A 286584-nucleotide genomic window follows, 5' to 3' on the forward strand; every position below is an offset into this window, starting at 1 on the left:
GTGCCTCAGAGGCTATGTCTACGCTACAGAGTTTTTTTGGGAAAATGGCGGTTTTTCCGAAAAATCTTTGCTTATGTCCACTCTGTAATCGTGTTCTTTCAAAAAAAAAAAATCAAAAGAACAAAGGGGTTTTTCTAACATTGATAAACCTCTTACTACGAGGAAGAAGCCTTTTTCTGAAAGAGCTCTTTCAGAAAAAAGCATGTGTGGACGGGGAAGAGGGAGTTCTTTCGCAAGAAGAGGAAAGAGGAAAAAGCACAGGTTCCCGGTGACCATCTCAGCCCTTTAAGGAGTGTCATTTATTCGTTTTTAATGCACATGCTTTTGTCTGATTAAGTTACAACTCAGGGTTCCTTTAAAAAAAGTGGCTAATTTTCTCTCTGTTGGGTTTAGGGGAGTCATACTCTGATTCAGGGTATGTCTACACTACAGAGTTTTGTCAGAAAAAAGGCCATTTTTCTAAAAAAAACTTCACTTCCATCCACACTGCAAACACGTTCCTTTGAAAGAAAATCAAAAGACCAGAGGGGTTTTTCTGGCATTGGTAGTCCTCATTCTACGAGGAAGAAGCCTTTTTCTGAAAGGGCTTTTTTGGAAAAAGGTGTGTATGGACGGGGAAGAGGGAGTGTTTTCAGAAGAAAAGGAAAAAGCAAAAAGCACAGGTGCCCTGGTGGCCACTCCGTCCATAGGAATCACAGCTGACATGCGAGATAGCGTCCATTCAGTGCGGACACTCTCTTTCAAAAAAGCAGATCACTTTTTCAATGTGCTTTGGCTGTGTGGCCGCATTCTTTCGGAAGAAGTTTTTTCGGAAGATCTCTTCCGGAAAAGCTTCTTCCGAAAGAAGCCTGCAGTCTAGGGCTGTGTCTAGACTGGCCAGTTTTTCCGGAAAGTCAGCTGCTTTTCTGGAAAAACCTGCCAGCTGTCTACACTGGCCACTTGAATTTCCACAAAAGCACTGACTTCCTACTGTAAGAAATCAGTGCTTTTTGAGGAAATACTATGCTGCTCCCATTTGGGCAAAAGTCCCTTTTGCGCAAAACTTTTGTGCAAAAGGGCCAGTGTAGACAGCTCAGATTTGTTTTCCGCAAAAAAAGCCCCATTTGTGAAAATGGCGATTGGGGCTTTTTTGCGCAAAAGCGCGTCTAGATTGGCCACCGACGCTTTTCTGCAAAAAGTGCTTTTGTGGAAAAGCGTCCTGCCAATCTAGACGCACTTTTCTGAAAATGCTTTTAATGGAAAACTTTTCCGTTAAAAGCATTTCTGGAAAATCATGCCAGTCTAGATGTAGCCTAGACATATCCAGAGAGGCTGCCTCAGAGACCTGCCTACAGAGCTGCCACAAGCGTGACAATTTAAATCCCTGGGAAAAGAGCGACTGTGTCTCTCTGGCAAGTCTGTCAGCAAATACACATGTTCCTGGTAGGATCTAGATAGTCAGGCCTGCTTCTTACGGCTTATGCGTTAGGCTTTTGGGTATATTCTTACAGGGGTATAAAAGAATCGAAATCACCGTCTCTCTGTATATGATGGTCTGAGGCCTTGTTCTTGAACTACGGTTTTTGGCTCAGCTACAGGGGCACTCACAAACTCGGCAATCTGTCTTGGCACATTCCAAGCCAGTCACATTGAAATAACAAGGAGCCTTGTGGCACCTGAGGGACTATTACAAATATAGATAGTATCATGAGCTTTCATGGGCAAAACCCACTTCCTTAGATGAGTTGGAAGCTGGACTGGAAGTAAAAGGAACTCAGGATTTATAATAGAAAAAGGGCGGGGAAATTACACGTCAAAAGTAGGCCTGCCGCTAATGAGGCTAATTGAGTGGGCTGGAAGTATCCCGTAATTTACTTTTGATGTAAATGAGCAGGGCTTGCCAAGCGGATCTTTCTGCGCTCTGCTCTGGTTCTTCTGGGTTGTAATCTACTCACCATGGACAAGTAGATTACATTATTTGTCGAGCCCTGTAAATGAGACTATTGAAGTAAGTCAATCCTGAGGGATCCAGTGTATCACCTCCAGATTAAGGGAAGATCCTTGGGCTATGTCTAGACTCCAAAGAAAAGTCAGAAAAAGATACACGAACCACAATTTGCAAATCTTTTTCTGCTTTTCTTTCGGAAGAGGCTTCTCCGAAATTTGGCTCGTCAACATGGGGCCAAATTTTTTGAAAAACTCCTCTTTCAACACATCCCTTCTTCCTCATACAACAAGGATTACAAGAATGGTGAAAGAACATGTCCACTTTTTCGGAAATTGTTCCAAAAAAGCGGATGCGTTCCTTGGACACAGCTTTGTACGTGTTCCTTGGATACCTGGAAAAGCTCTGCAGTCTAGACATAACCTTGAAGATTTAAAGGAAACTTGAGTTGATAGCTTTCTGTCTGGCAAGGACCCACTTAACAATAGTTGGAGGGTGTGAAATCCTCATTCCTTTGTTGTTTTGTCTTTATGTTCCCCATCTATTGTTTATCCATCTGGTTCTGTTTGATTGTTTCTGTCTCCCGTATCATTAATTTGCTGGGTGCAAAACAATTAAAGCGGTGGGATACAATTGGTTAGATAATCTTGTTACAATATGTTAAGATTGATTAGTTACATTTCAGTTCAGCTTGAAACTTTCTAGTCCGGCACCCTTGGGAGGTCACTATTGTCTAGCAGCATTAACAACACTCTCACTGCTTATTAGGCTCTTAAAAGACATTTAGAGGTAAATTTGAGCTAAATCACAGCACAGAACACAAAGAACCTGGACTGAGGGCTGTAAACAAATTCATGGGACTGCAGGAAACACGGCCACGCCCATGATAAGTGGTCATCCGGCTAAGGAACATCATGCTGGGCCACGGATGTTTCTGGATCAGGGAGTTCTGGATTAGAGAGGTTTAACTTATAGATTGATTGGTTATGGTATATCTGAAAATATTGCTATATATATTAGTCTATGTCTAGACTGCATTGCTTTTCCAGGATACTGTTGATATCCTGGATAAGCAACATCACATCCAAGGAACGCATCCACTTTTCCAAAACAAAATTCGAAAAAGAAGAGGCGCTCTTTCACCATCTCTGTACACCTCCTTCTATGAGGCATAAGGGACGTATCAAAGAAGCCCTTTTTTCCAAACCGTGTAGATGCGCCAAATTTCATACAAGCCTCTTTTGAAAGTAAATCGGAAAAAGATACGCAAATTGCATATCTTTTTCCGATTTAACACTGCAGTCTAGATGTAGCCTTAGAGACAAACAGGAAATGGGTGGGAAAAAACAAGGGGAAACGGAAAAGCAACTGGATTCATGCTGGCTGGAAGCTAATCCCAATAAACATCAAATTGTTTGCATCTCTGGACTTCAGGTATTGCTGTTCGCTGCTCACATGAGAAGGAGCAGGGAAGTGGGAAGGTGAAAGGATCAGCGGTCTAGCAGTCACCAGCGCTGTCAACAGCTCTAGAACCGGGACTCCATGCACAAAAGTGAGTAATTCTTCCATTTCACTGACAGGAGTAACTGTGTTACTGTGAGTTGAGCTGGTAGAAATTGTCCACCCAAAATGTTTGTTCCAGCAAAAGTGCCCTTTTAGAAAGCAGGCCTTTTCATGGAGCGTTCTTGACAGCTTCAAAGCCTTGTAATTTTTGCACAGACTTCTGCAAGATCATCCTTTTTATTTATGTAGTTAGTTTTCTGCAATCAGTGTAGCATTCAAAATAGCTTTCCATTGACTGAAAACATCTTTGATTGAGATTTTGATTTTTTTTAAGATAAAAATGTCATCGCAACAGGTGTGTTGAAAACTGTGTTAAAATTGTAAATACTAACTTTAAATTGTTAGGTCCAGATGGCAAAACAGAAGTCTCCCTAGGGAAGCAAGTGATCTGCGGCTTTGCTCCAGTGGTTAGTCTGCAAGGAGCCAGCCTCCGGCAAGAGAGCATGGAGCAGCCTGCTTTCTCTTTCTCTGTTTTTGGGTCTCGTGTCACAGTTCTGGTGCTTAAGTAATACAGTTGCACTATGTTGAAACTTCCTGGCAGCTGAGAACAAATTATTTTTCCTGCTGGGGTGCCATGAACATAACACACGTTCACGAGAAATGGAAAATAGGGCCGGCTTGAACCTTGAATAAGGAAAAGTTATTTACCTGTTCCCATAATAAAAGAACTAGGGGCCACCAAATAAAATTAATAGGCAGCAGGTTTAAAACAAATAAAAGGAAGTTCTTCTTCACACAGCTCACAGTCAACCTGTGGAACTCCTTGCCTGAGGAGGTTGTGACGGCTAGGACTATAACAAGGTTAAAAAGAGATCTAGATACATTCATGGAGGTTAGGTCCCTCAATAGCTATTAATCAGGATGGGTAGGAATGGTGTTCCTAGCCTCTGTTTGTCAGAGGGTGGAGATGGATGGCAGGAGAGAGATCGCTTGATCGTTACCTGTTCGATTCACTCCCTCTGGGGCACCTGGCATGAGCCACTGTGGGAAGACAAGACACTGAGATGGATGGACCTTTGATCTGACCCAGTCTGGCCATTTTTATGTTCTTGCGAAATGGAAAGAGGTCATTTCCTCTCTTGCGGCCAGCGCCAGCCCTCAACACGCCGCACGGTCGGATCCTTGCTTACTTTGGCCACTAGTGGGAGACATGAGCACACCCCTGTTCAGCTGCCAGGCGCTGTGTGCGCCAAGGCTGTGCACTTCACCTCACAACGGCATCATCGCCCTCCCTCCCCCCACCCGCCTCTCGTAAAAGCTGTTTGTTGAATGAGGAGAGAGCGGCTGTTGGCTCGCAGACATTTCAACAACGTTCCTAGGCCAAGCATAAGAATAAAGGAGCGGAACAGGAGGAAAACAGTCTGGAGCACACTTTTTTGACAGAACTTCAGTTATTTTGAGTTGAAGAACATTTCCAGCTCCTCGTTATAGACTCGCTGAGCTATAAATAGAGTCAGCGAAGCAGCACTGAGGAGCTCAAGAAATTTCCCTTTGATAACACAGTTTCCAAATCACACATCGGGTCTTCCTTCTGCTTTGAAGTCCTGAGCCTGTGAGGTCCTGTGCTGCAAAGTGCTGAGGGCTCTCCATTCCCACAGAGGCGTCTGGAGGGACCTGCTCCACGGGGTTCTCTTGTTACACCGGGGTTGTGAGAGGAATGAGTCAGACGTTGCCGTGGGAGGATTAGACGCTGAGTGTTATTGGTGAAGCATATTGCGGCGAACTGGGTCTCCAATCGGTCTCCATGCAATCCTGCTGAGAAGGAAAGGGAGATAAATCTGAACAGGTGTAAATTAACCCTCCTCAGACTTTAATGGAGCCACCTTGATTTACCTCAGCAAAGGATCAGGCCTTAGGCCTGGAAGTCAAGTTGTTTATTCATTGGCTTCTCTGAGGCAGGCTCAGCAAAGGAAATTTTGTTGAAGTCCCCTTCATCAGCAGGCCAAAGAGCACAATTTTCATAATGGTCTCATCCATTCTTTGAAGCTCTTGCTCATTTAAAAGGGGAAATTACAGTTCACATATGGCCTGTGTTTTATAGGAGGTCACACTATCATGGGTTCCCAAATTGGCGTGAAGAAATTCCAGGGGGGATGCAAGGCGACCCTCTCCCCCCCCCTCCCATCAAGTTTTGCTGCCCTATTCAGTTCCTTTTTTTTTTTTTTGGCTCAACAAGTTTTGCTGCTATTTGCGGGGAGGAGGCGTGAGAGTTTTTCAAAAATCAAAAAGGGGGGCGTGATGCCAAAAAGTTTGGGAACCACTGCACTAGATGATCACAAAGGCCCCTTCTGGCCTTGGGATATATGAACCTATGAATCTGCTGACTAATGAAGCCAAGCCAAAAATTTTTTTTTTCCATTTCAGCAGCAATGCCGTTCTTGACCGTAAGTGTGATAATGGGTGAAATCCTATCTAGAACTTCGAGGACTGGTTCTCGAGGACACCAAGATAAAAAAATCTCCCATCATGCCCTGTGCAAGAGAAGGGGTGTTGGGATGTGGAATCACAGAATTGTAGAACTGGAAGGAACTTTGGGTATGTCTACACTACAGCGCTAATTCGAACTAACTTAGTTCGAATTAGTTAATTCAAACTAAGCTAAGTCGAATTAGCACATCCAGACTTAAAAACTAGTTCGAATTAGCGTTTTGCTAATTCGAACTAGCATGTCCACACTGAATGGACCCTGAACCGAGGTTAAGGATGGCCGGAAGCAGTGCCGGCAGGGCATCAGAGTAGGACTTAGAGCGTGGAGATGCTGTCTCAGGCTAGCCGAGGGCTGTGCTTAAAGGGACCCGACCCCCACCCCGGACAGACAGTTCTCAGGGTTCCCCACTTGCAAAGCAGTCCTGGCTTGGAGTGCCCTGAATGCCCACACTCGGCACATCACAGAACTCGGCCATCAGCCCGGCTGCACTTGCCGCAGGCTGCCATCGGGGGGGGGTCAATCGGGGGGCTGCAGGAGAGCTTACACCCCGAGGAGCCCGCAGAGCCACCCCAGTCCTCACCATTGGAGGATCGTGCCCCATTCCTCCCTCCCCCCCTTCCACTTACCCCTCCCTAGCCCCCCTTCCTGATGTACAAAATAAAGGACACGTGTGTTCAAAAATAGAAACTCTCTTTATTGAACAAAACTCGGGGAGACTGGGAAAAGGAAGTGGGAGAGGGGAAGAGAGAGGGTGGGAGAGGGGAGGGCAACTAAAATGATCAGGGGTTTAGAACAGGTCCCATATGAAGAGAGGCTAAAGAGACTGGGACTTTTCAGCTTAGAAAAGAGGAGACTGAGGGGGGATATGATAGAGGTCTATAAAAGCACAAGTGGTGTGGAGAGGGTGCATAAAGAAAAGTTCTTCATTAGTTCCCATAATAGAAGGACTAAAGGACACCAAAGGAAATGAATGGGTAGCAGGCTTCAAACTAATAACAGAAAGTTCTTCTTCACAAAGCAAATAGTCAACCTGTGGAACTCCTTGCTGCAGGAGGCTGTGAAGGCTAGAACTAGAACAGAGTTTAAAGAGAAGTGAGATAAAGTCATGGAGGTTGGGTCCATGGAGTGGTATTAGCCAGGGGGTAGAAATGGTGTCCCTGGCCTCTGTTTGTGGAAGGCTGGAGATGGATGGCACGAGACAAATGGCTTGGTCATTGTTTTGGTCTATCCCCTCCAGGGTCCCTAGTGTTGGCCACTGTCGGCAGACAGGCTACTGGGCTAGATGGACCTTTGGTCTGACCCAGTACGGCCATTCTAAGCTCAGGGCTCAGGGTCGGGGGTCTCACTGAACCACCTTGATTTTCATGTAAACCTGCTCCTGGGCGGCCAGGCTGGTAGCTATCCTGCCCTAGACGGCCACTTTCCTGTACCTAGTGCGGAGGTCGTGGATGAGGTCCACGATGTCCGCACTAGACCAGGCGGGCGCCCGCCTCTTGCGGACCCGGGCAGGCTTCCGGGAGCCGCCAGCCTGGTCCCAGGAAGAGGGGGAGGGCTGGGGGGCATCGGGTGGGTGGCTCGATCCGTGCCAGGTGCAGGGTCTGCTGACTGGGTGCTGGCAGGCTTGCACCTGGCACGGGCACCCTAACCAGCCCGTGCCCCTTTAAGGGCTGCGGGGCTGGGAGGGTGGCAGAAGATTTTACCTGGTGGTGCCCAGAGTAGCCACCAGGGAAAGCTGGGGAGGGCTAGCCTCCCACTAATTCAAATTAAGTGGCTACACAGCCCTTAATTCGAACTAGTTAATTCGAACTAGGCTTAGTCCTCGTAGAATGAGGTTTACCTAGTTCGAATTAAGCGCTCCGCTAGTTCAATTTAAATTTGAACTAGCGGTTTGCCTGTGTAGCGCCTATCAAAGTTAATTCGAACTAACGTCTGTTAGTTCGAATTAACTTTGTAGTGCAGACATACCCTTTGAGAGGTCATCAAGTCCAGTCCCCTGCCCTTACAGCAGGACCAAGCACTGTCTAGATCATCCCTGACAGGTGTCTGTCCAACCTGCTCTTAAACATCTCCAGAGATGGAGATTCCACAACCTCCCTGGGCAATTTATTTCACCACGCTGACAATTAGGAAGTTTTTTTTCTAATGTCCAACATAAACCTCCCTCACTGCAATTTCAGCAGATTGCTTCTAGTCCTGTTATCAGAGGTTAAGGAGATTAATTTTTCTCCCTCCTCCTTGTAACATCCTTCTTGATACTTGAAAGCTGCTATCATGTCCCCTCTAGATCTTCTCTTTTCCAGACTAAACATTCCCAATTCTTTCAGTCTTCCCTCATAGCTCATGTTTTCTAGAACTTTAATCATTCTTGTTGCTCTTCTCTGGACCTTCTCCAATTTCTCCACCTCTGTCTTGAAATGTGGAGTCCAGAACTGGACACAATACTCCAATTGACATCTAATCAGCGCAGAGTAGAGCAGAGGAATGGCTTCTCGTGTCTTGCTCACCACACTCCTGTTAATGCATCCCAGAATCACGTTGGCTTTTTTTTGTAACCGTGTCACACTGTTGACTCAAGTAGTATTATGCCCAGGGGAAACCGAGAAGAAACTAAGGATACGTCTACACTTAAAGTGGTGCAGCAGCACTGCAGTAATTCATCAGTGTATACACCACATATGCCGACAGGAAGACCACGTCTGCCAGTAATGCACCTCCTTGAGAGGCACTAGCTAGATCAATGGAAGAATTCTTTTGGCAACCTAGCACTGTTGCCACGGAGGGTTAGCTCAGCAAAATTACCTCTTTCTGGGGTGTGTCTTTTTCACATCTCTGAGGGGTATATCTAGACTGCATCCCTCTGTCGGCAGAGGGATGCAGATTAGGCAGGTCGACATTGCAAATGAGGCAGAGATTTAAATATCCCGTGCTTAATTTGCATAAAAATGGCTGCCGTTTTTGCCAACTCACTTTGTCGGCAAAAAGAGGCAGTCTAGAGGGGGAATTGTCGAGAGAAAGGAAGCCTTTTTCAACAGATCCTGTAAACCTCCTTGCAGGAGGCATAAAGGAACGGTCGAAAAAGGCTTTCTTTCTCGACAGATCCCCCTCTAGACTGCCGCTTTTTGCAGACAAAGTGCTGAGTCGGCAAAACGGGCGGCCAGTTTTATGCAAATTAAGCACGGGATATTTAAATCTCTGCCTCATTTGCAATGTCAACCTGCCTCATCTGCATCCCTCTGCCGACAGAGGGATGCAGTCTAGACATACCCTGAGAGACACAGCTTTCCGGAAATGTGGCACCGAGACCTAGACACAGTTTCAACTACTCAAGAGAGAGATCTTGGGGTCTTTGTGGATAGTTCTTTGAAAACATCCACTCAGTGTGCAGAAGCAGTCCAAAAGCAAATGGAATGTGAGGAGTCATTAGAAAAGGGATAGAGAATAAGACAGTGAATACCTTATTGCCTCTATATAAAACCATGGGATGCCCACAACTTGAATACCGTGTACAGATATGGTCACCTCATCTCAAAACAGATATATCGGCATTGGAAAAGGTTCAGAAAAGGGCAACAAAAATGATGAAGGGTTTGGAATGGGTCCCATATGAACAGAGATTAAAAAGACTTGAACGTTTCAGCTTAGAAAAGAGGAGACTAAGGGGGGATATGATAGAGGTCTATAAAATCATGATGTATTGAAAAAGTGAATACGGAAAAGTTATTTACTTATTCCCACAATATAAGAACTAGGGGTCATCAAATGAAATTAATAGGCAGCAGGTTTAAAACAAACCAAAGGAAGTTTTTCTTCACTCAGCACACAGTCAACCTGTGGAACTCCTTGCCAGAGGATGCGGTGAAGGCTAGGACTTTAACAGGGTTCAAAAAAGAGCTAGATAGATTCATAGAGGTTAGATCCATCGATGACTATTCGCCAGGATGGGTAGGAATGGTGTCCCTAGCCTCTGTTTCTCTAGAGGTGGGTGACAAGGGAGGAATCATGTGATAATTCTCTGTTCTGTTCACGCCCTCTGGAGCATCTGGCATTGGCCACTGTTGGCCGATAGGACACTGGACTAGATGGACGTTTGATCTGACCCACTGTGGCCGTTCTTATGTTCATATGTTCTTAGTTGAGGACTAATTAGTGCAGAGGAGAGCAGAAGAATCACTTCTCTGGTCTTGCTTCCCATATGCCTGTTAACACATGTCGTTAGGGCTTTGAGTCAAATGTGGTTAAAGTAGCTTCTGCCTGCGGTTATGTTGTGACAACCAGTCCTGACCCCGCCCTAAAGAAGTCATTCTCAAAGCTTCCAGTGGGGTAGGTTTAAGTCGACAATAATTTTCACAGGCGAGGGGGAGTCGAGGCTGGGTGAGGGCTGGGACCCTTCAGGGGCAGCAGGCAGTGGGCATCTGTGCTGCTGTTAACAGCGCTTGTCCCTTCCTCAGTTGCCTTCGCTCAGCCACCAGACCACAGCCATGACCATAAGCGGTCATCAAAAAGCTGACCATCCTTCCTTGCAAGAGTGGTGAGGCCTGCAAAAGAAAAAGTCGGCATCCGAGTTTAATCCAGGTGCTTTCTGCCTCCTATCAGTTGAGTTCCCTGTACCTCAGCTTAGCTAAGGCACGGGTCAATTATGGTGCTAAAGACCTTACTGATTCTTCTCCCAGTCGCCCCAGTAACACACTGGTGGCGTTTCGATGGCTGCCCTCATGGTACCATTGGGCAACCCCGCGATCTTTCATGGAGTCACCCTCACAACCCTCACAAGTGACTTGCCCAGAAGCCCACAGGGAAAAGGCCCAGCCTTAGGCTTTGCCTCGGCCCCCGGGTCTTCAGGGCCCCGTGCTGTGCTGAGCCCAAGTACAAGGGGTACCAGCTGGCATTGAACAAATAGGGTTGCCAGGTGTCCAGTTTTTGCCCAGACTGTCCGTTATTCGGGTCCCCAGGCCAGTAAAAAACATGTGAAATGTCCGGTATTTCCTGTTTCCCTTGGACAGATGCCCGGCAGGGACAATTTTCCCCTGCCACATCTGGCGGAGGCGGGGGAGTGAGGCCATTTAAAGGCCCAGCGCCTTTTTGTGTGTGTGTGTGTGTGTGTGTGTGTGTGTGTGCTTGACAACTTTGATCTCCCCCTTTTTTTCTTCTCAACAGAATTTTTTCCCAGGTTTTTTTTTTGGGGGGGGGGGGGGATTTGCTGTTTTTTGTTTAACTGTCTAGCAACCCTATGGACAAACTAGTCACCTGCATTGCCTCGGGCCTGCCACTGCTGCTCATCTCGCTGGCCTTCGCACAGGAGATATTCATAGCTACTCACCCGAGGAGCCCTGCAGCCCAGCCACTGCCCCATCCAGGTTCTCCCCACCTTGCAGGCGTCTGAGTTCCAGCCTGGCTCTATTGGCAAGGCTGCAGAAGCTGGATGGACCTTTGATCTGACCTAGTCTGGCCAGTCTTATGTTCTTAGAGCATCCAGCTGCCAGGCTCCACTGTCAGCATGCCACCTTGGGCCCCACCAACTCTTTGGCCAGGCCTGACAGGAAGCTTGTGGAGGAGTAGGCACTTGACCTCTGTCTTTTATGCACCAGACTAATACTAAAAGGACTAAGCCATCCTTGCTTTGCAAGGAAGGTAACGGTGTACCCATTTTACAGATGGGAAAATGGAGGCACAGAAAGGCAATGTGACTTTTGTTCAGAAAGGCAGGAGCAGAGCCAGGACAAAACCTGAGTCTCCTTCCTCTCCATCCACCACATGATCCACAGGATGGATTGTTTTTGACTAAGCCTTCGGTCTGGCAGCTCTGCTTCCTGGGCGCTGCCACTCCAGCGCGACCTTGTGCCTCCTTCCCCCGCCGCACTCCTGAACGTGGACTCTGCCCCCGCTCCGGCAAGGAGGCACATGCCTCTGGCGTCCGAGCCAGTGCACGGGTCAGCAGTTCCCTGCCTGATTGACCCCGGCGGAAATGGCTTCGTTCCGCTCGCTTGCGTAGCTGCCGGCCAAGAGGCTCGGTTAAAGAACTGCTGACACCGCTGGGAACGCTTTGGGCAGATGTTCCGCGTCGTGAGCACCCGGCCTCGGTGGTGCCCCACGGTTCCTCGCTGCTGTCAGTGCCAGGGCCCCTGCAGGGAGTCAGCGGCCGCCTGTTTCTACCCCCTCTGAAGTCACAGCCCTGAGCTGGGAGCTCAGAGGGTGCTCCCGGGGAGTTAACAACAGGGTCTGCTGGAGTGGGTGTAGCAGAACAAGGCAGTGGGGCAGGAACATTTTAAGGGGGGTAGGGTGCTGACACTCCTCCTTTATCCTTGTTCTGCCCCCCTCCTCCCCAATGAAGCAAATCCCTGGCATGCAGGGCCAGCAGCTAGGACCCCAGGCCCGGAGCCAGCTGCAGAGCCCCTAGTATGCAAGGCCAGCCGCAGAGCCACAGGCATGCAGGGCAGGAGCCAGAGCTGCTAGGCTGGGAGCCTAGAGGTGCTGCAACACCCCCCTTACCCCTAGTTCCCATGCCTGTGGAAGGAATAGATTGTTTCCACAACACCAAGTGGCTTCCTTTAAAAAAAAACGACTATTAAAGGACTTTGTATGAAGGGATGTGATGGAAAATATCTCTGAACATAAGAACAGCCATATTGAGTCAGACCAGTGGTCCATCTACCCCAGTATCCCGTCTTCTGACAGTGACCAATGCCGGGTACCCCAGAGAGAATGAACAGAACAGGAAATCATCTAGTGATCCATCCCCAGTTGTCCATTCCTAGCTTCTGACAGGCTAGAGACACCCTCCCTTCCCATCCTGGCTAATAGTCATTGATGGACCTCCATGATCTTATCTGGGTTTTTTTTTGAACCCCGTGGTAGTCTTGGCCTTCACATCTTCCTATGGCAAGGAGTTCCACAAGTTGACTGTGCACTGCAGGGAGAAATCCTTCCATTGGTTTGTTTTAAACCTGCTGCATAATAATTGCATTTGGTAACCCCTAGCGCTTGTGTTATGGGAAGGAGTAAATAATGCTTCCTATTTTACTGTCTCCATACCACCCATGATTTTGTAGACATCTCTCCTATCACCCCCAAAGAATCTCTCTTCCACGTGCTTGTCTTTATTCCAAGTAGAAAACATCAGCACCTCTAAAAGTCCCAATCTTATTAATCGCTGCTCCTGTGGGAGCTATTCCTTGCCTCTGATCTTTTTGTTTTTTTATACTTTTTCAGTATATTTTCCAATTCCAATTTATCTTTTTTTTTTTTTTTAGATAAGACAACCACATCTCCATTCAGTAGTCATGAATTTGTATCAGGCAATGTAATATTGTCCATGTTATTATCTACCCCTTTTCTCATGATTCCCAACGGCTACGTCTAGACTGGCCCCTTCTTCGGAAGAGGCGTGCTAATTTCTAACTTTGGAATAGGGAAATCCGCGGGGGATTTAAATATCCCCCGCGGGATTTAAATAAACATGGCCGCCGCTTTTTTTCTGGCTTGGGGAAAAGCCGGAAAAGAGCGTCCAGACTGGCGCGATCCTCCGGAATAAAGCCCTTTTCCGGAGGATCTCTTATTCCTACTTGCAAGTAGGAATAAGAGATCCTCCGGAAAAGGCTTTATTTTCCAGAGAATAACGTCTAGACTGGCGCTTTTCTCCGGCTTTTCCCCCAGCCGGAAAAAAGCAGCAGCCATGTTTATTTAAATCCCGCGGGGGATATTTAAATCCCCCGCGGATTTCCCTATTCCAAAGTTAGAAATTAGCATGCCTCTTCCGAAGAAGGGGCCAGTCTAGACATAGCCAACTTGTATAGCGAAGCCTTAGTTTAGCCCTGTGCTATAAAAAGAAAATTCAAGAGCAGCTAATCTGCAGGGATAACCCACCTGAAACTTCCAGTCTCCCTCAACCCTTAAGATCACTTTTTTATGGCTTGCCTCTCTGATGAGACTTCAGCCAAGACCAAAAGTACCACGGCGCTGCACTGAGACAAGTTGTCAGGGGTACCTTTGGCAAAGTACTACGAATCATAGAGCTGGAAGAGATCTCAGGGGTCATCAAGTCCAGCCCCCTGCCCTAGGCAGGACCAACCCCAACTAAATCAACCCAGCCAGGGCTTTGTCAAGCCGAGATTTAAACACCTCTAGAGATGGAGATTCCACTCCCTCCCTAGGGAACCCAGCCCAGGGCTTCCCCGCCCTCCTAGGGAAATAGTTTTTCCTAATATCCAACTTAGACCTCCCCCACTGCAACTTGAGACCATTGCTCCTTGTTCTGGCATCCATCACTACTAAGAACAGCCTCTCCTCATCCTCTTTGGAACCCCACTTCAGGCAGCTGAAGGTTTCTATCAAATCCCCCCTCACTCTTTTTCTCTTCTGCAGACTAAACAACTCTCTCCTTCTAGGTCATGTGCTCCAGGCCCTTCATCATTTTGGTTGCCCTCCACTGGACCCTCTCCAGTGTGTCCACGTCCTTTCTATAGTGGGGACCCCAGAACTGGACACAATACTCCAGATGTGGCCTCACCAGAGCTGAATAAAGGGGAATAATCACTTCTCTGGATCTGCAGGTAATGCTCCTCCTAATGCACCTTAATATGCCATTCGCCTTCTTGGCTACAAGGGCGCCCTGTTGACTCCTATCCAGCTTCTCATCCACTGTAATCCCCAGGTCCTTTTCTGCAGAACTGCTGCTTAGCAGTCGGTCCCCAGCCTGTAACAATGCTTGGGATTCTTCCGTCCCAAGTGGAGGAGTCTGCACTTGTCCTTGTTGAACCTCATCAGATCTCTTTTGTCCCAATCCTCTAATCTGTCCAAGTCACTCTGGACCCTATCCCTGCCCTCCAGTGTATCTACCTCTCCCCCTAGCTTAGTGTCATCTGCGAACTTGCTGAGGGTGCAATCCATCCCTTCATCCGGGTCATTAATAAAGATGTTGAACAAAACTGGTCCTAGAACCAATCTCTTGAGACAAATTGGGCTGCCTAAGATTCCCAGACCAGAGTTTCAAATAAGCTGTGGGGAGAGAGGGGTGTACAGTGGGGTCCTTCCCACACGCTTGCTAACTTTCTGAGGCATCTCAGAATCCTTTGCGGTTCTATTGACACTAACGTGGATGGTAACTGGACTGGAGAATAGACGTCCGGGAAAGGAATTTAATGATGTGGCAGAGTTGGCCAATGCTGCACAATTCATCTAATTCACTGAATCGAGAGAACTTCAGCACGTGCTAACAAAACGGCAAAACACGCTGGGAGATGTGGCACATCGGGGCCCAAATCTCGCGCAGGGACCCTCTCTGCTCAGCGCAGGGCATCTGTAAGAAAAGGTCCTTCCCTAGAAGAGTTTCCTGTTTTGGACTGAGATTGCAGATGGGACCTGAAGCACAGAGAGCGTGGGACTTGCTGACTGTCCCTATGGAAGTCAGTAACAAATCTAAGAACGGACAACACATCTCTTAAGAGGCCACCCTTCTTCCAGCTGAGGAGATGGTACAAAGCTGACCGACACACACTCCGGGCCGATGGGTTTTAAACGTGAGGCAGCCAATATGCAAACTTCTGTGCAGTGTGTGGCATGGAGGGGGGTCAACAAAATATAAATAGGACCCCGCACTCTCATATGTCTTGGGGGACAGGCCAGTCCTTGCCTACAGACAATCCCCTAAGCCAGCATTTCTTAAAGTGTTTGCTGTGGCACACCGGTGTGCCGTGAGGCAGTCGGGGGTGTGCAGCGGAGAGAACAAAATTCAAAATGGCTGCCCTTAAAGGGACAAGCCTCTTTTTTTTTTCTCAACAACTTTTCCGTGTGTTCCCCATAAAAAAAAATTATTGCTTGATGTTCCTCGGTCTTAAAAAGTTTAAGAAACAAAGCTGATCAGCTGTTTGTCGGCTCAGCGCGGCAGCCATGTAAATTTAAATGAAGCCGCGATTATTTAAATCGCGGCTTCATTTCCCTTTGCCGATCAGCCTAATCTACATGGCTCCCATGTAGTTTAGACACACCCCAGGAGAGCAAGATTTCCCCAACAGTATCGAGACCTAACACTGGGGGTGTAAGGAGCAAAATATTTTCATCTCTATTGGCCCAGCTAGGGCAATAAAGCAAGAAGGGAATATGCCAGATCTATTCCCTGATGGCACGTCTACACAGCAGCGTTATTTCGGAGTCACTGATGTAATTCCGAAATAACAGGGTGCATGTCTACATTACAAGCCGTTATTTCGAAATACTGTCAAGCGGGAGGACTTCTTCCTCCGACTCCTGTAACCCTCACTGCACAAGGAGTAAGGGAAGTTGGAGGAAGAGGGCCCTTCCTTCGACTTCCTGCAGTGCAGATAACGCCATAAGCCGAAATAAGCTATTTCGACTTCAGTGATGCAATTGATGTAGTTCAAGTTGTGTAGCTTGATTCAACTTTAACCCTGCTGTGTAGTCATGTGCTAATATACAATCAGAATTGTCTACTACATTCTAACCCAATACCCACCCATGCAATCCTTTGATGGTTGTGTGGTGTTGCATGGTGTCTCTGGGACATAAACTTAAGACAGTTGGGCAGTGTCTAGACTACATGGCTCCGTTGACGGAGCCATGTAGTCTAGACACACCCCTAGGTTGTACCGAGGAGAGAGAGAAGGTGATCGTGTTGTTTAAAGAATGGACTAGATCTCAAGGCAGCGGAGTTCAGTTTCTAGGGTTTTTTTCAATGGAATCCCAGCAAATCGTTCCCTTTTCTGTGCCTGGGGGGTTAAAAACTTCCCTCTGCTCCCGCAAGACAGGGAGAAGCAAAGGGAAAACAAACAGGATGTAACTTGACAAGCCAGGCGTTACCTACTCTGGAACAAATGTCATGATCACAAATATATTGTTATTGCCTAGAATGCTACTGAGTTAAAGGCAAGCCGGTTTGGGTGCCCCGCCCCCCGGTCCCCAGCCCTACTTAAATAGGTGTGTCTTTATTGCCAATAGAAACCTCGACACCTCTAAAATCCTCGTCCCTGTGAGTTAGTTTGGTAACAATTACCTCACAGGGCGTGCTGTCAATATTGTATTCAAACGGCCTAGACTGTGGTCAGCTTTAAGGGAGCTTTTCTTCTGGGGAGTCCAACGGGGAACTGATGTGGGGGGGAGGTGATGTTTGATTGCCAGCAGCAGGCCCTTGAGCTATGACTGGTGTATTTTAATTATCAACCTTGTGATAGGATGTACCATCTACATATTTAGTTAGTCTTTAAAGTGCTACTAGACTGTTGTTTTTTTAAGCTTTTCCTGTTACAGACTAACTCGGCTCCCCCTCTGAATCCCTAGGGATGGACGAGGTTAACCGGCTGACTGGTGAACTGGCTAGCCTCACCCTGTATCTAGCCAAGAACGCAACACTATCCAATAGCTTTGTGGTTGTCACACTTTTTTTCTCATGACCCAATTGAAAAAAATCGGTGAAGCCCACGACCCAACATTGTTTGACTGGAGTGGGGGCTCCGGGGTGGGGCTGAGGAGGAGAGCTTTGGGGTGTAGGAGGGGGCTTTGGTGTCAGGGCTGGGGAAGGTGGCACTTACCTCAACTGGCTCCTGGTAGCACTGCGCCCCAGGAGGGGCCGGCATCAGGCCTGACTCCTAGGTGGAGGGGGGACATGCACAGGGCTTCACGCATTGCCCTTGCCAGAGCACTAGCTCCACCCTCCCATTGGCTGGGAACATGCTGCCGGCTGCTTCTGGGGCAAAGCATGGTCTGTGGGGCCAGGAGAGGCACTCCCCACGTTTCCAGCTTACAAGAAGCACTACTCTGGATGTTCTCGTCTAGGAGACTAACCTTTATATACTGTGGCAGTGAGTTCCACATGAGAATTCTGAAAATGCCAGTGTTTCTTCCCCAGTTTTAAGGACATTGCCTTTCATTTTCATTGGATGGAGCTCTCATCCTCACCTCCACCCCAGAGCCCACATTCTCATCAAATTATATTGGGTCACCCTTGCCAGCGCAGAATGGAGCCAGACTTCTCTTTCCTTGGCCCAGAGGCGATCATGGAGAAAGACTCCAAGCCAGTGGGCATGAGGGAGTGATTTCCCAAGTCAGAGTGTGTGGTCCCCCATCCTCCCCAAGTGTCAATCCGATCCTCCACCCACCTAGGTTTTTTATTCATAGACAAGTCTTGTGACACTGCACCCCATATTTTTGTGAAATGTGGCTTTGGATATGAATATGCATCACTTGAATATGCTTTATGTGAAACCAGGCAAGTGACCGATCTTTTGAAAGCATGTGATCACCCGGAATGTGCATATTCGACTTGTGTGCATGCACCGTTCTTGTTTGCGAAGTTAGAAATACAACGCATAAGCCTGCTCATTAATCTAGGGCTAAGTCTACATTGGCACTTTACAGCGCTGTCACTTTCTGGCTCAGAGGTGGGAAAAAACTCACCCCACTCTGAGCGCAGCACGTTACAAGATTAAAAAGTGCCAGTGTGCACCGGGTGCCTAGCTCTGTTAGCTACTCCCCTTGGAGCGCTGGGAGATCTCACCAGGGGCAGCCCGTGTGTATAGGCCGACTCGGCCATCGCCTAGTGTGCCACCTTCAACAGGGCACCCAATGATGACGTCTCGCCATTGACAGCTGTGCAGGCGGGAGCGCCGATCGCGCGTTCCACCTGGGGCGCCACCTGCCGGCAGCCCGCCTCGGGCTGTCCCTGGATCTCACACTAAGTAAACCCAATTCTTTCAGTCTTCCTTTGTAGCTCTTGTTCTCTAGACCTTCCATCATTTTTGTGGCTCTTCTCTGGACCGTCTCCAATTTCTCCACATCCTTCTGGAAATGTGGTGCCCAGAACAGGACCCAATACTCCAACTGAGGCCTAATCAGCGCAGAGTAGAACGTAAGGATGACTTCTTGTGTCTTGCTCACGACACTCCTAATAATGCATCCCAGAAGCATGGTTGCTTTTTCTGCTACATCACACTGGTGACTCGTATGTAGCTTGTGGTCCACTCTGATCCCCTAGATCCCTTTCTGCCATGCTCCTTCCTAGACAGTCCCTTCCCATCCTGTATGTGTGACCCCCTAGATCCCTTTCTGCAGTACTCCTTCCTAGATAATCGCTTCTCATTCTGTATGTCCTTCCTAAGTGGATGACTTTGCATTTGTCCTTTTTGAACTTCATCCTATTTACCACAGACTATTTCTCTAGGGCTGCATCTAGACTGGCAAGTTTTTCCGCAAAAGCGGCCACTTATGCGCAAAAACTTGCCAGCTGTCTACACTGGCCGCTTGATTTTGCACAAAAGCACTGACGTTCTACTGTCCGAAATCAGTGCTTCTTGAGCAAATGCTTTGACGTTCCCGTTAGGGTAAAAGCCCTTTTCCGGAAATGTTTTTGCGCAAGAGGGCCAGTGTAGACAGCTGGAAACTGTTTTGCGCAAAAAAGCCCCGATGGCGAAAATGGCGATTGGGGCTTTCTTGCGCAAAACCGCGTCTAGATTGGCACGGACGCTTTTCCGCAAAAAGTGATTTTGCGGAAAAGCGTCTGTGCCAATCTAGACACTCTTTTCCGCAAATGCTTTTAATGGAAAAACTTTTCTGTTAAAAGCATTTGCTGAAAATCATGCCAGTCTAGACGTAGCCTAGGTTGTTCAGCTCCTTTTGAATTTTCATCCTATCTTCCAGCACACTTGCAGCTCCTCCCAGCTTGCTGTCATAAACCCTGAGAGAGGTTGTTTTTTAAAGAAGGGCTTTGTTACATAACACCCCCTAGTGGCTGAAGCATATAATACAGTTTAGCATTCCCTTACATCTCCCCTTTTAAATTCTACATTCCTGCCATCTCATTTACAAAAAACACCCTATCTCGCAATCGCTGAAGTTCAGTACAGATCAGTCTATGTGTCTCTGAATCACACTAGATTGCCAGTAACAGACCCTGAATGTACAACAACATGATCATCCGGTAGGGTTGCCAGATGGTTTCAACAAAAATACTGCACACACTTGACATTACATCAAAATCTACATCACATCTGATTTAGAAAATACCCGACATTTCTATTTTCTCAATTTGTTTCCTGAACAGAAAGCTCAAATATTGGACTGTCCGGTTCAAAACCGGACGCCTGGCAACCCTGTCATCTGGCCATCTATTCTGGGACCTGAGTCGTAGAATTGTCGAATCCTCGAATCCTAGGGCTGGAAGAGACCTCAGGAGTCTTCGAGTCCAGCCCCCTGCCCAAAGCAGGACCAATCCCAAGTAAATCACAGTCGTCTTGTTCTGAATTCCTCACTGGTAGAATTTGCTGTGACCGTTCTTTCTGAGGAATAAACTGCAGATGCTGATGATGTCTGTTGAACTCTTCTCTGTCATCCTCGGTCTCTGAATTCTGTTTCTTTACAACAGGGGTCACCAACCAGTCGATCGGGATCTACTGGTCGATCTTGGAGCCTCTGACAGGGGATCCTGACTGGTGTGGCCAAGAGTCTGTCAAGTGCCGGCACTTCAGCTGTCCCCCCCCCCCCCCCGCACTGCTGTGTACCTCCTGCCTTTTGCCTTGGAGCTGTCTCCTCAGGAGCCTCCTGCGTTCTGTGCAGGGTTAGAGGAGGGAGAGGAGGGTGCTGATGTCAGGGTGCCCCCTCTCCAACTCTGTATCCTATCTCCACAGAGCAGAGAGGGGGCACAGCAGGACTTGGGATGGAGTTTTCTGGCTGCTTTACTGAGTGGTCCAGGGCCAGGGCATGGTGAGCCTGCCTTAGCCCCACTGTACCACCACCCAGAAGTCACTTGACGTAAGCCGTGCCCAGTTGGTGCCCACATCCTGAAACCCTACCCCAGTCATGAACCCCCTCCGGCACCCAAACCCCTGCCCTAGCCCTGAGCATCCCTGCATCCAAACTCCCTTCCAGAGCCTGCACCTAGAACCCACTCCAGTACCCCACCTGTCTGCCCCAAGAACAGCTCAGAGCCCCTCTCACAATCCAGATCCTTTAATCCAAGACCAGAGTCTGCACCCCAACCCTCTGCCCCAGCCTGATGAAAGTGAGGGCAGGTGAGCAAGAAAGGGAGGATGGAGTGAACAGGGGCAGGGCCTCGCAGAAGGGGCAGGAAGGAGGAGGGACAAGGGAATTTATATTTGAGGTAGATCTTGGATTGCACTTAAATTCAAAAAGTGATCTTGTGCCTAAAAAGGTTGGAGGCCACTGCTTTACAATGACTAAAGTCCTCCATCCTTCTTCTCCATCCAAGTTGATATGAGCAGTCACTAAGTTCTAGACCTGTGAGTTCTCTGAGTGCCATCTGTTGTCAAAGTGTTCCCAGGCATTTTTTTGATTTTTATCAGAGATGGTGACTCTCTGCATATCCAGACACTTTGGAGGTAGGTTCTTTTCCAAAGCTGGAACGGTAGGTCTGAGTTGTGTTCCCGTCAGGCGGTGTACTGGACTACCTCCAGTAGCTGCTACTGGTGTTGATCTGTAACTCAGAAGAGCCAAAACAATGAGGAGCCCTTTGGCACATTGAAGACAAAGGGTATGTGTGACGGACCGGGCCGTGTCTGGGCACAACGACTGTGACGGACCGGGCCGTGTCTGGGCACAACTGAGGGCGTCCGCTCAGGGCGAATTGCTCAAATCCGGGGCTCCTTACAGCCCCCAGACTGGTGACCTCTCCAAACAGGCCACAAACCAGTCCCACAGAGCGCTTCAGCAGCCTGCCTGAAGCCTCACGAGCAAAACCCCTCCGACACCCCAGCAATATCCGTGCCCCAGATGGCCCCGGGCCTCATACACAGGTGGGGGGTCCTAGCACCCAATCCCACCTACCCCGAACAAGTTCTGTCCGGTTCCAAGAAACCAGCCACAGATCCCTGGTCAATTTACCCTCTGGACCTTACCCACAAATCACACTGGGCCAATCCTTTAGCATCTAACAACTAAAGGTTTATTAACACAAGAAAGAAAAGCATGAGAGTAAGGTTGTTAAAGATTAGTACGTTACATGCACCGAATCTCCCAGTTCTCGATGCAGGCTCTAGCAGAGATGTTACAGCTGCTGGTTTAAGAGTTCTTGTTGCACATCCTAGGGTCAGGATGGGTTCACAGGTCTTCCGGGCTCTTCGATCCCTGCAGTGCTGCCTCTGGGATGAAGTGCTGAGCTGAGAACCAAAATGGCATCGACCACATGGCCTCTTTATACCTCCTTCCTGGCCTCTTCTGGTATGCAGCAGGTCACCTGGTCCTCAGCCTCCCTGTGTTCCCTGCTGGCTGTTCTCAGGTGACAGCCCCCATTCTTTGGGTGTGTCCTTGGCCCATTGAGAGCCATTGTTCCACAGGTAATTAGCATGTCCACAGGCTCCACAGGCTCGGCCCTGCCCAATGCTTAACCACATGCAGGGAAATCTTCAGTGTCCATACAAGTACATGCTAATAATTGCACACACAGACATTATACAAACACATGAACAGCGTACATAGGATTATCAGATAATAAGCTTCTATTCAATACCTCACATGGCCCCCTTCTATACCATTTTTGGGGCCAACACCCCCACCTATGGGTGCATCAGTGATCTGGCTGCTCCCCTCAAGATCCAGCAACGTGACAGTATGGCTACACGGCATCGTTATTTTGGAATAACTACCATTATACCGAAATAACAATGGGACCTTCTACACGGCAATTCCATTATTTCAAAATAAATTCGAAATAATGGACAGCTTATTCCTATTTCTGTAAACCTCATTCTATGAAGAATAATGCCTATTCCAAAAAACCGGTAGGGTGGATGCTCTACAGCTGCTATTTTAAAATAGCTCCTCCCCAGGGCTCTTCAAAATAATTAAACCCTAGTGCTTCCTAGGGCTCTAAATCGAGGTAAGGGAGCCTGCCTCAGACTAATTTCGAGGCTTCCCTGTTGTGGAGATGCGCTATTTTGAAATAAACTATGTTGGAGTATTTCTTCCAGAATAGCTTATTCTGAAATAAGTGTGCAGTGTAGACATACCCAAACAGATTTATTAGGGCATAAGATTTTGGGAGTAAAGCCCACTTCATCAAATGCATTGGAGTGGAAGTTACAGAAGCAGCAGATTATATAAGGAAGAAATTGCTTGTGTTTATGAAGCTAATCAAGTCAAGATGAAACTAGAATTCATTTGCAAGTTCAACACTATCAACTTAGGATTGAATAAAGATCTCAACTGGTTAACGCACTACAAAGGTAATTTCCCCTCCCTCGAAATACTCATTTCCAGACCGAATGCTGCGAATGATCCATTTCCATTCTGACTTGATTAGTTTCATTAACACAAGCAACTTCTTCCTTATATAAACTGCTGCTTCTGTAACTTCCACTCCAATACATCTGAGGAAGTGAGCAAAAGCGTGTGCCCTAACAAATGTGTTCATTTCTAAGGTGCCACCAGACTCCTCTTTGCTTTTACAGATACAATCCAGGAACGGCCCTAGACGAGCTGCCAGCAACTGGCGCCCTAGGCGAACCATGCAATCGGTGCCCCCACCTCCAAACCCCTCAACGATATTGTGTCACCATTTGGCGCCCCATTGCGCCCCATTTAACTTGGCACCCTAGGCGACCGCCTAGTTCACCTATATGGACGGGCTGCCCCGATACAAACTAACACAGCCATTCCTCTGAGACTTTTCAGAAGAGCAAGGAATGGATCTTCCTTCTGTAAGGATTTCTTAGCTGTGTCTGCAGGGATTTCAGCCTCTCCATTCACTTGTGGTACTGCAGGCTGCTGGGAATAGGATCACATTCATGTTTTGTTTGGAATGACTTAAATTCTGCTGCAGCAAATTGTGGTCCATTGGCCACCCCTGGCGATTCTGGAATATGAAAGAGCCAAGGTGCACTTTGGTTTCTTCATGACACTGCGACAACTCAGTCTTTCAAGTACTTTGTGTTTATAGACCTCAGAAAATAGCCCACTGCAACCAGGTCTGAATTCACATCGATCTGCTACTAGATTTTTTCCCCCAGGTCAGTCTGAGAGGGGGGTTGAAATAGGCTGCAAGTGCAAGACATACCCCTAGAGATTTTGAAGTCCTGGCTTGACAAAGCCCCAGCTGGGGTGATTGAGTTGGGATTGGTCCTGCTTTGGGCAGGGGGCTGGACTCGATGACTCCTGAGGTTTCTTCCAGCCCTGGGATTCTAGGATTCAAGGGGGTGGGAATGGACTTTTCCAAGCCAGCTGCATGCTAAGTCTGAAAGGAAAGGTTCAGAACAGCCCCAGCCTCCCAAACACAGCAAATACTAAAGGGTTATTTCTGCTCTGCAAAGTCAGGGAATGAGATTGGAGAGAAAATAGAGACTGTCTGATAAGACAATTGCTGATGCCTGAAAGCACCAGAGATAAGAAAGCAACAGAGCCAATATGGTTTTGTGAGTCACTGGGGATTTCTTGCTTTAAGTGGATTTCAATCTGGGAAGAAGTCCTGGAACAACAACACAGGAGAACAAAGTCTCCCCTTTGCTCCTGGCTCATGTCAGGGCCATGCAGTTTCAGCAACCATGTGACTATCCCAAAACAACTCCTGTTGCTTCAGTCTCCTTTCTTTCTTTGTTAGGGTGTATCCACAGAATTGGAAGGAGGCTCAGAACCTGGGACCGAATCTTTATGGGGGATCTCTCCAGAGTCCCTCAGCAGGAAGAAATCGGGGAGCCTGGCTGGACAACGCACTACCACCCCAAGGTTTTGGAGGAGGAGATCAGGATTAACAGCAGAATTTGGGCCTCAAGTAACTTTAGAACAGGCTTTTGGAGTCTGGCCTAGTCGCCTCTTACTTTGTGTGACTTAACAACCACGTATCGATCCTTTCTCGCAAAACCGGGTGACTGGGAACCAAAATGGTAGATCCGAGTTGCCATGGAGAAATGCAAAGCAATGCACCTTGCAAAACGAAATCCCCACTATATGCGGAAACTGAAGGGGGCAAACTGAGCTGTTACCACTCAAGAGAGAGATCCTGGAGTTATTGTGGGCAGTTCTCCGAAAACATCCACTCCATGCACAGCGGTAGTCATCAAAAAAGCACACAGTGTTGGGAATCATTAAGAAAGGGATACAGGCTATCTTATTGCCTCTGTAAAAATCCAAGGAATGCCCACATCTTGAATACTGCATGCAGATGTGGTCGCCTCATAGAAACATAGGACTGGAAGGGACCTCGAGAGGTCATCGAGTCCAGTCCCCTGCCCTCATGGCAGGACCAAGTACTGACTAGACCATCCCTGATAGACATTTATCCAACCTGCTCTTAAATATCTCCAGAGATGGGGATTCCACAACCACCCTGGGCAATTTATTCCAGTGTTTCACCACCCTGACAGGTAGGAACTTTTTCCTAATGTCCAACCTAAACCTCCCTTGCTGCAGTTTAAGCCCATTGCTTCTAGTTCTATCCTCAGAGGCCAAGATGAACAAGTTTTCTCCCTCCTCCTCATGACACCCTTTTAGATACCTGAAAACGGCTCTCATGTTCCCCCTCAGTCTTCTCTTTTCTAAATTAAACATACCCAGTTCTTTCAGCCTTCCTTCATAGGTCACGTTCTCTAGACCTTTCATCATTCTTGTTGCTTTTCTCTTCTTGTTGCCTCATCTCAGAAAAGATCTGTCAGCTTTAGAAAAAGTTCAGAAAAGGGCAACACAATGAGTAAGAGTGTGGACGCCATGCAAAGAGAAAATAATAAGACTGTGACTTTTCAGCTTGGAAAAGAGGTGAATAAGGGGTGATAAGATAAAGGTCTATAAAACCATGACTGGTGTGGAAAAAGTGAATGAAGATGAGTTATTAACTCCTTCCTAGAATCACAAGAACTGGAAAGTCACAGAAGGAAATGAATAGGGAGCAGGTTTAAAACAAAGAAAAGGAAGTATTTCTTCACACAACGCACTGTCAACCTGCGGAACTCCTTGCCAGAGGATGTTGTGAAAGCCAAGACTATAACAGAGTTCGGAGAAGAGCTAGATAAATCCATGGAGGATATGTCTACATCAATGGCGATTAGCCAGGATGGGCAGGAATGGTGTCCGGGGGAGGGAAGACAGAACGCTGGGCTAGACAATCTTCTTATGTTCTTATTTTTTCTGGGTAGGGTCTGGTTTTACACTAACCCTGGCAAAGTAGGGAGCAGCTTCCCCCACTTGTTAATGGCTCCCAAGAAATTATCTGCTAGAGACAAACAGCCAGAGCAGAGAGATCTCTGCCGTTTCCCTCCCCCAGCTAGTCAGCTGCGGGGGGGGGGGGGGGGGGGTAATCAAACTTCCCTAACCTGCCCCTCCACTGGCTGGGGAGATGAGGTCTTTTTACTCTCCCTCTATTGCAGCAGAATGGAGCAAGCATCCGGATGTGGTGGGTTCTCATTGCAGCCAGCTTCTGTTGCAACCCGGGTTTCAAAATTCAGCTCCTGTTGCCGGCTGCATTTCCTTCCATCACGCGCAGGGCTTCTCACACAGGGGTGGGGAATCGCTTTTCTCTAGTGGGGGAGGGGAGCACTGACTCACAGAAAAAGATCAGTCGGGGGCCATATGGCGGGATAGCAGGTGATCGGGGTCCCCCCTTCAGAGAAGCCCACCCGGTCTGCATGTGGCGATGGCCAACCGCTTAAGGTGGGTGCGTGGGCGCAGCCCTGTCGGATAGCAGCCATCATGGCCAGAGGAGGTTATGAAGGCCAGGACCTGAACAGGGCTCAGGACAGAGCGAGACCGATTCATAGAGGTTAGCTCCAGCAACGGCTCTTAGCCAGGGTGGGTAGGAGTGGTGTCCCCAACCTCTGTCTGTCTGGAAATGGAGGACGGGGGAGGGATCACGTGAGGATTCCCTGTTCTGTTCCCCCCCTCTGGGGCACCTGGCATTGGCCACTGTCAACAGACAGGACAGACAGACCTGCCCCCCCCTACCCCCCAGTGGTCTCCCCTCCACACCAGGCCCAGAGAGAGACATCAATTTTCCCTACGCGCTGTGCCGGAGTGAGGGCCCGAACGTTTAACTCAGTCCCTCAAGCATAAGAACCAACTTCCCCCCTACCCAAGAGGTGTTTGCCCCCGACTGCCTCAGGCCCTCCCTCACCCCAACTCCTCTCTTCCCTGCCCCCTCCCGACCCCCCAAATGCACCCCAGCTCAGCGCCTTCTCCTCCCTCCTCGGTCTCTCCCTGTGACATGCTACTTGGCTCCCAGAGGCCTGAAATGTCTTATTCCAAAAATCTCTGGGCTTCATGTAGGTCACCGCGTTCATCCCGCCATGCGGAGGCAGGGCAAAGTACACCTGGACTGTCGGCAACAGGCGTTTTTCCAAGCTGTTCTTAAGCCTCCAAGCACGGGGATTTCACAACCTCCCTTGATAACTTGTTCCAGGGCTTCATTAGCCCTATAGTTAGGAAATTTTCCTAATAGCTAATCTCAATTTCCCTTGCTGCTGAGTAAGCCATATAGGCCTTGTCCTCCCTGCAGTGGCCATGAAGGATTATTGATCACAGATCTCTTTATAGCAGCCCTTAAATAGACCGTTATCAGCTCCCAGCTCAAGTTTTCGTTTCTCAAGCTCAGACACACCCTGCTTTTTCCCCTGGCCTCAGATGAAACCTGGTATCGTCTTTCTTGCTCTCCTCTGATCTCTCCAGTTTGTCCATATCTTCACAGTGGTCCCCCAAACTGGACACGCAGTGGGGCCCACGGCCACTGTGAGTCTGGGGGCAAGCTGTGGGGGAGGCCAGCTCCATGCCCCAGAAGGGGCGGGGCCTCAGGTGGCAGGGGCGGGGTCTCAGCTGGCCGGGGAGGGTTCTCAGGTGGATGGGGCGGGGCTTCAAGCAGTCAGCCCTTAGCAATGCCCAGAGCGTGGTGTTGTCCCCCACGTCAGCCCACAAAGCCACACGGCTTTCCACAAGCCCCGCCCCTACTCTACCTCCCACGCTGCCTCTTCTTACCCCCTTGCTCAAAGCCCCCTCCCCCAAACGACACGAGCCACGTGTGGCACTGGCCACCAGCAATTGACCCTCTTCTTCCTGTTGCCACGGTGCAGCTGCCCCGAGCCATCCGATGGCTAAGGATTACCGGAGATTATGCTCTGGATAAGCATACTCTCCATAGCATTATCCAAGTCCCGAATACGCTGCTGAAGGTCCCCAAACACAAGCCTGACACCCCCCCCCCGGTGGTCCCCACTAGAGGCATCCTCCCAATTTGACACTGAACCCCCAATAACGACTCTTGCATTACGGTGAACAACCAGTCCCATGCCCACGTCGGCCGCATTTCATCCCGACCGCAGGCGTTTCCCTGGCTCAACAAGGAAACTGTCATATAAGAAGGGATGAAAAGCTTGACTGAAATCAAAGGTCTATCACGGTACCTTGGTGAAATGGAACGGGTTGTGAGATAAGGGCGATCGGATTGGGTGCTCGGCCGAGTCTTTCTGACCTCAAACGCTATGAAATGTAATGAGTTTCAATTCAAGTGCAAGACGGGGTTAGGACTGATAGATCAGAAGGCAGCAAGGAATTTCAGTTTGGAAAAGAGGAACATAAGAACATAAGAACGGCCATACTGGGTCAGACCAAAGGTCCATCTAGCCCAGTAGCCTGTCTGCCGACAGTGGCCAGCACCAGGTGCCCCGGAGAGGGTGGACCGAAGACAATGATCACGCGATTGTCTCCTGCCATCCCTCTCCAGCCTCTGAAAAACAGAGCCCAGGGGCACCATTTTATCCCCTGGCTAATAGCCTTTTATGGACCTAACCTCCATGAAATTATCTAGCTTCTCTTTAAACTCTATTATAGTCCTAGCCTTCACAGCCTCCTCTGGCAAGGAGTTCCACAGGTTGACTACATGCTGTGTGAAGAAGAACTTTCTTTTATTAGTTTTAAACCTGCTACCCATTAATTTCATTTGGTGTCCTCTAGTTCTTCTTTTTAGGGAACTAATAAATAACTTTTCTTTATCGGCCCTCTCCACACCACTCATGATTTTATAGACCTCTATCATATCCCCCCTCAGTCTCCTCTTTTCTAAATTTAGGAGACTAAGGGGGGACATGACAGAGGTCTATAAAATCATAAGTGGTGTGGAGAAAGTGAATAAGGAAAAGTTATTTACTTGTTCCCATAATATAAGAACTAGGGGCCACCTTCTTTGGAGGATAGGGACATAATTCAAAATGACCTTAGCAAGTTAGAGAAATGGTCAGAGGTAAACAGGATGAAGTTTAATAAAGAGAAATTCAAAGTGCTCCACTTAGGAAGGAACAATCAGTTCCATACATACAAGCTGGGAAGCGACTGTCTAGGAAGGAGCATGGCAGAAAGGGATCTAGGGGTCATAGTGGACCACAAGTTGAATATGAGTCAACAATGTGATGCTGTTGCAAAAAAAGCAAATATGGTTCTAGGTTGTATCAACAGGTGTGTTGTAAGCAAAACTCGTGAAGTCATTCTGCCACTCTACTCTGCACTAGTTAGGCCTCAGCTGGAGTACTGTGTCCAGTTCTGGGCGCCACATTTCAAGAAAGATGTGGAGAAATTGGAAAGGGTACAGAGAAGAGTGACAAGAATGATTAAAAGTCTAGAGAACATGACCTATGAAGCCAGGCTTCATGAACTGGGCTTGTTTAGTTTGGAAAAAAGAAGATTAAGGGGGGACATGATAGCGGTTTTCAAATATCTAAAAGGGTGTCACAAGGAGGAAGGAGAAAATTTGTTCCTCTTGGTTTCTGAGGACAGGACAAGGAGTTTAAAGTGCAGCAAGGGAGGTTTAGATTGGACATTAGGAAAAAATTCCTAACTGTCAGGGTGGTCAAATATTGGAATAAATTGCCAAGGGAGGTGGTGGAATCTCCCTCTCTGGAGATATTTAAGAACAGATTAGAAAGACATTTGTCAGGGATGGTGTAGACAGAGCTTGGTCCTGCCTTGAGGGCGGGGGGCTGACTCGATGACCTCTCGAGGTCCCTTCCAGTCCTATTATTCTATGATTCTATGAAATGAAACTAATAGGCAGCAGGTTTAAAACAAATAAAAGGAAGTTCTTCTTCACACAGCGCATAGTCAATCTGTGGAACTCCTTGCCTGAGGAGGCTGTGAAGGCTAGGACTATAACAGGGTTTAAAAGAGAACTAGATAAATTCATGGAGGTTAAGTCCATCAATGGCTATTAGTGAGGATGGGTAAGGAATGGTGTCCCCAGCCTCTGTTTGTCAGAGGGTGGAGATGGATGGCAGGAGAGAGATCGCTTGATCATTTTCTGTTCGGTTCACTCCCTCTGGGGCACCTGGCATTGGGCACTGTCGGCAGACAGGATACTGGGCTGGATGGACCTTTGGTCTGACCCAGTGCAGCCGTTCTTATGTTCTTATTATAAGATGAGATTTTGTGGGTAAAACCCACTTTATCAGATGAATTGGAGTGGAAATTACGAAATCCAGAGTCTATAGAACAGCAAAAGCAGTTACCTGTCAAGTGTAGGACCAGTGTTAATGAAGCTAATTGAGTCAGGCTGGATGTGTCCCATTCATAGCTTTGGATGTGGAAACGCAAATATTAAAGGTGGGGAAAACTGCCATTGCAGTGCGCTAATCAGTTCGTCTCTTTATTCAAGTCCAAACTGATCGTGTCGCACTTGTAAACGAGTTTCGTTTTCCTCCCTTTGAAGCATTGCTCTGGGGTAGCGCTGGGAAGGAGGGGTTCAAGATACAGGCTGTCTCCAGGACAGAGGACAACCTCTCTCACCAAAGCAGCTTGGGGCCAGGTGAGAAGCGCCCCTCCATGGCTGCGGCAGTGGGCACAGCCGGGGGACGGGTGCATGTCATTCCAGCGGGGGAACAGCCAGACCCAGAGACAAACTCTCTGAAATATATAGTAGATGCCCTTGACTACAGAAGTATTTATCTCCACGGTGCATGGAGGACTGTCAGAAAATGGCCCTGTCATGACACATTACCTGAAATAATCAAGGAGTCCACAAAATTTGCCGATGACTCACAAGAAAAAGATGGGCTGTAATCCCACCCAGCTGACTTTAGAAAACCAGCGGCTTGTGAGTATTTAGATAAGAGCTGATTTCTTGTTGTATATATGTAACCCTCACACCTACTGGGTATGGTTCACTGGCTCAGGGAGTAACCTCACCCCCCCCCCCAAATCACGGAGAGAGGGAATGAGTTTGCGCCAAGCCTTAGCTGGGAAGCAGGTGGCTTTTAGCTCAAGCTGTAAAGGCTCATGCACTGAGCACCAGAGGTCACAGGTTCGGTTCTGCCTGTTGATGTTACAAAAAAACAGGCTAGTGCATAGGATAGACATAGAGCCCCTGGTTTGCCTGTACCAACTCTCAAGGCTCAGGCACCCACTCCAACACAGGGGACCCCATGCTGGTGCAGCCCCCCATCATCCCTCTGCAGGGCTGGAACATGCAAAATCTGCCACCTCTAGAGTATGAGGGTTGTGTCTTTTTCTGTCTCCGTGGGCGGCCGCTTCAGTGATGTTGTTTCTTTTTGTTTCTGCTTCTCACTTGTGTGCAGCCCCTGAAAAGGTTCCCCAACCACGTAGAACAAGTACAGAACACTCCCTTAATTAGCCTCATTAGCACCGACCCTACAATATACAGGAACTTTCCCTCCCCCCTTCTTTTTCTATGTTAAAAAGCTGGGTTTGCATTATTGCTCTCCAGCTCATATGAGGAAGTGGGGTTTGCCCATGACAGCTCATGATCCTATATATTTCTGATAGTCCTATGTATTTCATGGAGGTTAGGTCCATAAAAGGCTATTAGCCAGGGGATAAAATGGTATCCCTGGCCTCTGTTTGTCAGAGGCTGGAGAGGGATGGCAGGAGACAAATCACTTGATCATTGTCTTTGGTCCACCCTCTCTGGGGCACCTGGTGCTGGCCAGACAGGCTACTGGGCTAGATGGACCTATGGTCTGACCGAGAACAGCCGTTCTTATGTTCTTATATTCTTATTATAGTCCCTAAGGTGCCCCAGGATGACTGGTTGTTAATACAGCAGTCTAGACCTGGCCAGGGGCCCGATTTGCAAGGTTTTGAGATCACTGAGGTTCCTGGCCAACATCCCATGGGCTGAGATGCGTTTCCCTGTTAGCCCAAGGTTCAACGTTTTCCTAAAGTTCAGGGGTGCTTGAAAAAAGGCTTCGATTGGGCCTGAAGAGTGAGGAGCCAGGTCCCGGCTGGAATTTGGATTCTGCTAGTGTTTAGCCCTGGGGTCAGGCCCCATTGTGCTAGACACTCAAGGCACGAAATTATGACAAGAGGGGAAACTTAGGAGTTTATCGGTCGAGGCGAAAAGCAGCCCCGATTCCCAGCCCCGCCGCCCCACTGCGATTGCCACATAACAGGTAAAACGGCCCATTTCACGTGGGAAAATGTCCGGACCAAGCCATCTCTGCCGCTTTCTGTGGTTTTGAATGGAAAGGCCAATGCATGTAAACTTCCGCGTGACATGTGCACCCTGCTATGGGAAACACTGCGTTTGCAGGTGCTCCAGCCCGGGCACATGGCTAGAACAATCTCGCGCCATCTCCGTTTTGTCAGAGTCAAATTGTCCCTTTTTTTAAAAAAAACTATATGGAAATACACCTATCTCATAGAATTGGAAGGGACCCGCAGAGTCCAGTCCCCTGTCCTCACAGCAGGACTAAATACCATCCCTGACAGATTTGCATCAGATGCCTAAACAGCCACCTCAAGAATCAAACTCATAACCCTTAACTTAGAAAGCTAACGCTCAAGCCATTAAGCTACTCCTCCCCAAAAGACTTGCTAGAGCTGAATGGTGAGATGGAAAAGCACCGCACCCCATGCCCGATTCTATCGCTCTAAGCCTGCATGACAGACTCATGTCTACCTTTACAAGTGCTCCATGCATCCCTGGAACCAGGGCGAGGAGTCTTAGGCCGGGATGCAGCCCCCGGCTTGCCTGCACCCGGCCCCGACAGCTCATCGCGTCCCCCCATCTTCCAAATCTATGCCCCCAAATCCTAATCCCATTGAAGTCACTGGCAAAGCAGCCTCGGCCTTCCATAGTGATAGAAATGTAGCCGTGTTAGTCTGGTGTAGCTGAAACAAAATACAGGACTATGTAGCACTTTAAAGACTAACAAGATGGTTTATTAGATGATGAGCTTTCTGAGGAAGTGGGTCTGGCCCACGAAAGCTCATCATCTAATAAACCATCTTGTTAGTCTTTAAAGTGCTACATAGTCCTGTTTTTTGTTTCGGCCTTCCATAGCATTGGAATTTGACCCTATGAATTCACGCAGGAGCTCAGAACGATTGTTAACGACTTGTATAATCTGATGCTAGATAATTCGTCGCCCTGCCTTGAGTGCAGGTGGCCGGATTAGAAGACCTCGCGAGGTTCCTTCCAGCCTCACGATTTTCTGAGTCTGTCTCCACTAGAGGCAAATGTACAGCCGCCCCCTGTAAGCATGTGTCCTTATGGAGCGGCCACATCTATGCGACAGAAACCGTGTCAGCAGGGAGCTCTCGTATAGACACAATCGGCAGAGTTACATCCACACCGGGGGGGTTCCTGGCCCAGCAAATCTCGCAAACAGGGGTGATTTGTTTTTCACACTCCTGACTGACTGAGTGTTGCTGGTGGGAAATGTAAGTGTAGGTCTGACTTGATTCTCCTCTCCCTTGGGGCTGGTGTATACGACAGAAATACACTGAGCCAGCTGCATCACTCGGGAGAGGCGAAAAATCCACACTCCCCCCTTGCTACTGCATAGACCCGGGGGGAGGGGGACACCTAAGGCCTGGGGTCTAGATGCAGCCCCCGGCTTAACTAGATCAACCCTTAAGGTCCAGGTGGTCCCTCAAGCACTGGGGAGCTAGCACTGATACAGCCCCCCCCCCCCCCCGCCATTCCCCTGCAGGGCTGGAGCACACAAAATCTACCAGCCCAGCCCCCCTAGGCTCTGGTGTGTGAGAGGAACATGGGATGTGTCTTTTTCCGTCTCTGGTGGAAGCCACTTCAGTGATGTTGTTTCTTTTTGCTTCTGCTTCTCACTTGTGTGCGGCCCCCGAATCATTATTTTTTTTTGTGGGTCAGTGGTCCCCGAACCTAAAAAGGTTCCCCAAGCATGTAGAACAAGCTAAGTACAGGACACTCCCAGCCCCCTTAATTAGCCCCATTAGCCCTGGCCCTACAATTGGCAGGCACCTTTTTCCCCCCTTCTTTTTCTGTGATAAAAAGCTGGGTTTCCATTATTGCTCTCCAGTTCATCTGAGAAAGTGGGGTTTGCCCACGACAGCTCATGATCCTATATATTTCTGATAGACCCTAAGGTGCCCCAGGATGACTGGTTGTTAATACTAATAGAGATGTAGCCGTGTTAGCCTGGTCTTGCTAAAACAAAAAACAGGACTATGCAGCACTTTAAAGACTAACAAGATGGTTTATTGGGTGATGAGCTTTCGTGGGCCAGACCCACTTCCTCAGTTCAAATTGTGGAAGAAAATTGGCACAACCATATATACCAAAGGGATACAATCAAAAAAAGTGAACACATATAAAATAGACAAATCAGATTTTAGAACAGAGCGGGAGTGGGGGGGGGGGAGATTAGTATCTTAGGGTATGTCTACACTACCCCGCTAGTTCGAACTAGCGGGGTAATGTATGCATACCGAACTTGCTAATGAAGCCCGGGATTTGAATTTCCCGGGCTTCATTAGCATAAAGCCGGCGCCGCCATTTTTAAAAGCCAGCTAGTGCGAACCCCGTGCTACGCGGCACGGGCTAGATAGTTCGGACTACGTAGCCATTCCGATCTATCTGTACACCTCGTTCCACGAGGCATACAGATAGTTCGGAATGGCTAGCTAGTTCGAACTATCTAGTCCGTGCCGCGTGTAGCCGCGCGGCACGGGGTTTGCACTAGCTGGCTTTTAAAAATGGCGGCGCCGGCTTTATGCTAATGAAGCCCGGGAAATTAAAATCCCGGGCTTCATTAGCAAGTTCGGTATGCATACATTACCCCGCTAGTTCGAACTAGCGGGGTAGTGTAGACATACCCTATGAGATAATGATATTGGAGTGATAATTAGGGAAGCTATCTTTGTAATGGGTAAGATAATTAGCATCTTTGTTAAGGCCCATTCGTAAAGTGTCAAATGTAAGCATGAATGGCAGTTCAGAGGCTTCTCTTTGAAGTCTTGTGTTAAAGTCTCTTTGAAGCAGGATGCAGGTAGTCAGGTCGTTGAGACAATGCCCAGTCTGGCTGAAATGTCAAGAAACTGTTTTTAGTTTGTGAAACTGTCTGATGTCTGTTTTATGTGCATTGATTCTTTGGCGAAGTCTAGACCTGGCCGAGGGGCCCGATTTGCAAGGCTTTGAGATCACTGAGGTTCCTGGCCAACGTCCCATGGGCTGAGATACGCTTCCCTGTTAGCCCAAGGTTTGGGGTTTTCCTAAAGTTCGGGAGCGGTTGAAAACAGCTTTTGATTGGGCCTGTCGAGTGAGGGGCCAGGGCCCAGCTGGAATCTGGATTCTGCCAGTGTTTAGCCCTGGGGTCAGGCCTCATTGTGCTAGACACTCAAGACACGAAAATATGAAAAGAGAAGAAACTTAGGAGTTTATCAGTCGAGGCAAAAATCAGCCCTGATTCCCGCCGCCACCTCCCAGCCCCTTGCGATTGTCACGTAACAGCAGGTAAAACGGCCCATTTTGCGTGGGAAAATGTGCAGGCCAAGCCACCTCCGCTGCTTTCTGCAGTTTTGAATGGAAAGGCCAATGCATATAAACATCCGTGAGACATGCACCCCACCCTGGTAAACGTTGTATTTGCAGGCGCGCCAGCCCGGGCACCTGTCTGGAACAATCTCGCGCCATCTCTGTTTTTTGCAGCTACTTTTGGCAGGTTCCAACCGTCCCCTCGGCGTTCTCGTCGGAACCGACCAGTGAGCGGTGACAGCACCACACCCCGGGGTCTATGAGTTGGAGGCTGTGCAGCAGATCCAGATACGGCCCTCGCCTGCACTCCATGCACCCACCAGAACAAGCTGATCGGAGCTAGATAGCAGGACGGCGGTGATATGACTGTGCATGAGAGCAGGGCTTGAGTTTCATGCTCGGCAGCTGTAAAAATAACCCTCATTGCTCCCAGAATGACTCAGCAAGAGTTCTTCCTGCAGGCAGTGATAAGATCCTTTATCTCTGGCGGCAACCTCCCCATCCTTCTTGAGCAGAGGAGAAGACGCAAGCCAGGCTCTTGCACACACTAAGATCAGCTGGGAGACCTCGAGAAGCGGAGCGGGCCAGAATCCCTCTGTAATGTGGAACTGCTGTAATTTACGAAGCCAGTCTGGGGCAGTGGGGAAATCAAGGCGACCGCTGTAGGCCTAGCTGTGCTGCTTACTGGGACGTCTTTTCCAGTCGGGAGGGAGGGGATCAGAGAGGCAGCTACATGTTGCAATGTTTAGCCAGGGCTTGCTGGTTGGGGAGCTCTTGCCTCACACTGTGGTGAGGGGCATATGGGCTGGCTTTCCATTTCCCTAGGGGTGCTTCACCCCTGCATCACCCCACTGCCCCCCTTCGCACCACTCCACCCCGCCTCTTCTTGTCCCGTTCCGCCCCATCCCTCCGTCGCCAGGCCTCTTTCTGTCCCCACTCCACCCGTGTTCCCTCCAATTTTTCCCCACCCATGTGCGCAATAAAATTTGTGGTGTGCACTGAGCAATGTGCACCACCCGGAGAAACACATACAAGAGGCTGTGGGCACGCTGCTCATCAGCTGAGCAGCCGCATTTGAATCTCTCCCGGGTGGCCGCCCAAGTGCTCAGCTGACAGGGAACAGCTGATCGACAGTGGGCAGGAAGCGCTGTGTGCGGGGGAGAGGGCAGATCAGATCAGTACGGCCCGCTGGGGGGTGCTAAGCACCCACTCTTTCATTTTGGTGGGTGCCCCAGCTCCGGAGCACCCACAGCATTGGCGGTGAGGGGAGACTGGGGCCTGTACTCTGTTTACAGATCTTGAACGGCCTCTGAAGCTGGGTTCATTGACTCCGGGGGCTGATTTAGGCCACACATGGGTCGGCGGCTGCTGACCCACAAAAAAATCAGTCAGGGGCAGCACAAAAGTGAGAAGCAACAACAACAACAAAAACCCCAACTATGAGGTGGCCCCCGACTGAGAAGCAGGACCCTCCCCCATTCGCCTCACACACAGAGCCTGGGGGAGCCCAGACTAGACGATTTTCGGGGAGAGGGAAACCTCCAGATCCCGCTTCACTGCACCTCCCCCCACCAGGCAGAGCCCGGGGATTGGATCTGGCCCTGACTTGTTTGCGCTCCAGCCCTGTGGGGAGTTGTGGAGACAGGGAGGTGTGGGGTTCCCAGCCCTGGCTCCCACACCTCCCTTCTGCCCAGGCCCCGCCTCCCAGCACCATGGGGGGAGGGTGGCGGGGGGCACATGACCTCAGTCTCCCCAGCCCCGTAGTACCAGGGAGAGAAGAGGGCACACGCCCCAGCTCCCCCAGCCCCAGCGCTCAGGGTGGGTGCTGGGGGCAGCAACCCTCCACCCCAGTACACCTACAGCAGGTGCCCTGAGGGCAAAGTGTGGGCGTGGCCAAACCTGGTGGTTTGGGATGTCAGTGCCTCCCCCCTCCTATGATACCCGCCGACCATGGGGGAGCCTCAGAGGCCAGATGCAGGCAAGCCGGGGCCCGAATCCGGATTCCCCTCCCCTGAGTTCCATGAACAGAGCTGGCTGCTCCGAAGGAGTTTGCTGGGTAGACAGCTGTTTGGGAACGCCGGTGCTCTCTCCCCTCGGGGGCAGTCTGCCAGTGAGAGCTCACACTGCCCGGGGATGCTTTGAACTTGCTGCCTCGTCGATAGAACGCTGTCTCCAGCTGGGTGCTGCTGAAGCACCAAACTTCCTCCAACTCCTCTGGTTCTTTTCGGCTCCTGTTAAAACCCAGGGGCTACGTCTACACTGGCATGATTTTCCGGAAATGCTTTTAACGGAACAGTTTTCCGTTAAACGCATTTTCGGAAAAGCACGTCTGGATTGGCAGGACGCTTTTCCACAAAAGCACTTTTTGCGGAAAAGCGTCCGTGGCCAATCTAGACACGGTTTTCCGCAAAAAAGCCCCGATCGCCATTTTCACCATCAGGGCTTTTTGCGGAAAACAAATCTCTGCTGTCTACACTGGCCCTTTTGCGCAAAAGTTTTTCGGAAAAAGACTTTTGCCCGAACGGGAGCAGCATAGTATTTCCGCAAAAGCACTGACGATCTTACATGAGATCGTCAGTGCTTTTGCGGAAATTCAAGCGGCCAGTGTAGACAGCTGGCAAGATTTTCCGCAAAAGCAGATGATTTTGCGGAAAAACTTGCCAGTCTAGACACAGCCGGGGGGTTCTTTCCCTGACTCACCTCTGTGGCCTTGTCTACCCTGGCCTGTTTCATCCCCCAAATCTGCCCTTTGGCAACAAAGTCAGGAGAGGGCTTACCCTCCCCTGCGACTTTTGTAGGGAAAAAACATCCAGGTTTTGGCAGCAAAAAAACTTCCACCCCAGCGAGAGACTTTTGACTTTTCTCCTCCCTTTATTGTGGACGAAGAGCCCGTCTGTTATTTGTTTGTCAACAGAATTGGCTTCCATCAGTATCCCACAATGCCGGCTCTGCTCAGTGGCCTGTGATCTCTGCTGCCCGGCAGGTGTGGGCCCCTCCCCTTTCAAAGCTCCAGGAAGTATCTGACAGCTGAGTGCTTCGTTGGCCTGCTCCTGTTCTGCTGCTGCGGGGGGAGGGCTGGAGAGACGGCTGGGCCGCTTGGACATTTAAGAACAGGTTAGATAGACATCTGTCAGGGATGGTGTAGACGGAGCTTGGTCCTGCCTTGAGGGCGGGGGGCTGGACTCGATGACCTCTCGAGGTCCCTTCCAGTCCTATTATTCTATGATTCTATGATTCTATTCCTCAGCCGGGAGAGCTCACAGAGCTAGGAAGGAATTCCAAGACGTGCAGGGATTAGCTCTGCCTTCCCACAACACTGCACTTTTGACGCCAAACTTTCCCAGGGAAGACACAAGCCGACGTTTGTCCCGACCCTGGATCCTGCCTTGGCCTCACGATCTGTGCTACCAAAGCCAGAACGATGGTGCAAAGCCAGCTGAGCCACTGTCCCAGGAAGGCCAGAGTGAAAAGCCCCCAGGGCACAGGGGAGGTGGAAGAGAGGAGGCGTTTTTGTGATGTACCCCCCTTTGTGTCTCTTCACCTCTCAGCGTGACTCCCCAAGGGTTTCCTGGCAAAGCACAGCATGCACACGGATCATTAAACAAAGCCGGCTCATGATTCATAGTGCGGGAGGAGATGGAGGGGGAGGAGAGAACTTCTCTGGACTTCGAATCTCGCTTTAAAGACTGGCGCGAATAAATCAAGAACGAAGCTCGGAGGTGGGAGGAAAAGAGAACAAGCCAAACCCGACGTAGCCTTTGGTCCTGTCTCTGTGACTAGAAAACAATTGCGGGACAGATTCCAGCCGTGCTCGAAGCTCCCTGCCTTGGGAAAATCTGAGGGTAGCAAGAACAATTTTGCCAGCCCGGTGCTGCCCCTTGTTGGTCTCCCTTGCCCAGCGTAGGGAAGATGAGGAGGGGTGCGCTGAACAGTTCACATTCCAGTGATCTCAGAGCATCGGCGCAAGCCAATGTAACTTAGAGCAGCCTGAAGGTTGCTCTATCTTACTTGATGGGCCAAACCATCTCCCCTGGGGACCATGGGGGGGAGACCTCAAGCTGCCAAGGATGTTAATGGTTTATGCATCCTGCCACCTTGTACCAGGGAAACTGCGCTTTCCTTCTGACCGGAAGCGATCTGGGAGTGGGGGGGAACCCCGGCAGAGATGCCCCGGCCTCGAAAAGTCACGAAAATGCAACCGGATGGAAGCAAAGGCCATCCGTTCACTTGGGTGGTGCTCACTCCCTTGGCCTCATCCGCCACCACTGCTCATGACGGAAAGGACACGCTAAGGGTACGTCTAAGTTATGGGGGGGAGGAGGAGGATATGCAAATTCTGCGGGAATTTCAAAAGTGAAAGTAGTCTGGATGCAGTTTTTTCGGGGAAAAAAACCCTTTTTCGGAAAAAAAACGCTCATCCTCAAAAAAGGGGGCTTATGCGGTTTTTCGAAAAAGGGGGTTTCCCCCCCAAAAATGTGCCCAGACTACTTTCACTTTCGAAAGACCCGCTTTCAAAAAAGCGATCGGAAGAAGACACGCAAATTCCCGCAGAATTTGCAAATCTTCGTTCGAAAAAACAAAACAAAAACGTTGTTTCGACTTGTGCCCTAAATGTGGCTCTTGAAGAAAGAGAGCAACCTAAGGATTTGGTTTGCCAACAGGCCAGTGCTCCAGGGGATAGGAAGCTATTGACTGCAGACCGTGTCTTGCTCACCATTCCTGTCTGGCTCTAGCGCTCAAGGCACAAGTTTGCTGCTGACTGGGGGGCTAGCTTGACGGTTGTTTGCCAGCAGCTGTGTAAGCTGGGCGTGGATCTCCCCCAGAGATTTTACTTTCCTGCCTTTCGGGACACTTTGTTGGAGAGGAACCTCTCTGTGCTGAGACCCTCGGTTTGTTTGGAAGGTTCCTGGTGTAGGGTTGCCTGGTGTCTGGTATTGACCCGGAAAGTCTGTTATTTTCACCTCCTGTCCGGTAATAAAATTCAGAAAATACCAGACACCTGAAATGTCTGGGTTTTTTTCTGTTTTTTTTTTTCCCTTCCAAGAGGCAAAAATACCAGACACCTGGCAACCCTACGACACACTCAGCAACTGGGCTCAGCCCCTCCCGCCCCCCGCTTTCCTGGTTCCACAGGGGAGCTGTCTTCTGGCTCGGAGAAGGAAAACATGCCCGGCCGTAGGTGAAAGCTGGAAGAGCCGAGTGACACGGCCGCCACTTTCCTGTGCATTCCTAGTGCACGTTGGCAAAGCCGCCCCCCTCCTTCCCCGGCGTCTCTGGACCCCGGCGTTGCACAGAAACCGCAACTATCGATAGCCACATGAAAACAAAGCCCAACCATCCAGCTTCCCCACGGAGCTCCCGGCAGTTTTGACTCCGTTTCTGGAAAGGAGTCTTGCAACACTGCGGGGTTACGATGCAATTGGCAAGCTGGCTTACGTCTGGCCGGTGGCAGCTTGCGAATTCCAGCCTTCTCCCCCCACAGATCAATGCATGCAGTGTGCATGGTAGATGTGGGCATCATTTGAATTCCATCCCAGTGAAACGGGATCACGGATGAAGGTACTTTTCCTAGGATGAACGCTTTGCTTCGGTGCAAAAAAAACCCAAACAAACCACACAACCCACCCTCTAAGCATGAGAAGAAACTGGAAAGCGAGCGACTGGGCTTTTGCCACTCCCCAAAGCGTGGGTGAACGTCAAAGAAAGCAGATCAGGAGGCCTATTCGTACTCGACATATTTGGGCCAGATCCATAGCCGAAGGAAACTGACCGCCCTCCGTTGCTGACAGCCATTTACACTAATGTTTCTCAACCTTTTTTTTATAAAGTACCCCCCTTTCAAAAAAAATTATAAGTACCCCCTTTTCAAAAATAAGTACCCCCCATACCTACAGTTTTCAGACACAATTTTTTTTGCTACCTTGCAACACATTTGTTTAAACAACCTCATTGTAGCTAGGTGAAATGTTTGGGTGTAAAAAGGACAAAAATAATAAAGCGCCGCAAAACTAAAGCAAAAATTCAGTTTTCTCCAAATTTTAATTGTGAGGACGCACCCCGCAGACTCCTCTCAAGTACCCCTAAAAGTATTTGTACCACTAGTTGAGAAACACTGATTTACACCAGTGAAGGATCTTCCCCTTTATACTTATTTGGTCGAGAGGGATTTTAGGGTTAACTGCCAAAGGAATTCTGCACTTAGTCCAACGCCCAGAGGTTTCTCCAGAACGACAATGTGGCCAGGTCTGCTTTTCGTCAGGCGGCACCTGCCTTGGGGGGTGCATATCCATGTACAAGCAAGTTCAGAGCCTAGCCGTCCCGCATTTAGATCATGGCTACACTAGGATGCTATTTCAAAATTAGTAATTTCGCCTTCATAACTCCTGACGAAACAGAATCGAGTGAGCACGTCCCCACGACGGGGAAGCCTCAACATTAATCTGAGGCCGGCTCCGTTCATTTGGAAGCCCTGGGCAGTAATTATTGTGAATGACTCTGGGGAGTCGTTATTTCGAAAGAGCGGCACTGGCGCGTCCACACGACCGCTATTTCGAAATAACGGTTTCAGGATGAGCGTTCCTCCCGATGAAAAGCAGGAGTGAAGATTTCAAATTCCACAGCCTGTTATTTCGAAATAACAGTCTTGGTCGTGTGGACGCTTCGCTTATAAATTCGACCGAAGGGGGGTTATTTTGAAATAACGGCCTAGTGTAGACCGGGGTTTACCCCAGCAGAGCAAATTGCCTCAGTGTAGCGAGTCTGTTCATCACCCTGTGAGCAATGTTCCCTCTAATTTTTTTCCATCGATGTGCAGAATAAATTTTGTTCTGCGCACCGAGGCACAAGCGGATGTGCACCACCAGTATAAACACAGGCTGCCGGCTATGGGCGCCCTGCTAATCAGCCAGGAAACACCTGAATTTCACCTGGGTGGCTGCCCAAGCGCTTGGCTTACAAGGAACTACAGCAATGCAGGGGCAAAGCCGGTCCTCCCACGCAGACATACACAGTCACCCCAGCACAAATTGCTGAGTTGTTCACACACACACACACACACACACACACACACACACACACACACACACACACGGGCACAGAACCAGCAAGCTAGGGCTGCAGACCACAGACATCCCTACTCTGCCTGACTCTTCCTCTGTAACCTGGAGAAGTCACATAGGCCCCGATCTTCCAAGGTATTTAGGCTCCTGTGGATTTCCAAGGGGATTAGGAGCCAACAGTCTTTTGTGGCACTGATCCTCATGGGTAAAAAGGGGCTAAGAGTCCTGCATGATTCCAGGCTCTCCTTTAGGATGTGTCTAAAACCCCATGAGTGTATTTTGGATTTGACTGGGGATCAGGGTCCCGCTGTGATTGGTGCAACACACACACACACACACACACACACACACACACACACACACACAGTCCTTGCCCCAGAGATCTTAGGCCAGATCCTTCAAGGGAGACAAGCGCCTTCGTCCCATTGTGATGATTCCCTGTTGTGAGACTTCGGTGCCTAAATACCTTAGAACGTTGGTGTCCAACCAGTTTTGAAGCCACTACACTGGAGGCTTCTATAGCCAACTAGCCACAATCCACCAGCCTAAGAGCCACACGTGGCTAGTGGCTAGCATGTTGGACACCACGGCTTTAGAGGATCCCCACCTTACAGGCCTAGAGCCCGTCCCAAAAGTGTCAGAGCAGGAGGATCTTTATTTGTTTTCACTCCCCCGAACCAGGTCTACCACCAGGGGCACTAAGCAAGTGATCAGTATAACAAGTCTGGTGGCCCCCTGGCCAGGGACGTTCAGTGCCAAGGGGTAAGCACCTGTGACATAGATCCTGTGCTATGCTACTGGAAGGGAGGGGCAAAATCTGGCTTTAATAATCCAGCCACAACAAACATGCACAATGTGGGGTTTCCCTGCCTAACAAACACACCCGAGAGTAAAAAGTCCCAAGCACAGAGCTGTTGCAAGGCTACGAGAACAGACAAAAGGAAGTTTTTCTTCATGCAGCGCACAGTCAACCTGTGGAACTCCTTGCCAGAGGATGTTCTGAAGACTAGGACTTTAACAGAGTTCAAAAAGAGCTAGATAGATCCATGGGGGATAGGTCCATCAATGGCTATTAGCCAGGATGGGTAGGAATGGTGTCCCCAGCCTCTGTTTGTCTGGAAATGGAGAACAGGAGACGGATCACTTGATGATTCCCTGTTTCTGTTCACTCCCTCTGGGGCACCTGGTATTGGCCACTGTCAGCAGACAGGACACTGGGCTAGATGGACCTTTGGTCTGACCCAGTCTGGCCGTTCTTATGTTCTTATGTAAGCGACTGCCTAGGAAGGAGCACTGCTGAAAGGGATCTAGGGGTCAGAGTGGACCACAAGCTAAATAAGAGTCAACAGTGTGACACTGTTGTAAAAAAAAGTCAACATGATTCCGGGATGCATCCGCAGGAGGGCCGTGAGCAGGACACCAGAAGTCATTTTTTCAGTTGCCCCTGGAAGGGGCGGAGTCTTGGGGGGAAGGGGCGGGGCCTCCCCTGGCAGCCCTGAGTGCTGCCCGGAGCACACCGCACGGCACTCCGGTGGCGATTTAAAGGGCCCAGGACTCCGACGGCTGGAAGCTCCAGGCCCCTTTTGAATCGCTGGCCCCGCAGTTGCCCGCTTCCCCCCTCCCCATCACTCCCTTGTGAGGCCTGAGCACAGAATTTCAGCTCCTGGCTGATACACTGAGCCCAGTAGCTTGTGTCAAGCTAAAGCACAACTTCTAGAAAAGCACCTCATTTGATTCAAGAACACAGAGAGATGGGGAATCCATTGCTTCCCTGGGGCTTTTATTCCATAGGAAGGGCCATGCCGGGTCAGGCCAAATAGCCCATCTAGTCCCCAAGCCCGTCTTCCAACAGAGCCAGATGCCTCAGAGAGAGCAAACAGAACGAGGACAAATTATTGAGCAATCCATCCCTTGCTTCTGAGAGTCAGGGCTCCATGGCTGTTCCCCCGCGCTGTTGAAAACCTGCCCTATTTCTGATCTCGCCACATTTCAAGACAGAGGCGGAGAAATTGGAGCAGGTCCAGAGAAGAGCAACAAAAATGATTCAAGGTCCTAAAAAGCATGAGCTAAGAGGGAAGGCTGAAGGAACTGGGCTTGTTTCGTTTGGAAAAGAGAAGACTGAGAAGGGATATGATCGTGCTTTTCAAGAATCTAAAACAGTGTCACAAGGAGGAGGGAAAAGAATTGCTCTGCTGGACCTCTGAGGGCAGGACAAGAAGCAATGGGCTTAAATTGCAGCAAGGGAGGTTTAGGTTGGACATTAGGAAAAATTTCCTGTCCTGGTGAAGCACTGGAATAAATTGCCTAGGGGGGTTGTGGATTCTCCATCACTAGAGATATTTAAGAGTAGATTGGATAGATATTTTTCAGGGATGATACAGGCCAGTGTTTCTCAACCAGTGGTACAAGTACCCTTAGGGGTACTCGAGAGAAGTCCAGGGGGTACATCTACACAACTGAAAGTTGGAGAAAGCTGAATTTTTAAGTTTTACAGCGTTTTATTCTTTTTGTACTTTTTACGCCCCAAAATTTCATCGCCTGCCTGGCTACGATTAAGTTGTTTAAACAAATGTGCTGCAATGGTAGAAAAAAAAATGGTGTGTCTGAAAACTGTAGGTACTGGGGGTACTTATAATTTTTGTTTTTGAAAAAGGGGTACTTTATAAAAAAAGATTGAGAAACACTGAACTAGATCAAAGGGTATTCCGCCCAAATGGAACCCCAGGGAAACTGGAAATAAGGGTTCTGCGAGAAAATTCCATTACAAGAACATTTTACGATTAAACCACATTTAATATTTAAGCATTTATGAATTGTATTGAAAACAATTTCCATGTGTGTTTGCCACGATCAGTGTCCCTGCGTAACGCCCACTTAGCCCGAGAGCGGGGATGATGTCATGACTCAGCACCGTGCTCGCAGTCAATCAGCCTGTGAGATATCCCCGTAAATCCCCGTACTCACTCTCCGGGAGCGTGGGTCACGTGGGTGACTGAATTACGAATACACGAGCGCCGCGTCGGACAAAGTCGAAGCTTCGGCTGCCAAGCCGCTTGCTTGTACGGGAGCGCGTAGGCAGTGCGCTGGCGAATACTTTACTTCAGCACAGTGGCGTGATTTCTTGTCCTTAAACATTTTTCAGCTCCATAGATAGGGTGCTGCAAAATTCTGGTTCCGTGGCCACATAAAATTGGGGAACCCTGGTCTAGATGGTGCTTGGTCCTGCCAGGAGGGCAGGGGACTGGACTCACTGACCTCTCCAGATCCCTTCCAGTTCTAGTGTTCTATGATTGTATGATTCATTCCAGGAATGGGGGGACAGCAGAGCCTGGGGAGGCGGGAGGGGAACTTTGCGCACAAGCTGGGGCAAAAGCCAGTGGGGGGTAGAGGGAGGACCCAGGGCCGCATTGTGACTTTCGTGGGCCCTAGGCACTTTTTCCTTCGTGGGCCCCTTCCTCCATAATATCAATATTAAAAATTATTTTTGATACAACTTTAAATACTTCAACCTTTTTTTCTGTTTTAGGTAAAATTTAATAGATTTTCGTGGGCCCTAAAAGTTTCATTTTTTTCTGATGGGAGAAAAAAAATGAAAACGTTTTCTTCGACCCTAAAAGTTCTTTTTTTTTCCCCTTCTGATTTGCAAAGAAATTCAAACATTTTCGTGGGCCCCTAAAAGTATCCTGGGCCCTAGGCACTGTGCCTACTGGATAAGTCGGCCCTGAGGACCCGTGTGAAGCGCCTTTTGCCGCTGGCTTTCCAAGCGCCCAGGGAGTTGGGTCTTTCTCTCCTCCCCGCTTAGGAGATGGCTTCTGGGCCAGCTCTGGGAGCCCTCTCCAGGCCTCGCCCAAAGCTCACAACTGGGAAAACATCAACACCCAATCCGCTTCAAACTACCTCCCCGCCCCGGCTTTCCCAGCCAACCCCGCCCCTCTCCTCCGAGTCCACCCCCTTTGCGCGCCTGCCCCGTGCCAGAGTTTTGCAAAACACCAGCGATCTGGGGGGGGGGGGGGGGAGATTCTCCTAGAAGATCTGATTCTCCAGCCAGATTTACCCCCCCCCCCCCCAGGATTTCAGCCCTGGAAGCTCTGCCTAAGCAGGAGCCTCGGGGTTCCCATGCGCACCCGAAGGCACCGCAGGACGCACGGCGCGCTCCTGGCCAGGCTGCGAGGGGGTGGAGTGGGGGGCGTGGGGGGGTGTGGACAGCCAACCCTGCGCTTCCCAGGCTGAGGGTCACATGGTGCCGATTCCCAGCCAATGGGGTTCTGCCCATGCGGGGTTTTTCTACCTGCCTCTGTGCTCCAAAACCGCAGACATTCCCGGAGATCCACTCCGGCCGGCAGCGAGGGAGCGGATCAAGAGCAGGATTATTCCTCCGGCTCGCTCACAGGAAGCCCCGCTCTGCCTTTGCAGGGAAAGAGACCCTTTTTCATACCAGCCGCTGAAGGCTCTCATTCACAGCCAAGGGGAGCTGTAAAAAAAAAAAAAAAATAGGGCAAAGCAACCGTAGAGACTTTTTTTCCACCCCTCGCCAAAAATAAAAAGAAGCGCACCGCGAAAATGCGATGCGCTCCCCCCCTCCGGCTCGCCAAGAGCTAGCTAGCTATTTTCTCGCGGCTCCCCCTCGCAACCATCACAGCCGCTAACAGAAACCTGCTGCAAAAGCCAAACAAACAAACAAAAAATAAAATACACCATTTGAACCTCCGAGTTGCAAGAAAATAAATGCGCCCATCCAGCTAGAAATAACCCCCGGGGCGTTCGTTCCTTATTCTTTCACGCACCCCGCAAAAAAAAAAAAAAAAAAAAAAAAAAAAAAAAACCTAGGACTGGAGGGTTGTGCTCTGTCTTCACTCCCCCCCAAAAAACTCAAGGCTTTTTCTAAGAGAAGAGACGGAGCCTTTTCTTGCCGCTTTATGAATGAAACTGACTGACTGCGCGGAGTAACGTTCCTGCCTTGAAACTAACAAGCTGGTAAATTTCAGGGGGTGGGTGTTGGGGTTGGGGGTGCATGGAGGGGTGGGGTTTTCAGTACAGAATAAAAGGAAGTTCTCATCTTTGGATTGTGTGTGTGTGTGTGTGTCTGTGTGTGTGTTGAAGCGGCAGGGTCCATGTGTTTTGATGTCAACAATAGACGAAAAAAATCTCAGGGGTTTGTAACTTAAAAAAAAAATAAACAAAGAAAACCCCACAAGGAATAGTGCTGGAGCAACTTAGAGACTCACCAAGAATATAGCTAGTAGCATGAGCTTTCTTGGGAACAACCCACTTCTTCAGATAGAAGGAAAAGGAGTCTGGAGGTTGGTTGATTTTCCCCCAAATGAAAAATGCCCCGCTTGCTTCTCTTTTCATCTCCTCTGGTCGGTGGGGAAGTAAACCCACACTCCGCATGTTCATTTGGTGAGTCTAAAAGGGAACTGCAGCAGTCAGAGGGAGAGAGAGAAAAAAAAATCCCCCAGCAACTTTTACTGGACTGGGCTTTGGTGATTTGATTCCGGAGGACAGGACAAGCAGCTTGTGTGTGTGTATGTGTGTGTGTGTTTGTACAAATGGAAACCCGTCGATTTTGGAAAATGTCAGCTAGTCAGTGAAAAGAGTTTTTACTGCAGCATCTAAAATAAACTATTTAAGAAAAAAAAACCCAGCTCTTTAGCTCAGGCTTCCAGCCTCTACTCAATTGGCTTTTTGAAACTGCAGAGCCTTTGAGAGAGAGAGAGAGAGAGAGAGAGAGAGGCAAAAAATAAATTTAAAAAATAGTATTTGTAACTAAAACACACGGCATCCAGGGAAGGTTGTCAGAATAAACCTCTTGGGGAGCAGAGCTGCACTGGAATACACAAGCCAAAATATCCAGCACCTCTCCTGTTTGCATAAATGTACTTGCTCAGTGAAAATATTTCTAGCTTAAAAAAAAAGCCCTGACTTTCTGATTTGTTTACTTGCCTAAAAAAAGTTTAAAAAACCCTCCCCCCAGCCTAAAAGATAAAATTACTAGCTCTAAAAATAAAGCAGTGGTTAAAAACTTCCCCCTCCCCTCCCCACCTCTATGTGTGAGTGTGTGTGTGTGTGTTTGCGTTTGACAAAGAAATTATTTGAACTTCCCACTGCCTCATAAAAAGGAAGCAGAATAGCAGTTTTGACATATGGATGTGATTTCTCTGCTCCGAGACAGATGCACACACAAAACAAACAGCACCAGGAACTGCTACGCTGCCTGAGACGGGTGTTTGGGGCTCCCTTCACATGGACGCTTTCCCCACATTGCTGAAACTGCCTGGATTTCCAGCCATGAGGAAGCGAAGCACTGGGGCTTCTTGTCATGTGCCTCTCTGGCTAAAACGGTGGAAACAAACAAGCAAATAAAAAACCTGGGAAGGAAAAAAAAAAAGAAAGAAAACCTCATCTACAACTGGACCCCTGGAAGATCCTTCGCCCTCAGTCTACTTCCCCTGGAGATTGTGGATGGGCGATACCTCTCTTGGCTATGGGATCATATCTGGTTTATCACAACCTGGGCTTGATCCTCTGCTGCTCCGTCTTGAGTTCTGTCTATGCTCTGGTAAGTTGCTAAATTTTTCTCCTGCACATTCTTGAGCAATTGTTTCCTTTAGCTGTGCCTGTTTCCTGGATGAGTAATTGACTGTACCAGGATTTAGAAGCGGGCAAAGCGCTGGCTTTTTTAGACGCATGTTTGATTTTTGCTGGCGGAGCTAGAGCTGGTGGGGGGAGCCGGAAAGCTGCTAGGCGAGATGCAATGAAAATGACTGAGCGTTCGGGAGAATTCTTCTTACCCACTTCCAAATGACTTCGGCCGGCTCTCGGACACAATTCTGTGATCAGCCCCTCTCTCCTATGAATGGAGACAAAGCGTGGGGCCCGCTGTTCCGGATGATAATGGGAATCTTAATTTAATCATGGGAAAGCTGAATTTCAGCAAACAACTGCTTTCCGCTCCATGAGTGTCTGTGTACAGTAGCGTACTGGATCTGCTTTGCAGTCCAGCAGCGCATGGATGGCATATGGTTTACACTCAGGGGAATTAGAGTAGTATTAGCCCTATGCCATCGAAGGCTGTGTGCCATCTGTGTGTGAACCAGTGTGATTTTGTACGGCACGACTGCTATTGTAGGAAGAGTTCATCTCTATTTAGCCAACTGACTTCCCGAGGGGAACAAAACTGTGACTCAAGGTGGTACAACCAAAGGTGACTCGCTCCGCTTAGTCTTATGGACGAGGCTAAATGTCGTCAAGTCTCCGAGGAGTTGCCGGGATAGTCCTTAACTTTCAAAACCACACGCAGCCCTGGGGCACCTTAGAGGCCGACACTATATAGCACCACGCGCTCGCGTGGGTCAAACCCACTTCGGCATAGGAGTGGATGAAGCAATGAAGTGGGGTTTGCCCCCGAAAGCTCAGGACCCTGTGTGTTTTGGTTGGTCTCTAAGATGCCCCGGGGCTGCTCTTTGTTTCGAAATGTTTTAACAGATATGGGGTGGTGCGTGGTACCCATCCTCATGCAGTGACAGGCCTGTTACACAGTTCGCCTACCCTCTGGTATTGTGATTCCTGAACACGTTGGACGCTGGGCGAAGGGGTCGGGGGGCCGGAGCTCACGTCCAAGGATTGTGTCTGCTTTAGAAAGTGGAAAGGACTTTGCATGGGACTCCAGCCCCTGTCCCTCACTCTGCGTTTCCACTGAAGGGGCTGGGGACTGGGTTAAGGACGGGGGCCCGTTGCACGGGGAGGTGGCAGACAGTGCCGCAGAACCCCCCAACTCAAAGTGGTTTCCATTATAACAGGGTGTACAAGTTGGGCTCAGCGGCTCTCTTGGGCCGATGTTGAGATGACCAAAAGCTACCGTGGTCTGGGCCTTCCAGCCCACGTTGGGTTATATTCGAATCCCAGAATCCCAGGGCTGGCAGAGACCTCAGGAGTCATCGAATCCAGCCCCCTGCCCAAAGACCCCCAAATCTATAGAGTTGACTATGTGCTGCCACCTGCTAACATCACATGCCATTGAAGTCAAGAGCAAAACACCCATTGACTTCAATGCCCCCCACTGCGGCTGGTGTTGGTGGAGCCCTGTGATTTGAATCTGCTAACTGTGTGTTGCTCGAAATGCTGGGCATAAGCACAGACAGAAGAGAGGCTGTGCCCTTCAACGCCAGCCTTCCCGGCTTCCGACACGGGATTCTGCCACCCGGGCGCTGCACCCGCCTTGGGATCGCTGGGTTAATGCGCCACGGGGCTGTCTCAGTCCTGGGAGGTTTTACAGGGGTGTTCTTACCTGTGAATTATCCATCAGCCGAGACCAGAGCTAGAGAGAAACAGACAACCTCAGGTCGTCAGCTCTGGGATTCACTTTGCAGCTGTGACCGGAGACTGGGAGTCCAACACAGGATAGATGTTGGTCCCCAAAGCTTGATTCTGCTGGTAGGCTGGTGTAAAGCAGGAATCGGCCCACGGAAGTCAGGGGTGTAAGGTCATAAGACACCAGATCCGCTGTCCCTTCAGGAGAGATTGCATTTTCTCTAGCCCTTACCATCATGCTAGGGCAGTGGTTGTCAAACTTTTTATTTCATGACCCAGTGGAAGAAAACTGTTGATGCTGCGACCCGATGTAATTTGACTGGAGTGGGGGCTCCGGGGTGGGGGTAAGGATGGAGCTTCAGGGTGTAGGAGGGGGCTCTGGCTTTTGGGGAGTCAGGGCTAGGGCAGGAGGGGTTTCCCTTGAGCAGCTCCCGGTCAACGGGGGGAATAAGGCAGCTTCCTGCCTCTCCTGGCCCCAGGAACGGGCTGCGCCCCAGAAGCAGCCGGCAGTAAGTTCCCAGCCAATGGGAGTGTGGAGCTAGAGCTCGGGATAGGGGCAGTGCACGGAGCCATGTGCGCTCTCCCCCACACACGCCTAGGAGCTGGGCCTGCTGCCGGGACAGGCAGGGAGCTGTCTTAGCCCCCCTGCTGCGCATCTGCTCCCCCTGCAGCACCACGACCCAGCGCCCGACTCTCCGGGCCCAGTCCTGGGGCACGACCCATCACTTGGAAACTGCCGCGCTAGCTGGATGCAGAGGGGCTGATCCACTTCTGCATCACTCCAGTGTCAGCCCGTTCCCTGCAATTAGGCACATGCCTCGCTGCAGGTTCGAAACCCCTCGAACTCTCCAGCAAGAGCAGTTAGGAAAGTTGTCCAAGAGACCGCAAACCTTCCCTTCTCACCCCTTGCCTTGGAAGGAACACTGCATGCCTCTGTGCTCCTACTTAGCAGGATCACGGGAGTTACGATCCTGAGTGTTCAAAGCATGCCACCCTGACCAACGGCAACCTACCACCCAGAGCCGGGACTTCTGCTGCGTGCAGGGGGGACGATGTTTCACCTGCTCTGGAAACGATCACGAGCAATGCCGTGCGGTGTTACCAGCGTGTGTGGATCCAGCGACTTTCATTACTCTGATCAGGCATAGCTGGAAAGAAGTTAAAGGATCCCAGTAGGTTTCAGGAATCCCTGAGACGCGGCCACTTCTGGGGAGCCTGGCAGAATAGGAACAGATTGGGGGCGAGAAATATTTTGGCCATAGACGTCGGGGCTGGTCGTTGCTAAAAGGGGCACATGCCCTTTCATGTCCCTGCAAAGCAGACTTGGGTCACAAGTGGCTAGCAAATTCAGCTGATCACTTTCCAAAGGATAAGGGGCTACGTGGATGCCCGGGGATAGGAAGCCGGAGTTCATCCGGGGAGTAGGTTCGGATCATAGAATCCTAGAGCTGGAAGAGACCTCAGGAGTTAACAAGTGCACCCAAGGCAGGACCAATCCCAACTCAATCATCCCAGCCAGGGCTTGGTCAAGCTAGATCGCTTTGACTGCCCTGAGATTTAGCCTGCAAGGGCTCATCTCAGGGCATGGCCCCGGGCATTATAAAACAGGTCCTTAGATGGCCAATCCAGCCCCTGCAATTTTGAGTGAGGCTGGGTGTTCTCACACTGGATCTGGACCTCATCATGAGCTGCAGCCCTGTCGTCGGCAGGGCTGCTGTTAGACTGTCCGGCGGCACGGCTTATTGTCCGGCTCAGCCCTTGTCAGCGGGGCTCACAAAACAGCTCCTCACCCCGGGGTGGAAGCCCTTGAGTTTCGGCTTTGCCCTCCACGCCCTGCCCCGCCTTGGGCACTGGGGCATGGGTGGGCCCAACTTCAGTCCCTGCTCATGGAATTGTTGTTATCTGCAGGGGGTCACCGTGCACTGAAGTTGGAGACCCCCCTGAGCTGAACCATGGAAGAGTGAGTGATGGGGAGATCAAAGGGAGGGGTGTAAAGTGCTGTGTAGCGTGTTCTTCGGCACCTCCAGCTGATGGCAAACAGCTAGTCCACCTAAACGACTTTTCAGCTGGCTTTACTGTCGCCTACGGCTCGGATCTTCCAGCCTGAGCGACACAGCGGTGGAATGAAATCCGCCAGGAGGCATAAGGCACGGCGAGGGGGTAAGCGACAGGGCTCTCCAGGCTAAATATTCCCCACTCGTTCTACGGTTGCGACTCCATCAAGCCAGATTCTGCACTGTCTTGCGGGAGTAACCCCATAATGGAAAACAGAATCAGGCCTGATGATGTTCACAAAGTCGCCGGCACATGAGAGTCTTAGGTTCTAATCTCTGGCAAAATAAGGCCCTTAGGATGCATCTACACGGCACCGTTATTTCGAGATACCCAGCGTGATTTTGAAATCACAATGCGCGCGTCGACATGGCTGTCCCGTTTTTGCGAAATGATTTCGAAAGAACGGCGGCTGATTCCGAAATCTGAAAGCCTCATTCTACGAGGAAGAACGCCTCTTCCGAAAGAGCGGTTTCGAAATAAGGTGTGGCTAGACGCTCCACTGCTGCTATTTCGAAATAGCCCCTCACCAGGGTTATTCCTCCTGGGGCTCTAAATCAAGATAGCACGTCTACATTAGGAAAGCCAGCCTCGGACTCATTTTGAGGCTTCCCTGCAGTGTAGATGCGCTCTTTCGAAATAAGATAGTCCAGAATAACTAGCTTATTTTGAAATAGTCGTGCAGTGTAGACGTACCCTCAGGATGGGATTCTGCTCTCGATCATAAGCCCAGAGAAATGACACTGTTTTCGGGGGTGTTATCCCTGAGTTAGACCATTGGAAATAAGAGCAGGAGCCGGCACCCAGTTTTGGATTTGAATATAGGCTGGAGCGTGCATGCCTGCAATGTGTCTGGGTGACACAAAGAATTGATGCACCTTGCGGGACACGGAGTCCTGTGGCACCTTCTAGACTAACAGATGTATCGGAGAATAAGCTTTCATGGGCAAAGACCCACTTCGTCAGATGCATGTAGTGGAAATTTCCAGAGGCAGGTATAAATAGGCAGGCTGGAATAGGGCTAGCAATAATGAGCTTAATTCAGTCAAGGCCCACTTCCAGCAGCTGATCTGGAGGTGTGAATGTAGATCTCCTGTCTTATTTTGGTAAAGCCCAGCTGTGTGGAAGTTTGGGTGGAAGGTTGTTTTTTTATGAAAGTCTCCAGTTTGGAGAGCTCTTTTTTTTGATGTTTTCCTGTTTGCTGTACAGGATGCTGATCAGTTTCTTTGATAGTGTACGGCGCAATCTCTCACCGTAGTCTGTGCAGTATGTCAATTGCGATGGATTTTTCACCTTCAGTCCATTGAGTATAAATCATAGAATCATAGAACACTAGAACTGGAAGGGACCTCGAGTGGTCATCGAGTCCAGCCCCCTGCCCTCATGGCAGGATCAAGTACTGTCTAGACCATCCCTGATAGACATTTATCTAACCTACTCTTAAATATCTCCAGAGATGGGGATTCCACATCCTCCCTGGGCAATTTATTCCAGTGTTTCACCACCCTGACAGTTAGGAACTTTTTCCTAATGTCCAACCTAAACCTCCCTTGCTGCAGTTTAAGCCCATTGCTTCTTGTTCTATCCTCAGAGGCCACGATGAACAAGTTTTCTCCCTCCTCCTTATGACACCCTTTTAGATACCGGAAAACGGCTCTCATGTCCCCCCTCGATCTTCTCTTTTCTAAACTAAACAAACCCAGTTATTTCAGCCTTCCTTCATAGGCCATGTTCTCTAAGGGTGTGTCTAGACTACATGCCTCCGTCGACGGAGGCATGTAGATTAGCCAGATCGGCAGAGGGAAATGAAGCCGCGATTAAAATAATCGTGGCTTCATTTAAATTTAAATGGCTGCCCCGCTCTGCCGATCAGCTGTTTGTCGGCAGATCGGGGCAGTCTGGACGCGACGCGCCGACAAAGAAGCCTTTCTTGATCGGCACAGGTATGCCTTGTGAAATCAGGCGCTACATTTTAACCCTACTGGCATTTTAAACATCCCAGCAAAAAAGACTTCCTAAACGTGCCCACTATAAAAAAAAATTCTCACTAGGGATTTTTTTCCCATTGTTTTCCCTTCTTTCTCTTTTAAACAGAATGCTTTCAGTGCACTGATCATCAGAACAGATGCTCTGTCCAAAAGTCACAGCGCTATATTCTTTATTTACAATCTCTTGCACAGCTCCCATGGCAAAGCAGATCAAGATCATGTCGAAAGGGCCCAGGTCCCATCCAGTGGTCCTTGTAAGCTAGGCGCTTGAGGGGAGATTCATGTGCCACCCAGCTGATGAGCAGAATCCTCACAGCTGGCAGCATGTGTTTATACTGGGGGTGCACATCCCCACAGGACTCGGTGCATGCAACAAAATTCATTCCACACCCTGATGGGGAGCAATGAGAAGGCACAGTAGCCACCTCCTGGACTGATGTAAAGCAGTGTCAGTCTACTTGAAATCCAAGCCGGTTTCTGCCAGCTGAGGAGCCAGGCAAAGCGTTTTGTGACTGTCAGCACCAGATGGGTTGAGATCTGAAATATCTCGTCATGCTCTTTGCGCTACTCATATTGTCAGCATTGCTGAGAAATTGGAAGTAAAAAGCTGCTAAGTTAGCTGATGTGCAAGGTAGGATAGACTCTCTCTCGCTTTCCCATAGCTTTTTTTTTTTTGTTTAGGGTGCTTCATGATTTGCAGGAGTCATTAGATCATGGGTTCCCAAACTGCGGGGCATGCCCCCCTGGAGGGGTGTGAAGAAATTCCAGGGGGGGCATGAGCCAAACCAGCCCCCCGCCACGCCGTCAATTTCCCCCCCCCTCAAGTTATGCTGCTATTTTTGTTTTTTGGCCCCCGTGTGGAGAGGGCCGATAAAGAAAAGTTATTCATTAGTTCCCTAAATAGAAGAACTAGAGGTCACCAAATGAAATTAATGGGTAGCAGGTTTAAAACGAATAAAACAAAGTTCTTCTTCACACAGCGTGTAGTCAACCTGTGGAACTCCTTGCCAGAGGAGGCTGTGAAGGCTAGGACTATAATAGAGTTTAAAGAGAAGCTAGATGATTTCATGGAGGTTAGGTCCATAAAAGACTATTAGCCAGGGGATAAAATGGTGTCCTTGGCCTCTGTTTGTCAGAGGCTGGAGAGGGATGGCAGGAGACAAATCGCTTGATCATTGTCTTCGGTCCACCCTCTCTGGGGCACCTGGGGTACGTCTAAACTACATGCCTCCGTCGACAGAGGCATGTAGATTAGCCAGATCGGCAGAGGGAAATGAAGCCGCGATTAAAATAATCGTGGCTTCATTTAAATTTAAATGGCTGCCCCGCTCTGCCGATCAGCTGTTTGTCGGCAGATCGGGGCAGTCTGGACGCGACGCGCCGACAAAGAAGCCTTTCTTGAACGGCACAGGTAAACCTGGTTTCACGAGGCATACCTGTGCCGATCAAGAAAGGCTTCTTTGTCGGCGCGTCGCGTCCAGACTGCCCCGATCTGCCGACAAACAGCTGATCGGCAGAGCGGGGCAGCCATTTAAATTTAAATGAAGCCGCGATTATTTTAATCGCGGCTTCATTTCCCTCTGCTGATCTGGCTAATCTACATGCCTCCGTCGACGGAGGCATGTAGTCTAGACACACCCCTGGTGCTGGCCACTGTCGGCAGACAGGATACTGGGATAGAAGGACCTTTGGTCTGACCCAGTATGGCCATTCTTATGTTCTTATGTTCTTATGTCAGTTCCTTTTTTTTTTTTTTTTTTTGCTGAACAAGTTTTGCTGCTATCGGGGGGGGGGGGGGAGGAGGGAGGCATGAGTGTTTCTCAAAAATCAAAAAGGAGGCGTGATGTCAAAAAGTTTGGGAACTGCTGCATTAGATGAAAGATGCCCGCCACGTGTCTGGCTGTGTGTGCACAAATTAGCTAGGACGCAGTGTATGTGGCGAATACTGATTAAGGGGGTGCTGTTTGTACCTCTTTGGTTTTCTGATTAGAGCCATGTCTTTGTGGAATCTGGAAATGGGAAGGGTTAAGTTACTTAGATTACAAGGTCTCTGAGCAAGGTTCGTCTCTTTGTTCCGAGTTTGTACAGGGCCTATCATAATGAACTCCTGATCAAGGCTCCTAGGTGCTATGGTAATCCAAATAACAAATACTAATCACAGCGTTGACTGATTGCCTTCTTCCCCAAAGAATTTACAGCTAGAAGGAACAGATCATCCTAGTTTGTCCCCGGACACTGCCAAAAAATAAAATAAAATTGCCTCTCGAGGAGTGGTAAATCTTAGCTGTCCAACTTCATTAAAAAGGCAGCCTCGGAGTGCACACAGCAGTGCCTGAAATGTTCTCTTTCCTTCACACTTGGGAGGCCGCTGATCCGAGCCCAGTATATTTATGAAAGATAAATTTTGGGGGTTATTGTACTTTGGGATTAACAGCTATCCCCGAACTATAAATATTAAACCGCAAAGCGCAAAGCAAACAAGCCCTGGCGTTGGAATACTCCGTGGGGCGTGACTTACAAACCAAGACGTGCGGCGTTTCGGTGGCCTGACTGACCTGAGCTAGCTAGGTTTGGCCTCGGGGCGGCTGCCCTCAAAGCTAAAAGAGTGTAAGCTATGAACAAGTCCTGGGAGTGTGCTGTGCATTTCGCATCCAGACTGCCCCAGGCCAGAGAACTGGGCCCACAGTGTGGCCTGTTCGTTTGCAGCCCACGGTGTGGTTTCGGTTTACCCAGAGCTCAACACAATGGTCTTCTGTTGAGATGCGTTTTAGTAGTTCAGTTCCTAGACTGTCATTGCTCATTAAAAGTGTTGTCCGATGGGTGGAAAACGGGTGACTGTTGCATTTTATGAATATCAGCCGAACTGACTTAAACGGGGCCTGCGTGTTATGTAGTCTTGCTTTAATCATCGTATTCATGCGAGAAAGATGTGGGGAGGTGGATTATCTGTAGTGATGGTGCAACCCACACACCTAGGCTATGTCTACACTAGCGGGTTATTGCACAAGCACAGTGTTTCTTCCAGAAAGTGTCCACGCTGCACACCCGCTCTTGCACAAGAAGATTTATAGTACGGCGTGGTAAGAGACGGCGTCTTGCGCAAGGGCTATGCTCTTTTTTTAACAGGTGTCAGCCCTCTTGTGCAGGAGCTCTTGTGCAAGAGGGCAGTGTAGACACTCAGCAGGGTTTTTTTGCACAAGAAAGCCCTATGGCTAAAATGGCCATCAGAGCTTTCTTGTGCAAGAGAGCATCCCCACTGCCATGGGCGCTCTGGCACAAAAGCACAGCTCGCACATGGCAGTGTGAACGTGTTCTTGTGCAAGAAGTTCCAGAGGTCGTGGGTTTGATCCTGCCTGTTGGCGTGACAGTGGCTACACCGCTTCAAAGTAGTGCCCTATTGCACGGTTCTGTGTCCTAGCTTAGCTACGGTCAGACGAGACCACGGTGGTACCGTCTGGCTTCCAAATCTATGCCCCAAATCCTAACCCCTAATCCTAACTGGCAAAGCAGTCTCGGCCTTTAATGGAATTGGAATTTGACCCGATGAAATCACACAGGAGCTCAGAACGATTATTAATGACTTATGCTAGATTATTAATGACGATTATTAATGACTGATGCTAGATAATTTGTCGCCCTGCCTTGAGTGCAGGTGACGGGGTTAGAAGACCTCACGAGGTTCCTTCCAGCCCCATGATTTTCTGAGTCTGTCTCCAATAGAGGCAAATGTACAGCCGCCCCTTGAAAGCACATGTCCTTATGGAGAGGCCATGTCTATGCGACAGAGCCTGTGTTGGCAGGGCACCCTCTCATAGACACAATCAGCAGAGTTACATCCACACCAGGGGGGTTCCTGGCCCAGCAAATCTCGGTGATTTGCTTTTCACACTCCTGACTGACTGAGTGTTGCTGGTGGGAAATGAAAGTGTAGTCCGACTTGATTCTCCTCTCCGTTGGGGCTGGTGTATACGACAGATTTACACTGAGCCAGCTGCATCACTCGGGAGAGGCGAAAAATCCACACCCACCCTGAGCTACTGTGCTCGGTGGAGGTTAGAGTTTTTCCGCAGCTTAGCTACCAACCTTTGGGGAGGTGGATTATCAATAGGCATAATCCCTATTAAGCTATTTTAGAGGTTCCTTCCTTTCCTTCTTTTGGACACTGATCTCTGTGACCTTCACTCAGCCTCTGAAACTGACGTGGTCCAAAAATTAAAACCCAGGCATCTCCAGTGGTTTCTCTGCAGGGGTGGAAAGATCTCTGTACCCTCTCCAAATCCTGAAAGAGACAAAGCCAGGACTCGTTGTGTGACTGCAGTGAGAATAATAAATGCAAACAATCCACAAATCCAAACCATTTCATTAGGGCAAATGAAGTATTAAAGAGGCAATTCACCAGGAGAAATCAAAACCCTATTTTAGAAAAATCTTCAGAGCAGGGATGAAGGAATCCCTTCCTGAAACGCATAATGTTGTATTTACTGGAACAAAAATACTCAGCAATTTGAATGCCTCCCTCCAGAATAGTCAAGACCATGAGCCGGCTCATGAGAACTATTATAATAAATGCTTTTTTTTCACATTGCAACTTCCATCAAAAACGGCAAGCCACAAATGAATTCATTCTGTGCTGCAGTGCGGCTGTCTCTGGGGTGGAACGTGGCAGTTCTTCAGCAATGCACAGTAACAATGACTAAAAGTTAGTGTGCAGAGATGAATCATGGGGGAAGTGCCACTTGACTTCACAAGATTTTGCGTCAGGCGTGTTTACAACGTGTTTTGGTTTGGGCTGCTTTAATTTCCAGGTACCCACTAAAGTCATTTTACAGGGCCTGATTTCCAGGAAGGGAGTTTTCTGAAGATTGGGATCCTCTCAACGTGCCCAAAAATCCCAGCTTGGCAAAGCCCTGGATGGGTTGATTTAGTTGGGTTGGTCCTGCTTTGGGCAGGGGGTTGGACTCGATGACTCCTGAGGTCTCTTCCAACCCTAGGATTCTAGATCACTAGCCTCTTCTGAAAAATCAGGCCTTAAACTCTGCGACAGAAATTCACAGCTGTTGGCAAGAGACTCAGTGAAGCAGACCTCCTAGGGTGTGTCTAGACTACAGGGTTTTGTCGACAAAACTATACCTGCAGCTACACTGCTGCTGAGTTCTGTCGACATAACGTCAACAGAACTCGGCAGTTTTGTCGACGCTGGTAAACCTCATTCTATGAGGAATAATGCTTTTGGTCGACAGAGTTCTGTCGCCAGAAGGCGTTATTGCATCTACACCGTCCTTTGCGTCTACACTGTCATATCGACAAAGCGGCTTGCTTTGTCGACAAAACTGGATGTCGTCTAGACGCTCTTTGTCAACAGAAGCTTTGTCGACAAAACTTCTGTCGACAAAAGCCTGTAGTCTAGATGTACCCCTAAGGATGTCTTTGTGCTGTATGCATACAGCACCTAGCGCAGCGGGGCCGAAGTTTGTGATTGGTGCCGCTGCAGTACAAAGAAGAAACACTGAACGACCTCTAGCTTGAAGGATGAAGTGTATTTGTTGACAAGCCGACTTTTTTGTTCTAGGCAGCATCCGTCTGCCCTCCTGGATCAGGCAAGTGGTTGCTCAGAAATTCAACCCAATGTGTCCCTTGTAGCACTGGAATAGGGTGTAGCAGGGGTCCGAGTGCCAACCTACTCTTATTCCTCCCTCAGACTATCTAAGGAGGAAGCACACTTCCCTTGAGAGTTCAAACTTCCCACAGCAGCTCCAGGGAAGTGGCTTCTCCGCAGATTTCTTTGTATGGGTGATTCCCTCCGATGCATCTAGATAGCTGCTTCTTCAACCACGGAGCTTCTCTCTCCTATGCACAGCCCAGTGAGAGCCTTTGGCTTCAGCAAACTCTTGGTGGCATCCGTGGATCGCTGCTAATTTCCACCCGCTGGGGATCCAGTCCGACGTGCACACATAGTCATTCACAAACACACTTGTGCCCTTTCGCACAGACACATTGGCACTTGTGCGCACCGGCATCACCAGCGAAAGCTCAGGGCACGGACGGGAGCTGAGGGAGGGTAAGATGGGCGGGGCTGGCACCGGGGCCACTACATTGGTTTCAAAATCCATTGGATTTTAAAGTGCCGCAAGCTTCCTGGGTAAACAAAGGCTCGCGTTCTCACACTCCCAGGCGGCCAGCGGCCTGTTTTCAAAGCCACTTTCCAGCTGCATGCTCGCTCGCTCGCTCGCGCTCTCTCTCTCTCTCGCATACACACACACACAAACACTCACCCACACAAATATGCACACACAAACACACACATCCCTCCAGGGACATACAACTGCAGCTAAGCTCTCTCTCTCTCTTCCTCCCTCACTCTCTCCCCTCTCTCTCTCTTGCTGTCTCTCTCACACACACACACACACACACACACACACACCAATACACAGACACACATACAACACATCCCTCCGGACATACAACTGCAGCTAAGCTCTCTCTCTCACACACACACATACACACACACACCACACCACAGACACACCCCACCACAGACACACAACTGCAGCTAAGCACTCTCGCTCTCTCCCTCTCTTTCTTGCTGTCTCTCTCACACACACACAGAAACACACAGACACACACAGACGCACACACATCCGCCAGGGACACACCGCTGCAGCTAAGTGCTCCCTCTCTCTTGCACATACACACCATCACGCTCACCCACACACATGCGTATGCCCACCCCTATTACCCATGTGCGTGTGCACCTCACACAGGCGTTTGCACGGGTCCCTGCAGAGATGGGAGGGGACCCTGGCTAGGCTGTGGAAAGGATCAGAGTGAAGCTGCTCATGCCCATCCCCTTAATGTCCCATGGCGCCGAACAGCCCTTCTTGTGGGCAGCAGCCAGGCGTTTGGCCACAGGCGCACTGCACACACACACACACATTCGCATGCACACACACATGTACACACGTGCACACACACACACTCACACATGCACACACACACATGCACACACAGACTCACACATGCATGCACACACAGACTCATACACATATGTGCGCACACACACACACACACTCACATATACACATCCAAGCATACAACACACACATGCACTCACATGCACTCACACATATGCACACGCACACACACACACTCAAACACTCACACACGCATGCACTCACACATACTCACACATACTCACACACAGACACATGCACTCACACATTCACATGCATACTCACACATAGAATCATAGAACTGGAAGAGACCTCAGAAGGTCGTCAAGTCCAGCCCCCTGCTCTAGGCAGGACCAATCCCATCTAAATCAACCCAGCCAGGGCTTTGTCAAGCCGAGACACACATGCACTCACACACACACACACACTCACACGTGCACACATGCACTCACACATACACACACACACACCCATGCACTCAAACATGCACACATGCACACATGCACTCACACACACACGTAAGCACTCACACACGCACTCACATGCACACTCACACACGCACATGTAAGCACTCACACATACACACACATACACGCACACCCATGCACTCACACATACACACATGCACACACATGCACTCACACACACACATGTAAGCACTCACACACGCACTCACATGCACACTCACACATGCACATGTAAGCACTCACACACGCACTCACACACACGCACACATGCACTCACACACACACACATGTAAGCACTCACACATACACACACATACACGCACACCCATGCACTCACACATACACACATGCACACACATGCACTCACGCACACACATGTAAGCACTCACACACGCACACACAACTAGCAGAAATGGATCATAAACTGACCTGTCTCACGTCCCTTCTGAGCTGTTTGCAGTCCAGGCCCCGTGGTGGATGAAGCCAGAGCCGGGTTTGGCTGCTGACCCGCTTTCTGCTGTCACCCTTCCTGGTGTGAGTGGTATCCCGGGCTCGGGCCAGTTCTTTTCATACCCGACTGGGAGCTGAAAATAACCCGTCCACGAGCCAGCGTGTGCGAAACACGTTCAAGATGTGAATTGCTCAGTCAGCGCCAGACAGCCAGAAGGCTTTTCCCAGGCGCATCCTGGGATGGTCACTCCCCGGGTTCCCTTTTCGCCCATCCCCCCATCATTCCTTCCAGGGACAGACACAGACGTTTTGGATTGTCAGGTCCGGGGATGAAAACGAGCTTAGTGTAAGTCGGGGGAGGGCAGCAAAACGGCAGTGGTGCCCCAGGGTTACACGCTGGTGGGCCATTGATGTTATGTTTAACTGCACCTCCACGGGATGGGCAATCGCAGCTCCCATTGGCCAGCCGCAGCCAATAGGCGCTGCGATCTCCCATATCTGTGACGTGGTTTGAGCATTGACCTGCTAAACCCAGGGTTGTGAGTTCAATCCTTGAGGGAGCCATGTAGAGATGTGGGGCAAATCTATCAGGGACAGTGCTTGGTCCTGCTGTGAGGGCAAGAGATTGGACTTGATGACCTCTCAAGGGGTATGTCTACACTACCACCCTAGTTCGAACTAGGGTGGTAATGTAGGCAACCGGAGTTGCAAATGAAGCCCGGGATTTGAATTTCCCGGGCTTCATTTGCAACTCCGGTTGCCTACATTACCACCCTAGTTCAAACTAGGGTGGTAATGTAGACATACCCAAGGTCCCTTCCAGCTCTAGGAGATAGGTATAGTGCCATATATGTTTTACCCCTGGTTTAAGGCCTCATTGGAGTCAACAGAAAAGTTTCTTTGGAGTCCTGACAGAGAAGTGTCGCCTTTCTTGGCTCAGAACCACAATCTCTGCATGACAGAAGAGATTGGTTAGGAGCACACACAATCCAGCCCAGGCGAAGGGTTTGGTTGTTTGTTTTTAAGGAATGTCGCAACGGCGCAGGTGAGAGCACTCAGTATTACGGGTGAACAGGGAGGTACAAACAGAGGATGGTTCAGATGAGCCACCCAAGTCCGAGGGGACCCTACGTTTGACTCAGCCACTGGCTTGCTTTGCAACCACAAGTGTGTCAGTGCATCCCCCCCATCTCTCTGCCTCATCATCTCCATCTGTGAAATGGGTACGCCACACTCATTCCTACATCACCTCACCCTGGGGCTTCATTCACAGGTTTTCTGAAAGGGCCACGGATCCTCGGGTGAATGACACCCTGTAGGTGCAACGCATGATGATTCTAAAACATCGGTGCAAGGCAGGATGGCATGAAAATCACCTTGAGTTTGCTCTGGCATGGGATCAGACTCTCAGATTTGAATAGCTGAAATCCGATCGTGAGAATTTGGGTATGAAGGCTGGCCCAGGCCCAGGCCAGAAGGGTCCAAGAGCAGGACAGAAGGAAGGTATATTCGCCTGAGACTGAGTAAATCTCTGTTCCCAGGGTCAGCTGGCAGGCGCTAGTCCGGAACTGGCGAGAACTTGCCAGAATCAAGCAGGGCAATTAAGCACCTGGAGCTAATTAAGTGGGCTAGCAGAGTCAGGTGGGCTATGGTTCATGAGAACGGCTGGGGCCCATTAAAGAACCAACTGAGACTGGTTCTAAAAAGAGCTTCTCTGAAGTTAGCGCTCAGGGAACTGAGTGGACGGAGGGAGCGCTGCCGAGGATGTAGGAGGAGAAAGCATCAGCGGATCCTACTCCGAAGCGCCTGTGATAAGGAAGGTGATGGGGAAGTAGCCCAGGGGGTTTGAATGTTTTGCAGCTGGAGACATTTAGGCAGCTATTACAGGGCTCTGAGCTGGAACCCAGAATAGATGAGGAGGGGGGCAAGTTCCCCAAACTATCCACTTGGGAAAAGACTGGCTGGTTCACCTAGCGCTGTATCATTGTGGGGAGTCTACTGAGACCCTGGAGTTTGGTTTCCCTCTGTATCTTACACTGGCTAATAAGGAGAGTTGGTCAACCAACAAGCAGATGCCCAAGGAGTGGTGTCAAAATGAAGGCTACTGTGACCCTCCGAGGCAAGCAATCCTCCTCAATGCACAGCGTCTCCCTCCCCCACACCTGAGTCGAAATAGATCCTGCGCTTGGAGACGGGCCGAACCCAACCCCCCGTGTGCTTTTGGGTTCAGAAACCAGAGCTACATTCCAAACTGGACCCTCTCTTCTGAGGAAACATAAGAACGGCCAGACTGGGTCGACCAAAGGCCTATCTAGCCCAGGGTCCTGTCTGCCGACAGTGGCCAGCACCAGGTGCCCCAGAGGGAGTGAACAGACCAGGGAATCCTCCCGTGATTCCTCTCGTAATATAAGAACGAGGGGTCACCAAATGAAATGAATAGGCAGCAGCAGGGACGGCCCGTCCATATAGGCGAACTAGGTGGTTACCTCGGGCACCAAGTTAAATGGGGCACCGAATGGTGGCGCAATATCATTGAGGGGTTTGGAGTGGGGGCGCCGATTGCATGGTTCGCCTAGGGCGCCAGTTGCTGGCAGCTAGTCTAGGGTCGCCCCTGGGCAGCAGGATTAAAACAAACAAAAGGCAGCTGTTCTTCACTCAGCACACCGTTAACCTGTGGAACTCCTTGCCAGTTCCTTAGATGTGGCAGAGCTTTTCGGGATCCCGGGAAAGCTCTGCAGTGTAGACATAGCCTCACTGGTAAGTCTGACTCAAAATAGGGTAGGTGTGTGGGGAGGGGAGTTGCAAGGCTATTGTAGAAGGGGGTTGGTATTGCCCGCTTTATTTCAGCAATATTGCTGGCCGTGGCACTATCTCCAGAGCCAGACAGCTGGAGAGCAGCGGCTGTCGGCCGCGAGTCCAGCTCAGAAGGCAGCATCACCACCAGCAGCAGCATAGAAGTAAGAAGGGCCTGGTAGGGTGTTGCTACCCTTGCTCTCCGCTGCTGCTGGTCAGCAGCTGCCTTCAGAGCTAGGCGCTCAGCCAACAGCCGCTGCTCTCCAGTCACCCAGCTCTGAAGGCCGCACAGAAGTGAAGCTGACAATATTGCAACCTCCTAAAGTAACCTCATAATCCCGCTCAGTAGTCCCCTTTTGGAACCCCCAGTTCGAGAAATGCTGGTCTCCCCAGTGAAATCTTTATAGTAGAGGCCAGGGTTACTGTACCCTTTTCAGGAGTCGGATTTCTCTCCAAAGTGTTTCGCATCACTTACAAATCAGACAGAAAACTACAAAAGTGTCACGGCACATTAGAACTGGAAAAAAATTGTTTCCATTCTCATTTTTGCCGCATCATTATAAAGTAAATCAATTGGAATATTGCACTTACATTTCAGTGTGGGGTGTGTAAAGCAGCATAAATCATTAAATTAGGAATCATTAAAAAAGGGATAGAGAATAAGACAGAGAATATCTTATTGCCCTAATATAAATCCATGGGACGCCCACATCTGGAATATTGTGTACAGATGTGGTCTCCTTAGCTCAAAAAAGATATACTGGCATTAGAAAAGGTTCAGAGAAGGGCAACTAAAATGATCAGGGGTTTGAAACGGGTCCCATATGAGGAGAGATTAAAGAGACTAGGACTAGGAATTTTCAACATGGAAAAGAAGAAACTAAGAGGGGATATGATAGAGGTCTATAAAATCATGAGCGGTGTGGAGAAAGTGAATAAGGAAAAGTTATTTACTTGTTCCCATAATATAAGAAGTAGGGGTCATCAAATGAAACTAATGGGCAACAGGTTTAAAACAAATAAAATAAAGTTTTTCTTCACTTGGCACACAGTCAGCCTGTGGAACTCCTTGCCTGAGGAGGTTGTGAAGGCTAGAACTATTGAGGGTATGTCTACACTACAAAGTTAGTTCGAACTAACGGACATTAGTTCGAACTAACTTTCATAGGCGCTACAATAGCGCTCCATTAGTTCGAATTTAATTCGAACTAACGGAGCGCTTAGTTCGAACTAGGAAAACCTCATTCCACGAGGATTAAGCCTTGTTCGAACTAGCTAGTTTGAATTAAGGGGTGTGTAGCCCCTTAATTCGAACTAGTGGGAGGCTAGCCCTCCCCAGGTTTCCCTGGTGGCCACTCTGGCCAACACCAGGGAAACTCGTCTGCCCCCCTCCCAGTCCCGGACTCCTTAGAGGGGCACGGGCTGGCTACGGTGCCCGTGCCAGGTGCAAGCCTGCTAGCACCCAGCCAGCAGACCCTGCACCTGGCATGGCTCGAGCCAGCCACCCGATGCCCCCCAGCCCTCCCCCTCTTCCCAAGACCAGGCTGGTGGCTCCCGGGAGCTTGCCCGGAACCGCAAGAGGCGGGCGCCCGCCTGGGCTAGTGCAGAGATCGTGGACCTCGTCCACGATCTCTGCACTAGGCACAGGAAAGTGGCCGGCTAGGGCAGGAGAGCTGCCAGCCTGGCCACACAGGAGCAGGTGTGCAAGAGAATCAAGGGGGTCCACTGAGACCCCCGACCCTGAGCCCTGAGCTTACAATGGCCGTCCTGGGTCAGACCAAAGGTCCATCTAGCCCAGTAGCCTGTCTGCCGACAGTGGCCAACCCTAGGGGCCCTGGAGGGGATGGACCTAAGACAGTGAGCAAGCCATTTGTCTCGTGCCATCCCTCTCCAGCCTTCCACAAACCTTGGGCAGGGACACCACTCCTACCCCCTGGCTAATACCACTCCATGGACCCAACCTCCATGACTTGATCTCACTTCCCTTTAAACTCTGTTCTAGTTCTAGCCTTCACAGCCTCCTGCAGCAAGGAGTTCCACAGGTTGACTCTTTGCTTTGTGAAGAACAACTTTCTGTTACTACTTTGAAGCCTGCTACCCATTCCTTTCCTTTGGTGTCATCTAGTCCTTCTTTATGGGAACTAATGAAGAACTTTTCTGTATGCACCCTCTCCACCCAACTCCTGCTTTTAGAGACCTCTATCCTGTCCCCCCTCCGTCTCCTCATTTCTAAGCTGAAAAGTCCTAGTCTCTTTAGCCTCTCTTCATATGGGACCTGTTCCCAACCCCTGATCATTTTAGTTGCCCTCCCCTCTCCCAGCCTCTCTCTTCCCCTCTCCCACCTCCTTTTCCCAGTCTCCCCCAGTTTTGTTCAATAAAGACAGATTCCATTTTAGAAGACACGTTATCTTTATTTCGTACATCAAGAAGAGGGGTTAGGGAAGGGTAAGTGGAAGGAGGTGAGGGAGGAATGGGGTATGAGCCCCCGATGGGGAGGACTGGGCCGGCTCTGTGGGCTTCTGGGGATGGAAGCTCTCCTGCAGCCCCCCAATTGCCCCCTCTCCCCAGATGGCAGCCTGCGGCAAGTGCAGCCGGGCTGATGGCCGAGTGCTGTGATGTGCCCAGTGTGGGCACTCCAGGCACTCCAAGCCAGGACTGCTTTGCAAGCGGGGCACCCCTGAGAACTGTCTGTCCGGGGTGGGGGTCGGGTCCCTTTAAGCACAGCCCTCGGCTAGCCTGAGGCAGCAGCTCCACGCTCTAAGTCCTCATCTGATGCCCTGCCGGCACTGCTTCCGGCCATCCTTAATCCTGGTTCAGGGTCCACTTAATGTGGACATGCTAGTTCGAATTAGCAAAACGCTAATTCAAACTAGTTTTTTAGTCTGGATCCGTTAGTTCGAATTAGCTTAGTTCGAATTAACTAATTTGAACTAAGTTAGCTTCAATTAGGCCCTAGTTAGGCCTCAGCTGGAGTACTGTGTCCAGTTCTGGGCGCCACATTTCAAGAAAGATGTGGAGAAATTGGAAAGGGTACAGAGAAGAGCGACAAGAATGATTAAAGGTCTAGAGAACATGACCTATGAAGCCAGGCTTCATGAACTGGGCTTGTTTAGTTTGGAAAAAAGAAGAGTAAGGGGGGACATGATAGCGGTTTTCAAATATCTAAAAGGGTGTCACAAGGAGGAAGGCGAAAATTTGTTCCTCTTGGTTTCTGAGCACAGGACAAGGAGTAATGGGCTTAAAGTGCAGCAGGGGAGGTTTAGATTGGACATTAGGAAAAAATTCCTAACTGTCAGGGTGGTCAAATATTGGAATAAATTGCCAAGGGAGGTGATGGAATCTCCCTCTCTGGAGATATTTAAGAACAGGTTAGATAGACATCTGTCAGGGATGGTGTAGACGGAGCTTGGTCCTGCCTTGAGGGCGGGGGGCTGGACTCGATGACCTCTTGAGGTCCCTTCCAGTCCTATTATTCTATGATTCTAATTAACGTTGTAGTGTAGACATAACCTAACAGGGTTTAAAAGAGAGCTAGATAAATTCATGGAGGTTAAGTCCATCAATGGCTATTAGCCAGGATGGGTAGGAATGGTGTTCCCAGCCTCTGTTTGTCAGAGGGTGGAGATGGATGGCAGGAGAGAGATCGCTTGATTATCACCTGTTTGATTCACTCCCTCTGGGGCACCTGGCATTGGCCACTGTCAGCAGACAGGACACGGGGCTGGATGGACCATTCTTATGTTCTTATAAACAAGCCATTGGATGACATTTTAGTTAGGACTGACTTCGTTAGCGCTTTTGATGTAGCCTGTTGTAAAATGAGGCAAATCTCTCAGGGCACGTCTACACGAGAAAACTACTGAAATAACTAAAATCAACTTAATTCCCAAAACAACAAAATCGAAAAAGTGCGTCCTCACTACAGGGAAACCTCAAAATGAGTCCGAGGCAGGATCCGTTCACGTGAACATGCTACCTTGACTTAGATCCCTGGGAAGCACCGGGGAATAATTAATTCGACTGACTCTGGGGAGTCGTTATTTCGAAATAGCGATACCGGAGCATCCACATGACCGCTCTTTCGAAATAACGATTTTGAAATGGGCGTTATTCCCCTGGGAAAGCGGGAGTCCAGATTTCCAAATAAGAGCAGTTTACAGGTATCTAAAAGGGTGTCATAAGGAGGAGGGAGAAAACTTGTTCATCTTGGCCTCTGAGGATAGAACAAGAAGCAATGGGTCTTAAACTGCAGCAAGGGAGGTTTAGGTTGGACATTAGGAAAAAGTTCCTAACTGTCAGGGTAGTGAAACACTGGAATAAGTTGCCCAGGGAGGTTGTGGAATCCCCATCTCTGGAGATATTTAAGAGCAGGTTAGATAAATGTCTGTCAGGGATGGTCTAGACAGTATTTGGTCCTGCCCTGAGAGCAGGAGGTTGGACTCGGTGACCTCTCGAGGTCCCTTCCAGTCCTAGTATTCTATGATTCTATGATTCCCAGGCATTACTGGGTTTCTTCATCTGCCTTTCCCCACAAGGGTGGGTTCTGTTTTGTTTTCCGTTTTGAGATCATATTCTTTGTGCTATGACTTGGCGAAACCTCATGCTGGAAACCACAAGGTTCCCAGGGCCAGCACCTGGGCTGGTGGCTGTCAGAGGTAGCACCACTGAAGTCAGGAAGGCCAGATCCTCCCCAGCTGGAAGAAATTGGCCTTGTGTCATTTTGCAGTTTGGTCCTGAGCTCCCTGGTCTGCCTGGCACTGAGTGGGAGGGCGCGGGCGGAGGGGGAAGGAAGAGGTTTGGAGATATGAAGCAGCGCACATCAACATCCTCAACATGCAGATGCTTATCTGAACCTCGCTCGGGGAGCTTTCTTGTGCCTTGCCGGCAGGTTGCATTGGGCTGCCCTACTTTTGAAATGTACCAGCATTTTTGCATGCACTCAGCTGATAAGCCGCAGCTTTGTGGCCTTTTGGCCATGCCTCCTCCTGCTTTGGGTGGAGATGTGGCCACGAACAAGGAGCCCGCAGACCCAAAAATGTTTTTCAGCCGTCAGATAAGGTCTGGGCTTGGTGGCAGAGGACTCCGCTTAGCAATCAGGCCCCTAATCTGAAGAGATGCCGAGAACGGTGAATTCTGGTGCTTGTCACAGACAGCCAGCTGCAAGCAGACACAGAGCAAACCACAGCTCTTGCAGCCCCCAGAGCACGGGTGATCCCTGAATGCCATGCCAGGCTCTGACATGGCCCTAGTCTACACAAGGACTTTATTTTGAAATAACTCCCCTTAGGTTGAATTTACAAGCAGAGCATCTACACTAGAATCATAGAACTGGAAGGGACCTTGAGAGGTCATCAGGTCCGGTCCCCGGCCCTCACGGCAGGACCACACACCGTCTAGATCATCCCTGATTAGGGTTGCCAGATGGTTTAACAAAAAATACTGACCCTCCCCCCCAGAAAACAGGAAAACATTCTGTTGAGCAAAAAAAAAAAAAAAAGGAACTGCCTAGGGCTGAAATACAGTCCTTCCCTCCCCCCTCCCCAGCTGGCCCGAGCTGCACCACATGTCCCAACCACCCTTCAGTCGGACACCCAAGCTGGGAAAAAACAGAAAATATCGGACATTTTACATGTCCGGTGTTTTCTGTATTTTTTTACTGGACGGAAGGTGCAAATAACAGGCTGTCTGGTTCAATACCGGACACCTGTCAACTCTATCCCGGATAGACATCTATCCAACCTGCTCTTAAATAGCTCCAGTGATGGAGATTCCACAACCTCCCTAGGCAACTTCTTCCAGTGTTTCGCCCCCCTGGCAGCTAGGACGTTTTTCCTAATGTCCAATCTAACTACGAAGCCCATTATTTCGAACTAAGGGGCCACTTAGTTTGAAATCCAGACTCCCGCTTTCCTCGAGGAATCACACGTATTTCAAAATCGTTATTTTAAAAGAGTGGTCGTGTGGGTGCGCCGGTGCAGACCAGGGAGACAGAGAGCAAAGCCGCGGAGCACGCCCGCAGGGGGACAGCTCAAGCGCGCCCGGGCTGTCCCGCTGCGGGCGTGCTCCGCGGCTTTGCTCCTGTCCCCCTGGTCTGCTGGGGGGGTCCAGCAAAGCCGCTGGACCCCCCCAGCAGACCAGGGAGACCGGGAGAAGCTTTTCTCGCCCCGAGGACACGGGTGGCGACCCGCCGCCCGTGAGCTCCGGGGCCAGAAAAGCCCCGTTCGTAAGTGCGGATCCGACATAAGTCGGATCTGCGTAAGTTGGGGACTGCCTGTATAGACATGGCCGAGGAAACCTGATTCTCCGCGTGCCTACTCTGATTTTTCCCTGCCGATTTCACACACTCCCTCTCCCCGGCCTTCTGCCTTCTGCCCTTGTTACGACGCCTGTAAAATGCTGCCGTCGGCAGCTGATACATTTCACACCCATTTGGCGCAAGCCTGGCGACGGTCCTGCAGCCTTCACGGGGGTTGCTCCTGATTTACACCATGGAATGACGCAGGCGGGTGTCACTGAAGCTGAGGGAATCCCACCGGTGTACAACAACCACGGAGCTAACCCCTATCCGCCTGTTTCATAACAAGTCTGCCTGCCCGACCGGATTCCACATAGGGGCCAATGCGGGCAAGTTCCCTGGCTTGGCTGATGGAGCTGAGTCAGCACCTCCCAGGCATCAGGAAGATAAGGGTCCTCAGAACAGTGGGATAAGCAGATCTCTGGCCAAAGGAAGGAACAAACATTTGGCTTCCTGCCAGGCAGGACAGACTCATGGCAAGACAAGCCCTGGGTCAGGACAGACTAACCCTGAGCCAGGACATGCAACTAAGCTACTTCTAGACTGCAAGCTTCTTTTGGAAGAAGCTTTTCCGGAAGAGATCTTCCAGAAAAACATCTTCCGAAAGAGAGCGTCCGCACTGCCAAAGTGCATCAAAAAACCGATCTGCTTTTTCAACAGATAGCGTCCACACTGACTGGACACTCTCTCACATTTCAGCTGTGATTACTATGGGCGGAATGACCACCAGGGCACCTGTGCTTTTTCCTCTTTCCTCTTCTTCCGAAAGAATTCCCTCTTCCTCGTCCACACATGCCTTTTTGCAAAAGAGCTCTTCTGGAAAAAGGCTTCTTCCTCTTAGAATGAAGATTACCATTGTCAGAAAAACCCCTCTGTCTTTTTGAGTTTTTTTCGAAAGAACGTGATTGCAGTGTGGATGTAAGTGAAGACTTTTCGGAAAATCTCTGCAGTGAAGACATACGCCTAGATGAGGCTAGGTGCATAACTGGCTGGATAACCATTCTCAGAGGCTACGTCTAGACTGGCATGATTTTCCACAAATGCTTTTAACGGAAAAGTTTTTCCGTTAAAAGCATTTGCGGAAAAGAGCGTCTAGATTGGCATGGACGCTTTTCCGCAAAAGCACTTTTTGCCGAAAAGCATCCGTGCCAATCTAGATCCGGTTTTGCGCAAGAAAGCCCCGATCGCCATTTTTGCAATCAGGGCTTTTTTGCGCAAAACAATACCGCGTTGTCTACGCTGGCCCTTTTGTGCAAAAGCATTTGCGCAAGAGGGCTTTTGCCTGAACGGGAGCAGCATAGTATTTCCACAAGAACACTGACAATCTTACATGAGATCGTCAGTGTTTGCGGAAATTCAAGCTCCAGCGTAGACAGCTGGCAAGTTTTTCCGCAAAAGCATGTGCTTTTGCAGAAAAAACTTGCCAGTCTAGACGCAGCCAGAGAGTCTTAATAAAAGGTTCACAGTCATGCTGGAAGGGCACAACAAGTGGGATTTCACAGGGGGCTGTTTTGGTGCTGTTTCTGTTCAAAATCTTCATTGATGATTTAGATGATGGCACAGAGAGGACGCTTATTAAGTTTGCAGAAGATGCCAAGCTGGGAGGAGTTGCAAGTGCTGTGGAGGATAGAGTCATAATTCAAAATGATCTGGACAAGCTGGAGAATGGTCTGAGGTAAACAGGATGAAGTTTAATAAGCACCCGAAACTCGAAATACGATGCGCAATGTGCGCTATTCAAATTGCAAGAACAACGAGAAGTCCTGTGGCACCTTCTAGACTAACAGCATTTATTGGCGCTTCAGCTTTCGTGGGAAAAGAACCAATTCGTCAGTTGCATCTGACAAAGTGGGTCTTTGCCCAAGAAAGCTTAAGTGCCAATCAATCTGTTAGTCTAGAAGGTGCCACAGGACTTCTCGTCGTTCTTACAGATTCAGACTCATGTGGCTACCCTCTGACACTATTCAAATTGCATATCTTATTTCAAATCTGTTTCAAAATAGCTTATTTTGAAAATTGGTGCATCTACACAGTACCAAATTTTGAAATAACGTGCCATTTCTAGACATCTCTTAACCCTCGTGGAATAGGAGTTGCTCGGTCATGCTGTGGAAAGGAGAAGGGGCTGCTGCTTTTAGCATAGGAGAGCTATATAAAAGGACTTGATACAAAGTGAAAACCCTAATACAGAGATTATATGAAGATGATCCACACTCATATGAAAATGATTAATACCGAGATTTATGATTAATGCGGAGATGTATCTACATTGTGTGGGGGTTTTGTTTGGTTTTTAGTTTTGAAAGGGAAAAATGCCTTCATGCTTCAGGGCCCAAACCAACCTCTAATGAACCGAGTTCAGGAAGAAACGTTCCCTGATGGAAGAATAGTTCATAAGAAGGGTTGCCAGGTGTCCGGTATTGAGCCGGACAGTACAGTATTTGGACTTTGTGTCCCAGAAACAAATCAAGAAAATACTGGACATATAAATGTCCGGTGTTTTCTAATTAAGTAAGTTTTTCAGCTTTTCCCAAGTCCGGTTTGGCACCCGACGGAAGCCTGCTTGGGACATGCAGCAATTAAAGGGGCCACGACCACATTTCAGACCCATCTCCTGAAACCCCTCCCCCCAGGTCTCCCTAATTACCCCCCCACTTTTATTTATTTTTTTTTTTTTTTTGGCGCACAACAAATTTTTGTCTGGTATTTTTTTTTAAACGATCTGGCAACCCTATTCATGAGTGCCTAGTGCAAGGCGTCTCTGAGGCAGGCACTACTGGCCAGTCTAGTGGTCAGATCCAGCACAGCAATTCTGACACTCACAACTAACGTGGGAATCCCTTGAGCCAAGAAAGAACGAGAGAAACAGACAGTGAATTGTTATTTGCCCAGCGGATGCTCCTGTTTTTTCGGAGTGCGTCTCTGGAAAAGAAGACATTGGAGCTGTCAATGAGCCTCCCTTTCTCAAGCAGAACAAAAGTAATTTGCCTCCCGCAAGCTCATTCATCGTTTGTTATGAAGCTGTCAGTGGCCTCCGCCTTTAACTGTGTAATTGCATTCTCCCCAGCTGGCCTCAGGGCTGGACTTTTTTTATATTCACAGCCGTAGCTCCCACGCTGTGTCTTGGAGACATTCCTTCAGTGTCCTGGGCACAAGCCGGGGGTCCGATTCCTGGCCCCCTCCCAGATGCTCCAGCTGGTTTGCACCAATTGGAACCAAATTGACAGCTGCCTTCCATCACCGGAGGGCTGTCAAGCAACTAGAAGCAGCCAGTGAGTCCGTTCCTACCGTCTTAGTGGCAATGACTTGTATTTTGCACTGTTTCATGGTAGACCGTAAGCATGTGCTTTTCACCTCTGAGTGTCATGGTCTGTTCTACACCTGGCCCGTGAATGTTGGCCTCGCTCGGGCAGTTGTAACCAGATTGGCTTAGATCTGTTAAAGGGACCAATGAATTGCGAGGGGGGGTGGGACTCAAGGCACTGTAAAAGACCCCAGGTTTTGAAGGGTGGAGCGCTCGGTTTTTGCGAATCCGGCCCTTTCCGGGTGACTTTGGTTGAGCCCCCAAACCATTAGTCATTTTGGGAAAACTAGGCCCTTATGGTTTCTGTCCAGAACGAAAAGGCACACCTAGAGCAGGGGTGGAAACACCGTGCTGGGGGGTTAGCCCCGGCGGGCCACCACTGCTGTATTGGCCTGCACGGCGGCAAGTAGCGGCGATCTCAGCTCTCATTGGCCACGGATCACCATTCCCAGCCAATGGGAAGCAGCGCGGACTGGGACACGGCTTCCCGCAGCTCCCATTGGCTGGGAAAAGCGTCCGAGGCTGGAAATGGGCGACAGGAAAGGGATCACGTGATGATTCCCTGTTTTGTTCACTCCCTCTGGGGCACCCAGAGGAGCCAATAAGCCAGTGGTTCAGGGCACTCATGTGGGGTGTGGGCGATCCAGGTTCAAATCCTTCTTTGCCAGGCTCTCTGGTGCGAGCTCACGAGGGGGCTATTTGGGGGGCGCTCTCTCTCTCTTGCTAATTTTGACTAGAAATTCCACCCTTGCACAGCAGAACCTTTCTGAAAAAAACATTTCATTGGACCCACGCAAAGGTTTGCTGCTGCCTTTTTCCAACCCCAAACCATTTGGCCGGAATATTCCGGATCAGCCGCGGGGCGAAAATTCCGGATCAGCTGCGGGGCGAAAATTCCGGATCAGCTGTGGGGTGAAAATTCCGGATCAGCTGTGGGGCGAAAATTCCAGATCAGCTGTGGGGCGAAAATTCCGGATCAGCTGCGGGGTGAAAATTCCAGATCAGCTGTGGGGCGAAAATTCCGGATCAGCTGCGGGGTGAAAATTCCAGATCAGCTGCGGGGCGAAAATTCCGGATCAGCTGTGGGGTGAAAATTCCGGATCAGCTGCGGGGCGAAAATTCCGGATCAGCTGTGGGGCGAAAATTCCGGATAAGCTATTTGTGGCATGAGGCGTGTCCGTGCCTGCAGCCCATAGATCACATCCTGGGAGCTGCTCAAGAATACACAGCATAGAGCCTGGCGGGGGAGGGCCAGCCCAACGTTTCCTCGTGGTGCCAGGCAAATACTTTCCACGTGGGAAGCCATTTTTATTGACTGCTAATTTGGTCTCTTGATGCCTACTGCCCCCTAAGTGCCAGGCGTATGCAGGGTTTAACAATGCATCGGCCTCTGGGCAGGAGGGGGAAGGTCAATTTCAGCTTCAGATACCATCAGGAGGAGCTCTCTAGGTTCGTACCCAGGAGGACAGCCACAGCTTGGTTTTCTCAGCCCATCATGATGGTAGAAACTGACGAGGGTCACACACGGGGCCTGACCCAAGTCCCTGACACCAGAGGAAGTTGTGGACTGGATGCGGGGACGAGTGGAGGAAGCGCTCTGGTTTTCAGCCCACTGGAAGTCAAACTGCAGTCTCAACATCCCCCTTACAGTCTGAGCTTGCATGGAAAAGTGTCCGCGCGAGTTGGATTCGGTCCCTAGGGCGTCACTGTCCCCCTTGCCAGTCCTACCGAGCCAGCTCGCCCCTCTGCGACGCTCCATGCAATCAAGAGGCATCCAGTCCCTGCTGCACAAATGTCGCCTCCTGTGTTCTCACAAGTATCTCCAGGGCTTTGTCTGGGCATCTGGACAGCACGGGCATTAGTAGCCGGCGACAGGAGTCTGAGCCGTGGACAAGAGTCTCGTCAGGGCGTAATTAGGGGCTCGGTAAAACATCCCTGATCCGGTCGCTCGGAAGCCCGTAATGGAAAGGGAGCATTAGGGAAAAGGCCCTTTGAAAAGGGAGCTCATTGATTGAAGGGCCCATTATCGTTTCTCAAGTGGACGTGTCAGTATCCCGCAGACACAGCAGTCGTCAGACGGGAAAGGCAAGCGTGCAGGGTGGCTGGCCCGGAGTGGAGCTAGCAACTGCAGCAGCAGCTCCCAGATCAGCAGCTGGAGTCACAGCAAATCCCAGAATCCCAGGGCTGGAAGAGACCTCAGGAGTCATCAAATCCGGCCCCCTTCCCAAAGCAGGACCAATCCCCAGCTCCATCATCCCAGCCAGGGTTTGGTCAAGCCGGGACTTCAACACCTCTAGGGATGGAGAATCCACCCCTCCCTAGGGAACCCATTCCAGTGCTTCCCAAGGAAAACAGTTTGTTCTAGTATCCAGCCTAGACGTCCCCTCCCCTGCGACTTAAGTCCATTGCTCCTTGTTCTGCCATCTGCCCCCACTGAGAACAGCCTCTCTCCATCCTCTCTGGAACCTCCCTTTAGGAAGTTGAAGGCTGCTATCAAATCCCCCCTCACTCTTCGCTTCTGCAGACTAAACAAGCCCAAATCCCTCAGCCTCTCCTCATAGGTCATGTGCTCCAGCTCCCTCATCATTTTGGTTGCCCTCCGATGGACCCTCTCCAATGTGTCCACATCCCTTCTGTAGTGGAGGGCTCAGAACTGGACACAATACTCCAGATGTGGCCTCACTACAACCGATTAAAGGGGAATAATCACTTCCCTAGATCTGCTGGCAATGCTCCTCCTAATGCACCCTAATAGGCCATTAGCCTTCTTGGCTACAAGGGCGCCCTGTTGACTCCTATCCAGCTTCTCATCCACTCTAACCCCCAGGTCCTTTTCTGAAGAACTGCTACTTAGCCAGTTGGTCCCCAGCCTGTACCAACGCTTGGGGATTCTTCCATCCCAAGTGCAGGACTCTACACTTGTCTTTGCTGAACCTCCTCAGATTTCTTTTGGCTTAATCCACTAATCTGTCCAGGTCACTCTGGACCCTATCTCTACCCTTCAATGTATCTACCTCTCCCCCTAGCTGTGTTTCAGTATGTCACGAAATAAGCACACCATTTCAGTACCACCCACTGTCGGGGGGCCACCTTGCAGCTGGCAGCCCGTCTGGGCCTTAGCAGATGTTCCAGGATTGGGGCAGGGAGTTGTTCTTTCTTTCACTGATATTAGGAAATAACAGGTAGTTTTGTCTCCCTTTACGTCTGGAGCTCAGGAGATTGGAGATCAAGTCCCAGCTCTTCCAGAAGCTTCTCGTGACTTCGGGCAAGACACCCAACCGCCCTGTGCCTCAGTTTCCCCACTGTAAAATGGGGATGCTCACACCACCTTTGTCTGCTGAGCTCCCTGCATTTCACCCGGGGCTGCTTTCGAAGATGTGCTACCCTGCCGTCCCGACTAGGCGTGCTTTCCTTAGACAAGGGCTGTAAATCGTTGGCGTGGCGGGAACTGTCTCTCACCATGGGTTCGTGCAATATCAAACACACAGCGCCAGCTCCTCTTTGAGCCCACGAGTCCCTGCTGCAATCGAAATGCAAGTGCTAATTAAGGATCCTAAGTATCAACTAATTGACTAATCCAGTGGTTCCCAAAATTTCAGCATCATGCCCCCTTTTTGATTTTTAAGAAAACCTCCCCTTCCCTCCACAAAATAGCAACAAAACTTGTTGAGCAAAAAAAAAAAAAAGATTGCCCTTTTAAGAGCAGAGCAGGCATTGCCCTTTTAAGGCAGCCATTTTTAAGTCTCGTATTCCAGCAGATGCCCGAGTGGACGGACAGACCAGGCGCTTTCTTGGGGGGAGGGGGAACTGACGGGGGGGCTGTGTCACCTCATGCCCCCCCTGGAATTTCTTCACACACACACCCCAGGGGGGCGTGCCCCCCAGTTTGGGAACCCATGGACTAATCGAATAGTCAATGCATTTTGCATCAGGTGAAAACACTGCGTGGAGCCCGAGGTCAGCTGGAGACCCCGGGCTCCCTGACAACTGCAGCTTTGAAATGCCGCGTGCAGCGTGGGGACACCCCAGCTGGTCCCAGGCTTCACATGGCGTTTCAAAGCAGCAGTGCAGTGTGGAGCCCGGGGTCTGGCCCCAGGCTCCACCTGGTGCTGCCACTTTAAAGTACCCCCTCTTCTTACCCCCCCTTGTTGCCTCTATCTGATAGAGGCAGCAAGGCGGGGGGAAATGACTAGTCAACTATCCTGTTGACTAGTCCTTCACATCCCTAGTGGTAACGTTAAACAGATGGTTCCTGCTGGGTGGGATTCTCTTTGCAAAACACCAAACTGAGGGGAAAAGCTTGGAGCGCCTTGGTGGAGGTGGAATTGCTAAATTCTGCACCCTGAAAAGGGCGTCGTTTGGTCCGAATTCCAGCTTGTGTTTCACCATGTGTCTACCACGCCTGGTGCAGCGAGGCCTCCATTTCGCACGGGGCTTCCTGGCACGACCGTAATTCATAATTGGATCCCGTTGGTTCTGTTTTGCAGGCAGGAGCAAGTGCCACCCTTAACTTTTCTCTGGCCCGTTTCCTCCGCAGCTCTGAAAGAGCTCGATTATCGTCCTCGTTTTACAGCTGTAAAACAGCATCTCAGGCGGCACCACCCATTCTGGTTTCCTAGCGGGGGTCAATCCACCTATCTCCTAGAGGCGGGAGATCTTGCCGGGAGGAAAGCCCTCGGGGCCCGGCCCAGCCGTTGGGTGCTGATGGACAATGGGCGCATTGTTTCAAACAGACCCGGCCCCGTAACGGGATCCCGCCGCGCCGTAAATCACTTTTACGGCGGCTGTGTTTTCCCCTCCTGCGATGGAGTCTTAGGTTTCCCCTCTCCCCGGCTCAGGAATGACGGCGCGCTTTGGAAAGGGGTCTGGAAACATTCAGCGGGGGCATCCCCAGTCGCATACCTCTGAAATCTGACCCCGCAGGAAAGCTGATGTGGTTCCACTGACTTCAAACCTCCCAGACCCGGCTGCAAGGGGGCCAGAACAAACAGCTGCACAGAGAATTCCGGAGCCATTGGTGGTGGCTGTCTACACTGGAAAAGCTTTCTCTTGACTCTGGAGTGAAGCGGCCGGGAGGGGAGAGGGAAGACAGAGAGAGAGAGCGCAGAGCACACGCCTGCGCTCGCCCATCTACACGGGAACTGGGGGGTGCACACTTCTGCATAAAGAGACGCCCAGGCTCACACAGATGCGGTTGCCCTTGCACGGATTTGCACGGGCATGTTTGCACAGACGTGCACGTGCCCTCACATGTTTGCGCCAGGCCTGCCGATGAGGGGGGAAGGAGCAAATGCCCTGGGGTCCTGTGATTCCAAAGGGCCTGGGCTCCCAGCTGCTGCTGCGTTTGGGTTGCTTTGAGGGCTGGGGAAGGGGGCGCACAGTGGTCCAGGCGGTGCTAAAGGCTGCCTCCAGCTCCGCCCTTCCTGCTGGAAGCCCCGCCCCTTCAGGGAGAGCACAGGCGGTCCCTCCCACCTGGTCCAAGGGCCGGAGGAGTCTGCTGGCGCCCCTGGCTTGCTCACAGGTGTGCACTCACCCAAGCTTGCACAGACGTTTGCACAGTGTATGCACTCCCATGGGCTTGCACAGACACTCAGACAGACAAGTGTGTGCTGCCAGATCCTTGCACAGACATTTGCACAGACAATTGGGCCCTCACACATCCTTGCACTTGTCAGGGATGATCTAGATGGTGCTTGGTCCTGCCGTGAGGGCAGGGGACTGGTCTTGATGACCTCTCTGGTCTTGATGACCTCTCGAGGTCCCTCCCGTTCTGGTGTTCTAGGATGCGATGATTCTATGTGCCACTGCAATTACCATAAGAACATAAGAACGGCCGTACTGGGTCAGACCAAAGGTCCTTCTAGCCCAGTATCCTGTCTACTGACAGTGGCCAGCACCAGATGCCCCAGAGAGGGTGGACCGAAGACAATGATCAAGCAATTTGTCTCCTGCCATCTCTCTCCAGCCTCTGACAGACAGAGGCCAAGGACACCATTTTATCCCCTGGCTAATAGCCTTTTATGGACGTAACCTCCATGAAATTATCTAGCTTCTCTTTATTATAGTCCTAGCCTTCACAGCCTCCTCTGGCAAGGAGTTCCACAGGTTGACTACACGCTGTGTGAAGAAGAACTTTCTTTTATTAGTTTTAAACCTGCTCTCCATTAATTTCATTTGGTGTCCTCTAGTTCTTCTATTTAGGGAACTAATAAATAACTTTTCTTTATCTGCCCTCTCCACACCACACACCACTCCCACTGGGTTTCCCTCAACCTTAGGCCAGGTATTAATACCCAGCTTCGTCTCTCCACTTCACTGCCCCCGCTGTGCTCAGGATGCTATGGCAAAGGGGCCGTGGCAGGGACACAAATCAATTGGTGCGTCTGCCCTTTCCCTACCTCAGGTCACTGCCGATGCTGATGCCGGGGGGGGGGCGTAATTAATGCTTCTTGAGGCCTTTGAGTTCATTGTGCCGCATGGTTTTCCTTCAGTAAAATGCTTCGTTCCTTCCCCTCCTTTAGGAGAGAAAGCAGCAACAGACATACACTGCTTTGTTTTCCTAGGCTCGGGGGTAAGTGCCGGGCTATCCACATGGCTTTATTATTGTAGGGTTGCTGGGATGCACTGGGCTGTGCACACTGGTGTGTTGGGAGGCGGGGGAGGTTGCTTTTGCACGAGGAGCAACCTGCATTGTGAGCTTGGGAGACCGTTTGGGAAAAGCTTTGCCAAACCGACGACGCTAGGCAGGGGCCGGCTCCGTGACGACGGGCCGGGCTAGCGATAACGCCTCTCCACAGCCAGCATCGGGGGGGAAAGGGGTCTGCCCGGCAAACTTCACCCTCCCCTTTTCTCCAGTCACTCAGCCCCAGCGAGGGTGGAGGGCTCCAGAGCCCCCTCGTGGCTGGGTCTTAGAGTGAACGGCTAGTCCCACGCCGGTTTGCAGCTGCCCCGGGGCCAACCCCCGGCACTGGGACCAGCCCCCGTGAAGCGTCTCCAGGCTGGGAGCTGGGCTCTGCTCTGTGGGGGCGGATGGTGACTTGCCTGAGGCCTGCACAGTGGCATGGGCAGCCAGTAATGCAGGCAAGGGAAGGTGCTGCCGGGGAAGGCGGGGAGCGGGGCTGCAGGCCAGCAATCCTGACCCTCCAGGGGGCCAGGAAGGATAGTGCTGGGGGTGGGCGGGGCTTGGCTCCGTGGGCGGGGCTTGGCTCTAGGGGCGGGGCCTCAGGATGAAGGGGCGGGGCTAGGGTGTGCCTTCCCCAGCTGCGCCTTCACCCACCACCAATGCACTGTTACACCCTGATATCAAGGCTGCTACATGGGGCTCACCCTTATCTAGGAGAAGGGGCTTCCCTCTTGCTGCCCAAAGACAGCCAGGCCTCCCGTCCTCTCAGGAGCCCCATCTCGCCTGCCAGAAAGATGGAGGGAGCCTTAACTCAGAAGATGGGAGGGATCCACCTAATCCGGCTGCCACGACAGAGCCCTTTGTTGGGGTGGGGTCAGCAGGGACCCCAGAGCAGTGAGTCCTGGAGGTAACAGCCGGCTCGGACGCCTGGCTCGGATCACCACCCATTTCAGGCTCTCTGCAGACGCGGGCAGCTTCCTTTTCTAGCTCGGGTCAGGTCCCTTCCGAAGCGCCCGAGCTAGAGATGCGAGCTGGCTTGACAACGAAAGCGGGGAGGAGGATGTGGCCACCGGAGATGGGAGACGGAGCTAGGGTTGCCAGGTGTCCAGTATTCACCTGGAGAGTCCGGTATTCTCTGAATTTTTCCCCGGCCAGGAGGCAAAAATGTTGGGCACCTGGCAACCCTAGAAACACTCAGCGCCCGGCCTCCCCCCACCCCCGAGCTCCCCCGACCCTCAACACCCCCAGCCCCCAGCCTGGTTACTTGGTTGCCCAAGGCTGCTGGCACAAAATGGCTGCCGGCCAAAAGACTTAGGGGTCTTAGTGCTCAACTTCTCCCCTGTTCCTATCCCTGCACTCACTCTTAAAGGGGACATGCCTTGGAGTCCTTTTTTTTTTTTTTGCTCAACAACTTTGGTCTTCCCCGGTTTTTTTCCCTTCAAAAGAATTTTTTCACAGTGTTTTTTTTTGGGGGGGGGGGGGGGGGGGAGTGTTCGGTATTTTTGTTTCAACCATCTGGCAACCCTGGATGGAGCACAAGCTTTTCTATTCCTCCAGACCTGGCCGCAGCTCCCCAGATGGCAGGAACGGGCCCTTGGCCAGCTGCAGCTGCTGTCCTCTCTGGACAAAACCCCAGCAGCCCCAGGCATGTGGTAGGGGATGGTGATTTGTTTAGAGCTTCGGAGCACGGAGGAGAGCCAAGAGTCCCCGGGGGGGTTGCAGCACGCTGGCTCTATAAACAGCCCTCGCCGCGCGAGCGCATTCCTGCTGCGTTAGGCCGTTGTATTGGCGCCGTGTCGTGACAGGGCGGAGTCGGGGAGTGAGGATGCTCAGCCATGCGCCAGAGGGACATGGGCTCGGCCGGATGGTTTGCCACCGGGGCTGAGTGCCTGACCATTGTGCTTTCATGGCAAGGGGGGGTGGGGGGAAATCAGGAAGGGACGAAATTTACAAGGAAGACGGACAACTCATGGGTTTCACGTTTTCAAAATACAAATCCCTGTGTTCATTCACTTGCCTTTGGGTTGCCAAGTGTCCAGTTTTGAACTGGACAGTCCAGTATTTGAGCTTTCTGTTCAGGAAACAAACTGAGAAAATAGAAATGAGAAACGATAAATGTTCGGTATTTTCTAAATCAGAATGGAATGTCGATTGTGATGTCATGTGAAGTGTGTCCAGTGTTTTTGTTGAAACCATCTGGCAACCCTACTCCCCTTTCCTCTCTAGCTGGCTGTAGCTCCTTCCGTGTGTTGTTGTTGTTATTTGTCGTTTGTATTATCACAGCACACACACACATGTCATGCTAGGCACTGTACTGGCCCATTGCAAAACAGTGGCCTAGATTAGAGATGGCCTGCAAGATATGTTGTCAGAGACCGCAGTCAGAGAGCAAAGGGACACAAAGGAAACACAAAAATAAGGTTACCCAACTTATTTTTGTACCACACGCAACTTCCTGTTCTTCTTTCTGTTCTTGCAAATTCTAGTTCCAGGCAAGTATACCCTGCCCCTGCTAGACACACGCCTTCACTGCATACACTACACTTGCTCCACTTTACACACCCACTGCTACTAACCACACACTCTGGTGTGTACCTGCCAGCACAAACTGTAAAACATATACACTATACACCTATAACACACACTCACTGCAAAACAAGGATACCACAAACTTAGGTGAATGCTATGTCTATGTAGTTGTACACTTTACAAATGTAACCACCTCCAGGTGGGTTTGAACCTGGCACTTGTGGAGTTTAGGGTAGGAGTCTCTACAGCTTGTGATATTAAACCAGCTTGCACTCTGGTTAGGCTGTAGAGCTCCCTTCTTCTTATCTCTTGCTGTACGTGCTCTAAGTGCCACTCCATAGGACAGTGAACCACACGAGGGGTGTGGTTTACACATGCAATGCGCACCCACACCTCATGCACACATGGCACAGTGGCTCCTCTATTCTGGGTGCTTGGGCAGCCATCCAGGAGAGATTCAAATACTGGCTAATTGATTCACAAAGTGCACTCCGTCGGCACCATGTGTTTCTCCTGAGGATGCACCTCCGCACATGCCTCGGTGCACATAATAAATTTATTCCGCACATAGATGGAAAAAATGAGAGGGAGCATTGACACAGCAAATGCTCTGCATCCTTTGCTGTTTAGGGAAATGTTTGCAGCACAGCCTTTTCCTTTCATTAATTATTTGTATGACGAAGCAGGGTCCCCTGGTGTGAGGTGCTGTACAAACCCAGATCTTACATTACTTTCCCATCTGTCAGGCCAGTAACAGCTTCTGGTAAGGTCTGCTTTCTTCTGGGTTATGGGCTTTATCTGACAGCTTGTGTGTAGCTGCCGGCTGTGAGTCTGGGCAGACACAGTGCCCACGGGCTAATCTCACAAGTCTGTTGCGTGATGTTTTAATTCAATGTAAAGTACTGCACATTGGAAAAAATCATCCCAACTAGACAAACACTATGGCTGTGTCTAAACTGGCACGTTTTTCTGCAAAATCATTTGATTTTGCGGAAACACTTGCCAGCTGTCTAGACTGGCCGTTTGAATTTCCGGAAAAGCACTGACGATCTCATGTAAGATCATCAGTGCTTTTTCGGAAATACTATGCTGCTCCCGTTTGGGCAAAAGTCTTTTTCCGAAAGACTTTTGCGCAAAAGGGCCAGTGTAAACAGCACAGTAGTGTTTTCCGCAAAAAAGCCCCAATCGCGAAAATGGCCATCGGGGCTTTTTTGCGGAAAACTGCGTCTAGATTGGCCACGGACGCTTTTCCGCAAAAAGTGCTTTTACGGAAAAGCATCCTGCCAATCTAGACGTGCTTTTCCGAAATTGCTTTTAACGGAAAACTTTTCCGTTAAAAGCATTTTCGGAAAATCATGCCAGTGTAGACGTAGCCTATGGTGGGGAGTGATTTAGCTACAACTACTCAAGACAGAGATCTTGCAATCATCATGGAGAGTTCTCTGCAGCAGCAGTCGAAAAAGAAAACAGAATGTTAGAAAACCTTAAAAAAGGGATAGAGAGTAAGACAGAAAATATCGTATTGCCTCTGTATAAAACCAAGGGACGCCCACAGCTTGAATATTAAGTACAGATGTGGTCACCTCCTCTCGAAAAAGATAAATTGGCATTGGAAAAGGTTCAGAAAAGAGCAACAAAAATGATGAGAGGTTTGGAACAGGTCCCATATGAAGAGCGATTGAAAAGACTTGGACTTTTCAGCTTAGAAAAGAGGAGACTAAGGGGGGATAGGAAAGAGGTCTATAAAATCATGAGTGGTGTGGAAAAAGTGAAGAAGGAAAAGTTATTTACTTATTCCCACGACAGAAGAATGAGGGGTTATCAAATGAAATTAAAAGGCAGCAGGTTTAAAACAAACAAAAGGAAAGAGCTCTTTTGGGAAAAGGCGTGTGTGGACGGGGAAGAGGGAGTTCTTACGGAAGAAGAGGAAAGAGGAAAAAGCACAGGTGCCCTGATGGCCTCTCTGTCCATAGTAATCACAACTGAAATGCAAGAGAGCGTCCATTCAGTGTGGACACTCTCTTTCGAAAAAGCAGATTGCTTTTTTGATATGCTTTTGCTGTGCAGATGCTTTCTTTCGGAAGAAGTTTTTTTGGAAGATCTCTTCCGGAAAAGTATTTTCTGAAAGAAGCCTGCGGTCTAGAAGTAACCCACACACCTAGGCTATGTCTACACTGGCGGGTTGTTGCGCCAGAAGTATGCAAAGGAGGCTAAGCGTGGAATATCCCCGAGCCTCATTTGCATACCTAATGAGCCACCAGTTTGCCAAAGAGGCACTTGCGCTAGAAGGAGCATCTACACTGCCCCTTCTTGCACAAGAAAAACCCTCTTGCGTAATGCCGTTATTCCTGAAAATAATCAGCGTAGCGGCGTTGCGCAAGAGGGTTTTTCTTGCACAAGAAGGGGCAGTGTAGACAGCTCCTTCTAGTGCAAGAGCCTGTTCCGCAAACATGGCGGCTCTTTGGTATGCAAATGAGGCTCGGGGATATTCCACGCTTAGCCTCATTTGCATACTTCTGATGCAACAACCCACCAGTGTAGACATAGCCCTAGTGTGGTTACTGAGCAATGCAAGTAGTACCTAGACCACAGCAACAGTTAAGATCAAGAGACCTCTACAGCATGGACTGGGAGCCAGCTGGCTTTTAGCTCAGAAGGTAGAAGCTCCTATACTCTGCTTCAGAGAACCCAGGTTCAAATCCACCTGGTGCCGGTTACATAGACGTGTGGATGTGTTCTTGTGCAAGACTTCTTGCACAAGAACCCTTACGCAAGATGTTCTTGTGCAAGAAGCCAGGAGTGTAGACATAGCTCTAGTGTGGTTACTGAGCAATGCAAATGGTACCTAGACCACAGCAACAGTTAACATCAAGAGACCTCTGCAGCATTGACTGGGCTCCAGCTGGCTTTTAGCTCAGAGGGTAGAAGCTCCTATACTCAGCTCCTGAGATCCAGGTTCAAATACAGCTGGTGGTGGCTACACTGGCACTCAATGGCAGAGCCCTGAATGGTCCAGTATACTGAACTGTAGGGCTATGTCTAGACTGGCATGATTTTCCAGAAATGCTTTTAACGGAAAAGTTTTCCGTTAAAAGCATTTTCAGAAAAGAGCGTCTAGATTGGCACGGACGCTTTTCCGCAAAAGCACTTCTTGCAGAAAAGCGTCCTTGGCCAATCTAGACACCCTTTTCTGCAAAAAAGCCCCGGTTGCCATTTTCACGATCGGGGCTTTTCTGTGGAAAACAAATCTCAGCTGTCTACACTGGTCCTTTCGCGCAAAAGGGACTTTTTCCCGAACGGGAGCAGCATCGTATTTCCGCAAGAAGCACTGATTTCAGACAGTAGGAAGTCAGTGCTTTTGCAGAAATTCAAGCGGCCAGTGTAGACAGCTGGCAAGTTTTTCCGGAAAAGCGGCTGATTTTCCGGAAAAACTGGCCAGTCTAGACACAGTCTAGTGTTACAACAGCGCCATTCCTTTGCCAGTTGCTTTCGTTAGCCGCAAGCTACACAAGAGAGGCAGAGTCCTTTCCTGCCGTGAAGTGGGAGTCTCAAAAGACCTACATAAGAACATGGAACATAAGAACGGCCAGACTGGGTCAGACCCATGGTCCGTCTAGCCCAGTGTCTGACAGTGGCCAATACCAAGTGCCCCAGAGGGAGGGAACACAACCAGGAATCCTCACGTGATCCCTCCCCTGTCGCCCAGTTCCAGACCTGTCATTTCCCAATCCCCCCACCCGTCGTCCTCACCTCCCTCTGAATTCCCTGGCTTATTTTTGTCTCCCTCTCGACTCGAGCCTGGCTTTTGTTCTGTGCTTTTCCAGCCATGCTCCAGACCCAGCTCTTCCCAGAGGCTGGAACGTGGCCTTGTTGCCAGCTCCCGTTCCTTTGCAAGCCTCTAATTATTCTTTCGGGAGACTCGTGTCCCAGTGAGAAAGCACGTCGCTCTCCGGTCCCCCTTCCCCACGGAAAGGAATGCCGTGGTCCGTCTGCATGGCAGTTCCCACAATTAGCGCTGCCTGTGTAATTAGGCCAAGAGAAATGGGGGCTGGTGAGGAAGCACATCACCGGCTTAATTTCAAGCTTTCATAAAACCAAGTGAAGGGAAAACGGAGAAGCGCTCATTTGTTTTCAATTGAGGAAAATAGAGGGTTACGGCCCATCCGCAACCCCGCCCCTCAACACACGCACGCACGCACGGCTAAATGAAACCAGAGCAGCGACACATCCCGGGATGAAGGGGTGTGCCACTCTCGGGGTACGGGGGCAAATTACTGTCTCGGCCCCCAATCCCACCCAGGGAGACGAGGAGGGGGAGGCGAAGGCTTTCATTGGCCTGACTGCTTCTGGAAAGAGACCTGCAAGGCCGATCTCTCCCACCAGCAGATGCCAGGCCACGAAAAGCTACTACCTCACCCAGGGGCGGCCTGAGGCGGGCTGCAGCAGCTGGCGCCCCATGCGGAAGGCGCGATCGGCACCCCCGCCTGCACGGCTGTCAATGGAGTGACGTCATCATCGGGCGTCCCGGGCACCCAGTGACATCATCATCGGATGCCGTTGAAGGCAGCGCCCTAGGCGACGGCCGAGTCGGCCTATAGTCACAGGCCGCCCCTGACCTCACCCTGCTTGTGTCTCCAACATCCTGGGACTGACACGACTCCCACAGCACCACACATGGCCTCTTTTGTCTTGTTCTCCTTTGCCTCATGCAGCCCCCCCCCTTCCCCATTCTATTGTTATGTAAGCCACACCCCTAGGCTATGTCTACACTGCAGAGTTTTTGTGCAAAAACGCCCGTGCGGAGCGTCCACACTGCAAGCGCGTTTTTGTGCAAGAAAATGGACAGTAGATCGTCAGAATACAGAGCTTTTTGTGCACAAATTATTCCTCTTTCTACAAGGAATAAGCCTCTTTGTGCAGAAGCGCCTGTGCAAAAAGGCGCGTGTGGATGAACACCCAGGGTTTCCAGCTCAAGAAACTCCTATTGGAAAAAGCACAGGTGCTCTGCTGACCATTCTGTGAATGGCCATCCGAGCTTTCTTGTGGGCAGTGTGAACATAAGAACATAAGAATGGCCACACTAGGGCTGTGTCCAGACTCAGGGGTTTTTTCGGGAAAAGTAGCCTTTTCCCGAAAAAACTTCCCCTGCGTCCAGACTCAAGCCGCGTTCTTTCGAAATTATTTCGAAAGAACGCGGCTTTTCTTTCGATGGCGGTAAACCTCGTTTCACGAGGAAGAACGCCTTCTTTCGAAAGTTCCTCTTTCGAAAGAAGGCGTTCTTCAATGTAAATAGGGCTTCCTCGAAAGAGAGCATCCAGACTCGCTGGGTGCTCTCTTTCGAAAAAGCGGCTTGCTCTTTCGAAAGATCCGCCTGCAGTCTAGACGCGATCTTTCGAAAGAGGCTCTTTCGAAAGCATCTTTCGAAAGAGCCTCTTTCGAAAGAAGCCTGCAGTCTAGACATAGCCTAGGACAGAGCAAAGGTCCATCTAGCCCAGTATCCTGTCTTCTGACTCTGGCTAGTACCAGGTGCCTCAGAGGGGGTGGACTGAAGACAATGATCAAGCAAAATTTGTCTCCTGCCATCCCTCTCCAGCCTTTGACAAACAGAGGCCAAGGGGCACCATTCCTTCCCTCCTGGCTAATAGCCTTTTATGGACCTAACCTCCATGAATTTATCTAGCTCTTTTTAAAACTCTGCTGTAGTCCTAGCCTTCACAGCCTCCTTTGGCAAGGAGTTCCACAGGTTGACTGCGCTGTGTGAAGAAAAACTTTCTTTTATTAGTTTTAAACCTGCTGCCCATTAATTTCACTCTCTTGCACAAAAGCACATGGCAGTGGGAACACACTCTTGTGCACTCTTGTGCAAGAACATTTTGCGGAAGATCTCTTCCACAAAGAGTTCTTGTGCAAGAAGCCTGCAGTGTAGATGGAGCCATACGGGCATTTTCAGCCTGTGCAACAACAACCAAGAGCAAGGGAGTTCTACAGCCTAGGCTAAGAGCTGTCCGGCTTTTCGCTCAAGCTGTAGAGGCTCCTGTACTGAGGTCCCAGGTTCAAATCCACTTGGTGGCAGTTACAACTATTAAAGATCAGACTTTCTTAGCGACAGAGAATCTGAGGGTACGTCCTTTGGAATGGCCACCATGATTTTGAAATAACAGAGAGAGCGCGTCTATACAGCAAACCGTTATTCTAAAGTAATTTCCAGCTGGTGGATGTCTCACGCCGACTGCTGTAACCCTCTTTTCACGAGGAGGAAGGGAAGTCGGAAGAAGAGGGCTCTTCCTTCCACTTCCTGCTGGGTAGACAGCGCCAAAAGCCGAGTTAAGCTATTTCGACTTCAGCTATGCCATTGACGTCGCTGAAGGTGGGTAGCCGAACTCGGCTTTTGTGCCCATCGAATGCTAGAGCCAGAAGGGACCTCGAGAGGTTCTAGTCCAGTCCTCTGCCCTCATGGCAGAACCAAGCACCGTCTAGATCCGCGGTTTCAACCTTTTCCAGATGGGGACCCATTTTGACAATTCAGGAAGACTTGGTGACCCAGGGCAATTCAAAACATGTGTGAATGGCTCCTTAAGAGCCACCTGGGGAGACATCGGGTGACCCTTTGGAAATGTAATGGCGACCCATATTTGGGTCCTGACCCATAAGTTGGGAAACCCTGGTCTACATCATCCCTAATAGATGTCTGTCTAACCTGCTTTAGAATATCTCCAGTGATGGAGATTCCACAATCTCCCTGGGCAACTTATTCCAGTGTTTCCCCACCCTGACAGTTAAGAAGTTTTCCTAATGTCCGAACTCAACCTGTCTCGCTGCAATTTAAGATTAGGGTTGGAGGAGACCTCAGGAGCCATTGAGTCCAGCCGCCTGCCCAAAGCAGGACCAATCCCAGCTCAATCATCCGAAGTACATGCAGGGGCTATCAGACACGTCCGTGAGCCTGAGCCGATGCAGCCGCAGTGCTATTTTTAGTATGCTATGAGGTTTGCTCCCCCTAAATCTCCCCTCCGGCTCCAGTGTCGCCCTACCAGAAAAGGCCAGGCAGACAAAGGGTGAGGAAGCTTAATTCTCACTGGAACCCTCTTGAGTGCTAATCCTAGTGCTTTACCCACTGGACCACGCTGCCTCTCCTTCCTTCTGCCCTTTATTTGCTCCTCATTTCCCCCATCTTGTTTCTGTCCCCAAGACCCTCTCCTCTCCCCACGCTTCCTTAGAAGCACTCCCTGATGCTTTCTGGAGATGCTCCGGGATGCTGCTGCCAGATGGGTTGAGTTGCCTTTTATTTCTGGACACTTCCGTGGGTTATTCTTGGCCAGGTTAGGTCTCAGACAGTTGGAAATACTGTCTCCCCTTCCCAAAATAACTCCACCCCCTCCCTGGCTCCGCCAGCAGCCACAGCTGCATGAGCTTAGAGCATCAGAGAAGTGTAGGGCTGGCAGGGAGCTTGAGAAATCCAGTAGGCCAGCCCGCACCCTGAGGCAGGACCCAGTAAAGTTAGATCACCCTGAGGGGTTTGTCTGTTCTTAAACATTTCTAACAATAGAGCTTCCCCACTCTCCTTGGACAATCTGTTCATGAGCCTGACTTCATGAGCCATGCCATCAAAGACTCATTCACACGCCGTCTGCATGATCAGCCATCATGTGCCAGCAATGCCCCTCTGCCATGATCATCAGTCAAACAGGACTGTCTTGACGCACAAGACGAAAGGGGCACAAATCCGACATTACGAATGGCAACCTGCAAAAGCCAGTGTGAGCGGGGGGGGAGGGGGATTTCACCTCCCTGGGCACGCAGTTTCAGACTTGCAAGTTGCCAGTCCCAGGCCGAAAAACTTCAAACCCAGATGGTGAAGAGAGGCTGCCGAGCTGGAGTTCATGTGCAAATCTGACACTGAACAAAGGTCTAAATAAACGCATGGAGTGGTTCTCACATTACAATAGGTAATTTCTCAATCAGGGACTATCACCAATGGCATAGCGGGGGGGAGGGGGGCAGTTGCCCCCAGGCGCCACGCTAGGGAGGTGTCAATTTAGTCCTCCTCCACGCCCCATCATCCCTTAGCTCGCCTGCTCCTCCTCCGCCTGCTGCCACCCCCAGCCTGACCCTCCTCCATCTCCGCTGGTGGATTAGTGTGTGAGAGGGCCAGGCCCCAAACTGGAAGTGGCAGTGGAAGATGTGGTATAAGCTCCTCCACCCCCTTCTTCCCAAGGTCAGGCTCAGCCATGCGCTAGGTTCGGGCAGCGGGCGATGGGTGCAAATTTTGCCTTTGCACCCGGGCGCATATCACCCTCGCTACGCCTCTAACTCAGCTTTTTAATGCTGTTGGAGAGGAGCCCCATCCACTCTGAAGATACATCCAGACTACAGAGCTTTTCCGGGATATTATCCCAGAAAATCTCTAACGCGTCCGCTTTTCCAAAAAAAATGTTGGAAAAGCAGACATATTTTGTTGACATCCCTGTAAACCTTGTTTCACGAGGAAGAAGGGATGTTCCAACAGAGGGTTTTTTCCCAACATTTGGCCCTGTGACCCTGGCGGGCCAAATATCGGAAAAGCCTCTTTCGGAAGAAAAGTGGAAAAAGGTACACAAATTGTGGTTCACAATTTGCATATCTTTATCCAACTTTTCTTTGTAGTATAGACGCAGCCTGATTTAATTAGTACTGATGTCACACTCCCATTTCTTTCTTTCTTTCTTTCTTTCTTTCTTTCTTTCTTTCTTTCTTTCTTTCTTTCTTTCTTTCTTTCTTTCTTTCTTTCTTTCTTTCAGCATCAGGTGACCTGGCCACATGTCTTGGCAGGACCAACCATAGTCAAGGCTTCCAGGAAAGACCAGAGTATTCACAGATCATTGCCTTGAGCACCGGGCCATTGAGTGCCATTTGTGGCTTTCCCCAGAAAACCTACCTGAATAGACAGGTTTCACTTCATAGTGATGACCTCACATCCAAGAATGAGACATGTACACAGACTGAGTATGCACACTCAGCAGATTACACGAAAACGTGACATGCTGCACTTTGCATAAAGCATACTGGTGTTACGCATATTCATATTCACAAACACACATCCATAAAAATCTGGTGGCACAGCATCACAAATATACCCCACACTGCAGGAAGACTTCCAGCCACTTGGGTAAACTCTCTTTATGCAGGTTTACCCTTGCCTTTATTACCAGGTAGCATGGTGCGGTGCATAATAACCACTACCAGGCGCATCAATGGGAACGGTCTCCCGAGAACACAGTGTCATTAGTACAATCTTCCCGCTGGAGGGTGAGACAAGCCCAAATCTTCCAGTGTGGATCAAATCACCAGAGCATTTTGTCTTGGAAAGCTAAGTGCCCTTGGACGGCCTCCTGGGCTTAATAAAGCCAGGAGAGCTCATTGCCAATTTCCACTCTCCGTTCACACAGGGAAGGACCAGCTGTTTTCTAACCACACGGGCAAACCAGAAGACATGGCAGTACCTCCGCTCAGCTGTTAATCGCGCTAGCCAGGTCCCGGGCGAAGGTTAGGCAACCAGCGTTTGCCTCTTATAAAGCCGAGTACAATGTCATCGTTAAGGAAACCTGGAAACAGTTGGTGGTTTTATTTGGACTTGTCTCTTCCTTCTTTTAAGATTGATGTCTCTTATCTTCTAAAGACCCCGGCTTCTGTCTCATGCTGTCAGCCTTGTCTGTAGGAAAGGATACCTGAGGTGTGGGCTCTTGATAGACAGTGACTGGCTTTATGGAGGACATCTTCTGAGCTGCCTTCTGATAGCTGTTTCTCCTCTCATCACTGGGTAATTAGATTTACAATGATAGGTTCTTAGGGCTGGAAGATCCCTCAGGAGTCATCGAGTCCAATTCCCTACCCAAAGGAGGACCAACCCCAACTCAATCATCCCAGCCAGGGCTTTGTCAAGCCGGGACTTCAAAACCTCTAGGGATGGAGATTCCACCACCTCCTTAGGGAACCCATCCCAGTGCTTCCCTACCCTCCTAGGGAAATAGTTTTTCCTAATCTCCAACCTAGACCTCCCCCACTGCAACTGGAGACCATTGCTCCTCATTCTGTCACCACTGAGAACAGCCTCTCTCTTTGGAACCCCCCTTCAGGAGTAAATGGCAAGTCATGAGACCATGACAACGGCACTGAATGCCTCATGGCCGGGATCGTAAAAAGTCACGTCTCATGCCTTGTAGTTATTGCAGGAAGATCAGTGGTTTATCTGCTCCAACATTGTGGGTGTGTCTAAACTACATGCCTCCGTTGACGGAGGCATGTAGATTAGACAGATCCGCAGAGGGAAATGAAGCCGCGATTTAAATAATCGCGGCTTCATTTAAATTTAAATGGCTGCCCTGCTCTGCCGATCAGCTGTTTGTCAGCAGAGCGGGTCAGTCTAGACGTTCCTTTTGTCGACCGTCCTGTTATGCCTCGTGGGATGAGGTTTACCGGGGCGGTCGACAAAAGGGTTTTCTGTTGACAGGGGAACGTCTAGACTGACCCGATCTGCCGACAAACAGCTGATCAGCAGAGCGGGGCAGCCATTTAAATTTAAATGAAGCCGCGATTATTTAAATCGCGGCTTCATTTCCCTCTGCCGATCTGTCTAATCTACATGCCTCCGTTGACGGAGGCATGTAGTTTAGACACACCCCATGTCTCCTACAATGGCCAATGGCCAGCTGCTTTGGAGGAAGGTGCAAGAAGCTACTTCGCGGGTAGGTCTGGGTTAAACCTCCCCCCTTCCCTCCCATGAAGGTCTCATTGTAATCAGTCGAAACCCTTCAGCACGAGGTCTTCTATCCCGTCCAAACAATCTCTGTTTGTTAGCATTAACTATTCATAGATCGGCAGAAAGGGCCCTTGTGATAATCAGGGCTGACCTTCCGTATCAGGCAATTCCAATAACTCATGGAAGAAGCTCACATTGGAGGGAGGAGCCAATGCGTGTCTTTTAGAAAGCCACCCGGACTTGAGTTAAAGACTTGTACTGACAGATTCCACCACAGCCAGGCCTGCTGACATGAGGGGTGAGGGAAAAAGACATCAAAAGTTTATGACTTACAAAGACCTCAATGGGATAGGTCCGGGGAATCTGAAGGACCGTCTCTTCCCATACGAACCCCCCCGGAGACTGAGGTCGGCGGAGGAGGTACTGCTCCGTGTTCCCCCGCTAATGGAGATACGGCTGACATCCTTGTGGAACTGGGTCTTGTCAGCCTATGGAATTCTCCCCCCCCAGAACAGTCGCTTGGTGCCAACACTGGTGTTGTTTCGCCACCAAGCCAAGGCCATGCTTTTTACCTGTGCTTGTATTGGTGTTGTGTGTGTGTGTGTGTGTGTGTGTGTCCCTCCTCTTGAGGTGTTTTAGCAGGTTTTATTTCCCCCCCACACACACTTTTGGGGTTCCATGTTTTACTTGATAGCCATTTATTTATTGTGTTTTAAAAAAATAGTTGTAAGCTGCCTTGAATATTTTCAATAGAGAGGAGGGGCAAAAACAGGTTAAATAAATAAATGATTCAAAAGGTCCCGGCGGTCAACACTGCTACTGCAGCCAAAATGATTCACGGGCTGGAGAACATAACTTCTGAGCATCAGAGGGGGAGCCGAGTTAGCCTGTAACAGACTTAAAGACTAACCAACATGTAGATGGGATCATGAGTTTTCGTGGGCACAGCCCACTTCTTCAGATGATCTGGACTTCTAACACTCTAACCATCTGAAAAAGTAGCCCACGAAAGCTCATGATGCCATCTACATGCTTGGTTAGTCTTTAAGGTGCCACTAGACTATTGGTGGGTTTTTAAGTTATAACGTATGAGAAAAGGCTGAGGGATTTGGGCTTGTTTAGTCTGCAGAAGAGAAGAGTGAGGGGGGATTTGGTAGCAGCTTTCAACTCCCTGAAGGGGGGTTCCAAAGAGGATGGAGAGAGGCTGTTCTCAGTGGTGGCAGATGGCAGAACGAGGAGCAATGGTCTCAGGTTGCAGTGGGGGAGATCTGGGTTGGATATTAGGAAAAACTATTTCATTAGGAGGGTGGGGAAGCACTGGGATGGGTTCCCTAGGGAGGGGGTGGAGTCGCCGTCCCTAGAGGTGTTTAAGTCCTGGCTTGACAAAGCCCTGGCTGGGATGATTGCGTTGGGGATTGGTCCTGCTTTGGGCAGGGGACCTGATGACTCCTGAGGTCTCTGCCAGCCCTGGGATTATAGTATAGTATGATTCTAAGCCATCAGATGTATCTTCTTATCGGGCACCGTCATTCCAAGGAATGCTTCTGGCACGCAGTATAATACTATGCTACCCCGAACCCGAAACGTGTGAGAAATGGAACGCCCAATCCTTCCTGCACTAGGAACATTTTCAACCGGTTGAATGCAGCTATTTATTCATCTCGGCAAGACCCGGGTGGGGGGGGGGAGCCATTAAGGTTGGTGGTGACAGGTTACATTTATTGCATTTCCATTAAGACAAGCAATATCTTCCCTTGATTAATAATGAATCCAAGGGCCCCTGACAGACATTAAGGAAAGCCATGAATAATGTTCTAGGAGAGAAGAGATGGAATTGTTTACAGAGCCAATGAGACATAAATGCTGATGTCTTTTAATTGCCAATTTTCCCTTTTCTCTTGTCCTCAGAATACCTGTAGCACCGTCGGACACAGCTGGTATAAACCAAGGTCATGAGGGGTGTTCTTGAAAACCCCCACTGCATTTTTATGCCCAGATGTTAGTCCTAGTGTCCGTGGGCTGGTTGCGTTCCATCTCCTGCCCGTCTCCCTGTGATTTCCATTAGATCTCTCCCTGTCTTGTAAGTTAATTTGACATTAGTGCTACAGTCCCCAGAAAAAATTATAGTCCCCAAGCTCCAGGGACTTGCACAAATGCAGCATTCGAGACAGTCCCCAGAAGAACTCTGCTCTAGTTTGTTGTGGCTTTTGATTATCCTCATTGGTGCTGTATAGAGTATTTTCAGGGTTAAAATCCTTGGTATCTCTGTAAACTTTTAGTTTGTAGCATAGAAATGTGTTCATTTAATTAAAAAGTATATAAATAGTAAATGGGGTGGGTATAATTGTATTCATTATTTGCTTATTAATATTCATTTTATGGGAGTTCCATTACTAAATAAGACTTTAGGGAGAGTAGTGATAAACATGTAAATTAACATACTATAATAGATAAAAGGGTATGATTAACACCAGGTTGTGGCCACTCAAACATTGTGTTGATAGGGTTGCCAGATGGTTTAACTAAAAATACCGAACACCCTTCCCCCCACCCAAAAGAAAGGGGGAAAAAAATCTGTTGAGAAACAAAAAGGGGAGACCAAAGTTGTTGAGCAAAAAAAAATTAATAATAATAAAAAAATAAAAATAAAACAGCATGGCCCCTTTAAGAAAAGCCTTTGAAGCTTTTTGCCAGAGGACATCTTGTTTTCTTGATCCAGCCAAAAGACAGATTCCCTGTGGAACCAAGTAAGCAGGGGTTCAGGGGGCCCGGGAGGGGCCCAGGGGCTGGGCCCATTTGCTGAGTGTGTCGTAGGGTTGCCAGGTATCCGATATTTTCCCCTCCTGGCAGGGAAAAAAATCAGAAAATACCAGACATTTTAAGTGTCTGGTATTTTCACTTCCCGTCCAGTAAAAAAAATTCAGAAAATACCGGTTTGTCCGGGTCAATACTGGACACCTGGCAATCCAAGTGTTGAATGTCCTGAGGTAAATATGCATAGGCAACAAAGTGGTTCCATTTACTCCATCCACTCTTGGGTCGCCTGTTTCTTCTCTAACAGTTACAAGATAGAAGACAAAGAGGAGGAATAAATGGTCACTTTTCAGTTGAGAGAGGCAACTAGCAGTGTCCCAAGTGATTCCGTCCGAAGCCCAATCCCATTCAACGTATTCATAAATGATCCAGAGAATGGGATAAACAGAGGTGGCAAAATTTGCAGATGATGCAAAACGCTCGAGATATGTAAGCCCAAAGCAGACTAGATCTCACCAAACTAGGTGATTGGGCAACAAAACGGCAGATGAACTCCATTGTGGATAAATGCAAAGTAAGACATTTTGGGAAACATAATTCCAACTATATGTACAAAATCATGGGGACTAAATTAGCTGCTATCACTCAAGAGAAAGATATTTGAGTCTTTGCTGATAGTTCTCTGAAAACATCCACTCACTGTGCAGCAGCAGTCATAAAAGCAAACCGAATGCTGGGAATCATTAAAAAAGGGATAGAGGATAAGACAGAAAAGATCTTATTGCTTCTATATAAAACCATGGTACATTCTCATCTTGAACACTGCATGCAGATGTGGTCGCCTCATCTCAAAAAAAGATATATTGAATTTGGAAATGGTTCAGAAAAGGGCAACAAAAATGATTAGGGGTTTGGAACAGCTGCCATATGAAGAGAGATTAATAAGAGTGGGTCTTTTCAGCTAGGAAAAGAGATGACTAAGGAGGGAAATGACAGAGGTTTATAAAATCATGGCTTGTGTGGAAAAAGGGAACAAAGAAGAGTTATTTACTCCTTCCAATAATACAAGATCTAGGGATGCTCAGATGAAATTGATAGGTAGCAGGTTTTAAACAAACAAAAGGAAGTACTTCTTGACATAACGCACAGTGAATCTGTGGAACTCCTTGCCACAAGATGTTTAGAAGGCCAAGACTATGACAGGATTAAAAAATGAGCTAGATAAATCCATGAAGGATCGGTTCATCAATGGCTATTAGCCAGGATGGGTAGGAATGGGGTCCTTCGCCTCTGTTTCTCAGAGGCTGGAGATGGGCGATAAGGGAGGGATCACTTGATGATTCTCTGTTCTGTTCATTCCCTCTGGGGCACCTGCGAGAGTGCCATTACAGGAGGGCAGGAGGCTCTTGTACAAGGGCATAATTTGCTCTTCTCTCTCTTCCTCTCACTATCAAGGAGCGAAGGGAATGTACATAGCTTGCATCAGTGACTTCTCTGCCCCCTCCGATCCCCAGCCAGGAGTCAAGGAACGCACACATGCTGTATACTTTCCCTCGCTCCCTGATCATGAGTTCATGGTGCTGTATAAAGGAGATCGCTTTCCTCAGCCCCCCTTATAGCGGGGGAAACTGAGGGAGGAAGGGGCAGGGCCAGGGGCATCCATCTCTCAGAGCCACTGGGCGTGCACCATGCTGCCTTCCATGCCACATGGCATTTAGCAGAGATTTAAAGGGCCAGGGCCCTGAGAGCTCTACGGCTGCAGGAACAGCACAGTGACCAGGACCCTGGGCCCCTAAGAATCACCTGGGACAGTTTCCCCTTTGCCCCAGCCCCACCCCATCGGCAGGCCTAAAGGGAGGTAAAAGACTAACCGGCTTGAGCTATAAGTAAATGGGAAACAGTCTGATTCTATTCGGGTAATTGTGTTTCTGCCCTTGCCTGGTTTGTATTCATGCTGGCAAAGCCAGAGTGATTTTTTTTTTTCATCTTCTAAGAGTGGGAGGTCAGCCCAGCTGAGCACTTAGAAACCTTCTGGTATCTCAGCAACTCCATAGACATGTGCACTGAGCCAGGGAAGCAGCCTCAGCTTCTCTCTGGGTGCCTCTGGGGTCCTGGGTTGTCTGATCTCTCTGCTGGGGGTGGCACCTTGGAATCCCAGTGGCAGGTGCTATCAGAGTAGCTGGTTGGTGAGGAACGCGGGCAAGCAGCATACAAGCCATGTCCCACTCAGTGACCCTATTGATTAGAGGGTTCCGCTGGATGGAAACGGGGAGGAGAAGGTTCCTCCCGCGGTGAGTTGTGTCTCACAGATGATGTGCAGTGGGGTCTTGGCACTGGGCGCTGTGTCCTCAGGCCACACAACTTCAGAGCTTCTCCAGGTGCTCAGACCAGCTGGTTGTGATGTCCGCGGGATTTTGTTCCCTCTTCCGTGCAAGTTGCATTGGGCCCTCAAGCCAGCACATGCCGAAAGTCCTTTCCGTCTGCCAGCATCATGCGAGGGTTTGGTTTTGATCAAATGTCTGTTTAATCGAGAACAAGCAACTCGCGTTCTGATTACGCTCTCCAGGCCAGGGGGAGAGGTGCTACTGACTCGTTCCCACGCTGCTCTGGGATGAGCCTGAGCATTTGTGTTAATCTAGTGTAAACATGGTCATTTAGAGCCTGGATTGGATTCCAGTGAGAATCGAGGGCACCTGTCATCTTGCAAAGTTGGGCGCTTAACCAGCCGTGTTGCAAAAATACCCATATTTCTGTGACTGTGTTTCTTTAAGGCCGCAAAGGGTTGTGGGAATTATTTGCTCTCTTTGTGCAGGTGTTGTTAAAAGAAAGACAAGTCTTCCCTGACTCCCCTGCCTTCTGATACGACACTTCTTTGCTCCATCCCTAATCATTTCTGATACTCTCATGACTAGTATTTGTACATGAAAAAAGATCGGCTCGTTATCCAGCGGGTCAAGACAGCTGGCTGTGTTTCCAAAAAAACTCTCTAGTGTAGGCATAGCCTTAGAAAGTGAAAACAGTGAGTTGTCCTGTGGCACAAATAATTACAGGAGCATGAGCTTTCGCGGGCAAGACAGATGAACTCATCTGAAGACGTGAGTTTTGCCCGCAGAAGCTCACGATCCTATATCTATATTTGCGTAAGTCTGCTCATTGTTTGTGTGACCAACTAACCCGGAGACCCCTCCGAGACTTGGACTGGAGTGAGTTTCAGGGAGGTACCTGTGTTAGTCTGTCACTTTAAAAACACCTTAGAGACTAAAACATATGGAGGATCTTGAGCTTTCGCGAGTAAAACCCACTTCCTCAAAGGAGCTGGAGTGGGAATTACAGAATCCAGTGCCTATCCAGCGCGGGCAGGAAAGGAGGGGAAAAGACATTAAAACATGTCTATAAATCCATAGGGACAGTGGCTACTTGTGCCGTACCCCCTAGTAGCAGTTTCCCACACTAGGGATGTTAAATTCTGTTGAATCGACTAATCGTTGGATTTTCCATTGACTAGTCGATTAGTCGATAAGCGGGAGAGCTGCAGCAGGGTTAGCTCCCACACTGCGTCTCTGCCTTTAAAATGTGTTAAGAGCCTGTTGGCCTGGCTAGAGAATCCCTCCCTCCTGCCTTAAAGTCCAAGAGCTTCAGACGATGTTAAGTCTGCGGTGGGGTGCAGTGCAGTCTGCGGTGCCAGGACAGGCAGGAAGCCAGCTTAGCCCCCCCTGCTGCTCCCCTGCTCCCCCTGCAGCAACAGCCACAGTTCCCGACATTCCCCCCTCCACGGCTGGATGGAAACCCACAGGTTTATGCAGGACCTAGTACTAGGCTCCATGGAAATTGCTTCATCTCCTCGGCAGTATTCCCTACCCACAGAAAATCATCCCGGCAGTGCAAAGAACTGAGTGAATGGCGCTTTCGAGTTGCCTGGCTTTTACAGACAGCTGTCGTAGGCTGGGCGCCCTGCGCGGCTTTCCAGGAATAGCAGCTGGCAGGTGTTGTTTCTCGTCTCGCCCTAGAGGAAGGGAGCGTGCGGTGCAGATGTATTCCCCTGAGTCGACTCATGCATAGCAAAGAAAGACCTCTCCGATTTGCTGCAGATACAGTCAGCACCTGCATGTCTTGCACTGCAGACGCTCCCTGACCTGTCATTAGCAAACTTACATTCTTCAGGGGGATCCTACTTGTTTCCTGTTTATAGGATAGGAAAGGATTTATAGGATCGCACAGTCAACCTGTGGAACTCCTTGCCAGAGGATGTTGTGAGGAGCAGGGCTTTAACAGGGTTCAAAAAAGAACCAGATAAATTCATGGAGGATCGGTTCATCAATTCTTATTAGCCAAAATGCGTAGGAATGGCGTCCCTAGCCTCTGTTTGTCTGGGAATGGGAGACAGGGGAGGGATAACTTGATAATTCCCTGTTCTGATCACTCCCTCTGGGGTGCCTGGCATTGGCCGCTCAGGACACTGGGCTAGATGGACCTTTGATCTGACCCAGTGTGGCCGTTCTGCTGTTCTTACATTCTATTGGAAGGGACTCGCTGCATCATTGAGTTTGGTTCTCTGCCCCATCGATTCAGAAGTTCAGATCTCATCGTCCTGAATTGGGTCGTCCCCTGGAAGTGCTGAAAGTCAGACACTGAGGCCAGGTCTCCACTAGGGGACAAGGTCGAACTAAGATACATGGCTGCAGCGACACAAATAGCGGAGCTGGAACCGATGTACCTTAGTTCGAGGGAGGTCGATGGGAAAAACTCTCCTGCCGACTTCTCTTGCTCCTCGCTACCCAGTGGAGTACCCAAGTAGATAGGGGAGCGATCAGCGGTTGACTTAGTGGGTCCTTACTAGACCTGCTAAGTCAAACCCCGTGGGACCAATCTCCACAGCATCGATTTCCCAGTAAGTGGCGGCAGGACCTATCTTGCAGTGCTTTGGATCAGGCTCTCAGTCCTACCTGCTACATTTCATTTCTCTACCCACTCACCTCACACTCATTTATTTATTCAAATACTAATGGAAGCTGTGACCCCAGGCTACAGTCTGAGGCCCAGAGCAAACCAAACTGCATCTGCCCAGAATACCAGCCTCGCTGTTAGGGACGGAAAGGCAGAAACTCTGCTCCCAATTGCCTCTTTCACAAACACCCGTAGGACAGCATTCCTGGTCATTACAGCAAAGCCCAAGGTAATCCCTCTGACTAACAAAGCAAGCTCTTCCCCGGCTCCTTCCACCCCAGCCCCGAACCAAATCTTCCTTGGCGGGAATCCTAACCCTAACCCTAACCCTAACCCTAACCCTAACCCTAATCCTAAACCTAACCTAATCCTAAACCCTAACTTAACCTTAAACCCTAACCCTAACCTTAACCTAATCCTAACTTAACCCTAACCCTAACCCTAACCTTAACCTAATCCTAACTTAACCCTAACCCTAACCCTAACCCTAACCCTAAACCTAACCTAATCCTAAACCCTAACCTAACCCTAATTTAACCTTAAACCCTCACCCTAACCTTAACCTAATCCTAATTTAACCCTAATCCTAAACCTAAACCTAACCTAATCCTAAACCTGATCTAACCCTAACTTAACCCTAACCCTAACCCTAACCCTAAACCTAACCCTAATTTAACCCTAAACCCTAACCCCAATTTAACCTTAAACCCTAACCTAAAACCTTAACATAACATAACCCTAACCCTAAACCTAATCCTAATTTGACCCTAAACCCTAACTCTAACTTAATCTTAAACCCTAACCCGAACCTTAACCAAACCCTAACCCGAATCTTAACCAAGCCCTAACCCTAACCTTAACCAAACCCTAAACTAAAACCTTAACATAACCTAACCCTAACCCTAACCCTAAACCCTAACCCTAACTTAACCTTAAGCCCTAAACCTAAACCCTAACCCTAATTTAACCTTAAGCCCTAACCCTAACCCTAAACCTTAACCTAATCCTAAATCCACCTAACCCTAACCCAAATCCTAACCTAACCCTAACCCTGACCTTAACCTTTAGGAGGGAGTACGGCAGAAAGGGATCTAGGGGTCATAGTGGACCACAAGATGAATATGAGTCAGCAGTGTGATGCTGTTGCAAAAAAAGGGATGCATTAACAGGAATATTATGAGCAAGACACGAGAAGTCATTCTTCAGCTCTACTTGACGCTGGTTAGGCCTCAGTTGGAGAATTGTGTCCAGTTCTGGGCACCGCATTTCAAGAAGGATGTGAAGAAATTGGAGAGGGTCCAGAGAAGAGCAACAAGAATGAGGAAAGGTCTAGAGAACATGAGCTATGCGGGAAGGCTGAAGGAATTGGGTTTGTTTAGTTTAGAAAAGAGAAGACTGAGGGGGGACATGAGAGCCGTTTTCAGGTATCTAAAAGGGTGTCATAAGGAGGAGGGAGAAAAATTGTTCTCCTTGGCCTCTGAGGATAGAACAAGAAGCAATGGGCTTAAACTGCAGCAAGGGAGGTTTAGGTTGGACATTAGGAAAAAGTTCCTAACTGTCAGGGTGGTGAAACACTGGAATAAATTGCCCAGGGAGGTTGTGGAATCCCCATCTCTGGAGATATTTAAGAGCAGGTTAGATAAATGTCTATCAGGGATGATCTAGACAGTATTTGGTCCTGCCATGAGGGCAGGGGACTGGACTCGATGACTCTCGAGGTCCCTTCCGGTCCTAGTATTCTATGATTCTGTGATTAATCTGACCCTAATCTAACCCTGAACCCTGACCCAACCCTTTCCAACATGGTCACTCAGATCAGAGGGCTGGTGTTTGTGTTTAGATAGCACCTCTGGGCCTCAGTCAGGATCAAAGCCCCCCTAGGTTAAACGGTAATAGTAACAGAGGCACCAAGGAGAGTCTGCAGCAGGGCCAGGCAGTAAAGTCCCCCGTCCTTCTGGTCCAGTATCTGCCCTTCTCTAGCACCTTCCATCTAAGTGTCACAGTAGCCATGACACTACTGAGCAGTCTGCTCCTCAGCCTTAGCTGAGAGGCTCGCTAAAGCTTTGTAAAGCCGGCGGACCCCGTTGGTTGACAGGTGGGATCGAACCAATGTTCCCTCTAATTTTTTCCATCCCTGTGCAGAATCAATGTTGTTCTGTGCACCAACCCATGTGCAGAAGTGAACCACCCATAGAAATGCCTGCTGGCAGCTACGGGCAATGTGCTAAGCAGCTGGGCAGCCTTTGAGTCTCTCCAGGGTGGCCGCCCCCGAACTCAGCTTACAGGGAACGCTAGATTGAGCATGGGACCTGAGGAATTAAAGCCATGAGCCTCTACCACATGCGCTAAAAGCCAACTGCCTCTCGGTTTAGATGTCGCTCTCTCTTCTCAGTGCTCCTAGGCAACGTACAAATTTTAGTCACATGCACAATACCGCACCCTTGCGAGGTGTGGTTAGCCTCACTTGCAGGGAAACTGAGGTAGGGAGCTGTTTAAGTGGCTTGTCCAAGGTCACCCAAGAAGTCTGTGTCAGAGCTGGGAATGGAACCCAGAACTCGTGACCCTGACCAGGTTCCTGTGGCTCCTGGGGAGCAAAGCCCCGAGGGGCCAAAGAAAGAAGGGCAACATATTAGCTCTGGAGCCACTGGGCTGGTCCCATCTGTGACAAGCATGAAGATAATTCGGCTTCCAGAAGCCACACAGTTAGACTTCCTTTGCACCCTACATGAAACACGCCCCTTTCCTCCCGCGCCGGCGTCAGTTCTGAAACAGGGGCGTGCTGTGGAAGGAGATGCTTTCTCTTTTGTGGTTTGTTCCCACCCCCCTCTACTCCTGTCTTGTGTCTTTTGCCCCAGGGGAACACTGAGGGGAGCTAAATTCTTAGGCAGCGTGTCCTTGATTGGAACCTGAATGGAACCTCTCTCACATTTCAGCTGTGATAACTATGGACGGAGTGGCCACCAGGGCACCTGTGCTTTTTCCTCTTTCCTCTTCCTTCGAAAGAACTCCCTTTTCCTCATCCACACACGCCTTTTTCCAAAAGAGCTCTTTCGGAAGAAGGCTTCTTCCTCGTAGAAAGAGGATTACCATTGTCGGAAAAACCCCTCTGTTCTTTCGATTTTCTTTCGGAAGAACGTGATTGCGGTGTGGATGTAACTCAGGTTTTGTCGGAAAAATAGCCCTTTTTCCAACAAAACTCTGTAGTGTAGACCTACTCTGAGAAGACATCTCGGGGTACATTCGAGCTAAATCACAACACAGAACATGGAGAGCCAGGACTGGTGGCTGGAAACAAACCTTATGGGACTGTGGGAAACTTGGCTACACCCATGAAAAGTGGACACCTGGCTAACTCACTTCATGCCAGACCACAGAGGTTGTCGGACCAGAGAGTGTCAGCGTGCACTTCGCTCTCATATATCAGATCTTAAAGGCTGGGAAATATTTTATAGAAGGGGAGCAGAGATTTGCCACAGAGCCAGGTGCTGAACCAAAGTCTCTTAAAGGCCAGTCCTAGCTCCTATCCACTAGGCCGCACTGCCTTCCTTTGCAAAGAGTTCGTTTCCTTCTCCCTCTAGCCACAGCAGGACAGGAAAGGCCTGGCTTTGCATGAGAACTCGACTGGGGTGGAAGCCCAGGGCTGGTAGTTGATTGCCCACCGAGGATCTTGCATGGCTTTTGGCCTCTGCCTCCCGATCCTTGCACGGTCTCACACGGACACGGAGGACGATGCTGTTGCTGCTCGGGCGAGCTGGAAAGTGCCCTGAATGTAACGCCAGGAGCGGAGCCAGCTTGCTGTGTACTCAGAGTTGCTTTCCTGGCACTGGCTAGACAGGCTGGCAGCGCGCCAGCCCCTCTTTTGCTATTAGCGAGGCCGCGTGCTCCGGAGCTGCAGAGAATACCTGCACTGTGCAGCCCAGCTCCCGCTCCCAGGCTCCCAGTCCACCCGCCAGGCCCCGAACCTCCAGCCTGCCCCAAAGCAGGATGAAGGCGCCAGCCCTGATTTCTGGCCTGGGGTTTGGACGAGATCACGGCAGGTTAAAAGGGGGTGGGGTAGAATTAAGACATCGTCCCTGCTCCTGAAGACTGGCTTGTGTTTTATACGGAGCAGTGGGGCCCTGTGAAGGGGCGTACCGGGCGTTTGCTGCCCCCTGGTGGCAGCCCCATCCTAAGGATTGTCCTGCTGGCAGGGAAGAGCAGTGAGTCCAGACCTCCAAGGGCTGCCTATAGAGGCCTTCCATGTTCAGCTACAGACAGAACCAGCGAGAGTTGGTCCTCCAGCGCCTAGAAGGGCTGGGAGCAGGCATAGGCCAATCAGGCTCCATCAGGCCAGATAAAAAGTCTGACCACCTCCACGAGGGACCTCTTCTGGGTGAAGTCATGGCAGAATTGCTGTCCCGACCCTCAACAAAGTAAGCTGGCCTTGTCAGCATCCTAACCTTGAGAGTGTTTGCCTCGGTCTGCGTGAAAGACTGGTGTTTGTGTTATGGACTGTAAGCCCATATGACTGTTCTGAGTTCCAAATTAATTCGTTTTCGGGAAAACCTGAAGGGAGCTTGCAACAGAATTTCGCCCAGGGATTCCTGAGGCGAGCCCTTGTCTTGTGGCTGAGGTAGAGCATCTCTCACCTCCATCTTGATGTAAAGGCTCCAAGTGATGCAGAAGGCACCCTATGCAAGGGGGCAGGGGCAGATGACCATTTTGCGGGGCCCAGGGCAGCCCAATTTCGCGGGCCCCCCCCCCCCTTTGCCATGGCACATGCGCGGTGGCGCCACGACGCATGCGTGGGGGTTCTTGAAGCGCGGGGCCCGGGGCGGCCGCCCCACTCGCCCTGCCCTATATCCATCCCTTCAAGGGGGCACGTCCAAAGGGAGAAACCCCAACTCCGTTTTCAGTAGGGAGGAGTCCTACCTATGAGCCCCACAGACTCCAGAGCTAATCTCAATCCTGGAAATGAAACGAGCGCCACAGTAAAGGTCATCGGTACAGATTGAACCCACGGCCATGTCTGTGCTAAAGAACAAACCTCTACCACTCGGTCTAAAGGAATAGCTTCTTCAATGGGGCAGCAGTAGTAGGCTATTCTCCTGGGGGAACATGGAGCTAACTATCTCCTGTAGGGGGCAATGGAGGGGAAGCAGGGGGTGTGGCCAGAATACACAGTGGGGCTCTGCTTCCTAGCAAGCCGGGAGAACAGAATGTGAGTTGGAGTATAGTGGAGGCCTCCTCTAAATTACACCAAGCATCAGAAATGCCCATACGGGCCCAAAGGACAGGGAGCAATGAAGATAGTTGAACTCCACCTTTCTCTTCATCTCTTCCCTTAGTGCATGAACACAGTAACTGAGAGGGGGAACTCAGTCCTGGGAAGCAGGGCCCCGAATAACGATTTGGGGTCGGTGTGGAGGGAGGATAAGGAACAGATGCTCCTAGTGCATCGCTGTGTCCAAAAGAACTTGGAAGCAGAGACCGGGGCTCTCGAGCAGGAGAGGAAAAGGTTAATTTGCTTCTGTTTTTGGCATTGGTGCGACCACTGCTGGGATCCTGTGTCCCGTTTCGGGTGCCTGCCACTCAAGAAGGAGACTGAGACATTGGAGAGGTTCCGAGCGGAGCGGTGAGAACAATGAAAGGTTTCGAAAACCTCCCTGCTAGTGATAGACCCAAAGAGCTCAATCGATTTGATTTTAACAAAGAGACGATCCGGGGAGAGCGGGGGATTTGATCACAGTTTATAAAGGCCTACATGGGGTGGGGCAATATTTAATAGTGGGCTTCTCAATGTAGCCGAGAACAGTCTAGCATGACCCAACAGGTTGAAGCTAGACAAATTTAGGCTGGCAATGAGCTGTACATTTTTAACAGTGGGGGCAATTAACTGCTGGCACGGGGTAGATTCTCCATCCCCGACAATTTTCAAGCCAAGTCTGGGTGTTTCCCCAATAAGATCCACCCAGGGAGTTATCTGGTGGTTGTACTAAGTGATCAAGACGGTCTCTTCTGGGCTTGGCATCTTGGAAGCAGGTCCCATTAATCCAGTTGCTAGTCTCTGTGGCGTCCATTTCAGTGCATGGCTGCTGGCCGGGCAGATGCGCCGTGCCCAGTTTTGAAGCTGGAGACATCGGGAAGACTGATCGTAGTGAGCAGGGTAAGCCAGTGCTGGCTAGCAGACGGTGGGCAGGATCACTAGCCAAAAAGGCTCCCCGGATGATTCTGTACTCATTCAGTGGCAGCATTCAGCAGCTCATTCCAAAGGCAAAGGAGTACGCCTTGGAGAGGCAAAAAAAATAACAATGGTTACAGTGTCACCGGGAGCAGCTGTGCTGGGAAATCCGGCAGCCCGTCAAGCGAAAGGCTGAACTTCTGCCTGTCTGAGCGTCGCAGCCGCCGCCCACGGGAGCCGTTTGATCACGCGCTCCTTTCGCAGGCAAGCCTCCCATTGAAACCCCCAGGAAGCTCACTGGAGCACTTCTCCAGTGCACTTGCGACCCTGGCCAAAATCAAGGCCCCTCTGTGCTAGGCGCGGTACGCACGTGCGCAAAAGCAGAGACAATCCCTGGAAGCTGCTTGGACAAAGCAGAGAGGACGGGGAAAAGAGGAAGTAGAATCCTAGAACACTAGAACTGGAAGGGATCTTGAGAGGTCATCTGGTCCAGTCCCCTGCCACCAAGCTCTGTCTCGACCAACTCTAACAAGTGTGTCTCTAACCTGCTCTTAAATATCTCCAGTAATGGAGATTCCACAACCTCCCTAGGCAATTTATTCCAGTGTTTAACCACCCTGATAGTTAGGACGTTTTTCCTAATGTCCAACCTAAACCTGCAATTTAGAATCATAGAATCTCAGGGCTGGAAGAGATCTCAGGAATCACCGAGTCCAGCCCCCTGCCCAAAGCAGGACCAACCCCAACTCAATCATCCCAGCCAGGGCTTGGTCAAGCTGGGACTTCAAAACCTCTAGGGATGGAGATTCCACTCCCTCCCTAGGGAACCCATCCCAGTGCTTCCCCACCCGCCCAGGGAAATAGTTTGTCCTAATATCCAACCTAGACCTCCCCCACTGCAACTTGAGACCATTGCTCCTTGTTCTGCCATCCGTCACCACTGAGAACAGCCTCTCTCCTTCCTCTTTGGAACCCCCTTCAGGAAGTTGAAGGCTGAGATCAAATCCCTTCTCACTCTTCTCTTCCACAGACTAAACAATCCCAAATCCCTCAGCCTCGCCTTATAAATCATGTGCTCCAGCTCCCTCATCATTTTGGTCGCCCTCCGCTGGAGTTTCTCCAATGCGTCCAAATCCTTTCTGGAATTGAGGGAGGGGCAGAACTGGACGCAATACTCCAGATGTGGCCTCACCACTGCCGAATAAAGGGGAATAATCACTTCCCTAGATCTGCTGGCAATGCTCCGACTAATGCACCCTAATAGGCCATTAGCCTTTTTGGCTACAAGGAGGCCCTGTTGACTCCTATCCAGCTTCTCATCCGCTGTCATCCCCAGGGCTTTTTCTGCAGAACTGCTGCTCCATATCCCGTGTCTGGGAGAGAAGAAAAGATTGAGAGAGCGGGTGCTCTAGAGCTGTATTGACACCCACCTGCAGGTGGTGCTGGGAGGTCCAGCCGCAATTATGCCTCCAGTGTCCAGTCTTGAGACTTGTGTTTGATTCATGAATTCAAAAAGGCCTTTGCATTGTCAGTGATTTTTTTTGTTTGCCTTAGGGATGTGACCTCACTGTCAGAATATCGGGGGGAGGGGGAATTAGCATCAGCCATGCTAGAGAGGAAACCAACAATTTAGCCTGCCCTCGGGGCACTCCTTTGTAGTTAAGAGGATCCTAGTAGGTGAGGGTTGACCTAGGCAGCTGGTAATGGGCAGTAGGTCACCGGTTCAACTCTAGCTCAATCTAATAAAGGGAAGGTGTTATCCTTCTATAGGAGCTGTTAGTCATTGAGGTCTTGTCTACCCATGACAATTAATCCAGAATAAAGTAGGGTGTGAAAGTGAAGTGGATTAACTCTCCCTGTGGGTGTTCTTATTCTGGAGTATGAATGCTTTATTCTGAATTAGAGCTTGTCTCTACTACATGGTGGATCAACACTGCAGTGATTGATCCATTGGCGGTTGATTTATCGTGTCTGAGGTGCGATAAATCAAACTCCGAGCGCTCTCCCATCGACTCTGGTACTTCACCAGGATGAGAAGAGTAGGCAGAGTTTATGGGAGAGCATTGCAGACTTTACTACATGGTAGACACCGCGGTAAGTATATATGTTGCATATCTTAGATTAGTGTACACTAGGCCTTAGAGGATTCAGATAACTTGGAATCAGGCATTCTTATTCCTGAACCAGAATGTCTACACAGGTTAATCTGGAATAACTATTCTGGAATAATTCCTCATGCAGATAAGCATTTAGAACCTATGTTAAACAATGTCATAAAGTTTTAGAAGACTGACTTTTCCTCTAACAAAAGATCAAATTAATAAGCATTCACTGTAGCATAAGGCAGAGGATGCAGAAGTCCACCAATATAATCCTTCTTTTACCTTTTCCCCTTGTGTTTTTGCAGGACATACAATAGCTCATACATTTTGTTTTAGTTAAAATCAATTCATACTAAACCCAGGGTTGGATGATTTTCAGCTGACCCTGCTGAAATTGTATTACACACTAGGGCTTGTTGGACAAGTTTTCCCTCAAAACTGCTTTTGGATGAAAAGATGGGGTTTGGGTTCCCCTAACATTTTCACAGAAAGGGTGTTTTCCATGGAAAATGTGGCTTTTTGTTGAAAAACGAAAAAGCTTTTGAAAATATTTCCGTTTTCTCCAGGAAAATGTTGACTTTGTGTCAGAAATTAACATTTTAGTATGTTTTGTCAAAACCAAATGTGCAGACGTTTGAACAATGACGTTTCATTGGAGACCTGACGATTTTCTGTTTTGAGGCTTCCAGCTTTTCGACCCAAAGTCTGCCTTTTTTGCTGGAAAAACTCCCGTTCGCTGACGTGATCCACAGCTCACTTTTCCCAATATTAAACAGGTGTCCCTACACATTTCTCCGCCTTTAAGAGGGAATAACAACCCTCAAGCCATTTGTCGCTCTCAGATCTCCCTGAGGTCTGGCAATTGTTTCCCATAGCTCTCTTTTTAGGACTGATTAAAATGTACGACAGTTCGGTGCTAGCTCTCAGGCCAACGGACAGCTGTTCTGTTGCCCTCTGGGAGCTGAGATGCCACGGTTTGGGGTCTTGACGTGACAGCTGGATGAAGGCTGCCCCTAAATCCCCTGCATTCCACACAAAGGCAGTATCTCTTTGCTTTGCATGTTGAAAATGATTTACATTGAAAAGAATGGGAAGACAGTGAAGGCCAGAAGAGATCATCCGAGTCTGAGATCTTACACTACGAAAGCCACTCAGTTTCTCAGTGATCCCTGTTGTGGCAAAGCTCCGGCTGTACCCCGAGGGTGCTGCGTTCCTAGGCGGGTGCAGTTTACCTCCGAGTCTCGCTGTCACCAGTGGTGTGGCGAGGGAGGAAGCAGGGGGGGCAGTTGCCTCTGGGGCGCCATGCTGGGGGGCACCAATTTAGTCCCCCTTTGCTTCCACTGTCATCCCTCGGCTTCCCTGCTCCTCCTCCGCCCGTCACCGCCGGCTGGAACCTCCTCCCCACCTCTCAGCCCCCAGCCTGACCCTCCTCCATCTCCTCCTGCGGGTTAGTGTGTGGAGGGGGCGGGGGAAGACACAGTACAAGCTCCCCCCTTCCCCCCAGGGTCAGGCTAAGCTGTGTAGCAGCAGCGGCGGGGAGGGGGGCGCAAATTTTGCCCCCGGGTGTATAACACCCTCGCTACACTTATGGCTCTTACCCTCCACACCACCGCTTACTAGAGGCCAAGGCCACGACCTCCTGAGCCATCCTCATCCTAGGAAAGTCCAAGGATTGGGGTGCAGCCCCTCTATAGTCCTGGTCTCCCTTTCCAGGGGCAGACTCTGTAGTGGTGTGGGGAGGGCTGGGAGGAACTCGGGCCCACCCACTCTATGGGCTCCAGCCCGGGGACCCTAGCTACTGGCAACTGGCAGGGTTTTTCCCCTAGCCTCAATCCAGTAGCCACTTCCTCAAATGCTTCCCCCAGTACCTTCTCCCTGATACCTGAGCACACCTCCCTCCTTGCAGGCCTCAGCTCTCTAGGGGCTCACCTCTTTCTCTCAGCCCTTGTCTTTTCTGCCTTCCTGAGGAAAAACCTTTCAAACTAGCCCCAACAGGCCTTCATGGGCTGCAGGTGTCCAGTTTAGCCGGCTGCTTCCGGCAAGTTCTTCACTGGCTCCAGATACCTGGCTGCCTTGATGACATGACCAGTTCACTCAGTGTCTAGACTGCAGGCTTCTTTCGGAAGAAGCTTTTTTCGGGAAAGATCTTCTGCAAAACCGTCTTCCGAAAGAGAGCGTCCACACTGCCATAAAAAACAGCAAATAGTCTGGTAACACTTTATAGACTAACGAACCATGTGGATGGCATGGGCACAGCCCACTTCTTCAGATGACCAGAGTTATGAGTGGGGGATATGAAAATGGGTAGCATTTTAATGGGGAGCAGGTTTAAAACGAATAAAAGAAAGTTCTTCACACAGCGTGTAGTCAACCTGTGGAACTCCTTGCCAGAGGAGGCTGTGAAGGCTAGGACTATAATAGAGTTTAAAGAGAAGCTAGATAATTTCATGGAGGTTAGGTCCATAAAAGGCTATTAGCCAGGGGATAAAATGGTGTCCTTGGCCTCTGTTTGTCAGAGGCTGGAGAGAGATGGCAAGAGACAAATCGCTTGATCATTGTCTTCGGTCCACCCTCTCTGGGGCACTTGGTGCTGGCCACTGTCGGTAGACAGGATACTGGGCTAGAAGGACCTTTGGTCTGACCCAGTACGGCCGTTCTTATGTTCTTATGTTGAAATAAATAGGAGAGGGGAGAGAAAGAAAAAAGGGAAGGGGGTGAGAGACAGAGAACAAAAATGGCAGCTCATTTGCATAGCTCTGGCACAAGATCGCGCCAGTGTAGACATAGCCATGGAGTTACATTTCGGAACAAGAAGTCGTCTTGAACAGAAAACAGACCATCTAAACTTTTTGTTTAGAAACTGTCAAAATGGGATGATACAACAACATTGGCCTTTCTTCTTCTTCCCCACCTGGACCCCTTCAAAAATATTCAAGGCCGGAGATTCTGCGAAACCAGCCCTGTTTCATGAATGGTGTCAGTGAATCGGATTTTTTTTTTTTTGACCAAAACGAGCTTCATCCAAAATTTGCCACCAAAAATATACCAGGACAGGGATTATTTTACCTGCAGTGGGAACTAAATCAAACTGTTCTTCAAGAATGCTTGTCCATAGGGTTACACATAATTCAGGAACAAAGTGACACTCAAAGAAGCCAAAGAGATGCCAACCTTTTGCAAGACCCGTCTCCCAATTCGGACACCTATTATTAACATTGGCGAGGGTAAGATGATGAAAGAGGGATTGTGTGCAGAAGGGCCAATCATAGTTGTTCAGAGCAGGTAGTCTGGAAAAGCTGGCATTCTTCAGGGGCAGAGTTAAGGTTGTGGAACTTGATCGGTGGTGAATAGTAACTGGGGTGAACGGTTAGGTCTGTGTGTGATATGGGACCAAACAGTAGAAGGCCTGAGCCATTTACTGGCTTGAGTTTTCAATTTCTTGCTTCTATGGTTGTATGTCAGGCCTATTATGTATACAGCAACCTTACCTAGGAAAGCTGCATTGTGGTTTATTTGATGTGGTTATTCAAGGATGACACACACTTTGTGGTGTAATAGGCCTTAAACACAAGCAACGTGCTGGTATTAATGTAGTCAGTCTATGGACTATGTCTTGAATTTCACACTATGCTGGCATGCTGGTGAGTGACTAGGTAGCACTGCCCTCTACAGAAGGGAATTGGAACTGCTCGACTCTGTTTCATATGCCCTATACTGCTAGAGGGAGATTTTTCTGTTGTTTGGGCAGAAGGATTCTGCACCTTTGGACCTTAGAATTGGCAATCTAGCTCTGCTGCTGGAATCAGTTTCTAACAGGTGTGCAGCAAAATCACACACATGAAGTCTTAGTACTTACAGTAAATTGGCAGAGATATTTAGCCCAGCTGCTCTGATCCATACGGAGCTACATTTATGCCCAGGTAAACTCACTGATTTCAATAGAACGACAGGAAGGGTGAATCTTCCCCATCTGGACATCTATTTTGTGTGCCCATCAGAGGGGAGAAATCTGTGTTTTGCCCACAAGGGTGAAGGAAGTGGCTTGAGTTAGCGAACAGTGTTCTGCCTGTGGGAGAGGTAGATAGACAGGCAGCAGGCATCTAAACCGATTAATTTCAGCTGTGTGTACAGAGATAATAAGAGGACCTGTCTTCGGATTCATGGCCTGCATTGATGTTAATGACCTGTGTGAAAATCTGCCCCCTGGTGGTTGCAACCAAGAGCTGCAAGTCACAGAGCTGTTTGGAGTCCCGTCACTCCTACGTAGGTCTCGCTGCTGTACGTCACATGACGCTGAAATGCGGTTATCTCTGGGGTCACAATTACTGTCATAACTGCATCGTACAGCACCCTGCCACAGTTTGAGACAGGACACAAAGAACAAGGCTGGTTCCATATGAAGTCACAGAGGTGTGTCAGGAAGCAGCGTACACTAGAGTGCAAGCTTCCATCTCTTGTGAAAAGCTTTCGTTTGCAGTCCATCCCTCGTGAAAAGCACCATGAGATCTTTAATCATTACCAACATGGGCCAGGTTTGCACCAGAGGATGTGCACCATTGTCGTGAGGGAGTGATACCTGCTGAGTATCCAGCCAAAAGAGCGGAGACAAGCAGAGATGTGGCAGCCGTCAATGTCTGAATGTTCTGAGTTTAGCTAAGCCCAGGTGCACACTGGCAGAGAAAATTGATGCAAGAGACGCAACTCCAGCTATGTGAATACGTAGCTGGAGTTGACGTACCTTGCATCAATTTTCTGGGGAGGCCCCACAGCTGGAGGTCAACAGGAGAAACACTCCTGTCAATTTCCTTTACTCTTCGGGACAGTGAAGGGTACCACAATCAAAGAAGGCACCCTCAGCATTCGATTTAGCGGGTCTTTCCTAGGCATACTAAGTCGAACCCTGAAAGATCGATTTGATAACATCTCCCTACGCATACATGCAATAGGACATTTCTTAAAAGACTCCAAACTTGTTGGGACCTTGTCAAAACAAGGACCAAAAAGCCCAAACAACATCTATGCGGCCACCCCAACTTGTGTACTAGAGTTTCAAAGCATTCTGAACACCTTCCCAGTGTCTGGAAGGGGCAGGAGCTGCCTGTTCCCTTGTGTTATTCCTCTCTGGAGCCCTGTAAGCTCCACCTCTCGTTTGGTGCACACGAAAGAGGAATAAAAAGTAAAAATAAAATAAATCGATCCCATTCCCTCGTAACCCAGATGGCTGCAAAATGGTCTGTGGAGATAGAGGTTTATAAGGCCAATAAAGCCGAGGAACATCTGCATGAAGAGAAGAAGAAGCGAGTCTCGTAACTAAGCATGGAGCATGGATTCCAGGAAACGGGGCCCAAGGCAGAGCCTATCACTCACTCGTATAATCTCTCACAGATAAGAGATAAACAATTGCATCCGCCAAGATAAATACGAATTACAGTGTCACATCAGCCATCACCTCCCTTTTATGGTGAGGATGGATCAGCCGGTGGAAAACAGTGAAACTTCAAGTGGGCCGCAAGGGAATCTCACCCACTAAAGGTCATGCACCAGTCTTGGTCATGTTTCCTCTTTTTATCAATGTCAGCGGTCTGTCCTCAAACAGATGTCACTAACAACATCGTCATCTAGACCAGAATGACTTTAGCCTGAGTTCGCCCTGTGCGCTTGGACCTTTGAGACACATGTACAGACCTAGGGAACATCTACACTGCAGCGCTATTTCAGGAGACTTTCGGTATCCCAAAATAGCTATTCCGTGTCTTTTGAACAAGCCCGTTACTTTGAAATATAACAGGCTCACTATTCCGACATCCCTGTAAACCGTGTTCCATGAGGATTAAGGGACGTTTCAGAGTAGCGATGTATTTTGCACTAAATTACAAAATAAGCGAGTGTGAAATGCACTCAAAATAAGCTACGCAGTTTGTGTCGCTTATTTTGAGCTAAGGGTGCAATGTAGATGCACTCTTAGGGTACGTCTAGACTACATGGCTCCGTCAATGGAGCCATGTAAACTAGTTTACCCAGCATAGGGAAAGAAGTTTCATGAGGGATAAAGGATCGGTTGTCAACGGCTTCCCCAGCCAACTGATCCACGTCTAGACTCCCGCACTGTGCCGGATCAGCTGATCATTGGCCCAGCGCGGCGGCCATATTTATTTTAATGAAGCGGGGATTTTTTAAATCTCCGCTTCTTTGCCTATGCCGGGTAAACTAGTTTACATGGCTCCGTCGACGGACCCATGTAATCTAGACACACCCTTATAGTGCTTGAACTAAAGGTATTTCTCCATCGACAGGTGGCAGAGGTAGGCTGTTATCCCCTAGCCCAGGGCTACTCAAGTTTGGAAGCCCCAGGGGCCACAGTGATACTCACAGCACATGCCGACGGCCGCAACTTAAGTGCGGTTGCATAGACATGCAAATATATATGCAAATATATGCAAATAGCTTCTTTCACACTGACAGGTATGACTACAAAGATTAAGGCAAGACTACATAACACACAGGCCCCATTTAAGTCAAGTCTGCTGATATTGATCAAATGCAATAGTCACACGATTCCCACCCATATGACGGCACTTTGAATGAGCAATGACAGTCCAGGAATTTAACTACTAAAACGCATAGCAACAGAACACCATTTTATTGACTCCTTTTTCTTGTTTTGGCTCCCACCTGCAGGCCACATGTTGAGTCCCATGTAAACCCAAACCGCGGCGCAGGCCGCAAACAAACGGACTGTACGTTGAGTACAGCCACAATGGGAAGAAGTGTCATGCCCTATGACGGTTTATACATGAACCCTGCATGCTACTGAACTTGGTCCCCAAAGTCGTGACTGCACGCTCGGTTGGCCACAAATCTTCTGTGAAAATGCAGAGAAATCCTGTGTGCTTTGGCTAGGCCAGTGTTTCTCCACCGGTGGTACCCTTAGGGGTACTCGAGAGATGTCTGGGGAGGAGGTACGTCAACACAACCGACGTTTGGAGAAAACTGAATTTTTGTTTTCAGGTTTACAGCGTTTTACCATTTTTGTACTTTTTACACCAGGCATGTCCAAAGTCCGGCCCGCGGGCCAATTGCGGCCCGTGTTCCGGTTTAATACGGCCCCCCCAGGTAATTTGGCAATATCTATCTTTTATGGCCCCCAACGAATCCAAATGTATTGAGATGAATACATTGTAAAATCTCAGTTAATGTCAGTTGGTCTAAATCAGTTATAAATATATTTGGACACAACATGTATACTTGGTGTTATGTTCCTGTTCATATTTTTTGAACTTAAAAGTTGACAGACAACCTTTATTACCAATAATATGTAATGTACTTTACAATGTTCCTGACATATATTTCAGCTTCCTGGATTTTTTTTTTCATCTGGCCTTCAGATATGAAAGGCAGAGTGATTTAACACCTGTTTAGATTTGTCATCCATGTGACGAAATGAAAAGTATGCCGTTTGCAATAAACTTTGCATAAAATAGTTAATTTGCATTTAATTTTAATGGTTCAAAGAACGTCAGGCAAAATGGTCGGCCCTCACGCATGTTCACTTCATCAAATCTGGCCCTCTTTGAAAAAAGTTTGGACACCCCTGTTTTACACCAACAATATCATTCCCCACCCGGCTACGATTAAGTTGTTCAAACAAATGTGTTGCAATGATAGAAAAAAATTGTGTGTGTCTGAAAACTGTAGGTACTGCGGGTATTTTTTTTTTAAAGGGGTACTTTATAAAAAAAAAAGTTGAGAACCTCTGGGCTAGGCCACTGAGAAGCTGTGTTGAGTTTTGTCAACTGTGAGCTGCTCAGGGCGTAGCGTAGCACCCCAGGGTCATGCCAGTATTTCTGTTTGGTGACGGGATAGCGCCTGGTCTGAAGTCAATGGAAAAGCTGCCGTTGGCTCAGCGAGAGTCTGATCTGCTGCGTAGAACCTAATCTGTAGTGACATTTCTCCCCCCGCGCCCCAGCTCCGTCTCATTAGCTATCCCACTGTATTCTCACTCGGATTGGATCCACCTCTGGAGGAGCGGGGCTTATAATTCCCAGCGCCGATTGTTTCATTTCCCCCTCTGCTCCCGGAAAACAATTACTCGTGGTCCGGACAGCACGTCCCCCGCAGCCCCCGTAGCAGCACCGTGAACCGTCGCCACGTTTGAAACCCTCACCAGGAATCTGTTTGCTTTCTGCTCCGTTTCTGACCGGCTGCCAGGGCAGCTTCACAAAAAGGATAGTGTTATTTCTGAAAATGAGTCCCATAAACAAGGATGAATATGACCGCTCCGCTGAGACTTGGGGTTTGCTTTAGTGGCTGGGAGATGGGCCAATGGAATAGAAATACCAGAAACCATTTTCATAATTACCCCCGTGGCCTCCTCTGGGGGCGAGGAGAAACTTTTTCGCTGGCAGGCTCTGGATAGAATCGCTATCTTCGCCTCCTCCACCTACCCCTTTCCCGCTGGGCTGTTCGTCACGGTGCTCACGTCAAAATGATTCCTTCCTTGCAAGTGACTTTTTGGCCAAAGGAGGTGTTGTGGAACCAAGAGGCAAACACCACTGGTGGAGGGAGGGGGAGAATTACCAGTCAAGGTCATTTATTGCAAACTGCTGAACCCCACTCTCCCATCCCACACTACCCCAAATCATCAGTGGCTTTGCTCTCATCAGGAGCACAGTCGGGTCAGCATTTGGGCAGGAGATGCCATGTTTTTCCCGAGGGAGTTAAGTGCAAATGTTAGTTCTTAAAATCGTCTGATCAACTGTAGGTCCACTATGGTCCCCTGAGGTTGCTTTCACTGTGGCCAGACTCCTACAGTCCACCGGGTTAGATCTGGGCTTCTGCACATCTCGTAGTGCCTTTGCTCGGGGAAGGCGGGTGACACTGCTATTTGCAGCCCTGTGGCTGACCCTTGTTGAGAGCCAAACCCCAAAAGGCACAGTGCCCGAGTAGGGGACGCGCCACCCCGATTGAGCTCTGGCTAGCTCACGAAGGACATTCAGTGTTCGTCCACCACCGGCAATCGTCTTGCATCATGGGAGCTTTGGAATGACCACGGCGTGGGTTGAACTCTGTTGATGCGAATCACGGTTTCTCATGGTGTCTCCTGTTGCTGTGTGGGGTTGCGTTGGGGCAGCTGTTCCGATCACTAGCAGTCATGATCCGTGCAGTTCTGTAGCATAGACAAGGCAAGAGATTAGAACATATGAATGGCCAGACTGGGTCAGACCAAAGGTCCATCCAGACCAGTGTCCTGTCTGCTGACAGTGGCCAATGCCAGGTGCCCCAGAGGGAGTGAAAAGAACAGGGAAGCATCACGTGATCCCTCCCCTGTCACCAGCCTCTGACAAACAGGCTAGGGACACCATTCAGACATCCTGGCTAATAGCCATTGCTGGACCTAACCTCCATGAATCTATCTAGTTCTTTTTTGAAGCCTGGTAAAGTCCTGGTCTTCACAACATCCTGTGGCAAGGAGTTCCGCAGGTTGACTGTGCGCTGCATGAAGAAAAACATCTTTTTGTTCATTTTAAATCTGCTACCTATTCACTTCATTTGGTGACCCCTTGTTCTTACGTTATGGGAATAAGTAAATAACTTTTCTTTATTCACTTTTTCCACACCATGATTGTTCAGACCTCTATCATATCTCCCCCTTAGTCTCCTCTTTTCTAAGCCAAAAAGTCCCAGTCTTTTTAATCTCTCTTTATATGGCAGCCATTCCAAATCCCTCATCGTTTTTGTTGCCCTTTTCTGAACCTTTTCCAATGCCTATATATCTTTTTTGAGATGAGGCGGCCACGTCTGTATGCAGCATTCAAGATCAGAGGCAATAAGATAGTCTCTGTCTTATTCTCTATGGATGCATCTAGACTGGCAAGATTTTGCGCAACAGCAGCTGCTTTTGCGCAAAAACTTGCCAGCTGTCTACACTGGCCGCTTGAATTTGCGCAAGAGCACTGATGTTCTAATGTAAAAATTCAGTGCTTCTTGCGCAAATACTTTGACGCTCCCGCTCAGGGATAAGCCCTCTTGCACAAGAATACTTGCTCAAGTGAGCAAGTGTAGACAGGCACCTTAATTTTTTGCGCAAGAACGCCCAATGGCTAAAATGGCCATCGGAGCTTTCTTGCGCAAAAGAGCATCTATACTGGGCACAGATGTTTTTGCGCAAAAGCATCCATGCCAATCTAGATGCTCTTTTGCGGAAATACTTTTAACGGCAAACTTTTCCGTTAAAAGTATTTCCGCAAAATCATGCCAGTCTAGATGCAACCTATCCCTTTTTTTATTGATTCCCAATATTCTGTTTGCTTTTTTGACTGCCACTGCACATGGAATGGATATTTTCAGAGAACTCTCCACAATGACGTTGAGTCGCTTAATTCCACGTTAGCCCTGCTGTGTAGACGTGCCCTCACTGTCCTGTGGGAAGCATATAGTCCCAGTGCAGGAGAACCCAGACGTGAAAGAGACAACCCGGCTCTGTCTATACTGGCAAGTTTTTCTGGAAAATCATCTGATTTTCTGGAAAAACTTGCCAGCTGTCTACACTGGCCACTTGAATTTCTGGAAAAGCACTGACGATCTCATGTAAAATCATCAATGCTTTTCCGGAAAAACTATGCTGCTCCCATTCGGGCAAAAGTCTTTTTCCGAAAGACTTTTGCCCGAAAGGGCCAGTGTAGACATCATAGATCTGTTTTTCGCAAAAATGACGATCGGGGCTTTTTTGCGGAAAAGCGCGTCTAGATCGGCCACGGACGCTTTTCCGCAAAAAGTGCTTTTCCGGAAAAGCATCCTGCCAATCTAAAACTTTTCCGTTAAAAGCATTTCGGAAAATCATGCCAGTGTAGATGTAGCCCTCATGTGCAGGCGAAAGTCAGCAATTTACTGTCTCGATCCAAATGGAGAGGCATGGATGGTTTTGTGGTGAGCCCCTGGCCTGTGGTGTTGCCAATGCTTGCGATTTTGCCAGGGCGTTTCATAAGAGTTGGTGTTTTGCCTTAAAGCCCCAGAGTCTGGAGTTATGTGATTCCCTGAGCATCTCTGCTTTCATTCTAAAAACAAAAGTAAGTTTCTAGCCTTCGTGGTAGTGGAGAAAAGCTGAAAAAGGCGGCACACTAGGCTACGTCTACACTGGCCCCTTTTCCGAAAGGGGCATGTTAATTTCACAGGTCGTAATAGGGAAATCCGCGGGGGATTTAAATATCCCCCGCGGCATTTAAATAAAAATGTCCACCGCTTTTTTCCGGCTTTTAGAAAAGCCGGAAAAGAGTGTCTACACTGGCCCCGATCCTCCGGAAAAAAGCCCTTTTCCGGAGATCTCTTATTCCTACTTTGAATACTCCCTTTGAAGTAGGAATAAGAGATCTCCGGAAAAGGGCTTTTTTCCAGAGGATCGGGGCCAGTGTAGACGCTCTTTTCCGGCTTTTCTAAAAGCCGGAAAAAATTGGCGGACATTTTTATTTAAATGCCGCGGGGGATATTTAAATCCCCCGCGGATTTCCCTATTACGACCTGTGAAATTAACATGCCCCTTTCGGAAAAGGGGCCAGTGTAGACGTAGCCTATGGGAATAGCCCTCAAAAGGGTATCAAATAAATGCGCAATGTCTTTTTAAATGCCATTTCAATGGTCGAGACAGTCTCATGATTTTTTGGGGCCTGTCTCATGATTTTTGAAAGCTTGGGGTTGGCAAGACAGGGATGTAGAAAATCTGCATCCCGTTCACATCTCTGCCACAGGCTTCCTCTGTGACTGCGGGTCACTCACTTAACTGTACTGCAAAAGGGGGATAACAAAGCTTCCTGTTTATGTCTTATCTACTAAGACTGTAAGTTCTGCACTGGGACTGTCTCTCTATGATCCATGTGATGCCTAGCACAGTGGGGAGCTGATCACTACTAGGGCCTCCAAGGCCATGTCTATACTAAACAGAGAATTGATGCTCTGGAAGTTAATCTATCGGCATTTGATTTAGTGGGTCTGTTAAGGACCTACTAAATCAAACACCAAGGGTGCCCCTGTTGACTCCAGAATTCCTCATAGTTGTGAGGAGTAAGGGAAGTCGACAGGAAAGTTTCTTCCATTGATTTCCCGCTGTGGGGCCACCCCACAAAATTGATGCAAGGTACGTTGACTCCAGCTACGCAGTTGTCATAGCTGGAATAGCGTATCTTGCATCAGTTTTCTCCGCCAGTGTAGACCTGGCCTAAATAAACTACATAAAACAAATAAGGCTAAACTGAGAAAGGAAAAGAAAGAAAGAATCATCTTGAGCAATGAGAAGCAAATCGGATTTGTGCATCTCCCACCCAGTTTTAACCAGCATCCAAAATGACACTAGGAACATCTCACCGAACTTTAAACATATCGGGCAAGATTCTGGTGTAACACCATTTGTTTTGCTGGAGTCACTCTGGATTTACACCAGTGTAACTGACAGGAGTATATGTCCCAGGTAACAATGCTTTAAATGCAGACCCGCCAGCCATCTGGAACAAGGCAGGGATAGGATCCAGAGCTACCTAGACAGATTGGAGGATTGGGCCAAAAGAAATCTGAGGAGGTTCAACAAGGACAAGTGCAGAGTCCTGCCCTTGGGATGGAAGAATCCCCAAGCATTGTTCCAGGCTGGGGACCGACTGGCTAAGCAGCAGTTCTGCAGAAAAGGACTTTGGGATTACAGTGGATGAGAATCTGGATAGGAGTCCACAGGATGCCCTTGTATCCAAGACGGCTAATGGCATATTAAGGTGCATTAGGAGGAGCATTGCCAGCAGATCCAGATAATTGATTATTCCCCTTTATTGAGCTCTGGTGAGGCCACATCTGGAGTATTGCATTCAGTTCTGGGGCCCCCACTATAGAAAGGATGTGGACTCATTGGAGAGGGTCCAGCGGAGGGCAACCAAAATGATGAGGGGGCTGGAGCACATGACCTATGAGGGGAGGCTGAGGGATTTGGGCTTTTTAGTCTGCAGAAGAGAAGAGTGAGGGGGGATTTGAGAGCAGCCTTCAACTTCCTGAAGGGAGGTTCCAAAGAGGATGGAGAGAGGCTGTTCTCAGTGGTGGCAGATGGCAGAATAAGAAGCAATGGTCTCAAGTTGCAGTGAGGGGGGGGGTCTAGGTTGGATATTAGGAAAAACTATTTCCCTAGGAGGGTGGGGAAGCACTGGGATGGGTTCCCTAGGGAGGGGGTGGAATCTCCAGCCCTAGAGGTTTTTAAGTCTCGGCTTGGCAAAGTCCTGGCTGGGTTGATTCAGTTGGGATTGGCCCTGCTTTGGGCAGGGGGCTGGACTTGATGACCTTCTGAGGTCTCTTCCAGCCCTAGGATTCTATAATTCTACTTTGCATTGACACTAAGGCTTTTTGAAAGCATCTGCCACTTATGGAGGAAGGATTTTACTGTGGATTTTATCCTCCCTATTCTGGTTTCTCTCACCCTCTCTGTCTAAGATTTCTCTATCTCATCCATCATGGTAGCTTTAAAAACTACATAGGTACATTTGAGCTACATAGAATCATAGAACACCAGAACTGGAAGGGACCTTGAAAGATCATCAAGTCCAGTCCCCTGCCTCTCACAGCAGGACCAAGGACCACATGTTAAGGTCTCTGCTGGCTCATGGATCTTTTTACTTTTCTCCCTTTCTTGCATAAGGGATAAATGTCTATTTATTTATTTTGTTTATTCTGCCTTGTCCCCTCCATTATTCTCAATCTGATGGAAGTTCTCTGTTGAAAGAGAAGATTCTGGGTTACACGTTAAATATGAACCTCAGCTTCAAAACCAATGTTTGCAAACCCCTGTGCCTGTTTTACGATTTAAATTGCAGTAGCATCTGTATCTTGCAACAGAGATCAGGGTCCCATTGTGCTCGGTGCTGTACAAACACATAACAAGAGACACTCCCCGGTTGTCTGAAAAGACAAATAGCAGCACAAGATTGAGCTGAACAGAAAATGGTTTTTCCATCCTGAGACTATTTGAAATTCTGAAAGATTTTCCTGTTCTGAATCAAGGCCCAATGTCAAAATCTTCATGAGCCACCAACTGGCTTTTTCTTCCCCGATTTGGATCAGATGAAATGTTTTGTTTGGTCATTTCGCAACCGTTCCTTGCCATGTCAACCCATTTTTTAAAAACCACTTGCTTGTCTCATGAGCTCAAATTTCTAAACGCACACTCGGTTCGGGCTGGGCAACGGGGATGTTTTATTTAGCAGAGGTCACAATGAGATGCTTTGACAATTTCAGAACTTCCTTCCCAGAGGTGTCAACTCAGGAAATTCCTCCCCACTTACCTTTTCCCATGCCCGGGCGTGGGTGTTGATGAATCAATATTTTTTCTATGGGGAAAACGGTTGCTGAAAAATTCCCAACCAGCTCTACATGGAGGGGAAGGAACCAACAGCAGGTTCAGGGATGGTTTCTCTCTCACCTATCATATTGCTGATTGTCTTAAGGTGCATTTGTTTTTGCCAGCCCCAGTGCAAGGACTCCTGTTAGCTCTGCTCCATCTAGCATGCTGGAAATAGCCATGTGGCTGTGGAGGCCTGAACAAGCCGCCTGCATGTGACCCAGTAGGAGACCCTAATCATAGAATCATAGAGCTGGAAGAGACCTCAGGAGGTCATCAAGTCGAGCCGCCTGTCCAAGGCAGGACCAATCTCACGCCGCTGCGGCCACCCTGCTGTTTTGAGCTGCCCGCTCTGGTCGAGCTCATGGGTATGGGGTCCCCATTCCCAGCTGCTCTGCAGATGGACCCTGAGCCTGGAAGGTTTGGGGCCCCTGAGCCTGGAAGCTTTGCTGTGGCCCCTGAAAGATGTTCCAGTGCATCCCGTGTGCTGATCTCCAGCCTCCTTTCGCCTCTCCAGGTCCTGAGCCTCTTCTGCCCCCTGCAGTTCTCATAATGCTTGTGCAGGTTGAACCTCTCTGGTCCGGCAACATCTCTGGTCCGGGGGCCGGGAGCAGGAGCCAGCTGGGAGTCCTGGCAGTGTCCATGGCATTATGGGAGCCCCAGCTGGGCTGGTGGCAGCCAGGGAGACCCAGCCTCAGGGAGCCCCGGCGGGAGCAGAGCTGGTGGTGGCCAGGACCCTGACCCATCTGGGCCAGTATCAATGAGCCCCGTCAGCAGCGGGACCAGCAGCAGAGATAGCAGTGGCCAGGGAGGCCCAGCCTCCGGGACCCCCAGCCTGGGGAGCCCCACAGCCCAGAGGGGAGCCCAACAATAGTGCCAGCAGCGAAGCATCGGCCTCCTCTGCTCTGGCAAACTCCCAGGTTCGGGACCATTCCCGTCTGGAGGGTGCCAGACCAGGGAGGTCAACCTGGACCCCCATCCAAGTCAGAAGGCTTCCTTGCTGCCACCGGTAGGGAACAGCCGTTCTGGGGCGTGCACATCCTATGAAAATTTGCACTGAGGTAGGAAGAAACCCATCACCCTGTGGTTCAATCCAGTGGTCCCCAACGCGGTGCCGTGGGCGCCATGGCGCCCGCCGGGGCATTTATGTGTGCCCGCCTAGGGACCAGGGCCGGCCCGAGTGCCCGGTGCATGTGCAGCCCCCACCCTGGGCACACGGCACATGCACAGTGCTGCCCCCAGGCACTCGGCAGCCCCAAAAGGTTGGGGACCACTGGATTAGATCATCTCTACCCATCATGCTGTCAGTTCAGACCCTTTCCCGCACCTGGGTTGATATCTGTTGGGAGTGTGGGTACCAAGGTCTTTTTTAACAAGCTGGTGGTACCGTGTGCTTTCCACGTATGGCCAGCACCAATGACTGGTCTACATCTGGGCTTACTCTCAGTGGGTATGTCTACACTGTCACCCTAGTTTGAACTACGGTGGTTAATGTAGTCATTCGAAGTTGCAAATGAAGCCCGGGATTTAAATATCCCGGGCTTCATTTGCATCTTGCCGGGCACCGCCATTTTTAAATCCCCGTTAGTGTGGACTCCGTGCCCGCAGCTACACGCGGCACGGAGTAGGTAGCTCGAATTAGGCTTTCTAATTCGAACTACCATTACTCCTCGTACCGTTACTCCTCGTTAGAAAGCCTAATTCAAACTACCTACTCCGTGCCGCGTGTAGCCGCGGGCATGGAGTCCGCACTAACAGGGATTTAAAAATGGCGGCGCCTGGCAAGATGCAAATGAAGCCCGGGATATTTAAATCCCAGGCTTCATTTGCAACTTCGAATGACTACATTAGCCACCCTAGTTCGAACTAGGGTGGTAGTGTAGACATACCCAGTGAGTGGTTTGCTCTCTCAGCCCTGTTCCAGCCAAGTTCTGTGAGCTGGGGCCTGCCTCTTGCTCACAGCTTAGCTTTGCTTCTTGGTAGCCATGGTTTGTCCATTGGTAGCTAGGCCTCACGCCTCACACCAGGCCTGTGCTACATGGGCTGTTGTTTTAGGCCTTCATTTTACTACAGCCAGGTGCAAATTGCTCCTCTCTCTGCCCAGAGACTCCGGCAGCAGGCCCCAAAGGGAAGGGCTGCTCAGGGTAACCCGGACATGGCAGGCTGGGCTGGTAGGGTTGCTAAATGGTTCCAAAAAAAATACCGAACAAAACAAATCAAAAAAGCCAGGAAAACATTTGTTGAGGGGAAAAAAAAAAAAAAAAAAGGACCGTGGCCCCTTTAAAAACTGCATGGTGAAGTTTTTTGGCTTTAGTGGGTTACACTAACACTAGTGGGATCAGCCGGACACAGCACGTCTCCCTCCCAGCCCCAGGGCATGTAGGCGACAGTATTACACGGGCTGGGCTCAGTTTCACTTTCACAGGACGTCAGGGCGAATTTGCCTCCTGAAGTTTGGCCAGGAAAAAATCAGAAAGTACCCGACATTTTAGGTGTCCGGTATTTTCTGAATTTTTTTACCAGACAGGAGGCAAAAATACTGGACTGTCCAGTTCAGTACTGGACACCTGGCAACCCTATGGCCGGGGCAGGCTCTGAAGTGGGCACACACATGAATTAACTCAGTCTCCTGCGGGCAGAGCCTACAAGCTCAGTTTCCGGAGCTCTCCAAACTCGGGGCAGGGACTGGCAGCCTGGCTGTTAATGTTTGTGCTTGGATTTTGGCTGGGATGTTGATTGAGGCAGGTGCCATGTGGCCCAGGGCCTGCCTGAAAGAAGCTGGACTTGCTCAGTATGAATGGGGACAGGTTGTGGGACTGAAAGAGGCTGTATTTTTAACTCCGTTGGTATTTTGAAGCGTGGAACGGGGGGGAGCTGGAAGGCTGGAATCCCAGCTCAGCTGTTCTTGGTGTTATATTTATCCGTGTTCCTGTATTTAAGTATTACTCAATGGGGGGTTTGTTCATCGCTTTGTCCTGCAGTGCTGCGGACATTGGCATGCCGCCGAGGAATCTCTCCCTTTCCGTGTGTCTAGCTCTCCGCAAGACCTCGAGACAGTTGTGCACGGCGTCTCTGAGAGCATCAATGGGGATTCTAATTATGGAATAAGATGAAATCTAGCGGGGGGCAGGCCAGGAAGCGGTCACAAGAGGCTGGGAGAGCAGATTTACAGACTGGGGAGCAGTCAGGGCTGAGATACCTCTGCTGGGTGCGATCAGAGCTGTGTGTCCTCAGCCCCGTACTGTTTAAGTTGAGGATTTTTGAAAGCCAGCCATGCGTCGCCAAGGCACACGTACAGCCCCCATTACTGCGGGATCTCAGCAACCCACAAGTTTTACTGTAGTGGCACTCATAGAAGATCATTATCATCCCCGTTGTGCAGATGGGAAACTGAGGCATGCAGTAGCTAAGTGACTTGCCCAAGACCATGCAGGTAGTCTGTGGCAGGGGAGGGTCTCGAACTCAGACCTGCATGTCCTAAGCTAATGTCCCGCCCACTGGGCCAGCCTTTTCTGCATTACAGGTGCCCCTTTGGCACCCTTGAAAATCCCCCCTTAGTTGATTTGTCTCCAATTCACTGACCCCCTCCCCATCCTGTGATGGGACAGCAGCTTCCTACTTCGCACACTGGGTCGTAGAATCCTTACCTGCTTCATCTGCGGAGACCTTTCTTAAGGCCCACGGTCTTGCCTCACGTCCCCTCATTTTCCTTTCTGCTGCCGGTAAAGTCTCAGCCGCTGAAAGCTGCAGAGCTAGGACCAGCCAGGATCCTCAGAGAAAGGAAATGGACTGAGAGGCATTTAAACTTCAGGAGGCGAATTCGCCCTGACGTCCTGTGAAAGTGAAACTGAGCCCAGCCCGTGTAATACCGTCGCCTACACGCCCAGGGGCTGGGAGGGAGACGTGCTGTGTCCAGCTGATCCCACTGGTGTTAGTGTAACCCACACACCTAGCATGGCTCACTGTCCCACAGAATGGCACTTAGACCATGTAGAGTGAGAAATACGAACAAGGGAGCTTGACAGGCTAAGTTGCGAGCCAGCTGGCTTTGGATCCCAAGTTATAGAAGTTCCTACACAAGGATCCCGAGATCCCAGGTTTGAATCTGCCGGGGGGCAGTTATATTAGCTAAGATGACATGAAAAGGACAGAGCCACATAGGAGGTTATGGATTCCCTGTCATTTAGGAAGAGGGTGGTCTAGGTTTACTTGGTCCTCCTTCAGTACAGGGAGATGGAGTACAGACCTCTGGAAGTCCCTTTCAGCCCTACCATTTTCCCTGATTCCAGACCTGCGGTGGGAACTCCTTATGGCAGAGCTAGAGGCTGTGTCTAAACTACGTTCCTTTTCTGAAAGAGGAATGTAAATGAGCCCAATCAAAGATGCAAATGAAGCGCGGATTTACAAATCTCATTTTTTCAGGAGTATGGGTTCTTTGGAAAAAAGAGGGGGGGGGGTCGAAAGAACCTCGTCTAGACTGCGGTTTCTTTTTTGAAAAACCCTTTTTCGAAAAAGCGCGCTCACACGATTATGCAAATGAAACGAGATTTGTAAATCTGCGCTTCATTTGCATTTTTGATTGGGCTCATTTACATTCCTCTTTCAGAAGAGGACGTAGTTGAGACGGGCCCTAAGTGAGGCTAACAACGGGTCTAGCCCAGGCACAGACAGGGTGGAAACTCGACTGGGCTCCTCTGCGTTCGGATTAGATCGGCCTCTGAGAGCCGGTTTTGCTGGAGGGCCAGCAGCCCTGTTGCTCTGGCTACACCAGAACCATGAGGGTGTATCTACACTGCTAGGGTTGCCAGGTGTCCAGTATTGACCCGGACAGTCCGGTATTTTCACCTCTGTCCAGTAAAAAAATTTCAGAAAATACCAGACACCTAAATGTCCAGTATTTTCTGATTCTTTTTCCCGGCCAGGAGGCAAAAATATCAGACACTTAGCAACCCTAGCTCCCGGGCCCCGGGCTATTTTATTGTTCTCACAGAAATAGGCTACTTTTTAATTGTGGTTTGAATGCATGAAAAAGTATTAACACAAATAGTTAAGGAAATATAAACTAAGTACCAAAAATAGAAGGGAGAACTTGTGCCACATCTAAAACTCAAGGGCTGTGTCTACACTGGCCACTTATTCCGGAAAAGCAGCTGCTTTTCCGGAATAACTTGCCAGCTGTCTACACTGGCCGCTTGCTTTTCCGGAAAAGCAATGACGATCTAATGTAAAAACGTCATTGTTTTTCCGGAAAAACTATGCTGCTCCCATTCGGGCAAAAGTCCTTTTCCGGAAAAACTGTTCCAGAAAAGGGCCAGTGTAGACAGCCCAGTAGTCTTCCGCAAAAAAGCCCCAATCACGAAAATGACGATCGGGGCTTTTTTGCGGAAAAGTGCGTCTACATTGGCACAGACGCTTTTTCGGAAAAAGTGCTTTTCCGGAAAAACATCCTGCCAATGTAGACGTGCTTTTTCCGGAAATACTTTTAACGGAAAACTGTTCCGTTTTAAGCATTTCCGGAAAAGGGTGCCAATGTAGACGTAGCCAAGTAGTTTATGGCTATACTTAATCAATCTTCAGACCAATTACAATCAGCTAACAATACCACTCTGTTTTAACGTACTTGTCAACCAATTATGATAACTATAGCACATAAGACATCTAAACTAAATCAATAAATAGTTGTATTGTTAAACTAGTTTTGTTTTGTAATTCAGTGGCTCCTTATGTGGCTCTAACACATCTATGTTATCAGATAAACTGAGATCAGTGGGTGTGCATGTGCACATTATTTTTGTGTGTCCATCTTGTTAGTAGCCATTATATATTCAAGTTTATGAGGTGTTAGACGGAGTGGAGAGTTGTATGTTCCCAATACAACTATATATGGAATGAAGCTTGCCTTAGAGACATCAAACAGGAAAGTTTACCCAGATCAACGAAGTTTAATACTTTAAAGAAATATCTATGAAACAGCATGGCTATGTCTACGTTAGCAAGATTTTGTGCAAAAGTGACTGCTTTTGCACAAAATCTTGCCACCTGTCTACACTGGCCGCAAGTACTTGCGCAAGAACACTGACGTGCTAATGTATAAAATCAGGGCTTCTTGCGCAAATACTCCGATGCTCCGCTCAGGGATAAGCCCTCTTGCGCAACTGTTCTTGCGCAAGAGGCTAGTGTAGACAGGCAACGTTAATTTCTTGCGCAAGTAAGCCCGGTGGCTAAAATGGCCATCGGAGCTTTTTTGCGCAAGAAAGCGTCTACACTGGCATGGATGCTTTTGTGCAAAAGCACATCTCTTGCGCAAAAGCACATGCCAGTGTAGACGCGCTCTTGCGCAAATACTTTAACGCAAACACTCTTGCGTTAAAAGTCTTTGCGCAAAATCTTGCCAATGTAGACGCAGCCCAAGTGGTTCTTTGAAGAGTGTAGAACAGTTAATATTCTCTGAGTGTGTGTGTGTGTGTGTGTGTGTGTGTGTGTGTGTGTGTGTGTGAAGAGTGTAGAACAGTTAATATTCTGTGTGTGTGTGTGTGTGTGTATGTGTGTGTGTGTGTGTGTGTGTGTGTGAAGAGTGTAGAACAGTTAATATTCTCTGTGTGTGTGTGTGTGTGTGTGTATGTGTGTGTGTGTGTGTGTGTGTGAAGAGTGTAGAACAGTTAATATTCTCTGAGTGTGTGTGTGTGTGTGTGTGTGTGTGTGTGTGCGCTGGATCCTTGTTTGGTTCTACTTCTACTACAAACATGAACAAGAGAAATATACTAGGAACCGACTTCAAAGGGTCCGTGGGGCTGAGGGTGTTGGGGCCTGAGGCCTGTGGGGAGAGGCCAGGGGCTGGGCCAGCGGGCTGCATGTTTGTAGGTTTTCCAGGTGTCTGGTATTTTCTGATTTTTTTACCAGACAGGAGGTGAAAATACCGGACACCTGGCAACCCTAGACGGAAAGGGGGCATCTTACCTGGGATTTCCAGGCGGAGGGGTGGCTGATGGCTTGGAGTGGAGGGGCTCTTGGAGGAGGTAGCAGCCGCTGGGGAGGAGCAGGACTCAGGACTAGGAGACAGGGCTGGCCAGCGGGCTCCGGGACCAAGCGCACATGGTGCCAGTGCTGCTTGTGCAGCCACGGCATCTCCTGCAGCTCTTTAAATTGGCGGGGCGGGGTTAGGCGTTGCCGGGGGCGGGGCTGGGCGTTGCCAGGGGCAGGGAGGAGCAGGATGGAGAGGAGACAGGCTCCAGGGCACATTGGACCACGGCCCTTTAAATCGACAGAGCGGGGCGGGGCTAGGCGTTGCCAGGGGCGGCACCAGCTGCTTACCTGAAATGCTGTCCCTGGCAAAGTGCCGCCCCAAGCACATGCCTGATTTGCTGGTGCCTAGAGCCGGCCCTGGCCAGGAGAGGCGCCTGGAGCCCTAAGCCCTTGAAATCACTGCCGGAGCTCTGCCTAGCACAGTCTGGGCTGCATGGGAGAGGTGCAGTGTGGTCGGGGTGGCATTGAGGGCTGGCTGCACCTAGCCCCGCCCCTTCCATCCAAAGTCCCGCCTCTTCTATCCAAGGCCTTGCTCCTTCCAATGCCCCGCCTCTTCCATCCAAAGCCCCGCCCCTTCTATCCAAGGCCTCCCTCCTTCCAATGCCCCGCCCCTTCCATCCAAAGCCCCGCCTCTTCTATCCAAGGCATCACTCCTTCCAATGCCCCGCCCCTTCCATCCAAAGCCCCGCCCCTTCTATCCAAGGCCTCGCTCCTTCTAAAGCCCCGCCCCTTCCATCCAAAGCCCCGCCTCTTCTATCCAAGGCATCGCTCCTTCCAATGCCCCGCCCCTTCCATCCAAAGTCCCGCCTCTTCTATCCAAGGCCTCGCTCCTTCCAATGCCCCGCCCCTTCTATCCAAGGCCCCTCCCTTCCAAGGCCCCGCCCTTTCCATCCAAGGCCCCGCCCCTTCTATCCAAGGCCCTGTCCCTTCCAACCACAGCCCTGATCCCTCCATCCTAGGCCCCTGTCAGGGCTGAGCCCCTCCTCCATTGCCCCAGGGCCTGGCCAACTCTGTGGGGCCCTGGCTGTGTCCTCAAGTGACTGGGCTGTTCTGCGGCGGCGTTACGGGACGGCGCTGGAGCAAAGCTGCCTCGGCTCTGTCTGCCCAGGCTGCAGCGTCGCCATCCCCAACCTCCCCAAGCGGCCCCGGCGAAAGAAGGCGGCAGAGCAGCCTGGGAGCAGGGCAGAGAAGGTTGGGCCCCTCCCAGAGCTCTGCAGAGGGGCGCCAGGGCTGCGCAGGGCGAGGGGGCCTGAGGCAGCCCCGTTGCCCCCCGGCGCTCCGCCTCCGGCCGCTGACCCACCCCCGCCTCTGTCTCCCCGCAGGTGGATGCTGACGATGTCATCACCAAGGAGGAACAGATCTTCCTGCTGCTAAAGGCCAAGGCCAGGTGCGAGCGTCACCTGAAACTCAAGGTGCACGGTGAGTGTCCGCGGCCGGGCGCCGGGCGCAGGTGAGCCACGCGCGGGGGCTCAGCCGCTCCGTGCCACGCACTTTCCAGGTCAGGCGGCAGGAGGGGGCAGGGAGAACACACTAAATCTATGGCCGGCCAGGAGCGCGCAGCTGTGAACCGGTGGAGCAGCGGCAGACCCTTCTGCATCTGAGAACAAGGAACGCCTCCTTGCCCCAGGCCTGCCGGGCGACCCTCTCTGGCGAGCCTGCCCCACGGAGTCATGCAAATCCAGCGCCCCCTTTCGTTCAGGCCTTTCCAGCTGCAAAACCCCCACCCCCCATTCTCTGCGCCTCCGAGACCGGTTCCATCGATTGCCCAGGTAACGCCTCCATGTGTGACCCACGCACCGAGGCTATGTCTAGACTGAAGCAATGCCGTGTCCAAGGAATGCGTCTGCTTTTCCGAAAAAATTTCGGAAAAGTGGAAGCCTTCGTTCGCCGTCCCGGTAAACCTCATTGTGCGCAGAAGAAGGGTTTGGCTCGAACGAGCAGGCCTTTCCAAAACTTGGCACCAACTTTTCTTTGTAATCTAGACGTAGCCCTAGTGTGGGTCACTGTCCCACGGAGTGGCGCTTAGACCACGTACAAGCTAGAGAAAAGAACAAGGAAGCTCTGCAGCATGAGCTGGGAAGTCACTGGACAACACTAGTGTAAAACTGGGGAAGGGCTCTGCGTAAGGCTGTCCCTCTATAGCTGTCCTCTCTGCTCAAGTGAGCAACAGAAGAGACAAGAATGACTGGGGATGGAAAGATTGGTTGCCACCCCCGTGGCTAACAGTCCATGAATTGATCTATGCTGCGGGCGGGGGGGCTGGACTTGATGACCTCCTGAGGTCTCTTCCACCCCTATGATTCTATCTAGTTTTTTATGAAACCCTGTAAAAGTCTCGGTCTGCTCAACATCCTCTGGCAAGGAGTTCCCCAGGTTAACTGTGCGCCGCATGAAGAACAACGTCCTTTTGTTTGTTTTAAACCTGTGACCTATTCATTTCATTTGGTGACCGTAATTCTCATGTTCTGGGAACAAGTAAATAACTTTTTCTTTATTCACTTTCTCCACACCGGTCATAATTTTATAGACCTCTCTCCTATCCCCCCTTAGTTACCTCTTGGAGGAATGGGGGAAAGGGATTTCTCTCGCTAGAATACTTAATGCTGTCCTCAGCAACATCGTTACCTGGGGTTAACTGAAAGCAATGGGAATTAGTCTCAATACTCCAGGTGCTTCAGGGAATAAACTAGGGGAAAGTGGAACGCAGCAGCTACCTGGGGTGAACGATTGGTACACAGAAATCTTTCTGCCCCCAGATACATGGTTTTATTAAATGCAAAGCACAAATTGAACAGGCAGGAACCTAGAACCCCCTACCAACAGTTACCCAAACGCCGAGGTGGTGTTAGCCGACAGCACTAGAGGCCAGCATGGGAGCAATGGGGACGTGCTGAGACGGGAAAACTTACAAACTTACAATGGGGGATCGGGGCAGAGACGGAAGGGAAAGGGAATTCACAATGGGGGCAGGGTGTGCGCAGATGGGGCCGTGCTGAGGTGGGGCTGGCAGGGCAGAGGGAGGGGCAGGGTGTGTGCAGTGGGGCCGTGCTGAGGTGGGGCTGGCAGGGCAGAGGGAGGGGCAGGGTGTGTGCAGTGGGGCCGTGCTGAGGTGGGGCTGGCAGGGCAGAGGGAGGGGCAGGGTGTGTGCAGTGGGGCCGTGCTGAGGTGGGGCTGGCAGGGCAGAGGGAGGGGCAGGGTGTGTGCAGTGGGGCCGTGCTGAGGTGGGGCTGGCAGGGCAGAGGGAGGGGCAGGGTGTGTGCAGTGGGGCCGTGCTGAGGTGGGGCTGGCAGGGCAGAGGGAGGGGCAGGGTGTGTGCAGTGGGGCCGTGCTGAGGTGGGGCTGGCAGGGCAGAGGGAGGGGCAGGGTGTGTGCAGTGGGGCCGTGCTGAGGTGGGGCTGGCAGGGCAGAGGGAGGGGCAGGGTGTGTGCAGTGGGGCCGTGCTGAGGTGGGGCTGGCAGGGCAGAGGGAGGGGGCAGGGTGTGTGCAGATGGGCCGTGCTGAGGTGGGGCTGGAAGGGAAGAGGGAGGGGGCAGGGTGTGTGCAGTGGGGCCGTGCTGAGGTGGGGCTGGAAGGGCAGAGGGAGGGGGCAGGGTGTGTGCAGTGGGGCTGTGCTGAGGTGGGGCTGGCAAGGCAGAGGGAGGGGGCAGGGTGTGCGCAGTGGGGCTGTGCTGAGGTGGGGCTGGCAAGGCAGAGGGAGGGGGCAGGGTGTGTGCAGTGGGGCCGTGCTGAGGTGGGGCTGGAAGGGCAGAGGGAGGGGGCAGGGTGTGTGCAGTGGGGCCGTGCTGAGGTGGGGCTGGCAGGGCAGAGGGAGGGGGCAGGGTGTGTGCAGTGGGGCCGTGCTGAGGTGGGGCTGGCAGGGCAGAGGGAGGGGGCAGGGTGTGTGCAGTGGGGCTGTGCTGAGGTGGGGCTGGCAAGGCAGAGGGAGGGGGCAGAGTGTGTGCAGTGGGGCCGTGCTGAGGTGGGGCTGGAAGGGGAGAGGGAGGGGGCAGGGTGTGTGCAGTGGGGCCGTGCTGAGGTGGGGCTGGCAGGGCAGAGGGAGGGGGCAGGGTGTGTGCAGTGGGGCCGTGCTGAGGTGGGGCTGGCAGGGCAGAGGGAGGGGGCAGGGTGTGTGCAGTGGGGCCGTGCTGAGGTGGGGCTGGCAGGGCAGAGGGAGGGGCAGGGTGTGTGCAGTGGGGCCGTGCTGAGGTGGGGCTGGAAGAGGAGAGGGAGGGGGCAGGGTGTGCGCAGTGGGGCCGTGCTGAGGTGGGGCTGGAAGGGGAGAGGGAGGGGGCAGGGTGTGCGCAGTGGGGCTGTGCTGAGCTGGGGCTGGCAGGGCCGAGGGAGGGGGCAGGGTGTGCGCAGTGGGGCCGTGCTGAGGGGGGCTGGAAGGGGAGAGGGAGGGGGCAGGGTGTGCGCAGTGGGGCTGTGCTGAGCTGGGGCTGGCAGGGCCGAGGGAGGGGGCAGGGTGTGCGCAGTGGGGCCGTGCTGAGGTGGGGCTGGAAGGGGAGAGGGAGGGGGCAGGGTGTGTGCAGTGGGGCCGTGCTGAGGTGGGGCTGGCAGGGCAGAGGGAGGGGGCAGGGTGTGTGCAGTGGGGCCGTGCTGAGGTGGGGCTGGCAGGGCAGAGGGAGGGGGCAGGGTGTGTGCAGTGGGGCCGTGCTGAGGTGGGGCTGGCAGGGCAGAGGGAGGGGCAGGGTGTGTGCAGTGGGGCCGTGCTGAGGTGGGGCTGGAAGAGGAGAGGGAGGGGGCAGGGTGTGCGCAGTGGGGCCGTGCTGAGGTGGGGCTGGAAGGGGAGAGGGAGGGGGCAGGGTGTGCGCAGTGGGGCTGTGCTGAGCTGGGGCTGGCAGGGCCGAGGGAGGGGGCAGGGTGTGCGCAGTGGGGCCGTGCTGAGGGGGCTGACAGGGCAGAGGGAGAGGGCAGGGTGTGCGCAGTGGGGCCGTGCTGAGGTGGGGCTGGAAGGGGACAGGGAGGGGCAGGGTGTGCGCAGTGGGGCCGTGCTGAGGTGGGGCTGACAGGGCAGAGGGAGGGGGCAGGGTGTGTGCAGTGGGGCTGTGCTGAGGTGGGGCTGGCAGGGCAGAGGGAGGGGGCAGGGTGTGCGCAGTGGGGCCGTGCTGAGGTGGGGCTGACAGGGCAGAGGGAGGGGCAGGGTGTGCGCAGTGGGGCCGTGCTGAGGTGGGGCTGGCAGGGCAGAGGGAGGGGGCAGGGTGTGTGCAGTGGGGCCGTGCTGAGGTGGGGCTGGCAGGGCAGAGGGAGGGGGCAGGGTGTGCGCAGTGGGGCCGTGCTGAGGTGGGGCTGGCAGGGCAGAGGGAGGGGGCAGGGTGTGTGCAGTGGGGCCGTGCTGAGGTGGGGCTGGCAGGGCAGAGGGAGGGGGCAGGGTGTGCGCAGTAGGGCCGTGCTGAGGTGGGGATGGCAGGGCAGAGGGAGGGGGCAGGGTGTGCGCAGTGGGGCCGTGCTGAGGTGGGGCTGGCAGGGCAGAGGGAGGGGGCAGGGTGTGCGCAGTGGGGCCGTGCTGAGGTGGGGCTGGCAGGGCAGAGGGAGGGGGCAGGGTGTGCGCAGTGGGGCCGTGCTGAGGTGGGGCTGGCAGGGCAGAGGGAGGGGCAGGGTGTGCGCAGTGGGACCGTGCTGAGGGGGGCTGGCAAGGCAGAGGGAGGGGGCAGGGTGTGTGCAGTGGGGCCGTGCTGAGGTGGGGCTGGAAGGGGAGAGGGAGGGGGCAGGGTGTGCGCAGTGGGGCCGTGCTGAGGTGGGGCTGGCAAGGCAGAGGGAGGGGCAGGGTGTGTGCAGTGGGGCCATGCTAAGGTGGGGCTGGCAGGGCAGAGGGAGTGGCAGGGTGTGTGCAGTGGGGCCGTGCTGAGGTGGGGCTGGCAGGGCAGAGGGAGGGGGCAGGGTGTGTGCAGTGGGGCCGTGCTGAGGTGGGGCTGGCAGGGCAGAGGGAGGGGGCAGGGTGTGCGCAGTGGGGCTGTGCTGAGGTGGGGCTGACAGGGCAGAGGGAGGGGGCAGGGTGTGTGCAGTGGGGCTGTGCTGAGGTGGGGCTGACAGGGCAGAGGGAGGGGGCAGGGTGTGCTCAGTGGGGCCGTGCTGAGGTGGGCTGGCAGGGCAGAGGGAGAGGGCAGGGTGTGCGCAGTGGGGCCGTGCTGAGGTGGGGCTGGCAAGGCAGAGGGAGGGGCAGGGTGTGCGCAGTGGGGCCGTGCTGAGGTGGGGCTGGCAGGGCAGAGGGAGGGGGCAGGGTGTGTGCAGTGGGGCCGTGCTGAGGTGGGGCTGGCAAGGCAGAGGGAGGGGCAGGGTGTGCGCAGTGGGGCCGTGCTGAGGTGGGGCTGGCAAGGCAGAGGGAGGGGGCAGGGTGTGCGCAGTGGGGCCATGCTGAGGTGGGGCTGGCAGGGCAGAGGGAGGGGGCAGGGTGTGTGCAGTGGGGCCGTGCTGAGGTGGGGCTGGCAGGGCAGAGGGAGGGGCAGGGTGTGTGCAGTGGGGCCGTGCTGAGGTGGGGCTGGAAGGGCAGAGGGAGGGGGCAGGGTGTGTGCAGTGGGGCCGTGCTGAGGTGGGGCTGGCAGGGCCGAGGGAGGGGGCAGGGTGTGTGCAGTGGGGCCGTGCTGAGGTGGGGCTGGCAAGGCAGAGGGAGGGGCAGGGTGTGCGCAGTGGGGCCGTGCTGAGGTGGGGCTGGCAAGGCAGAGGGAGGGGCAGGGTGTGCGCAGTGGGGCCGTGCTGAGGTGGGGCTGGCAGGGCAGAGGGAGGGGCAGGGTGTGTGCAGTGGGGCCGTGCTGAGGTGGGGCTGACAGGGCCGAGGGAGGGGGCAGGGTGTGTGCAGTGGGGCCGTGCTGAGGTGGGGCTGGCAGGGCAGAGGGAGGGGACAGGGTGTGTGCAGTGGGGCCGTGCTGAGGTGGGGCTGGCAGGGCAGAGGGAGGGGGCAGGGTGTGCGCAGTGGGGCTGTGCTGAGGTGGGGCTGACAGGGCAGAGGGAGGGGGCAGGGTGTGTGCAGTGGGGCCGTGCTGAGGTGGGGCTGGAAGAGGAGAGGGAGGGGGCAGGGTGTGTGCAGTGGGGCTGTGCTGAGGTGGGGCTGACAGGGCAGAGGGAGGGGGCAGGGTGTGCGCAGTGGGGATGTGCTGAGGTGGGGCTGACAGGGCAGAGGGAGGGGGCAGGGTGTGTGCAGTGGGGCCGTGCTGAGGTGGGGCTGGCAGGGCAGAGGGAGGGGGCAGGGTGTGCGCATTGGGGCCGTGCTGAGGTGGGGCTGGCAAGGCAGAGGGAGGGGGCAGGATGTGCGCAGTGGGGCCGTGCTGAGGTGGGGCTGGCAGGGCAGAGGGAGGGGGCAGGGTGTGTGCAGTGGGGCCGTGCTGAGGTGGGGCTGGAAGGGCAGAGGGAGGGGGCAGGGTGTGTGCAGTGGGGCCGTGCTGAGGTGGGGCTGGCAGGGCAGAGGGAGGGGGCAGGGTGTGCGCCGTGGGGCCGTGCTGAGGTGGGGCTGGCAGGGCAGAGGGAGGGGCAGGGTGTGCGCAGTGGGGCCGTGCTGAGGTGGGGCTGGCAGGGCAGAGGGAGGGGGCAGGGTGTGCGCAGTGGGGCCGTGCTGAGGTGGGGCTGGCAGGGCCGAGGGAGGGGGAAGGGTGTGTGCAGTGGGGCCGTGCTGAGGTGGGGCTGGTAGGGCAGAGGGAGGGGGCAGGGTGTGCGCAGTGGGGCCGTGCTGAGGTGGGGCTGGCAGGGCCGAGGGAGGGGGAAGGGTGTGTGCAGTGGGGCCGTGCTGAGGTGGGGCTGGCAAGGCAGAGGGAGGGGCAGGGTGTGCGCAGTGGGGCCGTGCTGAGGTGGGGCTGGCAGGGCAGAGGGAGAGGGCAGGGTGTGTGCAGTGGGGCCGTGCTGAGGTGGGGCTGGCAGGGCAGAGGGAGAGGGCAGGGTGTGTGCAGTGGGGCCGTGCTGAGGTGGGGCTGGCAGGGCAGAGGGAGGGGGCAGGGTGTGTGCAGTGGGGCCGTGCTGAGGTGGGGCTGGCAGGGCAGAGGGAGGGGGCAGGGTGTGTGCAGTGGGGCCGTGCTGAGGTGGGGCTGGAAGAGGAGAGGGAGGGGGCAGGGTGTGTACAGTGGGGCCGTGCTGAGGTGGGGCTGGAAGAGGAGAGGGAGGGGGCAGGGTGTGTACAGTGGGGCCGTGCTGAGATGGGGCTGGAAGAGGAGAGGGAGGGGGCAGGGTGTGTACAGTGGGGCCGTGCTGAGGTGGGGCTGGCAGGGCAGAGGGAGGGGGCAGGGTGTGTGCAGTGGGGCCGTGCTGAGGTGGGGCTGGCAGGGCAGAGGGAGAGGGCAGGGTGTGTACAGTGGGGCCGTGCTGAGGTGGGGCTGGCAGGGCAGAGGGAGGGGGCAGGGTGTGCGCAGTGGGGCCGTGCTGAGGTGGGGCTGGCAGGGCAGAGGGAGGGGCAGGGTGTGTACAGTGGGGCCGTGCTGAGGTGGGGCTGGCAGGGCAGAGGGAGGGGCAGGGTGTGCGCAGTGGGGCCGTGCTGAGGTGGGGCTGGAAGGGGAGAGTGGGGGGCAGGGTGTGCGCAGTGGGGCCGTGCTGAGGTGGGGCTGGCAGGGCCGATGAAGGGGGCAGGGTGTGTGCAGTGGGGCCGTGCTGAGGTGGGGCTGGCAAGGCAGAGGGAGGGGCAGGGTGTGCGCAGTGGGGCCGTGCTGAGGTGGGGCTGGCAGGGCCGAGGGAGGGGCAGGGTGTGTGCAGATGGGCTGTGCTGAGGTGGGGCTGGAAGGGGAGAGGGAGGGGGCAGGGTGTGTGCAGTGGGGCCGTGCTGAGGTGGGGCTTGCAGGGCAGAGGGAGGGGGCAGGGTGTGCGCAGTGGGGCCGTGCTGAGGTGGGGCTGGCAAGGCAGAGGGAGGGGCAGGGTGTGCGCAGTGGGGCCGTGCTGAGGTGGGGCTGGCAAGGCAGAGGGAGGGGCAGGGTGTGCGCAGTGGGGCTGTGCTGAGGTGGGGCTGGCAAGGCAGAGGGAGGGGCAGGGTGTGCGCAGTGGGGCCGTGCTGAGGTGGGGCTGGCAAGGCAGAGGGAGGGGGCAGGGTGTGCGCAGTGGGGCCGTGCTGAGGTGGGGCTGGCAGGGCAGAGGGAGGGGGCAGGGTGTGTGCAGTGGGGCCGTGCTGAGGTGGGGCTGGCAAGGCAGAGGGAGGGGCAGGGTGTGCGCAGTGGGGCCGTGCTGAGGTGGGGCTGGCAGGGCAGAGGGAGGGGGCAGGGTGTGCGCAGTGGGGCTGTGCTGAGGTGGGGCTGACAGGGCAGAGGGAGGGGGCAGGGTGTGTGCAGTGGGGCCGTGCTGAGGTGGGGCTGGCAGGGCAGAGGGAGGGGCAGGGTGTGTGCAGTGGGGCCGTGCTGAGGTGGGGCTGGAAGAGGAGAGGGAGGGGGCAGGGTGTGCGCATTGGGGCCGTGCTGAGGTGGGGCTGGCAAGGCAGAGGGAGGGGGCAGGGTGTGCGCAGTGGGGCCGTGCTGAGGTGGGGCTGGCAGGGCAGAGGGAGGGGGCAGGGTGTGTGCAGTGGGGCCGTGCTGAGGTAGGGCTGGCAGGGCAGAGGGAGGGGCAGGGTGTGTGCAGTGGGGCCGTGCTGAGGTGGGGCTGGAAGGGGAGAGGGAGGGGGCAGGGTGTGCGCAGTGGGGCCGTGCTGAGGTGGGGCTGGAAGGGGAGAGTGGGGGGCAGGGTGTGCGCAGTGGGGCCGTGCTGAGGTGGGGCTGGAAGGGGAGAGGGAGGGGGCAGGGTGTGCGCAGTGGGGCCGTGCTGAGGTGGGGCTGGAAGGCGAGAGTGGGGGGCAGGGTGTGCGCAGTGGGGCCGTGCTGAGGTGGGGCTGGCAAGGCAGAGGGAGGGGGCAGGGTGTGCGCAGTGGGGCCGTGCTGAGGTGGGGCTGGCAGGGCAGAGGGAGGGGGCAGGGTGTGTGCAGATGGGCCGTGCTGAGGTGGGGCTGGAAGGGGAGAGGGAGGGGGCAGGGTGTGTGCAGTGGGGCCGTGCTGAGGTGGGGCTGGCAAGGCAGAGGGAGGGGGTAGGGTGTGCGCAGTGGGGCCGTGCTTAGGTGGGGCTTGCAGGGCAGAGGGAGGGGGCAGGGTGTGCGCAGTGGGGCCGTGCTGAGGTGGGGCTGGCAGGGCAGAGGGAGGGGGCAGGGTGTGCGCAGTGGGGCTGTGCTGAGGTGGGGCTGGCAGGGCAGAGGGAGGGGGCAGGGTGTGTGCAGTGGGGCCGTGCTGAGGTGGGGCTGGCAGGGCAGAGGGAGGGGGCAGGGTGTGCGCAGTGGGGCCGTGCTGAGGTGGGGCTGGCAGGGCAGAGGGAGGGGGCAGGGTGTGCGCAGTGGGGCTGTGCTGAGGTGGGGCTGGCAGGGCAGAGGGAGGGGGCAGGGTGTGTGCAGTGGGGCCATGCTGAGGTGGGGCTGGCAAGGCAGAGGGAGGGGGCAGGGTGTGCGCAGTGGGGCCATGCTGAGGTGGGGCTGGCAAGGCAGAGGGAGGGGGCAGGGTGTGCGCAGTGGGGCCGTGCTGAGGTGGGGCTGGCAGGGCCGAGGGAGGGGGCAGGGTGTGTGCAGTGGGGCCGTGCTGAGGTGGGGCTGGCAGGGCAGAGGGAGGGGGCAGGGTGTGTGCAGTGGGGCCGTGCTGAGGTGGGGACACTGACAGGCCAGGGCATGCTGGGGGCAGCGCGTTTGCAGTGGGGTTTTGCACAGAGCACGGGACGCTGCCGTTTGTTCTCTCAGGATCCCTTCGTTCCAGGCTCCCCGGTCTTGTGATGAGCCATCCCCTCATCAGCTAGTTTGCCTTCCTGTTGCCCTGGGAATGACTGGGATGCGGGAGGGCGGCCAGTGGGCAGGAGGCTGCAGGAAAGGTGACCCCGTGGGCCTGCGGACAAAGATGCTATTGTGTCTTCCTTGCAAAAACTCTCTTTGGGAGACAATGCTGCTTTGCAGAGGGCTATAAATAGTGCCCCTTGGACCAGCATCGAGAAATTCCCCTCTCTGGGCTAGAAGCGTGTGATGGGCCGGGCCGGGTCTGGGCACAGCCGAGGGCATCCGCTCAGGGCGAATTGCTCAAATTCGGAGCTCCTTACATCCCCCAGACTGGAGACCTTCCCAAATAGGCCACAAACCAGTCCCCCAGAACAGCCGCCACCTGGCCAGCCAGAAGCCTGAGGAGCAAAAGCCCTGGGCCTTATACACAGGTGAGGGGTTTTAGGACCCAATCTCACCTTCCCCGAACAAGTTCTGTCCGGTTCCAAGAAACCAGCCCCAGATCCCAGGTCAATTTACACTCTGGACCCTACCCACAAGATCACGCTGGGCCAATCCTTTAGAATCTAAAATTTAAAGGTTTATTACTACAAGAAAGAAAAGCGCCAGAGTAAGGTTGTTAAAGTACCATACATTACATGCATCGAATCTCCCAGTTCTCGATGCAGACTGGCAGCAGAGATGTTATAACTGCTGCTTAAAAGTCCTTGGTTTTTTCCTATGTCAGGATGGGTCCGCAGTTCTTTCTGGCTCGTTGATCCCTGCAACCCTGCACCTGGGATGAAGAGCTGAGCTGAGCCCCAAGATGGAGTCGGCCACATGGCCTATTTATAGCCCCCCCTGGCTTCTTCCAAGCTGGAGGGAGTCACATGGCCAGTGGCCAGGTGTGTCTTTGGCCTCCAGAGGTCCATTGTTCCCTGGAGCTTTGCTCATTAGCATGTCCATGGGCAAACCTTCCCTGCCCATTGCTATGCCTCAGCCAGAGAATCTTTCAGCATCAACACAGAGTCCGTATGTATAACGTCACACCCAGACATTATACAATTACATGAATAGCAGATACAGAATCGGAAGAAAGTAAGCGTTCATTTGACACCTCACATGGCCCCCTTTGTACCAACCTTTGGGGCACCCCCCCCCCCCATGGGTGCAGCAGTGATCTGTCTGCTCCCCTCAAACTTCAGTAACGTGACAGGGCAGGAAAAGAGCCGTCCCTCCAGGCAGCCTGGCCTGGCAGCTGACTCAGGCGGGTGTCCGCGGCAAGGTGATAAAAGTGCCTTTTGCCTCTTGTACCCTGGCTTGTGCTCAGCAAAAGGTACCTTTGCGAGGGGCTGCAGGAGCTGGGTTCGGGCAAGGGGAAATGATGAAATTGCTGCAGTCTTCAGTGTAGCTAGGGGAGCTCCTCTCGCTGTAGTTAATCCACCTCCTGGAGAGGCAGTAGTTAGGTCAGGGGAAAAACTCATTCATCCACCTAGCACTGCCTACACTGGGGTTAGGTAGGCCTATGTCGCTAAGGGGCGTGTATGTTTCACACACATGAGCAATGGAGCTTGGTTGACCTAACTTTTTTGTGTAAACCAGCCCTAAGTTGCATTTTCTTTCTTTCTTTCTTTCTTTCTTTCTTTCTTTCTTTCTTTCTTTCTTTCTTTCTTTCTTTCTTTCTTTCAGTATATCAATTTTATTCCTGTACCTATTTGTGTTTTAGAGTTTGCTGTTCCATTGCCTAAATCAGGGCTAAAAATGCTCCCAGATTTCTTTTGTACAATACATAGATTGTTAGGTGGTAGTGGAATGAAAATAAATAGCAAAAATCTATCTATCTATCTATCTATCTATCTATCTATCTATCTATCTATCTATCCCCATAAACGTTATCTATCTATCTATCTATCTATCTATCTGTGTCTAGACTACACCTCTCTGTCAACAGAGAGATGTAGATTAAGCACATCGAAATTGCTAATGAAGCAGGGATTTAAATATCCCATGCTTCCTTAGCATAAACATGGCCACGGCTTTTTTTTAATGGAGTTTTTTTTTTAAAAAAACAGCAGTCTAGACACGGACCTGTCGAAAATAAACCCTTTTTCAACAGATCCTGTAAACCTTATTTTTTGAGGAATACAGGATCTGTCGAAAAAAGGGTTATTTTTGACAGATCCGTGTTTAGACTGCCATTTTTTTCGAAAAAACTCCGTTTCGGAAAAAAGCAGCAGCCATGTTTATGCTAATGAAGCGTGTGATATTTAAATCCCAGCTTCCTTAGCAATTTCGATGTGCTTGATTTGCATCCCTCTGTCGACAGAGGGATGCAATCTAAACGTAGCCCCTCTATGCTTTCTTTCTTCCTTTCTAGATGTTCCTTAAGGCTATGTCTATACTACAAAGATAAATTGGAAAAAGAAACACAATTTGCGGTATGCAAATTGAGTAGCTTTTTCCAATTTACTTCCAAAAGAAGCTTTTCCAAAATTTGGCCCATCTACACGGGGCCAAATTTAAAAAAAAAAAAACCTCTTTCGGAACATCCCTTCTTTCTCTTAAAACGAGGTTTACAAGGATGCCGAAAAAAATGCATCCGCTATGCCGACATTTTTTTTCTGGAAAAGCAGACGCGTTCCTTGGACGCAGCAGAGCTTTTCCAGGATACCTTTGGCATAGCCATAGAGTTTGTTACTGTCATACCTAAGGGGCTGAGAATTCAACTCCTCTCTTGAGTTGGCCAACTATTTGCAGTCTTTGGATTGCCCACAGAATTTTTCACTAAAACTTTTTGATGAGAATAAAAAGGAAGGACGTGGAGTGAACATATCCTCCCGTTTTTGATCAACTCTTCTTTCCTTCTCTTGCTTTCCTGTCCCTCCCCTTGCTCTGTCTTTCATCAAGGGAAGCCCATAACAGCACCAGGAGGAACAGGTTGTGCAGGGCGGGGTTTAGCGTCAAACCGCCAGGGATGGGAAGGAGTTAGGCACTGGGGGTGTCAAACACAATCTAGCCAAGGAGCCTTCATTCTGCTGCTGGGTGTGTGTGCCTACTCGCTTCCTCTGGGTTCGGATTTGACAGCCCCTCCCCCACACACACACAGTGAGGCTATGTCTACACTGCTGGCTTTTGCCAGCAGAGCGTATGCAAATGAAGTACTGATTAGCATTTTATCATGCTTCATTTGCATATGTTCTGCCGGCAAAAGCCGGCAGTGTAGACAAAGCCTCGGTGGCCAGCTTTTTTGGAAGGCACTAATGGTTTGATGATGGCAAGATGAAAACATCGAATATCGTGAGTGATATGGGCCCGTGATGCACCGGCACCAGGAATACTCCTGGCTAGGCGATGGGATCCATCAAAATTTGCTGCACGGCCCTGCACCCCCTGGTCCGCCCTTCTCCTGGCCCCTGGCTGAGTTAAAATGCCTGGATGGGCCCCGTTGCGCAGTGGCTGCTCACTCACCCCACCTGCCTGCTGGTGTGTCCCTGCAGCCAAGGGGAGTTGGGAGCGGGGTCCCTATGTCATGCGCCACTCCAGTCCCACGCCTGCACCCAGCACCCAGTTCCCCTCCCAGAGCCTTAGGCAGGGGAGAGCTTGGCTGGGGGAGGGGTGCGGGCGCTGGGCACCCTGGGCACCATCCACATTTTCGCCACCCTACTGCCCCTGGCAGATCTGGGAATTCCGCCCAGAAAGAACCCAGCACGCAGGGACCGAGAGCCCAGTTTGGAGCAGCCAGCTTCTGAAAATGCTTCCCAGGGGCTCTCCTAAGCTTGCGCAGCTCAGTCGCGAGGATCCCGTCCACGCCTGGATGTCATTAGCCCTTCCCGCGGGAAGCAGCCAGCCCTGGGAGCGATAAGTATCTGAAAACAAGAGCTGCGCTCCATCAGCTCGGCCCTCGGGACGCTGGAGGGGTTCATTCTCCGCTCTGTTCCACTTGGCGTGTTTCTCCTCTTTTCTGGTTTGATGGGCTTGTCTCCATTAAATCCACATCTGGGCTGCCTCTCCAGCCTGCGTGATGAGGCCTGAAGGCAAGGGTGCTTTGCCACACAGGGCACAGCCCAGAAGCATCAGGCACCAGGGCTGAACGTGCTCTGGGTTTCTCATCCCAGCACTTCTCATCCCAGGCAGCGCGTCCGTATGTTAGTGGAGGCAAACGGACCTCCGGTATGTGGCTAATTCTCTCTCTCTCAGTCCCTTCTACGCTTTACCCAGCCTGGCTTCCTTCCAGGGCTTGGGAGGACTTTTGTGCGGTCTTAGCGCTGAATGGTGTTGTGCAGATTCCTGCCCTTGGGACGGAAGAATCCCAAGCGTTGTTACAGGCTGGGGACCGACTGACTCAGCCGCAGTTCGGCAGAAAAGGACCCGGGAATTCCAGTGGATGAGAAGCTGGATAGGAGTCACCAGGGCGCCCTTGTAGCCAAGCAGGCGAATGGCCTATTAGGCTGCATTAAGAGGAGCATTGCCAGCAGATCTAGGGAAGTGTTTATTCCCCTTCATGCAGCACCGGTGAGGCCACATCTGGAGTATTGTGTCCAATTCTGGGCTCTCGTTACAGCAAGGACGTGGCCACAATTGGCGAGAATCCAGCAGAGGGCAACCGAAATAATCAGGAGGCTGGAACACGTGACTTACAAGGAGAGGCTGAGGGATTTGGGTTTGTTTAGTCTATAGAAGGGAAGAGTGAGGGGGGATTTGGTAGCAGCCTTCAACTACCTGAAAGGGGGTTCCACAGAGGATGGAGAGAGGCTGTTCTCCAGTAGTGATGGATGGCAGAACGAGGAGCAATGGTCTCAAGTTGCAGTGAGGGAGGTCTATTAGGAAAAACTATTTCTGGAGGAGAGTGGCGAAGCACTGGAATGGGAGGTGGTGGATTCTCCATCCTTAGAGGTGTTTAAGACCTGGCTTGACAAAGACCTGGCTGGGTTGATTTAGGTAGGGCTAGTCCTGCTTTGAGTAGGGGCTGGATTCGAGGACTTCTGAGGCCTCTTCTAACCCTGAGATTTTACGGTTCTGTGGTGGCCCTGGAAAATTGATTAGTGCTCCTGCAACGAGGAATCAGTGGTCTAGGAAAAGGGTCGCATCACCATTGTCCTAAAACAGATCTGGGGAGGAAGAGAGACTCATAGACGTTAAGGTCCAAGGGTTCCCATCCTATTAGAAACAAGAAGCTCGAGAGAGGTTGGCAAACGCCAAGGAGGGATCACGTGAGGTTTCCCTGTTGTGTTCCCTTCCTCTAGAGCACCTGGCATGGACCACTGTCGGCAGACAGGACACTAGGCTAGATGGGCCTTTGGTCTGACCCAATGTGGCTGTTCTGGTGTTCTTATGAAAGCATCACACAGGGCAGAACAGTGTGACTCCACTTCTGTCCCCCACAAGCTGGGTGTTGGTATCTCTCTGATGAAGAGCCAGTCAGGCCCTTTCTGTTTGCTCTGGTGCCAGCACAGAGGTCACTGTGTTCGTAACTTTAAAAACAACAAGCAGCCCTGTGGCACCTTAGAGAGTCACACGAATACACAATATCTTGAGCTTTCATGGGTGAAACCCACTTCATCAGATGAGTTGGAGTGGAAATAACAGAAACCACGATCTGTATGACAGCAGAAGTTCCTGTCAATTGCAGGACCCATGCTAAAAAAGCTAAATAAATGGGCTGGATGTGTCCCATTTTTAGCCTTTGATGTGAAAATGTGGATGTCTCAGGCAGGGGAAATTGGCTTTGTACTGTGTTAACCTGTTAATGTCTTGATTCAAGTCCAGAGTAACAGTGTCAAATTTGTAGATGAATTCCAGTTCTGTAGTCTCTCTCTATAATTGGGTGGTAAAATTCCATTGTAGAAGAATGGCTTCTTTTAAATCCATGATTTAAAACCTGGTTCACTTTGGCTATGTCTACATTGCGCTCTCTTCTGCAAGAACATATGCAAATGAGGCACGGCGATAAATATCGCCGTGCCTCATTTGCATACTTAATGAGCCACCATTTTGTGCAAGGGGCTTTCAGCAAGGAGTAGTTTACACTGCTCCTTCATTGCACAAAGCCCCCCTCTTGTGCAAGAGCCGTTCTGCCGCTTATTTTCAGGCAGAATGGCTCTTGCACAAGAGGGGGATTTTGCACAAGAAAGAGCAGTGTAGACTGCTCCTTCTTGCACAAAAGCCCCTTGCGCAAAATGGCAGCTCATTAAGTATGCAAATGAGGCACCGTAATATTCATCGCTGCACCTCATTTGCATATGTTCTTGTGCAACAGAGTGCAATGTAGACATAGCCTTGGGCTGTGTCTACACTGGCAAGTTATTCCGGAAAATCAGCCGCTTTTCCGGAAAAACTTGCCAGCTGTCTACACTGGCTGCTTGAATTTCCGCAAAAGCACTGATGATCTAATGTAAAATCATCAGTGCTTTTCCGGAAAAACTATGCTGCTCCCGTTGGGGCGAAAGTCTTTTTCCGGAAAACTGTTTCGGAAAAGGGCCAGTGTAGACAGCACAGTAGTGTTTTCCGCAAAAAAGCCCCGATTGCGAAAATGACGATCGGGGCGTTTTTGCGGAAAACTGCGTCTAGATTGGCCACGGACGCTTTTCCACAAAAAGTGCTTTTGCGGAAAAGCATCCTGCCAATCTAGACGCGCTTTTCCGAAAATGCTTTTAACGGAAAAGTTTTCCATTAAAAGCATTTTCGGAAAATCATGCCAGTGTAGACGTAGCCCCCATGTTTTGCTTCTCCATTTAGCCCAGCTTACAGGTACCCAGGTGTAAACAAGTCTCCGGGTAAATCTAGTATCTGAGGTAAACAGGATGAAGTTAAATTAGGCCAAATGAAAAATACTTCACTTAGGAAGAAACAATCAGTTTCACACACACAAAATGGGAAACGACTGTCTAGGGGATGCTGCAGAAAGGGATCAAGGGGTCATAGTGGACCGCAAGCTAAATATGAATCAACAGCGTGACACTGTAGCAGAAAAAGCAAATAGCACCCTAGGATGCATTAACAGGAGTGTTGTGAGCAAGACACGAGAAGTCATTCTTCCGTTCTACTCTGCGCTGATTAGGCCCCAGTTGGAGTCTTGTGTCCAGTTCTGGGCACCACATTTCCAGAAAGATGTGGAGAAATTGGAGACAGTCCAGAGCAGAACAATAAAAATGATGAAAGGTCTAGAGAACATGAGCGATGAGGGAACACTGAAGGAATTGGGCTTGTTTCGTTTATAAAAGAGCAGACTGAGAGGGGACATGACAGCAGGTTCCAAGTATCTAAAAGGATGTTACAAGGAGGGGGGGGGGAATTGTTCCCCTTAACCTCAGAGGACAGGACAAGAAGCAGAGGGGTTAAATTTCAGAAAGGCAGGTTTAGGTTGGACGTTAGGAAAAACTTCCTGTCAGGATGGTTAAATGCACAAGGGACTCAGGGTCGCAGCATCTTAGGCAGAAAGTGTGGGGCTGGCAGGTTAGCCTCACCAATGGGGAGGGAGATGCTTACCCGCCGCTCATGGTTGCATGGGTTTATAAACCAGTCTCCAGTAGAATTGGGGTGATGTTGAATATGGACAGGGTCTAAGCAGAGGGGTCGCATCATCCCCAGCATGTTTCTGTAACCCACACACATAGGCTATGTCTACATTACGAGTTTTCTTGGCAAAAAATATTCAAATAAGGGACTCATTTGCATGGGTTGCGATCACATTTGCATATTTTCTGCCGATCCATTTTTGCAGTAGGGGTTTTTACTCAAAAACAAGCCATGTGAACGTTTCCTTTTTGCGCAAAAACCCCTTTTTTCCACAGGATCCTTATGCCCCCAAAAAGGAGGTGTACCGATCTTGCAGAAAAAGGAGGTTTTGTGCAAAAATAAAACATCCACACGGCTTGTTTTTGCACAAAAACCCCTAGCGCAAAAACAGATCGGCAGAAAATATGCAAATGAGATCGTGACTCATGCAAATGAGTCCCTCGTATGTATATTTTTTGCCGTGAAAATTCGTAGGCTGCGTCTAGACTGGCATGTGCCAGTTTTTCCGTTAAAAGTATTTGCGCAAGAGAGCATCTATACTGGCATGTGCCTTTGCGCAAGAGATGTGCTTTTACGCAAAAGCATCTGTGCCCAGTGTAGATGCTCTCATGCGCCAGAAAGCTCCGATGGCCATTTTAGCCATCGGACTTTCTTGCGCAAGAAATTAACTTGTCTGTCTACACTGGCCCTCTTGCGCAAGAATACTTGCGCAAGAGGGCTTATCCCTGAGCGGGAGCGTTGGAGTATTTGCGCAAGAACCACTGATTTTGTACAGTACAAAGTCAGTGTTCTTGTGCAAATACTCACGGCCAGTCTAGACAGGCGACAAGATTTTGCGCAGTATAGACGCAGCCGTAGTGTAGAACTAGCTCTAATGTGTGGGTTACAGAAACATGCTGGGAATCATATAGAATCATAGAATCATAGAATAATAGGACTGGAAGGGACCTCGAGAGGTCATCGAGTCCAGCCCCCCGCCCTCAAGGCAATAACAAGCTCCGTCTACACCATCCCTGACAGATGTCTATCTAACCCGTTCTTAAATATCTCCAGAGAGGGAGATTCCACCACCTCCCTTGGCAATTTATTCCAGTATTTGACCACCCTGACAGTTAGGAATTTTTTCCTAATGTCCAATCTAAACCTCCCTTGCTGCACTTTAAGCCCATTACTCCTTGTCCTGTCCTCAGAAACCAAGAGGAACAAATTTTCTCCTTCCTCCTTGTGACACCCTTTTAGATATTTGAAAACCGCTATCATGTCCCCCCTTAATCTTCTTTTTTCCAAACTAAACAAGCCCAGTTCATGAAGCCTGGCTTCATAGGTCATGTTCTCTAGACCTTTAATCATTCTTGTCGCTCTTCTCTGTACCCTTTCCAATTTCTCCACATCTTTCTTGAAATGTGGTGCCCAGAACTGGACACAGTACTCCAGCTGAGGCCTAACTAGTGCAGAGTAGAGCGGCAGAATGACTTCACGAGTTTTGCTTACAACACACCTGTTGATACAACCTAGAAACATATTTGCTTTTTTTGCAACAGCATCACACTGTTGACTCATATTCAACTTGTGGTCCACTATGACCCCTAGATCCCTTTCCGCCATGCTCCTTCCTATGCCACCCCTCTGCTTAGACCCTGTCCATATTCCGCATCACCCCAATTCTACTGGAGACTGGCTTATAAACCCATGCAGCACAAGCAGCAGGTAAGACCATAGAGCGCTGTAGAGGTGCTTACTCTAAGCTCTAGAGGGCTCAGGTTCAAATCCCCTGGGGGTGTTTACATTTCTACATGCTGTGTCTCTGCATGCATGTTCCTTAGGTGCTGCTCTTGCATCGAGGAAGGAAAACCCACCAAACCAAGGGGGACAGTTGCCGCAGGGCCTAGAGATACTGCTCCAGGCCCTGCCCTTGCCATGGAGCTATGTCTCTGGCCCCGAGCCTACAATGACTGTTGTCCCTGCTGCAACAAACAGAAAAAAAAATAACCCCCAGGAAGCCCTTCTATGTGTGCACGACTATGATATTTCTGCAGGGGTGGCCGAGCTGATACCATCCCAAACCTGGAAGGGGATGAAGCGAAATCCCCAGCGATGAGCATCCAGCCCCCCATGAATTAAAAGCCTGTCTTACCCGGCGCTGGAAAACCAGAAGGGACGTTTTGCGGAGGGAGGGAGGGAGACTTTTATACCAGCCTGTCATTAGGCGAGGCCAGTGGTGAGCCCAGCCTTCTAGGTGTTGCAGTTTGCCTTGCCGAGGTTTGTTTTTTTAATAACCCGCTTATTTGCCAGGGAGATGGGGTTATTTTTAGGCAAGAAACCATGCCTGTGTCTCCAGAGTGTGGGAGCTGCCTGCCTCACCCCCTCCCCACTGGCCCAGGCTGTCTTAGCAATGAAACAGCACAGACTTGTGCAGGAGAACCGACAGAATGGCCAGACCCTTCTGCACGCGGGGGCGGTTCTACCTTCCCAGAAGGGGCGGAGCCTCAGGCAGAAGAGGCGGGGCTACCGGGACTGAGATGTGCAGAGGGAGGGAGGGCGACTTTTATACCAGCCTGTCATTAGGCGAGGCCAGTGGTGAGCCTAGCCTTCTAGGTGTTGCAGTTTGCCTTGCCGAGGTAAAACCCTGCCAGTCCTTAGCGCTGTCTGGAGCGTGGCGTGCAGGGCTCTGGTGGCACTTTAAAAGACCAGCTGCAGTAGCTGCCAGAAACCCTGGCCCTTTGGATTCACCAGGGCAACGCTCCCTTTGCCCCTCCCGTCAGCAGGCCTGTGGCTGTGGCTTTTCTACCAAGGGTGCCCAAGCATGCCAGGCACAGGAGATGCTGAAGTCAGCGAGAGACAGCCCCGAGAACCACTGATTTCAAAGTCCCGCCAACTCCGATGCATCCCTCGTCTCTGCTGAGTTTCTCCCCACCAGCCGTTGCTGCCGGGAGGGGGGGGGGGGTTGCTAAAGATCTGTATGACACATCCCCCAGGACGGCTCATCTTATATGCAGCTCACCAGCTCCTTGGGGCTGGGGTCATCTCTTTGCTCTGTGTTTGGACAGTGCCTAATGGGGAGCATTAGGAGGAGCGTTGCCAGCAGATCTAGGGAACTGATTATTCCCCTTTGTTCGGTGCTGGGGAGGCCACGTCTGGAGTACTGTGTCCAGTTCTGGGCCCCCCATTACAGAAGGGATGTGGACACATTGGAGAGAGTCCAGCAGAGGGCGACCAAAATGATGAGGGGGCTGGAGCACATGATCTACAAGGAGAGGCTGAGGGATTTGGGCTTGTTTAGTCTGCAGAAGAGAAGAGTGAAGGGGGATTTGAGAGCAGCCTTCAGCTCCCTGAAGGGGGGTACCAAAGAGGCTGGAGAGAGGCTGTTCTCAGTGGGCAGAACGAGGAGCAATGGCCCAGAGGCGTAGCGAGGGTGTTATGCACTGGGCGGCAAAGGCCAAATTTGTGCTCCCTCCGCTGCTGCCACACAGCAAACCTGCCGCACGGCTGAGCCCGACCCTGGGAGAAGGGGGGGAGCTTGTACTGCGTCTTCCCCGCCCCCTCCAGTTTGGGGCTGGGCCCCTGCACGCACTAACCTGCTGGCGGAGATGGAGGAGGGTCGGGCTGGGGGTGGAGAGGTGGGGAGGAGGCTCTAGCCGGTGCCGGCGGGCGGAGGAGGAGCAGGTGAGCTGAGAGATGACAGGGGGAGCAGAGGGGGACTAAATTGGCGCCCCCCCAGCGTGGCACCTGGGGGAAATTGCCCCCCCCCGCCCTCCCTCGCTACGCCCCTGCAATGGTCTCAAGTTGCAATGGGGGAGGTCCAGGTTGGATGTTAGGCACCGCGGTAGCACAGGACCAGCAGGGGGCTCAAGCAGTTCTCCGCTGGCCCCGTGCTCCCCGCAGCGTTTCAAAGTGGCAGCGCCGCATGGAGCCCTGGGTCAACAGGGAAGCCCCCGGCTCCCCGCAGCGCTGCTGCTTTGAAATGCCATATGCAACGTGGGGCCAGCTGGCTGCATGTGATGTTTCAAAGCAGCAGCACTGCCTGGAGCCCGGTATCTGGGCTCCACGGGGTGCTGTTGCTTTGAAGCACCCTCTCTTCCCCCCCCCCCCCCCCCGCTTGCTGCCTCTTTCTGAGGGAGGGGGAAGGAAGCAACTGGCCGATCCATATGTCGACTATTCAATAAGTATTTGCTTATCAGATCGTTGTCTAGTTGTTCACAGACACCCTTGCTCCCTCTGTGACTCAGTTTCCCTTTCCCTCAATGGGGCTCCTATCCCGGCCCGAGGATGCTGTGAAAACGAAAGCTCTGAAGAGTGCGAGGTGGCCAGGGGGCGGGCCCCGATGAATGAGCAGTGACGTTTAGAGACACATTACGCACTTATGCATTGGCTGCCCAGTGGCGTCCCTGTGCAGGGCGGTGTGACGAACACGGCAACGCAAGGCCCTCCTCGAAAGCATTTACCGCCGGAGGCCCAATGAGGCAGGATCGGGGCCTTGCTCTTGGCCACTAAAGTAGCAAGAGTGTCTGTCACCCACATGCCTACAGGGTGGGGCGCACTGTCCCACGGAGCGGCACGGAGACCCCTCACAGAGAACGGGCGAGCTTGCGCTGCAGTCTCAGCTGAACGCCAGCTGGCTTTTCACTCCAGCTGGAGAGGCTCCTGCACGAAGGTCCCAGGTTCGGTTCCACCCTTCGGCATTACAGATGTTCCCGCATGGGCGCTGAGACATCCCCCCCTCTCGCGGGGTCTCCAAGCCTGTGCAAGAAGGTCTTTGCAGCTCTTCTGAGTCCCGTCCTCCTCCTGGTCTCTCGCCTGCTGATTGGCACAATGCGGGCCAGCTGCTCTGCTGTGGCGTGCACTTTCGCTTGGAACATGCCGGGCCTTTTGGTGTGGAGCCCAATTCACCGCCTGCCTGGCGCTGCCCACGCCAGTGATGAAGGCAGCCAGCCAAGATGCACGCGTGCAAAAGCGGACACAATCGCACCAGCCTGAGGGAAACACACACAGCGATGCACCCTGCCCCCCCACACACTGTTACGCACAGGCACCGGCACACACCGCCTCCAGGCCCACGCACGGCTGTGCTGACAGCTGCCCTCTTGCCAACACGCCATCACAACCCCGCTGGGATGAATTGGGGATCGGGTCTGGCCCACTAAGGAACCGGGGGCTGATTATACGAAATTGTCCCGTGAAATTACTGTGTCACGGAAGCCTACATGGGTGTGCGAATGGAACGTTACCAGGAGAAGCCCAGAAGCAGGGGACCCCAGCAGGAATCTAGAAAGGGGCTCCCATGGGGGGAGACGGGGACGGAGCAAAGTAACCCTAGAAAGCATAAAGCTGCCAGGCGGAACAGGACCAGGGAGACTTTTTAAAACGCGGGCCCGGCTCCGCAGCCTGCAGGCAGCCCCAGATGCAGGCATAGGCTGGCGCCCATCCAAGGACACAGGTGTGAGCGCGCCTGCTTGCACGCACGCTCCCCCAGAGATCCGGCTGCACCGGGACACTCGCTCACCACGCCGGGCGATGCCTCCTGCCAGCGCCCGGTGCAAACACAGAGCCCAGCCACGTCCCCACGGACACTCCTCCGCGCGGTTCCCCCCCCCAACCGACACCTATTCCCAGACACACACAGCTGGCTGTGCAGCTGCCGGCCCAGACAAACACCCCCGTGCAGAGACACGTCCCACCCGGACCCCCTCCCTGAAGGCCTGGGTCATTTTTTTGGTTGCTCCTCCCTGCCTGGTTCCAATCCGCTGAATGTCCTTCCCGTAATAGAGTGACCACAATTGGAGGCCGTATTCCAGATGCGGTCTCCCTTGGTGCCTCGCACGGTGCCAAAATAACTCGGGCTGATTTATATTCCATACCCCTAGATAAACACCTCCAGCCCTTGTTTGCATTTTCTCCGCTGCCAAGCAGCCGCACAGATGGTTTTAATGTGCTCGCCACATGTATGCAAGGCTTGCACAAAGAGCGGGCGGGGAGGGGGGGAGAGAGGGAAGGCGTAGGAGATCTAGCAGGCGAGTGTGCCTGTCCCTGATTGGAGGCCCCCCTTGTTAAGTGGGCTGAGCGGCGCAAACGTGAAGGCTTCGGCGTGTAATTGTCGCTCCACCAGCAGCTTCCCACGGGCTTCCCCCCGCAAAGGCCTCCTCCTTCCCCCGCTGTTTTGACTTCCGCGGGGCCCCCGGCGGGAGCGGCGCGGGGCCCTCGGCAAGGCCCCTCCACAAGGGGGCGCTCAACATTCCTGGGGCATGTGGGGCTCTGAAATGCTTTGCCACCACCCGCTGTGATGGCGTGCGCTGTCGTCGGCGCTGGAGATTAATGAGAGGAGGCGAGGGCCGTAATAGCTTTGCCTGGACCAGCTCCTCGTGGAGAGACAGAGGGAGAGGGACCGACTTCTGTGCTACTTCAGAGCTGGGGAAGGTCCTCCCGGGGTCCGTCTAGACTACGGGGTTTTTCCCGAATGGAGATATGCCAATTCGACGCTAATTTGCATATCTTCTTCGATGGCTTTTTCGAAAGCGGGTTTTTCGAGAAAAAAAAACGTTTTTGAAAAAACCACGTAACCCTCTTTTTTTTAGGAAGAGCAGGGGGTTTTTTTCCAAAAAACTGTGTCCTTTCACTTTCGAAAAACCCGCTTTCGAAAAAAAATCGAAGATGAGATGCAAATTAGCGCCGAATTGGCATATCTCCTTTCGAAAAAGACCCATAGTCTAAACGTACCCCCAGTGTCACAGCAAAATGCAGAAGTTCAGTCACCGCACAACAGGGTAAGGAGCAGGGGCATTAAATTGAGAGGGGACATGAGAGCGAGTTTCCAGTATCTAAAAGGGTGTCACAAGGAGGAGGGAGAAAAATTGTTCTCCTTGGCCTCTGAGCATAGGACAAGAAGCAATGGGCTTAAACTGCAACAAGGGAGGTTTAGGTTGGACATTAGGAAAAACTTCCTACCTGTCAGGGTGGTGAAACACTGGAATAAATTGCCCAGGGAGGTTGTGGAATCTCCATCTCTGGAGATATTTAAGAGCAGGTTGGACAGAAACTTATCAGGGATGGTCTGACTCTCGATCAGGACTACTGAACATGCGTCCCAAGGCCCGTTTCTTTGCAACCCATGGTGCGGTTTGGGTTTATGTGGGGCTCAACAAGCGGCCCGTGGGAGCCAAAACAAAATAGCAGTCACTATAATGAACTGTCATTGTTCATTAAAAGTGCTGTCATATGGGTGGATATAAGGTGACTATTGCATTTGATCAATATCAGCAGAATTGACTTAAATGGGGCCTGTGTGTTGTGTAGTCTTGCCTTAATCTTTGTATCCATGCCGTCAGTGTGAAAGGATCTATTTGCATATATTTGCATATATATTTGCATGTCTATGCAACCGCACTTAAGTTGCGGCCCTCGGCATGTGCTGGGAGTATCATTGTAGCCCCCGGGGCTTCCAAAGTTGAGGAGCCCTGATCTAGACGGTGCTTGGTCCTGCCGTGAGGGCAGGGGACTGGACTCAATGACCTCTTGAGGTAGTTTCCAGTTCTAGGATTCTGTGATTAACCTCCGCTCGATGGGGGCCGCCTCCTGCCTGCAAGATTTTATGCCCCCATCCTGGAGCAGGGTGGGAATCTGGACTCTCAGAAGCCACCAAATACATTGTGCAGAAGCTCTCAAATGGGCAGGTAGCAGTCAATATGGGCAACATGTGACCTGGGCAAGATGGGAACCAGCAACCAATTGGCGAAAGGCTCCACCACCCCTGCCCAAGTCTGGTATTTTTCCTGGACGGAAGGCTGGCAGGGACATTTTTCCCCTACTGTGTTTGGTGGGGGTGGGAAGAGCGGGGGAATTTAAAGGCGCGGTGACTTTTTTTTTTTTGCTCAACTAATTTTTTCTCTGCCGTGTTCGTGATTTTTTGTGAACGTATCTGGAAACCCTAATGGAGCGTAGTGCATGCATTAGAGGCCGAGGCCCCTTTCACCTCTGCATCACATCCCATCACACATCGGGGCGTGGCGGCATTAGCATCACGACGGCACTTCCTCATGCCGCCACAGAACAAGGTGATTTCCCAGCCACACGGTACATGGGACGCTTGAGTTGTCCTGCAAGGAGAATGGACCGAACCGGCAGTAGGCCTGGAGCAGAGCCAAATGCTGTGAGTGCAATCTCATGTAAGATTGTCAGTGCGTTTGCGGAAATACCATGCTGCTCCCATTCGTGCAAAAGTCTTTTTCCGAAAAACTTTTGCGCAAAAGGGCCAGTGTAGACAGCTCAGATTTGTTTTCCGCAAAAAAGCCCTGATTGCGAAAATGGCGATCGGGGCTTTTTTGCGGAAAAGCACGTCTAGATTGGCCACGGACGCTTTTCTGCAAAAAGTGCTTTTCCGGAAAAGCGTCCTGCCAAGCTAGACGCGCTTTTCCGAAAATGCGTTTAACGGAAAACTTTTCAGTTAAAAGCATTTCTGGAAAATCATGCCAGTGTAGACGTAGCCAGAGATATTATCTCAGGAAAGTGCTGAGGCCAATTCTGAGGCAAAGGACACCAGATTCAGTGGGAAAAGGTGGCTCCTTGCAGTTGATGGAGCCAGGCCGAGTGCAAGCGAGTGCTGTCCTGGCCTTCCTCATGGACAGCAGCCAGAGTGATTTAGAGGGGTAAGGACCAGAGCAGGACAAGACAGACCTAGGCAGAGGCAACTTGCTACGAGGAGCCCTGGCAGCGGAGGAGAAAGGCGGGTAGCTGGGCAGGGCTGAGGGACGTTCGTGGGCAGAGCCACCTCAGAGCCCAGGAAGGGCCATGCAGACAGCCAGGAACCATGTGCTTTGGGCCTTTCTCCTTGTTCTGCTCCGCTGCCTTGCTGGCCCCGCCGGCCGGCTCCTCTCTGAGCCGCCAGCAACCTCTGCTGCTGGGCGTCTTTAGCCCCCAACCTCTGTGGACCTGCCGATATATTCCCAGACCAGAGGGTCCCAGACCACAGAGACTCAACGGGAGCCTGCTCCCCTGAGGGGAAGAGACAACACTAGGGAAGGGGACGAGAAGAAACGCGCCCAAAGATAGCGGGCTAGCCTCCAGCATGGGAAGCGTCTGTCAAGATGTCAGAACCCACACCCTGTGGAAAGCAGGCGTTGGGGCTTAGTGTTTACCGAGGCTGTTTGCTCATCAGTTTTATAGTGTGTGTGTAAAACACCAGCCCCACAGTTTCTGCACGTCCCCTGGCGTTGTCGTCCGGCCTGCCATCCAGGTGGCTGGGGGAAACACTTCAACAAAGACATTTTTTCAGCAGAGAAATGTCCTGTGACCCCATATTGCCACATGAATCTTTTCACCAAATTCTTCCTTTCGTCCCTCATTAAAACAAACCACAGGTGGTGCAAATTGGCATAAATGTGTTGGACTCAGTAGGCCTGCACTGATTTTCTTTGCCTGTATTTAGTACTTTACAGTGGTTCCGAAAAAAATAGGATGTCTTAGGAGAAACTAGCAATTATTTTTTGCAATGCTCCAAAGCAGGTGGTTGAAACTTTTGCATGAAAAATTCTCCAAGGGTACGTCTAGACTACAGGGTTTTGTCGACAAAACTTCTGTTGACAGATAGGGTATATCTAGACTACATCCAGTTCTGTCGACAAAGCAAGCCGCTTTGTCGACATAACAGTGTGGACGCAAAGGACAGTGTAGATGCAATAATGCCTTCTATCGACAGAACTCTGTCAACAAAAGGCGTTATTCCTCGTAGAATGAGGTTTACATACGTCGACAAAACTGCTGAGTTTTGTCGATGTTATGTCGACATAACTCAAAGGCAGTGTGGACGCAGGTAGAGTTTTGTCAACAAAACCCTGTAGTCTAGACACAGCCCAACTGAGCAATGGTCTTTTAAAACACTTGCCATGACAACCTATCGACTGATGATTTTTTTTCATGTTTTTGCAATGTTCATTATTTTATTTTATTTTTGTTTATTCCCTCTCTTCTTTTCAGTCTTTTTTGAAAATCATTTTAAATGACGGCAAAAAGAGGAAGGAAGGAGTGGGAGAGAAAACAAAACAAAAATTACATCGATAAGACTAAAACGTGTTTGGAGGGAGAGGGAAAGTGGTAGAAAAAAATCCAAAACCAAACAAAGAAGTGGTCCCTTTTGAACTCTGCAACAGGAAAAGAACTTTTGGAAAAAAAGATGATTTTTTTTCATCCTTTTTCTAACCAGCTTGCATATTTGTTGCTTTACAAAACAACAACAATAAATACCTAGCTGTGATAGATCATGTTTCATCTGAACAATAAAGCCACAATAAAACAAAACTTTTAGTGAGGGTTAGAAACTGGTCCTAAATGTCACCTGAAACAGAATCGGGTAAAAAAACCATTAAAAGGTCAATGGTGACAGGTCAGACAAAAGCTCCAATAACAGCCTTTCATGTAGTTACTCAGGTCAGGCATGATTGATGATTATGTTTTAAAAAATATTTTCTGAGCATATTCAGGCTCTTTCTGTTGTCAGCACAAGCAGAAGGATCACTGAATTCAACTTTTAATTAATGTTGACAGATGATTTTAAAGACGATGAAAATACGTTGCACTTAGTACTGTTCATGCGAAAGTCTCAAACCTCTTCATACACGCTACTTCCTAAGCTCTAAATCAATGTTGCTTAAACTTTTTAAGGCTGAGGAACACCAAATACATTTTTTTTATGAGGAACACCAAGGATTTTTTGTTGAGAAAAAAAAAACGTTGGGGGGGGGGAGGGAGGAGGGAGTCCCAGCTTGACAAAGCCCTGGCTGGGTTGATTGAGTTGGGGTTGGTCCTGTTTTGGGCAGGAGGTTGAACTCGACGACTCCTGAGATCTCTGCCAGCCCTATGAGTCTATGATTCTAGGAAGCACCAGTATTCCTTACCTGCAGAAAGTGAGGGGTTCCCAGGGAAGAAACACCTTACAAGAGAAGCTGCTATACAACTAGGCTTGGTGGAATTTGATTTTTATTTTTTAAAATCATTTCGGTTACTAAATCTCTTTTTTTGAAAACATTTTCATGTTCGTTTTCACAGTGGCATGAAGTGATGGCTTTTCCGCAGTGTATGCCTCTTTTTATCAGTTTAAGATGTCTCCATTATGGGACATTAAATGGGGACAGGCAATCATTGTGTCAATTTCAGTCAATTTCATCGATGGAGCCATGTAGATTAGGCTGATCGGCAAAGGGAAATGAAGCCGCGATTTAAATAATCGCGGCTTCATTTAAATTTAAATGGCTGCCGCGCTGAGCCGACAAACAGCTGATCAGCTGTTTGTCGACTCAGCGCGCTAGTCTGAACGCTCCCGTGCCGACCTGAAAGCCCTTTATCAACCTCCCCATTATGCCTCGTAGGATGAGGTTTACCGGGGAGGTCGATAAAGGGCTTTCATGTCGGCAGGGGAGCGTCCAGACTGCCCCGATCTGCCGATAAACAGCTGATCGGCAGAGCGGGGCAGCCATTTAAATTTAAATGAAGCCGCGATTATTTAAATCGCAGCTTCATTTCCCTTTGCCGAACAAACAAATCTACATGGCTCCGTCGACGGAGCCATGTAGTCTAGACGTACCCTGAGATTCCAAAAGTGAAATCTTTGTAACTGTGAAAACACAAAGGCTACGTCTAGACTGGCCCCTTCTCCGGAATAGTCATGCAAAGCAGGTAAGTCAAAGTAGGAATAAGAGATCCTCCGGAAAAGGGCTTTATTCCGGAGGATCGCGCCAGTCTAGACGCTTTTTTCCGGCTTTTCCCCAAGCCGGAAAAAAAGCGGCGGACATGTTTATTTATATCCCGCGGGGGATATTTAAATCCCCCACGGATTTCCCTATTCTGACTTACCTGTTTTGCATGACTATTCCAGAGAAGGGGCCAGTCTAGACGTAGCCAAAATGTCAACATCCCTTGTCAACATATGCAAAGGAAATAGCCTTAATGCAAACTTCCTTGCGTTCTCAAGCAGCAGGGTTTTTGTTTTTGTTTTAAACTTGGGTTATCTGTAAATTTTGATTATTTGTTGGTGAACATTTTTTATGTCCGGTGAAATCAACATTGAGCCCTGGTCTACACGAGAGCTTTATTTCAAAATAACCCCCCTTCAGTCAAATTAATAAGCGGTGCATGCCCACGATCAAGCCCGTTATTTCAAAATAACAGTCTGCTTATTTTGAAATCTGTACTCCTGCTTTCCTTGGGGAATAATGCTCATTTCAAAATAGTCAATAGCTATACAATTCTGTCGTATTGTTGTTATTGTTGTTATCGGAGTAATCTCGAGGCTTCCCTATGGTAAGGACACGCTGTTTTGATTTTGTGATTTCGGGAGTTATTAAATCGATGTTAGTTATTTTGAAATAGTTTCCTAGTGTAGACATGCTCTTATTGATAAAAAGTTCATCGTTCCAGCCTAGATACTGCTAATGGAAATTGGGTACGTGTACCCATTCTCTCTTTAAGGCTATGTCTACACTACAGAGTTTTTTCGGAAAAACAGCCATTTTTCAAAAAAACCTTCACTTATATCCACACTAGAATCGCGTTCTTTCAAAAGAACAGAGGGTTTTTTCTGACACTGGTAAACCTCTTTCTACGAGGAAGAAGCCTTTTTATGAAAGAGCTCTTTCGGAAAAAGGCGTGTGTGGACGGGGAAGAGGGAGTTCTTTCGCAAGAAGAGGAAAGAGGAAAAAGCACAGATGCCCTGGTGGCCACTCCGTCCGTAGTAATCACAGCTGAAATGCAAGAGAGCATCCATTCAGTGCCGATCGCTTTGACAGTGTGAACGCGCTCTTTCGGAAGAAGTTTTTTCAGAAGATCTCTCCTGGAAAAGTTTCTTCCGAAAGAAGCCAACAGTCTAGATGTAGCCTAACTTGGACCAATGAGATATAGCTCTCTGTTTTCTGCATGTCATGCCAGAGCGGGAAACATCTGTTCACTCTATCCAGGGGTTTCTCTTTCCTATCACTGCCAATCTGCTATCTTTCATCAGCACTAAATCAAAAACAAAAAATCAAGTTAAACTGTGTGTCATTGTAGGCCATAAATTACCAGCATATTGAGGCTATGTCTAGACTGCAGGCTTCTTTCGGAAGAAGCTTTTCCGGAAGAGATCTTCTGAAAAAACTTCTTCCGAAAGAAAGCATCCACACTGCCAAAGCGCATTGAAAAAGTGATCTGCTTTTTCGAAAGAGAGCGTCCACACTGAATGAATGCTATCTCTCATTTCAGCTGTGATTACTACGGACAGAGTGGCCACCAAGGCACCTGTGCTTTTTCCTCTTTCCTCTTCTTCCGAAAGAACTCCCTCTTCCCCGTCCACACACGCCTTCTTGCGAAAGAGCTCTTGCGGAAAAAGGTTTCTTCCTCGTAGAAAGAGGTTTACCAATGTCGAAAAACCCTTCTGTCCTTTCGATTTTCTTTCAAAAGAATGTGATTGCAGTGTGGACGTAAGTGACGTTTTTCCAGAAAAACGGCTGTTTTTCCAAAAAAACCTCTGTAGCGTAGACATACCCTGAATCAGACTCTGACACCCCTAAACTCAACGGAGGGAAAATTAGCCACTTTTTTTTAAAGGAACCCTGAGTTGTACCTTAGTCAGACGAAAGCATGTGCATTAAAAAAGAATAAACAGCACTCCTTAAATGACTGAGAGATGGTTGATGGCCTGACTTTGATTTTAATGGAAGAACATCAACTCTGTGATCTTGGAACATGTTGTTGTGTCTTTAATAATGGAACACAGAAGAGACGAGCGAGCAGGCTGTCTTCCATTCTGTTTTTGATTCCCGTAGAGTGCTGTTAGACCAAACACTATACACAGAGCTGAGAATGCACTTCTGCTGGGCCTGTCAGTCTGCAGCAGGGCAGTTGCTGAAGAAGGGAAAGCTGCCTCCTGCAGCTCTGAAATTAAATCCGATTGGGGTCCGTCTGTCTGTCTGCGCTTGTTTCCTTACAGAGGGACTCTTGGGGCATGATCCTGAAAGGCCCAGCTGCTCCAGCCCAGCATAATACTTAAGCAAGTGTTTAATTATAAGCATGATGAACATAATCCCGCTGATTATGGGATTACTCCGGGAGTTAAAATTAAGCATGTGTTTTAGCACTTTGTTGGACTGGAGCTCAGGACTTTGCAGGATTGGGACTTTATAGGACATATCTAGCTGCAAGCCAGTTTTGGATAGGCAGGAAGAATCCCAAGGGTTTCCTTCCCTACTTTTAAGAGAATGCCGAAAACTAGGGCTGTGTACATGGAACCCACACACCTAGGCTGTGTCTACACTCGCAGCTTCTTGCGCAAGTACGGCCATTCACACTAACACAGCCACCCCTCTGAGACTTGTCAGTAGAATTTGCCATGAGTCACTGGTGTATTTGAGCTGTCTATTGGAAGCTACTGGGCGTTTAACCTCAGCTCCTAAGCAATTCTCACTGCTCAGTTCCCCAGCCTTCGTAATCTCTCCCACTGGCCCCGTTTGCAAGTGTGTGGGTAACAACGCGAGCTGTCCTCCGGGTCCTCATAGACGATGTCGAACCAACGGAGGAAGTGGCTTTCAGAGGAATTCCCACAGAGCATACCCGGCCAGCAGCCCTTTTATCTGGACTCTGTCCCTTTGGGTACGTCTAAACTACATCCTTCTTTTGAAAAAAGGGATGCAAATTAGACATATCGAAATTGCAAATGAAGCTGGGACTGGAATTTCCCACGCTTCATTTGCATAACTGCGTCACGGCATTCTTTCGAAAAAGGCTATTTCGAAAGTGAAACCGCAGTCTAGACGTAGTTCTTTCAAAAAGAAAAGCCTTTTTTGAAAGATTGAGGCGTACAGGATCTTTCGAAAAAGGCATTTCTTTTCGAAACAACCATGTCTGGACCACAGTTTCACTTTCGAAATAGCGTTTTTCGAAAGAATGCTGTGCCATGGTTATGCAAATGAAGCACGGGAAATTCAAATCCTGGCTTGATTTGCAATTTCAGTATGTCTAGTTTACATCCCTCTTTCGAAAGAGGGATGCAGGGTAGACGTACCCTTTGGCTACGTCTAGACTTTTCGTAAAAGGGATGTAAATTAGACGTATCGCAATTGCTAATGAAGCGGGGATTTAAATCTCCCCCGCTTCATTAGCATAAAAATGGCTGCCGCTTTTTTTCCGCACGGAGCTTTGTCGGAAAAAAGCGCCAGTCTAGACGCTGATCTTGCGGAAAATAAAGCCTTTTCCGAAAGATCCCTTATCCCTCTATGAAATAAGATAGACGTACCCTTTCAGAAACAAAAAACAGGACTGTGTAGCACTTTAAAGACTAACATGGTTTAATAGGTGATGAGCTTTCGTGGGCCAGACCCACTTCCTCAGATCAAATAGTGGAAGAAAATTGTCACAACCATATATACCAAAGGATACAATTAAAAAAAATGAACACATATGAAAAGGACAAATCAAATTTCAGAACAGAAGGGGGATGGAGGGAGGGAAAGGGGAGGAGGTAGATGTCTGTGAGCTAATGATATTAGAGGTGATAATTGGGGAAGCTATCTTTGTAATGGGTAAGATAATTAGCATCTTTATTCAAATTTGCATGTAAAGTGTCGAATTTGATGAGTTGTATCTCTTCCACCACTGCTGGCAGATGTGAGGAGCTGTGTGCCAGTAGCCACCATAGCTTTATTGAACCTACCAGCATCTTGACCATGTGGCTTTTTCTCATCCGCCAGTAGATGGCGCTCTCTCTATTAACGACTTGCACCCATAATGCCAGGTAGGATGGAAAAGCATTTATTTGTGCCCTGAAGCTCTCTATCGGGAGAAAGCCCTTTCTATGCGCGGCCATGAGGCAGTTGGCACTGCAGTTCTGAGGGGGCGAATTTGGGGGGCGTGCCGCTAAATGCAGCAGGCTCAGTGACCTTCCTTGTTTCCGTTTTTATCCCACAGATGGCTTCTGTCTGTCCGAGTGGGACGGCATTGTCTGCTGGCCCGAAGGCGTGCCGGGCAAAGTGGTGGCCATGCCCTGTCCCGACTATATCTATGACTTCAATCACAAAGGTAATAAAGCTTCTTTCCAAATACTAGAGGAACCCTTTCCTGAGAAGCAGGGAGCTGAGGACCCAAAAGCCAGGCATTGGCCTTTTCCATCTTGAATGGTGTTCCGGGTTTACAACTCAGCCCTTAAACGGTATCCTGGAAGTCCCCCAGTTCCGAGGAGTCTTATTTTGCCACAAAGATAGGCCAGAGGGCTTCAATATCTAGACTGGGCTTAGGGGGTCCATCCAGCAATCCCACAGCATCCACTCTGAGCAACAAGTCTGATGGTGGGAGACACCCGGTCAGGGGCGTTTGACCCTTTTCAAACATCAATGCACATCAACCTCGCTCCATCTTTGCAGGTGTCCACAGCCCCCTGATATCCGGTATCCATTGGCTTTTGAAATCCATTTTTCTGTCTTATTCAAGATCCCATATTTTAAGTTACACCCTTCGATGGGTGCCCCCGTTAGGTTTGAGAGTTGCTGTGTAGAACAATCTGAAGTTCGGTTGCTATGGGAGATCCTCTGGGACAGGGGTGGGCAGAGGGCCGGATCTGGCCCATCAAGGCACCGGATCCGGCCCGCGGACCCCTTGCTGGAACCCTGAGGCAGAGAACAGCTCACACTTTAAAAAGCCAGCTGTTCTCTGTTCTGGATAGCCGGGAGGGAGACTTCTCATGCTGTTCCCACCCCCCAGCAAAATCTCTTAGCTCCCATTGGCCAATCTCTCAGTTTCTAGCCAATAGGAGCTGAGAATTTTTGCTGGGAGCAGGGTCAGTGTAGGAAGCCTTTTTCCTTCCTCTTCCACCCCGTCTTCCTCCCACTCCCTCTCATGGCCGGAGTGAAGCCATGTGCAGCTGCGAGCAGCCTGCAGCAGACAGTCTGCCTCAGGTTTCTGCTGGTAAGCGCCTCCCAGCCAGAGCCTGCCTCTGGTTCCCCAGCCCCTCCCTTCCCCAGTCCTCTGTCCCCCACACATACCCAAACCCTCTGCCCCCTCCTGTACCTATACTCCCCCCCAGATCTGGCACCCCAACCTCCTGCCCCAGATCACAATCCCTTCCAAGAATCCTAGAATCCCAGGGCGGGCAGAGACCTCAGGAGTCATCGAGTCCAGCCCCCTGCCCAAAGTAGGACCAACCCAACTCAATCATCCCGGACAGGGCGTTGTCAAGCCGAGACTTCAAAATCTCTAGGGATGGAGATTCCACCCCCTCCCTAGGGAACCCAGCCCAGTGCTTTCCCACCCGCCTAGGGAAATAGTTTTCCTAATATCCAACCCAGACCTCCCCCTCTATCCTATCCTAGGTTAAATCCCAAAATCCTACATACCAGTCCCCTGCCTTAGGTCACAACTGCCTCTTTCACCCAAACAGACCCCACACTCCCTCCTGCACCCAAGTACCTTCCCCCAACCTCCCTTCCGCACCCAACCTCCATCCCAGACCCCGTACCTCCTCCATTAATATCATAGAAGATAAAATCTTGGAGTGCCCCCTCCATCAGAAATTATTGCCCACCCCTGCTCCGGGATCACCTAATCTGAAACAAACACCGCCCCTGCGCGGCTCCTTGGGAAACAGCAGAGACAGCCGATAAGGGCAGGCGGATGATGGGTGGCTAAGCTCTACGGATGGGTGGTTGACCCGTCATGAAAGGGGCTTCTCTTCCGCCAGGCCTGCGAGCTGCTAAGCGCCACGTTGTCTGCTTTCTCGTCCCTTTCGCCAGGCCACGCCTACCGGCGGTGTGACATGAATGGGAGCTGGGAGCTGGCGCCAGGCAACAACCGCACCTGGGCCAATTACAGCGAGTGTGCCAAGTTCCTGACCAATGAAACCAGGGAGCGGGTAGGCAATGCGGGGATCCCGGGAATGGGGGGATCCGGGCCGACCTCGCCCGAAGAGCTTCTGTTCTTAGACAGGCAGGGCCCTCTGGAACAGTTCTCAGGGTTTGTATTGCAGGTCACAATCAAACCTTCCCTGGGATTTTTTTCCCCAGTGGGAAATTACTTCACCTGCAGAGGACAGGGGTTTGTAGAAGCAGTCACATGTTTATCATGTGATCCCCAAAGTGGCCTGATCCATTTTTACAGGGATGGGGGAGTTGTGCGGGGGAGGAAAGAAGAGAACTATATGTCTCAGGTTATGGAGGGAAGAGCAGGCTTATACAATTTGCAGATGACGTAACCCACACACCTAAGCTATGTCTACACTGCAGGCTTCTTGCACAAGAACTTTTTGCCGAAGAGATCTTCTGCAAAAAGTTCTTGCACCAGAGTGCATCCACACCGCCCTGTGCTTTTGCGCAAGTGTGCGTCCACACGGCCATCGACGCTCTTGTGCAAGAAAGCTCTGACGGCCATTCACACAATGGCCAGCAGAGCACCTGTGCTTTTTCCCATAGGGGTTTCTTGCGCAAGAAACCCCTGGTGTCCGTCCACACGCACCTTTTTGCACAAGAGCTTTTGCACAAAAAGGCTTATTCCTCATAGGAAGAGGAATAACTCTTGCGCAAAAAGCCCTGTCTTCTGACAATCTACTGTACTTTTGCTTGCGCAAAAACACACTTGTAGTGCGGACGCTCCCTGAGCTTTTGCACAAAAACGGCTGGTTTTGCGCAAAAATTCTGCAGTGTAGATGTAACCCCAGCGTGGTTCACTGTCCCATGCAGTGGCACCTAGACCACAGCAACGGATAAGATCAAGAGACCTCTACAGCCTAGGTTGAGAGCCAGCTGGCTTTATAGCTCAAGCTGTAGAGGATCCTATACTAAGCTCCTCAGTTCAAATCTGTCCGGTGGTGGTTGCAATGACCCCAGGCTGGGAAGGGATGCAAGCAATTTGGGGGACATGATTAGAATTCAATGTGACCTCGACAGATGAAATTCAGTAAAGATGCGGGCAAAGTCAAACGGGCGGCCCAGCAGGGGGAGGGACTGGCTTGATGGTGCGCCAAAGAATCTTGGGTTTATGGTGACTTACAAAGGGAGGAGGCTCCCATGCTGTGAGGGTACGTCTACACTAGCCCCCTAGATCGATCTAGGGAGGCTAACGAGGGCAACCAGAATTGCAAGTCAAGCCCGGGATTTAAATATCCCACACTTGATTTGCATGTTCCCGGCCGGTCGCCATTTTAGAAATTGACTAGCCTGAAGTGCCCGTGTCTTCACGCGGCAGTGAAACAGGATTCTGATTTAAAGCCCCTAATTCGAATTAACTGGTAAACCTCATTGCAGGAGGAATACCAGCTAATTTGAATTAGGGCTTTAAATCGGAATCCCGTTTCCCGTGTAGACGCGGGCAATTACTTTGGGCTAGTCAATTTCTAAAATGGCGACCGGCCTGGAACATGCAAATCAAGTGTACGATATTTAAATCCCGGGCTTGATTTACAATTCTGGTTGCCCTCATTAGCATCCCTACATTGATCTAGGGGGCTAGTGTAGACGTACCCTGAGGCAGTTGTGAAAAAAAGGCTACCCCCATGGTAGGGCGCATCAGCAGGCGTGCCGTAGGAAAGACACAAAATGTCACTGGGGAGGTCTTGGCTGGAGGACTGTGTCCGATTCCGGGTCCCACGCTGTAGGAAAGACGTGAACAAACAGGATAAGAGTCCAGAGAAGCGCAACAAAAAATGATCCACGGGTTAGAAAACCTGGCCCGCGAGGAAAGGTTGAAAAACGTGAGTCTTGCACACCGAAGAGGGGCCCGATGACAGATTTAAGCACTGGCAAGGGGTTTCCTAATGAGCCAGGCGATCCGTTCTTTTCGGCAGGTGCTGAAGGTAGGACAAGAAGCAACGGGCTGAATCCGCAGCGAGGGAGATTTCGGGGAGATATAAGGAAAAGCTTCCTAACTCCAATTCTAGTTAAGCTCTGGCACAGGCGTCCGAGGGAGGCTGCCGAATCCCCATCGCTACAGGTTTTTAAGAAAAGGCTGGACAAACTTTGATCAGGGAGAAACTAGTTGTACATGGTGCAACCCGAGCACAGGGGACTGGACTAGATGACATCTCAAGATCCTTCCCTCCTCTACATGCCTGTCATTTTATGATCCCCTGTTTAGAGAGAGGCATCCACATTGTGCTCTGACTTCAAAATAAGCGACGCCATTCACGCCGCGCAATCTCTTTCGCAATCACGGGCGCGCTCAAAAGTTGCAGAATAGCTATCTCGGGATAGTCCCAGGCTTCGTCTACATTGGCCCCTTCTCCGGAAGAGGCATGTTAATTTCCAACTTCAGAATAGGGAAATCCGTGGGGGATTTAAATATCCCCCGCGGGATTTTAATAAACATGGCCGCCGCTTTTTTTCCAGCTTGGGGAAAAAAGCATCTAGACTGGCGCGATCCTCCGGAATAAAGCCCTTTTCCGGAGGATCTCTTATTCCTACTTCCCTATTCTGAAGTTGGAAATTAACATGCCTCTTCCGGAGAAGGGGCCAATGTAGACGTAGCCCCAGTGTAGACGTGGCCTTCTGAGGGAGGGGCTACATTCCAGGCCAGACCAGGCTCAAGAGGCCTGTAGACAGGCCGTTGACATGCTCCAGAGTAGGAAGCGGAGTAGGGATGCAAAGAGAGGGCCAGCATGGTCAAAGCGACGGGCTACGGGAATAATTTCTGCTGCAGCTGTAACTGCCACCAAACAGATTTGAACTTGGGATCTCTGGAGCTGAGTATAGGAGCCTCTACCCTCTGATCTAAAAGCCACTTGGCTCACAACCCCTGCTGTCAAGGTCTCTTGATCTTAATTGTTGCTGTGGTCTAGGTACCACTTGCATGGCTCAGTAACTACATTAGGGCTACATCTACACTGGCATGATTTTGTGCAAAAACTCTTCCAGAAGAGAGTGTCTACACTGGTATGTGCACTTGTGCAAGAGATGTGCTTTTGCACAAGAGCATCTATGCCAGTGTAGACGCTCTCTTGCGCAAGAAAGCTCCGATGGCCATTTTAACCATAGGGCTTTCTTGCGCAAGAAATTCATGTTGTCTGTCTACACTAGCCTCTTGTGCAAGAACAGTTGCGCAAGAGGGCTTATTCCTGAGCGGGAGCATCATAGTTCTTGTGCAAGAAGCCCTGATTTCATACATTAGAGCGTCAGGCTGCGTCTAGATTGGCAAGATTTTGCGCAAATACTTTTCACGGAAAAGTTTTTCTGTTAAAAGTATTTGCGCAAGACAGCGTCTATACTGGCATGTGCCTTTGCGCAAAAGGTTTGCTTTTGCGCAAAAGCATCCGTGCTCAGTATAGACGCTTTCTTGCTCAAGAAAGCTCCGATGGCCATTTTAGCCATCGGGCTTTCTTGCACAAGGAATTAACGTTCCTGTCTACACTGGCTTTCTTGCGCATGTCTACTTGCACAAGAGGGCTTATGCCTGAGCGGGAGCATCAAAGTATTTGTGCAAGAAGCGCTGATTTTGTACATTACAAAGTCAGTGTTCTTGCGCAAATTCTCGTGGCCAGTGTAGACAGGCGGCAAGTTTTTGCGCAAAAGCAGCCAATGTAGACACAGCCTAGGTGTATGGGTTACACAGCATTCTGACGGACAGGATGTTTCTCATGGACACGGAGAAGGACGTTGCAGGAATCCAGGACAGAGTGGCTGAGCAGTTTAGCTGCAGAGATGTATCAGAAAAGCCGCATCTTAGAGCCTGGAGAGACATGGCGGGTGAAGAAATCGATTTTATTGGACCGGTATCGGTCTGTTGGTGAGAGCAAGCAGCTTCTGAGCCACCCGTGGCAGATTCTTCAAGGCTACTAAGGCATATATGCCTGTGACAATGGATACATGGATATATCTAATGGATACAGCTAAGTGAACAGCAGGACTTCCCATCTCCCCCATATTCCATCTGAAATGTATCTCTACACCTTGATACAAATTGAATTGACAACGCTACTGCGCCGGATGTGGCGAATTATTACCCATCACCTGCTTGTCGGCTTGATTAGAACATCTATATTACATACTGTCATCCTGACTGTATCTTTTTCAGGAAGATCAGTGTGTTCCTGGACTCCCTGGGGAATGTTTTTGTACCATCCTTGCTAGTTGATGTTTTGGGTATACTTGGTTTCAGGCTGCATCTGTGCAAGGGCTCTGTGACTAACACTTCAGAAGGTGCATTTTGGAAGTATCCGCTTTTTTTCTCACCAGGTTCTGTGAGCAGGTCCTGCCTCATACCTGGCCTTTGATACAAGAGCTTATATCTCAGGCTAATAGATTTATTTGGGCACAAGCTTTCTTGGGCAAATACCCACCTTGTCATGCATCTGATGAAGTGGATCTTTGCCCGTGAAAGCTTATGTCCAAATGACTCTGTCAGTCTCTAAAGTGCCACCGGATGTCTCTGGTTTTGCAGATACAGACTAATACGGCCACCCCTCTGAGACTTGTCTCAGGCTCTCTTCCTACTATGCACATAGCTCTTTTTTTTTTTCCGTATTGATTTCACATCCAGAGCCCATGGAGATGACATTGACCAGGATATAGTATGACTGTTTGATGAGGAAGAAAACAGGGTTACTCGGCACAGACCAGATGAAGGAGACAGCTCCAGATTGCATGGCCGTCTATGTCTAGCATTTTAAAGTCCACCTCTTCCAAAGAACTAACTTAAGGGTGTGTCTACACTGCACCCGTAGCTTGAAATAAGTATGCAATTTGAGCAACACAAATTGCATAGCTTATTTTGAGTCCATTTCAAAATCGCTTATTTTGAAATTTGATACTGCCTACACTGCACTTTTTTTCGAAATAAAGCGCTATTCCAAAACGTCCCTTACTCCCCATGACCCTGACAAGTAGGACGTTTTTCCTGATGTCCAACCTTAACCTCCCTTCCTGCAATTTATGCATTCCTTTGAAGAAAAGGACTAAGAATGTTCACATACGAAGTCTCAGAGGGGTCGCTGTGTTACTCTGTATCTTAAAAAAAAAAACTAAAAAACAGTGAGTGGTCCTGTAGCATCCTGGAGACTCACACAAAAATTGTATATAGTATCATGAGCTTTCGTGGGCACAACCCACTTCTTCAGATGAGTGGAGCAAGAGGCACAGAGGGGTATAGACACCTCAAAATGTAAAACAGAAACAGAGGAAAGGGGAAGGGGAAAGAAAAACCCTGTCACTTATGTGTCCATGCTCAATGAGGCTAATAGAGTGGGCTGTAAGTGCATGATACTTTAAGACTGCAGAGTACTTTAAGTATTAAATTGCAGCAAGCGAGGTTTAGGTTGGACATTAGGAAAAACTTTCTCCCTGTCAGGGTGGTTAAACACTGGAATAAATTGCCTAGGGGGGTTGTGGAATCTCCATCACTGGAGATATTTAAGAGCAGGTTGGACAGACACCTGTCAAGGATGGTCTAGATGGTGTTTGGTCCTGCCGTGAGGGCAGGGGACTGGACTCAATGACCTCTCGAGGTCCTTTCCAGTTCTATGATTCTATGATTAGACACAGCTCACTCTATTAGCTTGATTTAACACAGACACTATAATTAACAGGGTTTATTTTCCTTTCTCCTCTCCCTCTCTCCGCTTTTTCTACTTCAAATTTTAGGGTCCCTGTACCTCTCTGTGCCTCTTCCTCCACTCACTGAAGAAGTGGGTTGTGCCCACGAAAGCTCATGATATTCTATAATTTTTTGGGTCAGTCTCTAAGGGTGCATCTATACTGCACCCTAAACTTGAAAAAAGATACGCAATTTAAGCTATGCAAATTGTGTATCTTATTTCAAATCTATTTCGGAATAGCTTATTTTGAAATTTGGTGCATCTAACAGTGCCACATTTTGAAATAATGCACCATTTCGAGCCATCCCTTAACCCTTTTGGAACGAGGGTTACCGGGAGGGCGAAATTGGGTGCCTGTTATTTCGAAAAATATTTCAAAATAATGAGCAGCTTGTGTAGACACAGGGTAGCTATTCCGGGGTACCTCTGATATCCCGAAATAGCCATGCAGTGTAGACGGACCCTATGTGCGTGCTACAGGGTCACAGAGACAAAGTGATCACTTTGCGGAAAGTGTTTGCCCACGGAGATACGTGGTTTTTGTCGTTGATCGATTTGCCGCACGAGTTCACTCGCGAGCGCAGCAATTGTCTGGTTCCACCCACGCGATTGTTATTGGGGCCTTCGGCCGGGGCTGGGGTTAGGGGACCTCGTAAGGTCTCTTGTAGGGGATATTGGTCATTGTACCAGTGGAAGCCAAACTGCAGAGCTTGTATCTGTTGCTCCGGCAGGATTTGGTGGGTGCTGGGCGGTGGGGAGTTCACGTCCGATGATGCATCTGGGGAGGGTGGGTGTTGGTTGAAGGGCATAGGGAAAGATTTCTTTCAGGATGTGGTCCCCGTTGTGACTGTTGAATGATATGGGCTCCAGTGTGGGGTGGTAGAGATGAACATGAGAATGGCCACACTGGGTCAGACCAAAGGTCTACCCCAGTGTCCTGTCTGTCGACAGAGGCCAATGCCAGGTGCCCCAGAGGAAGTGAACAGAACTGGGAACCATCAAGTGATCCTTCCCCATCACTCATTCCCAGTTTCTGGCAAAATGGAGGCGAGGGCCATCCCTGCCCATCCTGGCTAATAGCCATTGATGGATCGAACATCCATGAATGTATCTAGTTCTTTCATGAACCTTGTTAAAGTCCTGGTCTTCACAACCTCCTCTGGCAAGGAGTTCCACAAGTTAACTGTATAACCTTCCAGTCTTCACTGGATCTGCAGAACTAACTCGGCTACCCCCTGAAGCTCCTGGAATAGTAAAGCCATCTTCCACCGTCTCTCTGAGGAGAGAAGTCAGGCAGATGGATTCTGCTAAGACAGACTCCTCATCTCTACAAAGAGCATGTTTTCTATTATTTTTTTCCCCTCGCTGGCAGAACAGCATTTTCATGTCAGCGGTAACAGCTGCACTTAACCAACAATCCTCGGCTGAGCTCGTGGGAAGAGACAGAGACAGACGGACAAACACAGCCAATGGGAACTTTTACGGATGCCAAACTCTAGAAAGCGTTAGAAAAACCTCCCTGCCTCTCTCGCTATAGATAGGTATTTGTTTAGGTTCTCTGTGTTCTCATTTTAGCTACCGTGGGTAATGATACGGCTGGCGTCTCTCCTTTCTTCACCCTGGCTGATATAAACAGGATTATGTCACTGAGAGCAACAAAGAACCTGTTTTTTTTTTAATTAGCAAAGCAATCAATGCTGGGAAGTGTCCCAGGTCACAACCAGCCAGTGAAGCAATTGCTGCCGTGTGGTTTTAAAGGAGAATCTAAATGCTGGTGAAAGATGCTGGATTGATAGGCTGGACACTGATGTCTGCTGTTTAGCTGCTGATCACCTGGGTGCCGCCATGGGGACCTTTTCTGGGACATTTCACCCTAGAAAAGAGGAGACTAAGGGGGAATATGAGCGAGGTCTATAAAATCATGAGTGGTGTGGAGAAAGTGAATAAGGAAAAGTTAGTTACTTGTTCCCATCATACAAGAATTAGGGGTGACTAAATGAAATGAATAGGGAACAGGTTTAAAACAAACAAAAAGAAGCTTTTTTTTTACAGTCAAGGCATGGTTAACCTTTGGAACTCCTTGCCAGAGGTTGTTGTGAAGGCCAGGACTTTCACAGCGTTCTAAAAAGACCATAGGGGATAGGTCCATCAATGCCTATTAGCCAGGATGGATAGGGAAGATGTCCCTAGCCTCTGTTTGGCAGACGCTGGGAATGGATGACAGGGGACGGATCACTTGATTATCTGTTCTGTTCATTCCCTCTGGAACTCCTGGCATTGGCAGATAGGATACTGGGCTAGATGGACTGTTGGTCTGAACTAGTATGGCCGTTCTTCTGTTCGCTGGCTGCAGACGTTTCCCCAGATACCCTGCAAATGTCCCCAACTTGGGATGAGGACAGATGTCTTGGGAGAGAGCAGATCCGTGTGTGCAGCCCTGTGGTGGAATGTGTAGAGCTCACACCGGTGAGGAAGACGACGGACTAGTCCCACCTCTGGCCGTGTCAGTCCCATTCGGTAGGGAAGAGGCCTTAGAGGGAGCAGGAAGCGGTCAGCTGTAGGGAGAGCCAGCACCCCGAGCAGGAAACAGATGGGGCGACTCCCAATGCTGCAGGGAGAACCCCACTCCAGGAAATCTCTGCTCCAGCCCTATAGGAAATGCAGAGAGCGCCCATAAGAGTGAACTCAAGTCACCCACCCTGCCAGAAGGACCCCTAGAAAATCAATCGGGACATTTGTTTCCTTTTCGATCCCGCATCGGAGACGTAAGGAGGCTAGCAAAGGGCAGGGTCCCCTTTGCAAGGAGTTAGAAACTCACTACAAGCCAACCCTTAAAAACAACCGGACATGGCCAGGAACTCCTCCACCCAGGAACCAAAAGCAAAGGGGCCTTGTTTCTCACCCAATCCCCTTCACGCACACACGGTTACTCCCAGGAACACCTTCTGTGGGAAGAACATCAAAAACAACAAGTAGTCTAGTACAGTAGTCACCAACCAGTCAATCGGGATCGACTGGTAGATCTTGGAGCCTCTGACTGGTGATCGTGACAGGTTTGGCCAAGAGGCTATCAAGTGACTGGCACGTCAGTTGCCTCTCCGCTCACTGCTGTGCACCTCGGGTGTGTCTAGCAGAGTTGTTGACTCAAGTCCCATGACTTGAACTCGAGTCTGATTTAAGTCGCCTACATGACTCGAGACTCAACTCAGGTTCATTGTTTGTGACTTGAGACTCGACTTGAGACTTGCTAATTTTGTTAATCGACTTGGTGAAAAAATTGTCCAAAAATGCCGATATTGATGGCTTGTACAAAAGTGACTTGACATTTTTTAAATTAAGACTTGAGACTTGACTCGAAAGTGACTTTAGGGACTCGAGACTCGACTTGAGACTTGAACTGTAGTGACTTGAGACTCAACTTGGACTTGACAATGACGGCTTGAAGATAACACTGGTGTCTAGACTACACCTCTCTGCCAACAGAGAGATGTAGATTAGGCACAACGAAATTGCGAATGAAGTGGGAATTTAAATATCCCACGCTTCATTAGCATAAAAATGGCTGCCGCTTTTTTTCGGCATGGAGCTTTGTCGGAGAAAAGCGGCAGTCTAGAGGCTGATCTTTCAAAAAATAAAGCCTTTTTCGAAAGATCCCTTATCCCTCGTGAAATGAGGTTTACAGGATCTTTCAAAAAAGGCTTTATTTTTCGAAAGATCCGCATCTAGGGTGTGTCTAGACTACATGCCTCCTTCGACGGAGGCATGTAGATTAGCCAGATCGGAAGAGGGAAATGAAGCCGCGATTAAAATAATCGCGGCTTCATTTAAATTTAAATGGCTGCCCCGATCTGCCGATCAGCTGTTTGTCGGCAGATCGGGGGAGTCTGGACGCGATGCCCCGACAAAGAAGCCTTTCTTCATCGACACAGGTAAACCTGGTTTCACGAGGCTTACCTGTGTCGATGAAGAAAGGCTTCTTTGTCGGGGCATCGCGTCCAGACTCCCCCGATCTGCCGACAAACAGCTGATCGGCAGATCGGGGCAGCCATTTAAATTTAAATGAAGCCGCGATTATTTTAATCGCGGCTTCATTTCCCTCTTCCGATCTGGCTAATCTACATGCCTCCGTCGAAGGAGGCATGTAGTCTAGACACACCCCTAGACTGCCACTTTTCTCTGTCAAAGCTCCGTGCCAAAAAAAAAGTGGTGGAAATCGTAGTCACATGCCACACATGATGGGAAAAGCACAGAGGGTGGTCGGGAAACACCCGCCATCCGGAATGATTTCAGTTAGCCAGATGGTCGCTGTTCATGGTGAACATCCCCTGCCTTGAAGAGGATTTTCCTTCCCTTGGAGCTCAACCCCACATGTGTCCTAAGGTTTTATGTCAATAGTGCCGCTCCCTTTCCTCAGAGCAGCGTGGCCTAGCAGCCAGAGTCAATAGCACAGCTCCCTTTTCTCAGGGCATTGTGGCCTAGCAGACAGAGTCAATAGCACAGCTCCCTTTTCTCAGGGCAGCGTGGCCTAGCAGCCAGAGTCAATAGCACAGCTCCCTTTCCTCAGGGCAGTGTGGCCTAGCAGCCAGAGTCAATAGCACAGCTCCCTTTTCTCAGGGCAGCGTGGCCTAGCAGCCAGAGTCAATAGTACAATTCCCTTTCTTCAGGGCACTGTGGCCTAGCAGCCAGAGTCAGTAGTACAGCTCCCTTGCCCAGTAGGTTCCTGGGGGTGGGGGAAGCCGCAGGACTGCTGCAGGCTGAATCAACCCATTTCCTGGAGTGGATCCGGCCCGCAGAGGCCCTTTTGCCCCTGTCCTAGGGTCAGATCAATATTAGGTCTCCCTGGTTGGAAAGAAGACCAGGCAGGTACACAGTGGCAGATGACTATTCTGCGGGGCGCAGGGCAGCCCAATTTCATGGGGCCCCCCTTTGCCACGGCGCATGCACGGGGCTTCTTGAATCATGGGGCCCGGGGCGGCCGTCCCGCTCACCCTACCTTATATCCGCCCCTGCAGGTACACCCATGTAAGTGACAAAGGAGCAGGCAGACTCGCGACAGCAGTGACGGGGCCCGGCTGTCGCCCTCTTCTGGGATAACACACAATTGGATGCACTGCTGGGAGGGAAGAGGGCAGGAGCATCCCCTCAAAGTCAGGAGCCTGGGATCTGCCCTCTTTGAATCACACTCAAATGCCTCTGGACTTTGCTATTGCGCTGGGGAAAGCAGCCAATCCCCTCTCCGTGCCTGCATGTACTGAAGCAAGCTCGCTTCGGCCGTGCCTGCAGCATCGTGCTCATTCCCCACTTCGGCATGACCGAGGCAATGCTTAATGGGGCACCGGGGCGGGCCAGGGGGAGAAGATGCTTCCCCAACCCATCCGATCTTCCTCCATCCACCACCCAGCACTTAGGTGAGGCCTTTGTTGTTAGGAGGAGAGCAATGTCCATTTTGTAGCCTTGGCAAAGACAAGCCAGGAGTGTTCCAGGGTGCAAGAACGTAACCACGGGTGTGAAACCTCTTTCGTGGCCTAATAAATGCCAGAACGAATGTCACAATGGGAGACACTGCCTCTCTACCCTGGCCTGGGATCTCCTGGCAGCGAGAGCTGGCCTTTCCCAAACCACTGCATTTTGATCACAATCTCTGGGGCTTTTCTAAAAGCGCCAGCTCCCGGAGTCAGGGGATTAGGTGAGACACTTGGCTTTTATTTTGGGGGGAGGGAAGCCAAGGTTGTAGCTGTGATGATCATGGAGCAACACTTCAAAACGTGAAGGCTTGAACCTAGAGGCAGCTAAACAGACCCTCACATTGAATAGTAGTAGTATATACCTCGATAGCTTTTGTCACCTTACAATTTTGACAGGTGTATGTCCCACCCTATCTGCTTTTTTCTGCGTTTGGCATAAAACCCTTTTGATTTGGGGGGGAAGCATGAATAAAATAATCCACAAGATCCTTTGTGCTAGGGGTTTTTGCGCAAAAACAAGGAGTGTGGACATTTCCTTTTTGCACAAAAATAACCTTTTTCCACAAGATCCTTATGCCTCCAAAAAGGAGGTTTACCAATCTGGTGGGAAAAGGGGTTTGCGCAAAAAGAAAACATCCACACTGCTTTTTTTTGCGCAAAAACCCCTAGCACAAAAATGGATCAGCAGAAAATATGCAAATGAGGTTGCAACTCATGCAAATGAGTCCCTCATTAGCATATTTTCTGTGGCAAAAACTGGCAGTGTAGAGGTAGCCTGGGAGCCGCGCTCACCCCACCCCACTGGCAGGAGACTGTATTCTGCCCTACAGGGGTTTGGCTCAATGAGCCACTCAGTGAACCTCTTAATCTAGTATCCCATGATGCCTCTGTGTTACTTGAACTTGATTTTGTTTCCTTTGCGTGCACATAACTCTGGCAGGCAGAACCGAACCAGGGATTTTTGAGCCGGAATCTCTACAGCTTGAGCTAAAAGCCAGCTGCTTCCCAGCTCAGGTTGTAGACCAAACTCATTCTTTCTCTCCGTAAGTAGTCTCTGTGCCGCACCATGGGCCAATGCACCCCACCCTGTAGATGTGTGGGTTACATAGATACATGTGCACGAGTGTTTGGTACTTCTAGCTCAGCGTCATTTCAAAGAAGGTCCCCGTGGCTAAACAGAGAAATTAACCCTGCGCCGTGGAACCTCTACCGGGCAGGCTGAAAATCCCTTTCGGTCGCACACTCTGAAGGGCTACAATGCAGCCATTGTTTGCTAAGAACGTGGGCGTTCCCAGGGAAAATTCTGAATGGAGCAGCAGAGGAGACTTTGTTCTGCTTGACGTAGTAATTCTTCACCACCATGATCCACCTTTCGAGTGCCAGTCAATGTGGTGGGTGCACGCACACGTGTTAGCCCGGCAAGGGTACCCTCCTTCGTTTGGGGGAAAAGCCGGTTAGGCCTTGCCTGATGTGGACCCTCCTCTTTCCAAATGCTCCCTCTGCTTGTCCTGCCTGCTGTAACCACTGCTTTCAAATACAACCAGAATGTTGGCAAACCCATCACGCCATCGGAGGAAACCACAAGGAAAACGTTCCCAGAGCTGGGTATTCTGATGTAACAGGGCCTGAGGTTAGCATTCCAGTGTGGCATTTCCAGCCCCGGATCGAAATCAGAGCTGTCATTCTGAGCCCAATGTTGCTAATGTTACTGAAACTTGGGGAAAGGGCGGGGCAGGGAGGGGAGAAAGATGCTGACTTGGTTGGTTTCTTCGAAGACAAAAGGATGGTCTGCTGTGTCGGTAGACAGGTTGAATGCTGCGGCAGCTGGTACTCAAACCTCCAGCCGACGCGTTCCTTCTTTGGGAGCGTGGAGCTAAGCCCCCAGCTGTTTAAAGGGCGACTCCATGACCTAGAAGGATCTTTGAAGCTGTGACATGAAAATCAGAGGTGAAAAAGAGCTCGTCAGTACCTAGCTCGTACCCCTAATGCAAGGCGGAGCTCTAGCGATCCAGGCAAGGAGGCAGTTCGGATGAGACTTCGCCAATCAAAGCCTAAACGATCGTCAGGCACCTCTGGGAGAACGGTAGCATCTCTGGGTTACATTTCTCCTCCCCGCCTCTTGGTGCGCTCCACCCCCGAGCTGGCTGCACATCCGTGGGCTAACCCGTCCACGCCGCTATTGTGATAAAAAGAGTGGGAGCTTTGCTTGAAGCAGAGTTCATGACGGATGTCAGGGTTTGACCAACGTGCTTTGGGATCGTTGAGGGTGAAAGGCGCTGTGTAAATCCAATAGGACACACCTCCATGCAAACCGTGACAGATGCCACTGCCACATTCAGGGTGGCCCTAGTTCACTAGGAAATAGGCATAGTCCTTTGCTTGCTCTCCATGTACCCAGACCACCTGATACCGCTTCCCACGGGTGACTGCTTTGTTGACCTTTGTGTTCCTGTTCTCGGCAGATACGGCCGCCTGACTCTTTATGCTGCTAGCACTGCGGGGTGACACTAACGCAGAATTCGTTCTCATTTGGCGCTGTGTTTTCCCCCCCATGCTTTGTGCTGCAGGAAGTCTTTGATCGCCTCTATTTGATCTATACGGTTGGCTACTCCATCTCGCTGGGATCCCTGACCGTTGCTGTCCTTATCCTGGGGTACTTCAGGTAGGTGGCTCTGGTTTTTGCCTTTCGTGGGAGGGAGCGATTAAATTGCGCCAGCAACCTGGGGCGGACTGGGAGACACTTTGGATTTCCTCAGTCTTGCAGCTCCTCCTTTTTGTGGCTGCATTTCATCTGCAAGGCCCAGGGGTCGTTTTCATAGCTGTGGGTTGGGATTGTGGGTGGTGCCATTCGGATTCACTGCTTGGACAGCCTCCGCGGGACCCGGGGCAAGGTGTGTTTGTGGGGACTTGGCGCTGTGATCCTGGAAGGGGCAGGGCCTTGTGTGGGAGGGGTAGGGCCTTAGGCAGGAGGGGCGGGGCTTGGGGTGGGAGAGGCGGGGCCGGGGCAGCTTCTTATCGGAGACCCAGGGGGCTTGTTCATAGACTCATAGAACCATAGAGCTGGAAGAGATCTCAGGAGGTCATCAAGTCCAGCCCCCTGCTCTAGACAGGACCAATCCCAACTAAATGAACCCAGCCAGGGCTTGGTCAAGCCGGGACTTAAACACCTCTAGGGATGGAGACTCCACTACTTCCCTAGGGAACCCATTCCAGTGCTTCACCACCCTTCTAGGGAAATAGTTTTTCCTAATATCCAACCTGGACCTTTCCCACCACAACTTGAGACCATTGCTCCTTGTTCTGCCATCTGTCACTACTGAGAACAGCCCCTCTCCAGCCTCTTTGGAACCTCCCTTCAGGAAGTTGAAGGCTGCTCTCAAATCCCCCCTCACTCTTCTCTTCAGCAGACTAAATAGACCCAACTCCCTCAGCCTCTCCTCGTAGGTCGTGTGCTCCAGCCCCCTAATCATTTTGGTTGCCTCCGCTGGACCCTCTCCAATGCATCCACATCCTTTTTGTAGTGGGAGGCCCAGAACTGGACACAATACTCCAGATGTGGCCTCATCAGAGCCGATTAAAGGGGAATAATCACTTCCCTAGATCTGCTGGCAATGCTCCTCCTAATGCACCCTAGTATGCCGTTAGCCTTCTTGGCTACAAGGGCACCCTGTTGACTCCTATCCAGCTTCTCATCCACTGTAATCCCCAGGTCCTTTTCTGCAGAACTGCTACTTAGCCAGTTGGTCCCCAGCCTGTAACAATGCTTGGGGATTCTTCCATCCCTCATGCAGGACTCTGCACTTGTCCTTGTTGAACCTCATCAGATTTCTTGTGGCCCAACCTTCTTGTTAGAAGATTGAATGCTGTAAATTTGGCCCCATGAAAGGAAATTTTGATGATGCACCGGTCTGGCGCTCTCTCCTTCCGCGGATCATTGATAGAGAGTAGTTGTGCTCAGAGAAGTGACAGGAAAAAAAAAACAGCTTCCACTCGCTTAGGAGAAGTGTCCTCTCTCGTCACCCAGAGTTAGGCTGACTTGCTACAGGGAGCCAGAATATGGGTTTTTAAAAATATATTCTTTACTGGAGCTGGTCAAAATGTTTTGGTCAAAGCAAGTTTTCTGCAGGAAGATGCCGTTTTGACACAACTCCGTTGCATTGCTTTTGACACTTCAGTTCGGGGGGGGCGGGTAACCAATTGAACTAGGGTTGCCAGATAGGTGCACAAAAAATACCGAACATGGCGGGAAAAAATATGTTGAGCCACACACAAAAAACCTGCCAAAAAAAAAAAGAGTCACTGTGCCTTTAAATCCCCATTTTCCCTGTGCCCTCACCAGACGTAGCAGGGGAAGAACGTCTCAAGCGGCCTTCCATCCGAGAAAAAAAGAAAATACCAGACATTTTACATGTCCTGGATTTTCTGGGGGGTTTTTACCGGACAGAAACTGCAAATACCGGACTATCTGGGCCAATACCGGACTACCTGGCAACCCTCATTTGAACACACCAGGCCTCCCATTATGACCCGTTCAGCACTGATAATGGAGAGGAGGTATTTGGATGGATTTGAGAATGCAGGGATGGTACTTGATCCTGCTGTGAGGCAGGGGACTGGACTGAATGACCTATCAAGGTCCCTTCCAGTTCTAGGAGATAGGTATATCTCCATATATTATATTACTACTATTATCCCTGGGGGTGTGGAAATGTATACTCCCTTTGGCCCTCAAATTGGTGGTTTCCAATCATTTCGAAAGAGCAAAAATAAAATTGATGATTTTCCCACCTTCGCCTCCCCCGCCCCCCCAAAGTTCATTTAGCTATTTTTGGCGGGAGGGGGAGGAGGGAGCCTTTTCACAGGCCAGCAAATCCATTTCCCAACCAGCTTTTCTACTGATTTCTCTTTGCCCGACCCAAGCGGGATCTGGATTCTATTCTGGCTTCTGTAGCATCAGGAGACTCATTAATTACATTTCAATGGCAGGAAGAAATCCTTCTCTGCCACACTCCCGTGTCTCTCCATTTCACACTCTTTGTGTTGCAGTGGGCCTAGAGGCTTTTGATAGAGCAGAATAGCAAGGAATAACAAATTCTCTGCAGACCCCTTTCCCCCTTAAAACCTATAATGTCATCAGCTGGGGATTTCAAAGGATATAAACTCACAAGCTCTCTCAGCGCGAGCTAAACAATAGCACGTCTTACACTGCTGAGAAGTCTCCAAGCCCTTTACGGTATATATTCAGGGAACAAACACACCACCTGCCACAGCAATGCAGCCACCTCTGGGGTGGAGCTCAGCCGCTGGCTAGCAGTGCCCAGCAACACTACACTGCAGGCAGCGGAATATTCTATCTCGTTGAGGCTGAAGAGGGAATGTAGTCAAATAGGATCTAAGTATTAACATCCTTGTGCTGGAACTGACCACGGGCTCTTGGACCGTAATTGGACATCTCCTCTGCATGGTGTGATGTCTCAGGAACTTGTTAACCCGTGCCCCATACTTAATTCTCACCAGGGCACCCTATCCCACCTGACTGCAAAGTTGGTGGCTTCTGTGGCTATTTCAATCTTCAGCCAGTCCCCGGGAGAGCTGGGATGGCCAGGCATGAATTTGCATTGGAGTGGGACTGCGCCGGGTCCCTGCAGGGACACGGCCTGCCAGAGAGGAGGTGGGTGGCTGGGGTAGCACAGATGAGCCACTGTACACCCTTCCGGTCCTATGTCTTAACCCTCCCCTTCCAGGCGTTTGCACTGCACAAGGAACTACATCCACATGCACCTGTTTGTCTCCTTCATGCTGAGAGCGGTCAGCATCTTTGTGAAGGACGCGGTCCTGTACTCCGGGTCGGCGCTGGAGGAGATGGAGCGGCTGTCTGAAGAAGACCTGAAGTCCATTACCGAGGCCCCCCCGGCGGATAAGTCCCAGTTTGTGAGTATTGCTGTAGGGCCGGTTACTTCTAACCTCTCCCCTCGGGTATGACTCTCCCTGGGAACGGTGGTGAGCTGGAGGCTGACTCACTTCCTGCCTCTCCTCCATGGGAAACCAAGATATCTGACTGCTCTTTCCCAGCTAGCAAACCACAACATCTTCCACAGCCCCTCCCCCTATTAGCTGGCTTGACCCAGGAGAACCTTTCGACCTGTCTGACCAATGAAAGTTCTTCACTCATCCCAGGGGATGTAACATAAGAATGAGGGATCACCAGATGCAATGAATAGGTAGCAGGTTGAAAACAAACAAAAGGAAGTTTTCCTTCAAGCAGCGCACACTCAACCTGTGGAACTCCTTGCCAGAGGAGGTTGTGAAGGCCAGGACTTCAACAGGCTTCAAAAAAGAACTAGATAAATTCATGGAAGATAGGTCCATCTATTCTTATTAGCCAGGATGGGTAGGAATGGCATTCCTAGCTTCTGTTTGTCAGGAGCTGGAAACGGGTGACAGGAGAGGGATCATGTGATGATTCCGTTTGGTTTGCTCCCTCTGGGGCACTTGGCATTGGCCACTGTCAGCAGATAGGATACTGGGCTAGATGGACCTTTGATCTGACCCAGTCTGGCTGTTTTTATGTTCTTATGACACCAGCGCTAGGATTTGGGGCCGTTCCCAGCACCATTATGTGGAAAGACAGGCACCTCCTCTTTATAGCAAGCTCAGGGCCCCGTTGGGTACGTTTACACAGCCCACAGAAGTGAGTCTGCCAGTCTAGATTGACAGATGTGGACTTGCGGGGCTCATGCTACTGAGCTGTAGAGATGTCGCTGGTACTTGGAGGTCTGGCGCCTCAAGACAGGGTGGATTTCAGTGGCCACGTTTCAGCCCGATCCCCAATCCAAAAGTGGGCAGCTATTTTAGCCTGGCTGTGCAGGCCCAAGTCTGCCGCCCCAGCTTCAGAGACTCAGTGCCACGGGCTGTGTACACATACCCTTCCTGGCTGCGGAGACACGCCCTTCTTGAACGATTTCCATGCCTCCATTCCACCAGACATGTCAGCACGTCGGCTTCCCGGCGTGTCGCTCTCCCACCACAGTGCCTCGTTAAATGATTTTCAACTCGGCAGCTCCTCTCCGTACAGACCACAACAGCCCTCTCTCCGCAACTGTTTCTAGGCCATCTGACGCTCCGGCCTAATGCAAGAGACTTGAGATTTTGTGTCTGGAAAGGCCTTCCAGTCTGTGATCCAGCTCCCCAGCCCCGAGCGAGGATGAAAATTTTTAGATCATTAAACGGATCACTTCATTGCCACTTGTGTTACGTTTCCTCTTCCCGTTACAACAGCGCACCCCTGGCTGTGTGGGCGATTGACTCTTGACAAAGGCCAGGAGAGGGACCGGTCACTATTAGAAAAATAGATTCCAATGTCACCTCTACATGTTGATTTTCATCGGAATTGGCTATTCCCTTTGTGGCTTATTCCTGTTTGTTATTTATGTGTTCTTGGCAAACTCCACAATGTGCTAAGGCGGGGCAGGCAATAAGATGGCGGCAGTTTGCCAGGTAGGCCGCTACTGCTATATTGACCTGCGTCTCCATGGATATGGGAGATCGCAGCTCCTATTGGCCAGGAACAGTGATCCGCGGCCAATGGGAGCTGCAATCACCGTAGCAACGGAAGTGCAGGCAAATACAGTGGCAGTGGACCACCAGGAGCTAACCCTGGTGAACCGGATCCAGCTGATATTTTCCCACTGCTGTGCTAAGGAATTGTCCCTGTCCTGGAGGTTTGGTTATCTGAGGCTAGATCAAGACTACAGTCCTTTGTTGGAAAAAGCTACGCAAATTGGCGTCGTTTTTTCTGATCGCATTTCCGGAAGAGGCTTTTCTGCCATTTGGCCCCATCTAGACAGGGCCAAATGGTGGAAAAGCCTCCTTTTTCGGAGGAGCCCTTATTCCTCGTAGAATGAGGTATACGGGGCTCCCCGAAAGAGCGTGTTTGCTCTTCCTCCAAAAAAAGCAGAAGAGCAAACACGTTCTCTGGACACGGGGAGTTTTTCTGGGCTACCGGAGGTATTCCGGAAAAACACGCCAGTCTAGACGTACCCTGAAATAGATCTTCTTTCCGTGGAAGCTGTGCCAATTAATACTAGCTTAAGGCCTGAAATGGCAAATTGGGTTCTTCCTAGGGCGACATATCTTTGTAAGTGGTCTCCGTGCCACTAGTGAGACAGTCCACCCCACCCAGCAGACGTGTGGGTTCCACACGCTTCCATCGGCGCAAAGAAAAACATGCCACGTTTGCAAAGAATCCATCTCCTTTGCTGCATTCGCGGAGCAATTTTGTGCACTGGATAACTGGGAGGAGATGGTTTCTATGTAATGAACTGCAGAGGTGAACGGTAAATTCTGCAGTGCACATCTCAGGACCTCTGTCCTCTAGCAAGTGTGTTGCAGCCCAACGTGCGGGCACTGGCTTCTCTTCTCACCCATGTTCTCCTGAACAGTCAGGAGCCGAGCCCCAAGTCAGAGTCTGCCGTGACACTAAGACAAATCCATAGTCACTCCAGTGGGGCCAGATCCAACTGCTCAGGACAACCCAACAGGACTATACCCCTCCATGTCACATACCCCTTGGCTCTTCCGGAGCAATTCCATCTTATGCCAGATGGCATGAGCTGACTTCCGTCCTACAGCAAACCTTATGGGCCACCTCTTCAGCTGGTGGAAATGAACATCGCTCCCCTCAGGTTCATGGAGTTCCACCAACTGAGGATCAAGCTCTACACGATGTTCCTCTTTCTCATGGCTTTTATGAGAAGAGTCTCAACGTGCCCTGACGCGCTTCCGAGCTAACCTGATGAGGGATGGGAGGAGAAACTGAGGCAAAAAGGGAGGTTATGGGTAGAGAACCCTCGGTTCCCGTAAGGGCCCAAGCTGCTGCCCTCCCTAGAATGAAGTTGGCCAACTTGCACAGCTGCCGTTTTCTTCTCCAGCTGGTTTTTGAGCTCTCGTGAGCCTGTGACTATGCCGGCTTCGGGTTCACGGCACGTTTTTAACCTCCCTTTCTCCCTCTGTGGTCATGGCAGGTGGGCTGTAAGGTAGCCGTCACCTTCTTCCTCTACTTCCTGGCGACCAATTACTACTGGATCCTGGTGGAAGGGCTCTATCTCCATAGCCTCATCTTCATGGCCTTCTTCTCCGAGAAGAAGTACCTTTGGGGCTTCACGCTCTTTGGCTGGGGTGAGTCACCGCTGTGCCCGGGGCTTTCTAAACCGACGGTTGGGGGGCGGGGACCGTGTGGGTTTCTGAGCAGGCCAAAGAAGGGATGAAGACAAAGTTCATGGGCTGGGTGGTGTTGCTTGAGGCATCGCCCTGGAAGACCTTTATCATCTGTCCTTGTCCGCAAACCATCTCCCGCCATACTTAGGAAGCTTCATCAGGACACAAAACAGCCATGGAGATGCAGGTGGATTGATATAGTGAATTGTGAGGGCAGGTGGATCGATATAGTAGCTGATCCACCAATCCCCCCCGACGTCCCATCCCTTGAATCCCCGCTGTGTAGCAAAGCACGAGGAACCATCCTAACCTGGGATTGGCAGCATAAAAGGTTGTACTCCCCCTACATGGGTCCCCAAAATCCGACCCAACCCTCTCACAAGCAAGGCCTCCAGACTCCGAAATCCGACCCTTCCCTCTCACAAGCAAGGCCTCCAGACCCCAAATCTGACCCTTCCCTCTCACAAGCAAGGTCTTCAGACCCCAAAATCCGACCCTTCCCTCTCACAAGCAAGGTCTCCAGACCCCAAAATCTAACCCTTCCCTCTCACAAGCAAGGCCTCCAGACCCCGAAATCCGACCCTTCCCTCTCACAAGCAAGGCCTCCAGACCCCAAAATCCGACCCTTCCCTCTCACAAGCAAGGCCTCCAGACCCCGAAATCCGACCCTTCCCTCTCACAAGCAAGGCCTCCAGACCCCGAAATCTGACCCTTCCCTCTCACAAGCAAGGCCTCCAGACCCCAAAATCCGACCCTTCCCTCTCACAAGCAAGGCCTCCAGACCCCAAAATCCGACACTTCCCTCTCACAAGCAAGGCCTCCAGACCCCAAAATCCGACCCTTCCCTCTCACAAGCAAGGTCTCCAGACCCTGAAATCTGACCCTTCCCTCTCACAAGCAAGGCCTCCAGACCCCGAAATCCGACCCTTCCCTCTCACAAGCAAGGCCTCCAGACCCCGAAATCCGACCCTTCCCTCTCACAAGCAAGGCCTCCAGACCCCAAAATCCGACCCTTCCCTCTCACAAGCAAGGCCTCCAGACCCCGAAATCCGACCCTTCCCTCTCACAAGCAAGGTCTCCAGACCCCGAAATCCGACCCTTCCCTCTCACAAGCAAGGCCTCCAGACCCCAAAATCCGACCCTTCCCCTCTCACAAGCAAGGCCTCCAGACCCCGAAATCTGACCCTTCCCTCTCACGAGCAAGGCCTCCAGACCCCAAAATCCGACCCTTCCCTCTCACAAGCAAGGCCTCCAGACCCCGAAATCCGACCCTATAATATATTCTCCCAGTTCTTCTTCACACAGCGTGTAGTCAATCTGTGGAACTCCTTGCCAGAGGAGGCTGTGAAGGCTAGGACTATAACAGAGTTTAAAGAGAAGCTAGATAATTTCATGGAGGTTAGGTCCATAAAAGGCTGTTAGCCAGGGGATAGAATTGATGTCCCTGGCCTCTGTTTGTCAGAGGCTGGAGAGGGATGGCAGGAGACAAATCGCTTGATCATTGTCTTCGGTCCACCCCCTCTGGGGCACCTGGTGCTGGCCACTGTCGGCAGACAGGATACTGGGCTAGATGGACCTTTGGTCTGACCCAGTATGGCCGTTCTTATGTTCTTATGACCCTTCCCTCTCACAGGCAGGGCCTCGGGGTCCCCAAAATCCAACCCTTCCCTCTCCCAAGCAAGGCCTTCAGACCCCGAAATCCGACCCTCCCCTCTCACGGGCAGGGCCTCCAGGTCCCCAAAATCTGACCCTTCCCTCTCACAAGCAAGGCCTCCAGACTCCGAAATCTGACCCTTCCCTCTCACGGGCAGGGCCTCTGGGTCCCTGAAATCCGGCCCTCCCCTCTCACTGGAATGACACCTATTTACACCAGCTGGGCCAGGGCCCCCTAAGCCCGTCAGCATCTGGGGAAAAGGACTGTAGGAATGGACAGTGCCCCGACAGCTTGAGACAGTTTGGTTCCAAGGGGAGACCTACGCTCCGATTTCCTTCCTCTGGTCTCAGACGCTCCTGCCACCGGATTTCTCGAGCGTCCGAGCATGCAAATGGAAACCTGCAATTTGTGGGGAAGCAAATTTTTCTTTTCTTGGCCCGGGGAGGAAGGGGAGAGGTGGGGGCGAGCCCTTAGTGGAAGGCTGTTCACACGCCAGCCTCACAGAAGAGAACGTTGCTTTCATTTCCCTCTGGCACCGCCGCTAGCTTGGCGCAACAGTCCCAGGGCGAAGGAGGAGTGGATCGCTTGTGGGCAGGGCTATAATTGCCTACAAGTGTTGAGGGAGGGTCTCCGGGGGAGAGGAGGAAATGGTTACGCTGGTGCTCAGGGGTATGACCAGATATAATGGAGGGCAGTAAATGTGCAAAGGGTGGGCTCCCTTTGAGTTCCTCAAGCAAAGGAGCAGAGATCTCCTTATTAAAAAACGTGCTGGACAAAGCCTGGGAGAATATATTATAGGCCACAGCCTTCCCTGGGTGCTGGATGTACCTGGTCATTTCCACCTATGGGTTCTATACGGCTGCATCTAGACTGGCATGATTTTCCGGAAATGCTTTTAACGGAAAAGTTTTCCGTTAAAAGCATTTTCAGAACAGAGCGTCTAGATTGGCACGGACGCTTTTCCGGAAAAGCACTTTTTGCAGAAAAGCGTCTGTGCCAATCTAGACGTGCTTTTCCGCAAAAAAGCCCCAATCGCCATTTTCGCGATCGGGGCTTTTTTGCGGAAAACAAATCTGAGCTGTCTACACTGGCCCTTTTGTGCAAAAGCTTTGCGCAAAAGGGACTTTTGCCTGAACTGGAGCAGCATAGTATTTCTGCAAGAAGCACTGATTTCAGACAGTAGGAAGTCAGTGCTTTTGCGGAAATTCAAGCGGCCAGTGTAGACAGCTGGCAAGTTTTTCCGGAAAAGTGGCTGATTTTCCGGAAAAACGGGCCAGTCTAGACACAGCCTACCAGTGGGTCCCCCATTAGCCAACTGAGAGTCACCGTTCCAGTGTGACGCATGTCAGGCCTGCTCCGTGGGGCTCTCTGTCCCCCTCTAGTGGTGGCTCAGCCACATAGCGGTCGTCGAGCCTGCTACCGTTTTGCTACCGAGATCTTGGCCTTGGAGCTCAGGCAGAGCGGTTTGCACCTTAAGATACATGGGACCCTAATGCCACCCCGAGGTGCTTCCATCCCAAAGGCTATGAAAGCTTCGCTAAAGGGGTTGACAGCATAACTGAGTCCTAGGCAATGTGAGGAGAGGGGGAAGTGACTCTGTGCTCCAGGAAGGGGCGGGGCCTCAGGTGGAAGGGGTGGAGCCGGGTGCGGGAAGACACACCTGTGCAGACTCAGACTGTACAGCACCTCGGCCCCCCACCCCAGAACTGGCCAGAGCATGTGGTGTTTAGAAATGCCAGGTTCCCTTTGTCCTCCCTCAACTCCCACCCCTGTAGAGAGGCCTGAGGTCTAGCTGTGCTTAGTGAAAACTGGAGAAATGATGCATTGGCCAAACAGCTTCTGTGGGACAATTCATCTTCCGACTGCTAGAAGCCAGAGACTCCTTAGGGCTCACGTTTTTAAAAACTCTTCAAAGTCCTGGAAGGACAAGTGATCTTTACTGACTGAATTTCGTGTCTCTTTGTACCTGAAGGTACGTCTAGACTGCAGAGTATTTCTGGGATACTGGCAGTCTCCCGGAAAATCACTGCCACATCCAAGGAACGCGTCTGCTTTTCGGAAAAAAATTCGGAAAAGCAGATATGTTTTTTCAGCATCCCTGGAAACATCGTTCTACAAGGAAGAAGGGATGTTCTGAAAGAGGTTTTTTTCCCAACCATTGGCCCAGTGTAGATGGGCCAATTGTCAGAAAAGCCTCTTTCAGAAGAAAAGCGGAAAAGGTACTCAAATTGCAAACTGCAATTTGCGTATCTTTTTCCGATAGAACTTTGTTGTCTAGACACAGCTTGAGAGAATGATGTAACCCACACCCTAGGGCAGTGGTCCCCAACACGGTACCCGGCAGGCGAACGGCCACGCCCCCTGGCGCCCGGCAACCTCCAAAGGTTGGGGACCACTGCCCTAGGGTACATCTAGACTACAGGGGGGGTTTCGAAAGGAGATATGCAAATGTGATGCTAATTTGCATATCTTCTTCCGATTGCTTTTTCGAAAGTGGGTTTTTCTAAAGTAAAAATAGTCTGGATGCATTTTTTTTTAAAAAAAAAACCCTTTTTCGAAAAAAAAACGCTTTTCCTAAAAAAAAGGCGGTTTGCGTGGTTTTTTGAAAAACAGGTTTTTTTCCCCCAAAAAATTCATCCGGAATAATTTCATTTTTGAAAAACCCACTTTTGAAAAAGCGATAGGAAGAAGATACTAGGAAAAAATATTTCCCTAGGAGGGTGGGGAAGCACTGGGATGGGTTCCCTAGGGAAGTAGTGGAGTCTCCATCCCTAGAGGTGTTTAAGTCTCGGCTTGACAAAGTCCTGGCTGGGTTGGTTTAGTTGGGATTGGTCCTGCCTAGAGCAGGGGGCTGGACTTGATGACCTCCTGAGGGCTCTTCCAGCTCTAGGATTCTAAGATATGCAAATTAGCACCAAATTTGCATATCTCCTTTTGAAAAAAACCCGTAGTTTAGCTGTGCCCCTAGTGTCCCATATAGTGGCACATTGACCACGTACAGCAAGAGAGAAGAACAAGGGAGCTCTATAGCCTAAGCTAAAAGCCACCCCCCTTTATAGCTCAAGCTGTAGCAGCAACTATGCTAAGCTTCCCAGGTTCAAATTCACCCACCGGTGGTTACAATTGTATTGAATTGATTCTGCTGCTCCTTATTAAAATGAAAGGATTGGTGCAGAACAGAGCTAAGAAAATGATTTCCTAGGGCAAATCCAAGGTGGAGGGGTGATTCAGGAGAAATAACACCATGCATTTAGCAACACTGCGAAAGTTGCCAAGGGAAAATAGTCAGGCTGGCACTGGATCCCTTCATTAACACTTCCAGTTGTTGCCAAAGTATAATCAACTTACTGAGCAGCCCACAATGCTAAAGCCACACCTGTCACAACACCAATTAGCCATGTGACTCCAAACATTTGTGGCTGTTTAATTAAATTCCTCTGGAATGAGTACGCATGATTTCCTCCAGTGGCATTTGGTTTTGCTTTATTTGGATTAGCATGATCAAAAATACATATATACAGACACACATGGCATTGATAACTTTTGGGCATTCACAAAGGGGCCCGAGTCCAGTGCCCACTGAAGTCAAGGGAGAGACGTCAATTCATTGCGGTGGGCATTGGATCATGCCCATACCACAGTGAAGAAGAACCCGTAATAAATAATTCTGATGTTCGCGTAGGTACAAAAGGGAAAAGTTTGCTCCGAGATCTGAGATTCTTTGCTTACATAACAACAAACATCTGAGGATTTGCAATGCCCTGGTGATTCCTAAGAAAATCCAAAGCATTCATCATAAATCAATTTATGCTGAAGGAACCAAAACACCAATTTGCTTTCTGATGTTACATCCAATGATTTATCTGGATGAGACTTTTCAGTTCAGAGCTTCAGCTGGCGTAAGTCCTTCTCAATCATGGACCCGAGTGAATCGTTTGGTTTTCCAGTTCACTGGCAGTTTCAAAAAGTTGAGTAAAAAAATTGTGTTGGATTGAACTAAAAAAGAGATTTTAAAAAAATATTTCAGTAGATCAAAAGGTTGGGACAAAATTCATTTTGGGATTGCCCCGAATGTTTCATTCAGCCTAAAACAAAAATGTTTTCTTTTGAGTTTAAGCTTTCTTTTTATTCATTTTTTTTTGTGGGGGGTACTGTTTTAAAAGTAAACAGGAGAAAATTTCAAACATGAATAGCTGTGTCAAAGAAAAAACATTAGATGGATTGATTTGTGGAGGAATTGCTGGGTTTTTTTTTTTTTTCATTTGAAACAATTTGGTGAACTCAACATGAATTTGCAGAAGTTTTGTCCACCCGAATCGGTATTTTTCATGGAAGAAATTCCAGCTGAAAAATGTCACTGCTTTGGTCAGTACTGAAGAATCTGGCACTTACTATAGTAAAGAAACAACAGAAGGAACTTGTTTCTTCCAGACATCTAGAAAAAAATATTTGACTACAGGTTGTACCTCCCAAAATGGGAATTCTCTGGTCTAGCAATGGACCACGGATGTTCCTTGACCAGAGAACTCCAGTAGCTTAGTGGCAGGAAAGCAATCCAGGAAGGGCAGGGTTGAAGCAGTGGTATGAGGCAGGAGCTGGTGGCGGCCTCTGACAGCCTCAGGCACTGGGACCTAGTTGGGGCAGCTTCTGGCAGCACAGGATCAGGCCGGTGACAGCCCATGAAAGCGCAGGGCTGGGGCTAGAGTCCTTGCCAGCCTGTGGAAGTGAGGCCAGAGCCCGCAGGCTGCTGCAGGGCTGGAACCGAAGCCCAAACCCCTGGCAGTCTGACCAGGACTAGAGCCAGCCTCCGGCAGCCCATGGTAGCATGGGCTGCTGGAATCCAGCAAGCAGTCTGGCCGGGGCTGCCTTAGTCCCTCCATCTCTTCCTCCCCGCAGCTGTCAGAGGGTATGTCTACACTACCCCGCTAGTTCGAACTAGTGGGGTAATGTAGGCATACCGCACTTGCAAATGAAGCCCGGGATTTGAATTTCCCGGGCTTCATTTGCATAAGCGGGGAGCCGCCATTTTTAAAACCCCGCTGGTTCGAACCCCGTGCAGCGCGGCTACACGGGGCTCGAACTAGGTAGTTCGAACTAGGATTCCTTGAGGTGTACCGGTAGTTCGGAATAGGAATCCTAGTTCAAACTACCTAGTTCGAGCCCCGTGTAGCCGCGCGGCACGGGGTTCGAACCAGCGGGGTTTTAAAAATGGCGGCTCCCCGCTTATGCAAATGAAGCCTGGGAAATTCAAATCCCGGGCTTCATTCGCAAGTGCGGTATGCCTACATTACCCCGCTAGTTCGAACTAGGAGGGTAGTGTAGACATACCCAGAGTTAGTAGCTGTAGGCTGTGGCAAGGAACCACCTCTAGGCCGGGAAATTTCCTGGTTCAGGACTGGTCAGGTCCCAAGGTAGGGTTGCCAGGTGTCCGGTTTTCACCTGGACTTTTCGTTATTCGGGTCCCCTGTCCGGTAGAAAAACAGAAAATACCGGACATGTGAAATGTACGGTATTTCCTGTTTCCCTCGAACAGAAGCCCGGCGGGGACAATTTTCCCCTGCCGCGTCTGGCGGGAGAGTGAGGAACGCAGGGCCATTTAAAGGCGCAGCACCCCTTTTTTTCTTGCTTAACAACTTTGGTCTCCCCCTTTTTTTTTTCTCAAAAGAATTTTTCCCATTTTTGGCGGAGGGTAGGAGGGTGTTTGGTATTTTTTGTTAAATCATCTGGCAACACTATCCCGAGGGTGCTGGTTAAGGGAGATCCAACTTGCAGTGGCAATAAATTTGCCAACAACCTCCGGGGTTCTCTGCAGCTGTTGTGTGAGGAAGTGCGACCATGACCCATAACTGCAGACAATCAGACAATTTCAGCTGTAATTTAGTCCCATTTTAATTGTCTCCAGATGCTGCATGCAGCCCCTGGCTTGCCTGGATCCCCTGAGGCTCGGGGCTCCCCACCCCCAGCATTGGGGAACCCGCGCTGGTGCTCCAGCTCATCCTCCCCCCAGCCATCCCTCCACAGGGCTGGAGCACACAAAATCTACTAGGCCGGGCCCCCCTCGGCTCTGTTCTGTGGGGAGTGTCCTACAGCCCTGGTCTACACTATGGAGTGATTTCGGAAAAAAAAATCTTATTTCGAAATAATAAGCGGCGCGTCCACACGACTAAGATCGTTATTTCGAAATGACCGGCCGCTTATTTCAAAATCTGCCCTCCTGCTTTCCTCGGGGAATAACGCTTATTTTGAAATCGTTTTTTCGAATAGCAGTCGTGTGGACACGCTGGTGCCGCTATTTCGAAATACCAACTCCCCAGAGTCATTCGAAGTTTTTTTTCCTGGTGCTTCTGGGGGCTCTCAGTCAAGGTAGCGCATCCACCCTAACGGAGCCGGCCTCGGACTCATTTCTTGGCTTCCCCGTAGTGAGGACATGCTAGTTCGATTTTGTTCTTTTGGGAGTTAGTATTTTGAATTTGGTTATTTCGACATGATTTCCTAGTGTAGACGTGCCCAAACGGACCACACGTGGTTGGGTGTTGCCGATCACTCAGAAGACAGTGCAGTCGCAGGGAATTGAGCAGGGGTGGGGAAGCTGTTTTGGGGCTTGGGGGGGGGCCGCTGACCAACAGAAAAATCAGCCGGGGGCTACACACAAGTGAGAAGCAAACTAGAGCAGTGTTTCTTAAACTTTTTAAGACCGAGGAACACCAAACAATAATTTTTTTAAGAGGAACACCAAGACAAAAAAAAGTCAGGGGAAAAAGGTGGGGGAGAGTAATTGAAGGAAAAAAGGGTTGGGGGAAAGTTATCAAGAAAAAAAAAGGTTGACTGCCCCTTTAAGGCAGCCATTTTGAATTCTGTTGTTCTCCGTGGCACACCTCGGACTGCCTGGGATGCCACGGAACACAGTTTAAGAAACACTGCACTAGAGCTTGGGGGGCGGGCAGGCTAGTAGATTTTGTGTGCTTCAGCCCCAATGCTGGGGGGGGAACCCCGAGCCTCAGAGGCCGGGTCCAGGCAAGCCACGGTCACACCCGGCCCCTACCCCTTAGGATCACTACCCCTGGAAAGGAGTCACCCCTATAGGCCTATGCCAGATCACATTCATCCTGGCAGTCCTACAAAGTCTTGAAGAAGGAAGTGTGGGTGTGATTTTGCCCTGGCCTGAGATAGAATCATAGAATCCCAGGACTGGAAGAGACCTCAGGAGGTCATCAAGTCCAGCCCCCTGCCCAAGACAGGACCAACCCCAACCTCTAGGGATGGAGATGGGCACCCTTTTTCCAGCGCGAGGGGAGAGACCTGACTTTATAGAACCTGCATTGTACACACTGTGTGTACTGATGGCACATGCACAGCGCATACAATGTGGATACTGTATAAGTCAATTGCAGCATCGCCACCCCGTGGGACCTCTGCTGGCTACGTGCACAGGGCTGGGGAGTGGGGTACACATGAGTGCGACTGCACGGGGGAGACCAACTTGCTTTTGCGAGGCTTGTCCTTTCTGGCTGGCTCTCCGGCGGCCAGAACGGTTCCTCATTCGTGATGTTCACAACAGCCGCCACCTGCAGGCTGACCTGTAGGGCCACGTTTTCTAAATCTGGGTGTTGATATTTTCCGGTACCCACCTGTAGATCGCTTGGGCCTGGGTGTTAGACTGGGCTGAGCACCCCAGAACACCCATGAACTTAGCACCACTAAAAACCCAGCCCAAGGGTTCTCAATGCAAGCATCTACATGATGAGGCCAGCTATGGAAGAGAGAGAGACCAATTGAGAACTGGCAAAAGTTGGAGTTAAAGACATTGTAGGAACCCAAGGGTAGAGGTTCTTATGATCACAGTACAGGTTTATGTTTTTAAAAAATTAACTGGAACATATTGTTATGGCCTTTGGAAAGAACTTACAAGGCCAAATTTGATCCCTGTTACACCAGTCTAAAATGGAGGTAGTTAATAAGAGGGGAGGGGGTGGAATGATGCAAAATCAAGTGAAAATAGTTGTCCTTTTACAGATTTGAAGAAGGGAACTCATTTGAAAATATGTCCCATTTTGTATTTTGAAAGTGCTTGCTTTCAAACTTATTTACAGGGGGTCCCCGCTATAAGTCGCCCCGGTATACATCCGTTCCACCCTAAAGTCACTGATGTTTGTAGAAACTGATGTGTTCTAAGTCTTCCCATTCCCCACTATAAGTCGTGTGAAACAGTTCCCCCAATTTGCTTAAATGGAAGTCCGCTGCAGGAAAAAAATTCCCCACTTTAAGTTGTTTTGCTGTAAGTCCAAGTTTTTTGGAACGGATCTTGGACTTATAGCGAGGACCCCTTGTACTTACATTTTTCACTTTGTTTTCCCCATAATCCCATTTTTTTTTCTATTATTTCTTTCCCTCTTTTTTCACACCCCTGGCCTCTTTTCCTTTTTTTCCATTTTGCCACTGAGAAAGCATAGGGGAAGAAGGAAAGAAAAGGAAAAATTGTTTAAAATGTTTTGTTTCTCAGGGGGTTTTTTCCTATAAAAGTGGAAAATTTCAATATATATTGGTGAAAATTATTAATATTGAGAAAATGGGGGGCGTTTATGTTTAAAAATATTTTGTTTGAAAAATGGAAGCACGCTCTAGAATTAAGTCAGCATAACTTCATTGAACTCAGCATAGTAACTTCAAACTTACACAGCTGAGAATAGAATTTGGCCCATAAAGTTTGCAAATATACTTACTCTATTTAGGGAGGCCTAGAGAATAGCGCTCTGAAACAGGATTTGGGGGAGCATGGGTCTCTTCTTGGATTTGCCATTAGCCCGTGAGTGACCTTGGGCGGTCATTTCCCTGTTCTGTGCCTCAGTTTCCCCATCTGAAAAAATGGGGATAACAGTATTTACCTCATTGGAGGAGTGTCTTGAGATCCATTGCTGACCAGAGCTATATAAGAACTTGCTATTAATGTTGTGTTAGTATTTATAAAACTCTGTTGGCCTAATCCAAACCCTATTAACATTAGTGGATCCCGTTGGCTTTGACGGGGTTTGAATCAAGTTTACAAGGTGTGTCTCCAGTGCAGATGGGTGTGAGTTTCTCAGCCCGGGTAACCAAACCCACTGGGCTCAAGCCGATGTACTAAAAACAGCAGTGTAGACATTATAGTTCGGCATCAGCTTCTGACTTATGACTTCGCTGGGTCGGCACGTTCGAGTGCTGGAACTTGTTTTGTCAGATCCATCGGACACGCATCTGGCAACGTGAGTTGTGGCCCACGACAGCCGATGCCCAAATAAATGTCTTAGTCTTTAAGGAACTTCTTGTTTGAAGTTAAGCACATACATAAGGACTTTCCTGGGCTGGCCCCACAAACCATAGAATCTACACAGAGGTTATAATTACTAATGATCACCATCCTCTTTATTTTCTGAATGGGGTTACTGTACTACTGTTTTTAGAAATTATTGTAGGCCAGGCCTACATTTTCAGGGACGTCCATGGGGGATTTTGATGCAAGAAGAAAGCAGAACTGGACTTAGAAGAAAATATATATTTAATTTTTCAGTGTTTTCTTAGCTCTTATAGACAAAAATTAATGCCAGGAGTAAATCCAGTGAAATAAGCATGGTTACACCAGAGATAAATTTGGTCCTGAGGCTTTACTTACTTCCCCAGAGTTGCCTTAGCTTTAGGTCATTCATGTGGCGGGCTTCTTACAATGGAAGAAACTTTTTCTCCAGCCCAGTTGAGGAAAAATTATTTCTTTGATCAAACTGGTGATCAGAAATGATGGGTAAAATGTCAAGATGCATTCAATTAGAGGAAGGACCTCTGGCAATGTGAATGACTTGTCCATCAAAATCCCCCAGCTCCCTAGCCTCCCTGGTTAACATTGTCTCTAGAACTGGCCAAAACTGGACATTTCCGTCTCTGGGGAAATGCAGAAATGTTGCACATTTTTGTCCAAAATCAAGCCCAAAAAGTCAAAAACTCAGATTTCTGGCAAATTCAAAAATTCAAAACTATTTTGTTGTGATTCGGTATTATATTACTAGAAAAGTCAGCCCAAAAATGCGGAGAGAAGTTTTGATAATTTCAATATGTTCCTGCAATATGGTTCAATTTTTATTTTGGGGGGGTTGAATCAGCATGTTCCAACTGGAAACTGTTCCACTGGAAAGTTTTCAACCGGCTCTACTTATCTCTTTGGTCTGGAGATCAGCCTGGAAATATCACAAAGGTGGTCTCTTCCATGACATTTCTGCTGAATCCCGTTTCAGCCAATCCCTAGGGATTGGCTAGTCGAGAGGGCTCCGTGAACTTTGTGGCCACATACACCCTAGTGCCTTCAGGCGACCTATAACCCAAAACGGTAGTACAAGCACTCTCCCCAACTCCCTGCTAGAATCCAATCCGACTCTGATGCCGAAGGGCTATGAACGAAAATGAATATCCAAACTGGTCTGCCCTACTTGGCCCTGGTCTACATTTTACGTCAAACTAACCCTCGAATTAATGCGCTGCACATCCACGCTACCAAACCTGTTCTTTTGAAATCTGCACTCCTGCTTTCCTCAAGGAATAATGCTTATTTCAAAATAGCGGGAGTTTGGACGCTCTGGTGCCGCTATTTCAAAATAACGACTCCCTAGAGCAGTTCCAACCAATGACTCCCCAGTGGGCTGAAAGTCGAGGTAACATGTCCATATGAATGGAGCCTGCCTCGGACTCGTTTTGAGGCTTCCCCGTAGTGAAGACACGCTAGTTCGATGTTGTTAAATCGAGAGTTATTAAGTTAATTTAAGAAATCGTTTCCTCGTGTAGACATGCCCTTGGAGAGTTAACAGATTGAGGCAACTTACCAGCTTCTCAAACTTTTGAGAAGTTCTCCGGAGCTCAGAAGCAGTGGAAAGTAGAGTGTTTGGGGGGATTGCAATCTTTGTATGCACCTGATGGCTATGTAAAGGGTAGGATACTTTCTATCCAAGAGAGGTTGCAAATCAGGAGGCTTGAGTTCTGCTCCCGTTTCTGCCCTGCTACATGACCCTTGGTCAGTCTCTCATCTCCTACTATTTGGGGTAGCTGAAGCAAACCTGCATTTTGCTTCAGCTACCCCAGACTAACATGGCTACATCTCTATCACTCTCCTACTATTTGTCCTTCTTGCCAAGTTAGATGGTGATCCTCCCAGGAGGGGGCTGTCATCTCTTATGAAATGGAATCAGAATCTCAGTTAAGGTCTCAAGCAAGTTCATTGCTCCTGTAATATAAATAGTAATAGTCTTCAGTCATGCTTGTCTCTGGATCCAAACTTTCCCAGAACTTCGATTTGGTGTTCTGAATAGGACCAACACATAGAATATAGGTCCGTGGCTCACACCAGCTCTGTGGTTCCCTGAAGTTGGTCGTGAAACCAGGCCCTTAGCCTCCAAACTATCTTTGAACCATGGGGAAGTCTTCTAAATTCCTTCCCTCGTGTTCGCTCCCTGCCGTTGGGTTGCAGTGACGGAGCGTGCTATACGCTGTATTTACTGATGAGTACTTTCTTGTTTGCAGGACTTCCGGCTGTGATTGTCACCGCGTGGGCCAGCGTAAGGGCCACTCTAGCAGACACAGAGTAAGTGTGGTTGGATTTTGTGCTGTTTTCCTCTTGTTTTGCTGTTATGTCTCAGCTGCATTTTTGGCGCTGCGAGATCTGTGGATGAATTACAGACCCCGGGGAAAAGCACTAGATAGAGTTGCAAATCTGAAGCACTCGTACAATGCAGGCAGGAAATGCACTGAGCCGGGGAAGAAATTCTCTACTTCTGTCGTAACTCTCCTGGCTTGTCTTTAGTTTTAAATAATTTAACCAATCTGAGACCACCTACAACTTCACAGCTGGCACATTGGGACCACTTGGAAGTCGGCATCAAGCTCAGAGACAGAAGTGTGATTCTCCCACTCCACAAGCACAGACCTCTATCCCTTGAGCTGAAAAAGAATCTTCCCTTTGCTTGTGCATTATAGGGCTTATGACACACATCTGAGTAGTTCCATTTCCGTCCAGCAGAGATCAGTACTGTGCTTTCACTCACTTCTCAGCTCCTTTTCCTCTTTACACAAGTTTGGAGACACCACATCACTTTTTCTGGTTCCTGGCATGGGGGTTAGGTCTTGGAGTTTTTAATCTTCTCATCTTACAACTTCTCTTGACAGTCTTTCTGTTACAGCTTCAATCTTCCACACCCTTCCTCCTATGCTTTCTTTGCTAGTCATTTGCCTCCCATTCTTATCAGGTGGCCAGGCCCTCCCAGATGTGTGCTGTCTCCCCTATCACCGAGTCCCAAATGCGTCTTTCCCCTAATTTCTTCCACTCCGTAACTCTCCACTTGCTTGCTGGTCTCCTCATCATACTACTGTCTACTACCTGTATCTTCCGTTCTTCTGCCTTTGTAAGCCATGCCGTTTCCAACCCAGAGAGCAAGCAAGGACACACGCACGCAGCGCTTGCTTTTCCTTTTAGTTTGTTACTTAACAGCCAGGCTCACAAGACTCCTGCCATCTTTTTCTGTACTGCCCATGCACAATGGGGTCTTCTATTCAGTTCCCCGGTGGCACTAGATGTGTTTCCCACGTACGCAGCTTTCTTCTGAGTCAGCCTTTCTCTTTACCTCCTCTTCCCCCTTTCCTCCCTGCATCACTGTCGTCTGCCACCAGGGCCGGATTAAGGGGGGGACTAGCCGGGCAGCTTCCCAGGGCAACAACCTATTGGGGGCACCTGATGGCAGCTGTAAGGTGTGCGGCGTGCCGGGGGGCGGGGTCATGCATGTGCCGTGCACCCAGGGGCGGAGCTGCGCATGCGTCACGCGCCCGCTGCCCGGGGCGCAGGAATGGCTCCAGCTGGCCCTGTCTGCCACATGTTTATCTGTGTCTTCAGCCAAAGATTTGGGTGGGTCTTCAACCCCCTCTGATGCCACACTTCCCAATTCCTCTTTGCTGTCAGGCAAAAGATCCAGATCATCAGTCACAGAAGCATCGAATCCTAGGGCTGAAAGAGACCTCAGGAGGTCATCGAGTCTAGCCCCCTGCTCAAAAGGTTCCCTAGGGAGTGGGTGGCATCTCCATCCCTAGAGGTTCTGAAGTCCCGGCTTGACCAAGCCCTGGCTGGGATAATTGAGTTGGGATTGGTCCTGCTTTGGGCAGGGGGTTGGACTCGGTGACCTCTGAGGTCTCTTCCATCCCTGGGAGTCCATGAGTCTATCTGTAGAACAGTAATAGAGATGTAAGCGTGTTAGTCTGGTCTAGCTGAAACAAAACTTTTGCACGAGTCTATCAGTCTATGATCTTAGAGACACAGGGCTGAAACGGATCTTGGAAGGGTCACTTTCTCCATGCGCCCCTGTGCTGAGAATTAGGCATACCTAGATTATGTTCGCCTAGCCAGCCCAAATCCCACAATGCAGCTACTCGACACTCGGCGCCCCCTCGTCCCCAGCCCATTGCTGACTTCAGTGCGCGCAAAACAGGCTTCGCACCAACTTCTGAAATGTGTCACCTGTTCAGGCAATGCCTCTCTGGGCCCTGGGTGCAGGGTGGCTGTAGTCCTAGATGCAATAACGACCGGTTTTCAAATGGAACCGAACCTGATCTCCTGCTGTGCAGCATCGTTCGTGTTCATCATACACGACTAAAACCCGGCTACATCTGTGTTCAGTAGCCTGCAGGCAAAGGGTGACCTCCCAGTACACATGACTTTGTGCATGGTAGAGAACAACATGACCCTTGTCGCTCGGATGTTGGACACAGGCAAACACTCCTCCATGTCAAGGAGCAGTTCCTTTTTATTCCCTCTCCTCAAACCCCTGCACCAAGCAGAGGCTGGCTGGCTGGCTGATACCCACAGAGGGCAATGGGCCCATTCTTGTCTAGATTACTGGAGAACATCCAGTCCACTAAGTGGCCTTTGAAATATCTTTGGAGGCCTTGGTTCAGTTTGCAGTGGAGAGGTGACCACATCAGGAACCCCTCAATGAGTGCCCTTCCCCTTATTAGCAGCTGCTGAAATAAGAGGCTAGGGATTGGCTAGAACCGTGGTCCCCAACACGGTGCCCGCAGGGCCATTTGTATGTGCCTGAAAAGTGCTCGGGGCTGGCCTGGCACTGGGCACATGGCGCAGGGTGAGCACCGCAGATTGGCCGCCCATGCTCTGGGCGCAGGGCACTTGGGGGAGGAGAGCACCGGCCCCAGGCATGCGGCGCTTGAGGGTGGGGGCGACAGCCCTGGGTGTGTGGCTATGGGGGGGGCCTGCCCCCGTGCATGCAGCTGTGGGGGGGCGCTCCCGGGCATGCAAGTGTCCCCACCTCCTGGTGTCCAGCAGGCGAACAGCCATGCCCCCTGGCGCCCGGCAACCTCAAATGGTTGGGGACCACTGGGCTAGAAGAATGAACCTCCTGCTGGATAGGGTTGGCAGAGGAGAACTGTGGGGCATATGCTAAGTGGACACCTGGTCTCATTCATGGCAGGTAGAGGGAGGGGGACTTGAACCCAGCAGTTCTCAATGCCCTACCCCCTATCTCCGGTGGGTCCCTTATCCTAACTAAAATCATGCCGCACCACATATGTTGTCAGACCAGAAAGTGCCGGGCTAGAGAGGTTCTACTTGTAATGCTCAATTTCTACTGATTTCAATGCCTCTTGAGCACCTACGTATCTGTTCTAAAGGTTCAGCTTCATTCCCCCGGGCAGCAGCTTCTAGCACTGCAGCATTCGCTTGGGCCTCATCTCCACGCAAAACTTTAAAGCCAATCGAGTTAAAGCCCTGTGTGGACACTTCAGTTTAAGCCTGTGTAATGAATGGTGGTAAATTTGCAAGTGCAAGCCGAGTGGGTGGGTCCAGTCTGAACCTGTTTACATGTGACCCCCCCCCCCCCCAGGGCTTTGTGTTGGTTTAAAATCCCATCTTTAGACGGATCGGTGCAACTTCTGCCTAAGGAAACATATCCCGGGGATCGCTGAACCCAGCCATTATGGACTGGGGCATAGAAATCCAATTAAAAGAGGATTAGAGGCAAGCCTTCGCAATGCAAAAGGAGCAAGTTCCTGAAATCTGCCGAGAGTACAGGTTGAACCTCTGTAGTCCGGCACCCTCGGGACCTGACTGGTGCCGAATCAGAGAATTTGCCAGACCATGGGCGTTCAATATTGTCTACCAGCATTACCAACACTTCTGCTGTTCTCTGGGCTGTTAGACGACATTTAAGGGTAAAATAGAGCTAAATCACAGCACAGAAGGCAGGACTGAGGGCTATAAACAAACTTTATGGGACTGTGGGTAATTTGGCCACACCCATGCTAAGTGGACATCTGGTTAACTAATTATGCCGGACCACGGAGGTTGCTGGACCAGAGAGTGCCAGACTAGAGAGGATCTACTCGTGATGCGCAACTTTCTCTAATTTCAATGCCTCTTAAGTACGTAAGTATCTTTGAGGATCCGGGGCTAATATTTTAAAGCTGATGGTAAGGCTAAAAGGAGGCCTGTTTTGACGCCCAGATGGGGTGGGGAAGGGACGGCTCGGGATGAGTTGGGGATGGTTCTGTAGATGCCTTAGGCACTGGCTGGCAAATAGGAAAGCAAGACTGTTTGCCAGGCCAGGTAAGCGTTTACTGATGTTCTGCCAATCTCTTCCTAGGTGCTGGGACTTGAGTGCCGGCAATTTGAAATGGATTGTTCAGGTGCCTATCCTGGCATCTATTGTGGTGAGTTATGTTTGAATTTGCATAAATTATCCCTTCTCTTTCCCCTATATCCCCCCTTCCCCCTGCTTTCTGAGAGTATGTCTACACTAGTTCATTAATTCGAGCTTGGTAGGCAAATCAGGCAACCAGAGTTGCAAAGGAAGCCCGGGATTTAAATATCCCGGGCTTTATTTGCATGTTCCTGTCCAGCCACCGTTTTTAAATCCCCCTTAGTTCGAACGAACTGCCCGCAGCTACACGCAGCAGTTTAAAGTTAATCCGAACTAAGTCCTTAGTTCGGATTAACTGTTACTCCTCGTGGAATGAGGTGTAACAGTTAATCCAAACTAAGGATTTAGTTCGGATTAACTTTAAACTGCCGCATGTAGCTGTGGGCAGTTCGTTCGAACTAAGGGGGATTTAAAAATGGCAGCCGGACGGGAACATGCAAATAAAGCCCGGGATATTTAAATATCCCAGGCTTCATTTGCAACTCCGGTTGCCTGATTTCCCTACCTAGCTCGAATTAACGAGCTATCATAGACATACCCTGACAGACGAGCAAAAGAGAGGCTTTCTCTACCTGCATGTTTTAGTTCTCCTCTATGCTTCCATACAATAGTCTGGGCAAATTGTCTTTCTGCTGACTTTAGCGGATTCTGGATCAGGCCAAAATGGACTTGATTCTAGGAATAGGCCAAAAGAAATCTGTTGAGGTTCAACAAGGACAAGTGTCCTGCACTTGGGACGGAAGAATCCCAAGCATTGTTACAGGCTGGGGACCAACTGGCTAAGCAGCAGTTTGGACATTAGGTTGGACATTAGGAAAAAGTTCCTAATTGTCAGGGTAGTTAAACACTGGAATAAATTACCCAGGGAGGTTGTGGAATCCCCATCTCTGGAGATATTTAAGAGCAGGTTAGATAAAGGTCTATCAGGGATGGTCTAGACAGTATTGGGTCCTGCCATGAGGGCAGGGGACTGGACTCGATGACCTCTCGAGGTCCCTTCCAGTCCTAGTATTCTATGATTCTGGGATTCAGTTTGGCAGAAAAGGACCTGGGGGTTACAGTGGATGAGAAGCTGGATAGGAGTCAACAGGGAGCCCTTGTAGCCATGAGGACTAATGGCCTATTAGGGTGCATTAGGAGGAGCATTGCCAGCAGATCTAGAGAAGTGATTATTCCCCTTTATTTGGCTCTGGGGAGGCCAGGCCAATTCTGGGCCCCCACTATGAAAAGGATGTGGATGCATTGGAGAGGGTCCAGCGGAGGGCGACCAAAATGATTAGGGGGCTGGAGCACATGATCTACAAGGAGAGACTGAGGGATCTGAGTTTGTTTAGTCTGCAGAAATGAAGAGTGAGGGGGATTTGAGAGCAGCCTTCAACTTCCTGAAGGAGGGTTCCAACGAGGATGGAGAGAGGCTGTTCTCAGTAGGGGCAGAAGGCAGAACAAGGAGCAATGGTCTCAAGTTGGAGTGGGGAAGGTCTAGGTTGGAAAAACTATTTCCCTAGGAGGGTGGGGAAGCACTGAGATGGGTTCCCTATGGAATCTCCATCCCTAGAGGTTTTTATTTCTCGGCTTGACCAAGCCCTGGCTGGGTTGATTTAGTCGGGATTGGCTCTGCTTTGGGCAGGGGTCTGGACTCAATGATTCCTGAGGTCTCTCCCAGCCCTGGGATTTTAGGATTCTTCCTACGACTCATGCAATAAAGCAGCGTGGGTAAGAAGAACTCAGGCCTTCTATAGCGTTTCTTCTGAGCTGAGCTATAGGGCAGCCACCCAGAAGAGATTCCAATGCCGCCCAGCTGATTAGCAGATTGCCTGCAGCTGGCAGCACATATTTCTACCGGTGGTGCACATCTGCACATGCCTCAGTGCACAGAACAAAATTTATTCTGCACACAGTTGAAAACAAAGAGATGGAGGTAACATTAGCTCTCGGTATATGGAACCTTCAGAAGTGAATATGTGTAATTAGCAGAGCCGGCCTGGGGACATTATTTTTTATTTTCTTCCCTCGTTCCAATTTTGTTTTGACGGAAGTTCTCCACCTGGCTCTGCGGATTCCTTCTGTGCATTGGAAGGAGCCAAGCCCACCCAAGGATCACTAGAAATAACACAGTAGGGTGGAAGAAACAGTCCAGATAGCACAAACGGTTGATTGTCAGCAGGCCTGCTGCCTTTCGTTTAAAGCCCATTTAAGAGATGACAACGAGCCGACTGGATGTTTGTCCTTGTACAGAGAATGCTTCTGCGCAAGGTTCAACAAGGCTATTTATCATGCAAACAGATTTCGTGGATTGTTTCTGTTTAGTCTTGGTGGCTTCTGAATGCACACTTGGCTGGATGCTGTTTCAATTCCTGCCCTGGTGTGTTATCTGTTTCTGGACCAAAGTCTTGCATTTTCTGGATGAGCTCTCACTCAGTTCTGGGCATAAGTGGCTTGAAGTCCCCTGCATTGGTCACTTAGAAGTCTTTCTGTTGTTTGCGTTTCCTTCCAAGCTTTGTTGGTGCTTCAGGAAAAGCAAGAGGCATTTCCTTTCTGGTTTCCTTGAGATTTGGATCACGAGTTCTGTGGCGCTACAGTAGCAATTAGGAAGTAGAAGCTCTGGGGAAGGACAGCAAAGAAACAAGCACAAGCCATAGGTGGCCCAATGGCTTGGCCATGGGTAGCAGGAGAGAGAAGATGACCTCATGGCCAAGCTGCTGGGTTAGCAGCCAAGATTTCTCAGTGAAATTCCTGCCTCTGCTTCAGGCTTTCTGTGTGGCCTTTGGGCTCTCAGAGAGCAGGAAGAGCCCTCTGGAGTCATCGAGTCCAGCCTCCTACCCAAAGCAGGACCAATCCCAACTAAATCAACCCAGCCAGGGCTTGGTCAAGCCGAGATTTAAATACCTCTAGGGATGGAGATTCCACCCCCTCCCTAGGGAACCCATCCCAGGGCTTCCCCACCCTCCTAGGGAAATAGTTTATCCTAATAGCCAACCTAGACCTCCCCCACTGCAACTTGAGACCATGGCTCCTCGTTCTGTCATCTGTCAAAGCAGGGCCGGCCCACAACATTTTGGCACCTGAGGTAGGAAGCTCAAAATACCCCCTCACTTGGGCCAAAACGTTGAAAGGTCTCAGTTCTGCCTTCTTCCTGTTCTGCTCCTCCCATGGGACTGCTCTACTACCTGCCCCAATAAAGGAGAACTAACAACTTAAAATGCCTTGTTCAAAAAGTTTAAGTAACACTTAACTTTCAGAGCAGAGAGAATACATAGGCACCACCAGCAGACAGTTTTCTACACTCTGGGTCCTAGTGGTGCCCGCCGTACAGCCTGGCACCTGAGGCAGCCGCCTCAGTTCCCCTCATGGTAAGGCCAGTCCTGTGTCAAGGCCCCATTGTGCTAGGGGCTGTACAAACTCAGAATAAGAGGCAGTCTGTGCTTGGAAGAACGTGCACTCTAAATAAACACGACAGACCAGGAATTGTGAAGTTTGCTGCCAGTGCCTAGATGGATCGGGTCACATGAGCCTGTTCCCGCCATGAGTCCGTAACAAGGCTGGACATGATAGGGAATAAGCAAGGAGACCTTCTTTAGCTCCCTGGCTGATAGCAGAGCTCCTCCTGAAGGAGCTTGGTACCTTTACCTCCCCCGGCAGGTGGGGGGTCTCTCTGGAAACATCTGTGAGGCCAGGGCCCTGGGAAAAGGCGCCATCTTGCTCGCGGTAGCACCACAGGTTTTGGTTTTGTAATTTCAAAAAAAAAAAAAAAACCTTTCCTCTTTTTCAGGTAAATTTTATTCTCTTTATCAAGATTATCCGAGTCCTCGCAACCAAGCTACGGGAGACCAACGCAGGGAGGTGCGATACGAGACAACAGTACAGGTGAGTCCCCTTTCCCTCCGTCCCGAGACAGCAAGGAGCCTGGAACGGGCCTAACAACCTGGGAGATGCAAGTCCCCCAGCCGCCTCCAGAGCAGGGCCGGTGTCCATGCAGCCTGAATCGCTGTCGGGCTCTTTCTGCTTTCCACCGGGCCGTCTGGGGGGAGTTCTGGGGGAGCAGGGAAGGATGAACAAGGGGCGTTGCAGACTTTCCCTCACGGTTCCCCTCAGGAGCCCTCACCCACGCCTGGAGGGACCAGGTGAAAGGCTGAGAAATGAGTCTAGTCTCCAAGGTCAGTTTAGCTCATGGCCATCAAGGGCTAGCAACGACAGCGGTCTTTGTGTTGTGGGCACCTCCACCATCTATTGAGGAGGCCACCAACAGCCTTTGGGTAGGAAGAGTGTCTCATCCAGTCACTAGGCCCTGGGCCACCACCCAGGAAACCTCCATTTTAGTCCTGACTCTACCTTGTGACGTTGGGCACGTTCCATTCTTTATCTGCTGCGTAGAGTTGACAGATGGTTCAACAAAAAATACCGAACACGCCCTCCTTCCCCCCCCCCCCATACACACACACAAAAAAACCCACACAACGGGGAAAAAAATTCTGTTGAGAAAAAAAAAACACAAAACAAAAAACACAGCAGCAAAACTTGAGGGAAAAAAAGAACTTACCGGGGTTGAAACCCTTCCCTACCTCCCAGTTTGCCCTTTTTTAAGATCAGAGCAGGTATTGCCCTTTTAACGCGGTCATTTTGAAATCTGCCCGGGCCACTCCATCCTCCCCCCGCCCGGTGGACACCCGAGCCAGGAAAAAACAGAAAATACCGGACATTTCACATGTCTGGTATTGTCTGAACCAGACGGAAGGCCCAAATACCGGGCTGTCCGGTTCAATATCGGACAACTGCCAACCCTACTGCCACATCTGTTTAGAGTCCCTAAATTGTCTCTCCTTTATGTTTGTACAAAGCCGAGCAGAATAGGGTCCCAATACCATAACCCAAAAAATGAATAATGATTTTCCAATCCCTTTTGCCCTGGGTTGACTTTGAACCAAGAACATAAAGCAAAAAGCCTTGGCTGTACTGTAAAAGGCCACCCTTCCTTTTTATACTTTTTCCTTCACGTTCGAAACCTTGGCTTGCTCTTTACACCCTCCTGGAAACATTTCTGAAGTAAAAATGCGATTGCTCAAGCAAAGCTCACGATTCATGGGAAGTTTGGAGTTTCACCCTGGGCTTTGTTGCTTGTTTGGGGTTTTCTTCATTCCTTCCCCCCCTTGAAACATATTTGCAACGTAGTCAAAGTTTGACTGGGAAAGTAAATAACCCAGAGACCTCCACAGCTAGAGAACTCCCAGAGTGTTTGTAGGCTCTGGTTCAAATGATGCAGCACACAACATCCTGAGGAGAGAAAGCAAAATAATTCAGGGTGAAATCACTGGGAAGTGGGATTCCGAGGTCGCCTCTACTGGCTTGGTCCCAGAAGAGTATCCGGAGGAAAGATAACACTTGGCCCTGCCGTGAGGGCAGGAGGTTGGAGGAGATGACCTCTCGAGGTCCCCTCCAATCGCATGGCTCAAGGATTCTATTGGAAGCGGGTCTGGAATTTGGCTTAAAAACGCCACGCTTATTTGGCTGCCATGTCACACCCGGGACTTATCTGTTTGTTTATTTCTCGCTCAGGGAGGCTTGCCATTCATTGTGGTTTGGACAGGCCTCAGCTGTTGTTGTTTTTTAATTGTCAGGCGTTGGACGGCGAAAGCGCCAGGCCTCCTGGCGGCACTGCCCCCTCGCTCGCTGCTTCTCTTTGGCGAGCACTGTCCTCACTGGCAGGAGTGTCTATTCCTCGATCAGCATCATTTCCAGTCAGCGTCTGCTCCCTTAGAGATCCAAAGGAGAAACCCAGCCAAACCGTAGGCCTGGAGCTGTCGCGAAGGCGCGTGGTCCTGTAGAGGTGCTGTTGTGCTTCCATTTAGGACAGTGTTTCCCAATTTTATTTGGGCCATGGAATCCCTAGGGTTGCCTAAAAAATAAAAAGGCCCCCGTTGTGTTTCATTGAGCAAAAAGAAGAAAGAAAAAAAAAAAGTCCTGCCGCAAAAAATAAAGGCTATCTCTTTAAGAGGGGGAGGGGGAGTGCCAGCTCCTCGCGGAACCCTTACTTTCACTTTGCAGAACCCCAAGCGTGTTACGCTCCAGGGAAACACGAGCTGATCACGAGCTGATCACAGGCCCCTTTCCATAGGATGGGGTTGTGTTCTCTCCCGTGCCCACAAATCGCTCTGCTGCCTACCCTCTTCACTGACTTCCTCCATGTTGTGCCCCACTAATGCCAGTGCCCCCAGAGGCTACGAGTACAGCACAGCTTGAAACACTGTGTAAATCCATGGTGCGCCCGCATCTTGAGTACTGCGTACAGAAGTGCTCGCCTCATCTCAGAAAAGATCTCTGGGCATGGGAAAAGGGCAACAGAAAGGATGAGAGGTTTGGAATGGTTGCCATATGCAGAGAGATTAAAAAGACTGGGACTTTTCAGCTTAGAAAAGAGGAGACTGAGGGGGGATATGACAGAGGTCTATAAAATCATGGCTGGAGTGGAGAAAGCGAATAAGGAAAAGTTATTGACTTGTTCCCATAACGCAAGAACTAGGGGTCACCCAATGAAATGAATAGGTAGCAGGTTTAAAACAAACAAAAGGAAGTTTTTCTTCACAGCGCACACAGACAACCTGTGGAACTCCTTGCCAGAAGAAGTTGTGAAGACCAGGACTTTAACAGGGTTCATAAAAGAATTAGATAAATTCACGGAAGTTAGGTCCATCAATGGCTATTAGCCAGGATGGGTAGGGATGCTGTCCCCAGCCTCTGTTTGTCTGAGGCTGGAAATGGATGACAGGAGAGGAATCTCTTGATGATTCTCTGTTCTGCTCACTCCCTCTGGGGCACCTGGCATTGGCCACTGTCAGAAGACAGGACACTGGGCTAAATGGACCTTTGATGTGATCCAGTCTGGCCATTCTTATGTTCCCCCTCCTCATCCCATCTGGGCATAAGCAGCCCAGCCTTCATTTTCAGAATTTTTCACGGCTGGTGGAATATACTGGCTTAGACGGGCCTAGAAAGTGGATAATCCCAATCCAGCACATCCTGGGCAGCAGTAATGCAAGCTCATCCCACCCCTGCGCCATTCCACCCTGAGCCTCCCTAAGGAGGCAGCTGTAGGCTAATTCAGACTTGTGACTTTCTCCCTGTCTTTCTCTCCTTCTCCTGTTCCTGCAGGAAGCTGCTGAAATCGACCCTTGTCCTCATGCCTCTGTTTGGAGTTCACTATATAGTCTTCATGGCGATGCCATATACAGATGTGTCAGGGATTCTTTGGCAAGTTCAAATGCACTATGAAATGCTATTCAACTCTTTCCAGGTACAGTACCTTGTTAAACGTTCTGGGCATCTTCTGGGCATTTTTAGGGGTGTTCGGTGGGGCCATGGGTGGTCACCAGATGTGTTTGGGTAGCTTGAATAGCAGCCTTCAACTGACTGAAAGGGGGTTCCAAAGAGGATGGGGAGAGGCTGTTCTCAGTGGGGGCAGATGGCAGAACAAGGAGCAATGGGCTCAAGTTGCAGAGCGGGAGGTCTAGGTTGGATATTAGGAAAAGCTATTTCCCTAGGAACATGGGGAAGCACTAGGATGGGTTCCTTAGGGAGGGGGTGGAATCTCCATCCCCAGAGGTTTTTGAGTCTCCGTTTGACAAAGCCCTGGCTGGGATGATTGAGTTGGGTTGGTCCTGCCTTGGGCAGGGGGCTGGACTTGACTCCCGAGGTCTCTTTCAGCTCTATGATTCTAAGTCTGAAGTTATACTCCCAAGACATAACACCTGTCCTTGGGTGCGGGGTGTATTTGCAAAGCATTTGGGGGGTACTTTGGGGCAGTGTGTTGGGCAAAACAGTTTAGTGTTTTAAGCCAGCTGTTCCAAACCGTTTCAAGCCTGTGGACCCCTTTTCAGTCTGTTAAAATGTTACCGACCCCCGCAGGGGAGCAGCGGGAAGTGGTAGCCAGCACGTCCCTTGGCCCATGTTGCTTCCTCAGATCCCGCCCTCTCCGTCCCCTGCCCATCCACGGAGGATACGGCGAGGGGGCTCTTGTAGCTGAAGGCAGCTCCTGCCCCGGCACTCCGCCTTTGGCTGGGCACAGAGCCCTGGGGGAGAAAAAAAAGAAAAGGAAAGGAAGGATCAGGCCCACCACGGGACTGGGAGGGGGAGAGGGAGGGAGCATAAACAGCCGGGAGCTGCAAACGGCTCTGCTAACATGCATTGCTCAAGTCTACGAGAAGCACAGGGGTCTGAGTGCTGGATCGGGATCTTGTAGCCGAAATGAGGGCAGCCGTCTGATGACCAGTGCATGCCCTTTGCACACCCTGGGTCCAAAGTGTGCAGGGGCGGGGGCAGATTCTGCATTCTTTGCACCCCTGGACTTCCCATGTGGGGGCAGAGGGAGGGCATGACCGGGTCCCAAAGCTGGCGTCTCGTCTCATCTGATCCTGGATTGCCCCCTCCCAAACCATTGCCCTAACGCTGGTGTATACAGTCAGCCTCTTCCTGCACCTCTGTGTATGTATTGGTGCAAAGTGGAAGTACACAACAAGAGGGTGTAAGAAAGCTGCCCTCGACAGAGTGATACCGATGAGGGTATTCACCTGGGCTGTCGCAGAGGGAGGTGCCAAGCCCAGCTCTGCCCGGCTCCAGATTCGATCTGACGCCTGCCACTTCCCCCGTGGAATGCCCCATCAGGTGGGCTGTGGGATCTCCGGAGAGCGCTGGGGGAGGGGGAAGCGGGCGGTTGCCAAAAATTCTGAAAGGTCTCGATTTAGTCCTGATACCAAACGGGAACATTTCTGAATGTTTCCAGGAGGTTCCCACAATGGGAAAATGACGGGGGGGAGCAGCCGCTCTTCCAAAGCCTTTAGAAAGGCATCCTAGTAGAAAGGTATCTCTAGAAAAACTAGAGGACACCAAATGAAGTTAATGGGCAGCAGGTTTATAACTAATAAAAAAAAGTTCTTCACACAGCGGGTAGTCAACCTGTGGAACTCCTTGCCGGAGGAGGCTGTGAAGGCTAGGTGTATAACAGAGTTTAAAGAGAAGCTAGATAAATTCATGGAGGTTAGGTCCATAAAAGGCTATTAGCCAGGGGATAAAATGGTGTCCCTGGCCTCTGTTTGTCAGAGGCTGGAGAGGGATGGCAGGAGACAAATCGCTTGATCATTGTCTTCGGTCCACCCTCTCTGGGGCACCTGGTGCTGGCCACTGTCGGCAGACAGGATACTGGGCTAGATGGACCTTTGGTCTGACCCAGTACGGCCGTTCTTATGTTCTTATATATGTTCTTAGTAAAGCCTCCACAGCTCTCTCATGCCACAAACATGATTTTTCTGCCTATCAAAGGCAGGCCCAGCATTACAGGGTAACAAGCAGAACAATTGCCCAGCGCTCCCTGCCACACAGAGCTAAGTTGTCCCGCTTCAGCCCTCGTTGCTGGGCTGTGGCCTCCGGGCTTCAACCCCGTGCAGTGGGACTTCTCTCTGCCTTGGCCCCCCGCAAGTCTAATGCCAGGCCTGCTTGGCAGACTCCCTGAAACTTGCTTGCGGCCCCTTATGGAGCCCTGGCCCCTTAGGTTGAGAACTACAGGTCTGGAGGCCAATCATTAATTTCCTCTTTCTTGCGAGCCGCTAGATCAGGAGGCTTCAAACCTTGGGTCGCGGCTTGTAAGGGATGAGACGCTTTGTTTACCTGAGTGTCCGTGGGCATGGCTGCTCATAGCTCCCATTGGCTGTGATTCGCCATTCCTGACCAATGGGAGCTGCAGGACATGGTGACCCAACCCACACCACTCCCCATGGCTCCCATTGGCTGGGAACGGTGTACCACGGCCACTGGGAGCTGCGAGTGGCCATGCCTTCGGATGCTCAGGTAAACAAAGCATCTCGCAGCCAGCTAGCAAATCCCCTAAGTTTGAAAAACCCTGCTCTGGACAATAGGACTTTTCCTCGTTTGCACTATGTGGTAAATTATACAGCCGGCCTGGTTTTCAGCTGGGATACACTGGTGTTGCTCCGTTATTCTCCGTGTCAGGGACGAGAGGTTGCAATGCAGCAGGATAAGTGTGAACATGTTGTTTCATCTTCTTTCCAGGGATTTTTTGTGGCCATCATATACTGTTTTTGCAATGGAGAGGTGAGTGTCTTTGGTTCTTAACGGTCCCCTTTCATTATACATGGGGTCTAAATATCGACAGGCCGCTGGAGTTAACTCTACTGAGCCTGGCAAGCCGAGAATTTGACCCTTGTTGTAGAAATGTCTCCCTGCTTTGTGCCGTTCACCGTCGTTTCCCCCTGTGCAAAGTGGATCTAACATGCTACCACACAAGAATCGGTGCAAACGGGGTATAAAACATGCCAGTTCCGATCCCGTAATGTCTTGTTCCCCCTCTACAACAGGGGAAAACACTGGGGACAAGATGGCAGAGAATCAGGCTCAGGCTGAGTCATTTTAGGGCAGTGCACGTGGAGGAGGTTCCCAGGGCAGTAACCTTGTGCTTTCTGGGGAATGCCAGATCTGCTCGCTTCCTCCCCCCTTGCAGATTCTTGGAGACAGGGAGGCCATGCCCCCACTCTTTCAGCACAGTGCGGGGGGGGAGGTACTTTGGGGTGAGCAGTCAGAAGAGAAGTGGGAACTCTTAGAATCATAGAACACTAGGACTGGAAGGGACCTTGAGAGGTCATCGAGTCCAGTCCCCTGCCCTCACGGCAGGACCCAATACTATCTAGACCATCCCTGACAGGGGCCTGTCTAATTTGCTCTTAAATATCTCCAGTGATGGAGATTCCACAACCTCCCTGGGCAATTTATTCCCATGTTTCACCACCCTGACAGGTAGGAAGTTTTTCCGAATGTCCAACCTAAACCTCCTTTGCTGCAATTGAAGCCCATTACTTCTTGTCCTATCCTCAGAGGCCAAGGAGAATAATCTTTCTCCTTCCTCCTTGTAACATCCTTTTAGGTCCTTGAAAACCGCTATCATGTCCCTTCTCGGTCTTCTCTTTTCTAATAATGACTTTCTGCCACCCTAAATGTCCATGTTATTTCAGACCAAGCATTTGATTTAATTGCTAAGGCTATAATGGGAGCAAGGACAAAGAACAAAACAAGTGGCCTAATTAAGAAAGGACCAAGGGAGAAACATTCATCATGCCCTGATAGTAACTTCCACGTGGTATGATAACAGTCACTCAAGAGTAGGAGATTGCAAAGACCGAAGAGATCACTGGCTACTATACTATGTACACTGGCTCTAAGTTATGGGCTGTGTGGTTGATTGGTTGGTTGGTTGGTTGGTGTTTTTCAATGGGGATAGACTTGCATATGGAGAACCAACTGTTTGAATGATCCCATTATACTGGAAACTTACTATTCTTTTTGAAAAGAATGTGCAAGAAGACCAGGAGTCTTTCTATGGGACTGAGCCTTTCAGAGTTTTAGATGGCTAGCAGCAGTGTGGTTGATTTCAGCACAGAAAGGACATTGACTAGGCAGCCGAGATGGGAAATCAGGAAGCGAAGGTCACGCATCTTCCACAACAAGCAAGGACGTGAAGGAGAGAGATCCCCAGTCAATTAGAGACGCATAGTGGGCCAAATCTGTAGGTGGTGTAAATGAGCATGTCCATCCATGTCCATCCACGTCAATGTCCAACCATGACAATCCAAAGTCCATTGATGTCAGGGGGGGTTGCCCATTTATACCAACAAAGAGATGGGAAAGACCTGACAAGCCTTCTAGTCTATCCCAGGTTGGCATTTGACCCAGTCGAGTGGTAAATGGTGCAGGCAGCAGGACTGCTATCATTTCCCTCAGCAGATCGTTCCACAGTCTCACCTAGTAAGACATGCCTCAGGATATCCAGCCTAACTAACCCTTTGCCCCCACTTGCATCCTAGTATTCCTACCACTCCCCCAGCCAGTTCTCTCTAAAAATACCCCTTCCGTCTGAACCCAGCTGACAATGTCCTGTCTCCCCAGGCTTCCCTCCTTTCCTCACTTCCTCTCTTTTCTCTCCACATCTTCAGGTCCAAGCTGAAATAAAGAAGTCATGGAGCAGGTGGACTTTAGCCCTTGACTTTAAAAGGAAAGCACGAAGCGGGAGCACAACCTACAGTTATGGACCCATGGTTTCGCATACCAGCATCACTAATGTAACCACCAGAGGGGCACTAGCCCTACATCTCAATACGAGACTTGTACCAGGTGCCCTCAATGGACACCGAAATTTGCCAGGCTATGTCAAAAATGGCTCCATTTCCGAAAATTCTGTGCCTTCTTCTGGGCCAGAGCAGTACAACAAAGAAGAGGAGTACCTAAATGGCTCTGGACTTTACGATGGAGACAGACCCACGGTACTTATTGAAGAAGAAAGAGAGACCGTGATGTAAACAAAGAAGATGTTTCCCAGATAGAGCATTTAAATGGGCACAAGAATGCCAGGCCTCACATTGGATGCCAAGGGTTTTCAGATAGTTTCTCTGTGCTGTGGAGCAAGAGAACAACTTATATGGGAAAAGCGGACCACAGATGTGGCCGGCTGCTGATCACACACATTTACTCAGTGGTCTGGTCTCCAAGGTGTTAATGAAGGCAGTCTATTGCAGACCTGTGGGTCTTGTGACCTGTTGAACAATGGGAATATTCAGAGTTTACAAGGGGATGTACACATCTGTAGTTTCACCTCTCGGAGAATGTCCCCAGCACAAAGATGCGGGGAATTCAACCCAGTGAAGCAAGACTGTCTGGTGAGGAACGTGACCCGCCATTTTCTTCTACTGGTGCAAGCTGCCCCAGGGCATTGCCATCACGGCTTGGTTAGGTTTTGGTTTTCTCATTCATTTTACAGAAATCTAGCCACCCGGCAGTCACTCGGGCCAAAGCTGAGTGCCAGGGGCCATATGTGACAGTCCAAGAACACAGCCCAGATAGCTCTGGTGTTTTATGGTTTTTCCCCTTTGTTATAAAATCCAACACTCGGGGGTCATTCTGTGCCCGTTCCCTCGAGAACGATCTTATTTCTCATTCCTTGATGATGCAGCATGCTTTGGTGGTAAATGACTCACAGCTGCTAGATGCAAGTGCATAATGGGCTCCCCGTTCTTCTACCAGAGCCCAAAGAACAAAAGAGAAGCCAGTACAATCCCAGGATTAAAATGCAAGTATCAGAATGTAGCTCGTCTAACCTTAGCAAGAGGCCCACTCCGTCCACTTTTAAGAGGGTCGAGATGGAAAGGAAAGTTTGCAGATGCCTTGGCGTGTGTGTCTGTGTGTATGCATAAAGTCAACTCAAACCTTTCTTTCTTTCTTTCTTTCTTTCTTTCTTTCTTTCTTTCTTTCTTTCTTTCTTTCTTTCTTTCTTTCTCAGGAAAATTGTTTTGTTTTTAATATCTTTAAATCATTTTTCATTCTCACCTCTGTATTTCCTGCTTCCCATTGGGTCTGGACAGGCCAAACTATCCGGTGAGGGACTGTTAGCCCTGGTCTACACTAGGGCATTATTTCAAAATAACCTCTCTTAGGTTGAATTTATAAGCAGAGTGTTCACACTACCAAGCTCGTTATTTCGAAACAACGGCCGCTTATTTCGAAATCCGCACTCCTGCTTTCCTCGGACAGAGCCAAGGTATTTGGATAGTTTGGAATTCCAGACTTCTGGGTGTATGGCTGAGCTTGCCAATTTTTTTTGTGGTTTAACCATCAATGATACACTCGTGTGCATGCAGGCACGCACACACACACGGCAAGCCAGATCCTCAGCTGGTAGAAATGGCTGTGTGCAATTGTAGCTCCATGGAAGTTATTGAAATGACCTATTGAGATTAAGTGTCTGGGCATCACAGTGATTGGCCAAAAAGGGAAAACGGTAAGACAGAGTCTGCATGAAAGGCCCAAAAAGGGATCGGGAAAATATTTTCACCGTCTACCATTTCCCTTGCTGGTGGAGTCGGTTTTTGTCCTACGGTCACCAGGCTGTTCCTGTTCCAGCATGGTTGTACTTTCATCTGACATGCCAGCTAAGCAGCAGTAAAATGTAGGGGTTAGATCTTCGGCTGCTGAAAATTGGCCTTGCCTCACTCAAGCCATTTCACACCAGCTGAGTGAATCACCTTATCGCTTTGTTGATGACTTTGCATGATTTAGAGCCACGAGAGGACAATGAAAGCTGCCATTCCAATGTGTGTATCCTCACGGCCTCCCTGGGGGAAATCTGGCTGAGACAGATGCCATTCCTTCTTGGGTTCCCAGTGGTCCTGGGCGAGCTATGATTTCAAAGCCTCCATCCTGCCCATAATAATACATTTGGGAAGTGCTTCCAGTATGTTGAATCATTTTGAGCCCCTATAGGTATCGCCTGGCTACAGTCAAAACACAGTCAGAAAGAGGTGTCATGGCAGAATGCAAAGACCTCGTGGAGACCCACCAATTCACCTCTCTGATAGTCAACTCTTTGTTCCGCTCTTTCACAGAGGCGCTAGTGGAGTTTGCTGGCTGGTGACTCAGAGATAGATCTGGGCCCCCAGAGCTGTGCTAATGAACCCACTGTTCTTCTCAGGCCATACGGGCCTTTCATACCCAAAGCTCCAGTGTTGATGGAATCGGATAGGACTTTAGGAAGAACCGTGGGTAGCTTGACTCCCCCTTAAGTGTCCTGTACCTGCCTTTGAACCACCTCTCAGGTTAAGGCCTGATCCAAAGCCCAACCAAGTCCTTGGAAAGATGCTTGACTTAGATGGGCTTCAGATCAGAACCTGGGATAGGGAATGTGATGCCCCAGAAAGTGCCCCCTCTGTGTCTCTGAAGGAACCGCACCCCCCCCCCCCATTTCAGGTATAAATAAGGCAAATCTCGGAAGGTGACGATATTTATTTTTGACGTTTCTTTTTGTTTTGTGTGGTGAGAAGAAGTCCAAGTATTCTTAGCAATTTACCACCGAGAGGCAGCTATTGAAATATCAGGTCTCCCAAGGGTGACTCAGTTTGGTTTTGGGGTTGGGTTTTTTTTTTATAATACTATGCAGAAATTAAGTAATCTCGCAAGGAAAAATGGACTGAGTGAAAGTCTAGCACTGAGAGCAAGCCAGTGAAATCTGGATCAGTGTGAAGTGCTTACTGCTTGCATCTTTGACATAGATGCTGGCATAGTTTCTGGAGGGAATTGGAGGAAACGGAAATTATTGTCAGTCCGCCCATCAGCACGTGTACACTTGAGTTACTTAGCATCTCATTCAGTCAAGTTGTCGACGTGTGATCCCCAATCAAGAGAGGGATGCATTCAGTGTGCTGGCTCTGATTTTCCAGCCCTTGCATGGACCCTTTCCGTCAGTTCCCAAGGGACACATGTTTTGCTTAAAACCTACCAAGTGCTCCACTGGTGACTGAATCACTCAAAGAAAGAAATTACTTAGCAACGCTTCCTGCCTGGTGATTCGTTATTCACTCGTGTTGGCTGAAAACAGCTTGAGATTCATAATGTGTTTGGAAATCAGTTAGTAAAGTTCAAGGAATTATCAAGAGCCATGAAATTAATTTATTTGTAAAGATGACATGTATAATAAATAAATGTAAATTTGTCACTGGATTCAATGACGAGAACTTGCTGTCAATTGCTCTAAACATGGCCAAAAATTACATTGAAAGTGGAGATGGGGAGGGAAATTTATTCTTGATCATTTCCAATGCAAATTGTATGTACTGATAAGTAATTTGTTTTTCCTTTGAGTATTCATATGCATGAAAAGAATTGCATGTACGAGTTAAGAACATAAAAATGCAATTTGTCTCGTTTAAAGGCAAATCTTACTATACTGTTATTGAATCCTATTCGAATCCTACCTGTGCCGAAGCAAGAGCTACAGAGAACTGATGGCAGGGTATATAGGGCTTGAAACAATGATGAATGAAATCAGTGGAAGGTACGCTTTGGAGGAGGCCGACAGTACCTTGCAAAGCCTCCAAAATTGGAAGTTGTGATTCACTTTGGAGAGATCACATTTGGACTATGGGCTAAATTCATCTTTGGTGCATGACTCCAATGAGGATGTGAATGTGAATCCATCCAAACTGGGTTGATAATCTGGTGGAAAGGCTTGTTATTCTCTGGCACTTCTGGTGGCCACAACTAACACTGGAAGAACATTCTTCTTTGTTGGGTCACTGTTTCTAGTTCAGGTCAGATACTGGCTGCTGGGGGGGGAATACCTAATAGCTTCAGAACCACAGCAAGAAAAATAAGTTTCAATTCTCGGAAGGTTCTAAGTGGGGACAACTGTCCTCCTTTTTATCGGAGCTAGCTTGCACTCCTCCTCGATGTTTGTTCCGTGATGTCTTATTTGTCAGCTTAGCCATGCTGAAAAATGGTTGGCCAGTTTGAGCCCCATTCAGGGTTCTCATCAATCTTGTGTCCCGGTTTTGCTCTTCTGTTTCCTCCTTCTCTCTTCCATTACATTAAAAGCCATGCAATCTATGCTCCCCGGTTTAATCTACCTCTTCAATGAAAAACAGAGATGTTGCTCATCTCCTTCGTGTGATTCTTGAGAGGCAGAAGTTGAGTTCTATCTGGGAAATCCTATAACATCCTACTCTCTGTGTGGGTTTGTAGACCATACACTTGTTTCCTCTTTGTTCCTGAGAAACAGTGTCTTTTCCCCCCACAATTCCTCCATTTTATCTCTGCTCATCTTCCTGGAGTTCTTACTTTTTTCAGAGCCAACTCTTGTGAACTTTCCACAGTCCATCATTTGGGTCAATTTTTGACAGTGTCGATGGACATTAGACTTTCAAAATCTTGGCAACAATTTTAGAGTTTAAAAAAATGGGGAAAAATGTGATGACATTTTAGAAAAAAACATAGTCTCTTGTTTTTGACTGGCTATCGATGTGACTGAAATCATTTAAAATTTCGATATTTCAAAAATGAAGGGGGAAAATGCTTTCACGGGTTCTTTTAACCAGATGTAACTTTTGAGAGCTTTCCTCACATTCACTAATTAACACTTTATGCCATGAATCAATCAGTAGCTTCTGTCAGTACAACTCAAGGAGTGCATGTCTATACTAACAGAAGGCACTCTGGAGGTTGATCTTCTGGCGTTTGATTTAGCAGGTCTAGTATAGACCCTTAAATCGAATGCTGAGGGCAGCTCCCATCAGTGTCCGGTACTCCTCCTTTTGCACGGTGTAAGGGAAGCTCATGGGAGCACCCGTCAGCCTCCCATGGTATGGACACCACAAAGGCTCAGCTTAAAGTAAGCCGACTCCAGCTATGCATTTTGTGTAGCTAGCGTTGTGTACCTTAATCCGACCTTCCTGGTCTAATGTAGACCAGACCTGAGAGTAAATGGATCCATCTGGCCCTTACTTGGCCAAAACTCGCATTCAGAACAACAGAAGTTTCTCCTAAGAAAGCAGTGTGTGAAAACAGAGCAAGTGTAACACTGACAGGCAGAACCAAACCTAGGACCTTTGTGCATGAGCTAAAAAAAGCCAACTGCTGCTCCGCTAAGGCTGTAGAGCTCCCCAAGTCTTTCTTTAAGTGGACTCAGTGCCGCTACATGGGGCAGTGAACTACACCCAGTAGGAGAATGGGGTTACACCAGCACTGTATGAGTCAGCCCTTAAAGAGTCTGTTGAAGTAATATGTGAAGTTGCCCTGTGGGCCACTGTCCTCTAGTGGGGGGAGTTTTCAGGAGCAGCACATCTGCCTGTGCCTGCCGTGTGTTCAGCAGAAGCCTTTGCTCTGGAAGGAAAGGGTGTGAGGCATATTCCCAATGCTCACGCCCTAGGTATTTCAGGTGGGTTGCTGTTGTGACGTCTGTACGTTCTGGCACTGCTCAGAGAACTTAGTTCTGTGCCACCTCTTTTTGTCCATGGGCTAAATCAAGGTTCCCTCCATCAAGTTGCTGGCTCTAGTGCATTATTTGAAGATCATGTTTTCATTCATTTGGCATCTACTTCAGGGTGGGCTGATCATAGAATCCTAGAACTGGAAGGAACCTCAAGAGGTCATCGAGTGCAGTCCCCTGCCCTCCCGGCAGGACCAAGTACCATCTAGATCATCCCTGATAGGTGTCTATCCAACCTGCTCTTAATTATCTCCAGTGATGAAGACTCTATAACCTCCCTAGGCAATTTATCGCAGTGTTTAACCACCCTGGCTATGTCTACACTACAATGATCTATCGGAAAAAGGTACGCAAATTGCACTCCACAGTTTGCGTACCTTTTTCCGATAGTTTTTTCAGAAGAGGCTTTCCGAAATTTGGCCCATCTACACTGGGCCAAATTTTGGAAAAGCCTCCTCTTTTGGAAGAGCCCTTCTTCCTCATGGGAGGAGGAAGACAGGGCTTCTGAAAGAGCATGTCTGCTCTTCCACACAAAAAAGCGGACATGGTGGAGTTTTTCTGGGATACTTCCGGTATCCTGGAAAAACCCTGTAGTATAGAAATAGCCCCTTACAGCCAGGAAGTTTTTCCTAATATCCGACCTAAACCACCCTTGCTGCAATTTAAGCCCATTGATTCTTGTCCAGAGGCCAAGGAGAACAACTTTTCTTCCTCATCCTTGTAACACCCTTTTAGATATTTGAAAACCACTGTCATGTCTCCTCAGTCTCTACTTTTCTAAACTAAACAAGCCCAATTCTTTCAGTCTTCCCTCATAGCTCATATTTTCTAGACCTTTATTTTTGTTGCTCTTCTCTGGACCTTCTCCAATTTCTCCACATCTTTCTTGGAATGTGGTGCCCAGAACCGGACACAATACTCCAATTGAGGCCTAATCAGCACAGAGTAGAGTGGAAGAATGATGGTGCCCTGGAATTAGATACCAGGAACCCTTAGGAGGGAGAGTAGATAGATTATTTGGAGCCATTATTCTGAACGTTGTGTCATCTCTGATCCCAGCTAGTGTAAATGAGAATATGACCTCAGAAATACATAACAGGTGTGGGGGGAGGTATCCTCTTCAGGAGAGGGAATAAAGCAGGATTAAGCAAAATTAACATTATTAAAGATTATTTTCCCTGAACTGCCGATTCTCTAAGCAAACAGAGAAGCATGACCCTCTCTTCCCCATCTCCTGTTCTGACTCTTGTGCTTTTGAGCTCTGATGGAAGCAAATGAAAATCAGAGCAGTCTCTTCCAGCTCAAAATACTTTCCAGGGCACCAGAAGGCATCGCCATCTGTCTCCTAAACTTCAAGTCCTCTGTAAATGCAGGTGCCATGTTCCCATCTGCAACCTGTAATTGCCCAGCAGGTGGGTAAAACATTTTGTATGATGTTGTCTTAGATCTTCATCGTGCCAGCAAACTGCACATGCTGGGTGAGAGAGACAGCATTGTGTCCAAAGGCGTGTCTTGGACTCTAGACATTCCTAGACGAGCCTTCTGCTGGAATGCGATTGCCATTTGACTTTAATTTGGCCAGTAATTGTGAGGGGCTCTGAAGTTGTACAGAGTAAGTCGAGGACACACACAAAATCCCCATCCTGATGCCACACTTGCAAAGCTTCTAATGCATCTCTGCACACAGAGGAGGGTTTGTAGCCTGTTCCTGTAGGCCATGTCTGCACTACGCAGAAGATTGACGCTGCCGCGCTCAATCTTCCAGAGTTCGATTTAGTGGGTCTAGTGAAGACCCACTAAATTTAACTCAGAGGGTGCCCACATTGGCACCAGTTCTCCTGTTCTTCATGAGGAGTAAGGGAAGCCAATGGGACCATTTGCTCCCATCGACCTCCTGTTGTGTGCCCGGTACAGAAACAAGATTTAAGATACATCGACGCCAGCTACGTAATGAACGTCGCTGTAGTTGCATATCTTAAGTCGACCTCCCACTCCAGTATAGACCAGGCCCTAGGGTGTCTTGAAATGAGAAATGCAATTAATTACCAAGGTGCTGGGTTTGCAAAAGACCCACAGGAATATATAATGTCCTGTAGGAATGCCATGGCCTTTTGGTTTGCCTGGAAAACACAATGGTTTGTAACTAGCATGAATAAAAGGAGAGACTATGTCCATCCCTCTTTAGCAATCTGGATTGTGTGGCAACTTTCTTGAAATTAAAAGGTTGGACCTATTGGCCTGCTAATAGGGTTGGCCTAAAAGAACATCCTCTTCCCAAAACAGCAAATCCTGCCTTCTTTATAAAAGTTCATGGGCTCATGCCCATGCCGTGCAGACACACTTTCTGACCTCCTTAGACCTCAAAATGCATTTTGGCTAGTGGGCAGAGGTGTTAGGTAAGACTTCGGCATGGTTAAGTTGTTACAAACCCATGTGAAAGAACACGAGAGACTAAAACATAGATCCTTTCTACCAGTTCTGGTGAGGGACACACAAGCTTGGCTTTGACTTGGCTTCATTGACAAGAGAAACAGAGCTTGGGGTTGGCTTCTTATTGTTTCCCTTGATGGACATTTGCTTAAAGGCTTGGGAGGCACGTCTGGTCTTGATGGATCCATAGTGTCTACGTCGAAAATGCCAAAACGGTCACTTAGAACCATTTTGGACGGAGACACTTGCCCATTAAGAATTTGACCCAACTCCATTTCATAGGAGTAACTTCTGGGATGCCAGCATCTCATTCGAATTTCGATCCCAATTTGCTTAGACACAATAACCTTGCGACAACAGTCTGAGACATTGGTAATGGTTTGCAATTGACCCTCATTCCCAAATTAATTAACTTTACAACCATCTATTGGTTGGAAGCCAATGATATCAAAGGGGCTTCTTAATCAAGTGGCCTTGTTCAGAAAATACTGCCAAATACCTTCGCTAGCTAGTTTTCTGGCTAGGACGCTGCAGTTACCGATTCAGCTGGCCAAGAGATATTAAGAGGTTAGTTTTTCGTGCAGGAATATTTTTTAATCTGGACTCGGTTTCATGCTTTGGCCAGCAGCCCGTTCTACAGCTTTAATACAAAGCCAACCCAGAGTCTCTGAAAGGAGACATGATGGGCTTAATTCAGCACAGCAGCATTCCAATTTCCCGTCAATTTCTGTGGCGTTGCATCCGTGAAAAAATGAAGTCGAGCTGTGCCAAATCAGTCTCTCATTTTTGGAAGGGTGCGTTTATTAGGTGAACGCTGTTCTCGGGAACAGATGTAATTAAACACTTATTTCCACTGAGCCAGGTTGATACGTAAGTAGATATTTATTTCGCCAGGTTATTTTCAGTGCCATTGCTATTGTGATTTCTACGTGATGCTTGGCCATCCCATCTTTCTTGAGCTGAAGGAAGTTCTCCACAGTGGATGGACTAAAAGTAATAAACGGAGGCAATTGGCCATTCATAGTTGGCTGCCGGGGCCAAACAGTTAGAAAAGAGGGCCTACCTCTGATCTCCCTCAATCACTGTTGTATACCGAAACAAAATACAGGACTATGTAGCACTTTAAAGACTAACAAGATGGTTTATTAGATGATGAGCTTTCGTGGGCCAGACCCACTTCCTCAGATCAAATAGTGGAAGAAAATAGTCACAACCATATATACCAAAGGATACAATTAAAAAAATGAACACATATGAAAATTGTATCCTTTGGTATATATGGTTGTGACTATTTTCTTCCACTATTTGATCTGAGGAAGTGGGCCTGGCCCACGAAAGCTCATCATCTAATAAACCATCTTGTTAGTCTTTAAAGTGCTACATAGTCCTGTATTTTGTTTCAGCTACCCTAGACTAAAACGGCTACATTTCTATCACTGTTGTATACCAGGAGTAATTCCACTGAGGACATGGAATTACACAAGTAAAACACCATGTAAAACAGATCAGAATCAAGCCCTCTGTTGGAAGCTCATATAAAATCCTGTTTCCTGCTGCTAATCCAATGCCTCTACCTGTAAAAATTCTGGGCAGATGATTAGAGATTGACTTAGCCATTTTACAATTTCTAGTTACTAAAGCTATCAGTGCTCTGTTTTAACTGGGTCAGCTAACGTTTGGAGTTTTTAATAAGAAACAATGCCAGCCTCTGTAGGTTAAGTTCTTGAATTTCTCTTGACGCGAAAGCCATTGCTTCTAAGAACATAGCGGAACAAATTTTGCCCCGTTAATCATACAGTCCCGTTTAAGGAGGTTGCATGAGGTTAGACATCAGCTCCCAATCTGACTCTGGCACAAAGAAACATGAGCAGGTGAAAATGCAGCAATGCGTAAAATTTACACAAGAGTCCACTTCGGTGAACAGAATCAGCGACCAGAGAAGCATCTAAGTCCGGCACCAGTTGTGGAAAATGTCCCTACACAACACTTCTGGAAAGTGCCTAATCCCAAACCTGGGCTGAAATGCTGTTTTGCATAGAGACGGAGAGTACCACGAGGGAGTTCTGTTCTGAACAGGGACCTCATTGGGAGATCAAATAGCTTCTTGGACTATTTCTGTTCTTCTTTCTCTTCTTCCCCCACGTGGCCAGAGATCGCTTTTTGCAACCTCCCGTTCTGTCCTCCGGCACAGATCAAAAAGCTGTCCCCTGCGGTGGTCTGAGCACAAGAGAGGGATCCAGGAACGTTCTTGTGCTCTTCTCTACCCCCCTTTTGAGCTGCGGGGACTACTCAACCCCTCCACCTCTCTAGAACTGTTGGGGTCAGTCATTTGAAGCCAGACTTTTAGCTGGCTGCTCTCGGGGTGACGCCATTGACGTCCATTTCAGAGGAACATCTGGCCCCCCTGAATTCAACAGGGCAAGGTGTCACGCTCGGCGTGCCCATGAACACCCCGCCCTCCTCTGCTTTCGCATACTAATTGGTGCAAGCTGTGAAGTAGCCCAGAACGCAGAGCGGTAGGGCAAGACAAGGTAGAAGGTCCAGCCTCGTGTGTCTGAAACGGGGCAGAACTTCATCCAGGCCAGATGTCTAGTTGAGGCATTCAGGGGCAGGGAGGAGACAGGTGATTCTGGCCAGCCGGACGGGAGAGCATCGGGAGGAAAGAGATTGGGCGAAATGGTTTGGCTCCTGTCACCTGGTTTCCTGTAGGAGTCGGCCCACCTTCTCTGAACAGAAGCCAAACAACGACTGTTCGGCAGAGCTGCAAAGCTTGGACTCCCTTGTCAAAATGTCCGTGCGCACCTAAAACAGAGAGGGAAACAACGACATGGCTGAGGAACCCCCTTGTATGTAAACGGAACCACGAGCAGAGGGCGGGCCTGCTTCTAAACAACGGGCCGGATTTTACGTGCCAGAATTTGTCTGTGCCCTTTTCTGGTTATGTGTTACTGAGGGGGTCTCTGAGAAAACCCCCCGACCCCTACTGGGGACAGAGGGTGGTTCTTAAGACACCGCTTCAGCACCAAATGAGCAATGTTTCAGGTGCCAGGACACAGGGACTGGGGAGCCAAGGAGGGGCATGTGGTGCGATACAAGTCATCTGACGGCTTAGTTCTCCCAGAGAGGGTTCTACTCAAGGGAAAGAAAAACACCCCTGGACAAATCCGCCATGGGTATAACTCTGGCCCCCTTGGCGTGGGGCGTACCCAGTGCTTTTTTTGTGATGGTACTGCCCGATACGCGGTACCGGCCCCTCCAGACGCAGTACCGGCACCTCCAGTCAGAGTTCAACAACTTTTCCCCTGGGCTACATCTAGATTGGCATGATTTTCCGCAAATGCTTCTAACGGAAAAGTTTTCCGTTAAAAGCATTTGCGGAAAACAGCGTCTAGATTGACACGGACACATTTCCGCAAAAGCACTTTTTGTAGAAAAGCGTCCGTGGCCAATCTAGACGCGTTTTTCCACAAAAAAGCCCCGATCGCCATTTTCGCCATTGGGGCTTTTTTGCGCAAAACAAATCAGAGCTGTCTACACTGGCCCTTTTGTGCAAAAGCTTTGCGCAAAAGGGACTTTTGCCCGAACGGGAGCAGCATAGTATTTCCGCAAGAAGCACTGATTTCAGACAGTAGGAAGTCAGTGTTCTTGTGGAAATTCAAGCCACCAGTGTAGACAGCTGGCAAGTTTTTCCACAAAAGCAGCTGCTTTTGTGGAAAAACTTGCCAGTCTAGACACAGCCCTGGAGTACCGGCACCTTTTACAAAAAAAAGCACAAGACGTACCAGTTTAGGCCGCCTGAGGTTCAGAGCCCCTGGCCACAGGCCCACATGAGAAGCTACAACGGGAAGGCAGGTGTCTGGGCTGAAAATGTAGCCCCAGTCTGCAGAATCCCCATGCCCTTTGCTTGTCTTTCTGGGTGAAACGGATGGGAAAGGATTTCCCTGCTGCTAAATCCCATTGCTACTTCTAAGCATGCTAAGTCAACAGTGTGGGGTGGCCGCTGGCAACCAGCTATGGGCACAGGAGAGAAGATCCTGTCTTCCATAAGCCTGCAGTGTCCTCCTCTCGAAATGCCAGCTCCTTTTTCTGATGAGAGCAGGAGGGGAAGGGGTGGGCGTCAGCCAAGAGGCCCTTGCATTGTGTGTTGGTTTTCACATCCCATTTCCCATCAGAGGGGAAAAAAACAAAGGACAAAACTGTGATTTATTTCTATGTACTATTGGGAGACGGCTTTGTGATGTCTTCAGTAATGCATATGGTTTACATTCCTCCGCCTTTCCTTTTCTGTATGGACCAAAATAACGGAAGGAAAAATGAAAAACAACACAGGTGTATGTAAAAAAAAGGGAATTAAAATAAAAATAAATCTTTATTGATGTGGTGAACGTCTCAGGGTCTTCATTTGTGTGCCTCTCGCTGGAGATAAACCCGTTTGACACTTGGGCTGTGTCTACACTGGCATGAATTTCCAGAACTGCTTAAAACGGAATACTATTCCGTTTTCAGTTTTTCTGGAAAAGGAGCGTCTACATTGGCAGGCTGCTTTTCTGGAAAAGTCCTTTTTCCGGAAAAGCGTCTGTGGCCAATGTAGACGCGCTTTTCCAGAAAAGAGCCCTGATCACCATTTCCGCGATTGGGGCTTTTTTCCGGAAAAGACTACTGGGCTGTCTACACTGGCCCTTTTCCGGAACAGTGTTCCGGAATAAGGACTTATGCCCGAGTGGGAGCAGAATAGTTTTTCCGGAATAGCGGCTGATTTTGTACAGTAGAGCGTCGTTGCTTTTCCGGAAATTCAAGGGCCAGTGTAGACAGCTCGCAGCTTATTCCGGAAAAGCGGCTGATTTTCCGGAATAAGTGGCCCAGTGTAGACACAGCCTTGTATTTTGCAGCCCCTACTACGCATAAGAACGGACAGACTAGGTCAGCGCAAAGAGCCATCTAGCCCAGTGTCCTGTCTGCCGACAGTGGCCAATGCCAGGTACCCTAGAGGGAGTGAACAGAACAGGGAATTATCAAATCATCCTTCCCCTTTATCCCATCCCCAGCAGCTAAGTATACCTCCCTGCTATCCTGGCTAAAAGCCATTGATGGACCTGTCTTCCATTAGCTTAAATGTTCATGCAGAACCTCCCCCTGATGCAAATCCACGTAGTTCTATTGACTCCAATGCACTAGAGCCGCTTTCTGTCTCTGCACACGCCAAGACATTCCATACGCTGCACTGTTGAGGTTTGTGCAGAAACAAAGTGTTGCTGGGCAAAACCGTTCCCTTCCCCCACTGTTTGATGATACACCATGGCTGTGTCTAGACTGGCAAGTTTTTCCGGAAAATCAGCAGCTTTTCTGGAAAAACTTGCCAGCTGTCTACACTGGCCACTTGAATTTCCAGAAAAGCACTGACGATCTCATGTAAAATCATCAGAGCTTTTCCGGAAAAACTATGCTGCTCCCGTTCGGGCAAAAGGCTGTTTTCTGCAAAAAAGCCCCAATCATGAAAATGGCGATCGGGGCTTTTTTGTGGAAAACCACGTCTAGATTGGCCACGGACGCTTTTCCGCAAAAAGTGCTTTTGCGGAAAAGCATTCTGCCAATCTAGACGCGCTTTTCCGAAAATGCTTTTAACGGAAAACTTTTCCGTTTTCCGTTAAAAGCATTTTCGGAAATTCGTGCCAGTGTAGACATAGCCCATGCGTGTTGGTTGGCTGTAACACTCCTCCCCAGAAGTGGCTGTATTTCAGTGATGTTTTTCAGATGATACTTGATAGGCTGATGGCCGGAGAACATTTCTGAAGTCTTTAGTCAGGCAAATAGAATGTTAGGAATCATTAAGAAAGGGATAGAGAATAAGACAGAGTATAGCTTATTGCCTCTCTATAAAACCATGGTACAATCCACATCTTGAATACTGCGAACAGATGTGGCCTTCTCATCTCAAAAAAAGATATCTAGGCATTGGAAAAGGATCAGAAAAGGGCAACTAAAGTGATGAGGGGTTTGGAATGGGTCCCATATGAAGGGAGATTAAAAAGACTAGGACTTTTCATCTTAGAAAAGAGGAGTCTAAGGGGGGATATGATAGAGGTCTATAAAATCATGACTGGTGTGGAAAAAGTGAATAAGGAAAAGTTATTTACATATTCCCACAATATAAGAACTAAATGAAATGAATAGGCAATAGGTTTAAAACAAACAGAAGGACGTTTTTCTTCACTCAGAACACAGTCAACCTGTGGAACTCCTTGCCAGAGGATGTGGTGAAGGATAGAATTTTAACAGGATTCAAAAAAGAGCTAGATAGATTCATGGAGGTTAGATCCATCAATGGCTATTAGCCAGTGTGGGCAGGAATGGTGTCCCTAGCCTCTTTTTCTCTGGAGGTGGGTGACAGGGGAGGGATCACATGATGATTACCTGTTGTGTTCCCTCCCTCTGGGGCACCTGGCACTGCCCAATGTCAGCAGACAGGACTCTGGACTAGATGGACTTACGGTCTGACCCAGTCTGTCTGTTCTTCTGTTTAGTCAGACGACACTGCCATTGACTTCAGTGGGAGCCCTGGCTTTGCTGAAAATCCGCCCAATTATAGACAGATTTGCATGGAATGGTTGCAAAAGTGCTGAACTCCTGCATCTCCTTCCCAACAGAAGGGGAACAGGACATTTATGACCAAGGACATTTGGGCAAACCCTTGCTGCAAAGCTCCCCAGACTTTTCAGTGTCCACACTGAAGTGAGAAAGGACCTCATGCCATTTCTTCGTTGCCCGACGGATGAATTTTCGGAAGCTCTGGGGAGAAGATAGACATCTGTCAGGAAGGATCTAGACTGTGCTTCGTCCTGATGGGAGGGCAGGGGGCTGGACTTGATCTCTCAAGGTCCCTTCCAGTTCTAGTGTTCTATGATTCTAAAAGATCAGCTACTATATAGACCAGTGGGCTGACCCAATATGGTAACTTCAATAGAAGCATGAGAGAACATGCTACAGCGATCCCAGAGGAGAGCTACCTTTGGACAGTAGATTTCCATTCTTGCAAGCACCTTTAGGCTGTGTCTAGACTGGCCAGTTTTTCCAGAAAATCAGCCGCTTTTCCGGAAAAACTTGCCAGCTGTCTACACTGGCCGCTTGAATTTCCGCAAAACCACTGACTTCCTACCGTAAGAAATCAGTGCTTTTTGTGGAAATACTATGCTCCTGTTCGGACAAAAGTCCCTTTTGCGCAAAACTTTTGCGCAAAAGGGCCAGTGTAGACAGCTGAGATTTTTTTTCCGCAAAAAAACCCCGATCGCGAAAATGGCAATCAGGGCTTTTTTGCACAACAGTGCGGAAAAGCATCCATGCCAATCTAGACACTCTTTTCCGCAAATGCTTTTAACAGAAAACTTGTCCATTAAAAGCATTTGCGGAAAATCATCCAAGTCTAGACGTAGCCTTAGAGTTCCATCAGAAGAGGGAGCTGGTTTACACCGCCATGAGAAAACTAACTTGTACCTGTATATAAAAGTGAACCCCAAAGAGTTGTCTTTGTCTAGCCGAGGGGGCAATACTGGATCCATAGAATTGACTGAGCTAGTCCATTGTCATGGGGTACATAAGTGTAATGGCTCAGTGGTGAGTCTGTTTGCCGACAGCCCCTACTGTACCTCACTTGGCAATAAACTTGGGCTGGTGCCTTTGATCCTTATCTGATGTTATGATCTCTGAGGGCTGTCTCAGAGTCTGTCATGTTGACTCAATGCACATGGTTAACACGTGAGACTGGGGAGCACACGTACGCACGCAACTGAAAGTTTGTCCTCATTGACGAGGCAGCAGACCTGTCGGGGACTCATTGGGAATGCCTGACTGAAGGCAACAGGGCCCAGCATGGAATTTAGGACCATAAAGGTGCGTCTACACAGCAAAGATAATTCAGAATAACGGCAGTTGCAACCATCTACACAGCCGTCCCGTTATTTCGAAGTAACTATGCGAGCATCTACACAGCCGTCCCGTTATTTCGAAGTAACTATGCGAGCATCTACACAGCCGTTCCGTTATTTCGAAGTAACTATGCGAGCGTCTACACAGCCGTTCCGCTATTTTGAAGTAACTATGCGAGCATCTACACAGCCGTTCCGTTATTTTGAAGTAACTATGCGAGCATCTACACAGCCGTTCCACTATTTCAAAATAAGACGTGTGTAGATGCTCCACTGCTGCAATTTCAAAATAGCCTCTCCCCTGGGCCATTCTAAGTTATTCCTCCTGGGGTTCTAGATCGAGATAGCACGTCTACATTAGGAAAGTCGGCCTCGGACTCATTTTGAGGCTTCCCTGCAGTGTAGACACATTATTTCAAAATAAGCTATTTTGAAATCACTATTCCAGAATAGCTTATTCCGAAATAACTGTGCAGTGTAGACATAAGAACATAAGAACGGCCGTACTGGGTCAGACCAAAGGTCCATCCAGCCCAGTATCCTGTCTGCCGACAGTGGCCAGCACCAGGTGCCCCAGAGGGGGTGGACCGAAGACAATGATCAAGCGATTTGTCTCCTGCCATCCCTCTCCAGCCTCTGACAAACAGAGGCCAGGGACACCATTTTATCCCCTGGCTAATAGCCTTTTATGGACCTAACCTTCATGAAATTATCTAGCTTCTCTTTAAACTCTGTTATAGTCCTAGCCTTCACAGCCTCCTCTGGCAAGGAGTTCCACAGGTTGACTCTGCGCTGTGTGAAGAAGAACTTTCTTTTATTAGTTTTAAACCTGCTGCCCATTAAACGTAGCCTCAGTGCCTGTGAGGATTGGGAGTGGAGTAATTTCCATTCATGGAGGTTGCCCCACCATCTCTCAAGTTCCAGGCCCTGCATTCCCACTGGCTAAAGTAATGGCTGGTGGAAACGGACAAAACCGAGGAGACGTGACGCTGCAGCAATCGACTGAAACAAGGGGAAACCTTCCTTCCTGAGCCACTGGGCTCCCTTCCATCCCTCAGTGCCTCTTGCTTCTGTTCTTCTCCTAATGTGGCCACGGGGGCTATTTTGAAAGCGGCACGCCGACCACTCGATCGGCGTATGCTATCAGTATCCTCTAGGACTTGTCTTTCCATTCAGAGCTATGCCAGGCCCTCAGCAAGCCGGGTGTGAACAAAGCAGAGCTGCGTCTCTGGAATGCTCCAGAAGCTTAGCGAAAAATATCGCCCTCGAGACGAGCGAATGCTCTTCTGTGTGAGTAATACCCACAAACGCAGTCGAATCCAACTGATGGGAGGGGTGGGGAATGCCCTACTTCGCAGACCTTTGTCCCAATTACCAGAATTCCTGACCAACAAGAGGTGTCTATCTGAGACACACAATATTGTGCCTGCCTTCCTGCTTGGCTAGGCTTCATTATGACGTGGGTCTGGCCTCAAATGATTATATTCGAGTTATGGAAATTTCCAGAGACCCCTCCACTAAGATTAGGGCCCTGTTGTGCAAGCGACTGTACAAGCACATAGTAAAAGGCAGTATCTACCCTGGCCTGCTCTACACTAGGGCTATATTTCGAAATAACCCCCCTTAGATCGAATTAATAAGCAGAACGTCCACACGACCTAGCCAGTTACTTCAAAACAACGGGCTGCTTCTTTTGAAAGCTATGCTCCTGCTTTTTATCAGGAGTAATGCTCATTCTGAAATTATTTCAACATTTTAAAACTAATAAAAGAAAGTTCTTCTTCACACAGCGCATAGTCAACCTGTGGAACTCCTTGCCAGAGGAGGCTGTGAAGGCTAGGACTATTACAGGGTTTAAAGAGAAGCTAGATAATTTCATGGAGGGTAGGTCCATAAAAGGCTATTAGCCAGGGGGTAGGAATGGTGTCCCTGGCTTCTGTTTGTCAGAGGCTGGAGAGGGATGGCACGAGACAAATCACTTGATCATTGTTTTCGGTCCACCCCCTCTGGGGGACCTGGCGCTGGCCACTGTTGGCAGACAGGCTACTGGGCTAGATGGACCTTTGGTCTGACCTGGTACGGCCGTTCTTCTGACATAGCGGTCATGTGGCCGTGCCAGTGCTGTTATTTCAAAATAACGACTCCCCAGCGTCATTCGAAGTAATGACTCCCCAGGGCTTCTTGGGGCTCTATGTCGAAGAAGCGGGTCCACATGAACAGAGCCGGCCTTGGACTCACTTCGAGGCTTCCCTGTAGTGAAGACACACTAGTCCGATGTCGTTATTTCCGGAGTTATTAAGTCGATTTCGGTTGTTTCGAAATAGTTCCCTACTGCAGACAGGCCCCTGCTGACAAGCTAAATAAAGAGGATTTCCAGATTCCTGCCGCCAATGAAGCCAAGAGGAAATCGCTCTACAGGTCACCATAGCAACAACATTCTGCGCCGGCCGGTGCGCCTCCTCTACTTAGGACTCCAGCGGGGTCTGAGAGAGATGCTAAGGCGGGTGTGTTGAGGGCTGAGGCTCCGGGGGTGTGGAGCCTAATGGGTGGGGGACCAAGCTGGAGGGGGGGTGCTTGAAAGAGGAAGAGGAGAGTCAGGTTGAGGGGGGGAGCCCGGTTTTTTTCTGAGTCCAGGAGGTGGCTTCCCTAGACCAGGCTGGGACAGGGTGGGATGAGTCCCTGGGCTGCAGACGTGAAGAGAGCATCTTAGCCCTCGGCTGGGAGGGCAGGGTTACGAAATGAGCTGGGCCTCTGAGAACAGCACGGGCCTGTGCCGTCCCTCACGATGGAAGCGCCCTGGCAAGGCTCCCAGGCCTGAGGCTGTGTCGCTGGCCGGGACCCTCTTTTATCTGGACTTCGGGGGTCAAAGCGCCCGACCTGGCCTCCAAGGCTGGAGGAACCCCAGCCTGATCAGAGCAGGGAGTCGGGCCCGGAGGAGGCGTGCGACAGGGCTTCCCTCCGGGGTGGGAGGGGAATCCTGGGAGGAGGCGGGTGCAGGGGACTCTCTGCCCCCACTGGCACCCTGTTACCTGCCGCAGAACCCTGTTACCTGCCTTTGCAGCACCCTGCTCCCTCTCCCCTGCCCCCTGCTCCCTCTCCCCTGCCCCCAGCCATAGAACTCTGTCCCCACTGGCACCCTCTCCCCTGCCCCAGCACCCACTAGCACCCTTCCCCAGTACTATGTCCCCTGCTCCCACCAACACAGTTGGAGCCACATTAGTGAGGCTTCGGGGCGGGGAGGGGGTAGAGGAGGGTTTTTTTGCATCTCACTTGTGTGGTCCCAACTGACTCTTCGGTGGGACAGTGACCCCTGACTCAAAACAGGTTCCCCGCCCTTCTCAGAAATAAAGACAATGCAGAACCTTTTTGTGTTTGACAGTATTTTATTTAAAAATGAAGCCTGGCCAACAAATCCCCAATTGGGGCCAAGCCCCCATCTGGCCACAGCATCATAACACTCCTGCACTCCCCTTCCCTCCAGACCCTACAGCTGAGCCTATCATACACTGGGACCCCCTGCCCTGAACCCCTCACATACCCCAACCCAAATTCCTCAACCCTCACATCCAGAAGCCTGTGGCTTGCTTAGTACCCTAACCCTACATCTGACCCCAACACTGCCCGGCCTGGAGTCCCCTCCCTGAGCCAGGGTTCCCTTCTCCACCTCCTCCTGCATCTAGATTTCCTCCCAGAGCTTGCACCTCTCACTCCTTCCCACACCCAAATCCCTCATTCCCACCCCAGAGCCTACATGTCCTGTCTCAACCCAGTGAGGGTCCGGCTAGACTGCAGGAGCTTTTCAGGATTCCAGAGATATCCCAGAAAAACTCTTCTGCATCCAGGGAGGCGTTTGTTCGTCCACTTCTTTTAGTGGAAGAGCAAACATGATCTTTCGGTCACCCCTATATTCCTCTTTCCACAAGGAATAAGGGGGCTCCCAAAAGAAGAGGTTTTTCTAACATTTGGTCCAGTCTAGAAAGGCCAAATGTTGGAAAAACCTCTTCCTACAGAAGAATTGGGGAAAAAAGCAGCAGTATAAGAGTTGGGGATAGCAAGTGATGGAGAGGACGAGAATAGAGAGGGCGGAGCTTCAAGGAAGGGCGGGGCTTCAAGGAAGGGGTGGGGCTTCACGGAAGGGGCGGGGCGGTAGATCTTGGCTTGTTCTGTCATTTAAAAAGTGATCTTGGGTGTAAAAAGGTTGGAGACCACTGCTCTACACTTTGAGCTATGAAGCCAACTGGCTGTCAGCTTAAGCTGCGGAGCTCCCTTGTTCTTCTCTCTTGCTGTAAGTGGTCTAAGTGCCACTCCCTGGGACAGTGAACCACACTAGTGGGTTACACGCATGCACACACACATACTAGTTACACATCTCTACTTAGATTCAAGGGGACTCTCCTTTACCTATTACTAGTATAGGACCTATGAGCAACAGTCCAATGCTATCCTGTTAAGGGCAGTTCTTTATACTACTTAAGAACATAAGAACGGCCATACTGGGTCAGACCAAAGGTCCATCTAGCCCAGTAGCCTGTCTGCCGACAGTGGCCAGCACCAGGTGCCCGAGAGGGGGTGGACCGAAGACAATGATCAAGTGATTTGTCTCCTGCCATCCTTCTCCAGCCTTTGACAAACAGAGGTCAGGGACACCATTTCCTTGGCTAATAGCCTTTTATGGACCTAACCTCCATGAAATGATCTAGCTTCTCTTTAAACTCTGTTATAGTCCTAGCCCTCACAGCCTCCTCTGGCAAGGAGTTCCACAGGTTGACTACGTGCTATGTGAAGAAGAACTTTCTTTTATTAGTTTTAAACCTGCTACCCATTAACTTCATTTGGTGTCCTCTAGTTCTTCTACTATGGGAACTTATAAATAACTTTTCTTTATTCACCCTCTCCATACCACTTTGTAGTCATGTTCTCATTTCTTCTTGTTGATGACTTTTCTTTCTTTCTTTTGTTCTTTCGTTCTTTCTTTCTTTCTTTTTGAGAGTGTATTATGGCCCCACACCAGGATTAACAAGACATTCCCTGACCCACAGAGCTCACAACTTCCTGGCCCATAGAGCTCACGACAGGTGTACAAAAAGAATTGGCAAAAAAGTTATTGGGGAGCAGTAAAAACCAAGCCTTTGCTTTTTCCACAAGTACCTGGAATTTCAGCTCCTCGCCTGCCTAGTGATGAACGGTTCCAAAACATTTGGGTTTTCACTCTTGGCTCAAATGCTCCGCGGTGAGTTTTTCCATTTCTCTGTGCTCCATTTGCTGGGACACTAAAGGGATGAACAAGTAATATTAGCTTCCAAAGTCCCATCATCTGTCATGGAAAACTGAGCTCTGCCATAGCCAGCTAACCTTTGTGAAATTTTAAAAAAATTAATAAACCCCAAACGATGTCTGTTTGGAAACGCTATCCCTTGGAAAAGTACATGGGCTTATGTTTGCCAAGTGCAAACAGCTGTCTTTTATATCTGCTCCCATATAAATTCTTTGGAGGAGAAGCCCTGGCTGGAGTGACGATGGGTTATTTACTGAAGCAGCAGGTGGATCCCAAATTACTTCACAAAAGACGTGTGGGGAGATCACTCATCAGCTGCTAAAATGCAACTACCTATGGTGTGGAACGTGACCGTCATTCCCCGCCAATAACGCTATTCGACACATCTATTTTGGGTCTCTGGCTGCGCCCCCTCTCCATTGTATCTGAGCACCTGACGCTCGCAAATGTATTAATAGGAAGGGAAGTGCTAGGAGCCCCATTTTTGCTGTGGGGCACCGAGGCACAGAGAAAGTGAGGCCAAATCCCCAAAGCTGTTTTAGGTGCCTAACTCCCATAGGAGGATCTGAACCGGACTGGGTATATTGACACTATAATAAAAGACCCATGGCATGGCCTTGACTGGCCGTGGAAAGCTGACTTGGGCTGCTGGACTGAAAATTGCAGAGTAGATGTTTACAATTGGGGTCTGAAACCCTGCAGGAGGGGGGTCTTCAAGCCCAGTTTCCAGCCCTCACTCAGATATCTGCAATGTACATTTTAACCCTACAATCCAAGCCCCAATCTACTGAGCTGGGCTCTTATACTCAGCAACACAGGGTGTTTGATTGCAGTACAGTCACACGTTAAGTGACTTGCCCAGGGTCATGCAGGAAGCCGGTAGCAGAGCAGAATGAATTCCAGTTCTCACAAATTCTGCATGTATTCCCCCAACCGATGAACCATCCTTCCTCGTGGGGGATCATTTAAGAAGGCATGAAGACTAAATTCCCCAGTGCAACTGCAACCAACCTCGTCAACTCGTTTACATAGAGGTAGGCAGAATGCACAGAATGGATTGGATTATAAACCCTTTGCTACAAGCAGAAATGAATCCATATTGGCTTGTGAGGTATAGTATGGTCAGCTGGTCTAATGACAACCAGGATTTCGCATGGCGTCGGGAGGGAACATCCGCAACCATTGGTAAAGAACTAGTCAGAATGATGGAAGAAACCAAACACTGGTTTTACACTGAGCCCAGGGCCTCTTGGGACAGGTCCCTGGGAGTTTAGTCAATGCTACACAGGCAGCGGAGCCAGGATCAATGTAGGTCACTATTCCAGTGAGTATAAAATCAAGCATGATGAGGACATCTCAGCCAGTAGATGGGAGAATTCCATAGGCACTAAACCTCAGTGTAGAAGGTCCAGCCACTCAGATCCTTTCACTATGGGTTGGATCAACAGACAGTGATCCATCCATCGGAAGTCAATTTATCGTGCCTAGTATAGACATGATCAGTTGAGTGCCGAGCACTCTCCTGTCAACTCTGGTGCTCCACCAAACCGAGATGTAGCCAGAGTTGTATGTCTTTGGTTGACAGCCCATGGTAGTGTAGACAAGGCCTTGTGGTCCTATCGTGGGAGAATGAGTGCCCACGTTGATTGCACCACTAGCTGGTCAGCTGCATGTGCCCAAAGTAAAACCAGGAAGCAGAGACCTAGGAGAAGCTGCAGCCAATAAAATGGTATAAAGGGTGCAAAGCAGTTACAGGTGCGTTCTCCTGCCTAGGGAAGGGCCCCATTGCTTGGCTGTCAGTCTTGCTCACTAGCAGCGTGTGAGCAAACATGGGCCCAGCTGATTCATGGCTGTCGAGGTGAAATCTGATGGCTTCGGATGCCTACGTAGGTTCATGTGAAGCCAAAAATTCAGAATGAGGCTCAGGAGGAAGGGGAAAGGAGCTTACAGACATACCTGACCCAAATCCAAAGGAAGACAAAGCCTCCACCCATTGCCCGAGTGGGCCGGGAGATGGAGGGACGGCTTTATTTTCATAAACCCTTTTGAAATGTTCCAGATGCTTAAAGGAGTTTCTGGAGAAACCTGAGCCCTCTTTTCCGAAGATCCTGGATTCTTTTGTCAAGGGAAATGACTTAGCATGCAAAGAAAACATGTTTTCCTCACTGTGCCGGGTAGGATGTCCTGGCTTCCTGCCACTAGATAGAAGCTGACAAAAATAATAATCATCATATGTAAAAAGTAACGCGATCTACATTTGATGGGCTTCGTCTCCCAAGGCGAGCTCTGTGGCGAAGGTTTAGGGTTTCCGATCTTTCAAATTCCCGCAAGTATCTATTGCTGTCCTTAAGCACTCAGTGTTCCTAGTTCTCACACTCTTTGGTGAGTTTTTCCCCCCAAAGCCTCAATTCCAGCAGTGTTCAGATTGCGAGACGATCCCAGCTGTCACTGAAAACCCATCGTCTATTTCTAACCCGCGTGGCCACCGAGAAAAGGATGGAGAAAGTGACTTACATCATTGGCAAGCCCTCAATTCGAGGACAATCTCTACCGCGGATTTCCATGTGGGTCCTGAGATGGCTCAGAGGTCCAATCTGGGGACCACAGATCCGCCCACCATAGCTCCAGACATTTCCGCTTCTGCTGGGAGAAAGGCCTTTTTTCTTCCCTCTCTCTCTCTTTTCAGCTTCCAGGGACAGACACTTCTCGAAACAGGAACATGTGGCACCATTGAGGTCTGTTGGCAGCTGGCTCCTCCCAGCTTGTGGTGGCCACATCAAACTTGATCGGAAACAGAAAGATCCCCAGATGTATTATTATGATAATTGTAGTAATCAGAGGACCTGACAATGGAGGCCTGGCGTGAGGCCTAAGGCCTGAACAACAGTCAAAGCGTTGCTAACATAAAGCAAAGCTAAGCTGTGAGTAAAAGGCAGGACCTGCTCACATAAACTTGGCAAGGCCAGGGCTGCTGATATTACAGAAACACACATACCTAGGTAGGGTTGCCAGGTGTCTGATATTGACCTGAACAGTCCAGTATTTTTGCCTCCTGTCCAGTAAAAAATTTTAAAAAATACTGGACACCTAAAATGTCCGGTACTTTCTGATTTTTCCCAGCCAGGAGGCAAAAATACTGGGTGCTTACCTAGGGAGCTGTCTGGCCCTGAGCAGGGAGACAAGATGGCCTCTGGCAACCTTGTTAGGGCTAAAAAGCCTCAAAGGCATTTCTTAAAGGGGCCATGCCCAACAACTTTGGTCTCCCACTTTTTTGGGGAGGGGGGAGGTGTTTGGTATTTTTGGTTAAACCATCTGGCAACCCTATACCTAGGACATACTAGGCACAGGCCATGCACATAAACATTCAAGGAGGATGGTAACAGAACATCTCGCTGCAGAAACAGTTCAGTCCTAGGGTTGCCAGGTGTCTGATATTCACCTGGACAGTCTGGTATTCAGATCCCCTGTCCAGTAAAAAAACAGAAAATACCAGACATGTAAAATGTCCAGTATTTCCTGTTTCCCTCAGATGGAAGCCTGGTGGGATGTTTTGATTAAATCACCATGTACAAGGTAATTGACTGTATCTAGGTACATCAGGAGGTGTCCACCCAAGGGCTACGTCTAGACTGGCATGATTTTCCACAAATGCTTTTAACGGAAAAGTTTTTCCGTTAAAAACATTTGCGGAAAAGAGCATTTAGACTGGCACGGATGCTTTTCTACAAAAAGCACTTTTTGTGGAAAAGCATCCGTGCCAATCTAGATGTGGTTTTGCGCAAGAAAACCCCGATTGCCATTTTCGCGATCGGGGCTTTTTTGCGCAAAACAATACCGCGTTGTCTATACTGGCCCTCTTGCGTAAAAGCATTTGTGCAAGAGGGCTTTGGCCCGAACGGGAGCAGCATAGTATTTCAGCAAGAACACTGACAATCTTACATGAGATCATCAGTGTTCTTGCAGAAATTCAAGCGGCCAGTGTAGACAGCTGGCAAGTTTTTCCACAAAAGCAACTGCTTTTGCGGGTCTAGACACAGCCATTTGTGTTTAAAGATGGCAATCTGGTACATAAAGAAATGATGTCAGTTGTTTGTACCTATCTATAAAAGGACACCGCTCCAAGTGACCTTGGGGGGGGGTGCGTGCACTAGGCACCTGAAATGACAGGTGTCATTGACGACACTTACAGAATGCACAGTGGCTTAACACTGGCAAACCGCTGTTAATATCTGTTATTTGGTAATAGGCCTGCTATGTGTTGGTACATTGTCAATGCGGGCCAAATGCACAGTGGTTTAGCATTGAGAATTTCTGCTGGCAACTGTTAGTGCATTGCATTTGACAATAAACATGCTCGCTGATTTTACCCTTGCCTTGTCATTTCCGGGGGCTCTCGGAGATCTCCTGTGCTGACCGAAGTGCACGGGGGTCTAACACTCTCGATAAAGGGAACACTGACATCGACGCATGCAGCCGAAAGTTTATCATCACTGACGGAGTAGAGGTCCTGTCAGGAGCAGACCGGGACAACCCCAAGAACCCTGACCAGACGATACTGAGACACTGAAGTACGACATGGAAGTACGACAATAATTATTTGAATCTCCTGATTTTTAAGGGGTTGGGTGTTGACTCATGAAGGTGACCATCCGTCCCGTTTTTACCGGGGCTGCCCTGTATTTAAGCTCTCTCCCAGGCGTCCTGACTTTTCTTTAAAAGAGGGGCAAAATGTCCCATATTTGCTGCCCCCTTCTGGTCCTTGAGTTCTCTAGTCAAGCACAGATGCAGCAGCCTCCTATTTATGGTATAGCAGGCACCAGCGTGTCGTGTGTAGAATGAGGCCAGGTGATGAGGGAGAAACCAGGTAGCAGCTTCCTTCCCCGTGCACACTAAAGAAGGGGGAACATGTGTCAGCCTTTCAGGAACCCAGGGTGGAAGCCCCGACCACGGGTGCCCTCCCCCCGGGGCTGAAATCCCTTTCTCGAGTGCCCCCCACAACAGGCTGCAGCCCCGTTCCCAGGCGGCCCTCTCTGCGGGTGTCAGGGCTGTTCCCCACTCTAGCACTCTAAGGGGGCTCACAAAAACCTTCGATGCCTTGCCTTTATAGGCAGAGCCAGTCTTAGGGGTGGGTGAGCCGAGCGATCACCTGGGGCTTCCATTTTCAAGAGGCTACTGACAGAGCCGGATGGAAGCCCGCTCGGAACACTCTGCAATTAAAGGGGCCGCGACCGCATTTCGGATTTTTTTTTTTTGCGCGACAAATTTTCCCAGGAGATTGCCCGGGGCTGCCAATTGAGTAGGACCAGCCCTGTCTATAGGCTCTCCTTAGAAAAAAAAAACTTCTCCAGAGACACAGACACACTGGCTCTGAGAAAAAAAAACAAGAAACTGCCATCATCAAGTGTTTTCACCCTAAAACACTGGAGGGAACACTTGAATTCCTTCCCCAGGGCTACCCCAAGCACTTTTGCCCCAAAAGAGCTTGAAAAAAGAAAAGAGAGAAACAAGCGTCAGTCTCTGGTAGCTGACTGCCCAGTCTGAGGCAGGTAAATACTCACACAGCCCTCCTGTTGCTTTCCAGGACACAAGACTCAAATCATCACCTTAAAAAAAAGTGATTTTTATTAACCAAGGATCTACTTGCTAAAGCAGACTTGGTTGCTAGATGTTACAGAGCAACTAAGTAAAACCAATTAAAACAAAAAGAACATCTCTGGAAACAACTCTTCGATGGTGTGTGCAGAAGGGAAGGCTTAGCTTCACACAGAGCAGTTTAAACCAAACAACCCAAACAAAGAAAAATGCCCCGATCGCGACTAGATCCACTTTCCCCTCTGCTCCTGATCCATGTAGGTCTGTATTTCCAGGTCCAGTTTACTCCCAATCCAATATAATTCTGATCCCTGCATCTGCTTTCTCAAGCTGTTTTCTTAGGCTACGTCTACACTACAAAGAAAAGTCGGAAAAAGCTACGTGAATTGCGAACTTGCGCATCTTTTTCTGCTTTTCTTTCGAACGGGGCTTTTCTGAAATTTGGCATGTCTACGCAGTGCCAAATTTTGGAAAAACCTGTTCTTTCGAGCCATCCCTTCGTTCTCATAAAATGAGGTTCCTAGGGATGGCAAAAGAGCACGTCTGCTTTTCCGAAATTTTTTTTCAGAAAAGCGGACACGTTCCTTGGACGCGGCATAGCTTTCCCAGGATACTTCCAGTATTCCGGAAAAGAGCTGCAGTCTAGACCAGTGTTTAAACTTTTTAAGACTGAGGATCACCAAGGATTTTTTGTTGAGCAAAAACAAAAAAACAAAAAAGGGGGGCTGGGGAAAAGTTATTGACTCCCCCTCCCCAAAAAATGGGGCAGGGGGAAGTTATTTAAAAAAAAAAAAAAGGTCGGCTCCCCCTTTAAGGATGACCATTTTGAACTCTGTTGTTCTCCGCAGCACACCTCCGACTGCCTCGCGACATACCAGTGTGCCGTGGAACACAGTTGAAGAACCACTGGTCTAGACGTAGCCTTAGAAATCCGCACAAAGGAAAAGCAGACCAGGTATCTATATCCAATTCAAATTTCAGCGCCGTATCCCCATTGGTTCTTCTGGCCCCCTGCCAACACCCATGCTAGCTACCCGAGTTTAACCCCTTAGTCACCGGGTGCTGGCCAGTACTCTTCTCCATCACAGTGGGTCTGAAGCCTTTTGCCGCACCCGCTGTGGGGTTCAAGCCCTTTCCGTGTCCCAGGGCTCAGCCCAGTTACGGGGTGGCCCGCACCTGCCACAAGGTGCAGCCTGGTTCCTGGGTGGCCCCCGCCCACCACGGGGCTCAAGTCCTTTCCCTGCTGTGGAACTCAAGCCTGGTTCCCGGGTGGTCTCCAGCCGCCATGGGGCTCAGCCCCATTCTCAGGCTGCCCCCACTCCTGGCAAACAACCCTGTTCTCAAGCTGCCTCCCCCATGTGGCAATCAGCCCCATTCTCGGATGCTCCCCTTCCCCGCGGCTATCAGTTCCATTCCCCAGCGCTCCCCCCCAGCTCTGTTCTCAGGCAGCCTTCGCAGTGGGGCTGAAGCCCCGTTCCTGGGTGTCCCCGGCTCCACTGTGGGACTGAAGCCCTGCGTGCCAGCAGCCCTCCCCCCCACTTGGTATCCCATATCGGGCATAGGGAAATATGGTCACCCTATGACTCGTGGGTTTTGAACACACGGGACTGTCCATACCAAACAAGTTCTCATGTCTCTTTGGGCTTCCACACCGTCACCAACCTTCCTGTCCAGATTGCTGCCAGTTTGTGGCTCCAGTGACCCAAATCAACACCCTTGTAGATCGGGGCAACTCTCGACTGCAGGAACAGATCATGGAAATGCAGCCTGCAGCAACCTCCAGGTACAAGATCATGTGGGCTGTGTCTACACTGGGCCACTTATTCCGGAAAATCAGCTGCTTTTCCGGAATAAGCTGCGAGCTGTCTACATTGGCCCTTGAATTTCCGGAAAAGCAATGACGCTCTACTGTACAAAATCAGCCGCTATTCCGGAAAAGCTACGCTGCTCCTGCTCGGGCATAAGTCTTTATTCCGGAACACTGTTCCAGAAAAGGACCAGTGTAGACAGCCCAGTAGTTTTTCCGGAAAAAGCCCCGATCGCGAAAATGACGAAAAGGGCTTTTCCGGAAAAGCATCTGTGGCCAATGTAGATGCTCTTTTCCGGAAATACTTATAACGAAAACTATTCTGTTTTAAGCATTTCCGGAAATTCATGCCAGTATAGACGTAGCCGTGATGTTTAAGCAGCGAGTTGAATCGTGAAGGGCATGTTCTTGTTATCCATTCCATGAAAGCAACATGCTGCCTCTCACTCTGTACCAGGCCAGGCCCCTGGACTCTAAAGCGCATCTCCCTAGCTACCTTGGTACCCCTACATGGACACAATCCAGGAATGAGGAGCGGGGATTAGTGGTATGATGGAGAATTGGGCAAGGGAGGGACACCAAGTGGCTCGGAGGCATGGCGTTAAGAGCAACATGTGTGTCTAGACTACAGGGTTTTGTCGACAAAAGTGGACTTTTATCGACAAAACTATATACTGCTGAGTTCTGTCAACATAACGTCAACAGAACTCAGCAGTTTTGTCAACGGCGGTAAACCTCATTCTACGAGGAATAACGCCTTTTGTCGACAGAGTTCTGGCGACAGAAGGCGTTATTGCATCTCCACTGTCCTTTGCGTCTACATTCTCATGTCGACAAAGCGGCTTGCTTTTTCGACAGAACTGGCTGTAGTCTAGATGCTCTTTGTCGACAGAAGCTTTGTTGAGAGTATCTTTCGACAAAACCTCTGTCGACAAAAGCCTGTAGTCTAGATGTACCCTAAGAGAATTCAGACGTTTGTCAATAAATGCCTTAGACACATTCTCCAGCTAAAGTGGTATGATAGAATACCAAACAAAACCTTGTGGACCAAAGTAAATGCTCCTCCTGATGCTCCCCAATATGCCGTTAGCCTTCTTGGCTATAAGAGCACCCTTTGGACTCCTATCCAGCTTCTCAGACACTGGAATCCCTAAGTCCTTTTCTGCCGAACTGCTACCTTGCCAGAAGTGAGATCTTCCCTCATCCCAGCAGCCCCTTTCTCCCTCCTCCTACCAAATTGCTGGGGGGTAGGAGCCCAGTGCTGTGGGTGTAAAACAAACCTTTTTGGTCGTCCTCACATGTTAATCTGAGATACCCAGGGGCTGTAGGCATCCGCCGGCCGTAATGCCATTGAAAGCCAGGGATGTGTTTGCAGCGTGGTCAAACAAACCCAAATTGATCTGCGAGGCTGCTCACAGGCCTCTGCTCTCAATAGGTCCTTTCTCTCGCCGTCCTTCGTCGCCTGGTGAGGGTTGAAGCTGAGGATAAGGCTGAGGCTTTGGGAAGAGCCGATGAATTCAAATTCTGTGTTGTAAACTGCCGGAGGAGGCCAGAGAACCCACCGCCCCGGCCTTCGCAAGGAGGGAGCCCAAGGAAAGAAAATAACCAGAGCGCAAGCCCTGGTCCCCAAACTCGTTTTCTCGGTTGACTCTGGCCGCGTTGTAAAATGCAGACGTTTATTTTGCAAGCTGTGGTTTCCCGGGCTGACTGCTCCCCGGTGGCTTTGGGAGGGGTAGCCAGCTGTCCCAGCAGTGCAGAAAGATGCTGGATTGGATGAGCCCCGTTACGTGCAGGTCCTCACGCTCTGCGTGCAGCACACACGCCCTGCTAGACACCCCCGAGCCCCAGCACACACTGGGGGTGTAAAAAATCACATCATACGGTAACCGTGGATCCGCTAACAAACCTAGCGGAGACCCGCACTGCTGTGTAAAGCTTTGTTTGACATTGTAGATGCACAGCAAAGGTTTTCTGGGAGCAGCCGCCAGCCCCTGCCGGCTCCACTCCCAGGGAAGTGACTTTGCGTGGCGGCAAAGCCTCCTCTCCTGGAGTGAAGCTGGCAGCTCTTGCCCACCTGGCTCCCGGGGAGGAGTTGTCGCTACCCAGCCACAGAAATGCCACCTCCCCAGTAGTTGAGTGTAACTAACCCCATTAACCAACAAGCATCAGCTGATCAGTTAAGCCAGAGGGGGGCAAGATACGGCCCAGGGGACGGATTCTGCCCGCCAAGCCATTTGATCTGGTCTGTGGCCTGCCCTGCCACGCCCCCATCCCTCCAGGCCAACCGGGACCCAGGGGCGGGGGATTGTGTGAAGTCATTCGCTGTTCCAAGTGGCTGGCAGCTCCCTCCCCCTCGCCAGGGACACATGGCGCCTAGAGAAAGCCGCCAGCCATTTTGAACAGTGAATGACGTTGGGCCCGCCCCGCCCCTTGGCCCTGATTGGCCTGGGAGCAGGGGGAATACATGAAGTCTCCTCCCCCCACCGGGAGCCCGTGGACGTAGACGGAACCACCCCTTCCACCGTAGGCCCCGCTTCTTCCACCACCTTAGGTCCCGCCCCTTTCGCTCGGGGCCCCGCCTCTTCTGCCTGAGGCCCCGCCTCTTCCGCCTGAGGCCCCGCCTCTTCCACTTGAGGCCCCGCCCCTTCTGGGGGCTGGAACCGGCCTGAGGCCATTATCAAAATGGGTGAAGTGCCGCCCCCTGCAAAAATAAGTGCACCCCCAGGTTGAACGGTGAATTGGTTCTGCTCTAACCTCCCTAGCGCACGTTGACCTGTGCACCTGCAGCACGCAGCTACACCGACCCCGATGAGCAGGCAACCCCGCACATGGCGTCAGTGGTTGACCTACGCTCTGCTCCAAACAGATACCCCCGCCCCCATGGGCATGGACATCGGGCCTCTCCCGCCCCCCCCAGACACACAGACACAACCAGAGGGACGGATTCTTTACATGGTCGCCCCTTGAGCGATGGCTTTGTACCAGCCCCAAGCGGGGGTGAAAACCTCCCCCCAGGACTGGAAGCCTTTTAAACCCACAGTGTGCTCGCCAGCCACAGGGACACGCTGGGCCCAGGGATAGGGGCTGTGTCTTGCCGGCGTGCCGTGCCGTGTCCTGCAGCGCTGCGGCTGATGGCGTCTCAGGCCGAGCGCTGCACCAGGAGCGGCGTTTGGCACCGGGGCGGGGAGGCTCGGTAGCGTCGTTAGCCTTGACGTGAGCGGATTGTTCGTTTCAAGGGAGCTCGGTCAGCCAAGCCTGTTGGGTGCAAAGCAGGCCACATTCTCCCTGCCCCTTGCTCCAGCTACCTGGCACCTGGGCGGCGTGGGGGGGGGGGCATTCAAAAGAGAAGGGAGTTTTATGGCCACTTGGCGGCACTGGTCTTATGGGTGGACAACTTCCCAGGGCACCATGGTCGACTCACCCCCACCACACACACAGAGCCCAGTCAAGGGCCCTTTATCGCCTGGGCCTGGACCTGAGGAGGGGCAGTGCTGCTGGGACCCCAGATAGAGGCTTTTACTAAGCATTAGGCTCCATCTGCTAGCCCCAACCAGGCTTGGGAGTAGGGTTGCCAGGTGTCCGGTTTTCTACCGGACAGTCAGGTATTTGCGCCCTCTGTCTGGTAGAAAAATTCAGAAAATACCGGACTCTGCTTCCTGCCCCCCTTCCTCCAGCCCCCCCTCCTCCCGTCCAGCCCTCCGGCCACCGATCCCCCGCCAGCTCTGCTTCCTGTCCCCCCCTTCCTCCCAGCCAGCCCCACGGCCCCCAAGTCCCCCTCCCGCCCCCCTTCCTCCTGGCAAGCCCCGCAGCCCCCACCCCCCTCCGCCCCCCTTCCTTTCGTCCAGCCCCGACCCCCCCTCCCGCCTCTCTTCCTCCCAGCCAGCCCCGCGGCCCCTGCCCCCCCTCCGCCCTCCTTCCTTACGGCCAGCCCCGACCCTCCCTCCCACCTCTCTTCCTCCCAGCCAGCCCCACGGCCCCCGCCTCACCGCCGCCAGCCCCGCCTCCCGCTCCCTTCCTCCCAGCCAGCCCCGCCCTACCCCGCCCAGCCTGTCCCTCCCCTCCCCCCCCACAATCAAGTGTGTCCAGTATTTTGGGGGGGGGGGGTCTACCTGTTAACCCTACTCAGGAGGGATGAGATTTCTTCTTCCTCTCAGGGGCCATGACCCATCTCCAGGAACCTCCCCCAGCAGCAAGAAAGGCTGCACCCTGCCCGCTCCCCCCCTTCTGCTCCCTTTGTGCCCCCACTGCAAGGGAGGGGCTCTGTTCAGAGAGGTCTCCCCTCAGGGTGCCATTTTCCCTAAGGCTAGCCCTATACTCAGGTGTAAGCAGCCAAGCACGGTGCATCTCAGTGGCCCACCAGGCCCGGCGGCCCCCCCTGCCTTTAGGCCTCGTCCTCCCCGCGCAGGGCGCATTAATGGTCCCGAGGCGGGCTTGTGAGCCTTCTACATTCCCGGCTCTGCAGGCTCCTCCTGCTTTTAGCCCAAGGGATTCCTGGGGCCTGCCAAGAGAGCGGGAGTTACACATGCCGGGGGGGATTTTTCTCAGCCTTTGCCAGGCCTCCACAGCAGCCTCACTGCCGACTGCAGCCCTAGCGCTTCATGGCTACTAGACCAGCAGTACGATGAGAGTTGGGGGAGCTGTGCCCAGAGACTCCCCTCACAAGGCAAGGCCCTCCACAGACATACAGCCAGCCCTAAAGAGACCCAGAGCAGCTAGAAACCTAGTCCTGTCGGACACTACTCACAGCACATTTCCCCGCACATCCTAGCTCTCTACGGTACTTAGAGGGCCCCCCGTGGTGGCAACTAAGCAGCTCCCCCGCTTTGCTCCCCCAGCACACTGTGAGGCTGGGCAGAGCTGTTATTCCCGATGCACACAGAGGCTAAGTGACTTGCTCAAGGTCGCATGGGAAGGCTGTAGCAGAGTGTCATGTGCAGAAGGAGTATTGACCAGCACCCAGTGACGAAGGAATTAACTCGGATACCTAGCAAAAGTGTCAGCTGGGGGCGGTTCGGACAATCAGCCAATAACAATGCAGGTAGGAATTTCAAACTGGAAAAGGGGTTTTTCTCGCTCTCTTCTTTGTTTGAATTCAGAGCAGTTTCTCCCAGGTATTGAGGGAGATGGGAGACACTTTCTCTCTCCAAGAACGGACTTACTGAAATGTATAAGGAGGGAAAAGTTTAGATAGTCCGTCAGGGTTTATTGTTTTCCTTGTTTGGGGATTTGGAAATCATGTCTGAGCTGGCTAATTGTTTTCCAGCCCTGGGACTTTCCCTGAGTCTATATCAAATTGTGGCTATTTACCACCTAGCCTATTTACCATGCTTGCAACAGTTATTTTGTTTTTGATAATAAAAGAGTTTTCTTTTTATTCTAATTAACCGATATTGGTTGATTGTTGTATCCTGAGGATTAAGTGCCTAATTATAAGGGCAGAGTCCATTGTTGTCTCTGGATTCTCTCTGGTTTTCCCAACTCCAAGCAAAACAGAGGTTGGGGCAGGGGGGAGAGCTTTGCTTTAGGGAGGAGATTCCCAGTGATCTCTTCGCTCGAAAAGGGTTATTTTTACGTTTTCTTGGAATCACTTGGGGGGTGGCAGTGCGGAACCAGTCTTGTCTTTTTGTTGTTGTTGTTGTTGTTGTTGTCGTGTTGTGTTGCTTTGTTTGCATCTTGGGAGACTGAGATTGAATAAGTTTGTCTCTGGGAATCACAGAGACAGGTTTTTGAAGTGGTTAATCTGCTAGCCAGCCCCCCGATTCTGCATGCAGTGTCAGGTTGGAGGATTGAGCCGTGACACAGAGCAAGTAATTGAACCTCGGTATCCAGATAGGACCCCAACCTTCCTCTTTGGAGGCTGACAGAGCATATGGAGATGGTTGGGTTAACATCCCGTTGGCTCTCACGCCTGTGAGTGAGTGAGCCATCCAAGGGGGCTAGGCCAATGGGAAGGGGAAGCTGTTTTCTGGACCACAGTGCTCTGGTCTGACTCAGCATTCACCATTCTGTCAAGTCAATGGTTGAGAAACTGAGTCAGGAGGCTAATTTAGCTACAACTAATCAGGAAAGAGATCTTGGAGTCATCGTGGATAGTTCTCTAAAGATGTCCACGCAGTGTGCAGTGGCAGTCAAAAAAGCAAACAGGATGTTAGGAATCATTAAAAAAGGGATAGAGAATAAGACGGAGAATAGCTTATTGCCCTTATATAAATCCATGGTACACTCACATCTTGAATACTGTGTACAGATGTAGTCTCCTCATCTCAAAAAAGATATACTGGCATTAGAAAAGGTTCAGAGAAGGGCAACTAAAATGATGAGGGGTTTGGAACAGGTCCCACGTGAAGAGAGATTAAAGAGACTAGGTCTTCTCAGCTTGGAAAAGAGGAGACTAAGGGGGGATAGGATAGAGGTCTATAAAATCATGAGTGGTGTGGAGAAAGTGAATAGGGAAAAGTTATTTACTTGTTCCCATAATATAAGAACTAGAGGCCACTAAATTAAATTAATGGGCAGCAGATAAAGGAAGTTCTTCTTCATACCGTGCATAGTTAATCTGTGGAACTCCTTGCCTGAGGAGGTTGTGAAGGTTAGGACTATAACAGGGTTTAAAAGAGAACTAGATAAATTCATGGGGATTAAATCCATTAATGACTATTAGCCAGGATGGGTAATGAATGGTGTCCCTAGCCTCTGTTGTCAGAGGGTGGAGATGGATTGCAGGAGAGAGATCGCTTGATCATTACCTGTTCGGTTTACTCCCTCTGGGGCATCTGGTATTGGCCACTGTGGGCAGACAGGACACTGGACTGGATGGACCTTTGGTCTGACCCAGTGTGGCCGTTCTTATGTTCTGCTCTTATGAGGGGAGGGACACTCCTTGCACCAGCCAAGTGGGGGAAAGGGCCCTGGAGCAGAAGGGGGGAGGCTTTTAAATGCAGAGGGGGAGCTGCATCCCTTCCCCACACGAGGCCACTGTACTGTGGGGCACCTCGGTCCTCTATGCTGGGTACAAGGCCGGCAGTGACAAAGAAAGGCAGTAGCAAAGAAAGCAATTACACACACACACACACACACACACACATACTGCTGATGCTGCTGGAAGAAGGATGGGGGCTTTGCAGATTGTGCCATCCCCAAGGCCACAGGGATGAGGATCAGGAAGGGGCAGATCCCCCTCAAAAGGGGTGGATAGCCAGGTACTGACCTTGAAGTCAGTAAGGGTACATCTACACAGCAGGGCGAATTAAGCTACGCAACTTCGGCTGCGTCAACAGCACGTAAGTCAAAATAGCTTCATGTGCCTTGTGGCTCTGTCTACTCTGCAGGAAGCGGAAGGGAGAACACAATTCCTCCAACTGCCCTTCCTCCTCGTACAATGAGGGTTACAGGAGTCAGAGTAAGAAGTCCTCCAGCTCGGCATGATTTCAAAATAACAGTTTGCCGTGTATTTCGAACTTTGTTATTTCGAAATAATGTCAGTTATACCGAAATCACGCTGCAGTGTAGACATACCCTCAGTGCCAGATGGCTACAAAGGTGGAGCTGGAGGGGCCTAGCTAGCCGAAAGCTAGGTATCCAGAGGGTTTCCTGTCACCCTGGTATCAGAGAGGACAGATGAGTTGCTGGTTGTGATTAGAAAATCAAAGAGACGATAAGAAGCATAAGCTTCCATCGAGAAAACTAAATTCACCCAGAGGGACCAAACAGTGCAAGCCCAGTGAGGAGTTTACTTGCAGGCCCGGAAGCCTTCTCTTTCCATCGGTAAATGTCAGTAAATGTCAATTTCCCCCTGCACACCCAAGCTGATGAAAAAGCAGTTCCCTTGATGGGGATTGAAATTTACAGCGAGGCAGCGGAAACAAACGGGCTGCTTGCGAAGTGATTGGCATGTGGCTGCAGGAAGTTGGCTTTGTCTGCTTTGACACGCGACGCGGGTCATTTGTGTTTCGCAGTAATCGAGATTTCGCTTTTTAAAAATCCACCTCCACTGGCATGAAATCGTTATGGTCTAAGCCGCTCCCCTGTAATTTTCCAGAACTGTGAACATGTCGATAGGAAAAAAATACTTACCACTAAACATCGATATGATCTGTCAAATCATCAGATTCCGCCGCGCCTCTTTATTAGCCGCCGCACACTGCTCCAGCCTCGTCAGGGCAGCGTGTCATGATCGTGTCACCGCTCTGCTTATGTTTAGGCCTTGCTCTTGACATTGTGAATACCTTGTCAGTGAGCAGACCGAGCCTTTGTAACTCTACGCACAATGGTGAGGAGAGGCAAAAATGCCAAGCAGGCTGCCCTTTGCACTTTGGCACTGCGGATGGAGCAGTGTGATCTGTATGCTGGTAATAAGATTAGAGGGACTTCACCACTGGGATAATAAACTGGGTGTGAGGGTTCACCCGTCCCCCTGCTTTATGAAATGGACTTGCAGACATAAATGTTCATAACTCAAAGGTGCTTTGAGCAAATTGCTTCATGTAACCGATCAATCTTCATGTCTTAATCCGCTGGATCTGTTTCTCTTAGGCTACGTCTACACTGCCAGCTTTTGCTGCAGAAAATATGCTCACGAGGGACTCATTTGCATGAGTCACAGTCTCATTTGCATATTTTCTGCCGATCCGTTTTTGCGCAAAAACAAGCCGAGTGGACGTTTTCTTTTTGCGCAAAAACCCCTTTTTCCGCAAGATCGGTAAACCTCTTTTTGGGGGGCATAAGGATCTTGCACAAAAAGGGGGTTTTGTGCAGAAAGAAAACGTCCATACTGCCTGGTTTTGTGCAAAAACCCCTAGTGCAAAAATGGATCAGCAGAAAATACGCAAACGAAATCACGACTCTTGCAAACAAGTCCGTCATTAGCATATTTTCTGCCGCAAAAACTGGCAGTGTAGACGTAGCCCAACTCCGGTGTGTACATCATCCCTGTGTGTACAATTAGACATATGGAGTAGGGACTACTTGACGGGCTTTAAATCTGTGAATGAAAGTCATCAAGGGAGGCTTCCGTGTCTGGGCAATCCTACACAAATAGCCTTAAGGCTTAGCAGTGGTTGATAGGGAGCAGCCAGGTGACTCCCCATGCAAAAAGAGAATCTTTAAAAACAATAGAAAAGTTGGAGTCGAGGTCTTTAGGCTGGCTGGACACACCCAAGGAGGGTGAACTAAAGACCCCAGGGTGAGCGATGGCCCTGGTTTTGAAGGCAGCTGGAACAGAAACAGCTTTTGAGTGAGTTTATAGTAAGTTTGAGTGGAGGATTTTAACGTTAGAAGTAGCCAAGCGTTTCTTGTTAGTTTTCATTTTTGAACATAAGAATGGCCAGACGGGGTCAGACCAAAGGTCCATCCAGCTCAGTGTCCTGTCTGCCGACAGTGGCCAATGCCAGATGCCCCAGAGGGAGTGACCGAACAGGTAATGATCAAGTGATCTCTCTGCTACCATCCATCTCCACCCTCTGACAAACAGAGGCTAGGGACACCATTCCTTACTCATCCTGGCTAATAGCCACTGATGGACTTAACCTCCATGAATTTATCTAGCTCTTTTTTAAACCCTGTTATAGTCCTAGCCTTCACCACATCCTCTGGCAAGAAGTTCCACAGATTGACTGTGCACTGTATGAAGAAGAACTTCCTTTTATTTGTTTTAAACCTGCTTCCCATTAATTTAATTTGGTGGCCCCTAGTTCTTATATTATGGGAACAAGTAAATAACTTTTCCTTAATCACTTTCTCCGCACCACTCATGATTTTATATATCCCCCAGGCTACGTCTACACTGGCATGATTTTCCAAAAATGCTTTTAACGGAAAAGTTTTCTGTTAAAAGCATTTTCAGAAAAATCGCATCTAGATTGGCAGGACGCTTTTCTGCAAAAGCACTTTTTGCAGAAAAGCGTCCGTGGCCAATCTAGACGCGGTTTTCCACAAAAAAGCCCGATCGCCATTTTCGCGATCAGGGCTTTTTTGCGGAAAACAGTACTATGCTGTCGACACTGGCCCTTTGGCGCAAAAGTCTTTCGGAAGAAGACTTTTGCCCGAACGGGAGCAGCATGGTATTTCCGGAAAAGCACTTTGTCAGTGCTTTTCCAGATATTCAAGCGGCCAGTGTAGACAGCTGGCAAGTTTTTCCGCAAAATCAGATGATTTTGCGGAAAAACTTGCCAGTCTAGAAATAGCCCCAGAGTCTCCTCTTTTCTATGCTGAAAAGTCCCAGTTTCTTTAATCTCTCTTCCTTTAGGACCCGTTCCAAACCCCTCATCATTTTAGTTGCCCTTTTCTGAATTTTTTCTAATGCCAGTGTATCTTTTTTGAGATGAAAAAGATGTGATCTACTTTACTCTGCCTAGTCTCACTTAAAACCGCTTAAATCCGACTGCTTATACTTAATAAAATCCCTTTTACTTTCTATCAAGCCCAGCATAAATAATTGTTACTGGAGGGGCAGCCAGCGTGCACATCCCCCCTTTCACTGGGGTTCTGATCCCATGTGGGGAGTGGTATCCCGGGAGCCAGGCCCAAAATGGCACGCTCCTTAGACCTGAAGAGGTTCAGTGTTTGCACTGCTTCTCGTGGGGGCGGGGAAGATTTCAGCTCTGGACCCTGGCAGGGGAGACTGGTGCAGCTGGCCCAGCAGGACCAGGCGGAGAGAAGCCCCAGAGAGCAGGAAGGCGAGTGGCAGGCACTGTCAGCAGGAGGTGCCCCCAAGGGGTCATCTGTGACCACCCTTCCCATCACACTGGTAATTGAATAGGGATGCCAGGCTGCAGCTAAAGGATCTGGGGCTTTATTCCCATCTCTCCACTTTCCTAGCCCTTTCTTTCTAGGCAACGTGATCTAGTCCTGGTGTGGCCAAACCACGGCTCAAGAGTTTCACGTGGCTGTTTCACAGTTAGGGTACGTCTACACTGCGGAGCTACTTGGGGATACAGGAAGTTTCGTGAAATAGCTCTTCTGCATCTATTGAAGCAGCCTGTTCTTTTGAAATAGATTTCGAAATAACAGGCAGCTTATTCTGCCATCCTGGTAACCCTCACTCCATGAGGCAGCAGGTTTAAAACAAACAAAAGGAAGTTTTTCTTCACTCAAAGCACAGTCAACCTGTGGAACTCCTTGCCAGAGGATGCAGTGAAAGCTAGAACTTTAACAGGGTTCAAAAAAGAGCTAGGTAGATTCATGGAGGTTAGGTCCATCAATGGCTATTAGCTAGGATAGGTAGGAAAGGTATCTCTAGCCTCTCTTTCTCTGGAGGTGGGTGACAAGGGAGGGATCTTGTGAGGATTACCTGTTGTGATACCTCCCTCTGGGACATCTGGTGCTGGCCACTGTCGGCAGACAGGACACTGGGCTAGATGGACCTTCGGTCTGATCCAGTATGGCCGTTCTTATCTCCTTATGGGGATTAAAAGGCATTTCAGCATAGAAAGTTATTTGATGAACTTCCAGTTCATCTTTCAATACTTCCTTGTGTGTATTGAAAACAGGTTCCAGAACTAGGTCACCTTCTGGTTTCCAGGAGATCCCTCCAATCCAGGGAAGCCAGCCACCCTCTACCGAGCCAATGCCTGTGGCAAACCTTCCTCACAGTGGGTCTTTACTTCGTCCCCCCAGTCCCTGGTTTTCATGTTAGCCGACATTTTTGCAAGGGAAGTGGTTCATTATTGCACCACGACGCCTCATACACTGCTCGGCTCATCCCGGTGCCTCTGCATGCTGCGGTGAGCTCGAATCGTACTCCCCCCGCCCCCATGTGCAGTCAGTCCAAACAGAATGGGGCCTGCTGGAGGAATATTTCTTTCTTTTAGGCTAGAAGTTCCTCGCTTCCTCTTCTTTCTCACACGTCCCGCCTCCTGGAGTACATGAAAGGTCCACGAAAGGGGGCTGCTTTTAATCACCGGCCCGGGCGCCCCGGTTCTGTTTCCACACACTCTTTGAACGTGCACAGTCAGCCCACAACTGGGACATTTTTCCCTGTCAAATCTGCCGGCCATGTGTTTGACAACACTTTCTGCTCGCTCACTGGAGCTGTTTCCCAGGCTGCCTTGCAAATGCGGGCACAGCTCCTGGGCTTTCCTGCATGTTACTCCTGGTGGTGGGGCAGCTGCCCCACTCTGGCCAGAAGGGGTTAACGCAGGTGTGGAGGGAGCCTGTGCAGAGCCCAGGCCAATCAGCGAGCAGCTTAGAGGATCCAATGAGAGAGCTTCTTGCTGAGGCAGCTCTGTATATAAGGAGCAACTCAGCAGAGCAGAGGGCCATTGCAGCCTGATCAGAGAAGGTGCAGGACCAGTTCCCAAGAGTGCCTTAGCCAAAGCAGTGCTGGGAAGGCTCAGTGGGGCTAGAGAGAGGGAGGCTACAACCTGACACCTGCCGGGCCTGGATACAAGGGCCAGGAGGATATGAGGATCAAAGGAAGTGGCCCAGGGAATAGGAGGCCATAGAGGGGAGAGAAGGAGGGCAGGGCTAGGCGGCTGCCATAGGGTCCTTGGGCCGAGACCCAGAGAAGTGGAAGAGCCTGGTTCCCCGCTTTCACTGCACCTTGCTACACTGAGGAGTGGCCTTTATAGGCCGTGGCTTGCCCCAGAAGTGAGGGCTAGGCTGGGGCTGCAGCTGGCCACCGTGGCAGGCGTGAGGCTGAGAACTGCGAATACATCTGGAAAAGGGGCCAGAGACCAGAGTCGGCATCCGCAGTCTCCTGAAGAGGACGCCATGATCCGGGGAGCGCCGTGGGTCCAGAACGGAGCATGGGCAGAGCGACAGCAGGCAAGACACCAGCCAGAAGGGGGCGCCCTGCCAAGGAGAGAGCCCATTCCCAGTGTGGCCAGCAGGAGGCGCCGTGGCGGTGAATCCCCATCCAGTCACGCCCCCGGACGTTCTTATTTGCCGATTCCCCCACCGGGGCCGATTTCCGAGCTGCTGCCCATGTTAACTGTGGTTCCGACAGCAAGCGCCTTTGCCTTTGGGCATGGTTAGCGCCAACGAATCGGTCGCTAATTGGTGTCAGCGTCTCACCGTAATGACAGTCTCAGGAGAGCAGCGTCCGTTCCACCCTCGAGTCTCCTGCTGTCGCCCTGGGTTTCCTCAACCGAGAGTTAAACGACAATCATTCTGCTATCGTGCTGGGTGGCGGGTTGGAATATGGGTTTTGTGAACGGTTTACTAGCTTCTACAAAGCTTCATCTTCAGCCTCCTCGGGGGTTAGCAGGTTTCTCGCTAAACTGTAAATCTCAGCTGAGCAAAATTGCTTTCTCCTCTCTCCCTCCTCCCCCACTTTTGCATCTGCAATTCCACTAGCAGTGAAAACAGAAGAGGCTATTGCACGGTTTTCTCCCCACGGTTGGGGCTGGGCACGAAAGGGTGAAGTAGTCCCAAATATTGCAGCCACCGGATCTGTATGGGTTTGGGTTTTGTAGACCTCTCTCACCCAGGATAACCCAGCCCTATTGCTTCCCTTTTCTCTTTCCTGACGGACACCAACCCGCAAATCAGGATTCACTGGCCGATCCTAGAGCCTCGGACGGTGGATCCTGACTGGTCTGATTGGGAGGTTCTCCAGTGCTGGCATTTCGGCTTCCCCTCCCCACACGGCTCTGCAGCTCCTGCCCTCTGCCTTGGCGCTGCCCTCCTCCCCGGGAGCCTCCTGCTTGCTGTGCAGGTTGAGGGAGGCAGAGAAAGGGGTGCTGATATCAGAGTGTCCCCCTCCCCTTCCCATCCCTGAACCCCCATCTCTACAGAGTGAGCAGGGCGCGGCCATGGAGAAGGGCCGGGGAAGGAAGCGGGGCCCGGGTACCCCGGAGTTAATTTAAATTCAACGAGTGACCTTGTGCTTAAAACACCTTGGAGACCCCCTGGTCTTTCCCATTGAGGCGCGTTCTGCTCCACTTCAACACCGCGAGGCAATAGGCGCGGGCCACAAGGGGGCTTCCTGCTGAGGAAAGCACATTTCCAGTGTGACCAGCAGGAGGCGCTATGGCAGCAAACCTGATGCACTCCAACTCCTCAGGGGAGCCAGAGTCTGTTTAGACAGGCCACTCACATTTCAGGTGGCCATAGCTCCGCAGCCCCACTCCTTCCCCCGTTTAACGACCTGTCCTCTTCTCTCCCGTAGAGGGAGACACACACGCGCACAGCCTTTGGGTGTGTCTGCACAGCAAAGGTATTTCGGCCGTTATTCCGAACTCACTATGTGAGCCTTGACATAGCCATTCCGTTATTTCGAAATAATTTCGAAATAACGGATGGCTTCTTCTGGCTTCTGTGAACCTCATTCTAGGAAGAATAACGCCTCTCCCAAAACAGCTGTTTCGAAATAAGGAGTGTGTAAATGCTCCGCTGCTATTTCGAAATAGCCATTCTAGGTTATTCCTCCCGGGGCTCTAATTCGAGGAAGCACATCCACATTAGGGAAGCCGGCCTTGGACTCATTTTGAGGCTTCCCTGCCGTGTTGACGTGCTATTTTGAAGTAAGCCGCCATTGTTGCACAAGGGGCTTTTGCGCAAGAAGGAGCCATCTACACTCTCCTTCTTGCGCAAAAAAACCCCTCTTGCTCCTTCTTGTGCAAAAACCCCTTGCAAAAAAATGGCGGCTCATTAAGTATGCAAATGAGTATGCAAACGCTCATTTGCATATGTTCTTGAGCAAGAAAGCACAATGTAGACGTAGCCTTAGAGAGGATTAGCACAGGAACAATATGCACAAACACACACACACACCCCTGAGAGGGTTAGCACAGGAATAATGTGCGCACACACACACACACAACACACAACACACACACACACACACACACTTTGGAGGGCTAGCACAGGAACAATGCGCAAAGACGCACTCAGCTGTCAGGAAGAGCCGTGCAGAGAGGGGGCCAGCACAGGGAGCCTTTCACCTGGTCTCTATTGCACTGCCTGGTCTTAAATCAGACAGGCTGGATTGCCAGCTCACTCCTTAAAACGAGGCCTCAGTAGTGAAGGCCAGCACAGCCTCCTGGGGGGGGTGAGGTCCCCAGCTAGTGTAGGCCTCCAGTTTACACCAGCTGAGCCTCTGGCTCATCCGCTCCTAAGTGTAGGTGCTGCATTCCCCTCACACACCAGAGCCCCGGGGGGGGGGGGGGGGCAGGCTAGTAGTTTTGGTCCCCCCCATGCTCTCAGGTGGGACCAACAATGAGGAGTTCAGTGTGTGAGTGGGGGTGGCCAGGAAGCATGTTTGGAGTGCGTGGTTTGGGCAGGAGGAAAGGTGCAGGCAGGAGTGAGGTGAGGGTGGAAGACTGGATGGGAGGTGGGGTGCAGGAGTGGAGTGGGGGTGCAGGGTCTGGGCGGGAGGAAAGGTGCAGGAGTGAGGTGAAGGTGGGAGACTGGATGGGAGGTGGGGTGCAGGAGCGGAGTGGGGGTGCAGGAGCGGAGTGGGGGTGCAGGGTCTGGGCGGGAGGAGCAGTGCAGGATTGGGATGGGGGGAAGGCTGGATGGGAGGTGGGGTGCAGGAGCGGAGTGGGGGTGCAGGGTCTGGGCGGGAGGAGCAGTGCAGGATTGGGATGGGGGGAAGGCTGGATGGGAGGTGGGGTGCAGGAGCGGAGTGGGGGTGCAGGGTCTGGGCGGGAGGAGCAGTGCAGGATTGGGATGGGGGGAAGGCTGGATGGGAGGTGGGGTGCAGGAGCGGAGTGGGGGTGCAGGGTCTGGGCGGGAGGAGCAGTGCAGGATTGGGATGGGGGGGAAGGCTGGATGGGAGGTGGGGTGCAGGAGCAGAGTGGGGGTGCAGGAGCAGAGTGGGGGTGCAGGAGCGGAGTGGGGGTGCACGGTCTGGGCAGGAGGAGCAGTGCAGGATTGGGATGGGGGAAGGCTGGATGGGAGGTGGGGTGCAGGAGCAGAGTGGGGGTGCAGGGTCTGGGCGGGAGGAAAGGTGCAGGATTGGGATGAGGGTGGGAAGGCTGGATGGGAGGTGGGGTGCAGGAGCAGAGTGGGGGTGCAGGGTCTGGGCGGGAGGAAAGGTGCAGGATTGGGATGAGGGTGGGAAGGCTGGATGGGAGGTGGGGTGCAGGAGCGGAGTGGGGGTGCAGGGTCTGGGCGGGAGGAGCAGTGCAGGATTGGGATGGGGGGGAAGGCTGGATGGGAGGAGGGGTGCAGGAGCAGAGTGGGGGTGCAGGAGCAGAGTGGGGGTGCAGGGTCTGGGCGGGAGGAAAGGTGCAGGATTGGGATGGGGGGGAAGGCTGGATGGGAGGTGGGGTGCAGGAGCAGAGTGGGGGTGCAGGAGCGGAGTGGGGGTGCAGGGTCTGGGCAGGAGGAGCAGTGCAGGATTGGGATGGGGGGGGAAGGCTGGATGGGAGGAGGGGTGCACCATCCCAACCCCTCCCCCCAGCATGGTCACTGCCCCTGCTTCCTGGTCCTGGAGACCCCGGCGAGCGGCGCAGCCCTGCCCCCCTTCCCCCCGGCCTTAGAGCGCCTGAAAACCGCCCTGCGAAGCCCCCGCCCTCCTGCTGAGCCTGCAGCCTGAACCCAGCCCCAGTGCAGGGCTCCCAGAACAGGCCCAGGGGCACATTGTGGCCCCAGCTTGCCTGACCCCACCTCGGCGAGCAGGCAGGAGGGGGCCTACTAGAGGCAGAGCGTGGACGGGGCCTCTTCACACGGTGTGGCAAGGCAACGCCGTCCCCTGCCTGTGGTACCTGCCACCCATGTGCGCCCCCCCTCACCCACACTCGTTCTCACCCCCCCTCCTACGCCCATTCACACACACACTCCTTCTCAGTCCCCCCCTTCCCCCGCACACCCATTCATTTGCAAACATTTTTTGGCGGATTACCAAAAAAGAAAATTAATTCTCAGCCTGAAGCCAGGACTTTCAGCAAGGCAGCACAGAACCCTACCGCCAGCAGCAAGGGGGTAGCTTCAGCAGCAGGCAGCGGTATTAGGCAGTTACCTTGTGGAGAAAGCAGGTATTAGAGGGCGAATGCAGCTTGGGCCCTGCATGACTGGCAGAGCTGGGACATGTCTACACTAGGGCTGTGTCTACACTGGGCCACTTATTCCGGAAAAGCAGCCGCTTTTCCGGAATAACTTGCCAGCTGTCTACACTGGCCGCTTGCTTTTCCGGAAAAGCTATGACGATCTACTGTAAAATTGTCAGTGTTTTTCCGGAAAAACTATGCTGCTCCCGTTCGGGCAAAAGTCCTTTTCCGGAAAGACTATTCTGGAAAAGGGCCAGAGTAGACAGCACAGTACTCTTTTCCGCAAAAAAGCCCCGATCGCGAAAATGACGATCAGGGCTTTTTTCCGGAAAAGCGAGTCTACATTGGCCATGGACGCTTTTCCAGAAAAAGTGCTTTTCCGGAAAAGCATCCTGCCAATGTAGACGTGCTTTTTCCGGAAATACTTATAACGGAAAACTGTTCCGTTTTAAGCATTTCCGGAATAAGTGGCCAGTGTAGACACAGCCAAGAGGTGCATCTACACAGCACCGAAACGCGAAATAAAAAACACAATATGAGCTACGCCAGTTGCGTATCTTGGCTCAAATCTATTTCGCAATAGCTTATTTCAAAATCTGGCGCGTCTACACAGCGCCACATTTTGAAATCACATGCAATTCCGAGCAGTCCCTTATCCCTCGGGCAACGAGGTTTACCGGGCAGGCGAAATAGTGCACCCGTTATTTCAAAAAATATTTTGAAATAATGGGCAGCTTGCGTAGACACGGGGTTGCTATTTTGGGATACCACTGGTATCCCGCAATAGCCGTGCAGTGTAGGCATCCCCTAAGAAACTGTTTTGAAATAACTACATTTGACTTAATAGAGCCCGATTTTACAAAACCAACCTAGCGTGGTCACACCACGAGGAAGCCCTGAAATGAGTCCGAGGCAGGCTCCGTAAATGTCAACGTGCTGCCTCGGATTTAGAGCCCCAGGAAGCACTGAGGAATAATTACTTCAAATGACTCCGGCGAGTCGTTATTTCGAAATAGTGACACTGGCGCATCCACACGACGGCTATTTTGAAATAACGATTTTGTTATTCCTCGAGGAAAGCAGGAGTACAGATTTCAAAATAGCGGGGTTGTGTGGACACTCTGCTTATTAATTCAACCTAAAGGGGTTTATTTCGAAATAACGCCCTCGTGTAAACCAGGGGTCACTGAATAGCCACTAAGCTATTTGGCCCTGACACTCAAAACTATTTAGGCTCCTATCTCTCATTGATTTCAATAGGAGCAAGGCATCGAAATATTATTGAGGGCCTGGGCCTTCCAGCCTACTGGACAGAGAAGCCCCAAGTTTTTCCGGAAAAGCGGCTGATTTTCCGGAAAAACTGGCCAGTCTAGACACAGCCCGAGATGTTTAAGTCCCGGCTTGACAAAGCCCTGGCTGGGTTGATTTAGTTGGGACTGGTCCTGACTAGAGCAGGGGGCTGGACTTGATGACCTTCTGAGGTCTCTTCCAGCTCTATGGTTCTATGATTCTATGATTGCCGGAGCCTACAGACTCTTCCTCTCCAAGAGGGTCAGGGCTCAAGCACTTGACTCCCTAAAGCCCCTGATACTAGACAGTGATCTCTATTTATTAAACAGACGTGGTTTTATATCCCACAGATCAATTTAGGAGTGTCTAGCGCAGGGATGGGCAATCATTTTTGAAAGGGGGGCCACGTCGCAAATTTCGGAAGTGGTCACGGGCTGCCCCGTATGGGGAGGGGCCAGGAGACATTGCATGCTCCCCTGCCCACAGACCCTGATTTCACTGGGGACAGGGAAGCGTGTGAAGTCTTTGCCCCCTGCCAGAGGCGTGTGGTACCTCAAAACAACTGGTGGCTCCCCCTTGGTGCTGCATGCCCCTGGCAGTGGGAGGAGACTTCATGTGCTCACCAGAGCCGAATAAAGGGGAATAATCACTTCTCTAGATCTGCTGGCAATGCTTCTCCTAATGCACCCTAATAGGCCATTAGCCTTCTCAGCTACAAGGGCGCCCTGTTGACTCCTATCCAGCTTCTCATCCACTGGAATCCCCAGGTCCTTTTCTACAGAACTGCTACTTAGCCAGTTGGTCCCCAGCCTGTAACAGTCAGACAGAGCAAAGTTTGTATGTTCTGGCCTTCAGGCAGGGCAGAGTTAAGGAGATGTTTATAGGGTCAGGCCCTCAGGCAGGGTGGAGCATCAAACAGCTTGTCGTCCTAACCCCGGCAGATGGCAGACAAAGGTGGGCCTTCTGGCCAATGGTGGGAAGTCTGCCAACCTCAAGCCTCTAAGAGCAGAGGGTAGCAGGACCTACCTACTCCACCGGGTCCCAGGCCAAGGCCTTAGCAGTGAGTGATCCCTGTAAGCTGTGTGCTTGTGCGGCCACTCAGGAAAGATTCCAGTGCTTCCCAACTGAGTAGCAAAGCACCCAGAACTAGTCCTGGTCTTCACGACATCCTCTGGCAAGGAGTTCCACAGGTTGACTGTCCACTGCATGAAGAAATACTTCCTTTTGTTTATTTTAAACCTGCTATCTATTAATTCATTTGGTGATCCCTAGTTCTTATGTCATGGGAACAAATACATAACTTTCCCTTATTCACTTTTTCCACATCAGTCATGGTTTTATAGACCTCCATCATATTCCCTCCCCCCTCCCCCCGGCCTTAATCTCCTCTTTCGTAAATTGAAAACTCCCAGTCTTTTTAATCTCTTCTCCAAACCCCTAATCATTTTTGTTGCCCTTTTCTGAGCTTTTTCCAATGCCAAGATGTCTTTTTTGAGATGAGGCAACCACATCTGCATGCAATATTGAAGATGTGGGCGTACCCTGGTTTTACAGAGCGGCAATAAAATATTCTCTGTCTCATTCTCTATCCCTTTCTTAATGATTCCTAACATTCTGTTTGCTTTTTGACTGCTGCTGCACATGGAGTGGATGTTTTCAGAGAACTCTCCACAGTGACTTCAAGATCTCTCTCTGGAGTGATAGAGATGCAGCCATGTGAGTCTGGTGTAGCTGAAACAAAAGACAGGACGGTGTAGCACTTTAAAGACTAACACGATGGTTTATTAGGTGATGAGCTTTCGTGGGCCAGACCCACTTCCTGGCCCACGAAAGCTCATCACCTAATAAACCATCTTGTTAGTCTTTAAAGTGCTACATCATTCTGTCTTTTGTTTTCTCTCTGGAGTGGTTATAGCTAATTTAGTCCCCATCATTTTATGCATCTAGTTGGGACGATGTTTCCATACGTGCGTTACTTGGCATTGATCAACATTCAAATTCGTTTGCCATTTTGTTGCCCAGTCACCTAGTTTGGTGAGATCCTTTGGAAGCTCTTCCCAGTCTGCTTTTGTCTGCGCTAGTTTGAGCAGTTTAGTATCATCTGCAACTGTTGTCACCTCGCTGTACACCCCATGAGGACTTGTCTTCATGCACAAATGTAGCACTTTAGTGATGACACTCCGGCGCCAATGGGACAGCTTGTCCCAAGAGCATCGTCTACCTCCCAGGCAGGCAGTAGCGATGTTGGCGGGAGAAGCTGTCCTGGTGACGTAGTGCTGTCTACACCAGGAGTAGGTCGGAATCACTACATCACTCAAGAGAGTGGATTTTTCACACCCCTGAGCAGCATAGTTCTAGCGAGTGATGTTAAATATCAGTTACTTAAATAGTCGAGGACAGGAAACCCCTGAGTTGTGACTGCCCCCGTTGTGACATTCCCCCTCCCCCCCCACACACACACACTTACAACTATTTTTTAAAGTGCGGAAAGGGCCGAAAACCCCCCAACTTATGTCCTCGGCCTGTATTTACGATGGCACACAGTGCCTATCGTCAATGAGGGTTCGAGTTATGACGCCCCCGACTTGCAACGTTTCCCCAGGAACCAATCACGTCACAAGTCGGGGGTTGTCTGTAATCTCGTGAATTCTTATTGGTTAGTTGACAATTCTATAGTCCCCGGGGGCGGGGCCAGCAGCCAGTGCGCTCCTGCCCCACTTCCAAGGAGCCTCCTTCCACGCTGCATTGCTGCCTCTGTTTCCAGACAAATGAGTCCCGTGGCACCTTTAACGACTAACGAAGTTGGTCAAAAGCCTTCGGGGGCTACCGCTCACGTCGTCAGAGGCTTGAAGTGGCAGCATCCGTTTGGCAGGGGGGGTTCACACGCGCACAAAGATGGGTGTGTCATTACAATGTGGATCAGCAGCGCCCACGAAGTGCACTCAGTCCGGGCGGATGTGGGAGAGGAAGGTGGTAGACAAACTGCCATGTTGAGTGAAAGGCTTTTTTGGACCTCGCTGCGGTCACCAGTTTGCGGCAGGTGACAAACGACCAGTCCGCATCAGCATCTGATTGCATTACCCTTTGGCTCAAACGCAATTAGATGGCCATCTTCCTTCCACACACATGCCTGATTAGGTTATACATTCGGGAATTACTCATTTCCTTCTTCCTGGTAACAGTAGATACTAATGTTCGCATGTTACAATCCCCGCGATCCGTCATCTACCTCATTAGCTTGGCTCAGACCAAAGAGACTTGTCCATTAGCCATCTGTTCAACCGGATCCCAAGGGGCCAGCTCCTTCAGAGCAAAGAGCAGTCTGATTAGACTTCAGACTTCTCTAGCACATTGCATGGCCGTTTGCTAACCAGTGCCTGTGGTGGGTCCCGCCCGCCTGCCCTCGTAAGTCCAAGGCCCCTGGCCCGAGTCCACATCCTGCTGTGCTTGTCCTTGCGAACACACAGCCATCCAGCCATGGAGCCAGACCTGCTCCATGCTGGCGTCCCCTCGGTAGGCAGTCCCTGGGTTACACCACCTCGTCTCCGCATCCCTTTCGGCCTCTCCTGGAGTCCCCGGCAACAGCTGCGTGGGAGCTTCCTGCCCCGGTCCTTCTCCTCCGGCTGTCTCCCCAGACTGAGTCCTTCCCCAGGCTTTTATAGCCCAGCTGCAGCCCGGGCATGCTCGGTAGGGCTGTGGGGGAGGGGCTGTCACAGCGCCCTTTGCGCAAATGTGTGTGTATGCGTGTGTGTGTCTCCGTGCTCTATTTTGCTACTGATTTCACTTGGTGCCTCTTTTCTTGCTGTCTTCCCGCCATGCACCAATGAATCCCATTCAAAGGTACGAAGGGCAGCGAGAGAATCTAATTCCCACCCGAGGTCACTTTGACGTCCCCTTGTGCCTTTGGAGCGTGCACAGCAGGCTGACTGAAGAGAGGGGGGGAAGAGAAACGGGACAGTTAAAGGAGCCTGCACAGGCAAAAAATTGGCTTACCTGGCTTCCTTATGATACTGACACATGCACGTGTATACAGCCCCCGTGTCCACCGTGCGTGGAATGCTGGGATCGGCATTCTACCTCGGGGTAGGCAATCGTTTTTGCAGGGGGGGGGGGGCGCTTCACAAATTTCAGAAGTGGTCGCGGGTCGCCCTGGGAGGGGCGGGACTAGGAGACTCCGTGTGCTCCCCCGCCTGCAGACCCTGATTGCCCTGGGCGTGGGGGAGCACGTAAAGTTTTTGGCCCCTGCCCTGCCAAAGCGTGCGGTGCCTCACAACCGCTGGCGGTTCCCTCTAGGCACCGTGCACCCCTGGCAGGGGGAGGAAACATCAAGTGCCCCCCCCCATCCCCAGGCCTGGAGACGTGGGAACGGGCGACGTCTCCCCCCTCCCACTACCACCCTGCCAGGTGCCTACAGGGAACCACCAGCCATTCTGAACAGCCGGCGGTTCCCTCTGCTGCCACACACCCCTGGCAGGGGGAGGAGACTTTGCCCAGTCTTGATTGCCCTGGGAGTGCAGGAGCAGCTGGCCTGCCGCGGGCTGGATCCACCGGCTTGGTGGGCCGGATTTGGCCCATGGATGATGTGTTGCCCACTCCTGTTCCACCCACACTCCCAGGCCAATGGGGACGTGCTCTCTGCACACGCACAGCTGAGGATGAGGGACGGGAGGGACACAGTTCACCGCCTCCATGTCGCCTGGAAGCGCCTGGGCTCTTGTGTTCCACGCTGGAGCCCTGAACGGACAGGGGGTTCTTTTATCCCCACCCCCCTCATCTCCATGTAGGCCTGGCAGTGAATGGGATTGCAAGGGCAGCAACCATCCTCCACCTTGAGTTAATCAGGGCCGGCTCGAGACATTCCTGCGTCCTAGGCAGGGGGCGCACAGCGCATGCGTGGCTCCGCCCCCGGGCACACAGCGCATGCATGGCTCCGCCCCCGGGCACACAGCGCATGCGTGGCTCCGCCCCCGGGCACACAGCGCATGCGCGGCTCCGCCCCCGGGCACACAGCGCATGCGTGGCTCCGCCCCCGGGCACACAGCGCATGCGTGGCTCCGCCCCCGGGCACACAGCGCATGCGTGGCTCCGCCCCCAGGCACACAGCGCATGCGTGGCTCCGCCCCCGGGCACACAGCGCATGCGCGGCTCCGCCCCTGGGCACACAGCGCATGCGCGGCTCCGCCCCTGGGCACACAGCGCATGCATGGCTCCGCCCCCGGGCACACAGCGCATGCGTGGCTCTGCCCCCAGGCACACAGCGCATGCGTGGCTCTGCCCCCAGGCACACAGCGCATGCGTGGCTCCGCCCCCGGGCACACAGCGCATGCATGGCTCCGCCCCCGGGCACACAGCGCATGCGTGGCTCCGCCCCCAGGCACACAGCGCATGCGTGGCTCTGCCCCCAGGCACACAGTGCATGCGTGGCTCTGCCCCCAGGCACACAGCGCATGCGTGGCTCCGCCCCCGGGCACACAGCGCATGCGTGGCTCCGCCCCCGGGCACACAGCGCATGCGTGGCTCTGCCCCCAGGCACATAGTGCATGCATGGCTCCGCCCCCTGGCGCACTACACACCTTACAGCTGCAATCAGGTGCCCCCATAGATTGGTGCCCCCGGTAGCTGCCTGGCTAGCCCCCCCTGCTTGCGTATGTACAGCCCCTGGCGTGTGTAGGCTGGGCTGCCGAGCTGCGCCTGTAACACAAATAACGACAAGTCAGGGACCTAATGGCCCCAATGGATACAAATATCACTGACCTCCAGGACGCTGGCTTGAGTTCGGCCACAATAGGGAAGCCCCAATGGAGGTGTTATTTGGTGGCTCATGCACAGTAAGATTAATGTTGTGCAACGGGGCGCCCCTGGTGCAGACTGGCTCCAGTGTTGGCAGCTCCTCTGACAGACGGCTCTCGGCTGGGCCTTCTCCCCTTTCACCACCCCTGCTGTGAAACGTGGGGCCCAGACGCGGACCCGGCGCAAGGGCGGAGGTTAAATCAACCTAGAGCAGGAGCGTGACTGCTCGTGTCTTGCTCACAAGACTCCTGGGGACACGTCCCAGACACACGTTGGCTTTTCTTTGCCAGCCCGTTACCCTGTGGCCTCGTTTTTCATTCATGACCCTCGGGGGCCTCCAGGCGCCTTTCGGCAGCGCTCCTCCCTGGCCGCTCATTTCCCACGTGGGCCCTGCCTCCGGGGAGAGCTTTGCCTTTGTCCCTTGGGAGCTTCGTCATGTTCCCTTCAGACCGTTTCGCCAGTTTGTCCAGCTCATTTGGGATTGTCACCCTACCTTCCAACGCACAGAAGCCCAGGGCTGGCAGAGACCTCAGGAGACTATCGAATCCCCTGCCCAAAGCAGGACCAACCCCAACTCAATCATCCCAGCCGGGGCTTGGTCAAACCGGGACTTCAAAACCTCTAGGGATGGAGATTCCACCCCCTCCCTAGGGAACCCATCCCAGGGCTTCCCCACCCTCCTCGGGACATAGATTTTCCTAAGATCCAGCCCAGCACTTGGAACCCTTCCCAGTCTGGTGTCATCTACAAACTTTATAAGTCTGTCTCTAGGCCATTATCTAAAGGTGTTGAATAGAACCAAGCCAAGAACTGATCTCTGAGCTACCCCTCTTGATTTGCCCTTCCAGCTCAACTGAGCGCCACTGACAGCTACTACCGCTGCTGTTACTGCTAACGATCCAGTTGACAAGGTGGGTTCTCCTATGGCTTGTACCCCTGTTGCTCTCTGCAACCCCTGGAGTTATGCACCTGTGAAGCTGGAGTCAATCAGAGGAGACTCAATCCTTCTAGTCTTTTTCTTGGAGGTTCCTTATTTGACAGGTGATGTTAAAGTCCCTATATGGTCATTCAAGCATTTCATTGATCCATTGTTCCTCAGTCAGGTGCAGCTTCGCTTCCATCCCATCTTCTCAACCCAGTAGCTAACTGCACCGCCAGCCACTTCTAAGTGGCTGTGTGATCTAGTGGCTAGAGCCATGAGCAGCCTTCGGAGACCTGGGTTTTAGTCACAGCACTTCTATGGGGCTGTGTGATCTAGTGGCTAGAGCCATGAGCAGCCTTCGGAGACCTGGGTTTTAGTCACAGCACTTCTATGGGGCTGTGTGATCTAGTGGCTAGAGCCATGAGCAGCCTTCGGAGACCTGGGTTTTAGTCACAGCACTTCTATGGGGCTGTGTGATCTAGTGGCTAGAGCCATGAGCAGCCTTCGGAGATCTGGGTTTTAGTCACAGCACTTCTAAGGGGCTGTGTGATCTAGTGGCTAGAGCCACGAGCAGCCTTTGGAGATCCGGGTTTTAGTCACAGCACTTCTAAGTGGCTGTGTGATCTAGTGGCTAGAGCCATGAGCAGCCTTCGGAGATCTGGGTTTTAGTCACAGCACTTCTAAGTGGCTGTGTGATCTAGTGGCTAGAGCCACGAGCAGCCTTCGAAGAGCTGGGTTTTAGTCACAGCACTTCTAAGGGGCTGTGTGATCTAGTGGCTAGAGCCACGAGCAGCCTTCGGAGAGCCGGATTTTAGTCACAGCACTTCTAAGGGGCTGTGTGATCTAGTGGCTAGAGCCATGAGCAGCCTTCGGAGAGCCGGGTTTTAGTCACAGCACTTCTAAGGGGCTGTGTGATCTAGTGGCTAGAGCCACGAGCAGCCTTCGGAGAGCCGAGTTTTAGTCACTGCACTTCTATGGGGCTGTGTGATCGAGTGGCTAGAGCCATGAGCAGCCTTCGAAGACCTGAGGTTTAGTCACAGCACTTCTAAGGGGCTGTGTGATCTAGTGGCTAGAGCCATGAGCAGCCTTTGGCGACCTGGGGTTTAGTCACAGCACTTCTAAGGGGCTGTGTGATCTAGTGGCTAGAGCCATGAACAGCCTTCAGAGACCTAGGTTTTATTCACAGCTCTGCCACTGGCCTGCCAGGTGACCTTGGGCAAGTCACTTTCCCCTTCTTCCTTTGTGCCTCCGTTTCTCCCTTTGTATAATGCACTTTCTAAAGCCATTTCTGATCCGTGGCTGCACAGCAGAAGAGGCAGGTGTTAGTATTAATCATTCAGACAGCTTCATTTGCAGTCACCAAACAGGACAGGGGGTGTGTGATTTTTTTCCCAAGGGACCGTTGTTTTTATTCCATTTCAATTTTAAAACATGGCTTTTGACCCCAAAAAGAATCCAACGGCAAAACTCCCTACTCCCCAGGCCACTGCGTGAGGTGTTCGGATAAATGATTTTGAAAAGATTTCATGTAAATGAGAATCTACATGTGGCAGGCCCTCCTCTGTGCCCCTCAAATAGTGCCCTGGTTGTATAACTCAAGCCAGGGTTCCCTGATTCAGGGACCAGGGTGTTGCCCGTGACCACACCCCTTTATAAAGCAGCTACCGAGAGCCAGCCTCGTGGCTTGCACCTCGCCGAGCCCCCCATGGGTCTCCGGCATCCTGCAAAGAAGTAAATCCTCCGAAGCATGACAAATGTCCCAGGCCAGATGGTAGAAAATAAATAAATAATTCTCGTACCATGGTAACCATGATCGTGGGGGACTAAGGGGGGGGGGGAACCTCGCATCAAGGGAGCGGATGAATAGGAATTTACAAAACTAATACTCCCAAGTGCAGCTGCACCTCGCTGAGGAATAATGGATCAGTTAAATGCTTTCGAGTGACATTGGCATCACCTTTCAGATAAGAAACTGCTATTAAAAATATGGAGGAAATTACCCATCCTTGGAGCTAACTACTGGAGCTGTGTGATATGGTGGCTAGACTTGCAGTGGTTCCCAAAATTTTTGGCGTCACGCCACCCCTCCCCAAAAAAATAGCAGCAAAATTTGGGGTGGGATTGACCTGGTGTGTGTGGCTGGGTCACCTCGCACCCCCCCCCCCCGGAATTTCTTCGCGCCCCCCCCCCAGTTTGGGAACCCATGGGCTAGAGCAATCAACGGCCCTCGGAGACCTGGGTTTTAGTCACAGCTCTTCTAAGGGGCTGTGCGATTTAGTGGCTAGAGCAATGAACGGCCTTTGGAGACCTGGGTTTTAGTCACCGCTCTTCTAAGGGGCTGTGCGATCTAGTGGCTAGAGCAATGAACGGCCTTCGGAGACCTGGGTTTTAGTCACAGCTCTTCTAAGGGGCTGTGCGATCTAGGGGCTAGAGCTTTGAATGGCCTTCAGAGCCTGGGGTTTTAGTTACAGCTCTGCCACCGGCCTGCCGGGTGACCTTGGGCAAGTCACTGTCCCTCTTTGTGCCTCAGTTTCCCCATTTGTAAAAGGCCCTTTCTAAAGCAAGGTGCCATCTGCAGATGCACTGTAACAGAGCTAGCTGTTAGTAGTAATGCAGACAATTTGCTTTGCAGTCATCAAACAGGACAGGAGGGTTGATTTTCCAACAGGTCTTTTTTTTTATGCTATTTTATTTTAAAACGCGGCTTTTGCCAAAATAAGACTCCAACTGCAAAACTCCCCACTCGCCGGGCTGCCGTGTGAGGTGCTTGGATAAATGACTTTGAAAAGACTTCATGTAAATGAGTCTCTGATTAATCATTAATACTCTCATGGTACAGCAAGCACCTGGAGGGTGTTATTACAAGGAAAGGCTATGCCTACCTTTCACTCCTGAAACCAAATTAACTCTCCCTTGCTCTCACCTTCATGCCCTTTGCATTATTCATCAAGGGGGCTAGGCAAAGCTGCTGTCTGCTTCTTTGGCTTGGCTGGTCAATATCTTTCAGCTAAAAGAGGAAGGGGGAAGAGGGCTTTTGGATGTGGACTACTGCCAGTCTCCCATTCTGTTTTTCAGATTCTTTCTTGAGTAGACTCCACCCTGTATAGAATTCAGACCGTGGGCAATAAAATAAACAATACAACCAGTCCCCGAGTTATGAATGCATCGACTTACAACCGTTCGTATTTACGACCAACCTCCTATACAGCCGGAACCCGAGTTACGAACGAAATCCGCACTTTCAAACAGTGCGGCCGTACGTAAGTGAATGTAATCCGATTTATGAACAGATCAAGTATGACCTAGTGTTTGGTACGTAACTCGTTCGTAAGTTGGGGACTGGCTGTATATGGTGGTGCACATCTGCACATGCTTTGGTGCACGTAACAAAATTTATTCCTCGCATGGGTAAAAAAAATATAGGGAACGCTGGTCATGGGTAGATTCCATATCTCAGGTCATGTCTACTCTGGCAACATAACTGGACAAAGGTTGTGCCAGAACTCCCCTCCCATCTACCTTTAAACCCCAGAAACGTGGGTTTCAAGGTGTGTATAGGACAAGAATGCTTGCATGCCCAAGGATGTGGGTATAAAGTCACCATGGGCTGGCATGGCCCTATGTGAGTTTGTAGCATGGACAGGATGAAGGCTGTGGATGCATTGGAAAGGGTCCAGAGAAGGGCAACCAAAATGATGAGGGGGCTGGAGCACATGACCTATGAGGAGATGCTGAGGGATTTCCTTGCAGAAAGAGGAACGCCAATTGCACAAAAAACCCTCTGTTCTTTCGAGTCTCTCACGCAAAAATGCACTTGAGGTGTGAACTCTCCACTAGTTTTTGCAAAAAAAAGGCCATTTTTCCACAAAAACTCTGTAGTGTAGACAGAGCCTCAGCCTTCCAGGCCTCCGTTTGCAAGAGTGCCAGCCTGGTGTACCTCCCAATGTGCTTAATTATGGCTGGCCTGCTTCCAATATTCCAATGGCTGTTTGACGCATCACCTGTCCCTTTTCTCCATCGTGGTGTTGTGTTGCTGTGCACCGAGGAATGCCAGAGTTCTCCCTAGGAGTGGTAGCCACATGCCCCTCTTTGCAGAGCGCTTTCAGGACCCGTCAGCAAGAAAAGATGTTTCAATAACCACCCTCTAATTATTCCTGACTATTCGACTGCCATTAGCCAGCCAACTAATTAAAACCATTGTCTGCGATGGGAGCCTAGTGTCAAAAGAACAGTGAAGAACATCAGTCGATCTCTAATGTTAGTATGACATGGGAAGAAAACTTCCCCAGCCACCGTGAAACTAACATATAAGGAGGGATGATATGGCCTGCAACGCCACCTCTATGAATCAGCTCTTGGCAGAATTTAAAGAGGACCTCCGGATAGTGGAGGAGCTGAATTAGAACAAACATTATTAAAAGTCACCTTGAAATATGGGTAGGGTTGCCACCCAGACAGTCCAGTATTTTCGCCTCCTGTCCTTTTAAAAAAAAGGTCCAGTATTTTCTGATTTTTTTCCCCAGCCGGGAGGTGAAAATACCGGACACCCGGCAACCCTACATACTCAGGAACTGGGCCCATGGCTGGTCTACGTTGCAGTCTAAACCGGGGCTTAAGTCTGGGCTCATGGCTAACCCCCCAACTCACGTCTACACTGCAATTGTGCCAACCCAGACCCCCAGGCGCCTGCAGGGACCAAGGGACCCAGAGTCTGAACCCTCTTGCTTTGCACCACAGCCTGGTGGAGAGTCACCCAGAAGTATCCCATCGTTCCATGGGACACCATCCTTAGTCCTCTCTATCCCAATAAATTGCAGTCCGTTCTATTGAAGATAGAAGCTCGCCCCACAACTAAGCTCAGTGTTAACCCATTCTGTTCCAATCCAGCCGTACCACCAGACAGATTTGAACCTGGGAACTCTGGAGTTTAGTATAGGCTGTAAGAGGTCTAAGTGCCACTGCACAGCCAGAGCTTAGGCAATCCAGTGGAGACCCCAGACAAGCACCCACTTGTAACCACCACCAGCAGATTTGAACCAGGGACCTTAGTGTAGGAGTCGCTACAGCTTCAGCTACAAAGCCAGCTGGCTCGCAACCTAGGCTGTAGAGCTCCCTTGTTCTTAGCTCTCACTGTACGTGGTCTAAGTGCCACTCCATGGGACAGTGCACCACACTCGGTGCATGGGTTACACCAGCACGATAGGGGAGATGCTGAAAGCCAGCAAGCTGCCCGACGTTTGTAGACCACTGCCACAAAACGAGGGATATCAATGATTATGCTTATTACCAAACGCAGCCAAACTAGTAGACTAGCCAGGAGGGGGTAACCATAAGAGCTGAGCATAAGCCAGCACCCTCCTGTTGGGCTTTCTTTGAAATTGCTGACGTATGCCATTTTAAAGGCAGGAAATCTATTTATAGTTGGCTTGGGGCGTGTGTTTGTCAATGCTGCAAAAACGCATCTGTCGGGCTAATGGCTTGAAACGTCTGTTTCACAAACTGCTTGCTCAACAATTATTGGTAATTCACACGCTTTGTGACAAAAGCCAAAGTGGATGAGGGGGAGTTGAGTGGTTAGATCAATTCTGGAGGCTAAATGGATCGAAACAAAAAGTCCTCACAGCCCAGGACAGAAGCCAATCCTAAAAATCAGGGGAGAACTATCACTTACAAATCCCGTAATTACATCCCTGCTAATTAAAAGCCACATTGGATTTCTTTTGGTGAACTTGCTAGGGACCGTCTCCGTGCTTTGTAACATTAGCAGTGGTGAGAGATCAGCTGGGCAGTGAGGTCTCTGCTCATGCCCAGCAGAACAGTAGCACGTGTCGGAGCCGCGAGTGAGAAAACTTGGTTCCATGGTGGGGCCAGACTTTGGAGCAGCTCCAATTTTATTTGAAAAAAACCAGCAGGGAATCCTGTGGTTCAAAGACTAACACATTTGTTGGGGTGTAAGCTTTCATGGGCTGTAGCCCACTTCGTCAGATGGGTGCTGTCAGAAAACTTCATATCTGACCCAAAAGAAAAAAAATTCCTCGTGTATAATATAGAGTTATTTGTGCAAGGACATTTAAGTGCCTGTGGGTGTGTCTACATTGCACCCTTACCACGAAATAAAATACGCAGTTTCCACTATAGCAATTGCGTATCTTATTTCAAAACAATTTCGAAACAGCTTCTTTTGAAATTAGGTGCATCTACACAGCACCACATTTCGAAAGAACGCGCTATTTGGAGCCATCTCATAGCCCTCTTGTGACGAGGTTTCCCAGGATGGCGAAATAGCATGCTCGTTATTCAAAAAAATATTTTGAAATAATGGGCAGCTTGTGTAGACGCGGGGTAGCTATTTTGGGATACCTGCGATATCCCACAATAGCCATGCAGTGTAGACATACTGGCTATGTCTACACTGGCATGATTTTCCGGAAATGCTTTTAACGGAAAAGTTTTCCGTTAAAAGCATTTTCGGAAAAGTGCGTCTAGATTGGCAGGACGCTTTTCCGCAAAAGCACTTTTTGTGGAAAAGCGTCTGTGGCCAATCTAGACGCGCTTTTCCGCAAAAAGGCCCCGATCGCCATTTTCGCGATTGGGGTTTTTTTGCGGAAAACAAATCTCTGCTGTCTACACTGGCCCTTTTGCGCAAAAGTTTTTCGGAAAAAGACTTTTGCCCAAATGGGAGCAGCATAGTATTTCCGGAAAAGCGCTGACAATCTTACATGAGATCGTCAGTGCTTTTGTGGAAATTCAAGCGGCCAGTGTAGACAGCTGGCAAGCGGCCAGTCTAGACACAGCCACCCAGTGATCCTTGTACATGTAAAAGCTAAAGAGAATCCACCATGAAAAATTACATGGACTTTAAAGCCAGAAGATGTTAGCTGCACAAATTTCCTTATCCCTTCCACACTTTAGAGACACCCGCTTTTACGCAATTCCTAGGGCTCAGGACGTAACTTCCTGCAGGTCTGCAGGATCTTTTGCCACCGAAAAAGCCTTACACAGTAATATCCTTGCTTTCTATTCATTGGCAGTTCCCAAGCATGCAGAATATCTATGCTAAGCGCAAAGAGTCATGCTCACCAATCCTCACCAATCCCTAATACCAACCCTGGAACTTTCCCTTGCAACACACCCCAGTGCCGGCTTTGTCCACATATTTACTCTGCTGACACCATTATTGGACCTAACCATGCCAGTTACAAGATCAAGAACACATATTCCTGTTCATCCAGAAATATAATTTATGCCATCATGTGCCAAAAGTGTCCGTCTGCTTTGTACATTGGACAAACTTCTCAGACACTTCACCAAAATATCAATACACATAAACCAGACATCAGGCTCTCTCACAGAGAAAAAACTGTTGCTTGCCATTTTAACCAGACTGACCAGTCTCTCAATGACCTGAAAACATGCATATTGCTTCAAAGAGATTTTAACTCCAGACTTCAAAGAGAAGCCTCAGAACTATCATTCATGCTTAAATTGGGCCCTTTACCTATGGCCTTAACAAAGATGCTAATTATCTCACCCATTACAAAGATAGCTTCCCCAATTATCACCCCTAATGCCATTACCTCACAGACATGAACCTTCCCCCCTCACCCCTCCTCTGTTCTTAAATCTGATTCGTCAATTTTATATGTGTTCACTTTTTTTGATTGTATCACTTTGGTATATATGGTTGTGCCAATTTTCTTCCACATGTTGATCTGAGGAAGTGGGTCTGGCCCACGAAAGCTCATCATCTAATAAACCATCTTGTTAGTCTTTAAAGTGCTGCATCGTCCTGTTTTTTGTTTGATCAAGGCAGGCAGACTTCTTCTGTTGGCCAGGCAAGGTCAGTCTCTCTGGATCTTAGCTGCTGGACGTCATGGTCGTGACGAGGAGTCCTGGCAGCTCTGGTCCGAGGCTGTGTCTTGGAGGTGAGTTCTTCTCCCATGTCCTTCCTCCTTCTTCTTCTTGCTGTTCCTTTCTTCCTTTCTTCTTTTCCTCCCTCTTTCCCATTTCCCCTCCGGGTCTCCTTCTGGGACCCCAGTTTATATAGTGAAACTTGAATCCTGCGTAGCTAGACTTTAAACATTGATTTTAGTATAATTTTACTAACCCATCGTAACCTACTGTAAGGGAATTACCTAACCAATCATATGCCACCACCTTAGTTGATTGACACCTAGCAAAAGTAATTATACAGCAGACAGAAACAGTTACAACCAAAGATCACACAGGCAAACAATAGGAAAGTGAAGACTATAATCATAGAATGAGGATTCTACAACCTCGGCTATTGATAAACAGTTTCAGGGGGTAACCAAGGCCGTGTCCACACTCAGGGGTTCTTTCGAAAAAAGTACCCTTTTTTCGAAAGAACTTCCCCTGCATCCAGACTCAAGCCGCGTTCTTTCGAAATTATTTCGAAAGAACGCGGCTTTTCTTTCGATGGCGGTAAACCTCGTTTCACGAGGAAGAACGCCTTCCTTCGAAAGTTCCTCTTTCGAAGGAAGGCGTTCTTCAATGTAAAGAGGCCGTCTTCGAAAGAGAGCATCCAGACTCGCTGGGTGCTCTCTTTCGAAAAAGCGGATTTCCTCTATCGAAAGATCCGCCTGCAGTCTAGACGCGATCTTTCGAAAGAGGCTCTTTCGAAAGATGCTTTCGAAAGAGCCTCTTTCGAAAGAAGCCTGTAGTCTAGACACAGCCCAAGTGAGTCAGTAACAGGAAAAACTTTAAAAAAGCAAATGGTCTGGTAGCACTTTAAAGATTAACAAAACATGTAGATGGGATCATGAGCTTTCATGGGCACAGCCCACTTCTTCAGATGACCAGATTACTTGTTGGTTTATAGCTCAAGGGGTAGAGGCTCCTATACTGAGGTTCCAGGTTCAAATTGGGCTGGTGGTGATTACACCTAAGGAGGTGAATGACTAGTCAACTATCGGATAAGCAAATGCTTGTCAGATCATTGATATGCTGGTTGCTTTCCCCTCTGCCCTTTAGTGCCTCTATCAGAGTGGTTCCCAAATTTTTCAGCATCACACCCCCTTTTTGATTTTTGAGAAACCTTCATGCCCCCCCCCAAAAAATAGCAGCGAAACTTGTTGAGCAAAAAAAAAAAGGGAACTGACTGGGGCCGAAAAACAAAAATAGCAGCAAAAGTTGGGGGAGGGGATTGACGGGGGGATGGACCGGGTCAGCTCACCCCCCCCCCCCCCCGGAATTTCTACCCACCCCAGTTTGGGATAGAGGCATCAAAGGGGCTTCAAAGCAGCAGTGCAGCGTGGAGCTGTTGCTGCTTTGAAACACCACAGGGGCCAGCAGGGGAGTGCTGTGCTCCCTGCAGTGCTTTTGCCTTTGATTAGCCCTTATTGACTAATTGCATCGACTATTCGATTAGCCAATTCATCTCAATGTAACATCCCTATAAGTGACTGTGCCCAGCTGTTTGCAAGCCCCTCAGCAGCACAGGTGGTGCGTTTTTTCTTTCTCTCCCCCAGCTTGTGTCTCTCTGGTCCATCTCTTCAGGGCGGGTTTTATTTGTAGCTGGAGATAACCCCATGCCTGGGTTTGTTCTTTCTTCTCCCACCTCCCTCCTCCCCCCATGTCCCTACAGGGAGCCTGATTTATTTCTGCTGATTCTTGTTGCCCCAAAAGTGCCCCCTTCTATGCCCCGTCTTTCCTTTCATGTGAAAAGTCTGGTGGTGGGGCCAGGCCTGTCTTGCTATTTTTCAGTAATTAAAAAAAAAAAAAGCCCAAACCTGTCTCTTCTTCGTTGCAGTTCATGATAGAAAGAGCATGTGGGGGCAGAGAGGAGTTATTCTAGAGCAGTGGTTCCCAAACTTTTCAGCATCACGTTCCCGTTCTGATTTTTGAAAAACCCTCATGCCTCACCCCCCTCCCAACAGCAAAACTCATTGAGCAAAAAAAGTAACTGACCAGGGCAGCAAAACTTGATGCGGGGGGCTGGGTTGCCTCGCACCCCCCCCCGGAATTTCTTCACGCCCCCCCCAGTTTGGAAACCCATGTTCTAGAGAAATTAAAGATGAAGTGAACCCTCAGAGTTTGGCTTTTACTTATTCTGTGTCCATGCAGGTTAAGTTACATGAGGGGGACAAATGGCATTGAAAAAATGCTTTAGTGGCTTGCTTTGCTGGAGTTAGACTCATGCATGCTTACCTTTGGGTTATGCTCCCATAAGACTTCTCAGTTAGGGTATGTCTAGGCTACAGGCTTTTGTTGACAGAAGTTTTGTCAACAGATAGGGTACGTCTAGACTACATGGCTCCGTCGACGGAGCCATGTAGATTTGTTGTTTTGGCAAAGGCAAATGAAGCCGCGATTTAAATGATCGCGGCTTCATTTACATTTACATGGCTGCCGCGCTGAGCCGACAAACAGCTGATCAGCTGTTTGTCGGCTCGCGCGCTAGTCTGGACGTTCCCCCTGTCGACATCAAAGCCCTTTGTCGGCAGCCCCGGTAAACCTCATTCCACGAGGAATAACGGGGCTGTCAACAAAGGGCTTTGATGTTGACAGGAGGAATGTCCAGACTAGCGCGCGAGCGGACAAACAGCTGATCAGCTGTTTGTCAGCTCAGCGCGGCAGCCATGTAAATGTAAATGAAGCCGCGATCATTTAAATCGCGGCTTCATTTGCCTATGTGTCTAATCTACATGCCTCTGCCGACAGAGGCATGTAGTCTAGACACAGCCATAGTGTCGACAAAAAGCGTCTAGGCTACATCCAGTTCTGTCGACAAAGCAAGCCGCTTTCTCGACATGAGAGTGTAGACGCAAAGCACAGTGTAGATGCAAAAACGCCTTCTGTCGACAGAACTCTGTCCACAAAAGGCGTTATTCCTCGCAGAAGGAGGTTTACCGCCATCGACAAAACTGCTGAGTTCTGTCGACGTTATGTCGACAGAACTAGGCAGTAGTGTAGACGCAGGGATAGTTTTGTTGACAAAACACTGTAGCCTAGACACACCCTTAAAGTCCTATCAACATAAATGTCTGCCTAGGTGTAACTACAACATGCTTTTACTCCTGAGAGGTTCTTGTTTGTATGTTTCTCTTACATGAAAGGCCCATCATTCACAACCTCAGATTTTTTTCCTCCTCCGTTTGAGAGTGTCTTATTTCTTTAACTGTTGTCTTGACAATGAGTGCGGATGCCTTTAAATGTGGGTTTTGTGGGAAGCACTTACAGTGTGGGTTTGAGATGGGGTGTGGCTCGTGTTCTCGCGCTGGCAGAAGAAAATGGTGATTTATTTATTTTGTTAATTTTTACAAACACATCACATGCCGCTGTTGCGGAATTAATGCCGTGAGTTATTGCTTCTAAAGCAGGGCTGGCTTTACCATGAGGCGAACTGAGGCGGCTGCCTCAGGTGCCAGACTGCGCAGAGGGGGCCCACTAGGACCCAGAGTGTAGAAAATTGTGTCTGCTGCTGGTGCCTATGTATTCTCTCTGCTCTAGATGCACAGAGATGGTGGAGCGCTGTGCTGGAGGAAGGAGGGTAGAATTGAGACCTTTCAAAGTTTTGGCCCAAGCAAGGGGGCATCATTTGAGTTCCCCGCTTCAGGTGCTAAAATGTTGTGGACCGGCCCTGTTCTAAAGACAGCTTACTGGCCTCACCTATAGCGTTCTTAAGCGTATGTTAACCGCTTCAGGGCAGCTGTATGTCTTGCTAAGGCTATGTCTATACTGCGCTGTTTTGCTCAAGAAATATGCAAATGAAGCAAAGCGTGGAATATCGCCGTGCCTCATTTGCATAATTAATGAACGGCCGCTTTTTGCGCAAGAGGCATTTTTTTCCGGAAGACCGGCTCTTGAGCAAGAGGGGGGTTTTGTGCAAACGTGGCTGCTCATTAATTATGCAAATGAGACACGGTGATAGTCCATGCTTTGCCTCATTTGCATATTTCTTGCCCAAAACAGCACAGTATAGGCATAATCTAAGGCTTTTCCACTATTTGTCAGTACATAGATATACAATATGTATCCACATAATACCATTTCCTTTGCAAATGTGGTAAGGCAGCCAAAGGAAAAGATTTCTGATTGTGTTCTGTGCTCCAGGTCGGAGTGTTAAAATTAGATGAATCAACTAATCGAATAGTCGATGGAATTTCCATCAACTATTCGATTAGTCAATAAGGGCGCATGTGCTTTGAACAGCAGCAAGAGCCTGCCCAGCTGTTGCTACATTTCAAAGGCGGAAGCGCCGTGTGGCGTCCCACCTTTGAAAGGGACTTAGAGTCCCCCGCTGGCCCCAGGCCTCATGAGGTGCCTCCACTTTGAAATGTACAAATACCCGTCTTGTACATTTCAAAGTTGGAATGCTACTGCTGTGCTCCCCCCTCCCACGGAGCTGGAGCTGGGGGAACCGGATTTTAAGCCAGTTCCCCCTAGCATCCCCTCTTTCCCCCCGCCCCCTTTGCTGCCTATTTCTGATAGAGGCAGCAAGGGCAGGGGAAGTGACTAGTCAATTAATCCCTTACACCCCTAGCTCCAGGCACACCATCCCCTCTTTCATTTGAGTGTCAATTTCTTGTTGACATAGGCTATATCTAGACTACACAGTTTTTCCGGGATACCACAGGTATCCCAGAAAAACCGTTCTGTGTCCAGAGAACATGTTTGCGCCTCCACTTTTTTTGAGGAAGAGCAAACACACTCTTTTGGGACCCTTTGTATTCCTCGTTCCTTGAGGAGCACGGGGGCTTCCGAAGGAGGGGTTTTTCCAACATTCAGCCCAGTCTAGGCGGGCCAAATGTCGGAAAAGCCTCTTCCAACAAACGAATCGGAAAAAGCTACCCAAAATGCAGAGCACATTTTGCACCGCTTTTTCCGAAAAAAAAGCAGCCTTGAAGACTAGCCATAGTGGCATAGGGACACTAAAACAAAAGGGAGCGGGGTGTATCTGGAGCAGAAAACCAGGGCTGCAGAATGCACGGGAGGGAGCAACTTGCCATCGGTCTAGGCAGGGAGATGGACTTGCTTTTGCAATCATTTATTTAGGGGAAAGAAACATTTTTTGCCTGGGGGTGGTGCCTGGTGCGTCCTTTTCTTACTCAACTCCCCCTTCCAAACCCTTCTTTGCACATCAGGCTGAGGGGGAAGTGAAAAGGCCATTGAGAGGTGATGGCTCAGAGCCATGGCCAGCCAGGGTCTGGAGGAGGGCTGGACTCATTCGCAACAGATATCGATATATATTTTTTGTCAGTCAAATGGATTTTAGCTCATGGCTGATGTGTCGGACATCATGTACAATGCTTCCCTGTGGCCTTCTGCCAGGCACCCAGAAGGATTTCCCTGCCAAGTCTCTAGAGGGGAGGAGTTGGGGGCGGGAGAGTGTGTGTGTGGGGGAGGGGGTGATTCCCCACCTTAATGCAGCCAGCAGCCTGCACTTGAAACTCCACATTTACTTATTGACAATTTTAAAATCCGCACAGAATATTCATTTTTTGGGTGCCAAACACCCTCAGGCATATGGGGTGCTGGGCAGTGCAGGGGGAGCTGGGCAGTGCAGGGGGTCTGTGGGTAGGAGGGTCTGGGCACAGAGATTTGTGGCAATCTTCGGGTGACGGGCCACTGGGCATGGGGGTTACTGAGCATAGGGCGTTGGGTGTTCCTGGGCAGGGAGGCAGCGGGGATTGGGATGCAGGTGGGAGGGATGTGCCGAGGTTGGGGTGAAAGTGATAAAATGCTGGAGTTAGGGGCACAGTGTAAGAGTTAGGGTGCAGAAGAGGCAGGGGTTAATGGCAAAGGGGGCTCAGAATGGGGGTTCTATTTCTTTTTTGCAGCCTGTTAAAATCCTGGTCTTCACAACATCCTCTGGCAAGGAGTTCCACAGATTGACTGTGCATTGTGAGAAGAAATACTTCCCTTTGTTTGTTTTAAACCTGCTGCCTATTGATGTCATTTGGGGCCCCCTAGTTCTTGTGCACATGGAGTGGATGTTTTCAGAGAACTCTTCACAGTGACTCCAGGGTCTCTCTCTTCAGTGGTAACAGCTAATTTAATCCTCATTGTTTTGTATGTACCTGTACTGTTTTCCCTCTGTAAGTCCGGGTCTTTCTGCTGCTGACCTTGGAGCACCTCAATGTTTATGGGGTTTGCCAAAATTCTTTGCTGAGTGGTACATGCATTGTAAATGTGTTGCTTGCATGCCATGGACACACGCATTGGTAAGAAAAACACTCCATGTGTCTGATGTTGATCCATCCACAGATCAAACCCTGGGACCTGATCCTCTGGATTAGTCAGTTCAGTTAAATTAATTCAGTGCATCATTGCCAATTTACACTGACTCAGCCCATGTTCCATAGGGACTTTCTCCTTAGAGCTGGCTGGGAAACTTTCTTTGAAACTTTTTTAACTGAAAAATGCAGATTCTTTTATGCTAAAATTGTTAGTGAAATAGAGTCGGTTTTGACAGATTTCCCAGCTTGAAAAAATTATAGAATCCTAGGGCTGGAAGAGACCTCAGGAGTCATCGAGTCCAGCCCCCTGCTAAAAGCAGGACCAATCCCAACTAAATCAACCCAGCCAGGGCTTTGTCAAGCCGGGACTTCAAAACTCTTCACATTGTCAGAAAGTCTCCTTTTGACATTTTCAGAACAAAAAGT

General features: G+C 50.3%; 1 protein-coding gene across 3 annotated transcripts; it reads left to right on the forward strand.

Moving 5' to 3' along the window:
- The first annotated feature begins 46901 nt into the window (after window positions 1-46901).
- On the forward strand, window positions 46902-221738 carry PTH1R (parathyroid hormone 1 receptor). 3 transcript variants are annotated; one of them, XM_075922977.2, is made up of 14 exons: window positions 46902-47615; window positions 48810-49200; window positions 133801-133897; window positions 166551-166661; window positions 168368-168486; window positions 182186-182280; window positions 185363-185549; window positions 188642-188795; window positions 202024-202084; window positions 206142-206208; window positions 209968-210062; window positions 213342-213483; window positions 216252-216293; window positions 218186-221738. In XM_075922977.2, the coding sequence occupies exons 2-14, from the start codon at window positions 49126-49128 to the stop codon at window positions 218546-218548; spliced, it is 1608 nt and encodes a 535-aa protein (XP_075779092.1). In that variant the 5' UTR covers window positions 46902-47615; window positions 48810-49125; the 3' UTR covers window positions 218549-221738. The 3 variants fall into 3 exon arrangements, with proteins under 3 accessions (XP_075779092.1, XP_075779091.1, XP_014432358.1); XM_075922976.2 differs by having other exon boundaries at window positions 48814-49200; XM_014576872.3 differs by lacking the exon at window positions 133801-133897 and having other exon boundaries at window positions 48814-49200.
- The last annotated feature ends 64846 nt before the right edge of the window (window positions 221739-286584 follow it).

This window comes from Pelodiscus sinensis, chromosome 2 (assembly GCF_052426305.1).
Source record: "Pelodiscus sinensis isolate ZL-2025 chromosome 2, ASM5242630v1, whole genome shotgun sequence".
Classification (NCBI taxonomy): domain Eukaryota; kingdom Metazoa; phylum Chordata; order Testudines; family Trionychidae; genus Pelodiscus; species Pelodiscus sinensis.

What these genes read in the sequence shown, in the direction of transcription:
- PTH1R (XM_075922977.2), top strand. Translation starts at nt 49,126, where the DNA reads ATGGGATCATATCTGGTTTATCACAACCTGGGCTTGATCCTCTGCTGC. An exon ending in CGGCGGATAAGTCCCAGTTT is followed by an intron (nt 185,550 to 188,641) that starts GTGAGTATTGCT and finishes TGGTCATGGCAG; the next exon opens with GTGGGCTGTAAGGTAGCCGT. An exon ending in ACTGTTTTTGCAATGGAGAG is followed by an intron (nt 216,294 to 218,185) that starts GTGAGTGTCTTT and finishes CCACATCTTCAG; the next exon opens with GTCCAAGCTGAAATAAAGAA.